Genomic DNA, 288,358 nt, shown 5'->3' on the forward strand with positions numbered 1-288,358 from the left:
CACTAGCGCCCGCACACAGGCGACAGCTGCGGCCAGCAGCCAGCTCTACTGCTGGAGCTGGTGGGCGGCACGGCACCCGCCGCGCCATGCCCTGGCTGCACCAGCTGCTGCGCACGACCGCCAGCTCAGGTACCACCCTGCGCCGCACCAGACAGCTGCGCCAGCGCCAGCCAGCTGGAGCGAGCTCAGGTACCCGCCGCGCCATGCCCCACACTAGACCAGCTCGAGCTCAGGTACCACCACACAGCGCGACAGCTGCGGCCAGCAGCCAGCTCTACTGCTGGAGCTGGTGGAGCGGCACGGCACCCGCCGCGCCATGCCCTGGCTGCACCAGCTGCTGCGCCACGACCAGCTCGAGCTCAGGTACCACCACACTAGCGCCCGCACACAGGCGACAGCTGCGGCCAGCAGCCAGCTCTACTGCTGGAGCTGGTGGAGCGGCACGGCACCCGCCGCGCCATGCCCTGGCTGCACCAGCTGCTGCGCCACGACCAGCTCGAGCTCAGGTACCACCACACTAGCGCCCGCACACAGGCGACAGCTGCGGCCAGCAGCCAGCTCTACTGCTGGAGCTGGTGGAGCGGCACGGCACCCGCCGCGCCATGCCCTGGCTGCACCAGCTGCTGCGCCACGACCAGCTCGAGCTCAGGTACCACCACACTAGCGCCCGCACACAGGCGACAGCTGCGGCCAGCAGCCAGCTCTACTGCTGGAGCTGGTGGAGCGGCACGGCACCCGCCGCGCCATGCCCTGGCTGCACCAGCTGCTGCGCCACGACCAGCTCGAGCTCAGGTACCACCACACTAGCGCCCGCACACAGGCGACAGCTGCGGCCAGCAGCCAGCTCTACTGCTGGAGCTGGTGGAGCGGCACGGCACCCGCCGCGCCATGCCCTGGCTGCACCAGCTGCTGCGCCACGACCAGCTCGAGCTCAGGTACCACCACACTAGCGCCCGCACACAGGCCATAACACTACATAAAATACTCGTAACACTAGCGTCTCCTGAGCGTCGGCGACTAGTCACAGAGTAAAAAACCGAAGTTTGACAGCGGTTTAGGGCCGAATCTTGTCCTTTTCTAACGCATAACATACCTTTCGGCATTTTTGAGTTTTTTGAAATCAAGTAATTATTTTATCTGTGGTTGTGCACGCACCGTGGTCAAGATCAAGTGATCTTTCCTTTTTAAAAAAATGCACGGTACGTTTGGATCTTACGAGCAACGGTGAACTAAATAGAAACAACGTCATTATATGATATTTTAATCCCAATACAAAATAATCTCTTCCAAAGAAGCCATGCAAATACTATTTTATTTATAACAATAAAATTGTACAATGCAATTTACAATATAATTAAAGTTTTCAGTATCCGTCCACATTTTTATTTACAGTTTAACAGCGTTTTATCGTTTAGTTATGTACTTAATGTTTAACTATAAATATCAAACAATAGTACCTGTTTTCCTTTAAAAAAATATTTTCCTGTTCAAAGGGGAGTTAGGAGACGGCCACGATTATAAATCAATCTCATCCACAATACTGATCACCGATTTCCGCCGGCGCCAGTACTCCTTCCAAGCCGCTCTGTGTACTTTCATGGACAAAAAGAACACCACTACACCAATGATATTCAACAACGTAAAGATACATATACAATTAATCACCACGTAGTTACCCTTAAACACTATCTCTGCCACAACTACGGGCAGAAACGTCGACACCCCTGAAGTTATACACGCCGCCGTGCACAGAATAATCTTGTGACAAACATCCTTCTTATATCCTATATCCCGCACAGCTAGGCTTATTAATGTATACAAAACTCTCAAATACACTAAACCAGTCGCCAATAAAGATAAAATCAACGCGACACATGTGAAAGTCTCAACGTTTTCCGAATCAATCTTCAAAGGAATCGACACAGAAAACATCACAGCCACTTCTATCACAGGCACAAGCCAACAGTACAGATTCACCAACAAGTATCTCCGTTTAACAGTACTTTGGAACACTTTTACAATGTCCATGTAAAACATAACAGTGGCCACCAGGAACCAATGGCACATTACGATCCTAGATAGTATGAAAAAGAATATTATCACCATGCAATGTGTTTCTGTCTTCGCATATACGTTGCTTATGACGAAATACGACGTCATAGTGACGGCACACACAAAAAACACGTTCATAAACACGTAGTTCTGGAACTTTCGCCATCTCGGTATTACCATCCAGGTTACGACGCCAAAAGCGCAGCTCACGATGCACAGCAAAACGCATAAAATGAACAGACTCAGCGCTATCACATATACATACTCGAAGGCGGTAAACGGTCGGGTCAAATCGACTAGGAAAATTGTGTTATTTCCTGTTTCTGTACTATTTCGTGTCATACTAAATTGTTGCTTGGTTATACTGATTGCACTTTTACTTCCTTCTTGAGTAGGTAAATCTCTGTTTCACTATTACAACATAGATTACCTAACGCCAAATTTCCAAAAAATATTACCAAAGTTTCATTAATGTTTTGAGCCCAATCGGTGTTAGAGAGACTGGAGTACTCGCAATGACGAAGCGCGGGTTCAGACTAACATCATAATGTAAAACTTTAAAGTCTGTCCTATAAACCCTAAGATGTGACATCTTAACCGACCAATATTAAACATTATATCCTTTCAATAGGGATTAGGAATGGTTTGTAACTATTTCGCCTGTGTTTCTTTCCTGGTCGCGGATTTCTTTATAATTAAATCATGAATGAACAGTTCTAAATGCAAATTAAGGTAAATGTTATAATATCTTAAAAAGATCAACACAAGGTGCATTTTTCTTCTAATATTTAAAACTAGTTGTGACTTTTAGTTTTAAAGCATCCAGCTTCATTTATAAACCAGAACACACAGTCATAGGGAAATAATGTGTGAATAATACTCTGTAGGTGTAAGTCCCCTCAGTAACATTTTTAATTAACCGTTGTTAGACCGTATGTGTTGACAATAAAGCTTATGAATTGTCATTTATGACTTTTTCAATTAAAAACTTTACTTATTGTCGTATCTAAGACGTTAAATCCGGAAAGATTCAATTTAAAATCAACCTTATTTATAACTCACGATGTGGTACATTGTAGTTGACAACGCTACAGTGGACTGTGGGCGATGGCACGCGTAGTGATGCTGATGGTACACGGTAGCTTTTATCGATATTCCCCAATCCAACCTTTTTTTAGGGTTCCGTAGTCAACTAGGAACCCTTATAGTTTCGCCATGTCTGTCTGTCCGTCCATCCGTCCGTCCGTCCGTCCGCGGATAATCTCAGTAACTGTTAGCACTAGAAAGCTGAAATTTGGTACCAATATGTATATCAATCACGCCAACAAAGTGCAAAAATAAAAAATGGAAAAAAATGTTTTATTAGGGTACCCCCCCTACATGTAAGTGGGGGCTGATATTTTTTTTTTCATTCCAACCTCAACGTGTGATATATTGTTGGATAGGTATTTAAAAATGAATAAGGGTTTACTAAAATCGTTTTTTGATAATATTGATATTTTCGGAAATAATCGCTCCTAAAGGAAAAAAAAGTGCGTGCCCCCCCTCTAACTTTTGAACCATATGTTTAAAAAAAAATGAAAAAAATCACAAAAGTAGAACTTTATAAAGACTTTCTAGGAAAATTATTTTGAACTTGATAGGTTCAGTAGTTTTTGAGAAAAATACGGAAAACTACGGAACCCTACACTGAGCGTGGCCCGACACGCTCTTGGCCGGTTTTTAAACTAGCGATATAAACAGCACTGGACAAAATATGGCAATATTTGTCCATAATGGCCTGCCAATTTAGTTCGTCTAATTTTGGAGCCAATGAAATAATTTTCGCAAGTTGACGTATGTTTGTCCCATCTCATTATGATTATGTATGACCCTGCTAGCGCAGAATACAAGATATCGTATCACTACGGCAACGATAACCCCGGGTCAGATTTCATATATCAAAATATATGATATACAGGGCCGGATTAAGGGTAGAGCGAGTGGAGCGGCCGCTCTAGGCGCCACATGGTAAGGGGGCGCCAAAATCGAGAATGTGGATCCATACAAAAAAAATATACCTACATTGCGTGGCCGCAAAATGGCGAGAGGAGTCGGGAATGAATCCAGCTATTGAAAATCTAGATTTGTAATTCAGATTAAGTGGAAAGTTGCACCACATTGCCAACATATACCAACACTAATAAGGGTGCTGGTGCTAGGGCGCCGTAAATGGAGGATTCTCCCTTGACGAACCACATTGTTGTGCGGCCGAACGACAAAGTTAAGTCGCTATCCAAATGCAAAAATATGAGTCTATCCGATAGTCCAAAGCGGAGTTCCTCATAAAGCCAAAGGCGCAAAACGTCTCACAGAGGCGCAACTTTGTGAGTCACAGAAGAAGATGGGCGAACTTCAAAGCACTAAGATCCCGAAAGGCACTTAGTGGCAAAATACCGAAATGGGCATCCCGACGGTGACGATCGAGTCCGCAGTTAAACTCTTAATTAACTCTTAGTATTATAAAAATAATAGTGATGGTGAAATATAAGGCCTAAAAGTCGGGAACATAGGCGCCCTGTGAAGTCAAAATATGCCAAAGACGCAGCTCTGCAGGAGATCAAAGCTTCAAAGTTCGCACTGTTCGCAGATTCCCCGCTAGCGGGTTGAGTCTAAATAAATTGCGTCAATAGGAAAAAAAAATCGCGTTCGCTTCGCTCGCGCTTATTGTTTATATCAGTTCTCTTTTATTTATTTATTTAAACTTTATTGCACAATAAAAAAGAAGTACAAATGGCGGACTTAATGTAATGCCTTAAGGCATTCTCTACCAGTCAACCATAGGGCAAAACAGAAACACTTACGAAAAATTCTGCGCTCGCGTTTTCATTTCAAGTCTGCTTTCCTGACTTCATGACTTGGCCACTATAGTACTCCATTTTGTTTGTTATTTTATGTAGGTACATGATATCCACGTTCAGCCCCACGTAACTATACTAGGGTGCGACTGAGAAAGTTCAACCCTTTATCCCTTTCGTACTCTGTATGATGAAATCCATTAATTCTGTATTATATATTACGGCATTACTATGAAAAAATTTCACGCTCGCTACGCTCGCATCTTTTTTAGGGTTCCGTAGTCAACTAGGAACCCTTATAGTTTCGCCATGTCTGTCTGTCCGTCCGTCCGTCCGTCCGTCCGTCCGCGGATAATCTCAGTAACCGTTAGCACTAGAAAGCTGAAATTTGGTACCAATATGTATATCAATCACGCCAACAAAGTGCAAAAATAAAAAATGGAAAAAAATGTTTTATTAGGGTACCCCCCCTACATGTAAAGTGGGGGCTGATATTTTTTTTCATTCTAACCCCAACATGTGATATATTGTTGGATAGGTATTTAAAAATGAATAAGGGTTTACTAAGATCGTTTTTTGATAATATTAATATTTTCGGAAATAATCGCTCCTAAAGAAAAAAAAGTGCGTCCCCCCCCCCTCTAACTTTTGAACCATATGTTTAAAAAATATGAAAAAAATCACAAAAGTAGAACTTTATAAAGACTTTCTAGGAAAATTGTTTTGAACTTGATAGGTTCAGTAGTTTTTGAGAAAAATACTGAAAATTACGGAACCCTACACTGAGCGTGGCCCGACACGCTCTTGGCCAGTTTTCCTGCATAGTGAAACTTCTTGTCTAGGGCGCCGAAACTCAAACTCGCTCTACCCTGATCGAGTGCACGGGCCGGCGCTGATAATATAACTCAAGCTTACTCTGTTATAAATTTATATTTATGATTTCTATGTTAAAGTATTTGTAGATATATCCTTCTCGGAGTACCCACAAGTCCCACAACACAAGTTGTTAGTGGATAAATTAAAGCACTTTTTATGAAAGAATAACTGTATTTTCATCACATTTGCTGTGAAAAGGTCTTGTTCCATCTACGTTTACTGAACGTCAAAGTACTATTTTATTCCCACGGGAGTTATAAATTGCTATAACTGCCAAGTCGAGTAGATTTGTTTGCCTACGTATTTCGCCGGAGTATGTATTCGCTCCACGCGTGGCGATGGCTTGGAAGAAACAGAAAGAACGCTACAAAGCTAATCACATTCACTACGCTCACTCCGTACACAAGGTACTTCACCAGCACACTCTTCGTGACCACATCTAATATTGTCATAGCAATGTAGGAAGCATCAATCGATGATATACCTGCGGTTAAACATAACGTAATCTTTATACAATGTCTTTTTGCTCCACACTCACGTATTGCTCGACATATTAGTTTCAAAATAACTGTCCCATACAGAATTTCACTCGCAAGTAAATATAAACTAGTAACCCCTATAGCGATATAATCCACATGACGTATTTTCAATTTGTAGGAGTATATTACACTGAACGTTATGGCTGTCTCTAATAGTGGTGCTATCCATACGAAGAGACTGGTTACCAAATATCTGGATGGGTTTTTGAAGGTCTTCACGAAGTCTGTACAAAATGTAACTGCAGCTACCAGCAACCAGTGGCTCGTCGAGATTTGTAACCACACTCGTGCCATTACGATGATGAAAAAGCGTTTATCATTTTTGAAAAATGCAAAGTGATTTAAACAGTTGATATTTTCACTGAGATACATGGATGCAGATAACGCTGCAATCAGGACAATCCCGCTGAGGAGCAGATAGTTCTGAAACGTTCTCCATTTTTTGATGAGCATCCATGATATAATGCCAAATAATGTACTGATGGTAGATAAATAAACGCCACAGGCGAGGAGTCCCAAGACTGTCCAGTAAGCCGAATAAGACAGCCTGTATAAAGAATTTTCAACTGGTGACAATTTAAAAGTACATACAAAATGAAACTCAATGTCTGTCAAGTCACTGTCGTCTTCCGATTCTACGGGCATTTCACTGTTGAACTACAAAGCCAGACTGTTTGTGACACACGTCTTGTTCATCATTCGCTTCCGAGATGCCACAACTTTTTTTTTTCTTGTTTAATTTACACACTATCCACGCGTCTGCTAGGCGTCTCTCTCGGAACAAAAATAGAACACGATATTTTACACATAATATAGGTACACAACTAAGCTCTGAGAGGCTATCGGGAACGAGTGACTCAGACATCACACGAATACGAATCAGTTGCCACTCGAATACTGCAAGTAAGAAAGAGATGGAGTATGTGGTCCTTGTATTTTGATGGTGGTGTCCCGGTTGCACACGCGATCATACCTAATTAATTTTAATTGTACCTACGCACTAAAAACGTGTCTCAAGGGCGACTGTCAATGACATAATTAGGGCGCTGGCTGAAATGCGGGCGAATCTACTTTCTGACCGATACAACTATTACAAATCTCTTTGACGACCGGTCTGGCCGAACGCGTTGTGACCCTGCCTGCTAAGCCGCGGTCCCGGGTTCGAATCTCGGTGAGGGCATTTATTTATGTGATGAGCACAGATATTTGTTCCAGAGTTTTCTGTGTATATGTATAAGTATTTCTATATTATATATATTATCGTTGTCTGAGTACCCACAACACAAGCCTTCCCAACAAACAAAATATCCTTATAAAATCAATCTATAAGGGCTAAACACTCATAGTAGTTTTAAAATAGCATTCATTATGCCAGAGTTCTTTATAGCGGCTCATTATAAGAGAATTTGGCCTAATAGTACATTTACTCTTATAATTTGGCCATGTACACGTTAATAAGTCAAATTTATATGACTGCAATAAGGGTTTAAAAATATTTACTCTTATAGTAGCTCATTATAAGAGGATTTGGCAAATAGTACATTTACTCTTATAACTTGGCCATGTACACGTTAATAAGTCCAATTTATATGACTGCAATAAGGGTTTAAAAATATTTACTCTTATAGTAGCTCATTATAAGAGGATTTGGCCAATAGTACATTTACTCTTATAACTTGGCCTTGTACACGTTAATAAGTCCAATTTATATGACTGCAATAAGGGTTTAAAAATATCTATTCTTATAGAAGCCATTTAAAATGCCTTTTCGCTGTATAATATTCAAAGCACTATAAAAGCTTTTGTTATGGCCAATTATTCTTATAAAAGTAATGCATAAGATAACTATGATGCTTTATGCCTCATAGGAGCATATAATAAATCGTCTATCCAGCAAACAAATTACAGCATTTTATAAAGTGTTTAAAAGAATTAAAGCAATACATTTTCTCTTATACAATAATTATAAAGGCATTATTCTTGAAAGTATCGTATTAAAAGTTTTTATAAAACTTGATTCGTTATTTTGAAAATCCAGCGAATGTGAACAATCTGATCCCAACTTATCGATTAGTGGTTCCGTAGAGGATGCCATTATGGAATAATTATAAGAATATGCAGGCAAACAGCAGTGACAGTAATACAGGTATATCGTTAAATGATGAATTGAGTTTGGATTTAGCTTAATAATTATATTTTTTGTTCTTATTTAAGGTGTCTGTAGCTCTGCGGTAAAAAATGTTAAGGTATATACAGCGGGGCCGCGGGGCAGATCTCGACTGCAGGGCAAATGTAACTGGTCCATTGTTTCCATGTTTTACAATGTTTACATTATTAAATAGAGTGTCCACCGGTTATACCAGACTAGCATGCACTCGGAGGTGGCCAATTATACATAATTGAGCGTATAAGAGACTATTAATTTACCAAGGCACTCAGTTTTTTTATCCATCAGTACCTACTAATATTAATTTTTAAGATTAACTTTATTAGAATAAGTTCCAAAAGTGTATTCCTTACTTTATGGACTTTGGTCTGAAATAAAAAAAAATCTTTTATTGCGGACTATCATTGTGAATGTTGGACGATCTGAATAAGTGAATACAATGTTCGGCTATTTTAAGAAGAAACCGATTTTATATTCCTTTTGGGACTAAGACAGATTAAAATTGAGGACAAATGAAGACAAACTCACTGTTTTTAAGATATTTATTTATGTGCAATGAAACCAAACCGATACAAGTAACTTTATAAGATTAATATTTTCAGTTCTATTGCTCACGATGTTGCTGTTTCAATGAGTCTACATACTTCAAAATATTAATATATTCTTCAGAGCGCCTACACGGTGGTAGAAATTGTAATTAACCTATCAGTAAATTTCCAAAATAATAAGTAGTTTCTTTTATCGAGGTCTTCATCAAATTCACAAAAGATATATTGATTTTCGTTTTCTTGTTTTGAATTATCAGCGCCATCTTTGCTTGGTGTGATTTTCTTACAACCTAAACTATTTACTGCGTCCTCTTCCATTTTGCATGTTTTTTGATCCACCACTCCGGGCTTATTTTTGGGTGTAAGTAATGATTGTGACTGATTTTCTCCATCAGAATATGTGCCGTTTTGTAGTTCATCTGTAATAAAAAAAAAATATTTATTTGAAGTCTTAGGCTAGGCTGTTTATAGTTATCGACACAAAGTCCATTGTGATGGCGGTATTGAAATCGTCTGTGGTTTTCAATAGCACTTACTTACTAAGAGGAGGAGAAGAGTTGTCATCTTCATGTCACTAAAAACGGCTGACTATGTATCTCATCCACAGATTCTGTAACAATAACCATAATAATAAATATCAAATAGAGTATTTGACTCAGCATTTACAATAAATCAATAGGAAGTAATAAAATAAGGCACCAGAAGATTAAATATTCCGAAGCACAAGTTTATTTTAAATTGAAAATTCTAGGTATAACTTCCTAATGAAATATTGACAATATCAGTATTACCTGACATGCTGCGGACTACACAGTTTTATTTTGTTCTATGCCGGTTAATCGAACCAAACCTTTATCAAAGCGTTCCCCAAAATACCGGTTTAAAAAGAATGGTCTTTCGAACAAAAATACAATTTCAAAGGTTTGGTTTGCGCCAAGTACATGATAACTAGACAGCGGATTTCAGGTAGCGATTTAAATATTAATATGGATATGACTAGTGCAATTTTTTAAATACATGTCATGTGGTTTATAATCTATTATTATTACCTACATCGCAAAGCACAAACTTCACTGAATAATTAGATTAAATTAATGTTATTTTTTCAACAAACTACATTTAAAAAAAAAGTATTTTATTCTAAATAATGGACTTTCAATTTAAATATATATAAGAAGCAAATTATTTTCATTTTTATATTCTTTGAGCCATAATAGAAGTTTTTACTGTGCAATGCGTAGAAGAAATATTAAAGAAATAAGTATAAATAAATATTTTTTTTATTTTTATTTATTATCATTATAATTTTTGCCCAATATTCACAAAAGCATCCAAAAAGGGTTTTACTTTTATGTTCCCATACATTTTTTCGTGTGTAGAAAAAATAATAAATATTGTATGCGAGTCATATTCATATCAATATTTAAATCGCTACCTGAAATCTGCTCTCTAACGATAACGTTATGAATTTTTAACTGGTATCCGTTACAAATATTTAACTAGATGGTAAGGTTCGGGATTTCACTAATTGTGAGAAGGAACCCTAAAGATATATAAAATGGCGAATCATAAGTAACACCGGTGGCTATTATAAAGTTTTTACTCTTATAGAGTATTTGTAAATGATGTGCTTACTGCTTTTACTCTTATAACAGCCTTGCTCAAGACATGTCAAAATTAATTAACCGCATTTTTAGTACAAAACCGTTGAAATACAAGGGCGCATTAATAATACAACACATTTTATATCACATTTCACCATGAAATTGGATTCCCACACAGTTTTCATAATAAATAAGCAAATAATTGTAATATGTAAAAGTTAACTTACCGTTTACTAACTTGCAAAATGGATGACTTGATGATGATGTACACATAAATCACTACGAAAAGCACAATAAACTTTTAAAACAGCATTCTGTTTCGCCGTTATGAGTTTTACTCCCTTATATCTGATGATCACAAAACGTGTACAAGAGCTATTGCCCTTATTAAAGCTTTGAATATGATTCTTACAAGTATAATTGCCTTTATTAAAGCTTTAAATATGATTCTTATTAGTACATTAGCCTTTTAAAAGCACTTTTCTTTCCATTATAAGGTTAACTTTCTTATTGCATGCCATAATAAAGCACGTACAAGATAAGAAAGCTAATAATATAGCAACTACAAGGGGGATATAAGGTTTTTGGCCTTATAAGGTGTGCCCAAATGCCCTCTTGTAAAGGGTTTACAAGGTTATTATAAGAGTACTATTTTTGGCATTATAAGCCACTATAAGACTAATTTTTGTTAGTTGGGTTCTTGAGCTTACCGTGGGACTCGGTCAATCTGTGTAAAAACGTCCTATAAATAATATTTATAATTTAAAAAAATATATAAATGTGTCCAATATTTTTAAAGGGCTCGTTTTCCTTAATTGCGCCCAGGAGTTGAAAATAAATAATAATATACTTTTTTCTCCAAAATAAACTTTGTTGGAATATATTGTGTAGTCTGCAATTTTTCGGAAGTGATGAACCGATGAAATAAAAAGAGTCCCGTTTTTTCAATGAAATCCGTAGCAAACAGTGTGATTTGCGGGTCAATACTGTTCATAATAAATGCATAATATACTCGTACATATGTTATAATAACTTTGAAATCATTCGTTTAAAGTCTATGCAAAATGATTTAGTGACCATTTACTTCCTTCATATACAATTCAAAAAGAAAACAATAGATGTAGTCTTGATTGTGAACTATTGTTTACAGATGTAAATATCATTTCAGCCATAAGACTTCTTGGACCAGCTGTAGGGCTGTGTTTCCATAAGAGGTATGTGAGAACGCGTATCGAGCGATGTTTTTGTTAAATAACAATCGAATCGAAACTAAAAATACAGTTATTTGTTATAGGCTCATCGATTTGCGGTTTTTAACAACTTTCCACATTTCTACACATCTCTAGCGGGTATGCTGTCTAGTAATCTATATACCACGTGACACGTGAATCATATGTATTACATTTAAACGTAGTGACTACGCAACGCTAGTCGTTGCTCCTAACGCTATATGTTTTCTTTTTTGCAAAGTCGGGAGGTCGGGACTTTTTCGCAATCAATTTATGCAACCACATTTATAACTCTAGGGATTCCCTTCGGGTCTAAATGCGAAGGAATCATTGAACGATACGAACTGAATATTTGATTCGACTAACTCGAAATAAGTTATGAGTAAATACCTATTTATAGGGCAGATGCACATTGAGGTAACGACTTTGCTTATTTCAACTCTTTAGGCACTCTATTTTAAAATAGAAAACTTCGCCCTAAAATTTTAAGGTGAATTGAGACTTAAACAATCAAACAGGTTCTCAACATAGAAGCTTGCACACAATACATCAAAATTCGTTACACAGGGATAATAAATAAGAAATGTTGCAAACTAATTACAATCCATTTATTTACATAATTTTACAAACATTTTCAGTTTTTGCAGTCTTACTTTTTGATTCCTAATCTAACATGCTTATAGTTTAATCATTGTCTATGATAACTGTCACAAAGAAAAAGTAAGTACTTATCTTAACGAAGTGGTAATGTATTTTTTCTATTGTGTTTTAATTTATCGCCACTCGTTGCGAATTTCCTTATTCTCGTACTTGTATAGGTATTTACCTATCGTAATCTACCTAATATAATTCAATAGTGCAGTATATGTCGAATGCTTGTTTTATTACTGCTGGACTGTGCCTATTTTACCTACTGTCAATCGAGAAAAACGGTAAGGGGCGGCAATGCCTATATTCGTTTCGCTAGGTAAATGCCAGCGTTCTTGTCTTCCGTCAACTCGATGATATTATAACTACTATAAGTAATGATTTACAATTATAAAAATCTTTTTTTAGTTCCTAATGCATTGTGTTGGTAAATCGACTAATTGGGGAACTTAAGAAGACAAATTAGTAAAACAAAATTAAACGGTGTTGGCTAATGTGTCCATACTCCGCGCTTTCCGCCGCTGCAGATGGTTGCGCCACGCCTTCCGATGGCTCCGCATCGAAAGGAAAAACGCCAACACTCCGAACAGGCTCAGCAAGCTCACTATTATACAGACGTGACGCACCGTGATGTTCTGCGTGAAGTCGATCGCCAGCAGCATCGGCGGGTAGAACGAGATGGCCGACGTCACGCAGGCGGCCGTCGAAAATGTTATATTCTGACACACGTTCTTACGTGAGCCTTTATCGCGTCTAGCTAAAGTTACCAAGGTATACAACACCCTCAGATACAAAGCCGTATTTACCGCTTTGTAAAAACAAGTTATACCAAAGGAAATGTACCCTACATGACGAACTTTTAAATGACCTAACCATACTGTTAAGAATAGTATAGATCCTTCTAATAAAGTTCCTACCCATGTGAATAAATTCGTAATTAAATATCTATGTCTAATCCGATTGTTAAACACTTTCACGATGTCCATGTAAAACATCAGTGTGGCCACCAGGAGCCAGTGGCTCATCGCTATGCGAGACAACACAAACGCTACTTGCACTAAAATCTTGCACGTGGGAAGTTTAAAGTATGTGATATCAAACACTTCACCATTATTTAAGTGAGCATAGAAAAACGTCCGGTTTAATGTATAGTTCATTAATAATGTGACAATACTCATTATGATCACATTCAGGAACACATAGTTTTTATACTGTCTCCATCGCTTGATGAGTATCCATGAGGTGACACCGAATATGACACTGCCGGTAGCTACCACTAAGTTAGTGGTGAATACACTGAACATTGCCCAATACACGTACGTAAACATTTCATCCGGATGGATCCTGGGTCCGGGCCACAAGTCAAACTCACAGCCATATATGGCATCGTGTATCACTTTGGGATCGACGAAAACTTTCCAAGAATGGTTCATCTTGATGTAATCCCTCACTGTGTATGTACTCGTATTTTATTGCATACCAAACACGGGGTTTTCCTCAACTTTAGATGTCATGATATATCTGCCATTCCAGTCCCACCTTCACAAAATTTCCTTTTTAAGTGCCATCTGTACTTGTCAGTCCAGGTTCCAGACTCTTCACGTTTCATACCGACATGTAGAACATCTTTCATTGCCACTCACAGTATAAGCCGACAAATGCACTGTGACTTGAAATATGACAGACCAGCAAGGAACATGGAGAACAACTAATTACAGTAAATGCATAACAATGCACAACAATATCTCTTTTTCCCTCCCGTGCTTGCACAAGTATTTCCCATTTTATGTTCGGATAACCCTCTCTGTCTAGTCTATGCCGAGGGAGACGCACTGAGCAAAAAGCCAGAAGACAATACTAGCCGTGTAGGTAAAGATTATTTAAATAACAACTGGCCTGAGTCAATAAGGAAAACATTTTACATTGAGTGTTGAGGATGCAGTGATTGATTGAAATGGACATCGTAGTTCACTCTTAAATGCTTTATTGTCTGTTAACAGTGTCAACTTTCCTAGTTTAATTTTTAAACTAAACTAACGAAACATAAGTCTTCGTGAAATATTATCACTGTTTAAGTTAAAAGCCGACTGTTTAAAATGTCTCATATAAGTTGCCACTGCGAAATTACGTCAACTTAAGACATATCGGACGTAGATGGGCATTTAAGTACGTTATGATGACGCAGGATAACTGACCTCTTATTGTTTGCTGTAGCAAATTCACAACAAAGTAGGCTTTTTGTTGCCATCATCCTTGTTTAAACATTTATAACTACATTACGCGCTACTGTCACCTCTCGCCCACCACTGGAAAATATATTGGCTCATTCAATATAGTTGTACTTATATTTAATCTTATTGTTATTTGCTGGATATCACCACATCTTATATTTTAGTCAGATATTCATTTTCCTTTGATGTGACGTTTAAAATAACGCTTGATTTGTATTCTAATAAACAATACTTATTGCGACACCTTTTTATTGTGGTTTGAATTGGTGCCATGACCAGAATTCTAATGACGGATTCAAATTAGTGTTTTTCTCTGCACAAATTCTCGCGATCATGATCGCGACTTCTCTGATCATGTTCCTACACGTGCTTTCCTTATAGTCGCGTATCAACTTTAGTCTGGAACTAGCCTAAGTGTAGTCTGAAACTAGCGTCATGTGAAGCGTGTAGTGTGATGTTATTTCAAAGAGACCGTGTGCGTTCCTGCTTGATTGATGCTAGAGGATCCACTCAGTTTCCTGATTCCATTTTTTCAACAGTGTCCTGCCAGTACAATGCCTCTGCGAGTTCCTCTCAGCCGGCGGCGCGGGCGGCGAGGCGGGCAAGGCGGGCGAGCTGGCCGCGCACCTGCGGCGCACCGTCGCCTCGAGCGAGGAGGGCGCGCGCGCCGTGCTGCAGTACTACACGCAGCGGCTCGCGCACTCGCATGCGCCTACACGCGCACAGGCCAACAGGGTAACTAAACGCGTACATTTCTCAACATTGTGTTCCCTAGAAGTTCTTATCTGAGGCAGGCAAGCCGAGGGAGCTGACTTGAATTACTGGATAAACGATTCTTTTATTTGCAGGGCCTGAAACTAGTCCTAACACAAGCTGAAGACATGGCGGAAATGGACTATAATGCAGAAGTCAGCCCAGAGTAAGTAGAAAAGCTAAATGTAACTTCGTTATTCCTTAAGCAACTATCTGATACCTTTGTGAGAGTTGAATTCTGTGATAAGTGTTCTAGATTCTTACCCAAGTGAGTTTGTGAGCAGGGAATGGTTAGAGCTGCTAATACAGCTCCGTCACTGGGCCGCCGTGCGCGACGAGGTGCTGGCGCGGCTCCGAGCCGCCTGCCTCGCGGAGTGCGTGCCGCGCCACCTCGCCGCCTACATCGCGTTCTTGGCCGAGCACGCCGACACGCTGCCTCCGCTGGTGCTGGTGAGTGAAGCTAGGGTGCTTCTCAGATCCTTCTCTATGGACGCCCGGAACAAATGGTTACTTTACCGCTATTGAGTGTAGACACTACACGAGGTGCATGAACGCTTCAATGCGCGCCACGCGGCCTACGTCGCGTTTTGCGTGCGTGGCTTCTGCGTTCTCTGATACCTATCCTGTGAACTTTTTACCGAAACCTTGCGCCCTTTTAAACGGAGTGCAAGACGTCACTGAATTACCTCTTTCTAATGATGTGGAAAGTAAGGATTTCTGAACCCGCTATCGCGGCAACGGAAGAAAAATACGAACGAGAATATGTGTCCTTTGATCACTATTTTCTTATCAAACTCAATAATTTCTCTCCATTTATAGTTGACTGGTACCTCGTTCAGTTTTAGACTAATGATGATTGTTTGTTTGTTTATCTAGGACCTGAGTCAAGTGGTAATGGAGCGACAGGTCGTGATAGGCGGTGTGCTCCCGCCGGCCGAGCCCCGAGCTGTGCCTGACCACCTGCAGCACCGCACTCTGCACGCCATCACCTCCATCTTCTATGCACACTTGCGAAAGGTAACAACATTATGACTGATAAGCCGTTGGATGTATTGGGCTACTAATAAAATTTGCCAAAGAACTCGTTCTCGAACTAACTCACAAATTAGAAATCAACGTCTCTCAAATATTCCGCACCATGTTGTGGCAGAGTAAAATAAAGTCAACTACTAAAGTAAGAGTGGTTTTCGACGCACCGACGAGAATTACTATGCACATCATTTATATAAAATGTTGTAGTTAACTGCTTTATTGTTACATTTGTACCTAAGCACTAAGTTGAACGAATTCTTGACTAACAATTTACATCTTTCCACACCATATCTTTGTGACCGAAGTCAAAGGAACAGCTTACGAATAGTATTGGACGCATCATCGAAGCACCGTTGTATTGTCCAGGCTCGCACGTCGGGGCCGCTGGCGCCCTCGGCGGGCGCGGAGTGGGGCGCGGGCGGCGCGGGCGAGCTGGTGTCGCTGCAGTGGAGCGCGGCCGCCGCCGCCGTGCCCGCCGTCGTCGCGCACGCGCACTACAAGCTGCTGTGCTACGGCCCTTCTGCATGTATGTACTCAATCAAAAAGGCCAGTCAATCTGCCGCTAGAGGCGCTATAGTGTACTCGATGGTGGCGAAATCACATATGATTTACACTTTCGTGCGAGTGATGAGACCGGCTGCTGCTGCCAGTGACACACGAGGCGCGTGTGTAAATAAGCTTTCAAATGTGGAGTGTCTTTTCGAAGGAACTTATTAATACACATATGAAACTGTACAAAAATAAGCACTGGACCATCATATACAGTGGTACCGAATGAGCACATCACTAATTCGCTTCTCTCTTCACAGACGACACGAACCAAGAAATGTACTCTTGGCTAGAATCAGTCTGGGTCGGGGAACCCCCGACGGCCTTCGCTGCCGACGGTACCACCACCAGCTTGCTGCCTGATTGGTTGCGGCTGCACCTCGTACGGTCAGCGAGGCCGGCGTTATTGGAGCTCGGCTTGCGGGCGTTACCCGCTCATAAGCTGGCGCTGTTTATACAGACGTTTGGCATGCCACGGTCCGCCTGCAGGTAAGATTACTGACCTATGAATAGTATCAGTCTCAGAGGGAGCTCTTTAGATTTCTGTGTTGTAGACGATACCAGTTGCGGGACTGCATAGTCGTGTAGTGAGCAAGACCAACGTCACGCCACATATAAATGTTTGGTATAAAAATTATAAAATCATCAAAGACTGTCACGAACCGCGTGTCCCTTCAGAGTGTGTGTGCCAAGTATTCGATTTGCTCGATGTTTCTTTTTTGCAGGTTCTAGGTAGAAGCGTTCGATGATGCCTTAGTGCGTGTACACATTATCCGATCCTATATCGCATGTAGGAAGGATTTCAAATGCAAAAATTAAAGATGGCGGCTGAAATATATGGGATATCGGTACTACATCCGATAACGGATCGGATAATGTGAAAACGCAGTTGGGTATAGGCAACTTGACTGTACTTAAAATAAAATATTTTATACCATGTACGAAATAAAGCATCGGATAATTATAAAAAAAATTAAGACAGAAGTTATTTTTAAGTCCAATTTATATTTTATAAATCAGAAATATATTAAAGTAATTGAGTTGACCGTGACGTCACTCAATTCGATTTCATATTAATTCCATATTAGCAAACCGTTGAAAATCGTTTTGACAGTTCTTAAAAAGAAGCTAATTTGACTAGGAAGAAAGTAGCCTATTGTAAACTAAGCTTGAAGTTGTTTGGCAGCGCCCTGCTGGCAGCCCTGGACGCGTGCCCGGCGGCCGCGGTGCTGCGGCTGGGCGTGGAGCGCGGCTACATGGCGCAGCTGCTGCAGGTGCAGCGCGCGCGCGGCTGCTCCGGCGGCGAGGCCTTCGCGGCCGCGCTGCGCCTGCAGCCGCCCGTCTACCCGCCCGGTATGTGCACTCCTGGCAGCGCCCTGCTGGCAGCCCTGGACGGGTGCTGCGGCTGGGCGTGGAGCGCGGCTACATGGCGCAGCTGCTGCAGGTGCAGCGCGCGCGCGGCTGCTCCGGCGGCGAGGCCTTCGCGGCCGCGCTGCGCCTGCAGCCGCCCGTCTACCCGCCCGGTATGTGCACTCCTGGCAGCGCCCTGCTGGCAGCCCTGGACGGGTGCTGCGGCTGGGCGTGGAGCGCGGCTACATGGCGCAGCTGCTGCAGGTGCAGCGCGCGCGCGGCTGCTCCGGCGGCGAGGCCTTCGCGGCCGCGCTGCGCCTGCAGCCGCCCGTCTACCCGCCCGGTATGTGCACTCCTGGCAGCGCCCTGCTGGCAGCCCTGGACGGGTGCTGCGGCTGGGCGTGGAGCGCGGCTACATGGCGCAGCTGCTGCAGGTGCAGCGCGCGCGCGGCTGCTCCGGCGGCGAGGCCTTCGCGGCCGCGCTGCGCCTGCAGCCGCCCGTCTACCCGCCCGGTATGTGCACTCCTGGCAGCGCCCTGCTGGCAGCCCTGGACGGGTGCTGCGGCTGGGCGTGGAGCGCGGCTACATGGCGCAGCTGCTGCAGGTGCAGCGCGCGCGCGGCTGCTCCGGCGGCGAGGCCTTCGCGGCCGCGCTGCGCCTGCAGCCGCCCGTCTACCCGCCCGGTATGTGCACTCCTGGCAGCGCCCTGCTGGCAGCCCTGGACGGGTGCTGCGGCTGGGCGTGGAGCGCGGCTACATGGCGCAGCTGCTGCAGGTGCAGCGCGCGCGGCTGCTCCGGCGGCGAGGCCTTCGCGGCCGCGCTGCGCCTGCAGCCGCCCGTCTACCCGCCCGGTATGTGCACTCCTGGCAGCGCCCTGCTGGCAGCCCTGGACGGGTGCTGCGGCTGGGCGTGGAGCGCGGCTACATGGCGCAGCTGCTGCAGGTGCAGCGCGCGCGCGGCTGCTCCGGCGGCGAGGCCTTCGCGGCCGCGCTGCGCCTGCAGCCGCCCGTCTACCCGCCCGGTATGTGCACTCCTGGCAGCGCCCTGCTGGCAGCCCTGGACGGGTGCTGCGGCTGGGCGTGGAGCGCGGCTACATGGCGCAGCTGCTGCAGGTGCAGCGCGCGCGCGGCTGCTCCGGCGGCGAGGCCTTCGCGGCCGCGCTGCGCCTGCAGCCGCCCGTCTACCCGCCCGGTATGTGCACTCCTGGCAGCGCCCTGCTGGCAGCCCTGGACGGGTGCTGCGGCTGGGCGTGGAGCGCGGCTACATGGCGCAGCTGCTGCAGGTGCAGCGCGCGCGCGGCTGCTCCGGCGGCGAGGCCTTCGCGGCCGCGCTGCGCCTGCAGCCGCCCGTCTACCCGCCCGGTATGTGCACTCCTGGCAGCGCCCTGCTGGCAGCCCTGGACGGGTGCTGCGGCTGGGCGTGGAGCGCGGCTACATGGCGCAGCTGCTGCAGGTGCAGCGCGCGCGCGGCTGCTCCGGCGGCGAGGCCTTCGCGGCCGCGCTGCGCCTGCAGCCGCCCGTCTACCCGCCCGGTATGTGCACTCCTGGCAGCGCCCTGCTGGCAGCCCTGGACGGGTGCTGCGGCTGGGCGTGGAGCGCGGCTACATGGCGCAGCTGCTGCAGGTGCAGCGCGCGCGCGGCTGCTCCGGCGGCGAGGCCTTCGCGGCCGCGCTGCGCCTGCAGCCGCCCGTCTACCCGCCCGGTATGTGCACTCCTGGCAGCGCCCTGCTGGCAGCCCTGGACGGGTGCTGCGGCTGGGCGTGGAGCGCGGCTACATGGCGCAGCTGCTGCAGGTGCAGCGCGCGCGCGGCTGCTCCGGCGGCGAGGCCTTCGCGGCCGCGCTGCGCCTGCAGCCGCCCGTCTACCCGCCCGGTATGTGCACTCCTGGCAGCGCCCTGCTGGCAGCCCTGGACGGGTGCTGCGGCTGGGCGTGGAGCGCGGCTACATGGCGCAGCTGCTGCAGGTGCAGCGCGCGCGCGGCTGCTCCGGCGGCGAGGCCTTCGCGGCCGCGCTGCGCCTGCAGCCGCCCGTCTACCCGCCCGGTATGTGCACTCCTGGCAGCGCCCTGCTGGCAGCCCTGGACGGGTGCTGCGGCTGGGCGTGGAGCGCGGCTACATGGCGCAGCTGCTGCAGGTGCAGCGCGCGCGCGGCTGCTCCGGCGGCGAGGCCTTCGCGGCCGCGCTGCGCCTGCAGCCGCCCGTCTACCCGCCCGGTATGTGCACTCCTGGCAGCGCCCTGCTGGCAGCCCTGGACGGGTGCTGCGGCTGGGCGTGGAGCGCGGCTACATGGCGCAGCTGCTGCAGGTGCAGCGCGCGCGGCTGCTCCGGCGGCGAGGCCTTCGCGGCCGCGCTGCGCCTGCAGCCGCCCGTCTACCCGCCCGGTATGTGCACTCCTGGCAGCGCCCTGCTGGCAGCCCTGGACGGGTGCTGCGGCTGGGCGTGGAGCGCGGCTACATGGCGCAGCTGCTGCAGGTGCAGCGCGCGCGCGGCTGCTCCGGCGGCGAGGCCTTCGCGGCCGCGCTGCGCCTGCAGCCGCCCGTCTACCCGCCCGGTATGTGCACTCCTGGCAGCGCCCTGCTGGCAGCCCTGGACGGGTGCTGCGGCTGGGCGTGGAGCGCGGCTACATGGCGCAGCTGCTGCAGGTGCAGCGCGCGCGCGGCTGCTCCGGCGGCGAGGCCTTCGCGGCCGCGCTGCGCCTGCAGCCGCCCGTCTACCCGCCCGGTATGTGCACTCCTGGCAGCGCCCTGCTGGCAGCCCTGGACGGGTGCTGCGGCTGGGCGTGGAGCGCGGCTACATGGCGCAGCTGCTGCAGGTGCAGCGCGCGCGCGGCTGCTCCGGCGGCGAGGCCTTCGCGGCCGCGCTGCGCCTGCAGCCGCCCGTCTACCCGCCCGGTATGTGCACTCCTGGCAGCGCCCTGCTGGCAGCCCTGGACGGGTGCTGCGGCTGGGCGTGGAGCGCGGCTACATGGCGCAGCTGCTGCAGGTGCAGCGCGCGCGCGGCTGCTCCGGCGGCGAGGCCTTCGCGGCCGCGCTGCGCCTGCAGCCGCCCGTCTACCCGCCCGGTATGTGCACTCCTGGCAGCGCCCTGCTGGCAGCCCTGGACGGGTGCTGCGGCTGGGCGTGGAGCGCGGCTACATGGCGCAGCTGCTGCAGGTGCAGCGCGCGCGCGGCTGCTCCGGCGGCGAGGCCTTCGCGGCCGCGCTGCGCCTGCAGCCGCCCGTCTACCCGCCCGGTATGTGCACTCCTGGCAGCGCCCTGCTGGCAGCCCTGGACGGGTGCTGCGGCTGGGCGTGGAGCGCGGCTACATGGCGCAGCTGCTGCAGGTGCAGCGCGCGCGCGGCTGCTCCGGCGGCGAGGCCTTCGCGGCCGCGCTGCGCCTGCAGCCGCCCGTCTACCCGCCCGGTATGTGCACTCCTGGCAGCGCCCTGCTGGCAGCCCTGGACGGGTGCTGCGGCTGGGCGTGGAGCGCGGCTACATGGCGCAGCTGCTGCAGGTGCAGCGCGCGCGCGGCTGCTCCGGCGGCGAGGCCTTCGCGGCCGCGCTGCGCCTGCAGCCGCCCGTCTACCCGCCCGGTATGTGCACTCCTGGCAGCGCCCTGCTGGCAGCCCTGGACGGGTGCTGCGGCTGGGCGTGGAGCGCGGCTACATGGCGCAGCTGCTGCAGGTGCAGCGCGCGCGCGGCTGCTCCGGCGGCGAGGCCTTCGCGGCCGCGCTGCGCCTGCAGCCGCCCGTCTACCCGCCCGGTATGTGCACTCCTGGCAGCGCCCTGCTGGCAGCCCTGGACGGGTGCTGCGGCTGGGCGTGGAGCGCGGCTACATGGCGCAGCTGCTGCAGGTGCAGCGCGCGCGCGGCTGCTCCGGCGGCGAGGCCTTCGCGGCCGCGCTGCGCCTGCAGCCGCCCGTCTACCCGCCCGGTATGTGCACTCCTGGCAGCGCCCTGCTGGCAGCCCTGGACGGGTGCTGCGGCTGGGCGTGGAGCGCGGCTACATGGCGCAGCTGCTGCAGGTGCAGCGCGCGCGCGGCTGCTCCGGCGGCGAGGCCTTCGCGGCCGCGCTGCGCCTGCAGCCGCCCGTCTACCCGCCCGGTATGTGCACTCCTGGCAGCGCCCTGCTGGCAGCCCTGGACGGGTGCTGCGGCTGGGCGTGGAGCGCGGCTACATGGCGCAGCTGCTGCAGGTGCAGCGCGCGCGCGGCTGCTCCGGCGGCGAGGCCTTCGCGGCCGCGCTGCGCCTGCAGCCGCCCGTCTACCCGCCCGGTATGTGCACTCCTGGCAGCGCCCTGCTGGCAGCCCTGGACGGGTGCTGCGGCTGGGCGTGGAGCGCGGCTACATGGCGCAGCTGCTGCAGGTGCAGCGCGCGCGCGGCTGCTCCGGCGGCGAGGCCTTCGCGGCCGCGCTGCGCCTGCAGCCGCCCGTCTACCCGCCCGGTATGTGCACTCCTGGCAGCGCCCTGCTGGCAGCCCTGGACGGGTGCTGCGGCTGGGCGTGGAGCGCGGCTACATGGCGCAGCTGCTGCAGGTGCAGCGCGCGCGCGGCTGCTCCGGCGGCGAGGCCTTCGCGGCCGCGCTGCGCCTGCAGCCGCCCGTCTACCCGCCCGGTATGTGCACTCCTGGCAGCGCCCTGCTGGCAGCCCTGGACGGGTGCTGCGGCTGGGCGTGGAGCGCGGCTACATGGCGCAGCTGCTGCAGGTGCAGCGCGCGCGGCTGCTCCGGCGGCGAGGCCTTCGCGGCCGCGCTGCGCCTGCAGCCGCCCGTCTACCCGCCCGGTATGTGCACTCCTGGCAGCGCCCTGCTGGCAGCCCTGGACGGGTGCTGCGGCTGGGCGTGGAGCGCGGCTACATGGCGCAGCTGCTGCAGGTGCAGCGCGCGCGCGGCTGCTCCGGCGGCGAGGCCTTCGCGGCCGCGCTGCGCCTGCAGCCGCCCGTCTACCCGCCCGGTATGTGCACTCCTGGCAGCGCCCTGCTGGCAGCCCTGGACGGGTGCTGCGGCTGGGCGTGGAGCGCGGCTACATGGCGCAGCTGCTGCAGGTGCAGCGCGCGCGCGGCTGCTCCGGCGGCGAGGCCTTCGCGGCCGCGCTGCGCCTGCAGCCGCCCGTCTACCCGCCCGGTATGTGCACTCCTGGCAGCGCCCTGCTGGCAGCCCTGGACGGGTGCTGCGGCTGGGCGTGGAGCGCGGCTACATGGCGCAGCTGCTGCAGGTGCAGCGCGCGCGCGGCTGCTCCGGCGGCGAGGCCTTCGCGGCCGCGCTGCGCCTGCAGCCGCCCGTCTACCCGCCCGGTATGTGCACTCCTGGCAGCGCCCTGCTGGCAGCCCTGGACGGGTGCTGCGGCTGGGCGTGGAGCGCGGCTACATGGCGCAGCTGCTGCAGGTGCAGCGCGCGCGCGGCTGCTCCGGCGGCGAGGCCTTCGCGGCCGCGCTGCGCCTGCAGCCGCCCGTCTACCCGCCCGGTATGTGCACTCCTGGCAGCGCCCTGCTGGCAGCCCTGGACGGGTGCTGCGGCTGGGCGTGGAGCGCGGCTACATGGCGCAGCTGCTGCAGGTGCAGCGCGCGCGCGGCTGCTCCGGCGGCGAGGCCTTCGCGGCCGCGCTGCGCCTGCAGCCGCCCGTCTACCCGCCCGGTATGTGCACTCCTGGCAGCGCCCTGCTGGCAGCCCTGGACGGGTGCTGCGGCTGGGCGTGGAGCGCGGCTACATGGCGCAGCTGCTGCAGGTGCAGCGCGCGCGCGGCTGCTCCGGCGGCGAGGCCTTCGCGGCCGCGCTGCGCCTGCAGCCGCCCGTCTACCCGCCCGGTATGTGCACTCCTGGCAGCGCCCTGCTGGCAGCCCTGGACGGGTGCTGCGGCTGGGCGTGGAGCGCGGCTACATGGCGCAGCTGCTGCAGGTGCAGCGCGCGCGCGGCTGCTCCGGCGGCGAGGCCTTCGCGGCCGCGCTGCGCCTGCAGCCGCCCGTCTACCCGCCCGGTATGTGCACTCCTGGCAGCGCCCTGCTGGCAGCCCTGGACGGGTGCTGCGGCTGGGCGTGGAGCGCGGCTACATGGCGCAGCTGCTGCAGGTGCAGCGCGCGCGCGGCTGCTCCGGCGGCGAGGCCTTCGCGGCCGCGCTGCGCCTGCAGCCGCCCGTCTACCCGCCCGGTATGTGCACTCCTGGCAGCGCCCTGCTGGCAGCCCTGGACGGGTGCTGCGGCTGGGCGTGGAGCGCGGCTACATGGCGCAGCTGCTGCAGGTGCAGCGCGCGCGCGGCTGCTCCGGCGGCGAGGCCTTCGCGGCCGCGCTGCGCCTGCAGCCGCCCGTCTACCCGCCCGGTATGTGCACTCCTGGCAGCGCCCTGCTGGCAGCCCTGGACGGGTGCTGCGGCTGGGCGTGGAGCGCGGCTACATGGCGCAGCTGCTGCAGGTGCAGCGCGCGCGCGGCTGCTCCGGCGGCGAGGCCTTCGCGGCCGCGCTGCGCCTGCAGCCGCCCGTCTACCCGCCCGGTATGTGCACTCCTGGCAGCGCCCTGCTGGCAGCCCTGGACGGGTGCTGCGGCTGGGCGTGGAGCGCGGCTACATGGCGCAGCTGCTGCAGGTGCAGCGCGCGCGCGGCTGCTCCGGCGGCGAGGCCTTCGCGGCCGCGCTGCGCCTGCAGCCGCCCGTCTACCCGCCCGGTATGTGCACTCCTGGCAGCGCCCTGCTGGCAGCCCTGGACGGGTGCTGCGGCTGGGCGTGGAGCGCGGCTACATGGCGCAGCTGCTGCAGGTGCAGCGCGCGCGCGGCTGCTCCGGCGGCGAGGCCTTCGCGGCCGCGCTGCGCCTGCAGCCGCCCGTCTACCCGCCCGGTATGTGCACTCCTGGCAGCGCCCTGCTGGCAGCCCTGGACGGGTGCTGCGGCTGGGCGTGGAGCGCGGCTACATGGCGCAGCTGCTGCAGGTGCAGCGCGCGCGCGGCTGCTCCGGCGGCGAGGCCTTCGCGGCCGCGCTGCGCCTGCAGCCGCCCGTCTACCCGCCCGGTATGTGCACTCCTGGCAGCGCCCTGCTGGCAGCCCTGGACGGGTGCTGCGGCTGGGCGTGGAGCGCGGCTACATGGCGCAGCTGCTGCAGGTGCAGCGCGCGCGCGGCTGCTCCGGCGGCGAGGCCTTCGCGGCCGCGCTGCGCCTGCAGCCGCCCGTCTACCCGCCCGGTATGTGCACTCCTGGCAGCGCCCTGCTGGCAGCCCTGGACGGGTGCTGCGGCTGGGCGTGGAGCGCGGCTACATGGCGCAGCTGCTGCAGGTGCAGCGCGCGCGCGGCTGCTCCGGCGGCGAGGCCTTCGCGGCCGCGCTGCGCCTGCAGCCGCCCGTCTACCCGCCCGGTATGTGCACTCCTGGCAGCGCCCTGCTGGCAGCCCTGGACGGGTGCTGCGGCTGGGCGTGGAGCGCGGCTACATGGCGCAGCTGCTGCAGGTGCAGCGCGCGCGCGGCTGCTCCGGCGGCGAGGCCTTCGCGGCCGCGCTGCGCCTGCAGCCGCCCGTCTACCCGCCCGGTATGTGCACTCCTGGCAGCGCCCTGCTGGCAGCCCTGGACGGGTGCTGCGGCTGGGCGTGGAGCGCGGCTACATGGCGCAGCTGCTGCAGGTGCAGCGCGCGCGCGGCTGCTCCGGCGGCGAGGCCTTCGCGGCCGCGCTGCGCCTGCAGCCGCCCGTCTACCCGCCCGGTATGTGCTCACCACCACGCCCACGCTAGCCCGAGCTGCCGGTCGCCTTCACTGTGGCCCCGCTCAAACGGTATCACCGTGGCTAGGTCGCGGGGTTGGATAACGGCGGTAGCGGTAGGGCTAGCAATCACCGGATCGCCAAGTCGTCCACAAAAAGACGGCGTCAGACCGCCCCACATGGATGGGGCGCGCCCCCAGCCCCGCAGCGCCCAGCGCGGAAGGGGCCACTCACACCCCAGCAGGGGGTGTCGAATGATGACACACCACCACCACCGATACAAGTCAATTCTCTATACGAATGCTCTCGACTATTGCCTCCCTGGTTTTTGAAAATAGAGCAATGATGGTTTTTTTAAACACAGATTATTATTATTTTTATCTATGTCGGACCGTTTTGATTTTTTTGCTATTTTTATTTTAAAAGACGCTAGAGCTAATCAAAAATTTCTAAAAACGGCTTTTTTCAATATGGCTCAAAAAACGGTGTGATACTCAAGATCGGTAACAATTAGCCAAAAAATCTAAACGGTCCGACACAGATTATTTCATTCTTATTCAGATTCTCAAATTTCGTTCCGTTTAAATAAGTTTTCAAGGAGGAAACAGTCGAGAGCGGAACCTCGATTTTAAAAATTTTTTCGCAATATCTTTTAACTGAGTTGTTCTTAATGGACATTTTTTTTTTCGATAACTCTAATTAATAACACATAAATATTAAATTGAAATTCCCAAATTGAAAGGGGGACTCCTTTCCATTTTAGCATATTCGCTCCCATAGCGTCTTAACGTGCTGGCTTGAGCTCTTTTTTGATTTTTGATTTTTGATTCACTATGGGTCTAGCTGGATAGGCTATTGGTGGCTCAGTTGCTAGAGCAGTATATCGATCTAAGGGCCGTCAGTTCAAGCCAGTTCTTTGTCACCCAGTATTTTTTCTTCTAAGTTTCATGCTTTCTTTTTCTAAACAGATGACACACTATTCGATGAAGAACCGCTTCCCTCCGAAGACGAAGACGAGTGCGCGCCAATCCCACTTGTCATCCAACCAGAGCAAGTCCCAGCCTTGCTGACCACTGCCTTCTGCGGAGGTACCTACCCAGGAGACCTGGATGTGGCCTTCACTGAACTTAACGCCGTAAGTACAAGTACATGAGGTATAGAATCGCTATAGTCATCTAACTAGCAATTTCCTGTTTTGCTGACCACCACCTTTTATTTTATAGAAAATAACAGAGGAAGTGAAGAAACTCCGCGAAAACGTCCCAACTGACTGCCCCTACATCCAGCGCGTCACCATGTTTCTGCAGTCTGCTGATAGTAATATACTCCGCGGCATGACCGGCGCCAGCCACGCCGCCGTGCTGCTGCGCAGCCTGACGCTAGCGCGCTGGCCGCCGCTCCGAGAGGTCAGTGACCTGGGGCCCTAGGCAAGTGGCCTAGCTAACGCTCTGTGCGCGAACGAAACATAGGTAGCTCATGCAAAAGAGCGGTAGAGAGAGATAATTACCCATTGGCCACTTGTCTACGTGCGCTGCACCGTGTCCCACTTGCTATTTCCAGCAACTTCTGTTCCCGAAATCGAACATAAGCCAAATCTACGTATATCGTTTTTCGTATTTCGAAACGAATGCCTATCTTTTTAAGTTTTTAACTTATGATTAGACCACATACTTCTGCTATGACTGGCTGTGTGACTCAAAATGAGCTAACCTTCAAAATAAGCCATTTTGCTAACGGTTCAATCTGCAGGTGTGCTCAAACTTGCTGAAGCAGTTCAAGTGCCCCGCCGGTCCGGTCGCGAACCTCCTGGCGCAACTGGCGGCCCCTGAGAAGCGAGCGGCCCGCCCTGCACCACACCTGCCACACGCTACCAAGGAACAACTCATCGCAGGTATTAAGATTATCTTTTGCTTGCTGAAATAAACCTATAGTCAATAGGGACCTTGACTGTAGTTAAAATAAAATATTGTATGCCATGCACGAAATAAAGCATCAGATAATTATAAGAAAAACATGGACAGAAGTTATTTTTTAAATAAGTCAAGTAGAAATGTATAAAGTAACTGAGTTGACCGTGACGTCACTCAATTCGATTTCATATAAATTCCATATTAGCAAGTCGTTCAAATTCGTTTTGACAGTTCTTAAAAAGAAGCTGATTTGACTAGGAGGCAAGTAGCCTATTGCGAAAACGTTTCGCGTCAACAGTGCCTTGTTTAATACGACTATCACGGGGAAGGCATATTATTGCCACTTTAAATCCGCTTGTGTTTCGGCCGTTGTCCAAGCTACCCAATGTTCGACTGATAAACTATAAAGATAATTACTCCCGTGCAAATAAAAGAGACACGGCGATATTGATAGTTCACCGCTGGGCGAATAACTATAAACATCGCTGTGTCTCTTTTATTTACGCGGGAGTGATTATCTTTTGTTCGTTTTATAGCCGATAGCTCATAGTTTACTAGCTCGCGGTGGGACCAGTGCCTAACTGACACGCGTTAGCGTCCACACCAAATAGCACCCCTTCTTTCATGGTACTAAAGCGGATGACCGCTGGTGTGACTTTCTGATAGATGTCAGTTTTGTCTAATAATAAATTAGTGCTATTCTCCTACTTTATCTCTCAGCGCTGGAAGCGGCGACGCCGAACACCTTGGAAGCGATCGGTAACCGCATCATCGAGACGCAGAACACTCGTCTGGTGGTGGACGTCATCTCCACGCTGCTGGAGAAGAACCAACAGGGCGCTTACGAGTCCGAGGTAAGTCTAATTCTTAAGCTAAGTTAGTTGCTAAGATGTAGATACTACTTTTAAATGTATAAGTAAGTGGACTATTATAATTGTATTAATTGCGACCTCGTCCATCATATGTTAATTTTAGAAATATGGGATTTCAATATCCTGTTTTAGTAGTAGTAGTAGTAGTAAGTAGTAGTAACTCTTATTTGTACAAAAACACATTAAAAAAAAAAAGCATACATTGAGATGTGAAGTACAAAGGCGAACTTATCCCTTTGAGGGATCTCTTCCAGTTAACCTTTGAGTAAATGAGAGAGAAAACTTGAAGAGGGTAACAAATTCCGCAATTTCTCGGTTGCCCTGAAAACCAGCGCTGTGGCTAATACCAATTAGCATTGAGTGGCATCCTTTTTGGTGACTTTAGTTTAAGATGTATATAGATCAAGGCTATTGTTTTTTTACTTGTATATTTTCACCAAATAAACGTTTTCTATTTTATTCTATGTGCTGTGTGTCTACCCGAAGCTATCGATGATTAAGCAGTGATTCTTGATCGAATTTTAATTTCCATGTATCGTGATTTATTGATTTAAATAAATAAATATATATTTTAGGACATTCTTACACAGATTGACTGAGGCCCACGGTAAGCTCAAGAAGGCTTGTGTTGTGGGTACTCAGACAACGATATATATAATATATAAATACTTATATACATAGAAAACATCCATGACTCGGGAACAAATATCTGTGCTCATCACACAAAGAAATGCTCTTACCGGGATTCAAACCCTGGACCGCGGCGTAGCAGGCAGGGTCACTACCGACTGCGCCAGACCGGTCGTCGATTTAGCGCTGTTTAACTTGTATCTTGTGTCTAGAGTGTCTCTAAGCTTATGGGATAGGAGTTGGGCTTAAGTAAAGGGAGTTAGGGCCCATTAAGACGGTACGAGAACTCGCATACGAGTTTTATTACATTGCGGTATTTGAGGGCTGTGCAAAATTGTATGTACCCTCAATAGCACGCAATGTAACTAAAATCGCATACGAGTTCGCACGCCGTCTAAATCAGGTCTTACTCAATAAAATATTCTGTTAAAAAAGGTTGAATACTAAATGAACGTAAAATATTTTGTACAGGTTAAAGTGGAAGTGGGCGCCGAGCCGCCGCCTCCGCACGTGTTCGCTCGGCGAGGCCTCGGTTGCGGGTTGCTACTGGATTGGATGTCGGAATTGCAACGAGAAACACTTGGCCCGCAGCCTGAACGACAGGTGACACTTACCTTTTTGACCCCACAACATCTATTTGTATTTTTAACCCCCGATGCAAAAACGAAGGGGTGTTATAAGTTTGACGTGTCTGTGGCATCCTGGCTCCCGAACGGATAAACTGATTTAGATTTAGTTTTTTTTGTCTGAAAGCTGAGTTAGTCGGGAGTGTTCTTAGCCATGTTTCATGAAAATCGGTCTACTATGTCGCAGTCGGGGGTTTTTTCAAAATTTTAATTTTGTGGTTAGGTTTCTTTGCATTGTCAGGACTATTCAGGACTCACAATAAGTTGATTTATTTTTATACGGAAGCGTTAACTTGGTCAAAGCTGTTTATATGATTTAAGCATATTGGGAACGTGTATTTAGCTGAACTTTCAGCATCCTTCTCGTGGGCCTGATGAGAAGAGCTGCTTCTAGAACATACGTATTACATTGAATTTGTCTCACTAAATATGTGTATTGATACAGATGCGGCTAATGTTCCGCGCGGGCTCGGCGGCGTGGCGGCCGCTGCTGGTGACGCTCCTCGCTCACCGAGCCTCGTGGCGCACTCTACACACGTGCCTCTCCACTTTACTGCAGCCCAACGGGTAATGTGGAGCTGAGTGTTATGTAGCGAGGGTCTAATGTTCCGCGCGGGCTCGGCGGCGTGGCGGCCGCTGCTGGTGACGCTCCTAGCTCATCGATATTGATATTGCTAATATTTTCGGAAATAAGATAAGATAAGATATATTTATTTGCAGAAAAAGGGTTAGTTACATGTCTTAATATTATGTTAGATATAGTTCCACCTTTTCCAGCTGCCTTTTCCAGTTTTTTTTAATTGCTCCAAAAGTTTAAAAAAATGCGTCCCTCCCCCCCTCTAACTTTTGAACCATAAATTTAAAAAATATGAAAAAAAAAGTAGAACTTTATAAAGACTTTCTAGGAAAATGATTTTGAATCTAATAGGTTGAACAGTTTTTGAAAAAAATACGGTAAACTACGGAACCCTACACTGAGCGTGGCCCGACACGCTTTGGCCGGTTTTATTTGGAAATAGCGCCCTTTAAACTAAAAAATGGCTAACGGTTTCTACGGTTCCTATTCAATCAAATATTACTTTATTTCACTAAATTAATTTTGTGATGCGATCGACGTAGGGATGTTACGAATATTTGCATTCGCATATGCGAATGATTCGCATTCTTTTAAACATTTGCATTGACGTTCGCATTCGCTTCAAACGATGCGAATGTTTTGCGAATGCGAATGTGTGCAAGCCGCAGCTTGTTCCTCGCCCGCGCCGGCCGCTCCAATTGCTACTTGTCGACTGTCGGCTCGCGCATGCGCAGATAGGTCAAATTCGTACGGCATGAAGTTCGTACTCGGCATTTTGACCAATAGTAAGCATTTTAAATTTTTTACCTAGCGGGTTGTTGGTGATTGCTTGGTTTTTATTTTGGTTTTTTATGAAATTCAGCGATATTCGCATTCGCATTCGCACATTCGCATTCTGAATATTCGCATTCGCGAATGTGACACATGCGACATTCGTGACATCCCTAGATCGACGTTGGGAAATCCTGCATGTAGATTAAATATACTGAATGCCTGAGTAAAAGTGCATTGCAGTTTTATGAAAGAAATAATTTGGTATCTGTATAAAAGTGCACAGTTTGATAATAGTTATTTTGTTAGGGGCTGGGCGGCGAGCGGAGTGCTGGACTTCGCGGAGACACTGATGGGCTCGGAGCGCGTGTGGCAGGGCCGCGACCGCGCCGCGCCGCGCCACCAGGCGCCCTGCCACCTGCACCGGCTCACGCACGCGCAGGTATAGGCTACTAGACTCGTATCGAATTTAGCACATCAAGTTATTGTTTTCTGTAGTATTTGACTTAGGAAATCAATATTTATAGCTTGCGGGGATTAAAAGTGCGTGATGACTGCGTATTTTTAATTAAAGATGTGTGTATGTTTTTTTTAAATTATGAACTCCGAAAACGGTGTTGGCCATTGAAGTGACGTCACATAATTCAAATCAACTATGGAAATTAGAGGTACTAATCTAATCTCCATAGAAGCAACCTCTATTGTATTAAAATTCATAGTCGATGCTCGGCTGTGACAGTTGCAAATAAATGAAAATGAAAATGAAATGAAAATGAAATATTTATTTTTCAAGTAGGCATATTACAATGCGCATATGAACGTCAAATAAAGCTACGCCGGCTCTAACCCTACGCCTCAGCCTCGAGAAGATTTCAGTCCCCCCTCAGTTGGGAGGGGGGTATCCACTATGGGACCGGCAAGAAACTCGGCGGGCAACTTCTTTTCAAAACATTACATCTTATAATTAACATGCATTAAATAACAACATACAATTTAACATGCAAAAGTATTCATCAAAGAATATGAACAGACTAGGTACTCTATGGAAATCAATTTCAATAAATTATATTATTGCTTAATAATACGTCGTTCTTCTTCAGAGAAAACATATCAAATTGTCATAGAAGAAAAAGATAATATGAATCTCAATATCATTAAATATGTAATTTACCTACACAACATAAAATATAAAATATTTGATGTGCTTTCTTATCTGAACTGTGTCCTCTATACATAATACAATTATTTTAATTGCTATTCGTTTTTTGTAGTTTCTGGTTCGGGCCATGCATGTTTGTCTGTCAAATAGTCCTCGACTCTGTAATAAGCCTTTAACATCAATGATTTTTTTAAGTAGTTCTTAAGAGCTGGGAGGGGTAATCTCAAAGCAGTGTCAGGTAACTTATTATAAAAATGAATGCATTGCCCAACAAATGACTTCTGTACTTTACGGACACGAAACTTCTTTATGGCAAGCTTATTTTTGTTTCTAGTGTTATAATTATGGATATCAGAATTCTTAGTGAAACAGTCTAAATTCTTAACAACATAAATTATACTATCATAAATGTATTGGGAAGCTACAGTTAAGATATTAATTTCTTTGAAGAGTTCTCTTACTGATTCACGTGTTCCTAAGTTGTAAATAGAACGAATGGCTCTCTTTTGTAATACAAAGATAGTCTGTATGTCAGCTGCTTTGCCCCAAACCAGAATACCGTATGACATTACACTGTGAAAATAACTATGATACACTAGGCGAGCTGTCTCAACATTAGTCAGTTGCCTGATTCTCCTAACGGCGTATGCGGCTGAACTTAATTTGCTTGCTAGTTTCTTTATATGAGGACTCCATTGTAGATTTTTGTCCAATGTTAAACCAAGAAACAGTGTTGTATCTACCATCTCTAAGCATTCATCATTCAAAAGTATTTTTGTATCGATTGGTTTAACATTCGGCAGAGAAAATCGAATACATTTGGTTTTCTTAGAATTAAGAAGTAAATTGTTGACAGTAAACCACTGCAGTACATCAGCTAACGTGCTATTAATTACATTGTAATCCGTAGATTTTCGGTCAACATTAAAAAGCAGTGATGTATCATCAGCAAAAAGTACTATTTCACAAAAGTTTTTCACTATACATGGCAAATCATTTATATAAACCAAAAACAGGAATGGACCTAAAATTGAGCCTTGTGGCACTCCTAATTGGACTACAGTCCCGCTAGAGCGAGTTTTGTTAACAACTACTGTTTGTGTTCTATTGCTAAGGTAAGAAGACATAAAGTTTAGGGCATTTATAGACAAACCATAGTGTTCTAATTTCAAAATGAGCGTTCCATGATCCACACAATCAAAGGCTTTTGAAAGATCACAAAATATGCCAATTGCATCACAAGAATTTTCCCAAAAATTATATATATGTTTAATGAGTACCGAAGCAGCATCGGTCGTGGAACGGCCCCTTGTGAAACCGAACTGTTTGCTTGTAAGTAATCTATGTCTGTTGAAGTGTCCCAGTAGATCATTTAACATTAGCTTCTCAAAGACTTTACTTAGTACAGGAAGTATTGATATGGGACGGAAATTGGTTATATCACTCGAATCACCCGATTTAAAAAGCGGTATGACTTTGCTACATTTCATAAGATCTGGAAAGGTGCCTTGTGAAATTGAAATATTATATATTACGGCCAAGTAAGGTGCTATTATATCTATGACATGACTAATTACTTTAACTGATGTTCCCCATAAGTCTTCCGTTTTCTTTAAATTGAGTGACTTGAATGTTTTAACAATATTTACAGAGTCTACTTGACTAAATTCAAATGAATTATTACATTTCTTAATATTAGCACAAAGTAATGAATGGGCTTGAGCCGCAGAAGAATGTAAACATTTTGTGGTGTTAACGGCTATATTTGAGAAATAATCTTCGAATGCCGAGGCAACATCGCTGTTCGACACTATTTGTTGATTATCTGATACAATGTTGACTTGACAATCGCGTGATTTACATTTACCAGCTTCTTTATTTATAATACTCCAAGTTGTTTTCACTTTGTTGTCCGACACTTTCAATTTAGAACTAATAAAGTTTTTCTTGGCAGTTAAACACACTTTCTTGAAGATTCTTGAGTAGTTTCTTACATAGTCCAGGAATTCTGAATTCTTGTTCAGCTCTCTCTCACCATAAAGTTCATAAAGTCTTTTTCTACTTTTGTGAATACCTACAGTAGCCCATTCACTAAACTTTGTTTTAACTTTTGACCCACTAATAGATTTCACTTTGAAATTGTTATTAAATTGATTAAGAATTACATTGAAAACATCTTGATACAAATGATTACAGTCATAATGCGAAAATGGTATTATAGACAAACTATGTAGAATTTCATTTTTGAATGATTCCAAGCGAGATCCAGTAATGGGTCTATATGTTATTGTTTGTGGAGTATCATGAATAACGTTTAAGAAAGCTGCCTTTTGGCCGCTGTGATCGGAATGAAAACAGTTAAATAATTTCTTATCTATACATTCACAGTTACAAAAAATATTATCTAGGCATGTTGCACTAGTCACACCTACCCGGGTAGGTTCAAGAAATAAATTAAATAAATTAAATGATTTAAACAAACAGAACATTTTAACAGTATTACTAGATGACTCGAGCAAGTTAACATTAAAATCTCCACATACAATAACATGTTTTTGGCCCTTGCATACTAAATTCAGAACATTTTCCATTGTAGATTCAAATATGCTGAAGTCAGCTGATGGTGGTCTATAAACACATACAATAATATATCTGTCTAATTCAACACATGAAATTTCTATAGTTCTTTCTATGGAATATTTTACAACATCTTTGCGCTCTTTACACTTCATACAATTTTTAACAATAATAAGGGAGCCACCATGAGCAGCAGATTTTCTGGCAAAAAAACTAGCTAATTTAAAATTAACATAATCAAATATCAACTGTTCTTGTTTCAACCAATGTTCAGTAATACACATAACTTCAACATTATTACTATCTAAAAATAATCCTACTTCTAATTCTTTGCTGGAAAAACCCTGAATATTCTGGTGAACAACGTTCATATTCAGGTGTTTTTCCGCTGTCTTACAATCTAGTTTAAATGAGGCATGGGGTCCTTGGCTTTGTCAGCTGACTGAGACTTATATATAACACTATTACATCTATTTGGCTCAATATTGAAGGCCAATAACTCCACTAAATATACAAATAATTTCTTTGGCAAAAATACCTTCCGTGGAGCTAGCATGAAGCGCTCAATGAATTTATTTAAGTCAAAGAAATGGTACTTTTATTAACAGCTATGGCATGGTACATTAAAGAATTATAGTAAGCTATCTTACAATTATAGTCATATGATACATTTTCTGCATAAGGTAGTGCACATAATATAATTTTCCCCACACCAGATTTTTCAATAACATTTAGTGTGGACATCAATTTATCTATGCTAAGCTTATCTACATTAAGACTATTTCCTAATAAAATTACTAATGTAGTACTGCTATCATAACATCCCTTTGAAATAAGGTCACATAAATGAGACAAAGTAATGTTTTGATAACAGTAATTTGTCACTTGTTGCTCTAACTGGTAGCTTAATAATGGGCCCATTCCTAACCCAATCTGATCTGAAAAAACAACAGTCTTACTGACTGCTCTAGGGGGCTGTTTAACTACTGCCGCATGCCTAGTTGTGTCGTGGGCCACATCGGCTTGAATAATCTTTGCTGGTGGCATTTGGCCACAATTACAATGTTTTCCATTTAATAATGCCTTACACCGCTCCTCCAAATTTCTATTTTCTAGCAGCAATTTATTAAAAGCCTGTATGTGCTCCTCAACTTGTTTTTTAGTAGTCTCATACATGGTGGATACTGCCAAAAGCTCATCTTTCAGCCTGTTAATGTCGGCATTTAATTTCAGAAAATTTGATTCCTTGACTTCCAGCTCTGAATGACAGTCTTGAACCCTATTTTTCATAACTGTTAATGTATGTTTTAATTTACTATATTTTTTAATACATGCCTGGCCTTTGATCAGCTTTTGGGTTCTCCTAATATACCTATTAATCTTAATGTACTTTTTTAACTTATTACTACTATTAAAGAATACTATGTGTTTGGAGTCCCTACTCAATTGTGTTTCACCGCTTACCAACTCTTGGTACACATTCTGTAACTGCGAAGCATCATAGTGCTCCCGCTCTTTCCTAAACAAATTAAGTTCCTCATTAGCCGCACCCAGTTCTTCTTCTAACTGTGTGATGCGGGCCAAGGCCACTTCATGTGTCGAAGCGCACTGGTTGAAGGTGTCTATTGTGCCTTGCAAACGGTCCACTTCTCCGCGGGCATCAGTCAGCTGCACATCATTGTCCGCCAGCTCCCTTTTCAATTCTGAGTTTTTGTTGATTACTTTCTGGAGCTCCACTTCGCTTTCCTCCCTTTCCTCCAACAACTGCTTCGACAAGGCCCTCGACTCTTGTAGGTCCTGTGCTGTTGTTTTTAGCTGCATCTCTAGTTGTCGTGCCGTTGCCTTGCGAGTTTCGGTCGCAATATTGGTGTCCATTGTCACTCGTCTGGCTTTCTGAAAGATGTAATAAAAAAGGATGAGTACTTATCTCAACAGAGATTGAAAGATTTGCCAAGATGACGACAGAGATGAGAGCTGTAGGAATGAATAGTGTGCAGTGTGTCAGTAGTCGGCAGTGTCTGTGGCGAATGTGTCTTGTCTCGTCTTGTGCTTCCACTAGTTCGTCAAGCAAAGGGAAACTGCACGGTGCCAATGTTGTTTGTTTGACGTTGCTCACGGCCGCAGCAATGAGCTTTGTTTGAGTGTAGAAATAAATGATAAATAAAACGGAATACTCTCCCCGTTTCAAACGCAGGTTCCAACGGCTGCGATCACTCGTTGACAGTTGGGTAGTCCTGCCTCAAAGTCCAATAAATACTCGGTGTAACGTTGTCAATTTCACCAAAACTGTATCACTGATAATACTTTACTACTTAAATTAACTAACAATGAGTAGAAGTCCTCTTTAAAGCTAAAAATATAATTAAATTTCAATATTTGAAATCAGCTGGTCACAGAGTCAACTTGACAGCTCGGCGACCGTTCGGAAACCAAGTAATATTTTTTCTAAATCGACTTACGTCATGTCATATGGCCCCTGTACACACATGGCCAACGGTTCCACCAGCCCTTTGTGAAACCCCTTGGCCAAGATAAGAGCCGCTGTTTACACATTGGCGAACCAATCACTTGGCATTGGCTCTTCATGAAAGATGGACGTGGAATGAAAAAATCTAGGAAATTCTTGGTCATAGACGTTGTCAGAAAAAAAATATTAAAAAATAATAACCCCGTAGTAAAATTAAATTATTTGCAATATTAACAATTTTTTGAATATTCTGAGAAGAACATTTATCTTTTTTAGGAAATACATTAAACATTTGCAAGGTTATTTTATTTCCTAAAATCTACACTATTATTGGCATAGATAAACTTATTATTTTCGTAAATATATCACTACTGTCCTCTCTGACGGCTGACGACCAACTGAATGAAGCGCCAACGTGTAAACGCAGTTGGCCATTGGCGCCAAGATCCTTTGATGTGTGGACAAAAAACCGACACGAATCGGTTGGCCGGCAAGCGCAAGCGCCAACTGCCAACTTACGGCCAAGTAGCCCTCTACACACATGGCCAAGGGGGTTGGTGGAACTGTTGGCCATGTGTGTACAGCGGCCAATAGATATTCTATAGATTAATATGGCTGATGTTGTTTTTGCCTGATCACGTAAAAGTAAACTTTAAATTATTTTTTTGTGTACAAATTAAATTCTAATTTTAAACTCTCAAATTTAAACTCAAAAATAAGAAAAAAGTTTCAAATTCAAAACAGGAAAAAATGGCCTTTGTGTGGGACTTACGAGGCTATAATATTTTTTTCAAGTAATTATTTATTTATCGCTACAGTCGAAAACAAGACTGAACGCGAAGCTAACCTGTTAAGCTTAAAAGCGTATCCAAAAGCGCGGACATCTAATTGGTAGGGGAAATGCTTCTACTTTTATTCATCACATGTAGATTTCTTTTTTCCTTTTTCACCTCTATTTCTTATATTGCTATCCCCAGTTACACGAAATATTAAAGTAAGAGTGATTCTATCTACATTAGCATCGGTTTAAGTAGCCATTTTCTCGTTATCCGAAAACGGAACGTTGATATCTAATCTGTTTCCAGCTGGAAGTCCTTATCAAATACATAATGGAAGAAGCGGAAGAGGCTGGCCCCGACCTGGACAGCATGCGGCGGCGCATCGAGGCGCGCTTGCCGCTCGCGCTGCGCTGCGCGCCCGACCCGCCCTCCCTCCTCGCCGCCGCCTCCGCCGCCGAGCCTTTGCTACTACTGCTACTCTATATGAAGGTAAATTGTGCAGGATTGCGTCACAAAATACCTATCATTCGTTTCCGAGCTACCAAAGAAGATCGAGTATTATAGAAAGTTACTGTCAAAGTAAAATGTGTAATCATAGTGCATAGACTGCCGTCTCTCGACACGAGCTTAAAACTTTTGAACCTCAGTCGTGACAATTTGGCCCATATTGTTAGCTTCATACATTTTTTTTTTTCAATTTATTTAGGTAAACAAACAGTCACTACAAAACAGGCTTATTTAAAGTATAATAATAGTATTTACAGTATGTGTGACCAACACCGTTCACCACTTACTAACTTGATATGTGCTAAATGTCAAATATTAATACTAACGCCATCTAGGCGAGCGTTCCCCAAAGGTGTAACGCCATCTAGGCCACCATACCTTTTCCTTTAAGGTACGTTTTTTTCCTAGATTTTATCCGTCTATACGGAGTTACATATGTCTTTGGAGCTACTAAGGCAACATTGCCAAAGTACGTGGATGGCCGTGAGAGTTCAAACCTACTCGCCGAGAGTAGTAGTACGAGTAACTTCAGTGTTCTATTGCAAATTTAATTAATCTGACCAAAGACATATGTAACTCCGTATAGACAGAAAAAGTCTAAGAAAAAAACGCATCTCAAAACCATACCGAAAAAGTTACGGTGACCTAGATGGCGATACACCTTTGGGGAACACTCGGCTAGATGGCGCTAATATTTATATTTATTTTAACACATATCAAGCTAACAATTGCCAAATTGTCAAAACTGAGGTTCAAAAGTTTTAAGCTTGTGTCGAGAGATGGCAGTCTATGCACTGTGATTACACATTTTACTTTGACGGTAACTCTCTATAATACTCGATCCTCTTTAATCTGACTATGAAGATTCGTAACAGCCGAAACTGGTTTGGAACATTGATTTCACCATTTTTATTTAACTCGCTTTATATGTATAGTAATTTCTTGTTTCTTTTGGTATCCAGGTGCCAAAGATCCGTCAACTGCTTATGGAGAGTGCAGAACGTCCCTTAACGACTTGCCCCCTAGAGGCGGCGGAGCCCTACCAGCAAGTAGCTGCCAGCTCTACCAGCGCCACTGACAGAGTGTCCCATGCGTTGTTGACGGCTCTAGCGCATCCGAATAAGGAGCATGGAAAGGAGGCTAACTTCAAGTGGGTAAAACGGTTCAGTTCAATTATTTTAATTAACAGTCAGACGTCTTGCAGTACAGGCCCCGTAGCCGAATGTCATTTCTACCACGCGAAACGAAAACGAAACGCCGCGAAAGGTAGTCTGGCTCTATCGCGCCAATACGCAAGAGCGATAGAAATATATATCTACGAGCGTTTCGTTTCGTGAGCGTTTGTGCATTCGGCTACGCTCGCAGCTTGATTCTCGAAAGAAGAACTCAACTTTTATTGCGTGAGTGACATCTATCGATATACAGTGGTAACTGTTAAGAGACACTATTGGTTAATCTATCACATACATAGATATTGTCCTTCACTCATTCGTTCCAACTTTTCTTGTCAATTGACCTGTACACGGGGACTGTTGTATCTCACCGTTCTAATTTTATGTAACATGATATGCCTTGGTGATTTATGAACAGACGGAAAGCCCTAGCCTGACTACAGTTGAGAACTGCCAGCTGACAAAATTAAACTCGCTATGAAGTTAGTTGTAAGCTGCACAATTTTTTTACTTTAAATTGTTGTTGTGTACAGGACGTGGCGCCTGGAAGCCGGTGTACGTTCTCTGTGGGCTCGAGTTGCCGGCGCAGGAGCCCGGGCGTTGCCTCTAGCGGGCGCGCTGCTGCGTGGCGCTGTTCCAGCCCCTGCGCGGGCGCACCTGCTGTCCGCACTCGAGTTGTTACCTGATCACGAACTACAACGACCTGATACAAGGTAATCAAGGAAATCATAAAGTTTAACCCCCTTAGGGCCCCTTGCACCACCCGCTTAACTCAAGGTTAGTGGGCTTGAACTGTCAAATTCCATATTAAATGGTGGGTTAACCAGTTTAAATTACGTCTTATACTTTTAAACGAGCAATTATTGTATATTTATTTATTTATTTATTTATTTATATATACCGACGATCTCGGAAACCGCTCTAACTATTTCGCTGAAATTTGTTATGTGGGGGTTTTCGGGAGTGAAAAATCGATCTAGCGTAGCCTTAGATCCCGGAAAACGCGAATTTTCGAGTTTTCATGAGTTTTTCTTTCGCGTTAGTAAACGTAAAATATGGTCGTTAATTTCGCCGCGCGCGCATCGATTCCGCTTAGCTCAGTCGTACGAAGTCGGTCTAATGTACGCAGATAGATCGTAGGTGTCAGGGTTTCGAATCCCGGCCAGAAATTAAGTTTTTGTTTTTTGTCTTTTTTTTTGTTTTTGTATTTACAAGAGTATTTTTTTTATCTAAAAACGTGATATATTAAAATAGAACCGAGCGAAGCTCGGTCGCCCAGATATTACTAATTTATTTGTCATTAACTCTACAGTGAAGAAGTGCAAAACATTCTGGAATGTTTTGTGCAAATGGCGGCAGCCGGGGGCCGGGAACGAGATCGCGATTCGGCGCTGCAACACCGCGTCGCCGCGCTCATGCGCCGCGTGGCTGCGCACAGCCCACCTCGCACGCAGTAAGTTTAGTCTAGTATAGTACTCTAGTGCGGAAACCCCGCAATGAAGAAGTACAGAACGTGCAAAGTGCTTCGTGTGCAAACTGCGGCAGCGGGAGGCCGAGAAAGAGGTCGAGACTCTGTGCTATGACATCGCGTCCCCGCGCTCATGTGTCGCGTCGCTGCCAATAAATACGCACACAGGAACTCCAAAATCTATCGTACATATAATGAGAGCGCGACTGATAAGAATAAGAAGTCAGTATCGATCTGAACTTTATCGGGTCGGGTCTAAAAACGTTCAATAATATCTTTTTCATCACATTTGCTGTTTAAAGGTATCATTGCGTCTACGTGTACTGAAGCATAATGTACTATTTTATTCCCAAGGGAATAATGGATTTAGTTTTAAAAATTAATACAATCTGTACATTACTTTAGGCAAAGGATGTTTCAATCAGCCAAGGATTTTTGTTGCACAACCAAAATTTTACTATTAAGCTGTAAAATATATTATACGGTATAAAAAATGCATTTTATTTATGTTTTACAATTTTTTCAGTGTGTTTTGCATTTATTTCGTAAAATTTAACTCAGATAAATTGTTATAATTTACAATCTGACAATATGCTCTCTACTCGCGCTTGACCGCGGGCGTTCGCGAGGCACCCACCGTTGCCTAGCAACGGAGAGTACAACAGATCAAAATAAAGTACAATTTTAGTTCAATTATATGATTTATATTATATGCTTTTTTGAACGTTGCATTTAATTTATATGCAGTATTTTCGTGTTTTTTTTCGTTCAAAAAGTGTTTGTTATTAAAAACAATGGATTTAATATGAATAATCTGATGTAGATCAAGATACACTACTGGTCGCGCCGCCGGTTGAAGGTTTTGCCTTATGACTGTTTCCTCTGTATTTTTTCTCTCAAATGTGATGAAAAACATTGTGTGTAACTCGGGGAGTATGAATATTACTAACTCGAGTCTTTAAATCGCTCCGGCAAGCTGTCGCGATTTAACTTACTCTTGTTAGTAATATTCAACTTCCTCCCCTTGTTGCACAATGTACTATTAGTTATGAACAAGTGTGTTGATAATAAATGATTACTTGATTGTAGCGGATCCTTAAGCGCGCTGAGCGAGGAGGCGGGGCAGGCGCGCGCGTCGGGCGCGCCGCCGCCGCAGGCGCTGTGCGCGCTGCAGCGCCGCGAGCCGCCCGACGACCTGCACATATACATACAGGTACTCATTTCATTCTTTCTCAATAACCGATTACACATGTTACACATTTTTTGGGACTAGGTTTTGAAATGAAGTGCGACTTTAGCGGGGCGAACGAGTGTACTCATTAATAGGGATGACGATTACATTTAAAAAATGCCGTCAGTTTGATCGTTCAAAAATACTGATCACATATGTTTTTACTTTATCTCATTAATGAAAAAATACAAAGATACAGAACTTTAAAGTTCCGGAGTGGGAGCTTTTAAGTAAAAATTGTATTTACTTAAGCGTAACGTCACTCGAAATTTCAAGGCGCTGTAGCTATTGTCGTTATTTTTCGTTTATGAGAAAAAAGAAAAAGAAATATCCTAAATTTTTTGATACTTATACCTAATCTAACTGACGGAAATAGTTTTTTTAGTCGTCTCGCCTATTAGAGTGAAACGGGTAGTCTATTTCGTCGATGAGATGCTACATTCGGAAAATGTGTTTCCTTTGTTAGTAGGAAATCATTATTTTTCCATCACTATTTCGGATTCAATTTTTATTTCAATCGTAGAGTCCTCTGTTTCGTTTAGGATTTAATAAACGCCCTAGCTGTAAATATCTCATTATGTTCCCTCGTTACACTATTTTGCCTCTGGAATCTGGTCAAACATAAAAATGGCCAATTTCTGAATATATTATTGAGGTTGCCTGTGTGGTGACTCGTGGTGATATGGGTTAAATTGTGGCGTAGGCGAGAGGCTGACAACCTGTCACCGGCAATGTCACAGTTTCGTTTTCTTTCAACCCGTTATTTGCCAAGAGTGGCACTGAAGCTTTAGTAGTTTCATGTGTTCTGCCTACCCCTTTATGGGATACAGGCGTGATCGTATGTATGTATTATTGAGTTTTGTATTGTGTCGTTTAGGAAATCGATCAGTGGGGCAGTCGTCGCGGAGGCGCGTGGGGCGGGCCGGGCGCGGCCACGGCGCTGCTGCGCGCGCTGGCGCCGCTGTGCGCCGAGCCCGGCGCCGCCGCCCGCAGCGCCGCCGTCGGCCTGCTCGCCAAGCTGCTGCCCGCCGTGCCCGACCCCACGCCCGGTATACGACACTCCCACTTACTTACTACAAGGCGGAGGCGCGTGGGGCGGGCCGGGCGCGGCCACGGCGCTGCTGCGCGCGCTGGCGCCGCTGTGCGCCGAGCCCGGCGCCGCCGCCCGCAGCGCCGCCGTCGGCCTGCTCGCCAAGCTGCTGCCCGCCGTGCCCGACCCCACGCCCGGTATACGACACTCCCACTTACTTACTACAAGGCGGAGGCGCGTGGGGCGGGCCGGGCGCGGCCACGGCGCTGCTGCGCGCGCTGGCGCCGCTGTGCGCCGAGCCCGGCGCCGCCGCCCGCAGCGCCGCCGTCGGCCTGCTCGCCAAGCTGCTGCCCGCCGTGCCCGACCCCACGCCCGGTATACGACACTCCCACTTACTTACTACAAGGCGGAGGCGCGTGGGGCGGGCCGGGCGCGGCCACGGCGCTGCTGCGCGCGCTGGCGCCGCTGTGCGCCGAGCCCGGCGCCGCCGCCCGCAGCGCCGCCGTCGGCCTGCTCGCCAAGCTGCTGCCCGCCGTGCCCGACCCCACGCCCGGTATACGACACTCCCACTTACTTACTACAAGGCGGAGGCGCGTGGGGCGGGCCGGGCGCGGCCACGGCGCTGCTGCGCGCGCTGGCGCCGCTGTGCGCCGAGCCCGGCGCCGCCGCCCGCAGCGCCGCCGTCGGCCTGCTCGCCAAGCTGCTGCCCGCCGTGCCCGACCCCACGCCCGGTATACGACACTCCCACTTACTTACTACAAGGCGGAGGCGCGTGGGGCGGGCCGGGCGCGGCCACGGCGCTGCTGCGCGCGCTGGCGCCGCTGTGCGCCGAGCCCGGCGCCGCCGCCCGCAGCGCCGCCGTCGGCCTGCTCGCCAAGCTGCTGCCCGCCGTGCCCGACCCCACGCCCGGTATACGACACTCCCACTTACTTACTACAAGGCGGAGGCGCGTGGGGCGGGCCGGGCGCGGCCACGGCGCTGCTGCGCGCGCTGGCGCCGCTGTGCGCCGAGCCCGGCGCCGCCGCCCGCAGCGCCGCCGTCGGCCTGCTCGCCAAGCTGCTGCCCGCCGTGCCCGACCCCACGCCCGGTATACGACACTCCCACTTACTTACTACAAGGCGGAGGCGCGTGGGGCGGGCCGGGCGCGGCCACGGCGCTGCTGCGCGCGCTGGCGCCGCTGTGCGCCGAGCCCGGCGCCGCCGCCCGCAGCGCCGCCGTCGGCCTGCTCGCCAAGCTGCTGCCCGCCGTGCCCGACCCCACGCCCGGTATACGACACTCCCACTTACTTACTACAAGGCGGAGGCGCGTGGGGCGGGCCGGGCGCGGCCACGGCGCTGCTGCGCGCGCTGGCGCCGCTGTGCGCCGAGCCCGGCGCCGCCGCCCGCAGCGCCGCCGTCGGCCTGCTCGCCAAGCTGCTGCCCGCCGTGCCCGACCCCACGCCCGGTATACGACACTCCCACTTACTTACTACAAGGCGGAGGCGCGTGGGGCGGGCCGGGCGCGGCCACGGCGCTGCTGCGCGCGCTGGCGCCGCTGTGCGCCGAGCCCGGCGCCGCCGCCCGCAGCGCCGCCGTCGGCCTGCTCGCCAAGCTGCTGCCCGCCGTGCCCGACCCCACGCCCGGTATACGACACTCCCACTTACTTACTACAAGGCGGAGGCGCGTGGGGCGGGCCGGGCGCGGCCACGGCGCTGCTGCGCGCGCTGGCGCCGCTGTGCGCCGAGCCCGGCGCCGCCGCCCGCAGCGCCGCCGTCGGCCTGCTCGCCAAGCTGCTGCCCGCCGTGCCCGACCCCACGCCCGGTATACGACACTCCCACTTACTTACTACAAGGCGGAGGCGCGTGGGGCGGGCCGGGCGCGGCCACGGCGCTGCTGCGCGCGCTGGCGCCGCTGTGCGCCGAGCCCGGCGCCGCCGCCCGCAGCGCCGCCGTCGGCCTGCTCGCCAAGCTGCTGCCCGCCGTGCCCGACCCCACGCCCGGTATACGACACTCCCACTTACTTACTACAAGGCGGAGCGCGTGGGGCGGGCCGGGCGCGGCCACGGCGCTGCTGCGCGCGCTGGCGCCGCTGTGCGCCGAGCCCGGCGCCGCCGCCCGCAGCGCCGCCGTCGGCCTGCTCGCCAAGCTGCTGCCCGCCGTGCCCGACCCCACGCCCGGTATACGACACTCCCACTTACTTACTACAAGCGGTCAATGTCCCACTCGAACGGTATCACCGGCTCTAACGGTCGTGTGGGTTTGTATAACGACTCGGGCTGAACGAACGCACCGCGTCATCGACAGCCCTACCCTACCTCTACATCTTTTATCAGCCGAGAGTGACGAAACTGGCCCACGCCACACCCCGACCGTCTCTATATGAGACCGGTCCGCCAGGATTGGGCGCGACCTGCGAACACCGTCATCACTGTAAATGCGTTTTCACATTATCCGATCCGATATTGGATGTCGGACCGATATCCCATACGTTACAGGCGCCGTCTTCGATTATTTCTATTGAAATCCTTCCGACATCCGATATCGGATCGGATAATGTGAAAGCGGACTAATGCGAGAGATTGTTGAATGATATCCGTGAAACATTAAATTCGACCTATCTAACGGAAACAAGAAGTTAAAAAGCAAAAAACCAAACATTGACATTTATAAACTTTAGTTTCAATACAAAATGCTTGCCGTAGTGATTTAATTACATAACAATCGTAACACTTTAAGTTTATAAGGCTAACTCAAACTTCCAGGTCTAGACGCAATCATGGAATGCCTGGATTCGTCACTACCAGAAGTCGCGCAGTCCGTCATCGACAAACTACCCGAGCTCGTCGTCGGCATGCAGGAACACGCCGCCCGGGTCTTGCTAAAGGTATTTATTTATTTATTTAATCTTTATTGAACAAAGAAACACAATGTACAATAGGCGAACTTAATGCCATAAGGCATTCTCTACCAGTCAACCTTTAGGCAAAGCAGAGAAGTTGTAGGCGGTAGGATTCATAACATAACACAATCGTTTCGTCCCCACGACAATGAAGTAATGGAGTACCATCCGCACCATGTCGAAACTAAACTACATATGTGAATGTGCACGGAAAAACGTCCCACTTTGTCGATTGCTATAAAGCAGCTTTGTCAGTTTATTCATATAAAGATACAAGTAAATCTCGTCTCAATGGTAACCGACAAAGTGGGAGGTTTTACTAAACACACTCACATATCGTCACCACTTTTAAAAAAAGTTGTATCTTCGTCTGTCAATGAAAAGAAAATTGTAGTAAGTATGTATATGCATATAGACTTACTGCGTTTTAACTTTGAGGAGCAGCGTGAGATACGAGATTTTTAACACGCTTTTATTAGGTCGTCGTGTATTTTAAAGTAGTGACGATATGTAACATATCAAGTTGTAGTATCCGTAACTTCATATCAAGTCATTAGCAGCAAAAAAGAGAAATGTTTTATCGTCTGACTGCTATATCGAACTGATGTGCCGTTATCAAAAATATTCCATACTAGCTTTTGCCCGTGGCTTCGCTCGCATTAGAAAGAGACTAAAAGTAGCCTGATGTCACACTCCATCCCTTCAACTATCTCCACTTAAAAAAAAAATCACGTCAATTCGTCGCTCCGTTTTGCCGTGAAAGACAGACAAACAAACAGACACTCACACTTTCCAATTTATAATATTAGTATGGATGAAAGGAAGAGTCCCAAGAAGAACACATCAATACCGGAGCACAATTTTTTAACCGACTTCAAAAAAAGGAGGAGGTTCTCAATTCGACTGAATGTTTTTTTTTAATCTCCTAAAATCTTTCTTGATTCCTAACTAATCTGGTGGTATTGTGATTAGGTGTTCGACCTGGGCGTGCGCAGCCGCCTACCCGTCGAGACGAGCCTGGCGCGCTCCGTCGCCGCCATCAACCTGCAGCGGGGATGCTGAACATCTGCTCATAAACGTTTATATTGTCCTAACAGAAATAAACATACGACTATTTGTGGATCTTATGGCGTTGTAATAAGGTTTACGATCATATCATTGAATTTAGTCTTAAAAGTAACCCTTTTCCAGACAGTCTAGCACAGTTACGACCGAACAGACTCGCGCGCAACACTTCAATTTATCAACCTTATTCGCGCCAATTTCAAATTGTGTTCCAGTTTACGATTTAAGTTAGATTGCACTTTCTGGATGTTTTTAAATGAAGGATCAAAGCTGGAATTCTAAATAGATTTTAGGGAAAATGTTGTAGGTTGGTCCTGGAAAGCAGAAAAGCAGCAAATGTCTTGTCTGTGTTCATGAATAAAAAAAAAAACAAAGTGACTTATAAATGGATAACAATTTATAGTTGTTCTCATTCCCATGTAAATATATGTAGGTTAATAATAATTCAGAACATTAGGTATGATAATTGATAAGGATTTTTTGTAAAATAAAATAAAAAATACATTTCATTGTTTTATTTATATAAATAACATTTACTTTATAAAATCTCATTTATTATACAAAATTCTTTGTACAAATAAAATTAATTGTGATGGTATGAGTCACACCACTTTTCAATCAGAAATTAAATAAATTAAACTCAAGCACAGAATGGAACCCGCACTGCCAAGCTTAGAATACTGAAGAGTCCACTAAACTATACTTTGATCACCAGTCATTTGAGCCCAGGTCTTGGAACAACTTGTCTTTGATCTTGGGTCTGGGGTCCTCTTTGATTTTTGTGTCCACGGCTCCAACTTGCCCAAGAATGTATTCCAGTTCTGTAAAGAAATATTTACAAAGTTTAATTTTGTGAGGACTAAAACATAACATTTAGGAAAATAAATTGAGCTACAAGAATGTAATAAAGCCAACACTTGGTTTTCTGTTAGCTCCAAATATAACATGATGATTTGAACCAGGATGATAATCAGGTACGAGTTTTTATCACATGGATGTTAGGTAGCTATGGAGTTGACATTAGACATTAATTGAGCTTATATTCATGCTCATACTTTAAGAGTAAATAAACTAAATAAAACAATGATATAAAATGGATCAAGTTCTTAATCTTTTGGGTAGTATCATGGGCAAAAAGGGAAATCCCAGTGTAGATAAGGTGAATAGGTAGACTGAGAGGTAACTAAACAAAATCATACCATCACATGTGATCCCAGTGCCTCTCAGCTCATGTGGCCCCACAAACTGTTTCTTCATGTCCCCCTCGAAGTACACAAACACACTGGGCAGGTTCCGCTCCGGGAAGTTGGGGATGCATGTCTGTGCTATTGCTTTCAGGAACTTGGTGTATGGGTACTTGGCTGCTAGTTCCCGGAGGTGCTGGTTTAGGAGGGCACACTGCTGGATACTGAAAATAAAATACACAAGCTGGGTGACAAGGAGGTTAAACTATTGTAAAGTTTTTGTTATCTGTCTTTCGTATCAGAACACAAATGTTGATGATTTAAAACTCACCCCTGCTTGTATAAATGTATGACCACCCAAATGCCCTCCCCAGCCTTGTTGACCTCTTGGACATAGTCCTGGCCTGACACCTCCCGCACATCACCAAACTTTGGCTTCTCTGCTAACCGCTTCAGCTCGGCTATACGCTTCTTTCTGTACTCTTCTAACACTGCTTCATCCTCAGAGTCCTCGAGCTCATCTAGCCCGTCCAGGTCTAGTTCTGATAACTGTTTATCCTCTGTAAAATAACAAAATGTAGTGACATCTTTTGTAACAAATTTCTTAAGTACACAACATGGGATATTCTAACAATATGCACGAATTTCTTGCCTATCTTACAACTTTTATCAGTCATTTATAACGTCTACAGTACATTAATAAGTAAATGACATCTGTGAAAGTCTCATACAGTTATAATTTATGGTGATATGCACCAGTTGTGTCTAACCTAAAAATATAGTGATAAACACTTACTTTCCTGTTGTTTTTGCTGTATCGTTTGTTCTATCATGTTAACGATATCATCTTCTGTGACTTCCTTCTCTTTTTGTGGAATAATACCCTTCGCACGCAGCACATCGTTCCATTCTGTATCCTCATTTGGGTTCTATAAATAAATATTGTTTTAGGGTTTAGCTGCAATATAATAAAGATAAATAAAAGTTGAAAACTAAATAAAAATCTATACAATACCTGCATTGTGAATTGTTCACTTGTTTTTGTCTTAAATAAATAGTATTTATTTATTGAACAATTCAAAACCAAGAAATCTGACACCAAACGGCTGACTCAATTTCATAAGGCGTTTTGCTATGATCGGTTAACTCTCATCGAGTATGAAGATATTATACTCTGTCAACCAAGTTTGTTAGTAAATAAGAACAAAGAAAACTATATGCATCCTTTTCTTTAGGGTGCTAGAGAAAAGGATACCTATAGTTTTCTTAGTTCTTATTTACTGACAGACTTGTTTGACAGAATATATACATATGTATCAAATTTCTTCTTGGTAAAGGAAAAGTTACTCGTCGGTACAAAAAAAAAAAGCTAGGACAAGTAGATCATTTAAATATTTTGATGCATGATTTTCACATTTATATGATTTCATGAACTTGAACTAAATTATAATATGCTTATGCGCTCAATTTTGCACACTTGAAACTCGTTAAAGGCTACACACACAAAATACGCCTCAAAAAACCATAGACAATTTCCATTTGATGTGTGTATTTTTATTTAGGGTCCTGTTTCATAACCAACAGAACAAAGTAATTTTGAGTTATTAACCTATTATTTTATACATGTAAATTATATTTATTGTTATATTTATAATATTTCTTTCTAATCGAGGTTCCATTATTTCCAAATTTATAAGTTGTTGGCTAAACTTCGGTAGTTACCGATTACCGATTCAAACCCTAGTTTTGACAATGACACGTCTTTTTTTCTACGAGAAGTTGTCAACTTGCGTCGTGTTGGAAAAATTGCATGTCGCTATGTTCAGTCACGTCAGTTCTCGAAATAAATAAATTGAACATGGCTGATACCGAGGGACATAAACATCGGGAAGTGAATTTCCATGAGAGCGAAGGTAAATAAGGCTACGTTATTATTGTGTAGGGCGAGTGCGGTAGTGATTCGCGCGGGCGGCTGCTGCGAGGCGGCCGAGTGTTGTCTCGTAAGTCAGACCTCGCGTTTCCTCTGTGACATTGAGACTGGGATCTTTTTATACCTGCTGGTTGGAGCTGCTCGCTAGCTCGCCAGGAGCGCTCGGGCCCCCGGGCGCCGTGAACATGACCGGGGGCGCGGAGAGGAACCTCTGCTCAGGTACCGCTTTTACCTTTGTTTTTGTTGTATATTTGACCACTGCGAACGAGGTTAAGTACGTCTCAACGGCATAATTTGTTGTGTTTTTGTTAAATCACGGTTTTTTGCATCGTCTGTTTTAGTGCCTAGTATTTTAGAAGTGACAACATGCAATTCATATTTTTTTGATATGATTCCGCGGACATGCATCCAAAGGTCACAGACTTGTTTTCTGCATGACTTAAATAATGTTAATTAGATAACAAGACGCAATGTTTAGGAAGCATTGTGATATTGATGGGTTACATTTATCTGACTTCAGCTCACTTCACAAGTGGACTGGGATAAAGGCCTGCCTCACATGGAGGTATTAGAATGCAAGTGTTACACAAGGAATAATTACTATTGCTAATGTGCATATACAACAAGCTCTACTTTTTTTGTGAAAACAATGCCAAATTAACACTTGCCTACATTCACATTTATTATTATTTTACATCAGTTAAGTCTTGCTTTATTGACAATATTTTGTTTTTTATTTCAAGATTTTTAATTATAAGATGACTACTAAGAAATATATTTATGAACAAAAAGTATTTGAAAAACAAAGTAGGTTGTTAAATTTAATTACTATTTTTAAATAGTAAAATTAGTTAAAAATAGTAAAATGATTAATCTATCTTATAATAATTCTGTGGATTAGGACACAAAATATAACCCAAAACATCTCTCACAGATGTGATTAGCCCACCAACAGTAAACATACATACAGAACAGATATAAATAGTACAGTTACAATTGAATCGGATGTAGAATGTTAATTAAACTAATTGGTGCAATGATCTTAACCCCATTCCCTCTATCTACGCTAGTCACTGCTTCAGTGCCCTACTTGTCAAAGGAGTGTTAAAATTACCACTATGTGATGTTCTTTTATATCATATCTTATGATCTAATTAAGTTAATTGTAAGTGAATGTGAAGAATGACTAAAAGATCAATGTTTGTTGTTAATAAAAGTTATCTTTTCACTTGTGATCGTGAATAACTGAATAAGTATTACAGTCATGACAAAGAGTTTGATAAAACATAATCTTTGTTTGGTTTAAAGTTCATATTCTTTGTAGCAAGTTAGTAAGATTCTTGAAAAGAAGCTATTGACATGCTTTGTTTATTCATAAAATATGATTATTCCATAATAATTGTACATGTGACAAGTGAAACTGTTTCTGAGGTCACAGACGTGCAATCTTGGATATTATAATACCATTATGTTGTCCATTGTGTTGACGACCGGTCTGGCGCAGTCGGTAGTGACCCTGCCTGCTGCGCCGCGGTCCCGGGTTCGAATACCGGTAAGGGCATTTATTTGTGTGATGAGCACAGATATTTGTTACTGAGTCATGGATGTTTTCTATATATATAAGTATTTATATATTCAATATATCGTTGTCTGAGTACCCACAACACAAGCCTTCTTGAGCTTACCGTGGGCCTCAGTCAATCTGTGTAGTTTTTTAGTTAGTTTTATTGGGCATTTTCCGCAAGTCGACATCCGTCGTGCCTATTTTGCGTGAAATTAACGAGGTAGCACTACTCTAGCCACCCCAGCTCCTCTACGAATCCTAGCAGTGTTTTCAGGTTGCTAAATACCTCTTTCAATGTGTTCGGCGTACCTAGATACTTGTTCCTATATACTTCTACCTGTTTACACTCTAGAAGAAAGTGTTTGGTGGTTTCTTCTGCTTCCATGCACGCTCTGCACATGGGGCTATCGGTTATACCTATGTTATTGAGGTGTTTGTTCAGTGTGTTGTGTCCTGTCATTAATCCTACTAGTTTTCGCAGTTGCTTTCTGGGAGTTCTGAGTAAGATTTTTGTGAGCTTTGTATTAGGTTCAGCAAGAATTTCTTTGGTTTGTCTACATGTGTCTAATTCAACCCAGTATTTGTTGTGTAACTGTTTGTAGTTTTGACTAAGTTGGTTTTTCCTGTATGACACTGGTAGGGGTATGATGGGTTCGGGTCCATATGCCGGTGTGGCTGATCCTTCTCGGGCCAGTTCATCCGCTGCATCATTCCCTCTTGATCCACTGTGCCCCGTCAATCTGTGTAAGAATGTCCTATATTATTTATTTATTTATTATGTGTTGTTATGTAAATCAGTACATTCTATTTTACAGCTTATGTTGGCTCACATAACAGTATTGGCTATAGTTCCAGCAATATTTGCTCATAAAATAAAATGCATTTAATGAATTTTCAATTAATAATTTAAAAAATACAGTAACAGGTGTTTAAAAGTAATCAGGTGCAATGACTACAATGCATATTATTAATTGTATAGTCACACAATACCTGTGTAGTACCCAATGAGTAGTATGAGTACATATTTATTCCTCTTAAATGTATTACCAACCATGTTTTATTCACTTGGTTTGTTTACAAACATTCTTTATCACTTGACATGTGGTTCTATCATTGCAATGACCATTATCAAATATTGCGTGAACACTAAAATAATAAATACTTAGAATTGGAGCTTGGTTTCCTAATAGATACATTTTATCTATGATATTTAAATTAGTAATACTTTGTTACTAAAATAATTTCAAATGGGCATACTGAGTAGCAAACTAAGTGTATAGAAAGATTTATAATAGATTCATTTTAAGTGAAATTGAATATAGTTCTAACTAGAGATGGGCCGAATATTCGGTAAATATTCGGTATTCGGCATATTCGGCAAGTTTTTCAATGTTCGTATTCGGCCGAATAGTTCGGTTGCATTGCCGAATATTTACCGAATAAACAAAGTAAATAACTAATGAAGATCTTACGTATTCCATTGGATAATAAGCTCCTATTTTAGTAGCTTTCTAAGGAACTACTAAAAATGCGTCAAAATTATAAACACAATTGTTTTGTAAAAAAGTTAAAAATCGTAGTTTAAGAGTTGAGAAGAGTTCAAAGTTGTTTTAACTAAGTTTTAGTTATCCACTAAATCATAAGAACATAGTTGTAAGTATGTATAAACATTATCAATCATTTCATAGTTTTAATCTTAATATTCGCTTTAAAAATATGGCGTAACCGAATATTCGGCCGAATGTTCGGTTCGGTAAGAGGTGTACCGAATGTTCGGCCGAATATTCGTATTCGGCCCATCTCTAGTTCTAACCATCACTTAGAAGGATGCATGTTATAATCCTCATGTACAGTGGCCATCTGATATGTCAGAACAGACAATATGCTCACAATTGATATTAGAACACACACTTTTACATTTTGGTAATAGAGGCATGTTCCTATAATTATGTGAGTAGTTTGCCCACTCCGATATATTGTGACTGTACTATTTATTAATTACCATTATAGTTTATTAGAAGTTTAGTTTAGAAGCGACGCCAAGGTGTTTCAGCGCCGATTTCCGCAAACTTCTTTTGTCAGTCCTGCGGTAGACTACGTCGGTCTCGCATCGGTCTAATAAGTCATCAGAAAAGGTGCTCTTCGAATATTACACCATAAATCGTCTGCAACAGACGTTAAGGCCAATGATGATATAGTTTATTATTCATTATCAATTTCACAGCTACTATTATGAATTAAGACGCAATTTCAGATGTATATGTGCTAATTGTTGCAAGTTATTCACGCCAATCAATTATGAATCGTAATAAATGGACTTAAAAGTCTTATTCTACTATATTTATAAACACTAAATTATGAACCTTAATACCTAACGATATTAAAGTCTCTATTATATATTGTCAAAATAAATAGTGATAGTAAGAAGTAGTAGCTTTTTCTTTTCTTGTTATCAGTCAAGAAGTAGCCAATTGCTTTTTATCAACATTATCAATTTGGACATTTTGGTGTTATCAAAGTTATCTACATAATTTATTTAGATTGCTGACTTATTCGCAATATCTGCAACTTTACTGATAGTAAAAGAAAGTGCTGTTGGTTTTATTGCCCATAAACTAAACAGCTTCATACACACATGTTTAATGTGGATACATATTGAGTACTATGACTGTGGGATAAGATGCAAATTAGTATGCATATTTTCAGTAGACCTTCTTTTCGTAATGCATTAATGTTGCTTTATTATTGTTGGTTACAATTTATAGACATTTTGAACCATTAAAAGCACATAATATTAATAAATATCATCATCATCAACCATCTCTAAATCTGGGCCTGCTGTGGTGTCTAATTTAGCTACAGAATTTAGCTGTCTTTCCCCAATGGAAGAGATAAACAGACATCACACGTGCGTACGTTACACACGCAACTATTTATATTTAACAACTTTACCATCTATTGGTGAATTTTGTGACGATTACTTACGTTGCCTTTACGTTTACATCTCCTTCCCCGTGAATCATATGTTACATAAAATAAAGCTCCAAAATGCGTTTTGACGTCAAATGAATTTGGCTCATGACCAAAGAGCATTTTTTAGGTAATCGAAATTGCCTAACATTCATGCGTTGAAAGCAAAATTAGTTATAAATTTAACAGCATAAATGCCTCACCATTCGCCGTTCTAGAAACGGCTTAGAAGACTATAAAAACGGTTGCTTTAACCCAAGTTATGGCCCCAAGAACGGGGGTAATTACGGGAAAATAAATAAATAGCGACATTTGCAGATTGCACCCAAACCCATTAAATGGTAAAATATGGTATTTAAAATATGGTAAATACGAAGTACCTAAAGAAATATGGTTTACGTAAAGCAAATAGTTGTAAGCCAATGCAACTCAAAACCCATAAGCATATCGGCAAATATATTCTCTCTGAATACTAATCGCAAAACTAAGTTAAACAAGTTAGACACCTCTTACATTCTAACGACATTTAGATACCTTCTGCGGACCTTATATCTTAGCTTTTAAGGTTTACGTCCCGTCAGTTAACCCTCGTGTGTATTCCTGCCACGGCATGTAGTCTCGGCACCTGTTGGAATGTGCGGTCGGCTGGTATTCTCGTGATAGGTCACGCGGAAACTTTCATATGTGGGTTCATATGTCGGCTGACAGGTCTGACTCCGACGTAGGCGGAGGCACACACTTTACTAACTGTCGTAGACCTTTTAGCCTTTGCGGTAAGGTCAACGACTGTAGTTAACCGTTTGACCATTAGGAACTCAATATCATCCTTCATGTTTTCAGTCAAGCTTCGTGATGGTGCCCCTGCGCTGTGTCCCATAGGCTTGTTGTTCAAAGAGCTAACTCTGTAGAATGTATGAATGTTCCTGATGGATCGCCGCATTGAATCCATATAGACATAAGGCGGAAATCTACATTGGTCCTATTCATTTTGGCGGCGAAAGACAACACTATTTTGGAAAGAGACGACACGACACATGTTACGTTAATAAGAGCGTGATAGCCAGGTAGGGTTAAAGCGAGCAGAGCTAAGGCCTTGTCGATCAGCCTTATGGCTCCGTCGTTGCCAAATTACGATCTAATTTCTCATCAATAACGATCAATCATCAACATCGAATGGTGAGCAAAGTTTCCGTCTTCTAATGATGTAGAAGTATAAATCCTTTGTTTGTGCGGCCGCATCTTCATTTTGGGCTACGGTTTAGTTTAAAAAAAACATTGACGGAGGTTATCGACTTGTTTTCTCTATATAGTTAGCAAGATTTTCTATCTTCGATAAAGCACCGTAAGTCTGCCTATACTAGTCTCTGGGACCTGTTGCGTCGTAAATGGAATGAATGGCATTCCTCGATTCCATGCACTACGGCTCTATCAAAGATCAGAAACGCGAAATAGCCTGCGTTTGGCGCGCTGCCAACTTTGAACACTATTCTGTATTCCAATCGGTTTCGAAGCTTTAGCTTCAGGAAAGCCAAATACAAGTGTCATGGTACAGATGACAAGTCACAAAAAAAAAGTCACAGCATAGCGAACAGTTTAAAAACGTAATCTTGGGAAGTTGGGACATCTTCATCTTACATTATGATGCCAGGGAATAGATACAAGCTCGATGAACGGTAAATCTAGGTCGTTCATTTCATAAATTGCGCCCGGACAAACGACAGCTGTCTATTATCAAATAATCCTTCCCGTAGCGTCCAGAGTGGCTCCAAACTTTCGACTGTCTTACACATATCATAGCTACGCATAGCTCTATTGTATTGGATTGGTGTGAGCCAAGAAGCCCGTAAGAAAAGGAAATCGGCCTCCAGGTTATTGACATGAATCCCTCATTTTTGGGAGCCCGCCAGTTGCACAGCACCTGCAAGAATTAAAATACACTATCTATCATTATCAGTTATTAGAATGTAAGTCGTATTGTATTCTAATAGAGTTAGTGTTCCTTGTTATCCTCAAGTGGGTATAAATGTTTAGAATCCAGGTTTGGTGCTGGGACCACGTTCGCTTTCAGTAGTATACGTATGACTAATGTCGAGTATTAATCGGATTATAAATTATGTCCGTTGGGCTCTAATCTAGACCAGCTTATCGCTTAGTACTTGTTTATATCTTAGCAAAACACACTAAACACAAGATTAGCCTGAGACCGGATCTATAACTGTAGGATAGGAACAGGTCTTACAGGTCTCTCAATTATTCATTGGCTTTTATTTTTCATTTTCAGTGCCTTGTTTTGGTTCCGTATTTCATACCAAAAAGGAACCCTTATCCATAGTTTATAGTAACAATCTGTCTGTCCGTCCACCCGTCTGTTTGTAACTTTGTACAGTCAAGTGCAAAAATACGTATCGATTTTAAACGTATAAAAATACGTTTCCTGCGTCTGCGCTTGCCTGAATTCCTTGGCAGAGTTCTGTCCAGTATGCGTTTGCATAAAAACGAGAGCTGCGCTGGGGCGAAAGCCTCACTCCAGCGCAGCTCTCGTTTTTATGCAAACGCATACTGGACAGAACTCTGCCAAGGAATTCAGGCAAGCGCAGACGCAGGAAACATAGGCGGTGTTTATGAGGGTATTAAGCGAGCTCTTGGACCTCCTACAAAAAAGACGGCCCCTCTAAAAGAGGCTGACGGCTCTGTCATAACAAACAGCAGCCGTCAGATGGCAAGATGGGTGGAACATTACACCGGGCTATACTCGTGCCCAGTCGACATTCAACCAGAAACTGCAGGATTAATGCCGACCCTGGACACTTGGCACGAGTTGGACTCCGCACCTACCGTAGAGGAACTTTACCTGGCCGTCAAGCAGCTAAAACATGGCAAAAGTCCGGGCAAAGACGAAGTGTACACCGAAATCGTCAAGTTGAAGTGCATCCTTCCTGTCCTTCATAACCACCTGACCAAATGCTGGGAACAAGGCTGCGTGCCTCAGGATATGCGCGATGCTAATGTCGTCACTCTTTACAAAGGCAAAGGCGACCGCGGTGATTGTAACAATTACCGCGGAATATCCCTCCTCAGCATAGTCGGCAAGGCTTTTGCTAGGGCTACCTTAGCCAAACTACAGAAGCTGGCTGACCGCGTATATCCAGAGGCACAATGCGGTTTTCGGGCCCAACGGTCAACTGTCGATATGATTTTTTCACTCAGACAGTTACAGGAAAAGTGTAGGGAGCAAAGCAGTCCTCTTATCGTAGCATTTGTCGATCTCAACAAGGCATTTGACACTGTGAGTAGAGAGGGGCTTTATTCGGTTCTTGTCAATATCGGTTGCCCTCCAAAGCTCCTGAAGATAGTGCAGTCATTCCACGAGGGTATGGAAGCCACAATCCTTCACAACTGCGAAACATCGGCTCCCTTCGACGTACGCCGTGGCGTTCGTCAAGGTTGTGTACTGGCACCTACTCTCTTCGGAATATTCTTTTCTGTACTCTTGAAGGTTGCTTTTGGAGATGATCTACGGGGGATACACCTGTATACAAGAGCCGATGGTCAGATGTACAATCTTGCTAGGCTTAAGTCCAAAAGACATAGAAAGGACTTTTTTGTAGATAGCCTTCTCTTTGCTGATGACGCTGCTTTCGTCGCTCACAGTGAGTCTCAACTGCAGACCATCATGGACAAATTTCAAAAAGCGTGCGACCTCTTTTCCATGTCGGTTAATGCCAAGAAGACCGTCATACTAGCGCAAGGATGTTCAGAACAGCCAACTATCGTGCTTAACGGTGCACCTCTAGAGGTGATCAGCAAGTTTTGCTACCTTGGCTCGCTTGTGTCGTGCAATCTTTCGCTTGACGCGGAGATCGACTCCCGCATCGGCAAAGCGGCCACAACGTTCGGGAGGCTCCGTACAAGGGCTTGGGACAATAAACATCTCACGGTAAAAACGAAAATTCTCATTTACCAAGCATGTGTCCTAAGTACACTTCTGTACGGAGCGGAAACTTGGACATCGTACGCAAAACAAGAACGCCGGCTGAACTCCTTTCACATGCGCTGTGTGCGGAGCATACTGGGCATCACATGGAAGGATCGCGTGACAAACGAGTCTGTTCTAGCCGAGGCACAGCTTCCTAGTATCACAGCCATACTAAAGAAGAGGCGACTGAGGTGGCTCGGGCATGTGTATCGAATGGAGCAGACTCGTTTACCACGTCAAATCCTGCTGGGAGAGGTTGCAGATGCAAAGAGACCGGTCGGACGGCCAATGCTGCGCTTTAAAGATTGCGTGAAGCGTGACATGGTCACATTTGATATTCCATGCAACCAGTGGCAGCGGCTGGCCGAAGACCGACCCACGTGGCGCCGTGTTGTCCATGACGGTCAATCCAAGCACGACAACGCCTGGTTCTCCTCCTTGAATGATAAACGCATGAGGCGTCACGAGCAGGCCTCTAACCCCCGCCCATCTGGGGGAGCATACACCTGCCATGTGTGCGGACGAGGGATCCTCTCTCGAATTGGGCTATACAGCCACGAACGTAAGTGTCGAAAGGATGCTGCTTGAATCATCTGTTATAGATGCAAAGGCCTGTTATTATTATTAATGTCGAGTATTAATCGGATTATAAATTATGTCCGTTGGGCTCTAATCTAGACCAGCTTATCGCTTAGTACTTGTTTATATCTTAGCAAAACACACTAAACACAAGATTAGCCTGAGACCGGATCTATAACTGTAGGATAGGAACAGGTCTTACAGGTCTCTCAATTATTCATTGGCTTTTATTTTTCATTTTCAGTGCCTTGTTTTGGTTCCGTATTTCATACCAAAAAGGAACCCTTATCCATAGTTTATAGTAACAATCTGTCTGTCCGTCCACCCGTCTGTTTGTAACTTTGTACAGTCAAGTGCAAAAATACGTATCAATTTTATCCGCTCAAAAATATGTACCGAGACCTTATTCCGCCGACATAAAGTGCTATGGGACATATTTTTGATAAGTTGTACGCACCCATATTTTTACACTTGACTGTATATAGGATATTCACAATAATCATGAAATATTGTTACATTGTTGTTAAAATGGTATTTGTAAGTAAATAACCCCTGACCTTCGTCACCCCGCTACAGCAAACATCACCGGGAAGCGAAGCAACTGGGTAATAATACGTAATTATGTACGTCGTTATGTCGGTCTTTCCCAACTTACGACACCCATCATACAGCCGACAACACAGTTTCAAAAGCAACCTTATAAATTAACAATAAAGCCGTTCTCTGGCAGCTTGAATTAAGTTTGCTGCTGGTTGTATGACTTGTACGTGGTTCTCGTCTTTACCGTAAACCAAGTAGGATTTGCGTTATTCAACAGCTAATGGAATAACATGTAACGACTGCTAAAGCCGTAGTGGAGTTTATAGGACTGGAATGTACAATTACATGTTGACGGTTGGGTTGTTAATAAGATAGTAATTAAGGTTTTGCCACACAGTACGCGTCACGCACTCAATGCGTCCCGCTGGCGTACCCTTATCACGCAGCCTGTTTGGCTAAGCCTTGAAGATTGTCCAAAATAATACAAATTATTTAATTTAGCCCAAATATTCTACGACATTAAGGACATAGCGGGAGACAAATGGCAAGAAAAGGCAAAGGACAGGAAACAATGGGCAAAATTGGAGGAGGCCTTTACCCTACCGAGGGGTTCTCATCACAAATAAAAAATAAAAAGTAACACTAAAAATGTACCTGAAATTTAAAATGTAAAAATTATTAATTATCTTTTAAAAATTGTCGCATGTACATTAAGTAAATTTTAATAATGCATGTAAAAAAGTGAGAAAAATAAAAGGCTTATTTATTTATTTATTTATTCTACCTGAGATTAAACAAATATACCTATTATACCTAAACACCTTTCCGCTTTCTTCGCTATCACTCTAAATCCATTTATTTAAAATAAAGATGTCCGTGATTGGCGATTGGACCTTTAATGTTCACTGTAGTTCCTCTGACCTTTTCTAAATGTTAATAAAAGAAAAGAACATAAAGCCATCAGCTGGTCAGTCAAGCGTTTTCAGTGTTACTCGCTTATGCAACTAAATGTTTGGACGTGTTTGCAGACGAGGTGATTGGCAAGCTGTGCTTGCGGCTAGACTATAAGGCGCTGCAACGTAAGTGCGTGTGCCTCTGTGCTTGCCTGTTATCCTTCTCATCGCACATTTACAGAAGATTCACGGGGTTTATCGCCAACATGGATGATAGAAATTTTGTTATATGCATCTCTATCGCTCGGTGCAAGAGTGATAGAGACAAATAACGATCTCGAGATTCTGGTCGTAGAAGACCCTCAAGATCGCTGAATTAAATAATGAGTCTGCCAGAGACCGGAGATCTAACCGCGAAAACAGAAGTTACGTTGTCTGCCTCTCAAATCTCTCTATCATAGCATTCATAACAATAGAGAGGTAGATGATGTTGTTTGTTTCGGGGTACGATCTCTATATTATTTGATTGGGCAAGCGATCCGCTGGAATTGCACCCAAAGAATTCATCAGTTACGATAGATTTTCATCGTGAAATCATTTGAAAAAAATCATCGTTTCTGTCTTTTGTTTGTACAGATAGCAGCTGAAAACGCTGAGCAGGCCGGGTGCTTAAATGATCTGCACACTATTTTGTGTACAGTTAGATTCTTTTGAACACCCGACCAGCTCGGCGAACTTCTTCGGCTGACTACTGTTGTGTCGACGTTTTGACCAAGGCGTTTGAACATGCGTTTATCTGTGCTTGCCTGTCGATCCTCCTTCTCATTCGTTTGACCTCATTCATCATTCTATTTCTGTGATTTTTGTGTCTGTATTGTCCTGTCGTCAATTATCAATGTTCAACAAATTCTTCAGTTTCTTGGTATGCTTTTGACGTGAGTAGGCGACATGGAAGCCGTTTGGTAGATCAGTAGCATGTTTGTTCTTATCTCTTGACCATTTATTATTATCGATCATGTGTGTATACGGTCCGTCATAATTCCGTAAATTTTTTACAGACCTATCTATATGAATAAGAACCTTTAAAGTAGGAATATTTTTACGTAAAAAGTGGCGCTGCCATAAATAATATTTTCGTTAGTCTGAGCGAGAAGAGAAGAGTCGTAGTATGTATTGGATCTACTATATATAGTTTTAGCTAAGACGGACTTGAGGGTAAGAAATTCGCATTACTTACTGATTTCACGACTATGGCTGAGTCATAAAAATACGCCGTTCAAAGTAATTTCACCATAACTTTCTTGTTACTATCGTAAAATCATTTCTTTGATAATTGATTCCGATAATTGGCACGTTTTAGCTGCCGTTATTAATGAAATGCGTAACACAAATACCAGCTAGGCAAGTACAAAAAGCGCGCTGAGTATATAACTGGTTTTAAGAAAGTGGTTGCCAGTTCATCTCATTCGACATTGGCGTGGGTAATGTGGGTATGGCAATGAATTGCTAAATATTATGTACTTCATTAGTGCGTATAGTATGAGGGTGTTGAAACATAACATTGCCACACGATTTAAATTTCTTATTCACGCTCTTATTTAGAATAAACCGATAATTGTTAGGGTTCCGTAGTCAACTAGGAACCCTTATAGTTTCGCCATGTCTGTCTGTCCGTCCGTCCGTCCGTCCGTCCGCGGATAATCTCAGTAACCGTTAGCACTAGATATCTGAAATTTAGTACCAATGTGTATATCAATCACGCCAACAAAGTGCAAAAATAATAAAAAAAACTAAATCGAAATCGGTCCATCCGTTCGGGAGCTACGATGCCACAGACAGACACACACACAGACAAACAGACAGACAGACAGACAGACAGACAGACACGTCAAACTTATAACACCCCTTCGTTTTTACGTCGGGGGTTAAAAAATGGAAAAAAATGTTTTATTAGGGTACCCCCCCTACATGTAAAGTGGGGGCTGATATTTTTTTTCATTCCAACCCCCACGTGTGATATATTGTTGGATAGGTATTTAAAAATGAATAAGGGTTTACTAAGATCGTTTTTTGATTCTATTAATATTTTTGGAAATAATCACTTTTAAAGGAAAAAAAAGTGCGTCCCCCCCCTCTAACTTTTGAACCGTATGTTTAAAAAATATGAAAAAAATCACAAAAGTAGAACTTTATAAAGACTTTCTAGGAAAATTGTTTTGAACTTGATAGGTTCAGTAGTTTTTGAGAAAAACACGAAAAACTACGGAACCCTACACTGAGCGTGGCCCGACACGCTCTTGGCCGTTTTTTTTTCATTATACAATGGTTTCTTGACGATGTACACAGCGCTCCTTTAGGAAAGATATTGTCAGCTTATAATTAACTAAACATAAATAATTAAATATCATCGTGACATTCATAATTATAATTTAAATTCATGTAAAAAGGGTCCATAAACTTACCGACCAACAGTTATCGTTACGAATCAGCAATTTTTTTCTAACATTATTAAAGATTGGTAATTGCCAGTGATCGGAACTATGGGAGCAAAACTTTAACAAAACCTTAGAGCTTACGTAATAACCTAACCTAACCTAACCACAAAATTAAAATTTTGAAAAAACCCCCGACCGCGACCTAGTGGACCGATTTTCATGAAACATGGCTAAGAACACTCCCGACTAACACAGCTTTCAAATAAAAAAAACTAAATCGAAATCGGTTCATCCGTTCGGGAGCTACGATGCCACAGACAGACACACACACAGACAGACAAACAGACAGACAGACATACACGTCAAATTTATAACACCCCGTCGTTTTTGCGTCAGGGGTTAAAAGAAAACCACGATTATTATTTTCAGATCAGTGTTAAATATGATTCTATACCTGAATCCAAGATTTACATTATTTTATTACAAGGACTGTATAATATCTACTTAGCAAGTAGTAGTAGTAAACGCTTTACTGTACAGAACAAATTACATGTACAGAGAGTAATTATAACGGTTATGTACAAAGGCGACCTTATCCCTTTAAGGGATCTCTTCCAGCTAACCTTGCAAGTTTTGTTAAAGTTTTGCTCCCATAGTTCCGATCACTGGTAATTGCGAAACCTAGTTTAAATTGTCAGGTATATTATGTTCATGTTTTATTGTTCGCTTCGTAGTACTCGTAGGTGTTGTCACCGTTTAGCTGAGTAATGATAATCGTAACGGTATTGGGAGCAGCATATTAGCATACGTATAGGACCGGCCTACATTCTTCCTCTTGGCAACCGCCTCCTACCGGTTCAACTCTGGTATATAATACACACGAAATGGATAGCATTGAAAGAAATTATAAGTTGTGATTATCTTAAAATTTGTCTTAGCTATCCCTATACGTGCCGCACCCAACGGGACCTTGCTGAATGAACGAAAAAGAAAGTATGTCATATTTTTAGAGGAGTTTGACATATCTACGTCTATGGGAGCACTTTCATACTTTACCGCTTGTCAAATAAGTGCAGAATTCGCCTAATCTGACTCTATGCATATAAGTGTTACATAGCGACATGATCGCAAATTACACAACATATAATTACCTAATGCCAGGGGCGGCTCACTCCGCGGTTCTATCGCCGCGCTACAAGTACATGCTGGCGGCCGCGAGTTCGCGGCCTAATCAGGGGTGGCGCGCGTTTTCACGGAACGCACGTTCGCACTTTCTATTGTTACTTTACGTCGCGAGTTTTTTTTAAGTTTTATATGCGATGTCCACGTGTGAATGGCTAATGGTGCTTAGATAAACAGACATCATGAGTAAAATAGGACAATCTTACACATATCTACTATTGATTAAGTCCCATGGAAAAGTTCAATAAAGCTTTTGATGTTGGTGGGACTTAAACAAAAATATATAAATACTGTACATATTACCTAGAAAGTACCCAAGACTGGAATGTAGTAGCATAACCTTTCATCTGAGTATTAATTCATTTTAATCCATAGCCAACCCTATCATCCGACGCTGCGCACGTGCGGCTCGTTTCTTTGTTAGAATTTTGTAGGCATTTAAAAGGCGGCATTTCGTGAACATCAAAGCAGTGGGCCTTCTGTACTTGTACTATTATATATTCTGTGCTAATGCCAGAAACCACATGGCCGTACATATTTGCATTGCACATACATACGTATCACTCTCGCATCTTTTGCCTTTTTATGTCAATCGAAAGTGATTCAGCCACACAGCTGACACAGCGATAACAAACCACAGTGAATTCACCAGCATAACACGCGTGTGCATTGTGTAACCCAACGAACAATGGCGATCGTGCGCTGATCAGCTGTTCCCGCTCGCCTTGACTACAATCCCTTTCGATACCCAATACAGTGGTTCGATTTTCAAATTTTTCTCGTTCTACGGTAAATAATCGAAGCATTATGGATTGTTCCAATTTGTATCTGTTTTGAGCATAGCTGTTCTTTGTAACGAAATTTTTGATCTTAGTGGTTGTGAACCTGGACCATATCAACCGTATGGTCCGTATGGCCTTGTGATTAAAGAAGAAATAGAAATATTTTTTATATGTGATCTAACCTTAGCTTGTCCTTTCCCCTTTTATTTGACGACCGGTTTGGCCTAGTCGGTAGTGACCCTGCCTGCTATGCCGCGGTCCCGGGTTCGAATCCCGGTAAGGGCATTTATTTGTGTGATGAACACAGATATTTGTTCCGGAGTCATGGATGTACAATACAATACTCTTTATTGCACACCTTGATAAAATACAACAATACAAAACAAGGAAGAAACACGAACAAAGGTAAACAACAGGCGGTCTTATCGCTAAAGAGCGATTTCTTCCAGACAACCTTAAGGTAGCGGAAATTGATAAATTTACATAATGTCAGTAGGTGTCAGCAAATTCGAAGAAATAAACTTATCGCACAATATAGGCAAAAAAAATAAAATATTATACATAAACATACATATATAAAGATAAATAACTAAATGCATAAATATATAAATAAAATATATATAAATAAATACACATAACAGTACCAGGTTATTTAGAAGGAGTAGTCAGACAAAAATATTACGGAAGAGATAAAAAATGGAGTTTAAGTAGTCTCTTGAAAGAGTTTAGAGTTGAGAGGATGTTTTCTATGTATATATGTATTTGTGTATTATATATGTCGTTGTCTGAGTACCCATAACACAAACCTTCTTGAGCTTACCGTGGGACTCGGTCAATCTGCGTAAGAATGTCCTATAATATTTATTTATTTATTTATTTTATTGGGGATCTACAGAGCATGCCTTTTCTTTTATACCCTTCTCTCACCTGTCATCTTACCGTTCACTTGCGTTCTTTTCACACCATTGCTCACACAGTCTATCCACCTTTTCCTCGGTTTTCCTTTCCAGTCACTTCCCGCCACTTTAACGTTTCTCGTCACATGACTTTCATCCCTCCGCATCTCAAAGCCGTACCACGCTATACGATTTGCTCTTACTTTTTATACCACGTATACCAACTATAGATGTTTAGGTATAGACGGAATGATTCCAACACAGCTTATAGACTACATCAAGCCTCGAGATAAGATTTTAAGCCTACTTCCAACTCTGCTGATTTTAGCAGAACATACACGTCTACAAAGTTCGATTCTATCACCAATGGATAGAGTTGTTTTCCGCCAGTTTGTGTACAAGCATTGTTGAGATTCTCACGCGGCGACCTTCGGCGAGGTTTCCGGTTGCCGGCTCATTAGGTTTTCTCGTTTGACTGTTGCCATTGTTTGTAATTGTTTATATCCTATTGTATCTTTAATTAGCTGAAGTAATCGGACGATTGAATTAAAATAAGTAAATTAATTTACACTTTTTTATGTGTAAATAAGGTTCCTTTTACAAGCTTTTTCCGTTTTAAATTCGTTTTTAGAGTTCTATCAATACTCGCCCAATGACTGAACTGTTCAATCAAAATCATTCAGTGGTTGATTAACCGTAGACCACAATTAATAAGCAACTAAGTAATACGTTCCGTACTAAATGTAATTTCGACTCTATTCGTTTACAATAGAGTGCACACAATCGGTAGGTTGAATGGGCCCATACCATACATTGTGCTCTCAGCACTTGAGATAGTTGTATGGCCTTGGCTTCTCTGAGCCAAATATCAGACCTAGTCTTAAATTATCTAATCGTGTATCTTATCCGTAAGTTCCAGCAGATGTTAACTTCATATTGTTGTAATATTAGTTTCTAAAGTTGTGTATACTCACTTGTTTTCATTGTATTTGTTTGGGTTTGGGCAGAAGCAGAGACTCCTTTAAAAGAATACATTACAACGAAACGCCCACAGGGGCCATGTTTGCCAACATTCGCCCGCAATGCCTTAGCTTAACTTACATTAATAATAAGTCCTGCAATTGAATGACTTGTTTGTTAAAGCTCAGATTTTATAGAGCATCCGTTTATTATTCGAACTGGCATGGCATATAGACAAACAATTCGAAAAAAAAAACATTAATCATTAAGCCATCATCGGGTTACAGTTGGATCTTATTGCTATCGGGAGGACTAGAGGATCTTGCTATAGAGAGAGGAGGTATCTCGTTTCAATAAAGAATACTATGCTAATGATTAATTAATGCCTTATAATAATGTTTAACCCATTTGGCCTTATATCAAAGCACCAATTGCAGACTTTCCTACTCATAATTGATTTACCCTTGCGGTTTCCCCGAGGCGCCGCCGCCGCTCCTCGCCGGAACAGTCAACCCGCCTTGTTTACTTTCTCTTCAAGCACATAATAGAGCCTTCCCAAGACACAAGTTTGTGAAAACTGAATGTAATGAATATGTGAACCGTCTGACAGGTGATACTTGTTTTGCCGCGGTCGGTTAGATCGCGCTGATTACGAGACAATTGAATGGATCAAGTCTCAGTGGCCAAATTAAACGGGAGATAACCGTGAGAACATCTTCTCATGATACTTATGATTACTTACTGATGTACTTAGCAATTCTTACATATATTTTTTGCATTGTATAAGTATTTATTCGTAATAATTATTCGAAATAAAATGATCATGATACAATAGCACGTTTTGTTGAATGTACCAATGTTAGGACTTCTACGAATATTGAAATCGGAAAATCTATCTGTACATATTATATTTTTAGTGACACGGACCTAGATAACAATTACAAAATGTCAGACACTATTTGCTCCGCATTACGGTTCAATGACTTTTTTTTTATACCTTACTGTATACCTTCACCAACTCAATCATCATCAACGTTAACCACTCCTAAAGCCCTACTGCAACGATAAAATTGCAAACATTAATACATCCACTTCTCCACAGTGATAGAAAAACCTACCCCGCCGCCCGCGGCCACCGGCCCGCGCGGCGTGCAGGTCGTCAACACAGGGCCCGACCACACGTTCATTCTCGACGAGGAGGCGCTAAAGGAGCTGCTACACGATGAGGACATCAGGGAGCGAGCTGTGGTGGTCGTGTCCGTGGCCGGCGCCTTCAGGAAGGGCAAGAGCTTCCTGCTCGACTTCTTCCTTCGATATATGCACCACAAGGTTGGTCTTTATTTGAAAGTAGAATAGAATAGAAAAACGTTTATTGCAGAAACCATCCTACAGTACCACATACATTTAAAAAAAGAAAAACCGGCCAAGAGCGTGTTGGGCCACGCTCAGTGTAGGGTTCCGTAGTTTTCCGTATTTTTCTCAAAAACTACTGAACCTATCAAGTTCAAAACAATTTTCCTAGAAAGTTTTTATAAAGTTCTACTTTTGTGATTTTTTTCATATTTTTTAAACATATGGTTCAAAAGTTAGAGGGGGGGGACGCACTTTTTTTCCTTTAGGAGCGATTATTTCCGAAAATATTAATATTATCAAAAAACGATCTTAGTAAACCCTTATTCATTTTTAAATACCTATCCAACAATATATCACACGTTGGGGTTGGAATGAAAAAAAATATCAGCCCCCACTTTACATGTAGGGGGGTACCCTAATAAAACATTTTTTTTCATTTTTTATTTTTGCACTTTGCTGGCGTGATTGATATACATATTGGTACCAAATTTTAGCTTTCTAGTGCTAACGGTTACTGAGATTATCCGCGGACGGACGGACGGACGGACAGACAGACAGACATGGCGAAACTATAAGGGTTCCTAGTTGACTACGGAACCCTAAAAAAAAGAGATCTTATGAACTAAATACTTAAAACTATATTGCTTATTATTAGCATGCAACAAAAGGTGCTGATGCTGCAGAAGGAGGCCACAAAAGGACTCCACTCAGCATATGCTCCAGCATATAATGCTGCAGTGCTGGTCTTCCGTGAAGCCCAGGAAGTAAGAAGAAGGAAGAAGGTTCCTTTAACTTAAATATGTCAGAGCGAAGCTGCTACCTTAGTGGCTGGAACTTAATGGCATATCATATGTGTGTTTATTAAACTATTATTTTAATTTAACTCCTAGAAGTTGAATTCATCTTTAAAGTTAAGAATCCTGAAAATAACAAAAGATTCATAATTTAATAATTGAAAGGATGCCGTACCGTAATAACCGTGTTAATGTTGTCGAGTTATTCATTAAATAAATAGAAGGTAATGCTATTATTTAATTATGTATTTCTGTAATATTACAACGCACCGTGACTGTTCGATAACTTCCGATAAGATGCATATGGCAATGTTTGAATGTTTACAATAATAATCGCTGAAGCACGCTGAATATTAATTTATTTGATATGCATCGCAGGCTCCTTTTTATTGTTTTTTTTTTATGTCAATGTTTTCCTACTAACAAGTGTTCTCAACGGAACATTTTACAACTCATCATGTCTAAATATCGCGTTGAACGAATCTTAAGGACTCCATTAACCGAATGGATCCATATTGACTGTGGCAAATGTGTGTATTCGTTTTAGTACGGTAGCGGCGGCGGCGGCGGCGACTGGCTGGGCGCGCCGGACGAGCCCCTGCAGGGCTTCAGCTGGCGCGGCGGCTCCGAGCGAGACACCACCGGCATCCTCATGTGGTCCGAGGTCTTCAAGGCCACTCTGGAGAATGGAGAGAAGGTGAGAACCGACATGATCCTTAAAATCCACCGCTAATTATCGTGTCGACACTCGTCGCGACAACTAGCACACGCGCCAGGCTGCAACCCAACCTTCTTACATTCTGAGAAAGTTCACGATGTCGGTCCGTTCTAAAGGATGAACATCCGGGGTGGAAATTGACATTGAGCGTCTTCTATGCTCACTCTACCCATATACATACTCTAGTAGGCCTAGCACATGATGGCCGCGGGAGTATGTCGCCGCGAGATAGATGACACGTCTTTGTCTAATTGTATTAATGACATAAGGACAGGTAGTCTATCTCGCGGCGACATACTCCCGCGGCCATCATGTGCTAGGCCTGTAGAACAAGCTTCCTCCTACACAATATACCTACTTTGGACTGTCAAAAAATATGTGGGCTCCTGGTTAAGTTACTATCGCCCGCCGGCTGACGCAATACTGGGACACGTGTTCAGTCTTGCATGCCGCTAGTCAATCCCCTTTAACCCCTCCCTGTGATCCGTATAGTTTTGCTGATATAGCGACTGTCACTACCGTACCCTGGCACAACCGTACCCAGTTTACCTTACCTTCGTTGGATCAGATCAGTGTAATGTCTGTAATCTCTGTACGGACCACGTTTATATAATTTACATGTGTTTGTGACAGGTGGCGATAATCCTGCTGGACACGCAGGGCGCGTTCGACAGCGAGTCGACGGTGCGCGACTGCGCGACAGTGTTCGCGCTGTCGACCATGCTGTCCTCCGTGCAGATCTACAACCTGTCACAGAACATCCAGGAGGACGACTTACAACACTTGCAGGTCAGTAACAGTGAGACCATCATTTCTGGCGGGCAAGCACGGTCGCGTGATAAACGATGTAACCTCAGGCCGTCCTTTTCGCACTATTTGTAAGTGCTATAGAGACGCACCGATGCGATATAGTTTATCCAACTAGTGTGCTACGCCCGCTGGACACACAAGGCGCGTTCGATAGCATACTTAACAGAACATTCAGGAACACTACTGAACAATATTTGATGGTTAGCGATACCGGCAGTAACAACTGAATGATTAATTGATTACTGTCCATTTGTCCAACAGCATGTCCGCATGCCTGCTCCTGTACCTACAATGTCACATTTCTATTTGGTACATTTCCAAATAGAAAATATCACTCTTTAAATGTACAGTCAGCCAATAAAGTGGTTTACCACTTTTCGACCTTATGTGTTTAGAAAATATAGTCGAAAAGTGGTAAACCACTTTCTTAGCTGACCATACCATTTATGGAAAATCACAACATAGCCTACTGAGCTTCACTTTCACCCACTCAGAGGGTGACATTGCTGTTCCCGTTACGTATACCAGGCGTGGCGGTTCAGAGGTTAATGGAATGTTGACGCTACTGAGCGCAGGCCATTCATTGACTCGCACATTAGCCAAGCTGACATTTGATACTTACCTACGCTTAGCAGGGAAAAAGGCTTCTATCTATATAATAGGCAACTAGATTGTACTTAAAATATTTTATACCATGCACGAAATAAAGCATCCGATAATTATAAGAAAAATTGGGACAGAACTTATTTTTAACTCTAATTTATATTGGGGTATTGGCACAAAAGTAATGACACACTCTACAAAACTCTATACATTTCCTTTCTCAAGTTAATTGTTTTCGATAATATTCTAGTATGTTGTAGAACATTCTAGGTACTTCTAATGTGAGGGTATATAAAGCCGCCCTCGTGATTGGTTTAGTTAGATTGAAATAAAATGGACGAGCGACAAGTTCGAACACTACTTATACGAGTACTTGTTAGGCCACAGTGCGCGGGCTGCGGCTGACAATATCAACACTGCATTGGGCGCTGGAAGTACAAGCCATGCCACGGTGTCCAGATGGTTTGACCGTTTTAAATCAGGAGACAGGAGCCTTGAAAGTCAGTCACGCTCAGGGCGACCACCTGCATTCAATGATGACGATTTACGCCGCGAACTACAGTCGAATCCTGATGCTACTACTCGTGAATTAGCGGAAGCACTTAACTGCAGTCACCACGCTGTGGAATACCATCTGCATGAGCTTGGGTATCGAAAAGTTTTGGCTCGATGGGTACCACACATCCTTACCGACGCCAGTCGTGCAGTCCGTGTTGCCATCTGTCAATCACTTTTGCTGCGACCCCGACGTAAAGAGTTTTTGACTGATCTGGTTACGGGAAATGAATCATGGATTTATTATGAGAACGATACACGTCGTGCTTTTTGGCTGCCTCGAGAAGAAACGCCACCAACTCAACCGAAGCTGAGTCAAAAGAACCGCTTAAAAGTTTTGCCTTGTTGTTTCTGGGACTCGCAAGGCATGCTGTTTCATGAACTATTACACAATGAAACTGTAAACGCATACAAATATTCAACACAGCTCACCGAACTACTCGTATCTTCTGCTATCAAGAAAAAACGACGAAGACGAGCCACTGTAATTTTTAACCCCCGACGCAAAAACGAAGGGGTGTTATAAGTTTGACGTGTCTGTCTGTCTGTCTGTCTGTCCGTCTGTCTGTCTGTCTGTCTGTCTGTCTGTCTGTCTGTTTGTCTGTCTGTGTGTGTGTCTGTCTGTGGCATCGTAGCTCCCGAACGGATGAACCGATTTAGATTTAGTCTTTTTTGTCTGAAAGCTGAGTTAGTCGGGAGTGTTCTTAGCCATGTTTCATGAAAATCGGTCTACTATGTCGCAGTCGGGGGTTTTTTCAAAATTTTTACTACATGATAACGCTCGATCTCATGTCGCATCTACCGTTCGCCAACAGCTGCAGAACTTGGGCTGGGAGACGATACCCCACCCACCTTATTCTCCAGACCTCACACCATCAGACTTTCATTTGTTTAGAGCCCTGAAACGACATTTGCGGGGTAAACAATTCAATGATTTCCATGATGTACAGGTGGAGTTGAACAACTTTTTCGAGGCACAGCCATCAGAGTTCTGGGCGAAAGGCATCCAAACTTTGCCGGATCGTTGGCAAGAAGTCATAGATGCTAATAGTGATTACATCATCGACTAAGCTTTTTGTATTGTAATAATAATAAAAAATATAAAACGTAAACCAAGTGTCTCATTACTTTTGTGCCAACCCAATATTTTATAAATCAGATTGAAATTTATAAAGTAAATCAGTTGACCGTGACGTATCTCAATTCGATTTCATATTAATGAGGAGGCACACTGACAATTTATCCCGCCAGGCCGCGCCTGTGCAAGTGTTTAGGCATTTCACTGTCAATCATATGTGAGAGAGAGAAAAAAACATATCTTCTCGCTTGCAATGGACTAATAGGGTGGCGCCATCTGTCATAACCTTTGAGTGTACCTCCTCATTCCACATTAGCAAGTCGATCAAGATCGTTTTAACAGTTCTTAAAAAGAAGATGATTTGACTAGGAGGAAAATAGCCTCTAGTAATCAATCTGAGTCACAAGTACATAAGTGAGGAGTGTCTTTTCAAAAGGACTTATTTCTATAAGTCAACAAGGTTTATTTCTCTAGGAAGACATAGATAAAAATAACCTCTGTTGACTTATAGAAATAAGTCCTTTTGAAAAGACACTCCTCAAGTGATAACCGACTAATTAATTTAAGGATTTTGTTTGCAGTTATTCACGGAATACGGGCGACTGGCGTTAGAGGACAGCGGTCGCACACCTTTCCAGAGGCTTCAGTTCCTGGTCCGGGACTGGAGCTTCCCGTACGAGGCGGCGTACGGCGCCGAGGGCGGCAACACCATCCTGCAGCGGCGGCTCAAGGTAACCAAACATTTATAAATTAATATTGGGGACACCTTACACAGATCAACTTAGCCCCAAACTAAGCAAAGCTTGTACTATGGGTGCTAAGCGACGATATACATACTTAAATAGATAAATACATACTTTATATACATAGAAAACATCCATGACTCAGGAACAAATATCTGTGCTCATCACACAAATAAATGCCCTTACCAGGATTCGTACCCAGGACCGCGGCTCAGCAGGCAGGATCACTACCGACTGAGCCAGATCGGTCGTCAAATCGTCGTCGGTCGTCGTTATATAGTCCCTCAACATAAATATTCAGTTTTCTATGCACTTATAGAACCAGTCCAAAATAAGTTGGCAACTATTTTGATAGCCTCGTCGGTGCAAATGTTATTTTAAACATCAGACTTCGATTTAGTTATTATGTATGTAAATATGCAGCGGCGAAGCTATCAAGACCATTGGCCTCAAGCTACTTAAGTTGGAGCACCGACCGCACACGGATGGCTAGCGTCAGTGCGTTTTCTCATTATCCGAGCCGCCATCTTTGATTTTTGCCTTTGAAATCCTTCCTACATCCGATATCGGATCGGATATTGTGAAAACGCACTTAGACAGCACATGCCATTACAGAGCCTTTTTTTATACCACGTCGGTGGCAAACAGGTATACGGCCCGCTTGATGGAAAGGAACTTCCCATACGAATAATCATTGACGTTGGTCAAAAATTTTGCAAACAGAGAACAAAATGCAAAATAATTTGAGTTCTAGAATTCCTTCTATTGTTGGTATAGTTACATTAAAAACGTTTTTCTTGTCAGGTGTCAGACAAGCAGCACCCGGAGCTCCAGTCACTTCGGAAGCACATCACGTCGTGCTTCTCCGAAATAGCCTGCTTCTTACTGCCCCACCCGGGGCTGCGGGTCGCCACCAACCCGCAGTTCGACGGCCGGCTCGAAGGTAACCAAAAATTGTAACCCTATCTAGAAATCAAGACAAAAAAGATAAAATCGTATATAAATATGAGTGGTTATGGAAAATATATTAAAATTTGCATCACTCCCACAGACATAGAACCAGAATTCAAGCGGTCACTGCAGCAGCTAGTACCCATGCTGCTCGCCCCGCAGAACCTCGTGCCCAAGCTCATCAACGGACAGAAGGTCAAGGCCAAGGAGCTGGTGCAGTACTTCGTGTCCTACATGAACATTTACAAAGGGAATGAGCTGCCGGAACCCAAGAGTATGCTGGTGGTGAGTATATTTGCATATAATTCCTTATATTTCAGTGTACAGTCCAGAAATAGTCAGAAAGTGCCGTTGACTTAAGGCAACTTCCACAGTAGCTTATCGTTGGGCAAAAAGTCAACGCCATGAATTCGTCAGCGTCTTCTAGACGACCTATTGGACTCGTTCGTGTTCACGCGTGTTCAATTACTCATCAATATTTTTTCCACAGGCGACAGCGGAAGCGAACAACCTTACAGCCGTGGCCGAAGCTAAAGAAGTGTACACCACGCTCATGGAGGAAGTGTGCGGCGGCGCCAAGCCCTACCTGCAGACACAGCTGCTGGAGGCCGAGCACGGCCGGGTCCGGGACAAGGCGCTGCACGCCTTCCACTCCCAGCGCAAGATGGGCGGCGACGAGTTCAGCCAGTCCTACTGCGAGCAGCTCGTGCGGGTGAGTACCAGGGCTGCATGTGTTGGCAGGAGTGTGTAGCGACGCCACACTACCTGCAGACACAGCTGCTGGAGGCCGAGCACGGCCGGGTCCGGGACAAGGCGCTGCACGCCTTCCACTCCAAGCGCAAGATGGGCGGCGACGAGTTCAGCCAGTCCTACTGCGAGCAGCTCGTGCGGGTGAGTACCAGGGCTGCATGTGTTGGCAGGAGTGTGTAGCGACGCCACACTACCTGCAGACACAGCTGCTGGAGGCCGAGCACGGCCGGGTCCGGGACAAGGCGCTGCACGCCTTCCACTCCAAGCGCAAGATGGGCGGCGACGAGTTCAGCCAGTCCTACTGCGAGCAGCTCGTGCGGGTGAGTACCAGGGCTGCATGTGTTGGCAGGAGTGTGTAGCGACGCCACACTACCTGCAGACACAGCTGCTGGAGGCCGAGCACGGCCGGGTCCGGGACAAGGCGCTGCACGCCTTCCACTCCAAGCGCAAGATGGGCGGCGACGAGTTCAGCCAGTCCTACTGCGAGCAGCTCGTGCGGGTGAGTACCAGGGCTGCATGTGTTGGCAGGAGTGTGTAGCGACGCCACACTACCTGCAGACACAGCTGCTGGAGGCCGAGCACGGCCGGGTCCGGGACAAGGCGCTGCACGCCTTCCACTCCAAGCGCAAGATGGGCGGCGACGAGTTCAGCCAGTCCTACTGCGAGCAGCTCGTGCGGGTGAGTACCAGGGCTGCATGTGTTGGCAGGAGTGTGTAGCGACGCCACACTACCTGCAGACACAGCTGCTGGAGGCCGAGCACGGCCGGGTCCGGGACAAGGCGCTGCACGCCTTCCACTCCAAGCGCAAGATGGGCGGCGACGAGTTCAGCCAGTCCTACTGCGAGCAGCTCGTGCGGGTGAGTACCAGGGCTGCATGTGTTGGCAGGAGTGTGTAGCGACGCCACACTACCTGCAGACACAGCTGCTGGAGGCCGAGCACGGCCGGGTCCGGGACAAGGCGCTGCACGCCTTCCACTCCAAGCGCAAGATGGGCGGCGACGAGTTCAGCCAGTCCTACTGCGAGCAGCTCGTGCGGGTGAGTACCAGGGCTGCATGTGTTGGCAGGAGTGTGTAGCGACTAGCGACGCCACACTACCTGCAGACACAGCTGCTGGAGGCCGAGCACGGCCGAGTCCGGGACAAGGCGCTGCACGCCTTCCACTCCAAGCGCAAGATGGGCGGCGACGAGTTCAGCCAGTCCTACTGCGAGCAGCTCGTGCGGGTGAGTACCAGGGCTGCATGTACCACCACCACTACTACGGTTAAAGATCTGGAATAAATAACTGGGACAAGGACGGCTCACGATCCTTTCGTAGGATCAATAAGTTAGGCAGCGGCTAAATTCAATTCAATTCTTAGAAAAACGACAAAAAGCTATATACACTGTTTGGACATAAGCCTTCTCCAAACAGTTCCACCTCTCTCTCTGTCTTAGGGTACGTGTATACGCGAAGGCTCAGCGATTCACCTTCCGATCTCGTGTGAGGTCGTGCCTTTGCCTATCAAGTATTTAGTAAAGACATTTCATTATGAGACACTGACAGATTTTTTTTTATAGACACTTGAATGAATGTACCATCGTGGTGTACCTCGTATTGCAGGACCTGGAGGAGCAGTTCAAGCAGTTCAGCGCGCACAACGAGAGCAAGAACATCTTCAAGGCGGCGCGCACGCCCTCCGTGTACTTCGCCATCGCCATGTTCTTCTACGTGCTGAGCGGCGTGTTCGGGCTCGTCGGCCTCTACCCCATCGCCAACCTCTGCAACCTAGCCATGGGGCTCGCGCTGCTGACGCTAGTGCTGTGGGCCTACATCAGGTACTGGCTGTCTCTACGTGGCCTCTACCCCTCTACCCCATCGCCAACCTCTGCAACCTGGCCATGGGGCTCGCGCTGCTGACGCTAGTGCTGTGGGCCTACATCAGGTACTGGCTGTCTCTATGTGGCCTAGGCCTCTACCAACCTGACATCACGACCGCTACTAGCGTAACTCTATTGAATGACGTATCTCGTAGACTATCTTCTGTTATGCCTTCGTTATTTCTATGAATTATACAATAATGTATTATAATTTGATATCCAGGTACAGCGGAGAGATGCGGGAGCTAGGCGTGACTATCGACGACACGGCCAACGTGCTTTGGGAAAATGTAAGTTTTACTTTATTATGATAAAATTATATTTTGACCACTTATCACTCGAGCTACGTTTCATTTTACTCTAAATATCGTAAAGGTATCACGAGATTTATTGATAATGAATTTCCCAGGTGATGAAACCTCTATACCAAGCCGGTCTGGAGAAGGGCATGGAGCACGCGGCCAAAGCCGCCGCCGAGAGCGCGCTGGGGCCGCCGTCGCCCTCCGTCAACGGCAAGCACAAGCAGTTGTGATGCCCGCCCCCACGCCGACAGGGACGGAGCGACTCCCCCGCGCACGCGCCGGAGCGGGACGCAGCTCGTGCCGGCGGCGGCCCGGCACACGCCCGCAGACGGTCAGTGAGCGAACGACATATCGATGACATATCACCGGACGCGCGTAGGGTTACCGGTTTTATTCGGAATACAAACTTGCCGATCCCACTTCTGATGTCGGATTTGTTTTAACTCGCCCGTTTTATAATGCTTAATGGTAACCCGCCATTCAAATGAGCGTGTTTAGGGTCGCCCCTACTGTGTTCGGACGACATATCCGAGTTTAAATGTATCGATCCCACTTCTGGTGTCAGATTAATTTTAATTGACCTTTTATAATCCTAAAGAGGAACGTATATGTTTGTAAACCTGCGTATGTAGGGTCACCATCCATACTGTAATATAACATATTCGGATTTCTAACGTGTCGATCCTATTTCTGATGTCGAATTTTGGACAATAAGTAACCCTGTATGTAAATGTGTGTGTGTGTGTGTGTGTGAGTGGAGGCGCACGCGCGCACGCCTCCGTCGAGTAGCCGGTAAGTGTGCGGTTGTTTAGTGGCGATGTTAGCGTGCGGTGGCGGATTGTGTTCATGTCGAGTGTGTAGAAAATTATAAGGGTATCTAGTTTTAGTGTAGGAAAATTAATTGTTGCTTCTCCGACTATCCAGTCGGCATCCACAGTAGGACTAAAACGATATTTTAACAGTTATTGACCAACCCGCGAACCAATTTTTTTTTTACTTGAAATATCAGATGGTTTTAGTACATGTATAATACAAATATAGAATAGTAATATTATATTTTATAAATCGCGAGCCCATGTAAGAGTTTTAGTATAGTAGCACAAAAAACGAATATGGTCACATTAAGTAAATCGAAAATATCTAACGGACGGTTTGAATCACTTGTTGTAACGCACGGGAGTGTGGATGTACTTAAAATATTTGTAAGGATTTCTAAATTACTCTAAAACGTAGCATCAATAGTTTCATATTTTAAAAATGTAAATTTCTTGTAAAGCAATAATTGTAGTCATCAAAACCCCTTTTGTAAATATTGTTCGGTAGAAACCAAGTTTAAAGTGCCAATATAAATCTAATCTTTCCCGTATTGGCCAAAACTCTATCAAAATGTGGATTATATCTGTTGAAACTTCAGAGTTTATTTTGTTATTACATAGCGACTTGTAGAGTAGATTCTGGTCGTAGTTCTTCAAAAGTAGCTATTCTTGCCACTATGGTTCATGTAAAGGAACATCAGTCAAGGTATCACAATAAGTAGGTTGTGACGTGTTCGAAATTAGCATAGGCATAGAAAGTGTAGGTATAACGGCAGAGCATTTTCTCTTCGATATTAAATTTTGCTCAATTTGTGAGAATACCTAATAAAAGTACCAGCTTAAACTTTCAACTGCCTGATTTTATAGTCTCGAAATCAGAAAACTATACATCTCGTGTCTGTAAAGGCGGGTTCACATAGAGCAATTGGCCGCGCGAGGCGACCCGTGTGGGCTCGCCTTATGACTCGTTCCCTATTGTAAATAAAAGCCAAGAGTGCCTAAACTTCCATTGAGTAAGTTAAGGTAGAGTGAGATAGGATAGACTCCGCTGTGCCAAAGCATTCTGTTCAGTTCTCCGTCCCTTTCTGTGTGATCATTTTGGCTTGTAACATCTTCCATCTTTTTCGTAGAGACTAGTCAACATTTGACTGCTACGCGCATGACAATATTGTTTCGTATGTATTTAATTTTAACATTTTACCTAAACATTTGTCAAACTATTTGATTCTACTTTTCTATTTGACGTTTGTGTAGGTGAAGTATTTATATGTTCTTATGAGTCCATAATTTTAAATTAGGTTATGTCAATGTCATTATTAACTAGATTGTAATTGTTAAAGTTTAGATTTGGAAAAGAACTTGTTTTGTATAATAATCATGTTCAATATGTATATCGGTTTACGAATATTATGTCGCAGGTTATTGTTTAAAAATTAACGTGATTTGGTTATTGTTTTAAATATTTGTACTATATTTCGATTTTAAATTCTTGCACAGGTGAGTCATAGTGATAATGATGGCTCGTAGTTTAATTTTAGGGATAAATTCTATAGTTCTGATTCAAGCGAGTGAAGGATGGAAGAACTTGCTTGGATCAATAACTATGGTTTGCACGCCTCCTCGCTGGCCGAGCAACCGAGGGCGTCTAACCATCAACCATAGTACAAACTATTTATTGAACATATCAACTATAAGCCTGCTACTGGCCAGTGTACCAAAGATGTGGATACACTGGAAATTGTGTTGCCTGTGTAACAGCACCGGCTACACTTAAATCCGATCTAAGTAAGGAATGTTTTTGATATTGCTGATCAGTTTTAACGTTCTCTAAACGGTTTGTTAAGGGGTCACAGTAATTGTCGACATGAATCCTAAATCGGCTAGGATCTCCAATTTTGAGACAACCCTAACCGTTACTTAATATTTGCTACAAGTCTATGAATCCTATATGTTTTCTTACGGTCAAGACGCTCTTCGGTTCCGGGCCAAAGCTAATCCTTCTGCTCAATTCACTCGTAGTAAGTAAAATGTTGAACAAAATGTTATTTATGTTACGCCGGATTATATTAGTGTTATTGTAAGTTTATTTGGAACAGTAGCGTAAGTACAGGTGTTGTTGGCGGGCGCTTCGCTGTGGTCGCTCAGTCGCTTAGAGCACGAGTAATTGTTGCAATTAGTGAAATGTCTTCAGAGTTTTATATTCCCAAAAATACATTTTATAAAGAAGGTACTTTTTGATTATTATCCTTTAAGACTCAAGGTTGAATGTTCCGGATTTTATGTACATTTCGCTCGCCTTGTGGACATTTGGTTATTTTGTCATTTCGTCCACGTCCATTTGGCATCCGAAATAATTGAAATTTACGCTTTAATTAAGCTATAAATATAATTTAATCTACATATAGTTAATAGTACAATTGACACTACGGATTATAGAGTCGTTCCAAGATAAGTTGACAGCAATTTTAATAGCCGCGCCTGCTCTAAGAATTACAAACCACATAATTCCATAGAGATTATATAACACATGCACCGGCGGAGATATCCAAACAGCTGCCAACTTGCTTGGTACGTATACTTATACACAGTGAGTGTTTAACGAACGTTTAACCAGTTAGCGAGTCCCACGGCGGAGCGCCCCGGCCGTCCCAGCTCATGGTGTAAGCAATATGCGAGAGGACTGTTTCTATGCGTTGTCTGTTTTGTGCCATAACTGCGGGCACTCACCCCGCACATCAACATTCAAAACTTATTTTTAGAGGTTTTAATACTATTTTATAATTAAAAGGACGTATCTACTTAAGAATAATCCTCATTAAACTTGAGGCAATAGATACATGATTGGATTGAGCGGGTTAATTGCAATCTGGATAAATCTAATTATTTGGGTCCTCATAGAACGAGCCGCCGCGGGGGAAAATTGCCTCGATAAAGCTCGACCGCTTGCTTCCCTCGAGGCACGTCTATACAGACTGACTGCTCCCGCGGCAGTTTCCTCACGATGCGACTTATTTTGTGTGGACCTCTTTTAAGTGTCTTGGATAAACACACCTACAGCTTACTATTTCAATCTTTTTATAGTATTGCTTCAGTACAAAATTATAATTGGAAGTGAAAAGGTGTGCCGAGTCAGTGTCCCGCAGTGCAGATTGTCAGATATCATATTTATTTATATACTAGCTGCCCGGCGTACTTCGTATCGCCTTATACTTGGAGGCGCAAAACATGGGGCAAGGCAAAGAAGTGACCATTTTTACTTGACACAATTAAGTAGCTACATCATTAATTACATTATAGCGTACCTATTTAATATACACATACCCATAGCTGGGCATTAACTCGTTAATCCGTTAATCGTTAATTAACGAAGTTAACATTTCGATTAACGGATTAACTTTTAAGTTAACTCTAAAAAATGTTAATGGACTCGTTAACTTCCGTTAAATTTCTCCGAGTCCGTTAATCGTTAATTTAGCAGGGCAGCGCCGCGAAAAACACGCTACTGTAAAAGCCCGAAGTACGGAAAATCCTAGGATTTAACCGGTAAATCCCAGCTTTTACCGATTTTGATCGCCAAAAGCCCAAATATTACCTAAAGAATTGTTGTTCACATGGGTTCGCTTTTACCAATGTTGATTCGATGAATCCTAAGTTTTACCATGCAACTGTTCTAGATTATACTGTGGTTCTAGTGACAGGGCAGCAAATTCGAGCCCAATTTAAGACCACATTCTCTTCCCTAGCTTCTACCCGGCTTCCGCCTGCTGTGATCTTGCAGCTCTCCTGACACAGTTCTTGGCAGTAGCTCAGGCAATCACTGCCTTCCACATGTAGCCTAGATTTCAATAGGCTTGCTGTAATTCGGGCTTTTACAGTAATATAATACATTATAGTGGATTACTGATACAACTAAATATATACCTACAGTAAAAATTTTTTTTTGTCACGCGTTAACGGATTATCGATTAACTTTAACTTACGTTAAATTTGTTGAAATGTATCGCATTAACGATTAACGAAGTTAACTTTTTTAGTAACGGATTAACGATTATCGAAGTTAAATATTTGATTAACGGTGCCCGGCTATGCACATACCTATTGAAGAGATAAGATGACTTACCTTTTTCCTCTTGTGGCAATCATCCGGTTATTGCGTTGTTTTAGTTACTAACTGTAATACTTTAAATTGCTTTTGAAATCAATTTGGAGTTTTTTACCATTCATTTAAAATACACCATTTAAGCTAGTTTATTCCAACTACAAAAATATACTATTTTTATTTTATCTCAAAACACAAATCACAGCAATAACAGTTGACAACGTCTAACAGATTTTTTTTCTGTTATGACAGCTCATTCTCATTCATTTCATTTCAAGCAATATTTTTTAGCCGCATTACCTGGCCGCTACATATTAAGGTGGATGATACACTGGCTCCGGTTGTGCGATGCGAATCGGAGCCAGTGTGACATCCACCGTATCTTCTTAGTAGTTTGTGCATCCACCTAATCAACTACTTGTTGCACGATTAGAGTGAGATGGAGCAATAGGTAGAGAAGGACAAACATGTATTGCCCACAGAATTACAGTTAAACCAGAATGAGTAGTTAGGTCAAAAAGTGTGTCCACATGAGAGGTCATTGTTTGGGCTGGTGTCCTTCTCGCACTTACTGACAATGTCAACATTATTCAGTGACGTCATCACTGTCATACATTGGGGATACCAGTCAATTTTCAATGTTACTACCAAATCTATTAATACCCATTTGAACGTATTTTTTAATTATACAAATCTTTGATTTATTGGCATCAAAATAATTACATTATAATTATTTTCCAATTCTTTGAAATATATCGAAACCCTAGTTTGAATATAACACTAAAATAATATAAGAAGTTATAAAGTCAGGTAATATACAGATAAAAATACTACTACTATGGTAACCTCATTAACACTGGTCACACGTGCGAGAGGGACACCAGCCCAAACAATGCCCTCTCATGTGGACCGTTTTCGCTAGTCTGATACGATCACCTTTCTGTCTCTGTGATAAGGTTCAATTTAGTATGGCAAAAAATGTGATTCCACAATCTAGTTTGCATACATACATACAATCACGCCTGTATCCCATAAAGGGGTAGGCAGAACACATGAAACTACTAAAGCTTCAGTGCCACTCTTGGCAAATAAGGGGTTGAAAGAAAACGAAAACTGTGACATTGCAGTGACAATCTAGTTTAATAATTCTAAATCTATGGTATTGCCTCACTCTATCGCTCTATCTCACTCTAATCGAGCAACCGATCGCCATGTGTGTAGAGATCTTGAGGATTGTGATCGTTTCGGTTTCCTTCGCCTAAGTTTTGCACGGAGCGAATGTAACTATTTATTTGCGATGGTACCGGTTCATCACTACTTTTGTGAAGTATAAAATTAATAGCTGTAACTAACTGTCAGATTTGGTTCGAGTCGGACAGCGGATTTAATTCGCTCCGAACCATATCCGGCCGTCTGTAGAGCACGCGGACCAAATCCGACCGGTCCGGCCCGAACCAAATCTAACCGTCTGTTACAGCTATTAGAGAAAATTTATAAATCTGGCAAGCAATTTGACAATGACAACTTCATAGACTACTTAAAATAGCTGTAACAGACGTGTGCGTTCCGATTTAGTATTATTTCTTATTTCTTTAACGGAATAATTACTAATTTTCACATTATTTTGCCATTCCTTATTTCTTTAACGGAATAATTACAATTATTTTGCCAAGATAAATTAATAAAATCACAATGCGTTTGGAACGCATCCGTCATTAATGTAAGTTTGGAACGCACCTGTCATTAACGTCACGTCATTGTCAAGTTGTCAGGTATGAACAATTTGTATGGGAAAAAAGAATCACTGTTTTCTAATTATCATCACAATATTTACGTGTTTTTACACTGCCTAAACCTTCTGCGGTCTAATACAAACATTTCAATACCAAAATTACGTAAATCGGTCCAGCCGTTCTCGAGTTTATAGGTAATTAACAAACGCATTTCATGGCAAAAAATGTGATTCCACAATCTAGTTTGCATACATACATACAATCACGCCTGTATCCCATAAAGGGGTAGGCAGAACACATGAAACTACTAAAGCTTCAGTGCCACTCTTGGCAAATAAGGGGTTGAAAGAAAACGAAAACTGTGACATTGCAGTGACAATCTAGTTTAATAATTCTAAATCTATGGTATTGCCTCACTCTATCGCTCTATCTCACTCTAATCGAGCAACCGATCGCCATGTGTGTAGAGATCTTGAGGATTGTGATCGTTTCGGTTTCCTTCGCCTAAGTTTTGCACGGAGCGAATGTAACTATTTATTTGCGATGGTACCGGTTCATCACTACTTTTGTGAAGTATAAAATTAATAGCTGTAACTAACTGTCAGATTTGGTTCGAGTCGGACAGCGGATTTAATTCGCTCCGAACCATATCCGGCCGTCTGTAGAGCACGCGGACCAAATCCGACCGGTCCGGCCCGAACCAAATCTAACCGTCTGTTACAGCTATTAGAGAAAATTTATAAATCTGGCAAGCAATTTGACAATGACAACTTCATAGACTACTTAAAATAGCTGTAACAGACGTGTGCGTTCCGATTTAGTATTATTTCTTATTTCTTTAACGGAATAATTACTAATTTTCACATTATTTTGCCATTCCTTATTTCTTTAACGGAATAATTACAATTATTTTGCCAAGATAAATTAATAAAATCACAATGCGTTTGGAACGCATCCGTCATTAATGTAAGTTTGGAACGCACCTGTCATTAACGTCACGTCATTGTCAAGTTGTCAGGTATGAACAATTTGTATGGGAAAAAAGAATCACTGTTTTCTAATTATCATCACAATATTTACGTGTTTTTACACTGCCTAAACCTTCTGCGGTCTAATACAAACATTTCAATACCAAAATTACGTAAATCGGTCCAGCCGTTCTCGAGTTTATAGGTAATTAACAAACGCATTTCATTTTTATATATATAAGATTTCATTAAAGTACCGAGTGTTGGATAGTTTATGACAAACCAAGGCTTCTGGCAATCGACGCTTTGGACACTATCGCTTGTAGGATAATTTGCTCGTGGTCATTTGACTCCGCGAGGTACTAAGTCGGTTTTCCCTCGCGGGCTAGACTACATGGTTTCGGCTAGGTTAATTACGATAACTGTACGCAATGTATTAATAAAGATCTTATTTTTATATCGTTTGTTTTTGTGATTATGTTGTAATACTAATACCTTCTACTTTTAATATTCTAATTTCTAATAAGGTCAACTCAAAAGGATCAAAAAAGTAAATGAGAAAAATAAAAGTAACCAATCTTTATTTTGTTAATTATAAAATATTTAAAGCATTAATTGCAAAAGTTTTAACATTGCATTATAAATATAAATTGATTTCATCACAAATATAAATATATTTCAAGAAAATATTTTTACCCTAATACTAGCGACTTTATCTGCCAATTTTAAATTTCATTTAATCATGAAATTTATAGAGTTATTATACAGAGTGGGGCCTGTAACAAAGGCGAAGAATTGAACTCTAGGCTATTCTCCTTATACTGATCAACATTTGTTCAGCAACTTTTAAAAATAACTTTTATTTTGATTTTTATCACCCTTGAAAGTTTTTTCTAAGAGGTAATGTATTGCGAATTCTGTTAAGTCTAAAGTGTGACAGACAACGTCAATGACAACGGCGTACATTGAAGCTAATATTCATTTTGTATGAAAAATTAAAAATTTAAAGACTTCATAATTTTTAAAAGTCGCTGAACAAATGTTGATCAGTATAAGGAGAATAGCCTACAGTTCAATTCTTCGCCTTTGTTACAGGCCCCACTCTGTATTTTATTATCCATTCCTTTCAAATTTGTTCACATTGTTACAGAAGGACATTCGAAAGATGTACTCAAACATACGTAAAACTTAAACTTTTATTAAACATTGGTCAGTAGATATCATCAAACAATCATTATAGCACCATAACACCACTTCACACTCCATTAGATATATTGAAGCAAATAATGGTACTCACAAATATCAGAACGCGCCTCTATTGTATTAGTCCCTACAGTGCGTATTCTGATAATTTAAAGTACCTGAGTCACTCCAATTATCTGCGTCGTATACTAAAGAATCGATGCTAAGAACACATTGTAGAAAGCGTACGGCTTCAAGAAGAGAGACTGGAGTCGACTAGCGCCTCTTGTCGTCCAAGCCCGCCGCCGCCGCGCGCGCGCCCACCGAGTCCCACGCCTGCCGCGTCGCCTGCGTCACAAGTCGTAAGTCAAACGCGAGTTATGATTGTAATACAGCCCCTCTAACACAACTTGCCTTATCGCGCGCGAGTCCATACTTGAAGTCGCGCTTGATGTATGGACTCGCGCGCGACAAGGCAAGTTGTGCTAAAGAGTCAGGTCAGGAGTTATGAGGAGAGACATTACAACGTCACATAGAATAAGTGACACTTGGAAGTGCGGGTATTTCCTCAGGTTATTGGGACTTAATTTGTAGAGACGGGCTGGACTAAACGAGAGACACTTACGTGTTCTCGCAAGGAGTCTGCTATTTCGTCGAGCTGAATGCCTACTTCGCGCATATTACCCGTTATTCTGAAAAAAAAAATACAAGAAGGTAAGTACAATTCATTGCAAATTGCATAATACCGCCATGTGAGAATGAATTTCCAAAAGTAATTTAGTCGCTCACAGGCGGACCGTCAATCACTTCGTGCCTTGCACTTATTGGGTTCAAACTAGTCAAACCGACAGGTTAGTGGTAGTGGCCTAAGATTTCTGACATTCAGTAGTCTACAGTCTTCTTACTTTCCTGTAGAACTATGGCATCCTAATACCTGCTGTACGCCCAAACAACCAATTGGAACCCTAGGCCACTGTAGATGTCGTAGTCACGTTATAAATCAGATTGTAAGAAATCTCTTAATGCTTATCATTTTGACATGGTTGTAGAGTGGCCTAGGGTTGAATTGGTTGACTGTACAGCTTGTCCTACCGCCACAACCGTCTGAACACTCACAGTTCCACCGAGTACGCTCAGCAAGTGCTTGAGGATCGTCAACACTGATAATTGCTGCCAATCAAGCTGAACAGATAGAGCTATCCTTACCTGGTATACGCCCAAACAGCCAACAGTGTCAGCGACGCCAAAGCTACTGCCTGCCCCACCGCCACAATGGTCTGAACTCCCACAGCGCCGCCGACCACGCTCAGCAGGTACCCGAGGATGGCCAGCGTCGCGAATACCGCCGGCGTGCCCGCTAGCTTGAAGATGTTCTTGCCCTCGTTGTGTGCTTTTAGTTGTTGGTATTGCTCTTCTAGTTCCTGTAATGTATGTTTTAGAGCTGTAATGCTACTTAAAGTCAAAGGTAGACTTTTTATTATTATGTGGTAGGTATGTAGCCATTCTTTCCCTTTGTAAACTCGGGTGAAGCTAAACAGAGTGTTATCAAACTCCAAGAGTTTGCTCAGTTGGGATGGTATGGTTTTATGCCGAAAATGTGGACGTCAGCCTCCAGATATTGTCAACCTACCTTAATCAGCTGCGCTTCATAAGTGCTAGCCAACTCGTCCCCTCCCATTTTCCGCTTGGCGTGGAAGGCGTGCAGCGCCTTGTCGCGCGCGCGCCGGTGCTCCTCGTCCAGCCTCCGAGGAGGCGAGTAGGGCCGGGCGCCGCCGCACACGTCCTCCATCACGGTGTCGTACACTTCTCGAGCCTCCGCCACGGCCGACAGATTGTTCGCTTCCGCGGTGGCCTGAAAAGTTGTAAGTCTGCACTCCAAGTTTTCCATCAAGTATGACGTGGCAATAAGAATGAATCCTGCCAATGTGGTGTAAACGAATCTGAGGCGACGACGTGAAATAAAAAAAAAAGTAATAATCTTAAGATTTTTCTGTCAATACTCCATCAGATTGCACCACTCTTGTCTCGAAAAATAAGGGAAGGGAACCTACCTCGAGGATAGTCTTAGGTTCCGGCAATTCGGTGCCGTTGAACACATTGATGTAAGCCTTGAAGTAGAGAAGCAGGTCGCGTGCTCGCACCGGCTGGCCTTGGATGGTCTTGGGAAGTAAAGCATCGGGGGATAGAAGCGATTGCACCAGCTGACGGAGGAAGTCCTTGAACTCGGGGTTGATATCTGGAAAATAGAAGTGATGATGAAGGAAGAGAAAAGTGGAATATAGTGGATAGTGGAAGCTACATATTTTAGGGCACTGGCACTGCTGAAAAAGAAGGTGCAGAAAATCTACCTATTTATCTAGTCATGGAGGGCAAAAAAAGTTCCGTCTATATACATACCTGCGAGTTTTCCATTAAAGTTAGGGTTAGTGGCCACGGTGAGACCAGGGTGCGGCATGAGGAAGCAGGCCAGCTGGTCGAAGCAGGAGGCCACGTGGCGCCGCAGGGCTTGCAGCTCTTCGTGCTGCCCTTCGTGAACCTGCAATATCGCCGACAGAAGTCTAAGGTGAGTTCTAGCATACTCTGCATACATTATCTAGGTACATATACTTTAACCGTCACTCTACCAGAATACTAGTATTTATTTATTTATTTATTTATTTATTTATTTCAAAAATAGTGATACAGCATGACAGTATTAAATACTAAATCACTGCAAAACTAAAAACTAAAAACAAGTACAAAACATTTTTTATACATGATAAACTGTTGAAAGACGTACATCCATCCTCTCGCAGAACCTCAATAATTCATCGCGCACAGCACTCCATCTGCCAGCAAATAAATCGCACTCAGGTGCTGATGCTAAGAGAGCATTCAGGAGGGGCAAAGGGCGAACAAGAGGGGATTTTCTGTGAGACACGGTTCGTGATACTGGGCCTACAAATAAACCACGATCACGAGGCCGGAAATTGACTCTGGTCGGCATAGGGACATAAAGGCGCAGTAATTGCGCTACGAGTTCAGGACAGTCTGATTCACCTCGTAAGACGCCACAGGCTGTAGTGAGATGCTTAAAATTTCGTCTTACCTCTAAGGAGTTGAAGCCTAAACAACCAAGCAAATATTTGGTTGGATATAAAAAGGGGTAATACCCAAACTCTTTTTTATATAAGAACCGGAGGAACACTTTCTGTATTCTCTCCAGGAGCAGGATGTAGGATGCCTCATAAGGATTCCAAACAGAGGAAGCTGCTTCAAGCTTACTACGGACTAATGAAGTATATAGAAGCTTTACAGTATTCGAGTCTTGAAAATCCCTCGCGTTCCTAATAATGAACCCTAGCCTCTTGTAGCAGTCACGAGCTAATGTTATCATATGCTCGTGGAAGTTTAGATGCGAATCGAGAATGACGCCCAGATCGCAAATAGTGTCAACCCGGGGTAATGGCTCCGATCCCAGGTAATATTCATAGTAAAGCGGATGACGAGCCCTGCTGAATGTCATAACGGCACATTTAGAGGCATTAAACGTCAGCTTATTTTGGAGACTCCATTGATGCACTCTGTCCACATCTACCTGGAGAGATACACAATCCGAGACCTCTTGGACACCGTAAATGACTTTGAGATCATCAGCATAAAGCAAGCACCGGGCAAATTTTAGAGTTGTTGCTAGATCATTTATCATGATTCCAAAAAGCAACGGTCCAAGTATCGAACCCTGGCTAACACCAGAGCGAGTGTGAAAGGCTTTAGATACGAAACAGCCGTGTTGCACATACTGTTTCCTGTCAGCCAAGTAGCTCGCAAAAAATCGGAGCAGCTGTGGAGAAAACCCAATACTGCACAGCTTGGCCAACAAGACGTCATTATCTACTTGATCAAAGGCTTTTTTAAAGTCTAAGTACAACACGTCTACTTGTATGCTCTTGTCTAGGTGACTCGCTACTGAGTCAGCCAGGGTTAACAGATTAGTTTCCACTGACCGCCGAGACCTGAAACCATGTTGGGAGTCACAGAGGTAAGGCCCAATTTGGTGGGCAAGAAGTCGATTTATAGTAGACTCAAAGACTTTGGCCACCGACGAGAGGATAGCAATAGGTCGATGATCCTCAACCAGGGTGTTATTGCCAGTATATATTGATGAATGACTATGGTGCTGGAATCTTAGAAGAGTGGATCCAGCTTTGTCGCGCGGTCTAATTCTAGGGCCAGCCCATGCAGACTCAAAGGTAAAGGGGCGTGACCCTCATGACCTTTCCCCCTGGATGCTCGCTTGTTAAGGTAACCTTATCCATAAAGTGGGATGTACTAGTGTTACAGCATATATTACCTAATGGCAACACATAGGTACATCCATAGGATCTAACTCTTTAACTTTAACAGAGCCTTTGTAAGTCCACAGAAAATGAATTACCTCAAGCCGCTTGTCCAGCAGTTGCTTCCCGCCGACGGCGCCGTACGGGTGGTCGTACGGGAAGCTCCAGTCGCGGACTAGCAGCTGCAGCCGCTGGAAGGGCTTGCCCACGCTGCTCTGCGCTGCTAGGCGCCCGTACTCCGTGAACAGCTGGAAATATTTATTACACTTCACTATTTATTATTTGCTTTGCTGGGGCACCGAACAGTCTCGCAAGGCAATCACGGCAGCACTATTTTCAACGCCTGACTGAGGGCCGCCATTTTGCAGAGCGAATTGGCTCGGGTGAAGCTAACATTCGCACACGAGCACATACGTTTTCCGCACGAGGCTGCTCAATCATTGTAGAGCTTTCGAAAGATAAGTAAGTATATATGGGTTATTTAATGAAATCTGTTCGAAAAGATCTCAATATTCAGCAAAATCGTTGATCCTCGTAGCGAAATCGTTGTGAGCTAGTGTCGAACTCGTTGCGGGGCGGCGAACACACTGCGGCCTCGCATCGCTTAAAAAACTTTCCTATCAATCACTAGTTTGTTAGTATGTAAGTATACTGACCTGCAAATGTTGCAGATCATCTTCCTCGATGTTTTGCGACAGGTTGTAGATCTGCACGGAAGACAGCATAGTGGACAGCGCGAAGATTGTGGCATTGTCGCGGACTGTGGAGTCGCTGTCGAATGTACCTTGCGTGTCCATTAGCAGGATCACCACCTGAAAAAAGACAATGAATGAATTATAAGCTCTAAGTATGTATTAGTTAAAATGGATAATACAAGACTAATATCTACCTATGTAGTTTCGAACGTACTGTCTAATCAGGTATTTACTCACTTCACATGTATTATTCTGATTTACCATGTCATAAGACTGTGTATTTCCATTTGGAGACACGTGACGATACATACAGGACCATTTCCATCTGTGCCCGGCGGGGACAAATGGGATTACGGGCAAGAATAATAATTTACCTTTTCTCCATTGCTGAGAGTGGCCTTGAAAGGCTGCGACCAGAGCAGCAGGCCGGTGGTGTCTCGCTCGGAGCCGCCGCGCCAGCTGAAGCCCTGCAGGGGCTCGTCCTCTGCGCCCATCCAGTCACCACTGTCCCCAAGGTTGTACTGGAAAATTTACAATCCTGGCTTGATTAAGAAATCAATAGTTATTTGTTATACAAGGGGGCAAAGTTGTATTTTAACGCCGAGTGTGGAATTGAAAAACGAGCAAGTAAAAGGATTCTATAGTTGAACCACGAGCGAAGCGAGTGGTTCGAGAATAGAATCCTGAACTTGCGACTCTTTCCCCACCAATATCACTATATCAAGGACCAAGGCAACGGTAGAACAGAGATGGCAAAGCACATACGACGGTAAGGTACCTACGGCAATATAAAAGATTTGCTAACTTGTAACGTAAGGACCTCCTAACCTTGTGGTGTAGATATCTAAGGAAGAAGTCGAGCAGGAAGCTCTTCCCCTTCCTAAAGGCGCCGGCCACGGATACGACCACCACGGGCCGTTCCTTGATGTCATCCCGCAGCAGTAAGGCGGAGAGGGCATCTAGCTCCAGCTCGAAGGAATGTTCGGGGCCTGGGGACACAACCTGGATCCCGCGCCCCGACTCTAGTGATTCGATTTTGTCTGGAATGTTAAAAATGTTAGGGGTATCAAGTTGTCACATCCTTCATCTCATTTATTCTTCAGTCAGTCAGAAACATACGTAATTAGGTACCTAGTAGTAGTTCTAGTACATAAAATCGAGGTAATCGAGACCATGTTTAGAGTGCGTACCTACGTACACTTAACTGAACAAACCTTGCTAATTGACCGCGAAACTAAAACACATACCTACCATACTAGCTTTTAGTAAATAGCACGATTTATATCGGTACATATTGCCTTCAGATATCGAAATCAATAGTCGATGTTTCAGACACGATGGGTATAGGAACAGGTGTTATCTCCAATCCTTAAAAATGAAATCTCGAAATTTCTGTCACTTTTAAAATAGGATATGAACATGATATTTAATTTGGAATATTATAATGGGTACTATATATTATTACGCGAAAATACAATAAACAATAGCATGAGTTTTTCAATGGCTGTGAAGCGTAATAAAAATGAATAGGTAGGTATAATACCTATTATTTATTTATTATAGATACACTTACCAAGGAATAGAGATGGTAATATTGGTAATCAATCAATATAAGTATGTACATGGTATGGGCACCTAGGTCACGCCCAACAGAACGGTAGGTACGGTTTACTTTTCTTTCCCACACGTATGAAAAGTACGAGTAGTAGACACTGGACATCATGTGGACATATGGGCATTGATTTTGCGATGACGTGCTGAGTGAGGTCATCTGTGTGACCGGACCGGGCCAATTGTTTTTAATATTACCTAAATGTGAATTGGCCATCAATATTAAGTACTTCGATATTATCATAAACATCAAACATACCTAAGTATGTACAAAACAAAACTTGGGCTCTACAACATTGTTTTGTTTTAACTTAGGTGCTGGTGTCGCGACCTTCTATAAATATTTGAGTCGTTAGGTATCTACTCTACTACATATCAAAGTAACTCCACGTTCATATATAAGTACCTACCAACGAGTCAAACGACTCCACTCGTCGTTAATTTTGAAATTAGCGCAATAACAAAGAAGCTTTTACGAAAGCGACAAATATCTACCTATATTTGACCATCTCCGATCCAGATACAACTAAACAAATTAGGCATTAGGGCGCCTTTCCATCCAGAGATATGCTACGCGGAAGTGTTTGATATCCACAATTGTATTAATTAGGTATTGCTGGTGGGTATGCTCACTCTGTTTGTCATCGGGGAATAGCGATACATTTCACAATTAAATTTATATTATTACGAGTGCCGTTCCACGAAACCCGCGGCTCTAATAAATTATTAATGAGAATTTAACTTCGTAAACATTATACTCGTGGGTAGGAAGACTAGGAAGCTAATAAGTGATATTTCAGTCCATTGTACTTGGTTTTAGAAAGGGATTTAAGCAGAAAATAAGAGACAGTCGATCATTCCTAAGTTTTCTAACTCCTACGCATTGTCGTTTTAACAATTGAATACATTTCAATATGCATAAGACAAGTGCATGTGCGTCGCCTTTCTTCGTTCATACACGAATGCAACAATTTTACGATGGTGTTGCGTTTATACGATTGCTTTTAAATCAGCTCTATTTCTTGTAGTCATGCTCTATATTTTTACTTTCCATCAACTTTTCCTAAGTATATTACATAGGTAGGTATCCGGTATTTTAGTTCCTGTAGCATGATTTTATAAAATAAGTAAATAGTAAACACATTTAACCAAAACCTTATGAATCAGAACTGAGATAACTACTAAAAATAGCACGTAAACAAACTGTACCTCTAGATACCAACACCTGATTTTCAATTACGCTGTATCCGTTTTCAAACAAACAGAAAATTCCTTAAAAAACACACTCTAAAATTCCTTAAAATACTCACTGGCCATTGTAAAAAGTTGAACACAAAAAAGTAAATCAGCAGCAGGTGGGCATTTTCTAAAGTTCAATGTTGTTTAATATGTGTTTAGCGTGCGTGCCGAGTGCCGACCGTCGGGCGCGGCGCGGCGAGTGAGACTGGCGTAAGGTCATCGTTATGATGTCATCGGCCGACTCTCCAGCTCCACTACGCAGTGATGTCATACGTCAAGCTGATGCTGTAGGTGAATGTGTACCTATAAGCAGTGCACATTTCAGTAAATATGTACCTATATGGAGTAGAGGAACATTAGTCAGCGTTAATTTGTCTTTACTGAAATTACAAACGATCATCTCGTACCGTACACCTATCGACTCGTATTTGGGTGTCATATTAGGAGGTTTAGTGCTCGTCACATTATACCTACCTATACCGGTCTGCTCAATATTTTAAGTTAGAAAGAATCGCTACTCTCGTGATTCTATAATTACCAAGTACTACTACGGCATTCCTTGTCGTCAACTTGTCTAGAAAGAACAGCCTCATAGAGTAAATACTAGGATAAGTGTCACTATTGGATTAAAACAATGACTGCATGTAAGATAGTTGAATTTGATAAAATATGCGAGTTCTGGCATAATTTCCACTTCCAAGGATTTTTTTTATAACTCTCTCTATTTTCTATATCAGTGTTAGTCCCATAGTAACAGACGTTTATTATGCACGTTCAAAAACACGAACAAGCGTCAATTAGAAGTGACAAGGTTCTAACAACGGTTTACATTTCAAACAGCTTGTTTCTTTATCCCACTTAAGTCAGAAACACGTAATAATGGAAACAAGCACATAGTCGAGGGAAAGCTCAGTCGCGTGCACGCATTATTACCTCAGTTTCAATGACTCCATGTTCTTCTGTCGCTTGTTTCGATTACTCTTGCGTGACAAGCCCGACGATTATTCCAAGCTAAATCGACCAGTATACTTAGACCTCAGTTGGTGAATGGTTGTTACGGACTTAGGGGCCAAGTTATATTGGTCGATCAACAAAGTAAAAAAAGTTTTACGAATAGCACATCTAGCGTATGTATAATAGTTATAGTTACCAGGCAAGTAGGTTCAAATTTAATGTAACATTCAGAAAAAACATCTTTGTCATTCGTTTACTAGATATGATTTTATTATTTCATACTTTTTAACCCCCGACGCAAAAACGAAGGGGTGTTATAAGTTTGACGTGTCTGTCTGTCTGTCTGTCCGTCTGTCTGTCTGTCTGTCTGTCTGTCTGTTTGTCTGTCTGTGTGTGTGTCTGTCTGTGGCATCGTAGCTCCCGAACGGATGAACCGATTTAGATTTAGTTTTTTTTGTCTGAAAGCTGAGTTATAGAAAAGGGGACCGGTTAAAATTATGACAATAGATCTCTATCTCTACTAAGTCTAATATTTCAATTTTACTCGTTAAAATTTATATTAGAATCAAAATTCAAAAATACAGGCAGATCACAATAGAATAATATAAGTAGAAATTGTACAACTGAAGTAGATATTCCATCACCGTAATTACTTTGAGTGCAGTCACATACCTTATTTCCTACAGTAGTACTCTTGTGATACAACAGCATGGCTTATATGTATAAAACTTTTAAGTACTACATACTTTAAAATTTTGATCATAAACTTTATCTAAAATTACACAATTGCATTTATTATCACAACATATTACCAGTCCTTAGCTTGGCTCTCTCCATCTTCCTTTTTGAGAATTTATAAAAATTTGCTTATTCTATTCTACAGCACAACAAACTTGGCTAAGTAGCATAGAATAGAACTTATTATTGATTTAAAGTTTATTGCACGACATAAAATTGTACAAATGGCGGACTTAATGCCTCATAAAAAAACATTAACTGTCAGTGCTGTTTACATTACACAGTAATTGGTAGTCAAATTAGAGAACTGTAAGCATGCGCGGATCCAGGGGGTCATGGGGGTCATGACCCCCCTGGAGCCTAGGTTGGCCATACAAATAGACCACGTGACCCCCCTCTGGGGCCTGGGCCTTTACCACGTGACCCCCCCCTGGGCACGAAGCTGGATCCGCGCTTGACTGTAAGGTAGGTTTTTAAAATAGATAGGTAGTACAGTCAACCAATTGGAACCCTAGGCCACTGTAGAACTATGTCATAGTGACATTATAAATCAGATTGTAAGAAATCTCTTACGGCTTGTCATTTTGACATGGTTGTAGAGTGGCCAAGGGTTCTAATTGGTTGACTGTACATAATGTGAATTACGAAAACTTGTGAGCTGGAGACCGTGGTCAAGTCTAACGGCTCAGCCACAACATTGGTATAAGCGCGACAGCGGCGAGCGGCGGCCATACATTGAAGCGAGACACAGCGATGGGACTTTTAATTCGCACGTATGGCTGCCGCTCACCGCTGCCGCGCTTAGACCAATGTCGTGGCTGGGCCGTAAGCGTGGTTGTGGTCTAAGCTAACAATTCTAAATAATAAGTATTACCATTCATTTAGTAGATTATTTTTAAGGTGCTGTAAGTCTTAATGTCATACAAATTGTATACAAGTGAACAAATACACCTAAAAAGGTATTTACTTAGTTTTAACTATGAGCTTAGCATACTGTGACATTACTGTACTTTATTTTTAATATTTTATATACAAGAAAATAAATATCCTCAATCATAATTTGAACAGATATTCAAAAATAATTCTTTATAGAAATGTCTTTGAAGACAAGGTCTCAAACAAATTAAACAAAAATTATTTTTCTTGACTATGGACAAATAAATACAGTAAAAAATAAACTAACATTTTATCCAAACATTTTCTTAATAACATTTTTATATTCTTTATTAATGGTTCTCATCTTAGGTTCTATCAGCAGGGCTCTCTGCTGCGCCGCCTTGTCGTTGGGGTCCAGCTTGAGGACCTGCTGGATGTCCAGCCACGCCTCCTCGTACTTCTGTAGCCCGTAATTGGCCACGGCCCGGCGGTACAGGGCTTTGATATTGTCTTTGTCATACTTGAGGGTGCAGGTGCAGAGATCAAGGGCTGCTTGGTACTCTTCATAGTGGAGCTGGCAGTGTGTCAGGTTGTTGAGCAGTTTTATCTGAAATTAAATCTTATACTTTTAAACGAGCAATTCTTGTATATTTATTTATTTATTTATTTATTTATATATATATATTTATTTACACTGACGATCTCAGAAACCGCTCTAACGATTTCGCAGAAATTTGTTATGTGGGGGTTTTTGGGGGTGAAAAATCGGTCTAACTTATCCTTAGGTCCCGGAAAACGCGAATTTTCGAGTTTTCATGCGTTTTTCTTCGCGCGCCATCTCGTGTGCAGTAGTTGTACTGTTAAGACAGAATTCTTTCGGTCGATGTAAGTACTATTTATTGCAAACACTAGATGGCGACACAGGTCAAGGCTAAAACGAATAGAAAAATACAGTATTTGAGTTTTTGTGGCGAAATGCGCGCCATCTCGTGTGGAGTAGTTGTGTTGTTAAGGCTGAGAATTCTTTCGCTCGATGTAGGTACTATTCATTTTTGAACTAGATGGCGACACATGTCAAGGATACGAAACAGAACCGAGCGAAGCTCGGTTGCCCAGATTAAAATAATTTATATCAGAAATCTGAATAACATTTCTTACACATTTGACATTTCATAAACAAATACAATCTAAACTTTATCATTTTATTATGACAGCATTTTAACGTAATTTAACAATAAAAAAACAAAAGAAAGATTAAAAAATGATACAATACCTTAGTGTCAATCATTTCCTTAACCCTAGCCTCATCAATCTTCTCGGGATCTATGGGCTCTATGGCCACCAGCATCTTCAGAGCCTTGTTGAAGCGGCGGAAGGCGTCCGCGACCCGCTTGTGCTTCACCAGCTCCACGCCCCGCGCCTTGTGGTGCAGCGCCGCCTCGTACAGCCGCTCCCAACTCCAGTCCGCCACCAACATCTCATCCATAGCTTCCAATAACTCTATCTTACAACTTATCTCCTTCACAAGCTCCCCTTTAGCGTCTTTGTACACTATTTTAGCCGTACATGTCTCCCCGCGACACATACGCTGCAGAATCAACTCGAAATCTTTATCAATGAAAGAGTCCGAGTCACCGATTAGAACTATCCCGTCGAAGCTTTTACTGAAGATCCGGCTCTCAGGCTCTATGTCGCAGTCTCCAGCTGCGTTGGTGCACTTAACGTCGCTGAGCCGGACCTTGCAGCGCGCGTCTTCGTACGGTACGACGTTGTAGTCGCCTGGCTTTACGAGCTGTTTTGTTATGACCCGATCGGGCCGTTCGTCCACTATCTCCGGCTCATTCATGCTAATAGCACTTAAAGTCAGGAATCACGTATAAAATTAGTAAGACTAATTGGCGTCTGAAAGTATTTTAAGAAAACAAACACCGCACTGCACTCGGAGTCGGAGGGCATATGTCAAATATGTCATTCATGACATTCTTCTATGTTGTTCCGAAATCAAATATTTCACTACCAAAATATTATCATAATTTATTTCTAATATCATCATTAGTATAAATCTCTTCTATAATTAGTATTAATGATCTTCACATTTGCGATTTAATAAACGATTAATAAATCAATTACAAATATAAGATGTTTTGTATACAGATAAGTATCAGAACGATCCCTAAATGTTTCTTAACAGGAAAATACGTATGTGCTGAGCAAAACGCGAAAATCAGTGGCTGGTTAAATTAATTCAAAGTTAAACAATTAAAATATTGAGTAAAAATTTTAAAATATTGAGTAATTCGTGTCCACTTTTTTTTAAACCAGAAACGTCTTGCTTCGAGCCTGAAAAATACATCTCGTGCACAGTCCTTCCATTCCAGTATACTCATACTTCATTTATATTTTGATAGGAATAAAACTTGGATAAAATATTTTAAAACTAGAAAATCCTAAAAATATTCAGTTCTATAAACATTCAGGAGTAATACTTGTATCAAATAGCCGAAAATCCATGAGAAATCTTTGTTTATTTTACTGCTCACTTTTCTTCTTTCACTATTTCCAGTGATCTGTCAAAAACAGCTGACATTCTCGGCATATTCTTGGGGATTCAAATTTATGATTATGAACGAAGAAAAGTGATCAAATTTTCATTAAACTAAAATAATTTCAAAACTATTATTACGTATAATAAATTACTGTAGTAGTTAGCTGTTATATTCTCATAGTATTATTAAAGTATTGGCTCAAAAATATTGGAATATATAATTTAAGTGGCATTGTTTAAAAGGTTAGTACCTAAGGCTCAAAGCAAAAGTTTTTTCATTCGTAAGGATCCCATGCTATTGACCTTCTCCCAAACCCGGAGATATTTGAAGTCAAAAAAACATTGTTGCGGTTAGAATTTCGAAGAAGAGTGGTTCTTTTAAAAATGGTTATAAAAGCCCAATGAGACACAGTGAGTTAATGATAAATCTAAAATTATATAAAAATGTTAATTAGTTATTATCTTAATTACTTTTAATTAATTAACAACTGTAAATGTAACACACGGTGGGCTGCAAGATACAGGCCTACCCTAGTTTGCAGTCCACCAGATAATGCCTGCGTGTAAAACTTTGTGTTTTTATTTAATTAATAAATTTACTTTTACATATTGATTATAAGTAAAAAAATGTAATAGATAAGTTACATATTCAAATGTAATAAGGTAAAGTTGGCACATGAATAAACAATAGATGGCTCCGCAGCGATACACATCTACACTGGACATTTGCATTGCAAACACATTGCCTCATGACATGCCTTGCTCTTTTAGGCCTAGCTATTGAAGTGCACTTTAATTTTCCCTGTTTCAGATACAATGTCCCTGACCCTGCTGAAGCATGCGTGGCGAAATGTCGTGAAGAGCAACCAGCTCAGCCTCACATCCGTCCACTCCAGGACACTCTCGTCCAGCAGTGAGTTTGTTTCCTAATTAAAAAGTTGATCCTAAAATATAGGAACTCTGTAGGAACGCAAGCCATAAATTTCTATAATTGGTTGTATTGTTGAACAATTATTTATTCTTCTTGTGATTAACTTATCGTCACTACTTTTAAAAAATCTCGTATCTCACGCTGTTCCTCAAAGTTAAAACGCACTAAGTCTATATGCATTCCATACATACTTACTACAATTTTCTTTTCATTGACAGACGAATATACAAGTTTTTTTAAAAGTAGTGACATTATGTTGATCTAGTTTGTTATTATTTATATTTAAATTATTTTTTGATGAAACACATTAATTAATTAATAAGAAAAAGGAGCAATGGTGCAAAACAAAATTTCTATGATCATCATTTTCTGTATAATTAAACTCTATTGACAGCTATTAAAGTTCAAATCAAATGTTAACATTATTGATTTTATTGCAAGAGAGTAAGGGTTAAGTGTCACATTACACTATGAGCTACGAGTCTGGGTTTCCTTTTGGAACTTGTATAATCAACTACAATGTTTAGATAAACAATGTTTGGTTTGGCCTAGTCGGTACGGTAGTGACCCTGCCTGCTACGCCTCGGTCCCGGGTTCGAATCCCGGTAAGGGCATTTATTTCTGTGATGAGCACAGATATTTATTCCTGAGTCATGTCATGGATGTTTTCTATGTATATAAGTATTTGTATATTATATATTGTTGTTTGAGTACCCATAAAGCCTGCTTGAGCTTACTGTGGGACTCAAACAATCTGTGTAAGAATGTCCTATAATATTTATTTAAAAAAAAATTGAAATAGTTGTTTTGTTTGATTGGCTATTTTAGTAGCTGATTTAAATTGCCTATTAATCAATGTTTATCCCCAGTCTCAGATATAACAAAGTCGTCAACGACGAGCAATGACCAGCTGACGACGCGGCTGCAGGCGGCCGTGACGGCGGGCGCCGTGCTCGCCGCCGTGCAGAGCTCGCCCTCCGCCACCGCGCAGCACATGCTGCAGGCGCTGCGCTGCCTGTTCCTGCTGCACCGCGCCGGCAAGTGAGTACAGCTGCAGCCTGCTGCAGCCCCCCCATCTCCGCCACCGCGCAGCACATGCTGCAGGCGCTGCGCTGCCTGTTCCTGCTGCACCGCGCCGGCAAGTGAGTACAGCTGCAGCCTGCTGCAGCCCCCCCATCTCCGCCACCGCGCAGCACATGCTGCAGGCGCTGCGCTGCCTGTTCCTGCTGCACCGCGCCGGCAAGTGAGTACAGCTGCAGCCTGCTGCAGCCCCCCCATCTCCGCCACCGCGCAGCACATGCTGCAGGCGCTGCGCTGCCTGTTCCTGCTGCACCGCGCCGGCAAGTGAGTACAGCTGCAGCCTGCTGCAGCCCCCCCATCTCCGCCACCGCGCAGCACATGCTGCAGGCGCTGCGCTGCCTGTTCCTGCTGCACCGCGCCGGCAAGTGAGTACAGCTGCAGCCTGCTGCAGCCCCCCCATCTCCGCCACCGCGCAGCACATGCTGCAGGCGCTGCGCTGCCTGTTCCTGCTGCACCGCGCCGGCAAGTGAGTACAGCTGCAGCCTGCTGCAGCCCCCCCATCTCCGCCACCGCGCAGCACATGCTGCAGGCGCTGCGCTGCCTGTTCCTGCTGCACCGCGCCGGCAAGTGAGTACAGCTGCAGCCTGCTGCAGCCCCCCCATCTCCGCCACCGCGCAGCACATGCTGCAGGCGCTGCGCTGCCTGTTCCTGCTGCACCGCGCCGGCAAGTGAGTACAGCTGCAGCCCCCCCATCTCCGCCACCGCGCAGCACATGCTGCAGGCGCTGCGCTGCCTGTTCCTGCTGCACCGCGCCGGCAAGTGAGTACAGCTGCAGCCTGCTGCAGCCCCCCCATCTCCGCCACCGCGCAGCACATGCTGCAGGCGCTGCGCTGCCTGTTCCTGCTGCACCGCGCCGGCAAGTGAGTACAGCTGTTTTAAACTACGCCTACTTACGGTGACACACAATCGAAAAAGGTCGTCGAGCCATAAGTACGCGTACAGTATGCTTGTACGTCTGTCACCCACTTTAGTGTACTAGGCCCGCTGGTTAATAGGCCCATGAGGTTGACAGATGTCGCCAGTATAAGGTTTTCTTTCTGTTTGTCGGAACTGCGCTCCAACACTTCTGCTGTCTGTTTTTTTATGGGACCCATAAATAGATATTTTGTTTCTCAGAAACTATTAGAGGTCCCGTCTTCTACCTCCTCTTTATTTCGTCTCCGCCTTATTTCGAAAAAATGTACTCCTCCACATTTATTATTCCTTATACATGAAATTCTCTATCGGATAGCATTAAAAAAAAAATTCTGAAAAAAGTGCGAATGTCCTCTTTTCGAGCCATCCAGCCCACCGTGTCTGCTCGTTTGCCTCCTATCCCATAAACAAAAACTAAATAATGTTTGAGCACAGCAGATATTTTTACCATATGCACCTCACAGAGTCGATATCAATCTCGCTTGCTAGCTTGAAGGTAACACGTATTACATGCATATTACAAAAAATAATCTATTCAAATTAGGTACCTTACTAGTAGCCATCGTAACAGTATTATTAAAATCTAAACTTACAATACTAAATGCAATATTTTGTTTTCCCTAGATTCGAGAAGGAGCCAGAAGAATTAATAAAAGACCCCGGCTTCAGCATGCTCTGCCAGAACTTCAAAAAGCACGCGCGCGCGCTCGAGCTCAACGAGGCCATTGAAGCCACCAAAGTCCTCTCCTACCTCAAAGTCCCCGTCGACTCGCTCATAGTACAAACCATGCTTCAACTCATTAGGTGCAACATAAACAATTTAAATCTTAGACAGATTATGTTCTTAGACTTTTTACTTAATCAATATGATACGAAGAATCATTTAGTTGATGCGTTGAAACTAGCGCTTCCCTTAGCTTTCCAAGTGCATCTGCCTCTTGAGATGGACAATGAAGATTTGCCGTTGCTGAGGGATATGCTGTACTACTGCTGCGCGCACGAGTTGCCGGACCGCTGCATCAACAATGTGGTGACGGGCTTGTTGCTGCACGATCAGAGCATAGACGCGCACGCGGCCAAGTCCATTATATGGTCCCTTTGCGATGTCAACTGCACTGAAGAATTGTTCCCGACTAGAGTTCAGGTGCGTACCTATACATCAAAGACATATGTAACTCCGTATAGACGGATAAAGTCTAAGAAAAAAACTTACCTCAAAGCCCTAGAGAAAAAGGTGCGGTGGCCTAGATGGCGTTACACCTTTGGGAAACGCTAGGCTACATGGCGCTAATATTACATATATACAGTCAAGTGCAAAAAATACGTATCGATTTTATCCGCTCAAAAATATGTACCGAGACCTTATTCCGCCGACATAAAGTGCTATGGGACATATTTTTGATAAGTTGTACGCACCCATATTTTTACACTTGACTGTACAACATACATACAATCACGCCTGTATCCCATAAAGGGGTAGGCAGAACACATGAAACTACTGAAGCTTCAGGGCCACTCTTGGCAAATAAGGGGTTAAAAGAAAACGAAACTAATATTAGTATTTGACATTTTAACACATATCAAGCTAACAATATGGGCCAAATTGTCAAAACTGAGGTTCAAAAGTTTTAAGCTTGTGTCGAGAGATGGCAGTCTATGCACTGTGATTACACATTTTACTTTGACAGTAACTCTCTATAATACTCGATCCTCTTTGGTATACATACATGTTATTTTTTATCGCCATAAGATACTACCTATGGTACCTTTCTAGGCGACCTAAGATTAGGGTGCTAATATTTTTTCAGACTAGCCTGTCCCTACACTTATGACCCTTAAAGTATCTTGGTCGGCCATAGCTCTTTAAAGGCCATAGGTGTCAGAAATTGCGTTAAATTTTACTCAATAAGTATCTTCATATAAAGTTAAAACTCAATGTGACGACTAAATGTATCGATGACGCCTTATAATTAATTTGCAAAAATGTAAAACACGTACATTTCAGCTCCTCCACATCTGTTTCGACATCCTAAGTCAGTCCCTGAACCGGTTATCGTACGACGAGGTGCTCCGCACGGCCGCGCGCCTCAAGGGCCGGATCCTGGAGAAGCACCCGGAGTACTACCACGAGCATCTCATGGACGCCATCGCCAACTATGTGGTCGACAAGCGCATTCCGTTCGAGAAGGGGCTGCTGGTAGCCAGAGTACTGTCTAGACTGGTAAGTTATTGTAATACTAGAGAAACATCTAGAATATTACCACGAGCACCTCATGGACGCCATCGCCAACTATGTGGTCGACAAACGCATTCCGTTCGAGAAGGGGCTGCTGGTAGCCAGAGTACTGTCTAGACTGGTAAGTTATTGTAATACTAGAGAAACATCTAGAATATTATCACGAGCACCTCATGGACGCCATCGCCAACTATGTGGTCGACAAACGCATTCCGTTCGAGAAGGGGCTGCTGGTAGCCAGAGTACTGTCTAGACTGGTAAGTTATTGTAATACTAGAGAAGCATCTAGAATATTACCACGAACACCTCATGAACGCCATCGCCAACTATGTGGTCGACAAACGCATTCCGTTCGAGAAGGGGCTGCTGGTAGCCAGAGTACTGTCTAGACTGGTAAGTTGATTGTACTCGTAATACCAGAGAAACATCTAGAATATTACCATGAACACCTGATAGATCATAGAGAACTATGTCGTGGACAAACGCGAAGAAGAAAGATATTAGAAACATCCAGGATATTAGGAGACAACACCAGCATCAGTCGTTCACACTGAAATTACCAGCATATTTTTTTAAAATACTCTCTCCATGCAATTTTAAAGTTATTTTTTTTATTCCTATGTGTATTTCAATCCCTTATTTTTTTTTTCTAAACCTATAAATTTTGAAAATTTCCAATCCTGTAACATATTTTTTCTTCCATTTTAGGCCCACAGCCACCTAGGCCTGGTAGAATACCTCTGCCAGGAAGTCGTCGCGAATCCCAAGACTCTCGAGAACGCGCGCACCAACATCCTGTTCGGATTCATCAACTGTCTCTCCAACAACAACCACATGCCCGACAAGGAGCAGTGGGAGGAGATCCGGCGACAGATCTCCGGCAACCCCATACTGGACGCCAAGCACGCCGCTCTGCCCTGGGTCAAGGTACAACGTGTTTTAACACCAGCTGTCAAACAACAATTATGTGACATTATCAGTTCTTAAGATAATCCACACTTTTCCATACTTATAACATTATAAATGGGAAAGTGTGTGTGTCTGTTTGCTTGTCCGTCTTTCATGGCAAAACGGAGCGACGTATTGACGTGATTTTTTAAGTGGACATAGTTGAAGGGATGGAGAGTGACAAAGGCTACTTTTTGTCTCTTTCTAACCCCCCACTTCCATAGAATGGGTGGAGAAAGTTTGTGTGGAGCATTTCGCAATTTTCGAATTTAACGCGAGCGAAGCCGCGGGCAAAAGCTAGTCTGTAATGGCGGTGCATCTCGGATTCCCGGGTTCTTCACAGTGTGCCTGAACTGTGAACCCGGTTTGACAGTGTGCCTAAAAATTCTTCACTGGTTTAGGTGAGACAGGGTCGCCATGTAATACATCAGGAACTGAAGGTTTGAGAGTGGGCAAAGTAGAGTTGAGTAATAATCATGCTTTATTTTATTTATATATCTATTTATACATATCGCTGATACAAACAATATGCATGTATGTTGCAGTAAACCAAAGTGTTAAACAATGAAAGTTGTTAATTGCCACATTACAAATCATCGATATCTTGATTATTGTTATTTTGAAGGTGTGCCTGGAGCTGGCGTCGCTGGGCCACTACGACGACCGGCTGCTGAAGCGCGTGTTCTCGCGCGAGTTCCTAGACGAGTTCCTGAGCCGCCCCGACTGCACGCTCGACTACCTGCAGCTGCTCACCTTACACGAGGCGGTGCGCGCCTTCCACAGCGAGGTAAGCCACATACTGATCCGTACTTGAATAGTCTATAGAAGGTGCCTACAATACCACTAGTATAAGATGGTCTTTACCACACATAAGATATTATCGTGCGCCTCTCATAACTTTTTCATGTCTTTTTGCCGTCTCATTGGTCACTAGCTATAACAGATCTAGAGTCCAACTTAGGATCCTCTGAAACCTGGCCCTCTTACGATTCTAGCCACATGTACTCCACGGTACAATTTTTCGTAAATACGTGTTCAAAAATTTCTTTAGAAGATTCCTATCATTAAGAGCTTTAAACAAATGCTTCTAAGTGTCAAGAGGTTATGGTGCCTAAGTGACACAGGAAATAATAAGATAATTTTGTCTCCAGGAGTACCAGGTGCCGGAGTACATTCTAGAAAAGGCAAAGAGCCTGTACCCCACGCACGCGCTCACGGAGCAACTTCAGAAGAACCTGGCGCAGGCGGTGGGCGCGGCCGACGTCGTGGCTAGGAACGTGCTGCTGCCCTGCGGCATCGTAGCAGGTAACCGGAAAACTTTTCAAGGTTTTTTAGGGTCTTTACATATATCGGGACTTTCGATAGCGATTCGAGAGTGAAAATAATGGAATAATAAAAGAAAAAACCGCACAGCCGAAACCGCTAGTCCTAGAGATTCCAAATTTGGCACGTAGGTTCCTTATAAGGTGACGAGGAGCACTAAGAAAGGAATTTTTCAAAATTCACCTCCTAAGTAGAAACCGGGGGGAAAATCTAGTAATGGAATAAAAAAACTTCATCAAAAATTGCATTTTTTTCGCACCATGCTTCTTCAAAGGCTGTTAGCACCATCAGTCTTCGCTATTTTTTTAATCGAGGGCAGGACTTCTAAGATCGGTAGCAGCACGAGGTCTGGTAGCTGCCCTCACTTACAAAAAGAAAACACACCCTGTATACCTTGCTTTACATCAGCTAACTGACGAGACTCAAGGATAGGTATGTACTAAGTATTATGTTATTGCAGATGTGCTGATGTGTTTGAAAAACGGCTACCCCGTGTCGCTGCCGGTCACCGACGGCCACAAGGTGCCCGTCGAGACACTCAACTTGCCGGAGGGAAGCCTGCCGTAAGTATAGAGAAATGCATAATCAACACAACAGACATGTCTAAATCACAGAACCGCTACATTCTGTGGCAGCTTTCGTTACGCAGCCACATAGTGCTGGAATAATCTTCCGCCACCGATCCGATAGAACAGAATTGTATAATACGCTTACTAAGCTGTCCAGCTTACTCAATTTATTAGTTTATTTAAATCAAAAGGCATGTCGTGCATTACGTTAAATATCATGTTGAACTTTTTAAATGTATTTCAAATGTATTCAGGGTCTTGATAATCAATGTGATCACCAAGAACCCCCCCTGGTGGGCACTCATGAACTTTGTTGAGATGTCGGGAGAATCCGCTGGGCATGGTTCTCGTTATACAAGCGGACGGATATAAATTACGACCGGTCCCTGACGTTGTGCGTCATTTTTTGTCTGGTACCTAGTGTATATTTTTTCTTTATTCTTCCAGCGTGTGCATCCTAAACTTCAACCAAGGCTGTTTCTCGATGAACAGCAACCGCCTGCGCGGCACGTTCCGGCTCATTCTGGAGATCCTCGAGAAGCAGGGCTACGCGGCGGTCGCCATCAACACTCGCGCCTGGCTGGCCGCGCCGGCGCACGAGCGCGCGCCGTACCTGCTGCGTGAAGTCGGCTACAAGTGCGCAGAGTGCGGCCTCAAGCTCGCCACCACCTGATAATAAATGTTGTTTTTGTACATGCTGTATTATTTCCTAACAAACGACCCACCCCGACTTCGCACGGGGAATGAATCATAAAATTAGTATAGTAAGTTTTCCTTGAAAGATAGACATATGGTATGTCATCGCGAACTTGTTTTACAAGGGGGCAAAGTTGTTGTTTAACCGCACGTGCCAACCCGAGCAAGCGAAAGATTCGAATATTCAACCGCGAGCGTAGCGAGTGGTTCAGAATGTGGAATCTTGAGCGTTACGAGGGTTTAAAGGCACTTAGGTTTACTTACAGCCAGGTTGGGAATCAAGATCAAGTTAAGATTTGTATGAAATTACTTTTCACTCTTTTTTGAAGTATCATAAACTACAACTTAAGTAGTCACTCTTTTTTTGAAGTATCAATAGAGCCAACTGAAGAGAGCAGTTAGTGTGGTGAATTATTTCCACGTTAGGCGAAAACTCTTCTCAGTCCTCTCGTTCCGCCTCGATTTACCTAGGATTAGGTATTATGTAAGAATTCTTTTCAATTCTTTCAGGATTCAATAAACACCCTCGCCGTAAATATATCATTTTAATCCCTTGTGACACAATCTACTAAAGATTTTGGTCAAAGAATAAAGTAGGTACCAAATACTCCTTGGAGTAAAATTGATAGACTTAACTTTGTGTATGGTACCTATATACATTTGCAATGGCAGCACCATACTGACATTTGCTGACATTGAAGTCTCTTGAAAGACGTCAACTTTAAAAAGCTTGTTTACTATTTAAATTACTAAATTATATAAATTAATTTACCATATATTTATTATTTTTAAGTTTGATAATCATTTTTTTGCTAGGCCAGAAAATGTAGGTAGACATCGTTTTGGAATATGAGCATATATTTGCTGATATATTTAGTGTTGGTGTTTGTGAGTCTGGTGGGGGGCAGGTACGGGTTCATAACGCTAGAAGGAAAAGAAAAGCTGGTCATGACGCGGACGGATAACGTGCTCGAGATCCCGGATGACTACGTCGCCAGGGCGTCCTACAAAAACGAGATCTTTCAAAATGGGTATGGGCTTTTTAGTACCTTGAATACCTGCTAGGTACCTATAGTCACAGATGGCGATAGAGCATGTAGCCAAAATACGATCTGACGCTCTTTGGCGAACGATACGCAACCGCCCGCGTCGCACCAATACGGAAGAGCGAGAGAAAGAGTAACATGTTTAAAACTAGAGTGGTATAAGTTTGACCGTCATTTAATAGGTATGTACATGTGTGTCTGTCCGTGACATCAGACACAGAACCTGTTTAAATACATATGACATATGTGACTTTATTAGAATACATGTTGTATCGATGACTTACTGCACGTATTTACTTTATTCGAAATGACAATGTTGCAGGTGTTTTGACTAGTCGGTTCAGGGGGTTTCCAAAATTATTGGGTAAAAAAATTCTATACCATATTTACGCCAATAATAACCTCATAAGACCCACCATTAAGTGTGTTCAACAGCTGGGCGTATCTGGAAGTGAACACGCAGGCCAAGTACGCAGACTCGCAACAAGCGTACGCCGCCGGCTACCTAGAGGGCTATCTGTCGCACGATCTCATCTGGATGCACTGGTGCAACATACTGCAAGGGTATGTTATACTAGTACTTCATAAGGCCCAGCATGTCACCCCCAGTTTGTTCACCAGCTGGGCTTATCTGGAAATTAGCACACAGCCTAGGGCAAGTATGCAAACTCGCAGCAAGCTAGAAGGCCTAGCGCAAGCGCGGATCCAGCTTCGTGCCCTGGGGGGGGTCACGTGGTATAGGCCCAGGCCTCAGGGGGGGGTGTCACGTGGTCTATTTGTATGGCCAACCTAGGCTCCAGGGGGGGGTCATGACCCCCATGACCCCCCCCCTGGATCCGCGCATGGCCTAGCACGACCTCATCTGGATGCCTCACTGTTGCAACATATTGCAAAGGCACGTTTATACTGTAAACCTCATAGGGCCCCCCATATCACCCAGATTGTTCATAGGAGTCTGCGGAGTTCCGAGCGCAGTGGCACGATCGTGCCGCGGCCGCGTTTAAAGTGACGGAACCTTAATTTCGTAACCCAACTTAGATTTCGGCATATGTAATGACACAGCACGGAGTCTAACTACTCGTAATGTACACCGTATGGCATACCGATATTGGAAAAAGCTTAGGCAGCCCCGAAATATCTGATGGCGACAACAAAACGTAATTAACTTACTATAAATGTCATAATTACTATAAACGTACAGTACTCGTATTATAAAATGTAGGTACATTTTTCTTCGATGTATTTTGTGGCTTAGATAATATCCATTTTTCCCAGGTTCTGCAAGAACAGGTTAGACATATGCCAAATGGTGGACGATTTCGTGGACGCCAACGAAGAATACATGCTCACGGAGGCATTGGACAACCCGGAGGAACCCTACTGGTATCAGGTAACAACCGCTCGACAGGATAGGCATAGAATGATCCAAGACTGGGCGTATAGGCAGTAGGAAACTCAATCAGTCACCAATGTTATGACGCCTTACGATGTAACGTAAAGCTGTCTCGTAGGTACCTCTTGACGAATTGACTCCAATATGCAAGAGTGACACTAGGGGAGTAAAACTTATTTTTTATAATTTTTGACATGTTTCCCATAATTTAATTAATGCTTTATTGTTAATGTGCGTTATTTGATGTTTATTTTAATCTCTAAATTGTATAGGTCCTTAGTTATTTTGTCACCCGTTGTATGAGCCATGTTGCTTGATTCAAATAAATAAATGAAATGAAATGAAAACGAAATATCGTTTATTTAGATTAGATAAATGATAATCAGTTGTCGTTCCCTGGTTCTACCCTTGAATACCACGACAGATACGGATAAGTACAGAAATGTATTTGACGGTGGCAAATAAGCATATGGCTTAGATGATGGTAAGCAGTCACATATAGCCTATGGATGATTACAACACCGCAGGTTTAACAATTAACATGCGTGTTGCCTATACCGACCATTTAAACACTCTAATTTTTATTTCATGTTCATCAATATTCTACATAGTATAAATATTTATCGGTTCGATATAGTGAAACCCGTAGAATAAACTCGTCGGTGTGACAGGTGCAGCTGCTCTACAACCAGCTGGAGGGCATCGCGTGGGGGTACCGCAACGCCACCACCGACCCCATCCAGCTGCTCACCTTCCGGGACATCTTGTAAGATCGGACATGGTGAAACATGTGTTTTCATATTTTAGAATTTAGCCGTTGGATATTTTTCTAATAAGTCCTTTGGTTTTTCAGCAAAATTATAGCAATGAAAGTTGCGATTATTAAATTGAGCCATTTCAGGTCCTAGCTAAGTTTATTGTTGAATACATTATAATGGCATGGGCAGATACCATAGCAAAAGACATGAGAGCCTGCGACGTTTCAGTAGACGACACGTCCGATCGTGCTAAGTGGAAGGAAAGAACGAAAAGCAGACCCCAAAATCAGATGGGAATAATAATGCTGAGGAGAGAAAGAGAGAGAGAGAGATAATCGTGGCTCACATCGTTACAGCGTTTTCACATTATCCGATCCGAAATCGGATGAAGGATGGATATTAAAGGCAAACTTCAACGATGGCGCCTCTTTAATATATCTAGGTAGGATGTGGGTCCTACATCCGATATCGATCCTACCGACTGCGCCAATGTTAGATGAATAAAAGATCGAGATCCATAGCAGACTCATTTATTTCAAACTAGCTTTTGCCCGCGGCTTCGCTCGCGTTAGAAAGGGACAAAAAGTAGCCTATGTCACTCTCCGTCTCTTCAACTACCTCCACTTAAAAAATCACGTCAATTCGTTGCTCCGTTTTGCCGTAAAAGACGGACAAACAAACAGACACACACTTTCCTAGTTATAATATTAGTATGGATGTACAACTACCGACATACTTATGAGTCTTATGATTATATATTATTTTCCCTCTGTCTTCGCTTAAGATATATGTTTACATTGTTCTTGTAGCTGGCTGAACATGGTGGGCGACCTGGACGACTTGGCATTCTCGATGATCCTGCGCAGCAACCAAACTAAACGCGACATCGACCCGGACCCCACGGCGCGCTTTGACCGCTGCACGGGGCTCGTCAAACTGCTCCCAGACTTCTCCAATCTCTACACCTCACAAACTACCTGGAACAGGTATAATATATTCCTACAATCATTTGAGATGAGACCTTAAGCCCACGGCGTGGTTCGACCGCTGCTCGGCCCTCGTCAAACTGTTGCTGAACCTGTCCAATCTGTACACCTCAGAAGCTACCTCGGCCAATCGAAACGCAGTCTGGCTCTGTCGTCTGTCGCGCGAGATACGAGAAAGCAATAGAAAAAGCTAGGCTACGCTATGATAACGATATTATAGTAAGCGTTGTGCATTTGGCTACGTCGACAGGTAAGATATGCTCCTCCAACCATTTGGCATAGGACCCCACAACCCTATGGCGCTCTTTTTCCGCTGTTCGGGCCTCCTCGTATCTTGTATCTTGAAATGAAACGAGATAGAACGTAGATCTCCGACCCCAGTTCGCCTTTGTAAATTGTACCCTAATATCTATACTGTATTGTTATGTCTTAACTTGTCTTATGTTATGTACGATAAAGTGTTTACATACATACATAAAAACGCAATAGTAATATTCTCATACGTTGTTTGGTTTCAGTTATAATTCGATGCTGCGGGTACAGAAGATGTACGTGCTCAACTTCCACGTCTTTAAATGCAGCAAGGAACGTATCCCAGGCTACAAGATGTCGTTCTCGTCCTATCCTGGCCTTGCCCTCGTAAGATTAATATTTTAATAAAAAACTACCCTATTTCAATAAAACACAGTTTTAAAGAAAGAAAAAGTCACATCAATCAATATTGCAGTCCGCATTCTTAGAATGCATCGATTCATCAGTTGTATATTAATCTTATCAAGGAAGAGTGGTTTCACGGTCAGCCCACATAGCTGGGTTGTTATTATGATAAGCTACATCCTTAAAGGAAACTCCTCGTGTTTCAGTCCTTAGACGACTTCTACATCATCTCGTCGGGCCTGGTGCCCGCGGAGACCACCATCGGGAACGGCCGGCGCGAGCTCTTCGAACTCATCCATCCGGTGGGAACGGTCAGTCTGTTTTTGATGTGCTTATACCTCTTATAGGGATGCAAAAAACCACCCCATTGTTGATCAGTATAGCCAATACCTCGAGGAAACTTAGACTTTGTATAAGTGAATCTAGAAGAAACAAAATTTTATGATGATTTTAGATCCTGGAATTTGTCCGCTGTATGGTGGCAAACCGTTTGGCGCGCGACGGACGAGAGTGGGTCAACATATTCAGCGTACGAAATAGTGGCACTTATAACAACCAGTGGTAGGTAACCTTCTCTTTCTTGTATATTTCATCCTGTAGATTACTTTGTCTTAGCACTTTGCACATAATATTGTGCTTCTTATGAGAAGCGCAATATTATGTGCTATTAGGTATGCCTAATAGGTAGTAGGTAATAGTAAAGGAAGCTTTATTTCAAGTCTCGATCGATGGTTCGGGCATGTAGAGAGGATGCATGAGAGGAGATTAGGTAACGAAGAAATTATATGATAAAGGAGTGGAAGGGTCAATTGCAAGTGGAAGACCGAAGACCTAGGCGAACTTTTCTTGATGATGATGACTTCATGACGATGAAGCTTGCACCTCCTAGTTGTAATTTAATTTTAAGGAATACTTGCTGAGCCCTAACAGGGTTCATGTGTGAACCTACCTTATTGTAACACCTGTTTTGTAGGTACCACATGATATGCAATAAATTATGAATTATTAAAAAAAAAATGAATTATTAAAAAAAAGCTACGAGTACCTAAGGGACATTGGTATATAAACAAGTGTTTATCGGGCCGACAGGTACATAGTGGACTACAACAAGTTCAAGCCGGCGGAGTTCGGGTGGCCGGGGCGGGTGAGCGCCGGCCTGCTGTGGGTGGTGGAACAACTGCCCGGGAACATCGAGGCGGCCGACCTGTAAGGCTACTAACTAGTATTTGTTCCGGCTCCAAGAGTATTTTGGTCTCGAGAATAAAACTAGGAACATACTACGCGGACGTCCGTCGTCGCGCGACCGCGGACGGGGATCTGGACAATGAATATACACTCTACACACACACACACCTAATTTACCTACAAAATAGTGACTTAAAGACTAAAGCTTTGTGTTTTCCAAGGTGTACCTGACGTATCCTACAAGATTAGGTATTTTTCTTGGGTGCGTATCGATCGATATAACTTTTTAGGGTTCCGTAGTCAACTAGGAACCCTTATAGTTTCGCCATGTCTGTCTGTCCGTCCGTCCGTCCGTCCGTCCGTCCGCGGATAATCTCAGTAACCGTTAGCACTAGAAAGCTGAAATTTGGTACCAATATGTATATCAATTACGCCAACAAAGTGCAAAAATAAAAAATGGAAAAAAATGTTTTATTAGGGTACCCCCCCTACATGTAAAGTGGGGGCTGATATTTTTTTTCATTTCAACCCCAACGTGTGATATATTGTTGGATAGGTATTTAAAAATGAATAAGGGTTTGCTAAAATCGTTTTTTGATAATATTAATATTTTCGGAAATAATCGCTCCTAAAGGAAAAAAAAGTGCGTCCCCCCCCCCTCTAACTTTTGAACCATATGTTCAAAAAATATGAAAAAAATCACAAAAGTAGAACTTTATAAAGACTTTCTAGGAAAATTGTTTTCAACTTCATAGGTTCAGTAGTTTTTGAGAAAAATACGAAAAACTACGGAACCCTACACTGAGCGTGGCCCGACACGCTCTTGGCCGGTTTTTTTGATATATTTTTAGTCGTTATAACGATCATTTGATATAATTATTGAATCATATAACAACAAATAATATACTAACAAATTGCATAATTCTTATTTAATATAACGATCATTTTTTCGAATAACATTTATTATAACATACTTTGAGTATAATGCTTATTTCCGATAATAAATAAATTGTATAACACAAATTCTTTCTAAAGCACAGTTAGAATAAAAAAAATATACAATAAATTAGATCCATCATTTACCAGAAAAGTAGATTAGGTTAGAATTTAACTGTGTGAACTCCTACACACAACGCGCTGCTACCAGAAAAATAGGTCAGGTTAGGTTAGAACTGTGACCCTAAAACATTATGTACTGCTATCAGAAAAGTAGGTTAGGTTAGGTTAGAACTTTACTGTGATCCCTTCAAAAAAGAATAAAATTAATTCTTGAAATGTTTTATGCTGTTTGCTAGTTATATTATACTAGTCCTATATCAATATATAGTTATACCATATAACGGTTATTATAAATAAATGTTATACGAAATAATGATTATACAAAATAAAAGTAGAGATTTTGTGGTTATACCAAATGTGTAATTATGTCAAATGAGCGATTATATTCTTTAAATATATGCCTTATGTTATTATATCAAATGTTACTATACCAAAAAAAGTAATACCAATCATTACACACCCATTTTTCTTCCCCAACTATAATATGTTCCGCAGAACGGCAACGCTGGTGGAGACGTCTTTCTTCGCGTCGTTCAACATGGCGCACTTCCGGCGGATGTTCGAGCTGGGCGGCGGGCTGGAGCGCGTGCGCCTGTACGGCGACTGGTTCAGCCCGACGGCGCACCCCCGGGCCAGGATGCTCAAGAAACTTCAGGTCAATAATCTTACCGAATGGCCCAAACAAAAGAACCCGGTCTCTGACCCTACGGTCAGTTTTCTCAGCCTCTGCGCCTACATTTCTTGCACATAACCATATTTGCTACGTGCATCACTGGTGGCGACATCATATTGTTGGCTTTTCAATGTTAAATATCATGGTGTACAATTTGTTCCATCGACTTCCGACAGCTTTAATTTTGACACTCCATACTATCTGTATTTGTGACAACTATTTAGCGCCACTGCTTCTGTATGTTCCTTACATCCTGCGGAGGTGAAAACGAAACGATTCAACTTAGATATAGGTACGTCTGTTACAGGCTGGCATCCACAACATGCGCGACATGTTTCGCGTGATGCGCTACAACGACTACAAGCACGACCCGCTCGCGCGCTGTCCGGAGTGCAAGCCGCCGTACAGCGCGTGCAACGCCGTCGCGGCCAGGAACGACCTCAACCCGGCCAACGGTAACACGAGCCATGCACTACCAGCAGACCAGCACGATCCGCGGGTACCTGTAGGTAGCTTTAAAAGATAACGCGAAGCCTAACTACCCTTTAATGTTGTCAGGCACATACCCGTTCGTAGCGCTGGGGCACCGCTGCCACGGCGCCATCGACACCAAGGTGACGAGCGCGCGGATCAGCCCCACCTACGAGTTCGTGGCCGTCTCAAGCCCGCCCTACGACGAGACGCGCGGCATTCCTCCCTTCACGTGAGTTTTGTACCACAAGGCCCGCAAGCGGGGCTCCTTCGACACAAGGTAATGAGCGAGCGGAAAGAATCCTCCTAAAAGTTCGTGGCTGTGTCCAGCCCGTCGTATAATGAGGCGCGGGGCATTCCTCCCTTCACGTGAGTTTTGTACCACAAGGCCCGCAAGCGGGGCTTCTTCGACACAAGGTAATGAGCGCGCGGAAACAATCCTCCTAAAAGTTCGTGGCTGTGTCTAGCTAGCCCGCCGTATAATGAGGCGCGGGGCATTCCACCCTTCACGTGACTTTCGTACCACAAGGTCCGCAAGCGGGACCCCATCGACATTAGATGACGAGGGCGCTACGCTCCTACTACGAGTTTATATTATTAAATTAAAACGGGACTTAATCGCGTAAAACTTACGTTTTATATTTAACCCGACGTTTCGGACATGACATTACGTCCGTGGTCACGGGTAGACTGGCTGGGAGTTGTATCAACATCTTCTAGCTGTACGAGTTTTTCGAACTACCCGCACTTGATTGTCATCAGTCACTTTTACGCTAGGGTTGCCACTCTGCCTACATACAACACTCACGACATCCGATGGTATGAGACGGGAAGTTTTCTCACGTTTACACTTGCTAATCACTGGATTCCACGAAGATGAAATCCCTTGCCCTTCATGAGTGAAGATCGTGTTAGTTTAAATCAATATACTACGAGTTTGTTTTCGTGCTGGTTCCTTTACGTTTAAATCAAATAATTGCATTCGATCATTAATTTTAATCGATATCTAGGTACTTATATAATCGAAGTACCTTTACTGTTAGGTGGAGCAAGTTCGACCTGGGCAAAAACGTGTCGCACATCGGGCACCCGGACCGGTGGATGTTCCAGCCGGTGCGGCATCGCTGGGAGTGGGGCTGACAGACGCTATACAAGCCCCAGATGGATTGTAAGAGTACCTACCGAGCACCTAGGTTTAGCGCAGTGGCACACCGTCCAAATAATTGCTAGAAGTATAAGGCTTCGCAAAAATATAGGTAAAAAAAACCGGCCAAGAGCGTGTCGGGCCACGCTCAGTGTAGGGTTCCGTAGTTTTCCGTATTTTTCTCAAAAACTACTGAACCTATCAAGTTCAAAACAATTTTCCTAGAAAGTCTTTATAAAGTTCTACTTTTGTGATTTTTTTCATATTTTTTGAACATATGGTTCAAAAGTTAGAGGGGGGGGGACGCACTTTTTTTTCCTTTAGGAGCGATTATTTCCGAAAATATTAATATTATCAAAAAACGATCTTAGTAAACCCTTATTCATTTTTAAATACCTATCCAACAATATATCACACGTTGGGGTTCGAATGAAAAAAAAAAATCAGCCCCCACTTTACATGTATGGGGGGTACCCTAATAAAACATTTTTTCCCATTTTTTATTTTTGCACTTTGTCGGCGTGATTGATATACATATTGGTACCAAATTTCAGCTTTCTAGTGCTAACGGTTACGGAGATTATCCGCGGACGGACGGACGGACGGACGGACGGACGGACGGACGGACGGACGGACAGACAGACATGGCGAAACTATAAGGGTTCCTAGTTGACTACGGAACCCTAAAAATACTTACATTGTTTCTTCAAATTTGGTACTCATCTGATTTTTTTAATTTGGGTCATATCGGCTCGACATGAAATAGCGAGCGTAGCGTTTCTAGAGCATCGAATAAAACAATCTGTTAGACATTTTAGCATTTGGTGCACGCGGCCACCGTAGTGACTAAGTAGTGGTTAAAATCCGCCGCAAGCGCCCGCGTATCGTATCGTTCTGTATGGTACTGTACCTACCTGTAAAACATCTGCTTTTGATCTCTTCACTTTCTTAATAATATGTTTTAGACTAAATAAATAAACAAAGGTAACCTAACAGGAACATTGAAGGCAAATATTATGTTCGAAAATGTTGTTTTAGATTGTTACATAATAATATGTATCTAATTAAGTTAAAATCAAGTCATATTTTATTATAACCCAATGTGCATTAGAATGTAAATAAGACTATAATGAAATAAAATTCTTTCTGTCATAAATGTAATATAATTTTACTCTCATATCAAGATATTTCTCTACAGAAACATACAACACTTATTGATACAATCTTTTATATACAAATACACTTTATAGTGAAACGTGTTACTTAACATGCAGCTAAGTTATTTATTATTCCATAATGTCTTCATATATGCTGAAATATAGCTACAGATAACTTTGTTTTTCATAATAAACATATCAACTGTGACTATGAAAAGTTTTAATTATTGCCTAGGTTTAAAATCCTCACCAATACATTAAGCTATTACAGAGCCCAAGGCTCCATACAAGGCTCTAAGAAATAGAATGAGTATTAAAAATAAATAAATAGATTTAAATACTCATACAATTCAACACATAAACTAATTTTCTATCTTCATACACCTAGTGTAATATTACAGATCATATATTTTATTTATTAAATACTCCATACACAATAAGAATCCACTTATAGTTGTACTGCTGGTGTTTAAGAAGGGAATGCAAACTGGATTGAACGATTGTTTCTTTCATTCTACCTGATTCAATTGATTTCATCAGGGTTTTCTAATGTTGTAAATAAAGAACAAATATTGTATTTATTTCATAATATTAAAAAGTTTACTAGCAAAGTAATACTGTTCCCTTCTAGGGCGGCGAGGCTTGTGCTGCCGCGTACTATACAGATTATTGCAGTATCAACATTAAGCGGCCTCCACACCTTTGTTACAAATAGTGCATAGCAAACAGGCCTGTAAAGTATTTCTGTTAACTAAAATATCAGTACAATTGATAAATTGACGAGTAACCATGTTTTTCCCAAATTTTTACTGAAATGGTCAGATTGATAAATTGCTGCAATTGCCATTTTAGCATCTGGATCTTAAAAAGACTTTCAATGGGGGACAGAGATAAGGTCAATAAAGGTTATTTCTAAAACATAATTGTTACCATGTTTAAACTCAATACCTATTTATTTTACCATGTCCAATCTTGAAACTTTTATAAGTTTAAAATTAACCTAGTACCTGAATGTGTGGAGGCTGCACTTGTGTGGGTGAAGAGTATTGTCTCGACATTACTCGAGGGAGTTGAGCATGAGCAGCTGCTTGAGGACCTTGGTCTGCGAGGTCTCCCGGATCTCGCCCGCTAGGAACATCTCATCCACTACTGTGTACACCTGTAATCAAATACAAATTAATTATTATATAAATATGGATATATGCAAACATTAAGTTTCAAAGGGGTTCATTTCTCAAACTTGTGTTTGTGTTTTACTATTAAAAAAAAAATACAACTATTATTTATTTTATTTTTAACATTCCCATAAGAATTCCAATTGTAAGCCTGTTTTTTTAATGTTAGACATTTATCACCATTCCAGTCTGTTGTTAATATATGGACCAAGACAATTCAGATTTGGAATCATATGTGTCCAAATGGTTACATGTCATATTACTCAATGGATGAATACTTTGCTAATGCATTCAATTAACACTTTCAAAACCAGGCAAAATTTCGAACAATACCCCAGAAACCGACAGTACTCGCTAGTCGGGCAACGACGTGCAACTCAATGCCGCACGCCGCGAGCCAAGTAACTTTCGTATACGTGCAAAAATTAAATCTGAAAAATGAAAATTAATACAACAACGTCCGAAGCACATCACAAACCATTACGGAATGGCTCCGATTGCAATTTTACACTGTCACCGGTTTGAAAAAAAAAACCGGGTCACAAACTTCAAATAGATAAGGGATGGTAAACAACATCTCCCGGGTTTTGTCAAAGAAATTGCGACTTTATTGTATGTGTACGAACGTACTAATTATCGTAACTATTCAAAGTTACTTGTTACGTTTTGCTTCCACGCAGTTGCAGTGCAGTGCTGTTTTATGACCAGAGATCGGATTTTTGTGCTTCATCTCATACTAAAAGTCATTAAAATGACGTAAGTCACTAAGAATGTCGCAAATCCGTCCGATCTCTGTTTATGACTGACCTATTGTCTTTTTCTGAGAACTGCCACTTAGAAGTTAGAACGTTGTTAGGTTCTTAGTTGAATTTCTTGGTTTATTTTTCTCCGAATTTTGTTCCACTAAAATCATTCTATGAATACTCTTATCACTAAATATTCGTAAACACAAATTAGGTTGTACGATTTACGAAAATTCTAACTCCTATTGATACATACCCGTGTATGCAATTTAACGTAACCAACTAATAAGAATTTTTATTTAGTAATCGCATTAGGTAAAGTAAATAAAAATACAAGTACTTAATAATCAGAAGGCAGGCAGTGGCAGCCCTGAGGTAGCGAGGATGCAAAGCTTTCCCGACTGTCGGGTACTTTGGCGTTGCGTGAAGGTTTATAGCTCTTGCCCGACTACCGGGTATGCTGGCATCTGAGTAAAGTTTACGAGTGCCAGAGTGTCGGATATGCGGTGTCCAATGTGTTAAATTGTCATTTTTCTCCATCTTACTCTTTTAAATTGTATCTGTGATGTATTTTGATATCTATTTAGTGTTATCTGGTTTTTATCTTAAGGATTTTGATATGTTAGTATAAGGATTTTAAACTGCATTTGCATGCATGTACCTGTGTTTACTTTTTAGCAATTAAATATTTTGATTTGATTTGAAAATATTGTGTATCTACCTTGTAGAAGTTAAAGACGAGGTCCAGCTCGCAGACATTGTGGAAGTACTCATTGAGGACCTCCACGAAGTTGTGGATGGCCTCCAGGTAGCACAGGTTGTTGTCGTTCACGTCCACGCAGATGCAGAAGTACAGCCCCGCGTATCGCCGGTACACTATCTTGAAGTTTCGGAACTGAAACACATTGTTCAATACATTAAGAGTTATTCAATCTAATGGTAACACTTAAATCAAATGAAAACATTATGAAGCAGTTTGAATCCATGTGAAAACTATCTCTCTTTACTTTGAAGAGAGAGTAACTGCTCTAAACAGGTAGCGGAAACACGGAATGACGTGTAAAACTTGACTACCGTACCCCGGACTATTTAGACGGAAGAGAAAATGCTTACCTCAACAAAGTTGGTGTGCTTCGCGTCCCTGACTGTGACTACAGCGTGTACTTCTTCAATAAGCTTCTGCTTCTCATCGTCATCGAAATTCATGTACCATTTCGCCAGACGCGTCTTACCCGCACGGTTTTGAATTAAAATGAAGCGAATCTATGGAAAATACAAACAAGTATTAAGCTTGTAGTTATTATATCGACGTAAAACCTTTGATAAATTGTGAATAATACGTACCATTTTGTTTAACAAGGGTTTTTTAGGGAAAACTGTCTCGGTTAACGCCTCTCAAATCCTCCGATTCCAATAAATTTTGTTTTGACAGTTCAGGTATTGACAAATAACGAGTGGGTTTTCATTGTACTCGTAAATAAAATTTAAAATAAACTTCATTTAAGCATCGAATAGACGACGAGACTGTTCAGTCAGAAAGTGTAAACTCAGTCTAAAGATACTGCAGAAAAAAGTAATTATGGTTTGTTTACATTGTCTATGCCACATATTGAAAATGTGTTGCCATTATATAAAAAAAACTAAAATGGTAGGAATCCCATGAGCTTTTGGTAAATTTATTTTATCTGAAATTAGTTTTAATGCCAATTAAGGAATATAAAATAACGTCATGATTAACAATTTTTATTTAGAAATGTTCTTTTTACTAATTTATCATAACTTCTTACAAATTTTGGGTTTAAATTTGAAATACTACGTAAGTTTATGTACTATTTGAACTATATCCTGGCAGCACAAATATCGAGTTGTTTTTCATTCAATTTTCAGTGGAATTTTGACGTCGCTGGTACTGGCTCGTATATTCTCCATGTAGTGACTAGGTTTTCAAAATGTCTCTAATTAAGTAGTTCTGTAGGGAAACAAACGGATCGATTCTTAAATGACGCCCACGAAAACGACAAAAACCGAAGTAGAAATGGTGATACGAAACAGAAAGACCGCAATGAAAGACGGGATCATGACGATGTCTGGCATCGGGGAGCCTTCCGTATTCCACGCTCTAGTGGTGATCTTTTTGGAATTTTTCGCTTGGGGACTACTTACGATGCCAATCATATCGGTGCTAAACGCCACGTTCCCCGATCATACGTTCCTGATGAACGGACTGATAATGGGCATCAAGGGCATCCTGTCGTTCCTGTCCGCGCCGCTGATTGGCGCGCTTTCGGACGTCTGGGGCCGCAAGTTCTTCCTGCTGGTGACGGTGTTCTTCACTTGCGCGCCGATCCCGCTCATGACTATCAACACCTGGTGGTTCTTCGCCATGATTAGCATCAGTGGAGTGTTCGCCGTAACGTTTTCTATAGTCTTCGCGTACGTGGCCGATGTGACGACGGAAGCGGAGCGCTCACGTGCCTACGGGCTAGTTTCTGCTACCTTCGCTGCTAGCATGGTAATCTCGCCCGCGCTCGGCGCCTACCTTATGGACCTCTACGGCGAGGCGCTCGTGGTGGCCGCCGCCACCGCTGTCGCCGTGCTAGACGTCTTCTTCATCATGGTGGCCGTACCAGAGAGCTTGCCAGAGAAAGTCCGGCCCAGTGGATGGGGACCTGCAATCAGCTGGGAGCAGGCCGATCCATTCGCCGCACTAAGGAAAGTGGGAGCAGAGCGTACAGTGTTGATGCTGTGTGTGGCTGTGTTCTTGTCGTACCTCCCTGAGGCTGGACAGTATTCGTGCATATTTGTGTACCTGAAACTAGTGATGGGTTTTGGTGTTGTGCAAGTGGCAATATTCATTGCAATTGTGGGAGTGCTGAGCATCGGAGTGCAAGTGATACTCGGCTTCTTAATGAGGACTCTAGGACCTAAGCACACCATCATGCTGGGGTTGCTGTTTGAGATGCTGCAGCTGATGTGGTACGGGTTCGGGTCCCGCACGTGGATGATGTGGGCGGCGGGCGTGCTGGCGGCGCTCGGCTCGCTCACCTACCCCGCCATCAGCGCTTACGTGTCCGTCAACTCGCGGCCCGACAGACAGGGCGTCGTGCAGGGCATGGTGACTGGGGTGCGTGGCCTCTGCAACGGCCTCGGGCCCGCGATGTTCGGTGTCATCTTCTACTTATTCCACGTGGATTTGAACGAGGAGCACGCGACGGACGGTCGGCCGGAGCCAGACCGCTACGTGCGGTTGGTGCCAGGCCCGCCGTTCGTGCTGGGTGCGCTGCTGGTGATCTGTGCCCTGCTGGTGGCCGCGTTCCTGCCAGAGGACGGCGCGGGGTCGGGACGGCGCTCGCCGGATGCGCGCTTCGAGCTGGAGCGCGGGCGCCGCGTGGCGGGCGCTCTGTCGCCGCTGATGGCGCCGGAGTCTGCGGCGCTCTAGCTGCAAGCCCGCGCCGCCCGCGCAGCGAGCGTCTGAGCCCCGCATTTATGAAGGTACCAAAGTGAGCCCACTGGGCTATGCCCGGTCCTTGAGAGACTTTCCGCTTCTATTGTGGTTTTTAAGCTTTATACCTGTTTTGTATCTTTCGATTTGCCGCAGATGTGTACATAATTATTGATCTATAAATCATTGAAATAGACGAGGGCGCCCAGGCGCGCCTTTGAACTCCTGATGTTGGGAGCTGTTGAGTTGGACTGTCATTAAACATTCATCCTAAAGAATATTAATTTATATCAATCACCATGCTTTTCTCTAAGCGCCTCACGTTACAATAAATCAAATCAAATGTTGTCACTATCAACTTCTATTTTTTTACAAATCATTTTGATAACAACAAAACACTTGTCAATGAGAATGATATGAATCTTTATACAGACTAATTATTATGCATTAATGGTTTGCTTAAACTGGAATCATATTTATCTTGAGGGTGAATAATGAAGTGCCTTTGATCAAAATATAACTCCTGTTTACTCAACTAAACTTCTTACTATATCAGACTAATTATTTTTATTAAAAACTTATCACAAATAACAACATAATCATACAAATATTCTACTTAAATAAATCATATTATTGTTTCTTTTTACAATATACAAAAACATTTTCTTTTGAACTATCTATGAACTTGATGCAAAGTAGAAACTAAATGAAACTGTAATAAGAATTGAAGAGAACAATATTCATAGTTCATCCATTTGGCTCAGTGACCTCGGGGAATAAGTTCATGTGTCATTGGAGGATGACTAATGTTTATTTTGTTGTCAAGTTAGCGGTAAAATCATTAATAGGTGTTGTACAACAGCTTAACATATTTGTTTTTATGTATATTGTTTTAGTCCTTTTAAATTGATTTCTGTCATATGTTGCAAACAAGAACTCAGCAACAGGCTTAACTATCAAAAGGTTTACAAATTGTTAACAGAGTGGTAGTCAACCATTTATTTTGTAATTGTATCTTGCCATTTCTTGCAATCATCCAAAAATTTATTCATTTAGGTAATAAAATATTAGAACTATCATAAGTTTGATCTGACAAAAATAAAAATTGGAAAAGTTTCAAAAACTGTAAATAAACAGTATTGGTGGGTGATGCGCTGCCATTTCTTCCACACAACACTTGTCAGAAATAGTTTTGCAATACTTTTTACAACTACACTACTTTTCTCTCCCTTATTTAGCATATTGTCAAATTGAAGATCTCAACACTGTGAAATTTGTAGTAGTGTTTTGTTATATTCGTTATTACTTACTATTATTTGGTATATATATAAAAAATATTGATTTGAGTTTAGAGTAGATTTTTTAATAAGACTATGTCCTAAACAACCTATTAGTATTATGATGATGACAATATTTAGGCTCCTTGGTAGGGTCGTCGCACAGGTAGTTTAGGAGTGAGTGATAGTTGGTAGCCAGGGTAGTCAACAAGTTCAACAAGAATAACTAGCACGAGGTGTCAGTTCAGTACAAATGAGAGGCATTGTTTACCAAACAATGTTGTATGCAAATTAGCCGTCAAGGATTGCCCAATCCCATGTCGCTAGATGACAACCGTATCGAACGCAATTTACATATCCCCTCGTCACCTGATCTGTTCTCAATTGCGTCAGACTTTGAATACATAGACTCATTTCGTTCGATATAATCGGTTATCAGACCAGCTGGATAGGTATTATCGCGTTAATCATAATTGCTCAAGCTTTCTATATCGTTCGGAACGACAGTAAAAAGTAATGTTGCGACGGGTGATTCACATGGCTGAAAAAATCAAAAGTCGGGGTAGGTACTGCAGCATTTCGCACTTGTTTATTTAACCAATTGAATATGAAAGTCTTAACCGTTTGAAAATGTCAAATGCATAGTGAAAGAAGATCTTATTTGTATGTCACAAAGCATGCCTAACTTAAACTTTTCCGTTACCTATGATGCAATTAAGAATCCATTAGCTAGGCTCCTTTGTCCTTTAAAATTTAAGGTGTCAGACTAAAGTTAAATAAAACGGTTGCCAAAAGCTACAGTTGCCAAAAAACTGTTCATCGATACCATAGTTAACGTGACGTTTTCGTAGGGAAGAACTAACGTCCGAACCGGTTCAATTAGTTTAATATCGCTTCTCACTGCATATTTTAAAATAATGTCCATAAAGAGACAAGTTATGTTCACGGCTGCGGCCTGCGGCCACAAGGTCGCGGACATTTCGTGGTCACTCGACCGTTTGATCGCCGCTCTGATTTATGTACATATTTGAAATTAGTTGTAATTTGGTTGGAGTCCATTTCCCAGATAAAAATCGCGTTTTCAGCATGTCGCTGTATTGTGTCAGAAACAAATTAAGAAGTACCCATCCGTGACAAAGCCTATGCATTAGTAATTTGAGGTGACGAGTCACCTTCCCGAGGTTGTAGCTAGGTGTCTCGCTCGACCGAGAATTATTGAGGTACTTCACCTTTCGCGTAATTTCACGGTTAGGGGGATATGTTATTAATCCCTAATTTGTATTTAAGCAATTTAGCAACTTCGGAGGCGCTATTACACATAAGTTATTAGGTAGCGTCACAACACAAGAGCAAGCTGTTAATATTGTAGTCATCAAGCCTTGACTAATGCAGCATGAGCGGTCGACACTCTATTCTTCGTTTTATCGTCGCGCCGATAGTTCTCGTTATATCAAAAAGAAAAGCCCTGAGGCTCGTAAAACTAAATTAGGGCGCGAGGCATGGACTGTCTGCCCTTTGGGACGATTGAACTCATAACCGCTCAATATTTTTAGAACGAAAAAAGTCTCTGTCATCTTTAATTTCAGAATTATGGAGTTTTTTTTTTAATGTGAAGGCTATTTGCCCTTGTGTAATTTTTAGCATAATAAATTCATATATTCATGTATGTAAAAATTTAATATGTAGCCCCCTATTGCTAGAAGGCACTTATTCTTATTAATATCTGTAGAGCGTCGCATTATGCATCATAACCGAACCTCCCGCACAAAATCCCGAAATACTTGACTCCAAATGTTTGTGGATCGAAGCTATCCATTCATCCCGATAATCCGCGACGAAGCGTGCTTCACAACTCAAGTTCGCAGCTCATTCATATGCCGCCGCCGTCCGAGATTAGTTACATCTCTGTCAGCATTACTTCTCCGAGAAATTGTCCTCCATAGTACCCTTGAATATACTCATCTGAATGAGCACGTATGACCGCGTTCGATAATTTTGCTCGAAATGTTCGTGTCTTAAATTGCAATGTAAATACTAAGCATCATGATGTATAATCATGTATCTTGATGCAAGAGAGCGTCGTGGCCTAGTTAAAGAGTTATTTGACTTCTTAGTGGATCACTTGCGCGCAAGAGTTGTTTATGTTAAATCCACTTAAGAGTCCTGGGTCTTTACCCACATGATGACAAGTGGCTTTTACGTACGACTGCAGATCGCTAATTACTCACCACATTATAATGACACGTCGGGAATAACGTTTTCAAATCAAGGTGTTCAGTACCTAATAAAAAAACAAAAGTTTATTTTAAGTCCAGCTAGTCTGGCCATTAGTAAGCCCATTTTTATTTTAAAAACAACATAACATCATTTTTATTTAAACAACATATCATCATTATATTTAAAGGTTGTTGAGCAAACGATTAATTGTGCACAAAGTTGCATTCGGAGGGTACCTATTTCGTTTCACAGAATTACATTAATCATCAGTAAAACCTGTACCTATGAATTTGCAATAAATTACTGATTACTGAAACTTATCTTCCTCCATCCAAGCTCAAAAGCTAATTACTTTTTCAATATGCGAAATAATCTTCCTTGCAAATACTTATGTAGAAAAACTTTTTAGGCGTGAAAGAACGCAACCTACAGACGGCCAAAGAGTTGTGATGCAGTGCATACAACGCGCAACATGCACATTATCAACAAAACCATAGGACTCTTCCGTTTTAGCCATCACAAACATTCACTCGAACAATATCTGCAGCGTTCACAATGCCCTATCCCCATCTCCACCAGTTAATAATGTTATTATAAACACCGTTTCCCAACGTTGACGTCGCTGTTTATAAACAACACATTAAAATCAGATCGTAGCTGTCGTCGGCGTGCAGCTTGATCCTCTTACTCCAGTTTTGTTATAAGCAATAGATAAAAAACTCAGAATCTTTATTGATTCTTTACATTTTTCCACTAATGCAATTGATTATTTTCCATTCGAATGTTTTGTGCAATGCAGTGACATAAAGTTTTTAATGAGAAGGTACATAAGTATAGGTTATACAGAATATGCAGCAACAAATTGTGTATTGCTGCACTTATTACTATTCTTAAACGGTTAACGCCAGCTGTTCAGCGCAAAGCATCGCTACTCACGTTCGCGCAGTATGTTCTGATTCTGAGTTAAACTAAACAAAACTATTTTCGTGTTAGTAGTATATAGGCTATTCGGTGCAACACATCCGTTAGAGCTAACTGCAACAACTTACGGCCAACGTCTCGATTTACTGGACTGGGACATAGTGGACATACCGTTTCATGAAATCCTGGAATAAGGCCAGCAAAAGGTCTTGGCTTAAACGGAATTTGTCCAATCTAATCTAATCGTGTAGCTCTAAACGGCTACATGCATGGTATGGTTATAGCCTATTTCGCCTAAAGTTTGAATAGCCTTAAATTAATATTTAATTGATTTCTTGAATTGCTTACAAAGAATTAATTAAACGATATGTTTTAATTCCAGAGCTGATGTCACACAGGACTTGTTTTTATTAAGATTGTCTTAATAGCAAGTCCGGATTGACAAGAAATTGTAGTTGCTTGTGTTTGGCCACAATTGATATTGTCGCCGCCAGTCAATTGAGTCCACGCTCGGTATTGATTGCTGTACGTACGTGTGACAAGTGATAAAGGCTTTTTATCGCACTGACTAATGCAGCCACGTTACGCCATACTACTGCTATGCTATCATATGCCCAAACTTCAATTCTATATTCATACTATAATGTCTCCAACCTAATAACATATAACACCTTCCTTGAGCGCTTACTAATTAGCACGTTCTCAGTTACATCTTAAGCACATCGTAAACATTAACAACCCAAAAACCGCTTAAATCTCTCATTTTGGTGGGACATCTCTAATATCTAGAACTAGAATCTAGATCTTACAATAAAAACGCTGTCTAATATACATTTCTTAAAAAGTATCTTATTTTACATTGGTTTTCAAAACTTTATTAGTATATTATTTATTATTCGTTAGTCCATGGAAATGTTAAAATATATCTTGATGTTAAGTTGTTATGGCATATTAGTGGTTTCGTTTCGTACTCACTACTCAGGTAGAAACACGTAACACGTGCGACTGCGTAGGAAGAGAATAACACGTGCAAGTGAAAGAAGGAAAAACAAGAATGTTACTAATTTTTATCTTTAATTTAGTAGGAAAGATCCGCTAGCGAAGTGGTCGGAAAAGTCTGAGACCCGAAATTCACGTGTTCTCGCACTACCGGCTGCCTTTTATCGCGCACGCATGCAGCATATCAAAAGTATAATAAACTATTAGTGTACTTAATCTGATAAAATATTCATAATACATATAAAAGATCTTATATTTTATCAGCCCTTGTGCTTCTAAGATTATCGACAGTCGCGGTCGATGGGAGAGTCCAGCTTGTGAGTCAGCTCAGTTTATGGTGCACAACTTTATCTAACTGACATGTCATAGCATAATGTCAAATACGAGTATGCAGGTACTGTAGTGTTTACTAACGGCATACGTGATTTTTTAATATAGGTATTGTCCTCTTGTCAGGTGGCGGAAAACTTTTTCAAACATTTTGTCCCCTTTTGTCAGTAGGACACTTAATATGATTACTTATAATGCTATGAATGTAATTAAATTATTCGCATAATAACTGGAAAGCCATGCTGTTGCCTAGCAACTTGACTATTTACTTAGCTGCGATAGGACGAAATAACCATTATTGTCGCTGACGTCAACGTGTGACGTCACGAAGTGTGTGGCCATACTTGCTCCGATTCCATTAGTTGAAATAATCTGGCTTACATTAATGCAGAGTACTTATATTGCTATTCATAATTATGATGCGTTTTTAATATTACTACTTTAAAATATTACTCATCCTGGCGGTGGAATAATCTAACGCAAGGTTGATCGTTTTGTTCACTACGCCTGGAAAAACTTCGTGTAAATTCTGCCAACATGTTCCCTCCGAAAAACTCTCGAGGTACCTATAACATTAATATGTAAACACTAGTACGTTCATCAAGCAAGCCTCAATTGCCGCAAGTATAAGAAACTACAAAGTTAAGTTATTAAAGTTACTAGCAGTTTGCAGACTTATCGTGTTATCCAATAACTGGAAAACAAATACGCGCAGAAGTTTGATCACGGAATAGTTTTTCAGCACCAAAGCGGTGCCGCAGGCGGGTTCCCATGCGGAAAAACTAGATTAGGGTGTCTGAGGCACGCAACGGGGTATTGATAACCGCAGTAACGCTCAAGGGCCTGTTCAAACGCTCTATACTGCCGTTTGTTTGCGGGTGAAAAGCGATAAGGATGCTACTTGACTTGACGTTGTTAGTCTTTGTTTTGCATTTTGCGGTTCGTACTTCGTACCATATGACTACTGTCACTAACATCTCAAAACGTGCATGACACGAGCTCGGTTTTCAGGGTGGCAATAAAGTTTACGATCCAGTTTATCGTCCGTGTTTAGAGTTTTACGGTCGCTCCTAATGACAATAAGCACCTTCAACTGTACATCTTCGTTTTCTAGCCATTAGGGAATCATGTCTTTTCTGTTAAAACAACAATTTTCAGAGACAACATTTTTAAATAAATGACTTGCTATAGTGGATGATGTAATATTTACCAAGAAGTACTTCGAAATTTATATATAAACAAAGGAATATTTGGCGTGGGCTTAACCGAATACTCAAATGCATAATATATGTCGGCCAAAAAATATTAAAATTGTGTATTTTCCACGAATAGAAATAGGTACGACCTTTTGACAATGCCAGCTATCAAGTCTGAGTTTGCCGGACGTGCCTTACTTAATCAAAAGCGGTTTCTGTGAATAATAAATAAAATAATCCTGCCCGCTCCGCTGAAAGGTCACTGAACGCGACTACGCCGACTACAGGTATTTTTCTGGCTCCAAACGAATTATTTGAGTTTTCATACTTTCGCATATGTCTTTGCGGCCTTGCAGCCCACGTACTGCTATAGTTTCTATATTTACACTTACACCGGCCTTCTACGTGATACGTGATTCAACGAGTAAAGAATCGCTGTAAATCAAAATATTCCAACTGTTCTTAGTTCCGTGACTCCGGTTTCAGAAACAAAGCATTGTCATGCCCGGGTTCTGATAAGCGTACACAGTGCATACAAAACACCTTTCGAACGCTCCGGTGACATTGAACCACAGAAATTAAATACTATTTAGAAATCTTAAGCAGCACCTACATGTGTAATGAAAAATATATTGATACAGGCGATTTTGATAAGTGAAAGTCGTGCCCTATCGCTCCATTATCGACATTTCGGAGCTATAGGACGGCATTCGATTGATATCTTGCATTAGTGACCTAGTTACGTTGCAACAAGGATGAAGGATATCACCAAAGGGTCAAAGCGGTGACTCAGCGGGTTCCCTAGCGGGCCGCCCGAGGCTTCAAGCCCTGCCCTAATTATCTTGGCCTCAATTCTATGGTCTGATTACCGTATTATTATCCTCCAAAAACCTGAAAAAATTACGACGATAAGGAAATAATAAATAACATAACAGCAACCATGTGTATTTCGATTATTACGTTATGTTAGAATGTAATGTGAAGATCAATGTGGACTATTTTTAGATTTAGCTGTCTGATTAAATAAAGAAAATAAACAATATTAGTGTTGATATTACACATCTTAACTAGTTTCATTGACTCTGCATATTTATATCTATTTAAAGTTAAAGAACCAGATTATTCCGCAACATGGATTCTTTGGAGCGTTTTTCTACCGCGGTGTCAGGCCAAGGTCGAGTGACAATCGTCCAACCAAATTACAGTGTTTTTAATATCCTCGTGCATCGGCTTCGCTGCCAGCTTGCCCAGCCCTTATAATTAAAACTTCGTTTTTAAACGTACGTATATGGGGTACCTTTCAAAATATTTTAACCTGAACTAAACTTTTTCATTTATTCAACAAAGTTAATGCCCTGACACGTTGACATTATACAACCTGGATTTTAAATTGTACTGCTCATCCGAGTCAGTAGTTAACGAGATTGTTATGTAAAACAGCCGTCCCGGGATCTCCGCAGGACAGTGAAAAACGACCCAAATCCGTTCACTTTTTCATCTCCCAGCGACCGCAATGATGCTGTTATTTAAAAAGCTATTTAAAAGTCGCGATAACGCTAAAAGCTGTATCTGAATTCTAAATTTATAATTGACTCCGCTTGGGGAGTACCAGCGGCTAACCGAGTAACCGCGTCCACCCATATGTCACCTAACGACTCGGGAACGGTCAGGGATTGGGGAATTGTAAATTAAACGCGATTAGATAATAACGATAGCATTATACAATCATAAATACGTCCACCTTGCTAATACCGTTGTAAAATAATTCGAGGCTTAAAATTATAGTCCGATATGCATAAACAAAACCGTTACGAAACCACCCCGCCACGTTAGACATAACAACTTACTGTACGTGTCATTAGAAAACTTGTGGAATATAACGTTTAAAAAGTAAACTACTTGAAGAATGAAGACCATTATTGATCAGTAAAAATGGATAATCAATGTAATTGAAGTTAGATCATTACTTAGTGTCAATGATTGACACCCATCGATTTAAACTTCCCTTCCGTAGTTTAGATCGATGTTGACACCATGTTGATTGAAGTCACACGAAATGTGTTGTTGAGTATTTAAGTGTGTGAATTTTTTGAAAACGGCTTGTGTGACCGAGTCAACCATGCAGTTAATGAATATGTTATTAATGCGTCCCGGGAGAACCGGTTAGGTCACTTGAGATTTTTGTTAATTTCGTCTATAACATTTGAAAACAAAAGAAAATCAATATAATTGTAAGTCTTTCTTTTAATTTGCCTTGTTGACAGTGTATCTATATAATATAAAGCTACAACCCGACTGACATTTTTCAAAAAATGGGCAGAAGGGGGATTTGAAGGTGGCAGTGTTTGGTGTGGTCGTATAGAGTTTGGTCCTGCGACCCCGGATAGATCAGACCGTCGGTCTACCGGTTCCGGGTAAAAAAATGTTGGACGGCCTGGCCAAACGGCTGGAGTTAGCCGGGGAGTGTTCGACCAAATGTCATAGAGGACCCTGGGCAGTTTTTGACGCCGCCATTTTTTTTTCAAAATGGCCGACTTTTTTTTTTGACGATTTTTCAAGTTTGTCGTAGAGAGCTCAAATTTTGGTCATAGAATCTCCAAGTGGCCTCGATTCGAATGAAATAAAAAAAAATTTAAAAGTGCTACAAATGTGGGAAAACTGGCCACTTTTATTTTGTATGGCAACTTTTAAACCGTAAGAGATAGCCGGGGGGTGCTCGACCAAATGTCATACAGGTATCCGAGTAGAAAAAAGTTGCATTAAAAAAAAATCAAAATGGCCGACTTTTTTTTTTGAAAATTTTCAAAATGGTCATAGCGCGCTGAGATTTGGCACAGGGGTGGACGGTCGCGCCAAGATTAGTATTCAAAAAGAAAATTTTGAAAAATTCAAAATGGCGGCCTTTGAGGGCCAATTGAAATTTGAATGGAGGTTTTTCTTTTAATTACCATAGCTCCGTAACGGTACAAAGAAGTGAAAAGTGCTCAAACAAATGTTATACAGTCACCCGAGGTCCATCGAATGGCATTAAAAAAAAATCAAAATGGCCGACTTTTTTTTTTGAAAAATTTCAAAATGGTCCGAGCGCGCTGAAATTTTGCACATGGGTAGACAGCTACCCCAAGATTAGTATACAAAAAGAAAATTTTGAAAAATTCAAAATGGCGCCCTTTGAAGGCCAATTGAAATTTGTATGGAGGTCCTTTTTTTAAATCCCCATAGCTCCGTAACGGTAGGGAAAAGGTTAATAGTGCTTGAACTAATGTTGTACAGTTATCTGAGGTCCATCGAATGGCATTTACAAAATTTCAAAATGGCCGACTTTGAAATTTTTTTTTTTTTATTTTCGGTCCGAGCGCGTTCAAATTTGGCACGTGGTAAGAACGGGGGCCAAAAATAGAAATGAGAAAAAAAATTTTGGAAAAGTCAAAAACGGCGGCGAGAGGGGACAAAGTCAAATTTCCCTACCAGTTTGTATGGAGGTTTTTTTTTAAATTCCCATAGCTCCGTAACGGTAGGAAAAAGGTTAATAGTGCTTAAACTAATGTTGTACAGTTATCTGAGGTCCATCGAATGGCATTTACAAAATTTCAAAATGGCCGACTTTGAAATTTTTTTTTTTTATTTTCGGTCCGAGCGCGTTCAAATTTGGCACGTGGTAAGAACGGGGGCCAAAAATAGAAATGAGAAAAAAAAATTTTTGGAAAAGTCAAAAACGGCGGCGAGAGGGGACAAAGTCAAATTTCCCTACCAGCCTAAGGGAGCGTTCTACAGCCCGACGGTCATTGCTCCGGTCCAAGTTCCGAGCTGCGTACAGACAGTGCTCCCAAGCAAGAAAATATAAGTAAAAGTGTCTAAAAAGCGACGCGGCGGGCCGGAGGCCGCAGGCCGGAGGTCCAACTTCCCTACAAATCCTACAATCCCCACAGTAACTACGCGGAGGGCCGAAGGCCCGGAGCGTGTCAGACAGGCTCCCAAGTACGCGAAGACCGCAGGCCGAGCTGCGGGCAGAGTGCTCCCAAGCACGCGAAGGCCGCAGGCCGAGCTGCGTGCAGACTGTGCTCCCAAGAAAACAATAACAAAAAGTATCTAAATAAGCGAAGCGGCGGGCCAAAGGCCCGACGCGGAGCTTCGAAACCCAGCGAAGGCCGAAGGCCGAGCTCCGCGTAGGGCCGAAGGCCCGGAGCGTCCCTGATCGGCTCGCCGGCGGACCGGGAAGTTGGAGTTTAAACACGACCCAATAGTAAAAGTGTCTTAGAGAAGCGAAACGACGGGCCGGAGGCCGCAGGCCGCAGGCCCGTCGTGAGCTTCTCAAGACACTTTTAATATTGGGTCGTGTTTAAGCTTCAACTTACCTACAACTCTCACAGTAACTACGCGGAGGGCCGAAGGCCCGGAGCGTGCCTGAGAGGCTTCCAAGCACGCGAAGGCCGCAGGCCGAGCTGCGGGCAGAGTGCTACCAAGCACGCGAAGGCCGCAGGCCGAGCTGCGTGCAGACTGTGCTCCCAAGAAAACAATAACAAAAAGTATCTAAATAAGCGAAGCGGCGGGCCAAAGGCCCGACGCGGAGCTTCGAAACCCAGCGAAGGCCGAAGGCCGAGCTCCGCGTAGGGCCGAAGGCCCGGAGCGTCCCTGATCGGCTCGCCGGCGGACCGGGAAGTTGGAGTTTAAACACGACCCAATAGTAAAAGTGTCTTAGAGAAGCGAAACGACGGGCCGGAGGCCGCAGGCCGCAGGCCCGTCGTGAGCTTCTCAAGACACTTTTACTATTGGGTCGTGTTTAAGCTCCAACTTCCCCACAACCCCCACAGTAACTACGCGGAGGGCCGAAGGCCCGGAGCGTGTCTGAGAGACTCCCAAGCACGCGAAGGCCGCAGGCCGAGCTGCGGGCAGAGTGCTCCCAAGCAAAACAATAACAAAAAGTATCTTAACAAGCGAAGCGGCGGGCCGAAGGCCCGACGCGGAGCTTCGAAACCCAGCGAAGGCCGAAGGCCGAGCTCCGCGTAGGGCCGAAGGCCCGGAGCGTCCCTGATCGGCTCGCCGGCGGACCGGGAAGTTGGAGTTTAAACACGACCCAATAGTAAAAGTGTCTTAGAGAAGCGAAACGACGGGCCGGAGGCCGCAGGCCGCAGGCCCGTCGTGAGCTTCTCAAGACACTTTTACTATTGGGTCGTGTTTAAGCTCCAACTTCCCCACAACCCCCACAGTAACTACGCGGAGGGCCGAAGGCCCGGAGCGTGTCTGAGAGACTCCCAAGCACGCGAAGGCCGCAGGCCGAGCTGCGGGCAGAGTGCTCCCAAGCAAAACAATAACAAAAAGTATCTTAACAAGCGAAGCGGCGGGCCGAAGGCCCGACGCGGAGCTTTGAAACCCAGCGAAGGCCGAAGGCCGAGCTCCGCGTAGGGCCGAAGGCCCGGAGCGTCCCTGATCGGCTCGCCGGCGGACCGGGAAGTTGGAGCTTAAACACGACCCAATAGTAAAAGTGTCTTAGAGAAGCGAAACGACACTGAGCTTCTCAAGACACTTTTACTATTGGGTCGTGTTTAAGCTCCAACTTCCCTACAACCCCCACAGTAACTACGCGGAGGGCCGAAGGCCCGGAGCGTGTCTGACAGGCTCCCAAGCACGCGAGGCCGCAGGCCGAGCTGCGGGCAGAGAGTGCTCCCAAGCAATTAATCAAACAAGCAAAGCAAAAAAACAAAAAAGCATAGCTCAAAAACAAAAAGCATAAGCATAGCTCAAAAACAAAAAGCAAAAGCATAAGCAAAGCACAAAAAGCAAAGCACAAAAGCCCAAAAAGAACACCGCGGGGCCCTCGGGCCCCGCGCACCTTTAAAAAACTAGTCTATATAATATAAAGCTACAACCCGACTGACATTTTTCAAAAAATAGGCAGAAGGGGGATTTGAAGGTGGCAGTGTTTGGTGTGGTCGTATAGAGTTTGGTCCTGCGACCCCGGATAGATCAGACCGTTGGTCTACCGGTTCCGGGTAAAAAAATGTTGGACGGCCTGGCCAAACGGCTGGAGTTAGCCGGGGAGTGTTCGACCAAATGTCATAGAGGACCCTGGGCAGTTTTTGACGCCGCCATTTTTTTTTTCAAAATGGCCGACTTTTTTTTTTGACGATTTTTCAAGTTTGTCGTAGAGAGCTCAAATTTTGGTCATAGAATCTCCAAGCGGCCTTGATTCGAATGAAATAAAAAAAAATTGAAAAGTGCTACAAATGTGGGAAAACTGGCCACTTTTATTTTGTATGGCAACTTTTAAACCGTAAGAGATAGCCAGGGGGTGCTCGACCAAATGTCATACAGGTCTCCGAGTAGAAAAAAGTTGCATTAAAAAAAAATCAAAATGGCCGACTTTTTTTTTTGAAAATTTTCAAAATGGTCCTAGCGCGCTGAGATTTGGCACACGGGTGGACGGTTGCGCTAAGATTAGTATTCAAAAAGAAAATTTTGAAAAATTCAAAATGGCGGCCTTTGAGGGCCAATTGAAATTTGAATGGAGGTTTTTCTTTTAATTACCATAGCTCCGTAACGGTACAAAGAAGTGAAAAGTGCTCAAACAAATGTTATACAGTTACCCGAGGTACATCGAATGGCATTAAAAAAAAATCAAAATGGCCGACTTTTTTTTTTTTTAAATTTCAAAATGGTCCGAGCGCGCTGAAATTTTGCACACGGGTAGACAGCCACCCCAAGATTAGTATACAAAAAGAAAATTTTGAAAAATTCAAAATGGCGCCCTTTGAAGGCCAATTGAAATTTGTATGGAGGTCCTTTTTTTAAATCCCCATAGCTCCGTAACGGTAGGAAAAAGGTTAATAGTGCTTGAACTAATGTTGTACAGTTATCTGAGGTCCATCGAATGGTATTTACAAAATTTCAAAATGGCCGACTTTGAAATTTTTTTTTTTTATTTTCGGTCCGAGCGCGTTCAAATTTGGCACGTGGTAAGAACGGGAGCCAAAAATAGAAATGAGAAAAAAAAATTTGGAAAAGTCAAAAACGGTGGCGAGAGGGGACAAAGTCAAATTTCCCTACCAGTTTGTATGGAGGTTTTTTTTTTAAATCCCCATAGCTCCGTAACGGTAGGAAAAAGGTTAATAGTGCTTAAACTAATGTTGTACAGTTATCTGAGGTCCATCGAATGGCATTTACAAAATTTCAAAATGGCCGACTTTGAAATTTTTTTTTTTTTTATTTTCGGTCCGAGCGCGTTCAAATTTGGCACGTGGTAAGAGCGGGGGCCAAAAATAGAAATGAGAAAAAAAAATTTTTGGAAAAGTCAAAAACGGTGGCGAGAGGGGACAAAGTCAAATTTCCCTACCAGCCGGAGGGAGCGTTCTACAGCCCGACGGTCATTGCTCCGGTCCAAGTTCCGAGCTGCGTACAGACAGTGCTTCCAAGCTCGAATATATAAGTAAAAGTGTCTAAAAAGCGACGCGGCGGGCCGGAGGCCGCAGGCCGGAGGTCCAACTTCCCTACAAATCCTACAATCCCCACAGTAACTACGCGGAGGGCCGAAGGCCCGGAGCGTGTCTGACAGGCTCCCAAGTACGCGAAGGCCGCAGGCCGAGCTGCGGGCAGAGTGCTCCCAAGCACGCGAAGGCCGCAGGCCGAGCTGCGTGCAGACTGTGCTCCCAAGAAAACAATAACAAAAAGTATCTAAATAAGCGAAGCGGCGGGCCAAAGGCCCGACGCGGAGCTTCGAAACCCAGCGAAGGCCGAAGGCCGAGCTCCGCGTAGGGCCGAAGGCCCGGAGCATCCCTGATCGGCTCGTCGGCGGACCGAGAAGTTGGAGTTTCAACACGACCCAATAGTAAAAGTGTCTTAGAGTCGTGAGCTTCTCAAGACACTTTTAATATTGGGTCGTGTTTAAGCTCCAACTTACCTACAACTCTCACAGTAACTACGCGGAGGGCCGAAGGCCCGGAGCGTGTCTGAGAGGCTTCCAAGCACGCGAAGGCCGCAGGCCGAGCTGCGGGCAGAGTGTTCCCAAGCACGCGAAGGCCGCAGGCCGAGCTGCGTACAGACTGTGCTCCCAAGCAGAACGATAATCAAAGTGTCTAAAAAGCGACGCGGCGGGCCGAAGGCCCGACGCGGAGCTTCGAAACGAAACCCAGCGAAGGCCGAAGGCCGAGCTCCGCGTAGGGCCGAAGGCCCGGAGCGTCCCTGATCGGCTCTCTGGCAGACCGGGAAGTTGGAGCTTAAACACGACCCAATAGTAAAAGTGTCTTAGAGAAGCGAAACGACGGGCCGGAGGCCGCAGGCCGCAGGCCCGTCGTGAGCTTCTCAAGACACTTTTACTATTGGGTCGTGTTTAAGCTCCAACTTCCCTACATCCCCCACAGTAACTACGCGGAGGGCCGAAGGCCCGGAGCGTGTCTGACAGGCTCCCAAGCACGCGAGGCCGCAGGCCGAGCTGCGGGCAGAGAGTGCTCCCAAGCACGCAAAGGCTAAAGCAAAAAAGCAAACAAGCAAAGCAATAAATCAAACAAGCAAAGCAAAAAAACAAAAAAGCATAGCTCAAAAACAAAAAGCAAAAGCAATAAAACAATAAAGCAAAGCACAAAAGAACACCGCGGGGCCCTCGGGCCCCGCGCACCTTTAAAAAACTAGTACCTAATATATATTTGGCAACTTGATTGCGAGAGAAAAACATGAAATGATTGCGTTGAGTGTGCAAAAAACATTCGCGAGAGGTGGGCAGCGTGCAGCGTTCGACCCGAATCGAATCTCACGATTCGCCTCGAATACCCCTCGCGAAGTGTGAGAATGTGAACTGAGACCTGTAAAAATAATTAAGATTTATTACATATATCCTTTTGCTGGACACTTTCAACTCTTTCTACTAAGAGGAACGAGAAATAACAAACATGTTTTATTGTCTGAATTAACAAAAAGTAGCCTGGAAAATGATATATGTAATATTCCCTTAGCTCTATGATTATGGACTAGAATTATGCACTTATTCAACTTCTAAGATTTGGACACGATTGTAAATAAAATAGGCCCTATTTAACCATTTTGACAATTTCTATAACAACACTAATGATGACTTAGGTATCCCTAAAAATCAAAATTTCGAAAGATCTATAGATATTAATGAAATGGGAAAAACCTAAGTTTTGGTCTACCTCGAGACAATACATGTATAGAGAATTGTCAAACTAGTTAATTAGAAGTCAAAGTAGTTTCGCCTGTACAATGTCAGTTCCTAAGTACGGCGATGTAATGTGTTGTGTTGTGAACATGGCCGGAGATGCGCGGGAAGTGACGAGCTAATTGGAGCCGTCGCCTGCTATCGGCTGCTCACTCGTTACAACTTTTAATGAGCCGCCCACGCGGCCAACTAATTAATTTGCTGGCTTTATTCAGCCAGGTTAATTAATTCAGCATTTTCTCGTCAGAGGGTACCTTTGACAAGTTGGTTAGTAATGTTCTCTGCGCGGCGACACCGGGTGCCCCGGCTTAGTCCGCACCTGTGCCCGCCTGGAGTTACTGTCTCTCCTTTAGACAGATTAATTAAGTAGTCAGTTTTTTTTACTTCTGTAGGTTATGACGAATGCCTGTAGCGGTAAAATCTTTGTGCGAGCTAAAGTATTCCCTTCCGAGTCTGCCTTGTTAAATATAATGTAGTGCGCAGTACAAGGAAAACATTTGTATTTAATAAGTTATACAAACGTTTATTTTTCACTGAAAGCTCCTAGAACTGTCAGCGACCGCTGTAGCGCTGTACATAACTAAATAAATTATTGTAATAATATTAGGTAGATAATGTAAATAAATTGTAAGATAATTTTAATCTTGTTTTCCTCTTAGCGGTAAGTGTTGAGACATTCACATTTTATTTGTGTTATGGGAAACTTACTTTTGGAGCGAAGACATGTGATTATAATGTGATACTCGGGTTTTTGATTGTTTGCATCAAAGGGCCTCGCGTCTCGGTTACACTGGGACTGTATTCGTATTCATGTAAATTCAAATCGAGAAAAGCCTAAGTTTAACATTACAGAAATAATTTATGTTTTAAAATAAAGCTGTGACTGCCCATTCGCACAATTATGGTTTTCTGGAAGGTCGCCGAATGGGATCGTAGCGAAAGGTAACATTTTCCTATAAAGCTACCTTACTTTGGATGCCACAGTTAAATTAAAAATCCGAGTTGAGTTGTTTCTCGTGCTAAAGTAGATAAGGTTCTGCAGCTGACACCATCGCGAAGTTCTATTGGTTTGTTAAATTCACTCCCATGTTGCACATCACGTAGGGTGTAAGTTGGAAGTGTGCGAAAGCGTGCGATTAGGGATTACATTATATTGCCTTGGCTTCAGGTAAATACCCTACAACTGAAAACGCTACGAACTTGGCGGTGCTGTCAGCTGAAGGTCGATTAGGTGCCTGAGCAAATTATATTGCATTTTGTATTATAGTCGAAAAACTAAGTAGAATTATTTTAATACATGTAATTAAGCACTGAAATGCGATATTTTTGTTAATGAAATGCAACATATCTTTGTGAAAATAAAATTGTAAAGCCTGATTGAATTCACGCGATTTTTTGTTAGAATAGAGGATATTTTCGGCTATTAAATCTCAATTGTTAAGCCTCGAAGTTGAGATGCGTGATAATGCTTCGTATATCTTGAATTTTGTCTGTAAAATTGCCAAATAAACTTAGTAAACCTAGCGTAATGATTACTGATATAATCATAGTATTACTAATTTAGCTGTTCTAATTCAAAATGGCGGATTGCAAGACGTGGTCAATTAAATGTTCATTGAAGCACAAACACGGCAACCATCGGCTGCTCGCTGTGGAGGCTTACCTCACCACCCACCTGGCTAGCCGAACTACGATACTGGACTCTACGGCCATGGGTTAAGACCATTTCTCAAAGGCTTTACCGATAACACCTGGCGACGTTTCCTCAATGCCAGTTAATCGTCATGGAGAAATATTGGAAGGGCAATTTCAACGACTTCCTTTTTAAATGCCATGTGTTTTTGCGAAGGTCTAGCCCGTCTAGCGCTTACCTAACTGCATACGGTAGAATAGTCAACTCACTCAAAATTAAATCAAATTTGTAATAATTTAGATATTTTTCTGTTCATAGTTCAAAAAAATACCGGATAGCGTTAGTAGGAGCGACTGCGAGAGAATATCTCAGTATATTCAATAGATGATAGCTAAACGACTATTGCCAAGAGAATGCGAATTGTAGGCACATGTTATTTTCCAAGGGTTTTTTCCGTGTAGTTAGTTCTTTTGTAATATAAAATAGAAATCAACTCTATTACGATCGAAGTAAAGACTTATGTTGCGTTTTTTAATGATGAAAGTAGCATCAATATTATTAGTCAAACATACATGTACAACTCTTACATATAATGTCATCGTCTACAGCGAGCGGCCAATGTCAAAAGGAGAAATATTTTATATAGATAAGTATTGCACTGACACAGACAGGCTACCAGCATTTCCTAAATAAGTTATTTTCCCTAGGCTGTATAAATATTTACCGACGGCTCACGCCGTGTATTTTAATAAAACAGTACAAGCGATTTTTCATGAATGATGATAAATATTAAGTGTGATATGTACTCCGTGCACAAGGGATGATGTTGTATCTATTTTCAATATTTAATGATAATGTTCTAGGCGTCTACAACTTTTGAAGACTGTAATGAAGGGTTTTTTCTAAAATTCGAAAATTAAAGAACTTTGTAAAGACTGTTTCATTCGAAGTTTAGAATAAGACTGATGTTTCCGGTTTTCGAAAGATGTCGTCGTGGCGGTCGGTGGAGTGTGGACAGTGTTGAGGAGTGTTGAGACGTTGAGTGTTGAGCAGCGCCGGACGCTGGAGCCGCCTCGTGATCACTTACCTGTGCTTCTATGTTGAGACATTAATAAATCTGGTTGTAGCCATTTTTCTTGTATTTATTTATAGGTATACCCCATCCTCTTGAACGATGTACAAGATTACATTATATACGTAATGTCGCACGTTGTCGACGGACGCAAGCAAGCTATTGTCAACCTTACTTGATAAGTATGAAGGTTATTTTGATAGCGTACGCCATTGTTCCAGGTGTTGAAAAAGTAAAGTTTTTCAATGTCTTTATCTATAGCATTGAAATAAACGATGACTTGTTTAGTTCAAGATGAATATTTGTACAAAGTAATTTTAAAGTAAAACCCGTAATTTACCAAACCATTGTATTTCATGTCCAAAGGCGTACAAATACAAACTTACTTCTAAATCTTAGGTACATAACATAATTTTTCAAAAAGAAAAACATTGGCACTCGGCCTCAACATGATATTTGTTAGTTTTGCATTAATACTGTTACGATTACTACAATATTTACACTACGTTAAACAAACTTTAGTACAAAATATTATAAAAGTGAGTAAAACTAACATTAACACTATGAAAGGTTTTTGAGTAAAATCGACTAAATCATAGATAATATTTCAAGACTATATTTTCAAGTCAATTCGTTGTTCGGTTTTCCTAGGAAGCTCTTTTGCCGCAGTACCTATGTAACGAAACCATTAATGTTATTGAATCCTGGTTACACCTTACACCATTTCTAATGGATTATAACAATTGCTATACGTATTTTCGGCGACAACAATATTCATTGTGTTGTTGTCACACTCAATTTTGAACCGTGTACAAAAGCCTTACGATTTGTATCTGACGCAGCTAACTCTTCAATGAAACTAGATCTAATATTTGTACTGTGTTATGGTTTCAAACAAAAGCTGTTATCTTATCAGAGACCTGTCGCTTTGAACTCTGCGAGCTTTCAATGGCTACTTGAATCTATGTACGCTTTGTTACTTATAAAATTATCAGTTATAGTGCCAACTTGGGCATAACTTGGAATACAATAAGGCTGGTTGTAGTGTCACGCGGACGGTCCGCGCGGAGCGATCGGCGCAACTGTTGATGTTGTCGTCCGCGCCACTTTAAAACGCTCCCTGAACTTCATACATATTAGTCCGGTGCGGATCGCTCCGCGCGGACGGTCCGCGTGACACTAAAACCAGCCTAATGGTCGTTGGAGAAATTGACTTTCTAAAAATTACGATTTATAATGATATTATATTATTTCTACAGTAATATTTAAAATAAATTTACGTGATGTTGCACTAACATAACATTCGGTTTTTGCTATCCATCATTTGCAATTATTGCAACTGTATAGAATAAACATTTTGGTCAAAATGACCTCATTTTCAATTCGTTTTGTACTAAATCAGATTTACCTACTTATCTTTTTTTACTGTAAAAAAGTGACGCTTAAATATTATTAAATCCTGTTTCAGTAAAGTAGATACATAACATAAAATGTAAGGTAGAAATATTCAATGAGATTCAACAGAACTATTTTTAGTTATGGGCGTTATGGCAAACCGTGTGAGATAGAGAAAATATTATAGCATACAAGAATCCTACATCGGTGTTCACATCCTACATCGATTTAGCGATGTCACTCTACACATAAGTAAACGAAAAGCCACGTCGGTGTATCACCCGTTCAGGTTCCGGGACTGCATCTGCAGCTCGAAGCGGCGGTTGGTGCGCACGCCCTTGATGACGGTGCGCACCTCCTTCCTCGTGGCGCTGCGTTTCTCGGCCAGATTGAAGGACTTCTCCCGCATTATGGTCTGCTTGGCCACGGCCCGGCGGAGCGACGTCGTGCCCGCCAGGGACGGCTGGGTGACCTCGCGTTTGAAGACCGGCTTGACGAGTTTGAGGTCTTTGAGACCGTTAGGTTTGACGCCGTTAGGTTTTTCTTTCGGTTTGTCAGGTTTCGAGACACTGAAGGGGTTGAGATCTATGTTCATCTTGAAGCCAAACCTGGTGTACCCGCGCTGGAGGGTGTCCAGCGTCGGCAGCGTGGACGGCTTGCTGGCGGCGGGCGCGGGGGTGGCGGGCTCCAGGGTCACTGGAAGGTAAGTGCGGTAAGTATTAGACACGAAGAAATATCAGAGTCTGATCACTTCAGAAACATCCTGTCACTCAACAATGGCAGTTAATTTTTTCGTAATCAAAGTACTCTCGTAACAGTTGATCAAGTTTTATCGTCAGTAATTAGATGTTGTAATCGTGATTGTAAATAATTAATAAACTCAAAACTGGAAAACCTTGTGATTGTTTCACTTAAATACGATGGTAAATGGTCTATGATTATCATTTATCATCTACTGAATTTTTAGTGTTAGTCAGTCGGTTAGAGAGCGAGTTAATGGGAGACACCTCAGAAGATAGCTAATTCCACAACTTGCACGTTCAGGACAAAAACTAGCGAGAGAGGCCCGTTTGTTCTTAGTTTGCCACGTGTCGAGAAAGTGAGGAAGAACTTGACATCAGCAGCCCCAGACCAGACGTAGAATGAAGTAGTTATTTGGTAAACATCGTAATTAGGAAAGCCGAGCCTTATCTACTGTAATCAACAGTTAATTTATTGTTTGACTTCGTATCAGTGATAGCGCAATATTTTACTTCGTTATAAAAACTGTTTAGATATTTATTCACGTGTTGGTTGGGCGAACGCATTTCCTGTTATATTTTTTTCACGTGAACTAGTGATTGAAAACGACGTAATTAAGATATTTCCTCATTTGTTCCTAGTGGTCAAATATAAGGAAAAGATTCCCCAGTGGTAAATTTCCGCATTCAGGCTACATTTAAAGGTTGTAAGGGCTCACTGTTATTATTTTAAGGTAAATGAGTTAATTACTGTTGCGTTGCAGTTTCACAGATTTATTGATCGAATAATATAGCTTGACTCATAGGTTTTTCATTGTATAAAGATTAATATCATCAGAAATGACATATATGTTACAAACAGTCAAAGTAATAAATATTAATTACAATTATTGAATCTAATCGCATGCACCTTTACTAGTTTGACAGAAGACATTAACACCTAGTACATTCGATTGTCCGCCTTATGTCAATAGACGTAAAGCCCAAATTACAAGCATTGTATTAATAAACAAAGTGTTTCGATTCTCAACTTTAATGTGCTCTCAATAAAGTAGAAAAACAGTTTGTTTAAAAACAGCCAATCGATCAAAAAGTAATTCACCTGTGCTTCATCTTGATTTGTGGACCCAAAACGAGCTCTCAAAACATTAGCCCTAATAAATAATATGCAACGATATGCCTAATCTACAAAGTAGATAGAAATATGACTTATGCTTAGATTGTGTTATCAGAATAATGGGCAATAATACCAATAAATCACCTTATGAATCATACTTGTTAACGTAGGCAACGTTATTACTCAATATAGTTAATATGTTCACGCGTGGCGACATCTAGTGACGATTTAGGGCCAATTGCATCAACCACATTTGACAGACACATCAAAGTCACGCAGCAGACGTCTATGGAACTTCCCATGCAATAAAATTTAACGAACGCTTTAACAGTGACAGACGGTTTGATGCAACCGGCCCTTAGTGAACTAAACCCTACGGTGTGAACGTGGGGCATCCTGGTGTGGGGGAATCAGTGCTCTTAGACCGTTTTCACATTAACCGATCCGATATCGGATGTCGGAAGGTTTTCAATAGAAAAAATCAAAGATGGCCCCTGTAATGTATGGAATATCGGTCCGACATCCGATATCGGATCGGATAATGTGAAAACGCACTTAGGGGTATTGAAAACGAATACTTTTAACTACCCGGTTTTTTCTTCATTAGTTAGTTTAACACCCGACAGCGGAGGAATGTACCATGTTCCAGGCGATCGCAAATATCGCAATATAACTTTCTACAGTGCCGCGTACGTTCCTAATCCATTAGCGAAGCGGCAGCCGTCGTTAGTGTCCTGGACAAGACTTTCATATGACGTCCACAGCTCTTAGACAATCAAAGAGTTTGGCTTGGACACTTGGGTCTCTTCAAGTGATTTCGTGCCCTACCTTGAGAGTCCGTTAAAGTCGAAAAGTGAGAAAACGTAAAATTGGTGGTTTCTGCGTCCGTTGTTGGACTCAGTATATGCTTCTACCAATTTTGCGTTTTCCCGCTGTTTTATATGGACGGACCCTTAAATCTTTAACCGCCGTAGTCTGATATAAATCATATAATATAAAACAAACTCGATTAAAAATTCAAAGCGATTAAAAGGTTAAGAAAGGTGTTCCTATCCCTTTAAGTACGAGCTGATACGATCGTGAGGGTTGTTAACATATAAATGTCAATTTTGAAAGCATGTCAATGCGGAAGCGGTGCACATCCCTGTCGCGTAGGGTGCGGGGCAGCTCTAAAAGCATCCTGAGGGTATTCGCGTCAAGGTTTGACTGCCAGTACATCAATCATTGCCATATGATTCATGTACTGACAGGCAAGCCAATATACTGTAGATAAATGTGTCTTTTATGTAATTATTTATGTTATGTCCTGTTTATATCTACTAACCATAGCTGCTATAATTATTATAATTACTAACACATGTCTTGTTTTGTAAATTTATTTTTTGTATAATTTAAATGTAGAGGTATAATTATGGAACTGGTCTGAAATAAAGAATATTATTATTAAAATTCGAAATTAAGTTAGCAAATCTCGATTTCATTTTGAAAGAGCTATGTACTAACCTCTAGGGCTACTTCTCTCAAGTACAGCCACACTTCCAGTAGGCACGAGCAGCTGCTTCGCCCGCTTGGCCTTCCTCTGCTGGCACTCGTCGAGCGACTCCATGCGCTCGAAGCGCCGCGCGTGCAGGGCGGCGAAGTTGGGCAACTTCGTGGCCTTTACTTCTGATTTCGGTGTGGCGGCCTTTGATGGCGTTGCTGCGTTTGATAGTTTTGCTGAAAATTACGGTGAACATTTTGAAGGTCTAAACACATAGATATACTCACACCTATATTTCCCATAAGGGGTAGGCAGAACAGAATCGTCTCAAGTTTCAGTACTCTTAGCAAATAAGGGGTTGAAAAACGAAATTGTGACATTGTATTGACATTGTTGCCAGCCTCTCGCCTATGCCACAATTGAACCTATATCCCACAGTCAACTTCTACAATATCCATGGAAAACAAAGGCTGCTGAGACACTTGGCGCGCATGGTTCTAGAATTAGAAGAAACTGGAGGACCTTCTATACATTCCATAAAATCTATATTTCTCCTACACCACCACCTTAAAAATAATGTGAAATCCTGCACTGTAATAATGTGAAATCTTACATGGATTAAGTCAGAGCTACTCAAACTGTGTGGCGCGAAAAAATGCCAAATTACCAAGGGCATCACAATTAAAATAAGTTTGGGAAGCGCTGGATTAAGTAACGATGGTTCAGTTTTCCCTTAAGAAGTATAAAAGTCATGGTATGATATGAAGACATACCCATTGCGCTAGTGGTGCGTGCCCGGGCCGCGGGCAGAGCGCGCTGGGAGTCGAGGCGCGTGCGCTTGGCGCTGGCCGGCTCCGCGCCCGCGCCCGCGCCCGCGCCCGCGCCCGCGCCCGCGCCCGCGCCCGCGCCCGCGCCCGCGTGCGTCAGCGAGCGCTTGCGGCCCGCCCGGGGCGCCACTGACCACACTATGGAGTCTGCAAATATTAAACATAAGAGTAAGTATAACGCTTTCATTTCTCGCGTTTTGTACACATTTTTAAAGTCACACACGGGTCGAACGCGATAAAATAGCAAAAAAGTTGTTGTAGTGTCGGAAAAAAGTTAAAATAATGTAATTTAGGGTATGTTCCCTGCGTGACTTCAAAAATAAAAGTAAGTTAAAGCTTTTGAATGAAAAATTTTGAATGATAATGTAACTAAGATGCCCAAAATAATGAAAAAGAAAGTAAAACATAGTCCACAAGGGAATATAACTTCAGTGAAAATCTTATTTTAAAATGATCTTACCACTTTCTTCAAAAACAAAGCTCTTATTGGAACCCTTCAGGTTAGACTTGATGATCTTGCTCTTCCTCTGCGTGGCCACACCCGGGTTGTTCACAGGGCTGCAGAACATTACGCGCGTAGTCCTAGAGGGCACCTCCGCGAGGGACGACCGGCGACTCGGCTTCTCAATGGAATGTGTCTGGTTTAAGGTTCTCTTTCTCTGTGATCCCTTCCTGTCGGAATGGTAAGGCGTGCAGCCTGCTGCAGGCAAAGTCTGTCTCTTGTTTGGCGTCTTTGGAGACATGCTTGGACTGTCTTTGGTAAAAGTGCCTTCTCGTTTCAGTGGTGTTGTAGATTTTGGTTTGGTTTCTGGAGTTTTGTTTTCTTTTAGTGAACTTTCTAGAACACTTACTCTTGATTCCTCCATTGAGCTCTCTATCAAGACAGGTGTAGTGTTCAGAATGTTTTCAGTTTTGGAGTCATCATCAGTGATGTTGATTTTTGAATTGTCATCAGATTTGTCGAGGGTGACTATTGAGGAGTTAGTGGCATCATCGGAGGTGATGAGAGATGATTTGGAACCCAAGCTTGGTTTCCGACTAGTTTTATCAAATGTTGAGTCAAGTTTGCTTTCTTTGTCATATGTGGAGTCAAGAGATTTTAGTTTAGTCAACTCAGGTTTAGGAGATAATTCAAATGTGCCATTTAAAAGTGTAACTTTTTCTGAATCATTTACAGATTTTCGGGGAGATCTCCTAAGCTCAAAACTTACATTTAAGACTTTATTTGTTTGGTCATCATCAGGCAGTTCTTTTATGTCAGATTTGTTATTCTCATTACCTTTCACATCTGTTTCCATGTCATCTTTTTCAAAGGTAGTATTAAGTAATATTTCAGATGTCTTAGGAACATCTAAATTACTTGGTGTGATAATAACCACAGGGTGATTATTTTCTTCCGTCACATTTGATTTTCTTTTCTTTTTACTAGAACCCTCCTTAGCGGGTTCCTTTTCAAATGTGGCATTTAAATCCACCTTTTCAGTATCTAGCAATTTATCTTTGTCAGGCACTACTTTCAAACTAGACCTTCTGCGCTTGCTCGCCCTGATATTCAAAGTTTCAGATACCGTTGCATCTACTTCATCCACACCAATTGTGTTAGTTGAAGTATTATGTTCGGAAACCCTCTTAAGACTGGAGTTCCTCTTGTTAGAATTTGCCTTCTGTCCTGGGAGTGTCTCAGTGTCTCCTGGCTGTTTAATATCACTGTTGTTAAGCAGGGGAGTGACATGCTTGTGTAGGGGGCTGCCAGCAGCACTGTGGAAGGAGTCAGTGGACACATTACTGTCATTCTTCTTTTTACCACCACTTGTATTGTCCTGCTCAACTAATGAGTTGGATTGTGAACTCTTTTTCTTTTTATTCTTTTTCTTTTTCCCTGCTTTAGCTTCATTTTCTTTATCATTTACTTCAGGTTGTTCTTTCTTGGATTTCTTTTTGTTTTTCTTGCCTTTAGTCTTAGTATTAGTGACAGAAGCTACTTCAACGGGTTCCTCGTTCACAGGAACCTCCGGAAAATCTTCTGCGGCAGTTTCGGAGAACTTTTTAGTGCGTCGTGTTGATCTGACCTGCTTCTTAGTAGTAATTGCAGTGTCCACTGCCTCCGTAGCTGCATTTTGCTCCTTAAGCGTTTGCCGCCGCAGGGTGCGAATTGGTTTGACTTGAACCTCGTCTTCCAAGGCCTTCACGTCGATAGTATCCTCCTCGGAGGGGAAACTTACATAGTTCTGGCGTTTTTTAGTAGATTTTAGTGCTAGACTTTCACTAGTATCTACAACACGTTTGCTTCGCGTCTTCCTGTCACCTTTTAATGTAATTTCAGGTTCAATATTCTCATTGGAGGCATGGTGAAGCCCTGGGAAAGTATTGGTATAATAAATGATCACGATCAAGTTACGGAATCCTAAAAAATAGCAATGAACTCAATTTGACTGTATATAATACTTACTCTTGCCAGATCTGGTAGACATATTTATCACTGTGTTTTTAAGTATTCCGTATTATTTCCTTATCAGTATCCACATAAATATTTGTTTGTAATCCGTTTTAAGTATAACGATTTCATTTCAAACCCCAGTTTGAGATGTTTGATGTTTGACAGCTGTATGTTGGCAGTACTTGCTGTCAACATCTAGCACGGCGTTTACACGATTTTATTGCCTTGCTGACGGATTGATAATGTGATGGCCGCTGTACACATATGGCCAACGGTTCCACCAACCCTTTGTGAAACCCCTTGGCCAAGATAAGAGCCGCTGTTTACACATTGGCGAACCAATCACTTGGCATTGGGTCTTCATGAAAGATGGACGTGGAATGGAAAAGTCTAGGAAATTCTAGATCATAGACGTTGACAGAAAAATTTGATTAAAAAATAATAACCCCGTAGTAAAATTAAATTATTTGAAATATTAACAATTTTTTGAATATTATGATAAGAACATTTATCTTTTTTAGGAAATACATTAAACATTTGCAAGGTTATTTTATTTCCTAAAATCTACACTATTATTGACATAGATAAACTTATTATTTTCGTAAATATTTCACTACCGTCCTCTCTGACGGCTGACGACCAACTGAATGAAGCGCCAACGTGTAAACGCAGTTGGCCATTGGCGCCAAGATCCTTTGATGTGTGGACAAAAAACCGACACCAATCGGTTGGCCGGCAAGCGCAAGCGCCAACTGCCAACTTACGGCCAAGTAGCCCTCTACACGCTTGGCCAAGGGGTTGGTGGAACCGTTGGCCATGTGTGTACAGGGGCCATTACGTAATCTATACACGATCGGACATCTGTTTTTAAATTTGGTAAAATAATATAATAGTTAGTAGTTTATATGAGATTTATATTTCTTTTAGTTTGTACGTTAAAAATCTTGTTCGTTTAAGAAATATCTAGTAAAACTAATGTTGTTATTGTGGGTCGGCTATTTGTCATGCAAAACGATCAAAACGCAACGAACCGAAACATTCGTTAACGGAACCAATGTAACCGAACGCACTTTCAGGCAACAGTTCATAGCCGTTTAGTATTTCTTTATTGACCAAACAAACAAATAAAGTTTCAACAGTGAACTACAGAAGTTACGTGTGGATCTTTACTCATTTATGAGGTATTATACGTTTATTCACCTTAGTATGGGCTACGAATTATGATAATGACTCTGTAACGAGCGTTAAGTTACATGTCAAATTAACCTATGACTCAATACTGAGAATAAACAATGAAAACTCGGAGCCTCGGGTGGCTATGTATACTAGTGGTGTTGTACTTGCGCGGCGGCGTGGGCGACCGCGGGGACTACATCGGTTGCTACCGGCTGAAGGTGGACGACATCCTCAACACGCACACCGGGCAGTCCGTGGACGTGTGCCTGTCGGCCTGCGAACAGGTCTACTACAAGTACGCGCTCATCGGCAACGAGTCCACGTGCTTCTGCAGCAACTCACCCGGTACCTTCAAGCTCCCGTTAGACTCCTGTGAATTGCCGTGCCCTAAAAACGAAACTCAAAAATGCGGCGGCGCTGTAAATGTTGCGAGCGTGTACGACACCGAGGTGACCGTGCCCGGCCCGCCCGAGCCCGTCAACGTCACCAGAGTCACCGAGACTACCGTTAGAATAATTTGGAGAGAGCCTGAAGCCCATTCTGACATTACGGGGTATGTTATTAGAGCAGATGTTGTGACAACTTATGCTGAAAATCCTTCCAGCTCTCCAGAATGGAGGGTACCTAACAACACGTTCAGTTTGGAACTCCCTAACTTATATCCTGGCTCAAACTACATTATAAGTGTGGCAGGAGTAAATGATGATGATGAGGGCCCAAAAGCTACAACTACTGCTGAAACTATAATTGGAACACCAGATCCAAGTCCCCCTGATATAATAGTTAAAGAAAGGAGAGGTGACCAGATGTTGGTGCATATTCCTAAAGCTAAAAATGTGAATGGGCCAGTCTCCATGTACAGAGTGGTGGTCTCTATAGAGCTGTACCAGCAGGGATTCCTGGTCGACAACCTTGGTAACTACTCCTATGCCCAAAGCATGGACCTGCCTTACTACATCACAGCAGAGTTAGACCCTGATGACATTGAAGCTGATTTTGTTATAGGAGATGGACATACTTACAATGGCTTTCAGAATGTCCCTTTGCTATTGGTTAGTGATATTGATGTATCACTCGGGATAGTCAGTGAAAAAAATCATGTGAGAAAAATTAGGTACGCTGAGTCTACCAAGAAAATTATACTAAACATAAATGAGCCTGAAGATGTCAACCCCATGGTAGTGGCCTTGGGGGCCGGAATTGCTATTGGGGTTGTTCTTTTGCTGATTGGAGTAGGTATGATCATTGTTTTAAGAAAGAGAATTCATTTAGTCCGGATGCAGAGAGGCTCACAGTCAATGCCACTTAGTCTGAGTGAGCCATGTGTAGAAATAGAAAACTCTGGCTTTTTACAAGATGAGGTTGAGAAAATAGACTACTATGGAAACTTAAAAAGGAAGTTGTGGAACATTCCAAGAAATCTTATTGATATAGACATTTCTTGTGTTGTTGGGTTGGGGAGCTATGGGAAATTCACTAAAGCTAAAGTTCAACAACACGGCGGACAAACCTCGGGCCTGGTGCAGGTCATCAGTGACAGGGAAATGGAGAAACCTGACAAGAAGTTGATGTTACACGAGCTGGACCTCCTTATTAAGACTAGTGAACATGAAAATGTCATCTCCCTTATTGGGATCAGTGAAACTAACACAACACTATTTGTTGTCCTCCAAGATAGTAAATGCACTTTGAAAGAGATGCTTTTACAAAGCAGACAGAGGGATTTACAAAACAATAAATTCTGCCTTATCACTGAGAATAAACTGCTACAACTTTGTGCCGATATTGCAGCTGGGATGGAATACCTACATAGCAAGTCTGTGACGCACAAGCGGCTAAGCTGTCGCAACATCGTTATCGGCGAATCCGGAGCCGCGAAAGTGTCTGGCTTTGGATTATCACATATCCGGCCTCTACACGAAACCCCAGACTACACTCGATGGACAGCATGCGAGATGTTACGACAAACGAGATTTAACCCTAAAGCAGACGTTTGGTCCTTCGGATGCCTTATGTGGGAAGCGCTAACGTTAGGCGCGACGCCATACGCGAGCACGGCCAACAAGGATGTGGCTCCTCGGGTGCTGCGCGGCATGCGCGCCAGCCAGCCCTCGTACGTCGGCGACGAGCTGTTCCACCTGTGCCTGCAGTGCTGGCAGGTGGACCCGGACGAGCGGCCCACCTTCTCCACGCTGCTCGACGAGCTGTTGCCGCTCTCGGAGGCCGCCGGAACTCGTAGTCTCAGCTTTACACACTACAATGGATTCGAATACGAACCGCATGTGCCACAGTACGAAATCGCATAGAATTTTTGCAGTATGCACAACAACGCTAAACCAGTTTAAGTCTGATCTCTGTTTATTTATGCATTATTATTTAGCTTTCATGCATTATTATTTAGAGGTCAAAGTATACTAAAAATAATAAATATCATATGACATAAGATGTTGTGACATAAGAATCTCATTTGATTCTCAAACTGTAGGACAATATTAATGTAGGCAACTTTGTATCCAAAGATTTAGTACAGCTTTAGGCAGCCTCCTCACTATTGTCTATTATCTGTGTATTGAAAGTGACCTTATTTTGTGACTAATTAATTTGAAAGGTCGTAATTTAAATTGAAAAGCATGGCATCAGTATGTAACAACATGACATGAAGAAAATATTTCATTCATTACCTTTAAGCTAAGATGAAGCATCTCATTAACACAGTGGTAACCTTACATTCCAATGTCATTAAGTTCATTATAGTTAAGTACCTTATGACAATGATATAAGTTGCAGAAAATAATACATACTTATGATGAATATAAATATATCACATGATTTACTACAAGAATCTCATAAAAAAATTATAACATACTTAATTTTGCTCTTAATTGGTTTATTACGCTTCCATTGTCCACCTAGTACTACTAGTATAAAGGCCAATAATTGCTAGTTATAGTAGTTAATTAGATATATAGTTTTAGCACACTGCGATAATTTAGATGCTTAGGAATTAGGAAATAACATTTGTAATTGGCGAGATTGACAATATTGATATTTTTGCTTGCTCTCAATATCTACAAATTCAAGTTCTTATGTCTATATTTTCCAAGTTACTTTCACTGAAGGGTACAGAAAATGGAAAAAGTTTTTTCCCGTATATATGATAACATCTGTACCTTTTCAGTCCTTTTCTATAGAATTTTGTATGTGGACATAATTTGGCGGCGGATGTCGTGTGATGGTAAAAAGCGCGATAGTGTTTCTATTTATAGCCATTTCAGTCACTGCACTGTTGTCAATTATCATTGTATTCGCACGAGCTAGCTGCCTTCGCTCTGGAAATATACTTGCTCAATAAATAAAGATGTGACGTCAATCGAAAGGTACCACATTGTTGGTTGTCGATAAGTGAAGCTATTATGAAAATAGTACGAGTATTGATGAAGTCACGGTCGAACGATATTTTATCACTCATTGTTAGTTCGTCATTGTAAGCATATACAATCACACTAAAATCACTAAATGTTAAATACCCTATTTCTTAAGAATGCCTAGTTAATTTAATAGTTATTTGTTATACAAGGGTGCAATGTTGTATTTTAACACCGAGTGTGGAATTGAAAAACGAGCAAGGGAAAGGATTCTATAGTTGAACCACGAGCGAAGCGAGTGGTTCGAAAATAGAATTCTGAACTTGGCGAGTTTTTCAACACACGAGATGTAAAATACATTCGCACCCGTGTGTAACACAAAACTTTTCCCCTCACTATAGCGAGGAAAGTACAACGCAAAAAACGCGCTTATCACTGGTTCCAGTAGTTCCAAAGGTGATAAAACATCTTCATCACTAGATTAACCTACTTTTATCAATTTTAAAGCAGAAAATTTCGCTATATTCAAGGTCAAATTGTTTTATCCACTAGTGGATAAAATGCGTTTTTCCCGCTGGTATTAAAGGACAAAACACGTGTTTCCGAGCTAGTGAGGGGAAAAATATATTATGTGCATTGTATGTAGACATATTGTCCATATCGTTTGAAATAAGTATTTTATTTTAAGTGCAATGAAGTCCGATATTATCTATCTTGGCTGTAGCATGTAACTATTGATATGTAACAAAATGGTACCCCCATGCAGGTATTATTAGTACTTACTGTAATGATAACTGTACTTAGCTTAGGTTGTGTATTTATTTACACCATTATTTGTATATAATGCTCGTACGTTTTTATCTTTTACCAGAGAATAGTAAATAATAAAGACTCTCAATCTCCATACAAGTAGAGTAGACTCCTTTATTTAGCAAGGTCACTATTTTAATAATTTGGAGTTTTGACCTTTTTAATTATTATTTCTCTTTATTCATTTTAATTCTTAGGCTAGGTTTTATAATATGATTATAAAAGTAAAATACAAAACCATATACAAAACAATACAAAATATATAAACACATTATAAAAAACCTAACCTAGGGTGCCGCCAGCAGCGGGGCAGGGCCCAAGCTGCCGGTGGTTAGGGCTGCAGAGAGAGGAACCGTCGGACTATCCGCGCTGTGTCCAAGATCACCGCCTTCTGCATCTGGCCCTTGATCCAGCCACCTAGCGAGAGTCTCTTAAGATGTTGGTCGAGACTCTTCGCTATGAGACCGTTCGCTGAAACGACTATCGGAACAATGATCGTTGATTCAACATCCCACATGGCGGTTATCTCGTGAGCCAAGTCTAGGTACTTACTGGACTTGTCCTTCTCGGCTTTCACGAGATTCTCATCATGGGGGATGGTGATGTCAACGAGCACTGCCCGGCGTTGCAGTCGATCTATTATCACAATGTCAGGCTTATTGGCTACAATAGTCCTGTCAGTGATAATAGATCGATCCCAATAGAGCGTGGCACGACCATTTTCGAGAACTGGCGCAGGTAAGTACTTGTAGTACGGTACTTCGCGGTCCACAAGGCCGTATTGAAGAGCAAGTTGCTGGTGAATGATCCTGGCTACGAGATTATGTCTGTGCAAGTACTCGCCGTTAGCTAGATGAGAACAACCGGAAATGATATGCCTGAGTGACTCTCCGGGACGGCGGCATGCCCGACAAATGTCGACCGTACCGTCCTTCAGGATATATTTCCGGTAGTTGTTCGTCATCATAACTTCGTCCGCAATTGCACAGGCAAAACCCTCGGTTTCTCCGAAGAGGTCCCCGAATCGTAACCAGTTCACCGATGCGAGCAGATCTACATCGGGTCCCGTGAGGGCCTTGTAGAACCGCCCGTGTAGCTGCTTGCTCTCCCATACCGCCTTGCGGTCCGCAGTACTTAGTACCACAGGTTTGCGCCAGTTCTGTTTCGCCAAGGAGAGCGGCGTGAGGTTTCCGTCCACTGCCACCACATCACGATGCATCCCACACTCGTTGTTAAGGAAGTAATTCCTGAGATTGTACACCTCACGGTTGTGAAGATCTTTGGCGTTTAGGAAGCCTCGACCTCCGCACTTCCGTGGGATGTACAATCTCATAACAGACGAGCGCGGGTGTAACATACGGTGTGTGGTAAGCAGTGAGCGGACCCTCCGATCCAGGGCGTCCAGTTCAGTTTGGGTCCACCTTAGTATGCCAAAGGAGTATGTGAGTAGAGGCATTACCCAGGCGTTAAAGGCGCGCACTTTGTTGCCTCCTGACAAAAGACTGTTAAGGACTTTTGTGAGCCGACTGAAAAAGCGCTCCTTCACCGACCGTCTAATGCCAACATCCTCAATACCCAACGACTGTGACATACCAAGGTACTTATAGGTTTCTGATTCAGAGATAGATCTGAACGACATCGTCTCAGAAAGTTGTAAATTTTCTGAATTTACAACCTCCCCCGCTGTACATGCATGACCGCACACTTATCGACACCAAACTCCATTCTGATGGCGGTACTGAAAACTTCTGTGGTTTTCAATAGCACCATCAGGTCTTGGGTGTTCGGTGCAAATAGTTTGAGATCGTCCATGTACAGAAGGTGAGAGATGACTTCGCCCTCTCTCCGAAGCCGGCAACCTAGCCCAGAATCCTTCAGCAGCGTGCTGAGGGGATTCAGAGCTAGGCAGAACCATAATGGACTCAAACTGTCACCCTGGAATATTCCTCGCTCAATCCTTATGAAGTCCTGCGGGCCAGGGGGGTCATCCCTGCCTCCTGGTTGACGAAGGACTGTGGTCCACTGCCTCATACATGCAGCCAGGAAGGATATTAAAGCTGCATCAAGTTTATACAGCTCCAATACCCTTCTCAGCCATGAATGAGGCACCGAATCATAGGCCTTCTTATAGTCAATCCAAGCGGCCGAGATGGCCCCCTGTTCCGCCGAACTTGTTGGCAGATGGTCATGTCTATGAGGAGGAGCTCTTTAGTACCACGGGACCCAACCCTACATCCATTTTGAGCGGGAGCCAGAATGTTGTTAGCGACAATATGCGCGTTAATTTTTGTTCTCAAAATGGATGTAAGGAGCTTGTAAAGTGTAGGCAAGCACGTAATGGGTCTGTAGTTTTTTGCTTCCGTGGTACTACCGGACTTATAGAGCAGGAAAGTAACACCAGTTGTTAGGGAAGGTGGGAGAGAACCAAGATCGAGGGTTTGTTGAAATTGCGTTGCCAAACGCGAGTGCGAGCATCGAAACCATTTTAGCCAGAAGTTGTGCAATCCGTCCGGTCCAGGACTTTTCCAGTTCTGGGCCGCACGGGTAGCACAACTTACGTCGTCGGGGCTGATGGTGATAGCCTCCATAGGTTCGATGTTCTCGCACTCGCGTTCGACAACGGTCATCCACTCACCCTCCGTGTGTTCGACGGGCACCGACCAGATGCTACGCCAGAAATTAGACATGGCAGTAGCATCCGGCAGCCGCACGTCAGACACACGAGGGTCGGTTTCCTCCCACCTTCGGTATACTTTCCTTTGGTCGCTTTGAAAAAGACGATTCTGCTGGAATCGGTCCACACGCTTTCTGTAGCGGCGAATACGGCTTGCCCATGCATAGACTTTCTGCTTCAGGAAGTCGATGCGCTCTGTGACATTGGCTAAATAGTCGCGGGGCCTGATGTCCGTCCCCGCGAACGCCTGGTTCACAAAGCGCATTACTCGGGGGCGATTATTACCCCCTCTGAAGCAGATCAGCTTTGCAATGAGAGTCCTAAACGAGTTGATACGACGCTCGATCCGTACTTGCCATGCAGGGACACCTCCGACGGTCCTAGTTGCACGGTCAGCGTCCGGAAACTTGACTCGAGCAACACGGCACGCCGCGATGGCCCCGCAGTACATGATCGAGTGTGTATCATCTAGATCTTTACTAGTCCGTATAAATGGCTCTAGTAAAGCGTTTAAGGCTCCCATTAACGCTAGATTGCGTCTATTCATAGGCAGACGTGGTAATCGTGGCCTAGGATTGTTTGTGGAGCGATACTGCGTAATCGCCTCTTCCAAAGACCTCCTCAGTTGCTCATTAGCAGGCTCACTCACGCTCTGACTCGCGAAGTCCCCGCCGTCGTTACCGGAATCAACCCGCGGCGCCTCCGGTGCTAGGTCGGGTTCGGGCACCGGGTCCGGCGACATGGCGGGCAAATCCCGCCCCGAGGCGGGGTCCGCGCGAGCAGCGAGAGCCTCCTGGCGAAGCCGATTATTATTATTATTATTATTTATTGCCATGAAATCTAATTAGTTAGCGACGTTAGCGTTACAGGAGAATCGATACCAAACCGTCATAACATAAATCATAAAAAATAGTCGAATAAAAGTGGCGCCACCTGCAACCAAATTGATAAGAAATAAGACGTGAGCCTTTATTATTTACTTCCCTTATTATACATTCCATCTATTCTATTTTAGATCTCAATTTTATTCTTTACCGTATCTCAATGACAGCTTAGCTCAAGAGCAATAAGTAATGTGGCACATATTTTGTACTTTTTTTGAATATACAATTTATTAAATGCGTAATTTATTAACAATCTCTGAAGTTTCCATTTCACCCTTTCGTCTATGTACCTTATAGTTTTATTTATAGGTAGGGCTTCCTTTTATATATCGATTCTAATTTATTTGAACAAATGTGCCTCTTACTCGTTTTTGCTCAGAGCGTGCAAGTTTTGGAATGAGCTACCTTCTGAGGTTGGGATTGCGCTACGGCCACGCAGAAGTGGCTCCCCTGATGTTCTTATGTCCACGGGCGGCGAAGACTACTTCCCATCAGGCGGCCGTCTGCTCGTTTGCTGCCTATAATCATTAAATCTGGCAAATGACTTTTGAGTTTTATACCTGGGTGCCTTTACGTTTGACAAACGAACTACAAGAGTAAAATATTCCAACTTAGACAAGATTGACGCATTTCTCATACCAATGATGTGGAAAACTATTTTCCTTGGAGATCTCACATATCTATACTACCTTAGGGTCGGCTCACACTGGAATGGCAGCGACGCGGCGAGCACTTTTAGTGTGAAATAATTTTAAACTTTATCTACACCGCGCTTTATTTATTTACGTCGCGCGACCAGCACGGGAAGCATGGTCGCGCGATAGACGATAAAATAGCAGGCCGTCCCTATCGCACTATTTGTAAGCGCAATAGGGACGGCCTGATATTTTATCGTCTATCGCGCGACCATGCTTCCCGTGCTGTTTTAGTCAAGTGATGTCTTCACACACACACATCCAGCAGTGCCCTGTTTATCAAAACTTACAAGCCTTGTAGTAAGGCGGCGGAATTGAAAAAAGTCGTCTAGTTTTAAAGTTGATGTGACTGGAGAGTATACTGCTGACAAGTGGTATCGTTGTGATCGGTAGACTTTACTGAGTACGAAATAATGACTTGTCACATTCTCAGACTGTGGGGGGGTTAACTATGACGTCACAAAGATCGCGGTCCCGGGTTTCAATTTTTTGCCAATTTGTCTAGAACCCCTTATCCAATTTTGAAAAATGAGGTGTCGATTGAAAGCGTATAACATGCTGATTAAGATTTGTTATAAGTGAAAAGTATAGTTTTGTTAGTTATTTTTTAATTAACAATAATGCAAAAAATACTTTTTTTTTACTCTCTTTTTTTATTTTTGTGACTCAAAAAGGCAATGAAAACGGCCACTTAGCTATAAAATGTGTTATATAAATCATTTAGCTACATTATTAAGCTATCTGTTGCTTTTGAAATTTCTACGATCGGATAATAAATAAGCAAACTACAAGCACATACCTGTAGGCGGGGAGTACCGCTTGACACGCGTTCCCATACATTCGGCGTCTACCAAATTACACCTCGCGCAAAATTCGTTTCAAGCAGATATACCTCTAATCTTATTCATCGTAACCTATCAATATTTGTATCATTTGAAAGTACAATTAAAGTCCTTTAAGAAACAATATCAACCATTTTCTTAAAATCAATAATCGCCAGTCTACGGTGTAGTCGGGTAGCGATAACTTTTGAGGTTTCGATAATATTCATGTTGCTTATTTTTTGCATATAGTTTTTAGACTATAGATCAAATATAAAAATAATGTTTTGTGCGTTCCTAGGTACTTGCTTAGCACGAACTTTAGGTATTTCTCTTTTTAAGCAGTATTCAGTCAAAAAAATATTCGAGAAGAAATTATTTGTATTTGTCTAAAAACAAAGTGGTTGCCGATGTATATATGCATTTTGTGCAATTTTCATCCATGGGTTTAATGATATTTAAAAAAATTCTAATATTGATCCTAAAACCCTTAAAAAAATATTAGAGTCAGTAAGTGAAGTCTTGTACGATTCAGGGCATTAAAATATCTTATTTTTTTAAAAGTGTGCGACTTTCATAGATTGCTTATATTTAAAAAAAATATTTTGTAATAAAAACCCGTTCAAATCCTCAAAAAAATTTTCATGTTCATAAGTTGACGTCTATATTATTATAATATAATATCAAGTCATCAAATTTAATTTGTGCGGTTTTGATCAATGGGTTTTCAATATTTGACGATATTTCAATAGCAAAGTATTTTAAATTTTCGCGCAGTGTGGCGCGCAACCGATAACCAATCAGGTTGGCGCGTGCCACTGGCGCGACGCCGCGCTGCCTCGCGGCGTAAGTACATACGTCTCGTGCGCAGTCATGCATAATTTAGGGTTGCCAGTGGTCGGGATTTGACGGGATTCTCCCAATTTTTTGCATGTCTTCCCAATTAAAACTTACACATATATTACTGAACTTTATTTTATTACATTATTAACGAAAAGACCAATCTGTATATTTCGAAAACACGTGAAGGTATCGCATCGAAAATATGATTTCATTTTACATTTCCCTACGAAATCCTCGTAATTGCGGTAAATTCGCCTTTTTCCCAATATGGGGGTAATTTGATCCAGTATCCTATTCATACACCGTGATTATATTTATTATTGTAACTATTAATTTCAGTTTTTCGTTACACAATACAGGGTGTAATTTTTATAACGAGAAGTATTTAAGGAAGTGATTAACTGATCATAGAGCTGATGCAAAACCCAAAAAAGAGTAACGTTTTTTTTCTATATTTTCCTAGATTTCCAATTATAATGCAAATTAAACGCACGGCGGTACAGTAAATGGAGTATAAAATCTTTCGCGATTTCTTTCCCAAATTTAGTTCTGCCAGGCACTATTGTCACAAAATGGACGAGAAACCAGCGTGTGTGTATGTATACACTGTGTTTTTATTGAATTCCGTTAACTTTAAGGAAAGGTTCTTTAGGTCAAAAACAATTATTTACCTATGAATCTATATCTTTATATATGAATTATCTATCGTTTCTTGATCAAATCGGGGAAATATTGCAAAAAGGCCAGGTCAGAAGTACTCGAAACCGACGAGCGTGTATGAGGAACGTTATGAAAGTGTGTGAAGCGAAAGTGGTTTGTCAGGATCGTAGTAAATGGAAATTCGTGATCTCTGCCTACCCCTCTGGGAAACAGGCGTGATTGTATGCATGTATGTATGTATGTTATCTATGAAACCAGCGTCTTAACTTGTACGGTTATCGATCTATTTAAAAAAATAAATTTAATTACTGGACACGTGTGTGACATCCTATAAAATTTCCTAAAGTTAAATCCGTGTGAGAAACAAGAATAAAATAACATTCAACCAGTGTCTAGTAATTGACGTCACATGTCATAATAAATAGTATTCTGAAAGTATAAAGGCCGTACTACACTTTTTTTTTTACTACACTAATTGATTCATTAAATTTATTTTTTAATTACTTTCTTTTTCTTACAGAAATTAATTGTAATTCACGTAAGCAAACTTCCCTTAAAGTTAACGGATATCAATAAAAACACGTTGTATACCAGGTGGTTCCCGATAATGAACCTAACTGCATGTCGAATTTCATGGAAAACGAAAAAAAAACACGGTGTATGAGTCATACAGTCAAATTAGACTAACTTGGTTCTTGCTTAGAAATAAAGTCATACCGTTGTATAAACTACTTACGTAGGTACCTTAAAGACAATTGGCAGATTTTGACAGTTTTGATTCAAAATGTCATTTTGACAGTTTTGGCCCAAAATATCGTTTTGACAGTTTTGGCCCAAGATGATGTTTTGACAGAGTTGACCCAAAATGTCAATTTGACAATTTTGAGCACAAATGCTAAGTTGATCGTTTTAACCCAAAATGTAAATTTGACATTTTTGACCCAAAATTTAATTTTTTCATTTTTGGACAAAAGTGACATTTTGACATTGTTAACCCAAAGGGCAATATGACCGAATTGGCACAATGCAATTTTGACAGTTTTGACCAAAATATCAATTTGACAGTTTTGGCAGCAAATGACAATATCATCGTTTTAACCCATAAATGGGTGAATTTCTCAGCGTGATTTTTTTGTGGCGGAGCTGAAATTCATTGTGTGGGCTAATTGTTTCCAGGTTTTTATTTTTTTTATGAAAACCAATCCTAAAATACTACCTTCGGCAACATTGCAAATTGTTACAAGTGTTATGTATATTTATTTAAAAATAATTTTCCATCGAAATTCTAATTTTGGTGTAGCGTCCAGAGCCTGTTTTTAGCGGATTATTGCTATGGTAAATCCAGTAAATCCGCAGCTATAAAGATAACTTGCCATAACTTCATTCTTTATTACATTAAGTATATTTTAAGATGACATAAGTCAATATTATTATACAATTTGACACTTATAACTGAGCACCAAAAGTTGTCCGGGGGAAAGAACCAATTTTGGTGGTAAGTATTGAAATCATTTTTATGGTTAAACGGGACGCAGCAAGACGAACAAACGTGTCATAACATGACCATTCAGGTTCGTTCCTGCATTTAGACATGACACAAGTGTCATACCTTGCTGGATTGGTCCGCCCCACACAAAAATATCTAATTTTGGTGGGTCGTAATACTTTTTCCACCAAAATTGCATAAATTTTGGTGGTTAACATATTGAGGGCAGTAACGTTTTTGTTTCTATTTGAAAAGTATTTATTACATGTTAAAAGTTTATTGTTTCAAGTAGAAAATAATAGAAAAATGAATAAAAGGCTTTATTTTTGATTTTATTTTTTATTTTTGTGGGTAGACCAATTTTGGTGGCGACCATGTCATTGAAATCGTAATTTCTCTAAAACTACTTATTATAATGAAAGGTCATTGATACATAACATTGCTAATAATTAGTTATGTAACATCAGTACATAATTTCAACAAAAATTACAAAACTAAAAAAATCCACCAAAATTAGGCAAATTTCGAGTATGTTGAAATCCACCCAAATACCCAAAGTGTAAAGAGAAGTCATTCCGTTGTTAACACGACAGATTACACATACCATAAAGGCAATTGACAATTTTTGACAGTTTTGATTCAAAATATCATTTTGACAGGTTTGAAATTAGACGTCAATTTGGAAGTTTTGATCGAAAATATATTTTGACAGTTCAACAGATAATCGCCAATTTGATTGTTTTAAAGCAAAATGTTAATTTGACAGTTTTGCCCCTACATTTTATTTTTACATTTTTGACCCAAAGTGACATTTTGACTCTGTTGAGCCAAAATTTCAATATAACAGAATTAACACAATGTCAATTTGACAGTTTTGACTCAAAATGTCAATTTGACAGTTTTGACCAAAATGTCAATTTTACTTTTTGGACCAAAATGTCAATTTGACAGTTTTGAACTTTTGACCGAAATGTCAATTTGACAGATTTGACCAAAATGTCAATTTAACAGTTTAAACCGAAATGTCAATTTGACAGTTTAGAGCAAAATTTAAATTTGACGGTTTTGACCAAAATGTCAATTTGACACTTTTGACAACAATTGTCAATATGATCGTTTTAACCCAAAATGTAAATTGAAGTCATTCCGTTGTATAAGAATAAGATATAGTACCTTAATGGCAAATGATAGATTTTGACAGTTTTGATTCAAAATGTCATTTTGATAGGTTTGATCTTAGACGTTTGACAGTTTTGATCCAAATATATTTTGACAGTTTGGTCCCAAAATTTCATTCTGACAGTTATGACAGCAAATGTCAATAAGATTCGAGCCAAAATGTCAGTTTGATAGTTCTGACTCAAAATTACATTTTGACAGTCTTCTCTTGACTCAACATGCTTTTTTGACATTTTAGACTCGTAATTCCAGTTTGACATTTTTTACCCAAAATCACATTTTGACAGATTATAATTATGATCAAAATGACTTTTGACAATTTGTTTGTAATAATTATGGGTACGTCTAGCGCGAGAAGTATAAGTAGAGGAAGACTTCGAAGGGCCATCTGTACTGCAAGACGTTGTATGATACACGTGCGAAAAAGGAAATTCTTCAAGGACTTAAAATACTCCCTCCGGTCCTGTTTTAATTTATTTCCTTTTCTCCGCACTTGTATCGTAAATCGTAATGTCTATTACTATAAAAATAAAATATGAAAATATGATATGGAAAATGTCATTTTGATATATTTTGACAAATGTCAAAATAAATTATACAGATTTCGATAAATGCTTTTTGCCGGCCGGGACCATAATATTCATACTAATTCGTGTTACGAGTAACAAGGCACGCTAATTTTTAATGGAATTATTTTATGCCTGAAATAATTTATATCTGGGAAACATAAATATTATTTAGTTAAAATGCTACTCTAATACCGAACACAACAGGCTTTGAATTAAATAGCTTCATTTGGGCGCACAGTTTAAATAAACTTGCGTTTTATACGCAACGCGTCGTTTGTCGATTTCCGAGAGAGGTCATTGCCCTTCCCCGCTGCCGCGCTGATACCTACACTACCCGCGCCTCGTGGATTGCGCCCGCTTGACTCGATCGTACGCAAATAAAATTAATATTAATATCGTATTATTTAAGGAGCAATTGATTAAACTTGCACAAATTCATGTATCTTATTTATCATGTCTTTTAAGTTGATGAGATGTGAACTCTAGTAACTCTAATATTTTTTTGTAATGTTAAGAATACATTTTAGCTAAATTATTACAATTTTAATAAAGCAATTGTTTAAGACAGCACAATATCAGTTTATTGGCATATTTTATGGAGTCAACGCGACGTTTCTTATTTTTTTTAACATGAATATTTTTTTGTATCTGTTTCGCTAGGTATGACATAATACCATATCGCAATTGACAAAATTTGCACAAACTACTTATACATGTTAAAAATATCATTCTAAATCCAACACAGTTACATGTTTTATCTCGAATATTTTTTTGAGCAAATTAGGTCAAAACAAAAATTATAACGACAATTTACTAAATTACTGAAAAAGCAACTTAGGTACTTTGCACAAAACGAAATGTAAAATGTATAAATTAACAATGTATCTATTAACGAAAATAGAATCGACTTTAATATTATTTTAACTTAGGGCTCAAAATATAGCCAGCGCCGCAGGACTAGTGGTTACAAAGAAAAAAAGCGGGGATTCAATTTGACTGGTTCCCTAGGTTTGATACCCTAGACGAGTTTGAAAGGGGAGGTAAAGGTGACAAATATGGGTCGTTCTCTGGCCTGAAAGCTACACAGAGGGCCAGGGGAAGAAAAACTAGGGTTTAAGTTATTTTTTCTTTTATTTGTTGATTTTATTGTGTTTAATTTTTTTGTAATTTTATCAAGAATACACGCTGGTTTCTTTTTGTGAAAATGCCCTTTTTTATGAGAAAATCGATGAATTTCATGGCATTTTCCGATAGAGACTAAAATTAACTTTCAAATAAGGCCACATAGTCATACTTTTACTTATATAATATTAAGGGAAATAGCCCCGGCGGAGTAGTGCAAGCGGGACAGCAGTGTAGCAATCCATAAACCTGACTTCACTGGTTCCTCAGTGCCACACATAGTGTTACGAGGTGCCCTGCGCGCCCTGCTCTCTAATATGTGGGTCAATACTGCTTCAACGCAAACGATTGAGATGTGTGATTTTTTTGACACTGAGTGTATTTGCAGGAGCTGCATGTACTTAACAAGTGTACCCCAACAACTATTTCATGTTTATAACGCATTATTAATAATAAATATGCTCTTAATGTTATCTTGATCTTGACTTCTGTTGAATAATTATGTTCTGAGAAAAGTGGCTAAAAGTAATGATTATAATTACTAAAACATTAAAGGTAACTTCATTTTAGTGATTTAATGTGTATATTAACGACCGAAGTCTAATCGTTTTGATTTTAAGATTACTTTTTAATACCTACTGGGTCAAAAAACCGCACCTCTAAGTCGTTTGAGTTCAAACGGTATTACTTGGTATTACCCTTAATATTATATAAGTAAAAGTATGTATATGTGGCCTTATTTGAAAGTTAATTTTAGTCTCTATCGAAAAATGCCATGAAATCCATCACATTTCTCATAAAAAAGTGAATTTTCAGCAAAAGAAACCAACGTGTATCCTTGATAAAATTACAAAAAAAATTAAACACAATAAAATCAACAAATAAAAGAAAAAATAACTTAAAACTAAACTTAAACCCTAGTTTTTTCTCCCCTGACCCTCTGTGTAGCTTTTAGGCCAGAGAACAACCCATATGTCACCTTTACCTCCCCTTTTAAACTCGTCTAGGGTATCAAACCTTAGGAAACCAGCCAAATTCCATACCCACTTTTTTCCTTTGTAACCACCGCAGACTGGCGATTATTGATTTTAAGAAAATGATTGACATTGTTTCTTAAAGTACTTTAATTGTACTTTCAAATGATACCAATATTGATAGGTTACAATGAATAAGATTAGAGGTATATCTGCTTGAAACGAATTTTGCGCGAGGTGTAATTTGGTAGACGCCGAATGTATGGGAACGCGCGTCAAGCGGTACTCCCCGCCTACAGGTATGTGCTTGTAGTTTGCTTATTTATTATCCGATCGTAGAAATTTCAAAAGCAACAGATAGCTTAATAATGTAGCTAAATGATTTATATAACATATTTTTTAGCTAAGTGGCCGTTTTCATTGCCTTTTTGAGTCACAAAAATAAAAAAAGAGAGTAAAAAAAAAGTATTTTTTGCATTATTGTTAATTAAAAAATAACTAACAAAACTATACTTTTCACTTATAACAAATCTTAATCAGCATGTTATACGCTTTCAATCGACACCTCATTTTTCAAAATTGGATAAGGGGTTCTAGACAAATTGGCAAAAAATTGAAACCCGGGACCGCGATCTTTGTGACGTCATAGTTAACCCCCCCACAGTCTGAGAATGTGACAAGTCATTATTTCGTACTCAGTAAAGTCTACCGATCACAACGATACCACTTGTCAGCAGTATACTCTCCAGTCACATCAACTTTTTCCGAGACCCTCTCGCCGCTCTACTATTGTATTACAAGCATTTTGCCTGTAAAATTATTCATTATTACAAGAAAGTGTTTATCAAAACTTCACTTGTAGACTACAAGTTACAAGTGACGTTTTTAATTTTACAAGTATATTTTTACACGTGTATTCGTGATTTTGTTTATCAAAATATTACTTGTAAGTTACAACTTGTAAAAAATGACGCAAAAACCTTAGGGAGTCCGGAGACCCTCTATTCCGTATTACAAGTTCACAAGTGTCGGTTGGTAGGTGTTTTTAATTATAATATTTTATTTCATAATTTTTAAGAAAAAAAAAACCGTCGCCTTTCGGGTTCTGGTGAAAGCTACTTGCGAATGTTGGATTATGTAGAAATGTGTAAGTATTTTTTAAAACTGCTTTTAATGCTTTAATTATTAGATGGAAACACAAATGAATATACGTATAACGTTAAGGTTTGAGGAGTTTCCTCAATTCCTCATGAATCCGATTATATTATAAGAAATCGAAGCTTGACAAACTTTGACTTCAAAACATATGCTTAACAAACATAACTAAATAAATGTCACTGTTCTGAACTTAAATGCATGCTTTTCTTACAAAAATACCAAAGTCACTATGAGTGTGCCGTTCAGGTTTGAGGAGTTTGGTTCTGGCCATCATCAGCAGTTCCACTGCACCAAATGTCACTGTTCTGGACGAAAGTGCATGCTGTTCTTATAAAAAAACCAAAGTCACTATAAGTATGCCGTTCAGATTTGAGGAGTTCGGTTCTGACCATCATCAGAAATTCCACTGCACCAAATGTCACTGTTCTGGATGAAAGTGCATGCTGTTCTTATAAAAATGGCAAAGTCACTATAAGCGTGCCGTTCAGATTTGAGGAGTTTGGTTCTGGCCATCATCAGCAGTTCCACTGCACCAAATGTCACTGTTCTGAACGAAAGTGCATGATGTTCTTATAAAAATACCAAAGTCACTATAAGCGTGCCGTTCAGATTTGAGGAGTTCGGTTCTGACCATCATCAGAAATTCCACTGCACCAAATGTCACTGTTCTGGACGAAAGTGCATGCTGTTCTTATAAAAATGGCAAAGTCACTATAAGCGTGCCGTTCAGATTTGAGGAGTTTGGTTCTGGCCATCATCAGCAGTTCCACTGCACCAAATGTCACTGTTCTGGACGAAAGTGCATGCTGTTCTTATAAAAATACCAAAGTCACTATAAGCGTGCCGTTCAGATTTGAGGAGTTCGGTTCTGACCATCATCAGAAATTCCACTGCACCAAATGTCACTGTTCTGTACGAAAGCGCATGCTGTTCGTATAAAAATACCCAAGTCACTATAAGCGTGCCGTTCAGATTTGAAGAGTTCCGTTCTGGCCATCATCAGCAGTTCCACTGCACCAAATGTCACTGTTCCGTACCTAAATGCATGCTGTTCCTTTATTAACACAAAAATCACCATATGTATGCCTTTCAGATTTGAGGAGTTCCCTCGATTTCTCCAGGATCCCATCATCAGAACTGGGTTCTGAGAAAAATGGGACCAATCTGTATGTATATACATTCAATCAAAAAAAAAAATTTCAAAATCGGTCCAGGAACGACGGAGATATCGAGGAACAAACATAAAAAATAAAAAAACATACAGACGACTTGATAACCGTCTTTCTTGAGATATGAGGCGACGGTTAAAAAAAAAAAAAAAAAAAAAAAAAAAAAAAAACATACAGACGACTTGATAACCGTCCTTCTTGAGATATGAGGCGACGGTTAAAAATGTGGCTAAATGATTCGAGTGGCCACGGAACCAGATTTATAATAGTCATGTTCACACAATAAAAAATATAGTGGATTATGTTAGAAGGGAGCAAAATTACATATTTACAGCGAGAGCGTAAATTGAATCCTGAGCATAGCGAGGGATTCAAGAGTTAACAAAAGGTGGAAATTTTGTTAATATTATATACTGATAACATGAAGTCCTTGAAGGAAAAGTGCAACTTTGCTCCTCACAGAGAAAAAAGTAGCCTTTCCCTTGAGTGATGTGAAAATATCATTTTAAAATCCTGCTTCTAACGAATAGCATTTGTAGAATTATATCAATAAGCTCACTAATTCCAATAAGGTCTAGTTTACCCTTCAGGTTGGAAGGACAGATGGCAGTCGCTTTAGTAAAAACTAGTGCCTATGCCAAATCTTGGGATTAAATGTCAAAGCGGACCCCAGCCTCCATGAGCCATGGCAAATGGCGGGATAACGCAAGGAGGATGATGATGATATCAATTAGCTCATACGTGACTATGTCAAAAATTTAAATGGCTATGTGCCGGAAAATTTCGTACGATACACGTGGGAAAAGGGAATTCGTATTTTTTTTTATATGTTAGGCACAGACGTTATACTATTCAGCCATGTATTTAACTAGTCCACAACCATTTAAAAACAAAAAAAAGTGACACGGCGGGGAAAGAACATGGTTGCGGTACTTGCGGTACATTAATTTGATTTTAGAATTCACAAGAATTACAAGTAAAAATTTACAAGTAATTTACAATCCTTGTAAGCTTTTTTTGATAAACGTAATTTACACGTACTTGTGAATTTTTTCTTGTAACGTGTAACTTGTGAACTTGTAGACTTGTAATATTTGATAAACAGGGCACAGGTCTTTGTTTTTAAGTTTATGTGTGAGATTAATCTTGATGTGATACGTGCATAAACTAACGCCTGTATTCCCAACAAGGGTAGGCAGAGCACATTAAGTTACTCTAGTTTCAGTACCAAATGACTTTACGAGTGATATACATAACATTTTCGCAATAGCCCCCTTGCGTACGCGCAGCCTTGACAGTCGCCACGCCCGCAAGTAAGCGTCAGCTAACAATGCACTGGGCGTCGGGTCCCACGGTAAAGCACCTACTTGTTACCTTGGCCGTCACCTATGATTATATGCACACGTGTAGATACGTTAACAGCTTACAGCGACACTTTTCTCGACCCTTATTTTTTCTGTACTCTGCTTCACCCGCTTCTACTCTCAGAAGAGATACGGTGACGAATGGTCCTTCGAACCGTATAGTTGGATGTTTTTGGTCTCAAAATGTTGCATTCCTAACTGGAACTAATATAATCTGTGTAACATACTTATATCGCTTAGGCCCACTTGCACCAACCACTTAACTCAGGGTTAGTGGGCTGTCAACCGTCAAATTCCATATAAAATGGTGGGTTAACCCTCCATTTTCTTTGGTGCAAGTGGCCCTTAGTTCAGTACCTGAGCAATTCCCGTTAAGTTTGTACATTTGCATCACGTCTCCGATTTGAAAAAAAAATGGTAGGCTGATAGAGTCCACGATGCTGAGCAAGATCCACTAGGTTTCCCAAAATGTCCTAGGTTGATTGTATGAAACTTTCCTTTTTTTGTTAGCGAAAATGTATAGAAATCTGGTAACAAAAAAGGAAGGTTTCATACAAAGTACATAGGACATTTTGAGAAACCTAGTGGATCTTGCTCAGCACCATGGACTCTATCAGCCTACCAATTTTTATCAAAATCGGAGACGTGATCCAAATGTACAAACTTAACGGGAATTGCTCACCTATCAATATCGACAAAATAGGAATTGAATCCTGTTTGCCTTGTATTAATGTGTGTACATATGAGATAAATCCAAGTGTCAGTTCTTATTATCTTATATATCTTCCGGGGTTACTTCAGTTACGGCACTTACGGCTGTTAATAATCAGGTGTACCTATGCGATATGATCTGATTACACGAGGAAATGTGGTGATGATGGTGGAGAATGAAACAACGCATCGTTTTGCAATTTATTTAATGTTAATATAATATAGACAATGTTCAAGGTACCTTTTAATTGGTTTTCGAGCTTTTTAACACTAAGACATTGTAACCTCCCTCTATACCTCGTATCGTTTACAACATTGCAAAATAACATTCATTAGAAAATCAATATCCACAGTACAACTAAATATTAACATTGACTATAATATACCCAAATTTAAATTCAATAGATATTATTCAACATTTCAATTCAACTTAATTAGAAATTATTTCTCGTTACATAAGATTGCAGACCCGTTTGTCGTAAACCAAGTTAACAAAATAACTAATAATAAAAAATAAAAATTCCATCACTGAAACTGTACAGCAACAAATGTTTTCAACATATCGATATTATACATAACGCACCGAACCGGCGCCTGTCTACATACTTATTATACGCAACAAGTTATAATTCAATAGAATTAGTACAACATATCAATCTCAACATGTGTAAAGGTGATGAGACAACGACTGAACGGCGCTTGAGACTGCAGCTCGGCCGCCGCGCGTGCGGCGTGCGGCGTGCGGCGCGCGAGTCGTGCGACGTGCCGCACGCCGCACGCCGCACGCGCGGCGCTTACACACCGTACACTCACTAACGTCCTGACACACTTATCCTACTGCGGCACCGGGCGCGGCGCCGCTGCGTGCGGCGAGAGGCTCCGATGCCGGCGCCTGCCCTTATACCTTAACCGGTAAACTCTTACGAATCCCTCCTAGATCTAGCCTAACTTACGGTACGCGATACAAAACGGCGAGTGTACTGCGGGAATCGCACGCGACTAAGTCCGTCCGTCGGACTCCACATGAAACCGAGTGAAAATTTTAATGACAAACAATATATTACAATATTCCCTACCTCTCGGGACGCGTTCGTGACGATGTCAATATGCGCAAGTTGATTCCTCAGTCTTTAATAAATTGATGACAATGAGCAAGGAGAAAACGTAAATGAAAATGCTATGCAATTATATACAGAGTGCGGGCCGCGTGCGATTCGCGCCCAAAACAAGCGTTATGGTGATGTCTTAATGTTGAGTTCGACTTGAACGCACAGCCATGATCCTAAACACAGTATCGAACGTTACTAGCCTAGCGCACCCGACGGCTGCCTCCACGTATACCTCTAAACTATACGATAAACCACTCTATCAACAAATTCAACAACATTTAGCTATTAAAATTAAAAGATGAGATGCGCGGTCGCTGGGGCGGGCCGCTCGTGAGGCTCGCTAGCTACCTTAGCCTACAACATTGACTTACCTAACTGTAACAGCGCTAGTAACGAAGTGGGTGCGGCTCTACTGACTACACACGACGGGCCGCTGTCCGGGTGCTGACTACGGCCGCCCGAGCCCGAGATGCCCGGAGTGGAACATCGTATTCTACGGTTAATGGCAGCGACAAGTGAAGCTTGGCGCTTGCACTCGTCCCGTCTACGCACGAGGGCGCAGTCTCCGGGCACGGCTGCGGGCGGCGCTAGGGGTGCGGGAAGCGTGCCAGCGCGGCGTATTTGTCAGTATCACAGAAACAGTATCAACCTTGTTCTCTTCCTTCCTGGATTCATTCGATACACAAAATATTCCGGACGACGTTGCATTTATTATCTTCCCACGCGATAAACGGATAGTACCGCACTAAAATTATTATTCTGTATTCACGTTAATATACTCTCAAATATTGTAACAACTTCAGTATAACAACATTAACATTTTCCAGTTATTTTAAAATTATCTATACATACCATTATATTGTTTTTAATGACAATTATAACTAACTAGAATTCCATCGATAACTATTTAAAGAATCGGCGAGTTCGCGGCGTCTTGGTGCCTGCGCCGCGAGCCGCTCTCTCTGGAGAGAGGGAGAGGCGAGTAGCTCGGGCAGCGGGGCGAGAGCGAGAGACACGAGTGAAGAGGATGGCGGCGACGGGGCTCCGGCCGAGTGCCGTCGACCGAACGGTTAGAATAATTGACGTAGTCACTTACACGTACAGACTAATGAAGATTTAGTTCCGATAAAATTGAGCGCGTATAATCGACATCCCGGGCGGGCCGGCGATAATTGACACTAGACGATATCTGCACTACCCCGTATATAATAAGATGAATGAGAAAGTCGAAAACACCGGAAAGTTAACAGCGATACCTACACTTTAAAGATTGAATATATAATAAGTTCTAGCTATAGGGTACATAGTTACGCTAGTCTACGCGGGCGCGCCACCGGCGGTGGCCGCGCGCTCGAGAAACGCCTCTCAATTCCTTTTCTTACACACTATCGTACATACATTATTAACTCTTTAAGCCGATTCGAATTCATTATTATTATTTATTACATTTCATTTGTACTTCATTCCTCGATAAGTATATGCCGCACGTTCGCGGACTGTCGCGGTGGCGGGTGGCGAGGGCCCGCTCACATGGCACGTGAGGTAACTTGGCGGCCGAGCGCGGCGAGGCCCGCCAGCGCCCGGCTCGCTCCGACTGTAAATAACTTCTGTCATATTGTCAATATTAACATATCTGCGACGATACGCTTCTTCAAATATAATTCTCTACTATTCTGGACATGCATTATAACATTTTGTTTAGATTGTACTTATATTGTTGTTTAAACGATTTAGACCGGACGACGGCTGCGAAACGTTCCTAACAAAAATAAAACGAAATATTTATAAATGTATAAAAAATAAAGATCTTCACCTTCAGAACTCAGGAATGACGACGACTCCGCTAGCCGGAGCGTTCGAGTCAAATATAAAACGAAACAAAATTATTATGTCACCGAGGCTTAGGCGGTTCGCTTATCCGAATCCAAGTTTCAACTAACCTAACTAAACGTAACTTATCAATGGTAACATTTACAATGAAATCAACTCTGTAAATAAAACGTATGCGATGCACGGTGAACAATATACAAAAATAAAATGTGCATGGAATAGGAATTTCCGTGATAGGATTTATCACAATCGTAACTTCATTAACCTTACTCAATAATATCCTCTGCTAGGCAGACCGCGACGAACAAAATATACCAGATATATGTCCAACACTATAGTACATGCATAAAATCAATAATATAGAATAAAATCTATTTGTAAATAGGTAACTATGTGTCGACGCGCGCCGCGGGGGGCGCTTCGCTTATTGCACTTCCCGTTCACTTCACTCCGCGCGCGCACACAGTACGGCGCGCGGCACTAGGCCCGCGCGGCGCGCGTCGAGAGCTGCGAGCGTCAACAAAACAATAACTCTTAACTAGCAGTACGGCCGCCACGGACGAGACCCCCACCTCACACTTCTTATAATTTATGAGAATCGAGAGCTCTTTCGATTCCGAGAGATGTCTCGACTGTATTTCAGTCCGCAACAATTAGTCTTAAATAAAATCGTATTTCGTTGAAAGTGCGGTCGATGCGCTCTAGCATTCCGTTACTGAGAATCGTCTCCCGCAATCGAAAGATTGTCGACAGAGAAGCGCGGGCGCGGGCGCGGGGGCGGGGGCGACGTCGTGTGAGCCGGCAGGGTAACTGGGGTGCGCCGCGCCAGGGTAGTGGTGTGGTGTACCCGCACCGCGGCGATGGCGGCGCTCGCGCTGTGACTAGACTACTGCATGAGGCCAGCGGCGGCGGCGGTGACGGAGGCGGAGAGGTTGTGGCGCGTGCGCTTGAGCTCTTCCTCCTGGATCTTCTGGTCGATGAGGTACTGCGCGTTGCCGATGGCGGACGCGGAGCCGCTGATGGTGACGATGCGGTTGCGCGTGCCGGGCGCGAACGTGCCCTTCTTGCTGATCTGGATGTTGGCGCCCGACATCTGCTGGATCTCCACCAGGCTGCGCCCGCCCGGACCTGCCCACACACACCCCGAACTTCAGTCGCGCGCACGCTATACTCTTATGCTACGAGATACTACGGGATTGCCGACCGTTTGCCTGACTCTAGTTTTGTACTGTGAGATTTGTCTTACACGCCACACGTTCCAAAACTAGAATTAAGAATACTCATATGCTTGATTAGTGACCGGTCCTAACGCTCTGTGTAACATACTTCGATCTGTTAATTTTATCACGGCCATGAGACACTGCACACTGTGAGCGTCAGTATAGTAGAAGTTTATTATGATGTGGTTCATAGTGTAAAATTATAGAAAAGTATTGTTTCTATCACTTGCAATTTGATGTCTTTATTGATCAATTTGTTTTAGTTAATAATCGGTTATCGATCGCGCTAGACGATAGGGGACAATTTCATTCGTGTCGTTTTCAAAAATGGTAGATCGTACGATAGAGATTCGAAACCGTCTTAGAAAAAAAACTATTTACACAGATATACGAAATTATGTTATGTTAATAGCGATCGGCTTAATCAATTAATGATCTAATAATATGAATTATGAGTTAGTGTGTAAAGTCTCAAACCTCCGGGACCGTAATCGACAAGGTAATGTTGTAATTTTTCCTAATACTGTCGAAAGAGGTTTGAGAGTTTACGCCTCTCGTCGCCGTGACCCACCACGGTGCGATACTGACCTAGGATGGCGCCGACGATGACCTCGGCGATCTCGACGTTCTTGGAGTCCTTGGCGCTCTGGTCGGCGGCGGCGGGGGCGCCGGCGACTTGCTGAGCGGGAGCAGGCTGGCGGCCGGGAAGCCGGCCACTTGCGACACGTTGGACACTTGCGCCGACAGCGAGATGGGCGCCACGGCTGGGGGCCGAAGCGCATCGAATGCTACCTCCGCGAACCGGTCTAACGCCGCGCCGCGCCCGCCGCCCACCACGCCTGCGGAGTGTGCGGCCAGCGCCGGGGCATGGTAGTGGAGTAGGGGCCGACACGTTAGAGGCGGCGAGGTTAGCGGGCGGCGCTAGTGCACGGGCCCGCTCACTCTTCACATACCCGGCCCGGACCGTGCACTGGCGCGCCCGACGGAGCGGCGAGCGTGGAGCGATAGTGTGATGGCGAGAGAACAACTTCAGATATAAAATGGAACAATTTAATAATACGAGCCCCTTTGACTACAGTTGAAACTTATTCATATACTAAAAAACGGATGCGGTGACCGCTTTCCGTCAGGCGAACCGTATGCCTGTTTGCCACCGACGTAGTATAAAAAACATAAAAAGTAAATACCGTGTTCCCAATATGAGTTTAATTTTAACGACTAAAGAAAATCGCAAATTCTAAGTCACCGAGAAAATTGATTCTGCCCGCTAACCGTAGCTAAATACAGGATTTTATCTGAAGCGAGACATAAAGTTTTACCGACATCCTTGTATGTAATCGATATAATAAAGGGCTCTTCAGTACCACCCACAAAATCTTTAGGCAGAGTGATATTACTTACACTTTGTATTATCATCTTACATAAAAAGTTAATTGAAATTTCAGTATAACAATTAATATGGTCATTGGTGACTCTTTTTTCCTCTCGATATTTTAGTATACCCAAGATCAACTATTGCCAAGGCTTCATGTCACTAATTTAAAAAAGTTGTTCTCCCATTTTAGTATTACGCTAAGGACTACATACATACGTTAACAATAATGAGAATTATGTTTTACAATAGTCGATGTGAGTCCCTCGCATAGAGTGAAAGTTATGTATTGCCGACCGGTGAGAAAAGCGATGCTCGGAAATTTGGAAAAATAAAAACACCTCAAGAAGAAAACAATTATTAATGGAGAAATCTAAAAGCCAATTGTGTTATGGACATCAGCAATACAACACGTAGAATACAAACTAGTCATGCAGTCATAAATAAAATACACTTTACAACTACTGATAAAACTATGTGTTGGACGTCCAGCAACTAGTTATTGCATGGACTAATTGTGACTCTTGGATTCAGATAAAAATTGTATAAAATAATAGAAAAAATGGCAAATGTAAACCCTAAATAATGTTCTACCGCGTTCCATATTTCGCGAGCGTATGGTTTTATTAATAAAAGGTACAACTTTCCACGCGCAGTAGTGAGGAATGGTTCTACTTCAAGACGATACAACGCAGACTCGAGCTCTACAAGTCAATGTCGATGCATAATGAATACCTGCGGGCTGCAGGGCCGCGGGTGCCGCATGTTATGTAGGTACAGCTACTAACTACAGGTTACGGAAGGTGCAAGATTCAAAGAGATGTGTTAATATCACAAATACGCAGCCAATTACTTCCAGGATAGACATGAGAAGCGTTGCGAGGAAATTTAGAATTTTGTGTGAGAAAGCGGTAACAGAACGAGTCCGTCGTTGCGCCAAACAATTTAGATTGAGACCATTCTCTACAGAAAAAAAACTTGTTTAAATTTTTGATGTATCTCTTTATCTCCATAACCTTCTGAAATTAGTGAACACCACTTTATTTGGCACAACGAGAGAAAGTTCTTAAAAAAGCATCTTTGCATGTTCACCACCAGGCGCCTCTGGCGCGCCGTGGCGGGGAACGACAGTTATAGGTTATCTAGTGTTTATGGCAAAAACTGTGTCGACACAAGCGACACATAGTAAGAAGTTTCTTAGATACAATTCAGAAATCAGGACGGACAAATGTATGGAATATATCAGAACAGTAGGAGATAGCACCGTTTCCCAACCCCCCTAAAAGTAGACTAACATACGATAACAATACGCGAAGACAATTTATGCTCAAAGATTGTGACACGATTCTACGCTACACTTGTTACAACTAGTTATAACGTCTAAAGTTTATTTGAACCATCTTTTTGGTTTGAGTTCGGTGCCAAGAAGTATTAAGGAGACTTGGTTTAAAGTTTGACAAACGAATAAAATATTAAATTCATAGTTGATATCTTTCAACATTTCCTTCAGGTCTTGAACTGCGATAAAAGTTTTTGTAAGTATACTATAACTTAGCTAGTAAGTTCTAAAATTTAACTTTGCTTTTAGTTTAAAATAGACAGCTTTTTCACAGTAATAAAAATAAATGGCGACTCGGTAGCTTGTGACACGTAAATAGATAGAGCACGTAAACGGGTTGTCGGTGGCCATATAAATACTATAAATAAGTATTGCACGTAGTTACATAACGCGCTCTTCAGGCGAAGGTCGGCTCCGTCGCATGGCACCGCGTATCACAATAGATAACATTCAATAACTAAATTACAATATATTAATATTAATATAACTAATTCATTATATCTACAGTTATTAAATATCCTTCTTTGGGACTTGTTCTAAAGTCAATTTAACATTTGGCAGAAATCGAATCACAGTCTTTAACTAATATTATAAAGATTTAAAATGATGCCCCAAGAATGATTCTCTTTGGTTTGTGCAGCTTTCCGAACAATGTAATGTAGCTAATGAAGAGTGAACCCGGACGGGAAATCAATTAACTGAATTTTATAAAATGTAAGTAAAAAACTTTGCAACTAGGTAAATAAAACAAGGATAATATTTTCTCCGGGTAGCTAGTGTTCATTAGCTAAATTATACACATTTTTATTTAAAAGAATATGTTACAACCGTCGAGCTGCGTTTATGAACTCACAAATCTGGCAAGAAACTACTAATGTCCTCAAGAGATCCCACTATTTTAGCAAATATTTCGAAGACACGGGGAAAAGATTATTTCGCCTATTTACATCACATCTCCCAAAGAACCTAACGCACGACTAGGTACAGTTTATTATCACCCGTATAAGTTACGACAACGCGTAAATGTCTTTTCTTCGGCAAAGTTTAGTTTATTACTACTATTCAAGCATTCGATGATCATATAAGACGTGTAAGTAAAAAAAATGCTACGAATTTGACAGGTAGCTTAATCGATACCGTCCGTACCGCTCCGTATATCGTACGGTAGTCAAAACGAACGTTATTAATCATCATCTTAAAATATACGGAGCCGTATTTAGCTACCGAGCTCGAAGCTTCGATCTTTTCTCACACATCTCATAGAATCGGCGTCGTCTACGGTGACATATTCCGCTTCAGCGTTCCGTCGCGGCTGGGTCGCCGTCGTAACTTAATCGGGCGCGCTACATCTGGTACTGGAGCCACATACCTAGGCACTCACCTAGGCCGACCTGGCCGAGCGGGCCGAACACGGGCGGCTCCTGCGCCGGCAGCGGGTAGAAGGCGGAGAGGGGGGCGGCGGGGAGCGCGGCCGGCAGCGCCAGCCCCAGCACGCCGTGCTTCACCAGCAGCGCCAGCGCCGCCGAGATCTCCGAGATGCCGCCCTCCGAGTACCCCGACTGCCGCAGCGCCACCTGCAACCCGTCACCCACCGATCTCAGTTCATTCCGAGTTAACTGACTCACGTTTCTGACGACGGACTCGATGCGGTTCGAAAAACGTTAGGTGAAGGCTGTAGACCGCTAGGATCCGCGTGACGAAAAACGAAACTTGACGTGTGCTTTGTGCGAAAATTGCTGACTGTCGGGATCCTCGCGACGACGGGACAAAATTTAAAGTGGGCTCCGAAACTCCTAGTCCGGCACCGGAGCACCGGACACTCGGCATACCTTGATGTGGTCCAGCGTGTGCTGCGTGAGCGGGGTCTGCTGCTGCGAGCCGGGCGGCGCCAGCGACAGCGTGAGGCTGAGCGCGCCCAGCCCCGAGCCGTTCACCAGCACGGAGCCGCCGACCACGCCGGCGCCTAGCGCGTGGCTCTGTCGATAAATTAAATCGATGTCAAAACAAAAAAAATATCCATATGTCGCCATAGATGCTTAGCTTCGAGGCACTGTTAGTAGCCAGATCATACTGGTCCTTAAAATCCAAAAATGCCACGAGTTAGAATATACATATAAGGTCCAATAGACACAACGATAGCTAGATTATGGGCTTTCATAATATTGTAAAACCTCCAAACCCAAGGCAAGTTAACATCATATACATAGAATAAACATGTTGTTACATAAAATACAGCTATTACCATACACTAAAAGTTAAAATACAATACATATTTATTATAATACAAATTGTTTACCAACAATGTCTTAAAGTATTCAACATATTTTATGGTCCTCACGGCCATAACAATGTAATTTACATTTATTTGAAATTTAGTTATTATTTAAATGACATTGTGACATACATACATATAACCAATTATATTGTATCGTTACTCATGTTAGGTAAGGTCATATACATACATAGTGCAGTCACCACCATAAATATTGAAAGGAAAGGAAACTAGAAACTGGTCTGTTCAAGCTTACCTGGGCCACATGTTTTGTTAGATTATTTAACTTTACTTTTGAGCGGATTGCGAGACACTACATTCGGTTCTTGTAAGAATTAAACTTAAGTAAGTAATGTCTTAAGGATGACACTAGAGACCATCACGTTGTCGTTTAATTTAGTTAATTTTAGCTTTTGGACACTTAGAGACTTTATACATCTCTGAGATTTTGATTATATTTTATTTTAAAATAGACTCCTTACTTTAATGACCTTGTTGTCGTTTGATTAAGTTAATGTTAGTTTTTTGGACACTTAGGGCTAGTTCAGACACGGCGGATTCCGCGCGGTCCTAATCCGCGCGGATCCAATCCGCGAGCGAACGAAAGTGTTCAGACATGCGCGGTTATCGTGCGGTGCGAGGTGAGGTGACGTGACAGCCTCTCAGTTCAATGATACACAATTTTGTTAGAACAAGAGATGGTGTGCGGTATAAAGACACTTTATACTCTGCACCCATGAGAAATCTTAATAGATCGTACGCAGGAAGAAGTACACCGTCATCTTTGAACATAAGAGATAGATATGTTCATTACTTTGTAAATGGGTCGCGTAGAATGGCAAGATATAAAAATATAGAATTTACATGTAACTACTGTAGAAAATTGTAAATAAAGTAACTAACCAAACATTTTTTTTTTCGCCAACGAATCCTCTTTGTCACCTAAAATCTCTACCAGCTCCTGCCTACCTCTGTTTTTGACTATTTTACTGGAATAATCTGCACACTGGATGTCCCATAGTGCTGGTCTTTTTTTAATTTCGTCTACAAATAATTCGGTGTCAAAGCACTCCATCGTCATGTAACGTGCGGCACGCGCGAATTCCGCGAAGCAACTGAACACGCGTAGGCAACGTCATAGAATTTGGACCGCGCGGCGAACGCGCGTTTTCATTTTCTTGCGGTCGAGTTGCGGCTACCGCGCGGATGCATAGTCCGCGCGGTGTGGTGTGAACGTTCTAGTACTATGCTATTGAAATAATATCCGCGCGGTTGATCCGCGCGGTTTGCATCCGCGCGGTTTCCGCCGTGTCTGAACTAGCCCTTAGAGACCTTATACATCTCTGAGATTTTGATTATATTTTTAAACTTAATTTGTAACCTTGATTGGCCCTTATTTGTAAACTTGATTTGTTCTTTAATGATTGACAACTAGACGAGACTTGTACATCTCTTGAAATGTGTAATTTAGCTGTTCATTTTCTGTATTTTTTTATTTTTTTTTTTGTATTATTTGACAAAGGTTTTTACTTTTAAATATTTTAATTTTATAAAATTTGACTCTTGGAGACGCTATACATCTCCATGGATTATTTGATTAAGTATATTTTTACTTGTAATATTCAGTCTTTTACAACTATTGAAGTATTATAGATTTCTTTTATCTTTGTATCTGTTTGCACTTTCTTTATGTATTGATTATAGTTAGTAATAATATGACATTTAGAGACTTTATACATCTCTAATTCTATATCAGTGTATAGCTACTTTGCTTATGATTAATATTTTTAGTTAATATTTCTATTAATTTCATTTGTTTAACTTTAATGAATACTCTGTAATGTTGACATGTAAAAGTGCCCCCGTGGCCTATTTGCTGAATAAATGATTTTGTATTTTGTATTTTGTATAAATAATATGACAAGAACTGTATAGTTTACGTGATATAGTAGATTAGATTTTCTTCCTGTTTATTATATCAGTGACGATGACTGTATATTTCACATGCAATACATATACTACTTATAATTATAAAGCTTGTAGGGTCTTATAATACTGGAAAAGCACATCTCATAATATACAACATTCAACACCAATTGTATTTGAACACTTAATTTAAATTGCCAATTACATTATACGTCATGTTCCAGTCGTCTTTTCAACGACGCAAATGAAAATAAATTAAACAATAATAAGTAATGAAAATATAAATATATGGAAGAAAGCATACAATAATTATATTAGAAAATGCTTGCATAATTGAATATTTAAAAACGATCAAAAATGGACTTTACTGATTTGCACTTTCAATGACGATTTATGTAATTCTCAAGGAAATCTTGTACTAAGGCACTGGTCCCACCAAAAGATAGCTGTAAGCTATCGACGATAGAAACGAACAAAAGATACTCGCGCCCGTGTAAATAATAGAGAGAGCGAGCGATTTGACGACCGGTCTGGCTCAGTCGGTAGTGACCCTGCCTGCTGAGCCGCGGTCCTGGGTTCGAAATGTTCGAATCCCGGTAAGGGCATTTATTTGTGTGATGAGCACAGATATTCGTTCCTGAGTCATGGATGTTTTCTATGTATATAGTATGTATTTATCTATTTAAGAGCGCTATGACAAAAAAAGGCGATATATTGTAAAATGCACAATATTTATCGACAAAATTGTACACTTTACTCATACTAAAAGACAGTGAAAGTACTTGTTTCAGTTAGAACATCTTATTAACTGTCGGTTAATTAAAAAACATATGAAAAAAAAAGCTTTTTCAATTAGTAATGATTGTTTTCCTGATGCTCGTTTAGGAAAAACCGCGTGAAGCACAGAATTCGGAGCTCTTATTATCTACAATTTGATAAGCTCACTCTCATAAATGAGGTAAATTTAAGTTCCAAATATCTTGTACTTAAGGCCCATTAAACAATATTTATCATTTAATCCTTTGAAATTGAGAAATTGAAAGTAAAACGAACTCAATTTTGTCTTGAAAATACATTGAAACAAGTGATCATTTCTCCGAAAATCTACATGTTATCGAAGTTATTTTAGTATATAAATAATCTGTACAATCTGCTTAAATTGCTGTTATCCATTTGTCGTTATAATATTATATAATGATTTTTTGCCAATTTTTTGAAAACTAGCCTTCCTGTCGCTATTTGACCGGCGACGGACGCCTGCGATTTCAGTGCCGCGCCGGAGCTCGTATAGGTGAGACGTATGTCACTTCGCTCTCCGAGTTTTGATCGCAAACGTCGAGAATATTTATCGTTGTGTGTTGTATCGTTTGTTTATACACGGGCTATCCTCGCATTGTGTGTGTGTAAACAGCGACCAACGAATTTGATCCTAGATCCGTAAATATTTGCTTTTGTAATATTTTGTTATGTTTGAATGTTAAAGTATTACAACGTTATGATGATAAATATGTAAAAATTACAATACGGTCAAGATGATAAGACACATCAAGATGGTACTCGGGATCTGATGATGGAGCCAGAAGGTGGTCACCAGTACCAGTGAACCATGTAAGTAAACGACTTCGTGTTTAGGCTCGTTGGGTTCGTCTCAACAAGACCTTTGACAAGAGGTGGTACTCAGGGTCTGATGATGGAGCCAGATGGTGGTCACCAGTACCAATGAACCATATAACTAAACCCAGAGATGGGGAAATCGTAATCGATTCCGGATTACACGATTACTTGATTTTACTTTGTAATCCACTACTGGGTGTCAGATTACTTGTAATGTAATCAAGTGAAACGGTAAATTACCATTACATGTAAAGGAATCACTAATCATCTATACAATAATTACTATTACCAATAATTCGGAATCATAGTCGATTCAAAATAACTGAAATTATTGACTTGATTACTTTCAGATTACAAATATGTAGTACCTCAGATTGCTGACTGTCACTTTGACACAAAAGTCATCATGGGTGTCGTAAAATAGGTTTTAGGGGGTGCTGATTCCAAAATTAATGACCAATGTGGAATCTGACATTGCTGACTGTCACTTTGACACAAAAGTCGTCATGGGTGTCGTAAAATAGGTTTTAGGGGTGCTGATTCCAAAATTAATGACCAATGTTCAATCTGACGTTGCTGACTGTCACTCTGACACAAAAGTCGTCATGGTTGTCGTAAAATAGGTTTTAGGGTGTGCTGATTCCAAAATTAATGACCAATTTGGAATCTGACATTGCTGACTGTCACTTTGACACAAAAGTCGTCATGGGTGTCGTAAAATAGGTTTTAGGGGTGCTGATTCCAAAATTAATGACCAATGTGGAATCTGACATTGCTGACTGTCACTTTGACACAAAAGTCGTCATGGGTGTCGTAAAATAGGTTTTAGGGGGTGCTGATTCCAAAATTAATGACCAATGTTCAATCTGACATTGCTGACTGTCACTTTGACACAAAAGTCGTCATGGGTGTCGTAAAATAGGTTTTAGGGGTGCTGATTCCAAAATTAATGACCAATTTGGAATCTGACATTGCTGACTGTCACTTTGACACAAAAGTCGTCATGGGTGTCGTAAAATTGGTTTTAGGGGTGCTGATTCCAAAATTAATGACCAATGTGGAATCTGACATTGCTGACTGTCACTTTGACACAAAAGTTGTCATGGGTGTCGTAAAATAGGTTTTCATGGGTACTGATCTCAATATTAATGATCAATTTGGAATCTGATATTGCTGACTGTCACTTTCACATAAAAGTCGTTATGGGTGTTGTCAAATAGGTTTCCAGGGGTACTGTGCAATGTCAGGTTCCAAATCGGTCATGACTTTTTAAATCATTTCATTAATTTTGGAATCAGTACCCCTAAAACTATTTGACTACACCCATGATTCCTTTTGTGTCAAAATGACAATTAGCACTGTGAGATTCCAAAATAGTTATTAATTTTGGAATCAGCACCCCCGGAAACCTTTTTGACGACACCTATGACGACTTTTGTGTCAAAGTGACAGTCAGCAATGTCAAGATTCCAAATCGGTCATTAATTTTCAAATCAGCACCTCCGGAAACCTATTTGACGACACCCATGACGACTTTTGTGTCAAAGTGACAGTCAGCAATGTTAGATTCCACATTGGTCATTATTTTTGGAATCAGCACTCCCTAAAACCTATTTTACGACACCCATGATGACTTTTGTGTCAAAGTGGCAGTCGGCAATGTTAGATTCCATATTGGTCATTAATTTTGGAATCAGCACCCCCTAAAACCAATTTTACGACACCCATGACGACTTTTGTGTCAAAGTGACAGTCAGCAATGTCAGATTCCAAATCGGTCATTAATTTTTAAATCAGCACACCCGAAAACCTATACTCGTGGTATATGCACTTGAAATGTGAAAGTGAAAATGCTAGAATGACATGTGAACCAAAAACAATTTGAGTGACATAAAGAAGTAAAGTAATAAGCCTGGAATCGAAGTAAAGTGGAATTCAGATTACTTAAGTACTTGATTACCGAGGAATCCATATTACAGGAATCTATATTATACCGATTCCAAAGGAATGGATTACAGAGGTAATCATAATACAGCATTACAGTAATTTTCATATAACAAAAGCAAATATTTGGAATGGGATCTACTTTTATAATTAATTTTTTAAATAAATTTTAACATAATTGATATTATTTTGCGCTACATTCTAGTATTTTCGTACAAAATAATGTTTATTAGAAATCAAAAGTTTATATCGAGATAGTAGATTGTGGTTCTTATCAAAATTCCATAGAAAGGATCAAGATTGTTTTGTCCATTATTGTAGTGCGAGCGAGTGATAAGACGTGCTAGAAAGGGTCGGCATATTGGGCTCGCGCGGCGGGTAAAATACCTAATTTCGCCCGACGCCGAAATGTTATAACGCTCTTAAGTATTTATATCGCTTAGCACTCATAGTACAAGCTTTGCTTAGTTTGGGGCTAAGTTGATCTGTGTAAGGTGTCCCCAATATTTATTTATTTATTTATAGTTCATCGCTCGGCGACGAACTATAACTCTTTGGCTTATAGCTGACTCGCGTTTGGTTTGACCAGTGCCTAATGGACGTTTTAGAAAAGAATACTGAAAACTAATAACAATAGTATAATTTAGAAAGCGTTCAAACACCAAGACAGATAGTATAATAGATGGTTTAGTAGAAAGATAGCAGTCAGTGCAGTGTCCAGCATCATGAGAACGGCAAGGGTCGCGACCACTTAAACACGTCTCAACGTGCCTCGCCCGCCGCGGCGGGAGGTGCGACAACCGCTACTCTGTAACTATACTTGTTAAGTTCAAAATGCAACGGCAATAACTAAGATAGACAAGTCGACCACAAGATACTTTAAACTTTCAATTTTAAAGATGAAAACTGCTTGTCTATACTTCAAAGATTTCAAAGATCGGCTTAAAAGTGGACTTTATCTTCAGACGACAAGTGTCATAATGGCGTGATAGTGGAAATTGCATTTCGACGCCTTTGGTCACTTTGTTGGTTCTTTTTGCAGCGAAGATTGTGCTTTATTGAAGATTAATAAGCTGGCCAGTCTCGGTTTTAGGTCAACATCGTGGGAGCTGTCACTAGGAACAAAGTAATTTAGGTCAAACAGTTGTTTTTGGGTCAGAAATTAGAAGACATATTAATAGATTAGCAAGAGTATTGATATTTTTAAGATACGCATATATAAATATACTTGGGTAAGGAGAGTATGGGAAAGCAAAGCTATTAGTAAACCCTGGGGCAGCATCAAAAGCAGCAACATGCGTTATTCTGTACATAGAAAATCATTGTCCTGTACCGAACGGCAAAAATGTGAGTTGGGTATTTCTTGCAACAATAAGTATTAGTAAATATTAGGCACTGTAAAGTCACTTTGTCCACTAATCCTCATTTCTTATTGCTTAGAAAGCCGTCAAGGCAGAATACCTTGAATAGACAATAGTCTATTTACAGCACATTTTTGATGTAAAAGCATATTTACTAGCGTTGACAGTCGTAGTTTTCGTACGGTTGTCCTTTGTTTTTAGTGTTAGACAACCATGTAGGTATGTATACCCATTATAGTCATCAGATTGACCCAAGGATAACGGAACGCACGCTCAACGCTGAATACAGACAGAAATTATTCAACCATCATATGGCTGTCGCTGTCGGCGTGAAGCGCGTATAGGATAGCAGGTCGCGTTTCGTGGCTATAGTTGGTGAGAGAGGCAGTTGTCGCATGTCCCTGGGGACTAGGAGAGCGGTAACGTGTTCGGTGGTCACCTCGGTCACCTCGGCGGTGGGCACGGCGTAGGGCGAGCCGGTGGGGTTGTAGTTGGCGACGGGCCCCGCCACGTCCGCGTACGACACGTTGGGGCACGAGCCCGACTGCGGGTCGTCCACCACCTTCTGCAGGATCATGAGGCACGCCTTCTTGTTGTTGTCTTTCTCGCCTGGAACGTGACAATATTGGTTACTAGCTAACGTAATACTTATTTATTTTAAAACCTGACATCTATCGTGTGATGTGTATCGTGACGAAGACGTCCTTATATCCTAGCTTCTAAACTTAGGTACTTAGAATTCGATGAAATTGAAATAATTATGAATACGAATAGTTGCAATTCTTATGCGTCGTTACCACAATTTTGATATTTTCACTAATCCATTTAGGCATCAAATCATGTTCGCGGATTATAAAATAAACCAGCTCTACGCCATCTTAATTCACGACTCCCAACTAAGTACCTTGATATGGCGCAGTCGGTAGGATACAAACCCATATAAGCCAAAGGGGCATTTTTTGTGGGATTTATAACACATTTCACTAGTTACTTATAACGCAGAGTTTCTGGAGCGACATGTGCTTCACTCTATGCTCAATTTAACACTATTTAAAGGGTGAACACTATTAAACTGTCGCCGGTCGAACATGCTACAGAAGAGAAAATAAAAATCTTAAATACTTAAAACTTTTTATATAACTAATTGTACAACCTCCCCGACATTCACAAAGTAGTCGCTATGAGAAGTACCAGCCGCGAGACCCGAGGTCACAGCCTAAAACTGATTCGCACTCCTACTACTACTAAAGCTGCATATCATTCCCTATCCAATCGTGTTGTAGCGGCTTGGAACAGTTTACCGGATAGTGTTGTTACTGCTCCCTCAGTGAATGTGTTTAAAAACAGACTAGACAAGTGGCTTTTAAATAATAAGATAGTGACATGACTTTGCTAACTATAAATCATGAGACACTGTGTGACATAGGCTCATCAGCTGAATAGCTGCTCGCCTATAATTGAATAATAATAATAATAATAATTTTACATTACGTACAATCGATAAAAAAAATATAAGGGCTATTTCAAGGACCGACGAGAAAATTCCCGGACTTTACTTTTGATGTGATTCATCGACCTTTGCACGGAATCATCTGTTATCAATTTGGTGCATTTAATCCATTTCCGCTGAAAGTCTGGCAATGAAGTTGCAGGTTGGCAAGTTTTTCGTAATTTGCTTTTTATATTTGCCCAATATTGTTCAATTGGGCGAAGTTGGGGACAGTTAGGCGGGTTGCTCTCCTTAGGTACTAACTCTACTGAATTCGCCTTATACCATTCCAAAGTGCGAGAAGAGTAATGGCAGCTTGCTAAGTCTGGCCAAAATAATGTTGAGGAAGTGTGTTTCTTAATGAATGGTAACAGTCTCTTTTTCAAGCATTCTGATATATATATATCAGTGTTGATTGTCCCAGTAGTAATAAATGGTGAGCTCCTCAAGCCGCACTGACATATAGCTTGCCAAACAAGGTATTTCTTAGCAAATTTTTCTACTGCGATAACCTTTTTCGACTCATCAAGATTCGAGGCGTCACGAGCTGAATAGTACTGGTTACCTGGTAAAGACTCAAAGTCTGCCTTGACATAAGTTTCATCGTCTATAATTAGGCAACATGTTTTCTCAATCAATAAGGCATACAACAACCTGGAACGTCTTACCGCACGATTAAACTGATCCACAGTTCTCTTTGGAGCCTTTTGCTTCTTATATGTTTTAATGCCGCAAACTTTTTTAATTTTTTGAACATTTGACTGACTAGTTCCCACTTTTTTCGCGACATCCCGGGATATACACGGATTCTTCTCAAATAGCTTGCACACCTTTCTTTGTAACTTAACATTAGATTTTCTGGTAGGTTGACCCTCACGCCGCTTCCTATCTATAGATTCACCTTGTTTAATTTTTTTTAGGGTCCGTTGAACCGTCCTCCTAGTAGTTTGACAAGATTTTGCCAGCTCCAAAGTTGATAAACTGGGATTTTTACTAAATTCATGCAAAATTAATTCACGAGTACTTTTTTTGTGTAACGCCATTTTCATAAATAAAAAACAAATGCATATTTCATGGTTATCAAATAATACAGGAGTGTTCTAAATTTAAAATTTTAAACAATAAAAAAAAAAAGGTTTGATGCATTACGCTAGAAAAATAAAAGAAGTAGGCGACATTTTAATAGTGTTCACCCTTTAGTAGGTACACTCACCCACAACAGTGATGCAGCGCTCCTGCAGGGACAGCTCCTTGGCCTTCTGCGAGATCTGCACGTAGCTGCCGCTCTGCTCCTTGATCTGCTTGATGTAGTTGCCGCCCTTGCCGATGATCATGCCCGCCGTGGAGTTGGGCACGAGGATCTTCACCTGAAATAATACCAATTATTAGATTTGGATAGTTTCATTCTATGTAGCAGGGTAGTCATATTTTCTCCTACAAATAGGTTTCATTGTAATATCTCAAGGAGTGTATTTAGTAACTGTTATGTAAAAGGAAGTAAGTTTTAGGCAACTCGTGTTGAACTTACACCCTTTCTAAAGAAACAGCAGTGTTGTATATTTGTTTAGGGACTTGCAGTTAGGGCGTCCTTGAGAGTCGGTCACGAACTTAAGCCATAGGGATTACAAGGGACAAACTTAAAAGAAAAACATCGCTGGTCTCCATAGCTACGCTGTTATCTCATCACTGCGCATCCGTGAGCCGCTCCAGTGTTATTCTTTCATATTACTTCAGAGCGGTGTAAGCATGTCTATCAACTAGCTAGAGTATTTAAAGGTTACAGGCACAAATTTGTAGCTTATTTGTAGATTTTAAGATTATACCATAATGAGGATCATTGTCAACACGTAGTCGAGTTAAAATACGTAAACGGTCTAAAAATTTAAATATGCAAGCGTCTCACAGAAGTTTTCATTTAAAGCTTCAGTACGATTAGCATGACTTGAGATGAAGTCTCGAGAGACAAGGTTTTCCATTCATTTGCATCGTAATGATATAACGAAGGGGGATTTACTCTGCACGCGATTCGCACTTTTGGGTTCCACCAAAATTATCTATTTCCGTAGTTATTCAGGAACAGGAAATAATAATTACCTAGATCCTATTTCTGCGTATGACGTGCCCCACTTAGTATATTTCTACTAATACGGGCTTTGGCCGGCCGACGCCATTTCTCTCAACAAACAAATGAATTAGAGGAATTTTAGCGAAACTCTTCCTCTTATTAGTTTAGCAGAATTTATATTTAGTAGATTAGCCCAAATTTCAAAAAGACAAAAGAATTTAAACCCATCAACTTAGGTCTAAAAATTCTAAACTTAGATTGAGTTTTGACTCTGGCAACTCAATATTGCGTCGGTTCGAAGAAAAGGTTAGCAGTAATTTAACTTAATTAGAGTTGAGGGACTTTAATGAAAAACGACATTGTTTTCATACTCGTTGTTCATGTTTCATACATGTTTTCCCTACTTCAGTCAGAAGATCACGATTGATTAAAATAAAACCTGAAATTCTAAAAGGTGACCGCCTTGAGATTAAAAGCGACTCTTTCCATCTCATAATTAAGTTAATTACACAAAATAATGGTGTATTTAATGGATATAATTCGTGTCTCAAACAGCTAATGGCCATTTTTTGTCCCGGTCACGGGCAGGGCCGCAACTTTCTCCGATAATTCTTTTTATTTACATTTACCTCTAAAACAGAAAGCCAAGTTTTCCTTGTAACAAAGTGTTTGTACAAATTACATTTGAGCAAACTTTGGCGATTTAACAGGAAAGATATCCTTATAGCCGCAACAATAATCACGAAGCCTTGATTTCAGAATGTCTTGTTTTAACAGAAAATTGAGATTTTTTTTTATCTATAACACGAGATGTTTACTTAACTGATACAAAATTTGCTTTAGTCTGACAAAGTCGTGATGCAACAGCAAAAAACATTTGACTTAGGGCCTTTGTCAGTTAAGGACTGTATCGTTAAATATGGGGACAACTTTGAGTAGCCGTATTTATTTGCTATTATATTTTTTTCTTATAACAAGACATGGGCTTAATAAGGCACATAATAAGGTACGCATTTTGTCCTAGAAACTCGACGTAAAGCATGTGGTTTAGACAGCATTGACTTAATCCTCCCGAGTACCAATTACGATTTCGGACAAATGCTACTAGAAAATTCACAAAGTGCGTACAAGACGACACAATTGCGAAAAAAAATTGTACAGTGCGAACCTCAACGACACATGATCCACAAAGCAGAATATCTAGACATAGTCTAGACACTGTTATTTAAAAAAAATAAAGTTCATGATCTGTGTATGGCGGCCATTTAGAGAATGTGGCATGGTGCTTACGCTAACTCCGACTTTGATGTCGAATTTAACTATCATACACTGTTTATATCGATCTGGTTTAGGCACTGTTCAAACACCATGAATGTCTATTAGACATTGGCCTATGCCTAATTTTTTTATCTATTTCTCTCATCCTGCTTGTATCAAAAATTTACGGCAAACCGGAACGTTGCTCAAAAATGCGTTTTTTTAAATTATATAAATTCACCGCATTTATTCTGCAAGTACCCAATTGAACAACCATGAAGAGGACTCTTAAAAAATATATTTTGGCAGCATATTAACCTTTGTTTGTCGAAATCGTACAAAAAGTCTTTGAGATATTCTCAAATTAAGCCAGATTAGGGGTTGTCCGAAATGTATTTGCTAGACCTTAATGAAAGTACCATAAAGTCCCTAAAATAAAAAAAATATCAGACCTTCTTATATCAAATAGTACTTACCAATACCTTCAGATCATACTCTCGGACCATAATAATACAAAATTATGCACATGTCAACATTTAGACGAGGTTTGTTGTGTCCCTATAATTAACGATACAGTCCTTAACTGCATAGGAAATTGTAATTGACAAAAAAGTTTATTGGTTCAAGTGTTTGCAGAATATTATTATAATAAGATTGGCTCAAGGCCACGCTTTGTATTGTAGTCAAGATAACAAGTTAATATTTTAACGCACGAGGACTTATTCTGATAATAAATGAATTTCGAGTGCTATATTTAAATGAAAGATAAATAATTTAAAATGGATCCAGAATAAGTAGTTAGTGACGAAGAAATTAATATAGTATGGTTTTTGATAAAACAAACCGCAAAAGGCGTAACATTATCAGAATTATGTTTCATAAAAAGACTTAACCCTTAATTGGACAGTGTTCGCTGTGGCGAACATACATTTCAAAAAAATCTACTGGTCACATTTTGGTCTTTTTTTATATTTCTTTCGACTCAAATTGTAGCATTGTATTGTTTTAATTGGTAGAAAATTAATTCATTACTGTCACAATATTCGTATGTCAGCAGTGCACGCAAAATCGCGGCAAGACGGCAACCGCGAAGTATCATCAAGTTATTTATGACATTTTATTAGACTTTTATGGTGCCACATTAATAAAAACGACATTTATCGGTTACCAATGAGGTAATTAATCGTACTAAAGAGTTTCTAGTTTAGTGTAAGTCTTAATTTAGTGACAGTGACACTTAAAAAGTCATGTTCGTGGTACCGAACACTGCCATCTTCACAGTGAAATAGTAGGTTTGTTGCATGTTCGGTGTGGCGAACACCGCCAGCTACGCAGTGTTTGAATTCCAGGGTTGCATGTTCGGTGTGACGAACATTGCCAACTTATCGGTGGACCTTATACCAAATTTTTATTTCACAAAAGAGCACAAAAGTAAATTAAATTACATTAATATGACGTCTAAATAAAAAAAAATGATTAGCTAACTCTAACCTAATTACGCACATCCCGATGCAAAAGTACCTACCCCTGTTCTTGCCGCGTTACCGTGTTGAACCGCGATGGATGTGCATCAGGCAGGTCCTACAGCGAGGATTCAGACCCCTTTTCTTTTTCCCACTTCCCCAAAAATACTTTCTAAGAGTAGATTCATCCATTATCATTCATCCAAGTAAAAAATTCTCAATACTCTCATCCGAGGTTCGCTTCACTCAAAGTGTAGTTAGGCATGCACTTTTTGCCCTCGGTGTCAATAAGTCCAATGGGCCTGAGGGTTTTCCAGCTATTGTGCTGAAAACGTGCGCTGCGGAGCTTATCCCCAGTTTTAATTCGCGTTTTTTGGCATTCACACTGCTCAGGTAAATGCTCGTCATCCTGAAAGACTGCTTCAGTCCATCCAACCGCAAAGAAGGGTGATCGCACAAACCCTACACACCGACGGCCCATTGAGGCCCAGATGAGAGAACCTCTCTTCTCTCCAAGGCAATGAAGTAAGTGGTTAATAACCAGCTCTTGGCGTACCTGAAGAATACCAGATTATAGTGACCGGCAATACGGCTTCCGCCATGGTCGTGGCGCTGGTGATCTTTTGGTATACTTATAGTTGGGCCACCGCCATTAAGAACAAGGGAGAGGTACTGATAGTTAGCCTAGATATCGCTACGTAAGGTTTTTGATAGAGTTTATCATAAGACGCATCTCCCCAAGCTACCCTCGTACGGGCTCCCAGAAAGGCTTTGCACGTGGGTCGCCAGCTTTCTACCTGGGCGAAGCATTTCAATTTTCATCGACGATCAATACTCAGAAATCCGGCCCATTAACGGAGGTGTACCCCAAGGATCTATCCTATCACCGACCCTGTTCATCCTTCATATCAATGATAAGCTAGAAACTAGCAATATCTATTGCTATGCGGATGACAGCACAGATGATAGCCAGTACACAGGTCGTGCAAATGCCTATCGTGAGCAGGTTTTGGAAAGCAGAATGCAACTTGTGTCTCAAATCGATGCCTCTCTTGAGCAGGTATCCGAGTTGAGTAAACATAATCTCGTCTAGTTGAACCCCAGTAAGAAGTTTTGCACATTTTCCGCATATAAAACCCCATTTGACATAACATAGCGCCTAAATTCCAGGACATTCCCCTTACCGTGTCCAAGAGTATCGGGATATTCGGTGTCAACATTACGAAGGAGGTCTAGTTTCGGGGTCACAAAGTACAAAAAGGGCACACAAAGTGTAGACAATACTTTTATGTTCATTTTCTACGAAAAATTTGTATGTTTCTTAACATTTATACACCAAATTATTTCACACTTTTAATTCTTGATTAGCTGGCAGTGTTCGCCACACCGAACATAATTTTCCTGAAAAACTGAAAGATTATGATTTTTTTTATTATTTTTTCGGGGCTCCTTATGACCCATAAAAATAGTATTCAACAAAAAAAAACGGTATTTTTAATGTTTCTATGTCTGCCAAATTAAGGGTTAAATTAATTAAAATCATTTATACTATTAAGAGCAGAATCAAATTTAAAGCTATTTAATTGTAGCGCAGGTAAACATCGAGAGAGATGATCCATTCAGGTTAATATCGCATCGCTGTTACTCTTAATTAATAATTTTCAGCTGGAATTGGATAGGTATAAAACGAGTCACGTAAATTTTTAAACTCATTATTTGCGATTCTCTATCAGTAAAAATACAAAGGCCGTATATAAAATAGAAGGTAAAGAAACAAAACTGCCTACGCTCAGGCCAGGCCCAGGGGCTTAGGTCGCAGGTTTGAGCAGGAACAGCGGGATTCGGGTCTCAAAACATCTCGCGAGCCTAATGCCTCCTGAGCCCCAGATATCCTTCACAAGAGATAGGCCGTTTAAATAGGACGAAGCTATTCACAGAAAATACAACAGTACAGATGTCTAACTTTAAGACATGACATCGAAATTTCGTTATGCATTTTTCGTTCTAAAATACCAGCGCTAATGATTTTACGAAATCTCGGTTTTAGATGTTTGCGTTAAGTCAAGTCACGCCTTTTAAACATCTTTTTCCTTTAGGTACATGGAAAATGAAATGACACTATGCCATATCACGTAATGAATTACGTCACTTTTGTCGTGAGTATGATCGTCGATTACGTGTTTCATGGTGTTAAATTCAATAAATAAACGCATGGGATAACTGGGAAGTTTGGTAGAATTTCTCCATGAGAAAACAGCTGCAAATGATATAATTAACGCAACCGATCCGTTAACTGTTGTTGTCACTAAGTTTTAAAAATAGCACCCACGCGAGCAGTTTACGTCATGCTCGATGACAACACTGGACTGTGCAGCGATGCTCGTACAGACGCGGGGAATGTGTGCCAAACGGAAGTCCTTCACGCGTCTGACTGTCTGGGGATATCGCAGGGACAAGGGTGACCGAGTTTCAGCACTTGTACTTCCAAGTGATACTATATGGCTTTCGGTCACAGGAGTGTTCTAATGCTTCAAGTGCAACACTGATTCTATCTGAAATATGAGTAGAATTCTGACAAACGGTCCGTTTCGTACGTGAAGCATAAGGATTTCTGTGTTGGAAAGCATCCCACAATCGGGTAAGTAGTTCAATTATGCTGAGTATTAGGTACGGACTACGGTCGATTTGTGACAATGACGACGGACAGAGTGACGTGACTGCATGTACATTTAGCCTGAAGCCTAAGAACACCAGTAAAATAATGAGAAGTCAAAATATAGTCTTAAAAGTATGCATACTACGACACGGTTATGGAGATTTCGTTCTAGTTAAAACGTCGTGATATCAACACAAAGAGATAATCTTTACTTTGCTTTGGTAAGAATAAACATTTAATTTATGAGTCTTGAATGTTCTTCGACCATTCTTACACACTATTATTAGATCAGCCTTCTGCAGTATATCACTTCTGTGGCCGCCGCGAATCGAAGTGAAGCCTTACTTCTGATCCTTGTCACATTAAGCTTATCTTTACCGCCCCTTTATCCGCATCATTCTAAAATCCCGCTCTTACAATAAAAGAGTCCTAAACGGTAATTCCAATTAAAGTCTTATGTGAAACTCAAAACTAAGTTATAGAAACCTTCGCCTGCATATTTAGTGCTCATACATATCGAAATCAAAAGTATAATACCTACTTGTAAAGGCCAGGAGTGAATTGATGGCTATTTCAGAAGCGCATGTCCTCCCACTTTACGCCCAACAACATAAATTGACAGTGACAAATGTATCAGTCAATAAATAAAATCGGGATGAAAAAAAAAACAGAACACAGGCGAGTCTGTTTCATAAGCGGATTTTAGAAATGGGTAAATTACACATTACAATGTGTGAAAACTACATTAAAATAATATATAAGCTTATTTTTTTATTTATTTTTTATGTCTATAATAATGTAAATGTAAATGTCAGTCCAACTGTAAACACACATAATAAAATAATTTCCATTATTTCTACATACTCAACAAGCGGTAATGACTTAGAATTCTTAAAAAAATCTCAACTCTCCTATATCATTAGAAGCAAATTCCTTCAATTACAGCACTCAGTTCCGGCATTTCATTGCCACTGGTATTTTCAACCGCATGTAATAAAGTTACAACTAGTTTCCGAGCCCTCTAATGACAGTTTGATGTATACGACCACTATTCCACTATGCTCGTACGCAGCACGAAAACAAATATGTGGTTTCAAAATGACGTGTTGTTACGTCATTTTGGTAGTAAAGTAGTTCAGTTGACGTAAAAGATACATCAGAAACCTTATTAGAATGCGTTAAGGTTGAACATGTGTGCGAGTGTGTCTAATGACGAGATAATTGCACGAGCGTGATTCCGCGACCTTGCACGCAATCAGCTCGTATCAACATTCAACTATCAACAATCAACAAGACGCTCAATTGAGACGGTTTGCTGACTGATTGGGGACCTTGTGTCGGCGTTGTAAGGTCGAGGATGGTCGGGGGTGCAGCTCATGCCTGCGCACGTGCGGCGCCGTAATAGATCGTAACAGGAATCAACATGGCGGCCGCCTAGAGTGCGCCTGAGTAACTCAACAAAGTTTCACTTCACGTGACAAAGTGAGGTTGTGCCACAATACTTTATCATATCTGTGCAGATTTAGCTTGGTCCTATTTAAGTCCCTTACTATTTACTGTCATATTTTGCTATTTAACCCAATTTTACAGGAGTAATGTACCTCTGGAAAAAATGGAAAATAGTTTCATCATTAACTTGACTAGAGTTTAGTCTACTTCTTAGTGTTAGATGTCAAAAGATTCCACACAGTTGCATTTATATGTATGGGTGATTCCATAAAATTCGGTTAACTTTGTGTTTAGGGCAATTTAATAGATTTGTAATAAATATATTAGGTATCTTATGTTATACGGGTTGAATATAAACGCCGTTTGATTAGGTCATCCGATTTGGTGTTGATCACTGCATTATTTATTATAGAAAATAATTATCAAATGTCTTAAAAGTCAGTGCCTAGCCATGTCACATTTCCAAATTTCAGATTAAGTTTCTTCAGTATTCATGAGTTTTAATGATATCACAAGATTTTTGTGTTTAAACCAATGTAATATTACACAATACAAAACCCCGTAACAGTTTTATGGAAGAAAATTACGTTTATGATAATAATTTTTATTCTATAATATTGTTATACGTAACTAGCGTCAGTACCTAGCCACTTAGAAATTTTAAAAATACGCGGCACTCGAGCAAAACCCGTTCTGTTACACTACATCATTCGAAAGTATCAACGTGAAGTTAGCCGCAAACACGACGCGTTCTGCGTCGGCCATCTTATCGCCGGTGCAATTCGCGTCCTTGGAGCGTAAACACGTGCTGTGCCAGTCGATTTTTCAGTCCCTAGGTAAGTTATTTGATATAAAATAAATAAGTTATTTTACCCGTTACCTAATTGTATGTTATTCTGATGTGTGCATTGTTGTGAGAGTGAGCTTTAGGTTTCCGCATTTATATCTGAGAATAAGCTATGAGCGATTATGTTTGCATTTGTCAGTCCCTGGACCGTCAGGCCCTGGTTATGTAACTGGCTAGGGACTGACATTATGGCTAGGGATTGACGATAGTATGATAAAGGTGGAAACAAAACGCAATTTATTTCGCATTTAGGCTAAACTATATTTCTAATAGGTAGACATAATTATGATTTGCGCAAAATCATTTAAAAAATCTAATTTATATAACATTAATTTTAGAACATGTCGCCAAAAAAGAAAAATTCGACATCGAAAGAAGATAAGGCTAAAATATAATTAATGTACGTTTGACTGAATTTTTACACTGAACTATTTACAGGACTGTTGTAGCTGTTAAAATGTAATAATAAAAATCATTTAAAACAGAAAATATGTGGTTTTATTCAAAAAAATATTCTTAGCGTCAGTCCCTATCCTCGGCTGTCAGTCCCTAGAAAGCTAATATCAGAAAATTTTAAATATCTCCTTAAATACTAAAAAAATCGGCTGGCCCTTTTGGATGTATCGTACGTGGTGTCATACTTACCCAATGGGTGATCAACTTTTGCGTTAGCATTAAAAAAACACCTCTGACAAAATCTGTCCAAAAGTTAACCGATTTTTATGGAATCACCCGTATCTCCGTAGTTTTCATTCTCATTTCCAGAATGTCCAGTATTTTTAGACGTACATAGGAGCTTTCACGTCACACTTGATTTATAGCTGTGTTTATAGTTGTCCGAGTCTAATAATAAAATACATCTCCTCGCGATTTCCCTCCAATTCAGTCTGAAAGTCATTCCGTCGCACCATCTGCGATACACGTGCGAAAAGGAAATTCGTAACTCGTGTCGATTTAAAACACTCCCTTCGGTCGTGTTTTAATTTATCGCCACTCGTTTCTAACTTCCTTTTTTACGCACTTGTATCGTAATGTACTATTTCAGCTCGTTACAAAGTAACAATAACAGTACTTCAACTTTATACAAACACTGCAAGTCTATCAATAGTGTCAGTCAGTCCAATCCATCAAAGCACTTACAGCTATGTTTACAGATGCCTCTAACAATACCCACATCCAATAACATGCATCCGAGATTCCCCCCTATATACGATTTTGGCGGAATAACGTCAATCGGCATATCTCTCGACTCGCATGAAATTCCACCATTCGCGCCCCATCTGTGGCCTACTTGCGAATATTAGTAAATTATACGATTTAGTTGGTTACGCAGTCACCTTAAACAGTATTTTGACTTCTTAGTATATGTTAATACATGTACATGTTAATGTAAAGATAAAGAGCACGGACTTTTTTTGCATCTGATTTCACAATTCGCCAAGCAGTTTTTATTCTTGCTTCAACTCCCGGCTTTTTTTTCTTTTCTGTAGGCATTTTTTAAACTCTTGATCTGCCTACTCGAAAATAAAACCCCATGTTCCGTTAAATAAACGACTTGTTTCAGTTTCAGATCAATAGATGCATAATTTCGTCCAAGCTTATTCTTATTACTTAGGTATTAGTTAAGCACAGCTGGTGCTAACGTAAAACGTTGGAAACAATGCTAACTAAAGATTAGGGTCAAACATTATTTTAGTCCACTTAGTATTGAGTAGCCATAGCCAAACGTGCATGCTAACAATCAACATTATAGTCAGGCCATGATTAGTTCCACAGTAACACAACACACGCTACTTGCTTATATATTATACTAATAAATTCTCATTCCTAGCAACAATCACAAAATTCCTCAAATAGTTGAAGCGATATTGCCCGCTTATAGATACCAGGGGCGGCTCGCTCCGCGATTCTATCGCCGCGCTATAAGTACATGCTGGCGGCCGCGAGTTCGCGGCCTAATCAGGGGTGGCGCGCGTTCTAACGGAACGCACGTTCGCACCTTCTATTGTTACTTTACGTCGCGAGCTTTTTTAAGGTTCATATGCGATGTCCGTGCGTGGAATGACTAATAATGATTACTTAAATAGACATCATGAATTAAATAGGATAATCTTACACAGATCTAGGTACTATTGATTAAGTCCCACGGAAAAGTTCAATAAGGCTTGTGATGTTGGGACTTAAACAAAAATATATAAATACTGTAAATATACCTACAAAGTACCCAAGACGAATATAATAGTAATTATAACATTCTAATTAAATTCGTTTTAATCCATAGACAACCCTATCGTCCGACGCTACGCACGTGCGGCTCGTTTCTTTGTTAGAATTTTGTAGGTATTTAAAAAGGCGGCATTTAGTAAACATCAAAGCAGTGGGCCTTCTGTACTTGTACTATTATATATTCTGTGGTAATACAGCAGTCTGATACGTAAAGGCACTGAGAAATCTCTTGTTTTCCGAACTATAATATCGAATTTGAGCACGTCGTTTATATCGGGAAAGGGAATATTGGTATCAATCTATCAAAAAAATGTCCTGCAATTTGCGAGGCTGTCGCCTATAATAGGCGTCTGTCTGCTGACAATATATGTTTGCCGAAGTACTTAACGGGAAAAATCGATAAAACATAAGTTCTAAAAGCCACAATAACTTTGTTATCGTTACCAACAGGACAAGGACTGGGACTGTTTAGTTAAGCGGTAGTTTTATCGGTGTTGTCATGTTACTGTCATCCTGTTCTCAGCTGTGACAACTCCGGGCGCAGACGCAGCTAATGTTAATTAATGCTCGTAATACGACCCACAAACACAATTTTGCATAAAGACGTAAGCGACATACTTCCACCATAAAATTGCGCCTTTATTCAAGTACGAAGGCCCTGCTAACATACAGCGGCATAACGACATAAGAGACGAGTGTTTCTTTTGGAAATACGAGTATGCGCACGGGAATATAAGGCCGTGTTTGTCTTGTAACCTGTATAAGGCTAGGTCTCTATGCGACAGCGCTTGCTAATGAGCTGCTTCATGTAATATTGAGCTGAGGAGCGAGGATCAAAGGAATCTACATAGTAATGCGGCACAATCGGCTGCTAAGGGTGCGTGAATTGGCACGTGGAGATTACCGTGCTTGCCGTAATCAGAACTACTGTAGGACGATTACATATTCACTTGGCTGTATTAAGTAGCACGTTGCTATTCCAGTGCCGGACATACATATGCATGTGGCTCATTGAGAAGCCCTAGGGATACCGTGTGACGTAGGTATAACAGAAACAGATAGCATAATTACGTCTACTATTCTAATGGGGATCTTCGACGAACCCAACTGTGTCAACTGTTTCTAGTTCATATTTTTATGAAAACATTCAAAAATGATCTAAACTTTTTCAATTTTCTTGACAGTGTAGCTTACTGCTGTAAGCTACACTGCAGTCATCGGTAGTCATCACTAGCTTACAATCTCAACGTCATCGTCAGACGGCTCTGCTTTCGATTCTCGCACCATGGATTCTTGAGATGTCATCGGTCAATTCAGGAATCACTTAAAACCATTGACAGGTCCTAAAACGAATGAATCAATAGAAGCGGGAAACGTTTCATTTTATCGACCGACCTACGTCACAGGATTCCCTGGAGACGTAGGTACAATAACACCGGCCCGAGAGGCGCGTAGGAGGCTCCGTTAAAATATTTCCGTCAGGTACACAGACCGAAATGGCAAAGTGTTGTGAGAGGAAATTTGGTTAAAACGCCGCGAAAAGCCATTGTATTTTTAATCAATATTCGATATAGCGCTCTGTCGGGCGGCTTCATAATCCAGCCATATGAGCGGAATAACAATCGTGTACCAAGCGTTATCGAAACGAACGATTCTATACAGCAAACCAGGCTTAAGCTAACAACTTTTGTATAAATGGCTTGTGTTCCTAAAAGAGCGGGGAGCAACCAAATGGAAGTTTAATCAAGGAGATTTTAGTCAAGCAGATATGTAGTTCCTGCCTCGCTAGTCACTACTTCGTTCAACGGTGGACGAACAACTCAGGTGCTCGAGGTAAAATAATATGCTTCATCAGAAATAAATGTAAGGCAAGTAAGTAAACTGAGCTAATGGAAATCATATACGTATACGCAATATACAGCGTAAGTTAAACAGAATATTCGCAAAATGTTCATGTAAACGAAATCGAATTCTGCGCTTGATTTATGTAACTTCACTTCACTAGTAAGCTTTGTTTGTGAATCGTCCCCCACCCCGATTCTCCCGAAAGACAGTAATTTGCAGGGACCGAGTGAATTTACAATGTTAGTCAATAAAGCGCTCGGGGAAATGTGATTTGAATGGAAGAAAGACCGCAACTAAAATAGGCTGCTGACTAAAATTCGCAGAATTGGTTTCTAATTTGCTTTTATTTTTAAGTGTTTATTAGGAGCTGCATTACTTACAAATTTTACTACAAACAAAAACGTGCCCAAAATATATACGCTTTACAGGATTATTTATTTTTTTCAGTTAGCTTAACTCGCTCTGGGCACAAAAAGAAATTATAATATAACTAGTTTTTGTCCGCGGCTTCGCTCGCGTTAAATTCGAAAATTGCGGAATTCTCCATACAAACTTCCACCCCCATTTCAGGGAAGTGGAGGGTTAGAAAGAGACAAAAAGGAGTCTATGTCACTCTTCATCCCTTCAACTATCTCCACATAAAAAAAATCACGTCAATTCGTCGCTCCGTTTTGCCGTGAAAGAAGGACAAACAAACAGACACAGTATACACTTTCCCATTTATAATATTAATATGGATAAATAATAATATAATTTACAGTCGACACAAAATTTATTAGCATGGTAGAAGTTGAGAGATATTATGATATTCCTAGATAGATAGATAGATAGATCTTTATTGTTCAACCGTGTTACACAGGTGTTAATTCATTACATTAGTAGGTTCCAACGGTGACCCAATTCGGGTATACAATTATCACTTAAAGCTAAAAAACTATACTAGGTATACATTATTAGCAATCATGTCATGGCGAATCATAATTATCAGTCATATCTTTCAAAGAAGTCTTTTAAGGTATAAAATTCATTGTTAATTAACCATTTCTTTAAACTAGGGATAAATTTGGAGTCCTCTAACATTTTTAATTCATCTGGCAGCTGATTAAAAACTCGAATGGCAGAGATGTATGTGCTTTTGTCAAAGATTTTATTATTGACTTGAGGCAGTTTTAAATCATACTTATATTGAGAGCGGAGGTTGTCACGGGGGAAGCTAATGTTATGAAATAATTCTTGTTGCTCTTCAGAAATTTACAAAGCTCGTATATATATATGCCAGTTAGGGTTAGAAAACCTTTCTCCTTGAAAACATTTCTTAATGAGTGTCTATAATGAAGGCGAAAAATAATTCTTAGGCACTTCTTTTGCAAAATGAAAGTGGTCTGCACGTCCATTGAGTTGCCCCAGTATATTATACCATATGTCAACAGAGAAAACACGTTGGCATAGTACGTGGTAATAACAACATCCTCAGAACACGTTTCGGATAATATAGACAATGCGTAACACTGACTGGAAATTTTACCATTAATCTTCTCTATATGATGTTTCCATGTTAACAGTGGATCAATTGTTAAACCTAAGAAATTTATGTTGTCAACTTCTTCTATCGAAATGCCAGACTCTATCACATTCAAATTTGCTGGAGTTTGTTTGCAGTTTCTAAATTGCATAAGCTTTGTTTTTATTAAGTTTACGTTTAGGTTTATAGATTTTAACCAATCCACCACTGTCTTTACTGTATTGCTAATGTTTGAGCAAAAATTGTCGTCTATAGTTTCCCCAGAAAATAAAATTGTAGCATCGTCGGCAAACATTACACAGAGTTCTTCAATAATATCTGGTAACTCGTTTACATAGATGAGAAATAAAAGAGGGCCTAAGATACTGCCCTGGGGAACACCTAAATTCACCGCCTTGTACTCAGATTGAATTTTTTCAACAGTTTTTGTATCCTTATTATGGCTATCGAGAATAACCGCTTGTTTCCTGTTTGAAAAATAACTTCAAGTCCTAGCCAAGTTCATTAAAAGTTCCTGGAATCCTAGTAGTTAGCTAATTACATATTTTTACCACCGAGTCAAACGAAACTCTATAATATGATGACACATTTACATAGTGCAGATGCAGACGCATTCGGATAACTTCATTCAACGTTTTTATCAATCCAAACAGCATTCTCGTAACAATGATACGCCTGAACGCCCATATTTCAAACCTGTCTCCAACTGAATTTCAGCTCTAAACCGATCGGCGTTGCGGGGAGATTCAGAAATCAATGTGTTATCGCGCATGTCTGATAACACCAACGGTCTTGTTCCATTCGTGGCGTGGCTCGGGCGAGACAAACTCAGGGGAACCAGTGTAGTAATCGATAATAGTAGAAATTATATACTTTCAGAGCCCACGCAGACAAGTACGGTCGCCTGATAAACGATATAACGTCAAGCCGTCCTTTTCGCACTATTTGTAAATGCGATAAAGTTTATCCAACTAGTGTGCTACGCCCGCTGGACTGCACAGCAGAAGAACAAACCAACAAACCGCCTGAGCGATCTGCCCATTTGAATGTTACAGTACCACGTTCTAGTGATGCTGCTAATGCAGTAGAAAGAAACACAGCTACTAAATACCCAATGTTGTAAGTACAGTCACCGGCATAAAGAAGTGATGATTTCTGTACCTTGTCGCTTTTAATCGTTTAACAATTTCGTATCACATTTCAAACTAGACGTTAATATGACAAGGTACAGAAATCATCACTTCTTTATGCCGGCGACTGTACCAGCGCAGTCTCTCTATTAAATTTCCAAAAAACCGATAGTACTGATCTTTGAAAGCGAAAGTAAGTTAATCAATTTTGGTCCGCTCAAATTAATTTAAGGTTGTTGTTTTCGCATTAATAAGGTTCTGAGATCCCTGAGGCCCTTCCGGGAACATCGATAACCTAAATTAAACGATCTGCCCCCCAATCGCTAGAATATAATGAAATGCTAATGAAAATTCGATTTTACAGGAAGTCCTCTGCTCTAAACTAAACCATAGTTGTTAGGAAGCTCGCCGGGATCGCATTACACTGGTTAACCCGAGAACTCGACTCGCAAACAACGAGAGGACCGCCAGGCCAATTATCATTTTATTTTTACAACGACCATCACTAGGTGTTCGTCGGGCGTAATTGGTACAATTGACATTATGAAATATACTGTCACGATATCGAATGTCATTCGTACTCGTAATATCCATGAAATCGTTAGGGATAATTAAACTCCATTTATATTCAGTGTTCCAATCAGGCTGATAATTTGTATGCATAATATAATAGTTTGTCATCCAGGGTACTTACGGGAAAGCCCGGGAAATCGGGTGCCAATTAAACGTGATGTCAAAAGGCACTTACCTTCATGACCGCTTTGCTTCGAGACCGTTTACGGTACGAGGCAGACAAATCCTGTTCAAAGGCGTATGAAGTATTTACCTATTTGTTTCAAAAATAATGTTTAGAACTTGAAGTTCCAAAAAATAAATTAATGCTTTGTGTAAGGAGCAGCGCAGTTACTTACGTAAGTCTATGCTATGCCAGCGATTTTGTGGAAAAATCCTTTGCCGGAGTCTCTTGCTTTTTAGAATGCAAGTTCTAGAGAAATAGAGAGAATGCTAAGTATGCAGGCACCCCAGGTTTCAGCAAGGTGGCGTGAAATAGTGTAAGTGTGGAGCAAACAGCGGGCAATAAAGAAAGGCTTGGGGTCGCATGTTTATCGCACCCCCGCGAACTAAGCGTTCTTAATTTAGCGCCCTAGGCGTGTAATTCGCTACTTAATGCTTCTGCTAAGAAATTACGTTAACGATCAAATTATACATTAGAGGTTTTAATTAGTCTAATTAGCGCACTAATTGGGCCCAGTTTTGTAGTTAAATCAACAGGCCTAATAAATGTAACAATAAAATAATAAGTAGGTAAGTCTGTTTTCGGGTCACAACCAGATTAACGGAGTCCACAATTCATATTGTTCCGTGTAAAAAGAGACTTTAAAAAAATAACGATGCTGCAACACATGTTCGACATTAGGTACGCATGGTTCCTCTTTTGTATGGATGTCAGCCACAAAAGCTGACTTACTGTTCGTAAGCCTTAATGTGAAGGCATAAGAGCGTCTGGAGGAGTGTACCTAGCTGTAATAGTAACCCTCGCTAACTTTACGCCATTAAACAAGGATTGGGAGTTGGGACCGTCGACCGGCTGGCTCCTAACTCCTGAATCAACCCATCCTATTAGTGATGTACGGAGCGTCCGCTAAAGCGCCTGATCGTAATAGGATTCCGCACTTCGATTTACAATGAAACCCTAAAAAACCAATTTGGTCGACATCGGCTTACCTACTCCGATCCCGCGGGCCTACAAATAGGTTTTATTTAGCTTCCATTAGACCGGTGATACGTTAGTAACAAATGTTGTTAAGCGAAGCTTTAGAATTCTCTACACTGCGGACGCTTTTACCTGCTCCTTGACAAAAGTTTGGACGAACAATTTCAAACGCGTTAAATTTCTAGTCCACATACTGCTGAACGTGAACAGGGCAAAAGCTGAATGCATATGTAAAGGGTGTAACTGTTAAAGATGATAAAAATAATCTAAGTTCTTGTCGATTGTTTTTCTTAAAACTAGGTTTCTTCAGAGCCCCGAAAATAATTTGGTAACGCTTTGATTAAAGTAAAATAGCGGAAGATACGGCACGTCATACTAATTGTCAGCTATTAAATGGCACTACTGGGCACTACACACTACTACATACAAGCAGACACACACAGCTATGTAAATTTACGCTATTGAACGACAGAGACACACCGATTTATTCCGACGGTAGTGCGAACGAGACAAACGCGCGCATCGAGATGAGCCTCTTTCCTAGTGCCATGTCAAAGCTCTTTAATAAAGATTAAAAAAAAAGAAATGTCATTGCAAATAATCAAGAAGCGTCAGCAGACAAATTGGAGTATAAGAATTATGCAACATATTTTTTATGAAAACAAAATAAATTACTTATTATTTATTACTTTACTATTTTGCACTGTGGAGCGATGTTTGGTTTGGTGTAAGTAGGGTTACCAAAAAAACATAATTATAAGTATATTTTTTAATATTTATTACGTCTTATTTTTAAACTAAATTATGAACTTATTCACCAAAATTTAGATGAGGCACTTTTTGCCACAACTGTCAACAATATCTTATTTGATACAGACATTAGAAAAAAGCGCGTGGAGTTCCTCCGCGTGAAAGAAATGAAACTTCGTAAAATTGAAATGAAAATATAAGAGCTTGATGACATGTATCTCACTTAGGGTTGCAAAAAATACGGTTTTTTCTGGCTTAAAACAAACATGAAAAAAAAAACCGTGAAAAAAAAAGTTTTTTTTTTGGAGTATTTTTTTTCTAAAGTACGAAATCTCAAAATTTGCAAAGCAGTTAATACTTTTATACGTTTTTTTAGACTTAATGTTAACTATTAAACGAATTTAATCAAATTACTTTAAGTTCTGGTCTTATAAAAGTAACATTTACGAAATCTGTAGTTGGTAGTTATCACTATTTACTGTTGGCAACACGACCGCCTCTCCACGCTGCACGTAGCATCGGGGATTCCCCAATAAACGTTTGTATACTGAATGTTAATCGTATTAAAATGTACGTTATTGTTATTGAAACACGTTACAAGTCACGAAAAACCGTTATTGTCGAATTATTTGTTCATGTGAAAAAAAAAAAATATTTAGAAAAAAGTATCATAATGCTCGGTTTTTTTTTTCATAATTCTGAAAAAAAAAATTTGTTTTTTTTTCTATTTGCAACCCTAATCTCACTCACAACACACTATTACTTTTTGAAAATAGAATAGATGGCAGAAATCGATGGAACTAAAATAGTGACCTCATATTTTTTCTTTAAGACAAACTTTATAAAAATTGCTTACGATAGGGTACTTTCCTATACTTAGAATAATAGTTATTTACAAAACTTTTCCCCTCACTATAGCGAGAAAAGTCGAGGCGTCCAGTCTGGCTCTTGTCGTTGTTTACGCACTACAATACGCCTTTTTTGTCTGACAAGTTCATCTCCAGGAAAACTAGAAAACAAATAAACATAAGTTAGGATATTCATATTTTGTACGCCCATAGGTAGAACACAGAGGCTCTCTATGCATGTACTTATATTAAGACCGTTTTAACACCTGTTCTAACATATTTGGTGCGAGTGAATTAAAAAAAATCTTGTTGATAAGGCAAGCATTTTTGCAACAAACTTTAGTTGATCATCATTTTATTATTTAGGTTTAAAGATTCTTTATTCCCATAAGAATTTGTACAATTCACTTAAAATGAGAATATAAATATTATTAATGCTAACAAAATACACAACAAGAGCTACATACAAAAATAAAAATGACAAGTTTAAAATTCACATTCACACATAGGTAGATACATAGTATCATTATTTGTGGTTGAGGGTAAGTGGACAACAGGGCGCGCGGCCGGCTGTAAATAAAAATAACAAAATAATGTACTACTAAAGTTTGTTGCAAAAATGAGGTCAAATATCATTTAACAAAAAAATAATATAATCAATCAACAATCAATACCAGGTAAAAGTATTATTATATTAAAAGTATTATTATTAAATAAAAGTAGAAAACTATCGTCCTATTGCCATCTTAAGTGTCTTAGCCAAAATTTTCGAGTCAGCTATTCAAGCAAGGCTGCTTCCTCAATGTATTGCTCATATCACCGATGCACAACACGCGTTCCTGCCCAAAAGATCTGTGGCAACTAATCTGCTAACCCTAACCCAGATCTTGTCACGTGAGTTAGATAGGAAGGCTCAAGTCGATGTCATCTACCTAGACTTCCAAAAAGCCTTCGACCGCGTGGACAACGACATTCTTCTTCGAAAGTTAGGAGAAATGGGATTTACTCCGAGACTCCTTAAGTTGTTCGCGAGCTATCTCTCCGGGAGGACGCAGTATGTCAAGTACGGCCCCTATGTATCTGGTGATTATGGGACGCGTTCCGGTATTAGTCAGGGGTCTAATTTGGGCCCGTTCCTTTTTGTACTGCTCATAAACGACTTGCCGCTACGAGTACATCACTCTACACTATTGCTGTTTGCTGACGACGTAAAGATAATTAGATGTGTCGAAAGTCAGAAGGATTGTCAGGAGTTACAGATGGATGTAGATGCGGTCTATCGTTGGAGCCTCGAAAACAAATTATATTTTAATTCGAGTAAGTGTGAGGTGATGACTTTTTCACGATCGCTTAGTCCAGTTGAGTACGGGTATGCCATTGGCGATGTATGTATGACGCGGTCAACTCGCGTCCGCGATCTGGGTGTGCTCTTCGACGCTGCACTCACATTTAATGACCATATCCAGGCGGTGTCTGATGCGGCGTACAAGAGGCTAGGATTCGTTTTGCGTAATTCTGGGTCCTTGAGCGTGTGCGCCACTCGCGTGCTCTATGCTGCACTAGTCCGCAGTTTATTGGAGACGAATTCGGTAGTATGGGGTCCGCATGAACATAAATATAATTTAATGTTAGAGCAGGTCCAGAAAATGTACCTCAGGGCTTTGTACAAGAAAATGTATGTATTTTATCCCTATATGTATCCCACCTTATTTTTGCAGGGTCAACTCGGGTATGACTCTCTGCAATTACGAAGGTCGCTCTCTTTAGCCAAATTCGTTTTACAAATATTTAGAAATAAAATCGATAGCATAAAACTTGTTGAAGTCTGTGTGCGCTTGTTTGTACCTAATCAGTACACCCGCGCGCGACGGCACCCGCTGCTGGCGTGGGGCGCGGCGCGCACGCAGGCGCACGCGCAGGCGCCCATCGCGCGCGCGCTCACGCTGCTCAACTCCGTGCTCGAGGCACAGCCCCAGTGCGATCTCTTTGATAGTGCGATGGGGCAAGTTATAACAGAATGCAAGAAGATGTTAGAAAGAGAGATGCCTCAGAGTACCATCCCATAGTTTTTTTTTTTTTACCTGTGTGTTTTCTTGTTTTTTATCAGTGTATTGTTTTATAAATTATAATGTAACGTTGTAATGTATTCCAATTTGTGCCGCTTTGGCTTTAGCTGTAAGGTGCATTTTGTTATTTGAATAAATAAATTGAATTGAAATAAATTATATGAATTATTTATTATGATCAACATTTTATGCTGACGCTACCGCGAAGGCAAATCTCAAAAGGCAATCTTTGAGCGTCATTAATGTATCATGCGTATTTGGTCGCACGTCAATGAAACTTATATTTCTATCCCGCTCTGCAAAATGGCCGTCAAAACAAAGACTGAATTTATAAATTATCTTAGAAAATATTTTTTTTCATGTACTTACGAGTGAAATGTGATTCCTTGCGATTTGTTTTTCCTTTTAGAATGGTTTGTGCAACGCATAAAAGCACACGAAAGCATTTTGGTTACGTTTTACCAATAAAAAATAATTTATAATTTCCTCACGTCACACGTCTCACGACATCCGATGCGCACGCAGTGCCGATTGCAACTGAAAGCAATCAAGCTCCCGGAGCTTGATTTTTGAGGGCCACATTTGAGTGGCGCGTCACCTATCTTCCGCTATTTTACTTTAATCAAAGTGGTAACGGTTAAGGTAAGGTCTAACTACTCGATCACTATTTCATTAAAGAAAGAACCCTAAAATCAATTAGGGCCACACGGCTTACTCGTAAGCCGCGGGATCCCGCGGGCCTACAAATAGGTAGGTTTTATTTAGATTCCATCAGCTTGCCATTACTATGCCGGCAGTTTTCGTGACATATCCTAGGATGTTGTTCTACGCTTAGACAACTATCCGCTGGCTAAAAAAATAATAAAACGAGCAAGCAAGTGACAACAAAAAGCGAAATACAAAAAAGACAACAAATTAGTTGTATTCCACCAGTGACTACTGAGGTACTGAGCTGCCAATAAGGGAACATACCCAAACTACGTGACACGTTTAGGGGGGGAGGGGGCTCGTCAAAATACTACGCTTGGTCACAGAGGGGGAGGGGGGGGTCTAACTTCTTGTCACGTAACCTGTGGAATATTGGCCCAGCTGTGGTCAGCAGAGGAACGTTTATATAGGCTGGTGATGATGATGAAGGTGATGGGATGAAAATCATTGTTTAAAGGCCGGAAAAAAGGATGATAAACACGCGTCATTAAACAAATACACTCAGCGTCAAAAAAATCGCACCTCGCCCAAAATTCGTTTCAAGAAAATACAGCTCTAATGCCTCTAATCTTATTTATTGACTTTGACTGTAACCTATCAATATTGGTATCATTTTAAAGTACAATGAAAGCCCTTTAAGAAAAATCTTATTGACTGTAACCTATCAATATTGGTATCATTTTAAAGTACAATGAAAGCCCTTTAAGAAAAATCTTATTGACTGTAACCTATCAATATTGGTATCATTTTAAAGTACAATGAAAGCCCTTTAAGAAAAATCTTATTGACTGTAACCTATCAATATTGGTATCATTTTAAAGTACAATGAAAGCCCTTTAAGAAAAAGGTGTACAACTTTCTTAAAAACAATAATCGCCAATCTACGATGGTTTAAAAAAAAAGGGTAACGAAGCGATTTTAATGGGTCTCTAGGTGTGCTACCCTAGACGGATTTAAAAGGAAGTGTAAAGGTGTCATGTGGATCATTTGCACTCCAAAAGTCACCGAGGACACTACTGAACACTTGCAGAATGAAAAAGCCTTCAGAATACGGGTACAACTCCAGAAAAAGCAGCTCAAGTGGTGGCACTGCTCCTAAATGGACTACGGCAGTAGCAAGTTGCTGAACGCCTAAGCATAAGCCGTTTTCGGGTGCGACGAGGCTTGCTGCTGTTCCTGGAGATCTGTGGCTACATTAGGAAGCCTGAATCTGGGAGAAGACGCTGCACCACCGCTAGAGAGGACCGGTACATTTGTATCGGCCTCTTTGCGGAACCGCTTTCGGACCGCTGCTGAGCTGCAGATACTGCTTAGGACAACTCGAAGAACTGCAGTGAGTGTCTCCATGATCAGAAGAAGATTGCTGGAGAAGAAAATGTTACCCCGAAGAGCTGGCAGGGGCCCCCAATTTAAGCCATCGAATTGCCAGAAGGAATTTTCGCTAGGTTTGGACGTTGCAGCAATGGAGGAAAGTTTTGTTCCCCGATGAGACGAGGGGGTTCATTTCCACAAACGACGGACGCAAGAGGGTGTACAGGAGTCAAGGAGAGCAGTTTACACCAGTCTGCACCGAAGAAACAGTCAGAAGCGGAAGCGGCTCGTGCATGTCCTGGGGCGGCACTTCCATCGACGGCAAAACGGATCTCGTCTGCGTTTCCCGCACTGGCTGTGGTCGTTTTGAGGGGTCCTTAACTGCTGGCAGTTACATTATGGAGATTTTTGAAGAACATGAGGTCCCATACGCTGAGTTTGTTGGACCTGACTTCCAATTTATGCACGTCAACGCCCGTTGCCATACTGCCTTGACAGTGCGGGAATCCCTGCATGAGGTCGGAATGTACCGTAATGGAGTGGCCAGCAACGAGTCCCGACCTGGACCCCATCGAGCATCTCTGGGATGAGTTAAAACGGCTTGTTTGGTCGCGTGATCGTGCTCCAGCCACCCTCGACGAGCTGGAAGCCGCAGTTATTGAGGAATGGGATAACATTCCTCAAAAACGGATTGTAACACTGATTAAAGGTCCATAACTGATTGCCTGGAAGCTACACGAAGGGCCAGAGGGAGAAAACACTAGGTTTTAAGTTTAGTTTTAAGTAATTTTTTTCGATATTTGTTGATTTTATTGTCTTTGATTTTTTTTTTTAAACCTGAATGCACGTTGACTCCTTTTTCCTGAAAATTTTAATTTTTTGTGAAAAATGTCATGAATTATATGGCATTTTCCAATAGAGCGTTAGATTACCTTTCAAATAAGGCCACATAGTCATAATTTTCCTTGTATAATATAAGGGCTATAATCGCTTGAACGAAACCGATTGACAGGTGCGGTTTTTTTGACGCTGAGTGTATTAAATTTGATATAGACACACGAATATCTATTAACAACTTTCTGCAAAAATGTATTTAAAACTTCATTTATAAATACTACGTGACAACTACAGGGGGAGGGGGGGGATCTCGGCATATACTACGCTTGGTCACGCAGGGGGGGGGAGGGGGTCAAAAAACGGCACAAATATGGTCACGTAGTTTGGGTATGTTCCCTAAGGAAGAAGGCCTCTGGCCTATAAAAATGATGCTAAAAGTACTGTTCTTAGGCACTGGTCCCACCGCGAGCTAGTAAAAGCTATGAGCTATCGGCTATAAAAACGAACAAAAGATAAGCACTCCCGTGCAAATAAAAGAGACACGGCGATTTTGATAGCTCACCGCTGGGCGAGTAACTATAAACATCGCCGTGTCTCTTTTATTTACGCGGGAGTGATTATCCTTTTTATAGCCGATAGCTCATAGCTTACTAGCTTGAGGTGGGACCAGTGCCTTACATCGAGGGAGATTATAAACTCCTGAATTCGATTGTACGTCGCTTGGTGAAAATAAGAAGCCAAAATATTTCTTTGCCAGAAATATAATAACTATAAAGAAAATCCAAACCAAGAGTAAGAGAAAAACTAGTGTGTTTATGTGTTAGATGCTGACGATGCAGTGAGGTGAGGGGGAATTGCACAAAGAACCCAATAGGTCGCCAAACATTGGACAATTCCATGCGACGCTCTGATTTCGCCGGGAAACCTCAAACTTTGATTCCGTAACCGCTTTAGCTGGATGTCCTTGTGAAATAGCCCGCTCATTGATCTAAACTCTACATTCGCAGCACAGTGACATTTAGAGGCAGTTTAGTCGCAGCTCCGCGTATGTATGTTATTGGTGTTAAGCGCCGGCGAAGGATATAAATCTACGAGTAATCCCCGGGAGGCGGACAGGCATGCCGATCGTTAGGCGGGATGGACCCGAACGGTCAAAGAGGCAGTTAGACCACGCAAACGCAGCAATACAAGAACTTGGAGTCCTACTGGAACAACTACATTAAAAATGTTTGAAATATATTAAGCGATGGGGTCAAACCATGCTAGCAACCATGTCTTATTTTACACACTAACTGTCAAAATAAATCTGTGCAAGAAGATTTTCGACTTTGTTTTTTCAAAGTAAATTATATTACCGCTCCATTTTAATGAGTTTGTCTTGTTTCTATGTATCTAGAATTTCCAGTTTTTAATACATTCTGCTTATTGTTCACATTGTGCAATCTAATTCTATATTAATTCAAATATATGTCTGTGCCGTCGACCCACTTACCGGCGGACTCAATGGTACGGAATGGGGGATAGTCCCCTAAATGCGGCACCATTTCTTTACAGCCGTATAATTCTACAATATGTCCGGGAAATGCTAACTGAAGCTGGACAAAACACAAACTAAAGCTATACTAACAACAGTTGGCCAACGAATAATCATATTCTTAAACTAAAGAGAAAACAGAAGTGAATATTATCTTTTATGTTATGGCTTATGGCGTAAGTTGCGCTTTGCGTTTGCGCCTTGCGATATATACAGCATTGGTTTGTTATAATTAGTATAGTTATCAGGACTCCTTCCTACCCTACAAGTCTTACAACAGATGTAAAAGAAGTTGCAGAGCAGAAAGCAATTTGAGAGGTTTTCCGGAAAAACCTATAAAAACCGTAGTGTTATAAAAACATCAAATGAAACGACCATCACGTATAAATGAAATAAGTACGGAGACTTTTGGTATAGACTGTATAATGCACACAAAGGTGACTATGCCAAGCTTGTTAATTTATTCTGCACACGTAACCTGTGTAGGTCTCGGGACTTAACATAATTACGCCGCTCCGTATACGAACGAGTTTCAAATATATGCAAAACAATAACGACAAAGTACATGTAATCTGCAATAAAGAATCCTTGTTTCGCGATATCTAAATTCAATACACTTTAATCGTTATTGCGTTGTGCACTCGACCGGGGCACATAATCTCTGTATTCCCTTTTCATCCGCGATTTGTAAAGCTCGCAATCGAAAGCGGTCTTCATTCATTTAAAGATAAAGTTGCTTCCTTTCTTTTTTCTTTTGCGGTCAATGCCCTTTCCGAATTCTTAAACCAGGAAAACCGTTGCGTGAAATGTAAAGAGAGCCTAATATTCTGTGTGGGATAAGGTTACCTGTTTATCTCTGTCCTGGGGCATCTTGGTGTCGACTCCCTCGGGGAAGGGTTTCACCAGCTCGGGCTTCTCCTTGATCTTCTCCATGATGAAGTCCAGCACCACCATGATGCCCTCGACGGAGCCGGTGATCAGGCACGCCCTTTCCGTCGTACCTGTCAACAAAATATTTCATGACTTATGTTTTATGTAAGCTCACCTATTTGCTAAAATAACGTACAAAACACATGAAACATCACGTGACTGATGTCGTTGAAATGATATTCAATCGCGTTCCATATATTTTATCTGCAGCTTGGTTAAACCAGCCTTGATAATATCTAGGAGAGCGATAAGTAGGTCATGCCATGTCATATGCAATTTCAGACTTAAAACCAGAAGATCAACTTTGAAGTTGAGATAAACGCTATTGGAAATATATTTTAGAATTTGTTTTATTGTTCCTGCTCCTAATTCGTGTCTGCCTAGAGTCTAGAAGGTAGATGATAAAGTCGTCTAGCTATCAACTCCCACATAACAAGTGTAACTCCCAGAAGCAGGATAGACAAATTAGAACCTAATCCTGCAAGTGACCCAAATAGAACCGCTGATCCAGTGATCTCTGTCTAGTACAATAGCCGTTCACAATTTCTTGGTGTCATGATGTTTTGGAGTGATTAAACCAGCTTATCAAGGAATTTATTAATGAAAGACTCAACTTCCTTCTAAATACGCTTGTTTCAAATATTTGACATAATTGCTCGCCCTACTCAATAGACCCGCGAACTTCGGAGCTAAAGCAATAGTGGCCGAATGATTTGGAAACCCAACTAAACTCTGACACAACAATTTCAGCGGAGCGCGTTAATTCCTTACACAAATCACGCAGTTTACCATTAGATACAGTGTTACGAGTCTTACGAGGTACCTATATTGCGAAAAGAATACATTGCGAATCTATAACATAATACACATACAACACCTAATCAATTCTTATAAGATGCTCTTCTTTTTAAACGAATGCCACTGATTCAGGAATAAGTAGTTGTTCTAATAAACGGCTAAATTTAACTTGCTTTAAACTTCAAAGACATACATATACGAAACGGCATAAATCCATATAGATGAGATAAGCAATGTGGATAAATAGATGGTCATACATTACATTCTAAAGCATGGTATTAATCGAGATTCACATAAACCCTATCCTATCTGATACAGAGACAAAGGACGTCCAGTATTGTGTTGAAAGTGTATCGTTCCGCGTTCCGGTGTGATTCGCGTTATATTATAAAGGGCCATAAATATTTAGGCGGCTCCCCGATTCTTTAGCAGATTGCGGCACATTTGTCATTCATATTTTCATAAATGGTGCTATTGATCGGTTCGGAGCTCGCACGCAGCGTCCACCGGCTAAAGGTCGGAAGCGGCTTGGATTTCCGTGTTAGCCGAGTCATATAGTGGAAAGAGGGTTACACTTCTCAGGGCCGCTCATTTTACAGCTCTTGTGGAACTTTACTTTCGTCTTCCTCACACCTCCTCGAATGACAAGGACAGAATCGCGAAGAATCGGAATATATTGCTGCCACGTTTGTTATTTCGTTATTTGATTCACGCAACGAATTGTTATGTAGATACTAGAAACCGGAACTTCAGTACGGGGATGTTTTTTGGCTTTATTATCAGATTCTCGAGAGGGCTGCGCAACCCTTGTTTATTTTCGGCTCTTAGACAAAGGAAGTTTGAAGAGGGGCTGATAAAGCGCGGAATGACCTGGATAACTGTACCATAAAGATGTTGTTGTTTGAAATAAATTGTGGGAGGTAAGGAATGTAACAAATTTGTCACGGTAAGATATTACACCTACACAAAAACGTCGATTTCTAAGTCTCACTCGGTACCGGGTCAGAATTGCTCGCTCGTTGACACATATGTATGTACATACTTATAAGAAGTTTAATATTTATAGTATGTACTATAGTAATACCTGTCTTGTCTCATTGTTTGATCGACACTATATGAGGCTAAGCTAGTGGTTATTATAGAGACTTCATGCTGACTGTACTACATGTATGCTTTCTAGATATTTCAAGTTTTATCCTGAAAATATGGGTTTTCCAAAAGATTTAAGACGTTTTGAATAAATATTCATGTACCAGTTTCCGCAGTCGTTATCCCTGATGGGAAGATAGATAAAGGGTAGACGGGAATCTCGAAACATTTATAAAGGCCTGTAGATGGCAGGGACGCGTGATCATTTATCATAACGTCAAATCACGTTTAGGATCTCTGCCTGAATACAAACGCTTTCTGAAAGCGGACGACTCGCACGCTCGCAGGAACCAGTACAGAGTTGCTCTCTGCATGCTTCCGTACAAATGTTAATATTTATAGGTCATAGTACTCATAGTTACACCGGATTACACTAGAGGTAGACTAGTTCACGATGAGAACACTTCCAGTCTTCTTCCTTCTTCCTACAAATTCTGCTTGATGTCACGCATGTCACTGGTTTGTTAATCGTTCAACTTTCCTGCTGGTTTTAAGACGGGAAATAACAAATAACGGGTATAGGCGTCTTCGGAAGATTATGCAACGAGTCGCAGCGGACCGGTCGCTTGAGCAACTCCTTGACCTTGCTCGCCGGCAAGCCATAATACAACCTGCCACCAATAATTTCAGGGCACATTTTTGCTTGAAACGCGGTCATTAACACTTGGTATTAGTCCAATTGCAAACTAGAACAGTGGGCCAAAAAACTATATTAGAACCTGGTACGAAATTGGTCAAATTCCAATATTTGTACAAATATGATTTAGTATACTGATAGTGCGACAGTGTTGGGGCAAATGTTTGGTCGTAAAGTGTATATAACCCATCCAAGTTGTGTTGGTATGTGGAAGAAGTGCACGGACAGGTGCGGCGTATCACAAGCATTATGCCGCCTGAGCCTAGTTGATATTCATCATAACCATCGCAAGAAAGAACTCTGATTACGAATAGTGGTTAGGAATCTGAAGATGTTTCGTATATCGGTAGGTTGAGACGAAGAGCTTGTTCAATAATGACAGCAACATGTAGGTCGTCCAAGGCCACAGTACAGAGATTACCGACTATTATCCAATTATGTATAAACGTGGTGCTATAGAAGTTCGCGTGAACCGACCACTTAGCGTTATTGTTCCTATCCATCCGATGAATTGGCTTTGTGTGTAAAATATATAAATCTTGTTGATGGCGCGATAGACAAACAAAACGGCCGAGAGGGATTATTAAACTCATTTGAGTCGTATAAAGTAGGTTAATGTCGAGTTTTGCAAAGAGAAAATCCAATTTTATCGAATTTCCGTGATTTATAATTCTAAACAAGCTGGATTGGAAGTATTTTCGAGTTGTTACAAAAAATCAATGCGTAAGGACGAGCATATTGAAATTTAGCTTTTCCTTTTCTGTTTCTGAAATATACCCATTTATTTGTAGCACATTTTGGTATCTTAATGAGTAAATGGGAACAAGGATTGGGATAGCCAAATTACTTTCGGCCCCAGGTGAAAATTACTCAGGGAGGTATAGTGCTTTTGTTGAAATCGTTCATAGCCAGAAATTAAATTTAATTGGAAAAGTGTCTTTTGCTCTCAATGTTAAGTTATATAGCTTTAAGTCTTTGTAATAACAGCTACTTGTCTGTTTATCGAATGGAAAGTGAAATCGTTTGGAAATCCACGTTTCAAAAACGTCAGCGCTTACTGAAAAACACATTAATATCTAACGCCACATGTCAGCTCCGCGTCACGTTGTGCCTGTCGATGCTCGAGCACTTCTAGTTTTTCCTGCCGCCGCAGATTTAAATCGACTCTACGCTATAGCTAATAAGATTTGTTACTGATTGGATGACATAATTACCTCGAGAAAAAGTCTACTTGTCTATGTCACGGTGTCACGACGAAGCTTTGTTATTTTTAGGTCAAGGACACGTGCGTTATTTTGTAATTTTAAATATGAGGAGTACTGACAGTCGCTGCACATTTTTCAGCGTTCGCTCGTGGCTTTTAGCGTAATTAGGTTTTGGGCGCCGGAGTGAGTTCGTGCCGAAAGCAATCCGCAGTGCTGCTGACAAAGATTTAGCGCCCGTCCCATTTCCCTGCCGCATTAGTAAAACCGTGCTCTGTGTAAATAATAAGCTACTATAAATAAATATAAAAAGATGGGAAAGCAGCAACCTTCTTATTCCTGAAACAAGTGGTAACTAACGATTCTCAGTACTGGCAATCGATTTCTCAGAAATTTCTTCCCGGCAACACTATACAACGGCGTGCAGTAGATGTATTGAAGTGTAGAAAGGTAAGCCCTCATCGACGTTTCCTTGAATTTGCAGAATAACTTGATAGAATGAAGCAAACAGTGTTTATGTTATGGTAGACGCTTACAAAAATGTTTTGTGCGCTCGTTTATCATTTCTTCCTCATTAAAAATATCTTAGGATTTCTCAAAGTTACGATCCCGAGTAGCCTATATTAAATTTCCCAAAAGAGTTCAAAGGACTTCAAACAGTTCTGACTCGTTTTTTATCGAGCAAGCGAGTGATTCGCTTTTTTATTTTCATTTATTGCGCCATTTCCAGGTGCCATCCGCCAAATCTTTTCAATTTCACTTGGTTCATTTGTCGCTTCCTTGCGATAAAACTATCGTTCATCACGTGCATCAAAGCCCAATTTTCCCACGTTCTTCATATCTCTCTATCTACCTGTATCTTCAGTTACACCGCTGGATACACATACCACGCCACGGTGACATCACTCTTGCTCCATACATTCTAATATGGTGCTCCGCCCATTAGACGTTGCAACAGCTCGTTCGCGTCGCGACGGAGTGGACATATGAATACGCTCATTAGTTACATTCATCTGGAGATGCTTGGACGAGAAAAAAATGAAATGTGCCAGCAAGAGACGTGGTATGTGACTAATTTGACAAAACTTTTCAAGCCGTATTGGTAGAGTTCAAGTATTACGAAGTACGAGCTACAGTAGGGAAGCTTGTATTTTCCTATGTCCTTTTTGCAAGTAGGTACTTAACTTTTCGAGCGCGAACCACATAGGTACATTTTGTGTGGATTGTAGGTACCCGCTTTGAGTGCAGCAGCTTATATTTGTTTTTAACATGTTTTGCTTTTCATTCAAAAGATATTCAAAAATGCACGAGTTACAAAATTTTTCCTGGGCTTAGCTTAGGTCAGGTCAGGCAGGTGTTGAAGTATTTTGTTGGAGTGAACCATCCGCGCGTTTAGGCCCGTTGTTCTGTGGTATTAGGCGGCCTTGTGATACAATAGCACACTCCACTAACTTGTATGGCGCAAAATTTATTGACATAACAAATCGCCTCCCCGCCATCGGGGCCTTGGGCGAGATTGAAAGATTGCACTTATTTACCGACTAAAATGATTTATCGCGCGGTTTATGAAGAAAAATCGTTTTAATTTCCTGCGCAAAGAAAATCTAAGTACTAAAGTTGTGAAAGAGCAAAAACGTAGGCTGCCCACGTACGCTTGAAATGTTCCTCGGGACAAATATTTGGGAGACAGAAGCGTTTTTGTGGATTGGTCAGTTTAAATTTTGCACTGAAAGGCCAATTAGTAGATGTCCCTTTTTTCTTGGCAGCTATTGAAGACACGCTGGTTAATTTAACGCAGTAGGTGGCAGTGTTGTAACACCATAAGAACATTTGAAAAAAATTCTAATCAAAGATATATTTAGCGCAAAACTAGGTTAGCTAATGCGAATATCTTAGTTCGAAGATTGGAAACTTGTGTCTATATCGCTAATATGGATATTGTATGAGAAATAGCGATTGCTATCTCCTTAAGACGATACGGTAGGGGTCAATTCTCCATACAAACGCTCTCGACTATTTCCTCCCTGGTTTTTGAAGATAGAGCAATGATTTTTTCAACACAGATTGTTATTATTTTTTTCTGTGTCGGACCGTTTTGATTTTTTTGATATTCTGCTTTTTAAAGACTCTAGAGCCAATCAAAAATTTCCAAAAACGGCCTTTTTCATTGTGGCGCAAAAAAAGGTGTGATACTCAAGATTGGTAACAATTAATCAAAAAAGCTAAACGGTCCGACATAGATTATTTCATTGTTATTCAGATTCTCAAATTTTGTTCCGATTGATTAAGTTTTGAAGGAGGAAAGAGTCGAGAGCGGAACCTCGATTTTAAAGATTTTTTTGAAATATCTTTTGACTGAGTTGTTCTTAATGGACAATTTTTTTTTTGATAAATCTAGTTAATAACACTTGTATATTTAACTAAAATTCCCAAGTTGAAAGGGGGGCTCCTTTCCATTTTAGCATTTTCGCTACCGTATCCTCTTAACCGGACTTCAAACATTCATATAGCCCCGTAACCGCGACAAATCCTCCTCTACAGCTCGATTAAAGCGAAAGCGATAGATATCCGACCGCAACTCCGATCTCCGCGGTCCCCCATGCGTCGCGAAGGCCACATGTGAGCTATTTCAAGTCTAGAAACCACCGCATTACGGTAATATATGGTCAGCCTTGAACTATTCACCGGTTGTATCGGCAATTTTGAGTCGAACCGGTTTATTGTGATAGTTTCCTTGGTTTCTCTGTATTTTATAGCCGGGTTGGCCCACCTCTCATAAAACTTGACGCTTGGGGACTTTATGATGAGATCGCGGTTATTCTTAAGCTCACTGAAAGTAAGCGAAGTTGTGCTTCAACAAATCGGTACAAATTCATCCTCATTCTTTTATGTAACAAATGTTTATTTCACTTTGTGTAAATGCTTAGGTACCTACAGATTTCTTGGTCATACATAATTATAGCAAAATAATATTTTGATGAAAGTGCTCGTCTTTGCACTATTTGCTCAAAAGGCGATGCGAATATAAGACGATGTTATTGAATTACGAATAAAATAAATTTGCGACAAATCTCTATACCCAGCGTGTTGGCCACTAAAAACTTATTATTAGAGATGACATAAAATAAGGTCGAGGTCCCTGTTTTTATTGGTTTCGAGTCTAGACGAACTTGTGTTCCCGCAAAATTCGAATGATCTATGATTTAGTTTATGTTCGTTCCAGATGACCAATATCTGAGATGTTATTGGGATTGCTTACTGAGCGCAGACGAGTCTACCGCTCACGCTTTACCGTAACGCTAAAAAGAATAAAGCATTTAAACTAGTTTATATAAACTTTAGACACTGTTAGAGGGTGGAATAACGCTGGCCGAATATATGGGCCCGTGAAAACTCGGGCGAGGCGATTATTGCTTTCCAGCCAAGATTATTATCTTTGGACTCTTCGAACACATCTCACACGTGACTGTTCTGTCCGTTGTCGTTTGGTCATTCAACGCGTGAAACTAGTATACGCGGAAAATAACATCCCACTGTAGCTTTTATTTGAAACAATGTATTTCCAAAAATACAGCCTCGCTTTTAGAGGCATCGTCTGTTTCGTTAGAAATACAAAAGGCCCTCAAATAGACAAAAGGACGCAGCGGATGAAAATAATCTACCTAGTCTAGTATGTAGATAGTTTTATTCCCGTCGAGTGGACATAGGCAATTGTTGACAGGAGACATTTGTATTTGTACAAATAGAATAACAATAACGACGGTCGCCGCTCAAGGCCCACTGGTGCTGATGTAAGCGCCATTTGCCTACTTCTACTGGTCGTTCGAACAAGTTTTCATATCTGACATTTGATTCGCAATTTTCCTGGTAATTTTTATGACAATTAATAATCAGCTTAGCTCATTATTAGCTGCATCCTCGTAGTGTTCACTACTTTATTAGTCTTTAATTAAACGCAGAATCGATTTGGTTTTCCCAGATTTTAGAGACACACCTATATAGTCACGACTTCAAGACAAATTAAAGACTAAACTGGCTGATTAAAGAGGGCTGCAGGTGCATAAAATAAGCATTAAAACAAAACAAATCGAGTCAAGAACTCAAGATCATTCTAGCGCCATCACGCAAGACAAATTTGTCTCTAGCCAATTTGATTGTCAACCAGTTTTGACAATTAAGGCTCATGGGTGTTTTGCTGCCGATAAGTCTGTGACGTTCTCTTTTAGATAAATACAGGTGACATAACACTTCACAATCTTAATATGTACAAAATTGTCAAATTATAAATAAGATGTCAAGATGGGTTCTTAAATGAATGAACAACTAACATAAAGTAAAAGCGGCAATTTTCTAAGCAAGCAGTTGTTTTAAGCGTTCATTAAATAATGGCTTCACAGTTCACATTCAACACTTACGTGGATTTGAAAAGTTCTCCTCTACGCTACAATACCTCACATAATCATAACCACGAAAGTTACTTAATCGCTTTTCTTCTTTAAACGAAGTTCATAGATTATCATCGCCTTGTTTATGGAAACATAAGTCCTAGATTACCTTCTCTCGATACGATTAACTTAAGCGGTGCTTTCCTTGAAGTGTGTTTTATTTAAACGCTCATAAAGTGAAATGTGTCACATTACGCTTAATACGGCTCGTTTGAGAGTTACTTTCAATAAAGTCTTGCATGAACACGAGTATAACGCGGGAAGGGATGTTTTCCTTTTTTTAAATATTTTTTGGATTGGTGACTTATTTGATCGGACAAAAGTTATTCTCATAATGAACTTCTATTCTATCATACTATAGGGAATTCTCTACGATTTTATCATATGTGATTGTGAAATATCCTTCTAACAGTCTGTCTTCTTATTTCAGATATTTTTTTACATGAGTTACATGAGACAGGATTCAGTCTAGGGTGTGCAAACCGGTTAACCGGTTAACCAAAAAACCGGTTAACCGAGACTTTTTGGCCTCTGTTAAAAACCGGTTTTTATAGTCTCTAACCGGTTAATAACCGAAACTGTATTTATTTCTCAAAATTTGGAAAATTAGGCATAAAAAGGTTCAAAACTACGTAATTATTTAATGTTTGGTAATAATAAAGATTTATACATTACTTTTCATTGACAACATTATTATCTGTAATGATTTTATTTTAAAAATTAGTCCCGAGTCTACTCAATTATACATTTTATACAATACAGTAGTCCGGTTAGTATATTACGACTCCGCATAGACCTAACGTCCAACCTCTTACAACGACATAGTACAGGTATTTATTTGGTTTTAATAGAATAGAATAGAATAAATTTATTCGTAAACACACAAAAGAGAAAAATATTACAAATAGGAACACATAAAAACGAGAAGGTGCCACGAAATGGTTTAACCTCAGCATATTGCTGGCGACTTCCAGCGCTGATCTTCCGGTTAAACCATTCGGTGAAAAACAATCACGACAGATAACATGAACAAAATTATAGAAAACAACATATTACACACAAAAAAAAAAGATATTACATGCTTTTTTAAAAACTATAACTACTACTGAACGAATTATTTACAATGTTTGGTTATCTGGGTAAGTCAACAGTATCGTACCGTTTTAAAGGGTCGGACACCGCTTGGCCGTGCATTAAGCTTGCCAACCAGCGCCATATTGCGGTCTGCGGTAGCTAAGTGTACTAAACTGACAGTGACAAACAATAAAATAATTTGATGAAATGAACATCGATATTTATATAATTTATATCAGATTACATACCAGACTACATATTTGACTACGACGTTTTCGTATGTGATAGTATGAAAGTACATCCGTTTATTACGCTTCGATTTTAACGACCAGCCGCTTTTTACGACACATTTGACACAGAATCCGTTCGTCAAGTTCAGATGCAACGACGAGCGACAACGTTTTTAACTGACTTCAAAAAAAGGAGGAGGTTCTCAATTCAACTGTTTTTTTTTTGTATGTATGTTACTCGATATCTCCGAGAGTCGTGGACCGATTTTCAAAATTTTTTTTTTAATCGAACGGGTATAACTCCGAGATGGTCCCATTGGCACCAAGTCGGGGTCTGATGATGGGATCTTGGAGAAATCGAGGGAACTCTTCAAATGTTATAGGCACATGTAATGTTTTTAGTGTATTTTTCAAAGGTACACCAGTATTTACGCCTGTAGGCCTAGCACATGATGGCCGCGGGAGTATGTCGCCGCGAGATAGATGACACGTCTTCTTCTAACTGTATTAATGACATAAGGACGGGTAGTCTATCTCGCGGCGACATACTCTCGCGGCCATCATGTGCTAGGCCTACTGATGGTAATAATTTTATGTGGCTGAGCTGATGATGGAAGGTCAACTCCTCATTGGTTAGGAGTTAAAGGATAATTCTTTCACTACTGTACATATATTCGGGCTGATACATATAATATCAATAGGAACCACTAAAAATCAACAAATAAATAAACTTTTTAACAAAAAATAAAACCGCCTTCAAAAATAAGCGCGTTACAAAACACGGAGAAACTAAAAAGCAAAAAATAATAAACCTTTGAATTCAGATTCCTTATCAGATTGCAATAATCTAAACATCCAAATTATAAACAAATCAATTATTTTTGGAGTCGGGGCCAGCCTGCGTATGGTTGGGTGGGGCAAACAGGAAATAGCAAGGCGACAAACAGGTCTGGTACCGACTACAAAAATAATTGATTTGTTTTTTGTTAATTAGTTTTACTAGTAATTTGAGAAAACAAAGCTACTTCCACCCGAGCACGGCCCCCTGTCTTGCCTACAAGTAGCAAGATTACATTGTGGCCATGTAACTTTTTGGAGTATTGCTTTTAGAATTTTAACAATTTGTTCGCCTTGGGTCTAATCTTATAAGCTAAATAGAACCCAATTTGTATTTTTCGATTGCGTATAAACTAGCTTTACTTACAAATGATGAGCAAGCACGCATACAAAAAATTTCTTTTTCTAACTAAACAAGTCACAATAAAATAAGGTATTAATACTATCATAATAATACCCTGTAAATAAACCTATTGATTGAAATGTTTTAGTAATAGAGATGTAGATATTACTTTTAATTAAATAAAAGAAATGAAATTCGTTTTGTACGACATTCGGTTAGTACGACGTAATATCAGCGGTCCCTAGAGCGTCGTTGTAATCGGAGTCTACCGTATATTTCAAACTATATTTTTTTAAAAGAAAGGTAAAATGGAGATCTTGGTTTTCTTACATCAATTGCTTGTATTACTAGGGGCTCTGGGAGCTATAGACCTTCGCGACATGCCTAGAAAACGCAAAACTGACGAATTATATTCAAATCACACCAGCCTTTTTAGCAATTTCCGCATTTTACAAAATTTCCAAAAACTGGATAAAAATGATCTTCATCGTGCAAGTAATACCTACTACGATATCATCAACATCAGAATTCTTAAAGGTAATGGTAATTATTGCGTAGTACGGCCATTTACTTAAAATCCTCAAAACCGGTTAACCGGTTTTGAAGGAAAAGTCTCGGTTATTAACCCGTTTTTTAAGTTAACCGGTTTTTGCATACCCTAATCCAGTCTATTATTTTCACGATCTCCACATTCAGTGTGTTTAGTTATTTATAAACAACAATCAACATCCGTATCCTACGGAATGCTGAATAAAGCTTAGGTACAAGTGGCGTGTCATATGAGTCACAATCAAGATTCGACCGAGTTAAAGTAAACACAAAACTATAGGTATATGCATGATGTAATTTACCGAAGCATGTTTCGTAGAAAACGAACACGAAACCGAGTATTGTATAAATAACACAATGTGACAGGTTTTGAGGTTATTTCAATAGACCCAGTGCACCTGAGCATATTTACGTAAACACATATCTACTACATAGATGCGTAGTATTCGCTACGCTAGGCTAGACGATTCGCTATTTATGCAAAGCGCTCTTTCGTTCCTCTCGAATCCACTATCTATTCATAACACGTTCTGCATTCGTCTAAGAGCTACTTTCTAGTATAATTACATTAGTTTGAGCTAATCGCAATCAGCGTGATTCTAGCTGGTCTATACGACGCGCGGTTGTAGAGTTTTCGTGAAGCTTCCTGTAAGTCCCGCACAAACATCCACACGATTACCATTACTTCCAAAGTGTTCGCTTTAAGCAGACCAATATAAGTCTAACCTACAAATCAGTATACCAACTACACTAAACGGGAGATCTCTGAGGGTTATTTTAGCATTCTGTAAGCGGTAGCAGGCTCGGGCTCGGATAACGAGCGGTATAAAGAGCAACTTTTTGCTGTACCAGGATAAATCGGGTTTCAGCGGCGCTTTTAATGTAATTTAATGTTGTTACTTTCGCGACTAATGTAATTTTTTACTGGAAATGGGGATAAAGAGAAGATACGCCTTATTAACAATATAGGACGGATAATCTTGGCGTTGAAGGTTCATAAAATAGTATGGGTTCCTAAAGCAAAACACCTATGAAGATTGATGACCACAAGACGAATAGAAGCGATGTACCGATGTAGATATTTTAGATGTAGGCTGAATTCAAGGTGTCGACGTCAAAGGTACCTATATAAGGACATTATTTACATTATTTTTTGAACATTATTCCATTGTAACTCGTAACAAAGTGACATCGAAGGTACCTATTTTTTTACCTTGCCGTATTGTTTAAGAGTAACTAGCGATGGAGCATGAAATCGACTTAAAACGAACACGCCCTTAAACAATTATCTCACGTAATGCATCGTTACCTATGTACCTAAGTATATCTCAATTTCCACAAAAGATGGAGCGGAGATGAGAAGAGACATGTAGGAATCTCTTCTCTTTTTGTACTGTTCCAATCCGCTGGATTACAACCAATCTATTCTACATACCTATAGGTTGAACCCTCCTCTCATCTCTATTTGGATAGGCAGCCCAAGTCTGCCGGCGCCGACGGTACACTACATGTTTGGCAGTGTGACCTAGTCAACAAGATTACTGGTGGTCAATGTTACCGATCTAAATGCGACAACGCCAACGGGCGGCAAAATGGCGCATCCTCATTTTGGCAGGGAAGCCACACCGGACATTGTAATTAATATCGCGCGATGAGCCGTCCACTGTTACTATTATATATTTCTGACATGCTCGTTTGGCGACTATATACTAGACTCAATGACCGTCAGTGGAACTTATCTCCAAGGAATAAGATTCAGAAGTATATGTCGACGACGGCAATAATGCTGACACTTGTTTGTGCCGAGATATATCATCTAAACTTTTGATCTTGTTTTCTTTGTTACGAACAAACAATGTTAGAATTTTCCGGGTACGAAAATTAGTTTCTCGTATTTTCAATGGCAAATTAAGTTTGCAAACCAAGACAATTATGATTTACACTCTATTGTAATCTCGCGAGAATAACGTACGCGTGTAGATAATCTTGGTAATTTCCGCAGGTAACTGTATTACAAGTAATTACGGTTCGGTATCGCAACGGAACTCCTACTCTCTCGATACCTTCAGAAGCATTTCCACTTCCTACATATTTTAGTCTTCACATATACAAAAATATACCCATTCCCTTGAGAAAATGATAAATAATTGAAACAACATAACACATGCCGAGTGTCACAATGTACACGTGAACATGGCAGACGTGTCCTAAGCTAGGCACCGTGTCCCCGAGGTGCTAGAATATTCCCTTTATCAAAGGTGAACATTTTGGCAGACAAACGAGATCTGCACCGAGACAGCAGGTCCCATTTGTCCTTGCCAACACAAGTTTTAATAGCAGCACATTAGACACCTAGGGCTTTAAAAAGTGTCTCAGATAGCAGGCATTTGTTTTTAACACGCGATCCGAAGCTTTGGCGAAGACAGGACGTAAATTGTATACCCAAGTACTTGGTTAGATTATTTCCCGTATCAGTAAGCTGATTCCCGGTTTGAAAAGTAAGTAAACCAGTTTGCTACATTATATTGTTAGGAAGGTTTTCGTACGGGTTTTAAGAAAAGGAGTTATTTTTACTTGCGCGTTGCTAAAGGCTTTCATAGCGTATCGAGGAGGAAGTACCCGGTTTCCCTTCGCCGAAAAGATAAACATCGTTTCAATTTCCTACGGAGCTTCCGAGAGTCCCACCGGGTACGAGATCTGCTTTTATAGTAGGTACCGTTGTACCTAAGATATATGCGTGGGCAGGTAACACGAAAATTATAGGTACTATCAGCTGCAAAAGTGCATGGAGAAATGATGAATGAATTTATTGATAAATTCGCCATCTACTTTTGCAGCTGATAGTACAAGGAAAAAATATTGTTTAAAATATTTCATTGAATATTCAGTCATAAAAAAACTAAAAGTAACTATTTACTTATTAAAGTATAAAGTACCGGTAAAATACTAGGTGATTTTAATATTTATAATGGTTATCTCGAATATCTCGCCCACTAACGTTTAATGTAGTTGTAGGCGTCCAATGATAACATAAAAGCCCCTTTCTAATAACATAAATGGAAAAGTGTTTTTGCTGGTTTTGTCCTTTCTCCCGGCAACATATCGCCGCGACGTGACTTTTGCATAAACGGTCAAACATTGGGATCACGAGGGATGCGCAAATTCGTTTAGCAAATATTTTAAAGGAAAATAGCATCAGCGAAAAAGCTTTCGCATCAAATATGAATTCTAACCAGAATTTATTGGCACGAGACAAAAAGTAATAAAATTTGCCAACTCAAAGGGTTTTAAGCGTGTCGTTTTCGAGGATCGGGCTAAGTTGACATCCTGAAAAGACGTTTAATCTTCAATCTTCGTATGGAGATAGGACTTTTTAAAGAGGAAGGGTAATCCGGGAAGCCGGGGCCCATCAATCTAACGCGCAAACAAATCCCTCGGGCGCTTGCGGTAGAATGATTGGCCTCTGATTTGATCGCTCGGCTCTCGCGTAGGGAATGCAATCTCGTTCTCGCGAGATCTCTTTTGTACGAGATCTCGGTCATTTTTAGCGAGATTGATCTCGGCCGAAAAATTGACGAGATCTCGCGAGATCAACGAGATTGAACTTAAGCATAAAAAGTCTTATTCGAAGCTCGCGAAATGACTATATCATTTAACTGAACTCGCCAACTCGTTAACTCAGTAGAGATCTAGAGATTCAACTCGCTTATTTCACTCAATAATTTACCTATCTCAGTTCGGAATGACGAATGACAGATTCAGACCGTTTCGAAATAATTCGAAGGGTGTCAGCCAGGGCTATTTGCGTGATTCGCCATTATGTTATTACCCTTACGGCTGTGCGTATATAACCATCTATTTTACAAATTTTCGTGCACAGAGTTTTGTTGGATGTTGAAAGAGCAGAAGAAGCCTACAACAACCACACTACGGCTGTCGTTTGTTAGGCAACCAATAACAATTTCTATTTTACACTCAAAAAATCTAATTATTGTATATATTTTTTTATTTCTTTTTTAAATAGTCACACTACTATATATTATAATATGTTATTATTATATATTATTTTTAACGAGCGGTCTGGCCTAGCCCAGCGGGTAGTGACTCTGACTGCTACGCGGCGGTCTCGGATTGCAATCCCGGTAAGGGCATTTATTTATGTGATGAACACAGATATTTGTTCCTGAGTCATGAATGTTATCTATGTATCTAAGTACTTGTATATTATGTATGCCGTTGTCTGAGTACCCACAACACAAGCTTTCTTGAGCTTACCGTGTAGGACTAAGTCAATCTGTGAAAAAAGAATATTTATTTAATAATATTTATGTATATATTTATTTCTGTTTTCTCTTTCTATTTTAGTTTCTTATTTAACCCTTAATAGGGCAGAAGAATTTCGGAAATTAGTCAAATTTGAATTCTGTCAAATAAAGTCCAAACTAAAGTATGGTGGTAAATATGTGCCCCCTGCCCTATTAAGGGTTAACTGTCGGGTTTAAGAAGCGTACTGTATTGAGGTTCCTTAGTCTAATACTCTCACCAACCTTACTCACACCAACTATCGCAGGAAAGTTTGAGTAATGACACAAGCTGCATATAAGCTGCATATAATCACGTTAATTACATTGTATTTGATATATATATTATTTATTCCGTATTCTCGTTTTCGTATTGACTTACCGTACGTTTTTTGTCCCTTTTGCATTGTCATGTCACTCCTTTTCCTTGATTTCCTTCCTTTCCCATGGTATTTTAATTTGTTGAGGTTAGGATTACACCAGTTCGTACGCTTTGTTGCAGAACGCACTGAATCATAGCCAGTTGCACTAGAAGTGTAGCTAAATCTATAAATGGATTGTTGCGGTAGTGAATTTAGTTGCTTATTCTTAATATTGTGTTTTTATTTTGTTATCATTGAGCGGTTCGATAAATAAATTTTGTGTACTTATTGTATAGTCCATGTGTTGTATGTATAGTGTAGTGCAGGCTGTTAGTACATAAATCCGCCGCTGGCGCTAGTGGCGCAACTGCTGCGTTCAGAAAATAATTGTTTATCTGTTTGTTTTCGTTATTATTGTAATTGTAATCCTTGAGTTTGTATTGTTAATTATAAATTTCTGTGGATGTAGGGTTAAAATAATTGTACTTATATGTCTGTTTTTGTTTTTAAATTAATGTGTTATCTGTCGTGGCATCACCAAATGGGCCCTACGGAAGATCAGCGCTGGCTACATGGCTAGCATCATGCTGAGTTGGGTCCATTTCGTGATGAACACTTTTATGTCATTTTGTTCTTTGCCATTTTATGTTTGATGTCTGTACATGTCCGTACATGTTATGTGATCGTCATGAATAAATGTCTTTTATCTTTATCTAATATTATTATAAATAAATACATATTTATTTATTTATTATGTAATTTATTAGTAGTCAACTAGTCATAATTAATTGAGTACAGTTAATGTTTTTATGTGGGTCTATTTAATGATGGTAGGGATAACCTTGACTTTTATAATGTTAAATTTTTATCCTTTCATCAATAAAGGCATCCGTTGCGGAATTTTTAAGTAGTCTCTACTGTGTACTTGTTCGCGGTTGGCATGACACCGAATTCAAATTTGGCACGCTTCTACTCATTCGTGAATTATTTTATTTTATTTTCTTACGTAATAATCTATACTTCAAAGTAATAAAAATATATTGTGAGTTGTGAGGTACATAATTTATTAGACTTATATTGACCGGGATATAGACCGTGATTACCTTTTTGATTTTTGTCGAGCTCCCGACATTTCGCCGAGCTCGTGATTTGTGTTGTTGAAAAAGGTAATCACGGTCTATATCCCGGTCAATATAAGTCTAATGAAAATAACCGTGAATCATTCAAAACTCTTACATAATTTATGTTAAACAATGTAAAATACATCAAAAAAATATGAAAAAATAGTCAAGATAAATATTTGTTTCATAATAGCAATCATTCTTATTATTGTTATCCTTATTCATTGCTATATTGTGATTATTTACAAGAATAAACCCACAAAACGGCCAAACTCGCGAGATCTCGAAATTGGCGAGATCTCGCGAGATTGGTTTCATGAATTCCCGAGATCTCGCCTGGGCCCCAATCTCGTCGAGATTGCTTTCCCTACTCTCGCGTTACGGCGAAGCCGTGCAACTTTAAACTCTTATTAATTTACGTAGTCAGTTAAAGGTGCTTGGGTGCATCAACAATGAAAAGAACAATAAGGTGATCTATACTACATACCTATAATTTTTTTGATCCGTAAATCTTTTCCAGAACTTGCGCGATACTTAACATTTACAAATAACGTTAGAAAAACCATTATTATTGTATAGGTACAAATACAGACAATAAACAAGGAAAACGTGTTTCAAAACGCGAAAATAAAGAAAATCACACTAAACGGTTCGGTACACTTAACATTCGTTCCTTATTTATAAAAGAAGGCTTCACTGGCATGCTCGTTAAAGTCGAGTTGCCGTTTTCAAAGTGACATGTCGCCAGCTAAGAGTTCGTTAGGGATGTTTGCGATGGCGAGTGGCTGCAGCGTGATTATATTACCGATATGGTGATCCGCCCGCGCGCGCCTCATGAATCTAACACGCTCTATTCAAGACTATTCAGAATATTCAGATCCACTCGCTCCTAAAATTGTACCTGTATAAGGTAATTATTATTTGGGATAACCGAATCAGCGAGGACCACCGAACTAGCGAGGGAGTAGGTAAATATGTTATCGACATTTGTTTAGTTTTCAATTTGACATCTCGATGTCGATGTCGCAGATTCACAAGCATCGTTAGGGGTGTTTGCGATCTGTGTGGCGAGTGGCTGCACCTGATTGGATTACCGATATGGCAATCCAATCCGCACGAGTCTCCTGGATCTAACAGGCTCTATTCAGAGCTCGTCGCTACAACTCTCGTATAAGATAATTGTTCTGTGGAATAATCAAATCAATGAAAACCACAGTCAGCAGTGGGTAAGGAAGAGGTAATGGTTAGGTAGTATAAGATTTAAAAAAAACCATCGTTTATTTATCTTATATTGACATTCTTGCATGATGTAATAATGTTTTGCAATAGCATATCTATCATCATCTCAATTTTGCAACAGCAAAATCCACTTACTTAGGTACCTATGCAAATGCGAATTTTTTAAAACGTTACGAAAACAGTCGACATGCAACGAAATGTTTTTCAGACACTACAGTAAAATAAAATTGATACAATTGGTGTTTTCAGTTTAATATTTGTGTTAAATCTATAATAAGATAATAACACTATTTTAGTACGGTAGTAAAAATAACACCCATTCACTGACAAATACTGAAATGCGCGAAAACATAAAACTAGATCACGATGAAACTAATAAAGTAGCTAACTAGTAAATAATAATAAATGATGCGATTGAAACAGACGTCATCGACTGGAGTAGGCCAACTAGGAGATTGATCGGCCAATCGAACATTTGCTCGAATAGCTTTTAATCAACCCCGTGTGTCCCTCACAAAACGAGCAACAACGCTACAGTGCGAGTTGGCGACCCTTTCGGCTGTCTTATTGAGTTGAAGGAGTGTGCCCACTCAGTTCCCGGGACCCTGAATAAATTAGCTTTAGTGAACCGAAAAGAGTCGATAGTTGTTATGATAGGGACACGGGCAATATAACTTCGTGAAGTTAAACGATCGTATTGGGAACAAACATGTATATTCTTCCTGAATTTGTTCAGAATCTAGTTTTTCATAAGAACACAGAACGGAAAATGGTATCATTTTTGCACAAAATATAGAATTGCGAAATGTACGTACATACATACATTACATACGTACCCACTGCTTTCATTGTTTCGGCGAGACTCTCAAAAGTAATACCTAAAAGCTATTATTTTCTGCAACTCATAATTGTAGTGTACTAGCAAACTATTAGCATTATCGAGAAACAAAATAGCACATTAATTGATTCTTCCTCACGTCTTTGTGTTTGGTACATGTAGATGTAGCACATCGTCGCTGCGCGTGCAAATTTCGCTATGTGTTTTTAACCTACTTTACAGGAGACACAAAAAACTGTTTATTTCGGAAATTATTGAACATAAACAAATCAATATTTTTATGGAATAAGTATTTTCACTTTTGCATACATTAAGAAATTACTTGAAAAAATATTTTAGTTATTATAAGGTTAAAAAAATATTTTTTCATAAATATGTTACATAGCGATTATAATTTGAGTCGTAAATAACCGGTATGTGTCTTACAATCACATAACTAGATTTTATTCTTAAGGAACAAAATACAATTTGTGCACTTTATCATCACATAGTTATTTAATCATATGATTTGAATTAACTATGTTGTTGTGTATTTGTAATTTATCAATTCATTTTCGAATTAATTATTTCAGAAAAACCACGAATTAGAACTATACGCTTAAATTGTGTATTAACTATTAATAACCATAATAAACTCGATTAAATTAATATATTACTACTAATATATTACAACTATAATAATATATTTATTCCATTATTTTTTATGAATGGTGGTTATTTCAGTTACAAAGTTGCTCAATGCGGTATTATGTAAACATTTATGTATTGAATAAGTTTTCATTATGCATGTTTAACTTGAAAAAACCGGATAATGCTAGTCTGGCTCGAACACCGAAGGTTACGTGTACATTTTACTATTTTTTTTTCTCACAACTATATTAATAATCATGTACTGATGTATGGTGTAATACGATTTATTTTCCAAATTTCATAGTTTAGGTCAACCGGAAGTACCCTATTAATTTTGATTTCCTTGAGAGTGTAGTATTTTTTTCAACTCAATTAACCTATGTTGTATTTACCTTCTTAAAAATGAGGCTTTTTTACAGCTTCAAGGAACGGTACAGTACAGTACACTTGAGTACCTATAGGGTTTTTCCGAAATAAAGAATATTGACAAATAGATAAACGGATTGACAAGAAAGTACACAATTGTATAAGGGTTCCATTTTTCCCTTTTGATCCGAAAAAGATAAAAAATCTTTGTCATTCAAAACTTTATGTGATTTCTCAAGTCAGCGTTTTTTCATTTATTAAACATTTCATTTTCATTAATTTATTTTAAAATGTTTCCAGAAAGGATAGATAGATCTTATCACACAAAATTTCATACAAAACGATCTCTTACCACTTCAAGGCAATGTTAAATCACTTAGCATAAATTTATCTTATTTCAAAATTTTGTAATATAAGTACGTTTACACACACTGAACCCTGTACGAAATTTGTCAGTATACTAAACACTAATAAATTTGTCAGTATACTAAACACTAATAAATTTCTGACAGTTAATCTTAAAAATCAATTTGAAATGATTTATTTTTAACAAATATTAAAAAATAACTATTCGATCAGAGTGAGTACTTTCAGACATAGTCTCAATAAAAAGGGAAACTACACTCTCTGTCTCATTTATAGAGGTTATACTTGACGACAAACCCACCTACCATACACCATTTAATCAAGTTTTAAGAGAGTAGGCTAGATTTTTATAAGAAAAGCCTGCTATGTAACGCAAAACACACGATCTGGAAACATTCACGATTTCTATAAATAGTACAAAATTATCGCTATGTATGAGATTGTACAAATCGGGCACAAACATCTAACACATCTTTTTATACAATATTTCCGAAAATATAGCTATGTGTCATAATTCACATAGCAGGCGCAATTCCAAAACTGCTGTTATAAGAAGATAATGTAGTTATGTGATTTATTGCAGTTAGCGATTATAGGAAGAACATTCAATGTATGGGCATCACATATCTACTTTTGATAAAACCTGTAATACTGAAATGAGCTCGACGCTGTTTTTGGAGCATATGTATTTAGAAATAAGGTTTAAAATGGCATTGAAAACGAAAAATCGCTAAAAATCACATAGCGAATTTTGCACGCGCAGCGACGACATGTATAGTCCACTAACTATGCATTGCAATATCGTTCGGCAAAGCGCTAGCCAACGTTGCTGTTAAATTGGTATGCAAAAACTACAAAGCAACAGTGCGCTGAATTTTCCTCTCTGGAATCACCATGTTTTTCGCGTTTGTGACTTCTACAGTCATAATCACAATCAGACATAGGAATCGACAGTCATAAAAATAGCTTATCGTATTCCAATGTCTCTGTATCTCTATCCATTTTATTAAAGGTGTTAAAGCTATTCGCCGACGAAGACTATAATTAGGCACGTATAAAATAAGACACGTAAGAATAAGTTTCAAATTGATTACAGAGATGTCACAAGTCACACAACCAATATAAGTTGTCTTTAATTGGAGTTTAATTTGTCTACAAGGTGTTTTGAGTAACGGGTTTTAACGATGGTTGTCGTCTTGGAAGCCAAACGTCATATAAGATTAAACTATAATTAGTATTGTGTGACGATATGTTATAGTTGCGTCGTGTTGCTCAAGGTTCCTCGTGAGCAGGGACCGGAAAACCCCTTTTTAGGCTTAACTTCATCAATTTGCTTACCCAATCAATTTTCTTACTAAATAAAATGGTAAGCATTTTTAAAGGTAACCTTTTAAAACGGTAAGCTTATTGAATCTGTTACTATGAGGTTACCATAACTATTAACTAAGTTAACTCCGAAACCCTATCGCGATAGGGTTTTTAAAACCTGTTTTCATTGAGTTATGGTAAGCTTTATCCGTTCCTTATTGTCTTTCTACATTTAAACTGGTTTGCTATAGATAGAGCTTGTCTCAGACGCATGCACTCGAATTTGCGTAGTTATTACCATTTGACATGTACGTCATTTAGTTTCTGTATTTGATAGTACAATTATTGACCTACTCGTACTCATCAGTATATTATAAGGGAATAAAATGAAGTTTTTTACAGCAAGCAAGGTTTTGTACCTACTTTTAGGGTTCCGTAGTCAACTAGGAACCCTTATAGTTTCGCCATGTCTGTCTGTCCGTCCGTCCGTCCGTCCGCGGATAATCTCAGTAACCGTTAGCACTAGACAGCTGAAATTTGGTACCAATATGTATATTAATCACGCCAACAAAGTTCAAAAATAAAAAATGGAAAAAAATGTTTTATTGGGGTACCCCCCCTACATGTGAAGTGGGGGCTGAATTTTTTTTTTATTCCAACCCCAACGTATGATATATTTTTGGATAGGTATTTAAAAATGAATAAGGGTTTACTCAGATCGTTTTTTGATAATATTAATGTTTTTGGAAATAATCGCTCCTAAAGGAAAAAAAAATGCGTCCCCCCCTCTAACTTTTGAACCATATGTTTAAAAAATATGAAAAAATCACAAATGTAGAACTTTATAAAGACTTTCTAGGAAAATTGTTTTAAACTTGATAGGTTCAGTAGTTTTTGAGAAAAATACGGAAAACTACGGAACCCTACACTGAGCGTGGCCCGACACGCTCTTGGCCGGTTTTTTACTTTTAATTTTTATTTATTTTGAACTTCACTATCAGTCTCATAAAAATAACTATAACAATGCATGTGCTCAAAAAGTGCGTTTACAATGCATGTGCTCGAAAAGTACGTTTTTTACGAAGCAAAATCGTGCAGCAAGTAGTAGGTACTTTTAAAGTAGTACTTTTCCACACTAGTTCTTTTTACTTTAAATTTTGAACTTCACTATCACTCCCATAATTATAAATTTAAAAAACCCCCGACACAAAAAAAGGTGAATTAAATTAAAAATTAAATAAAAAAAGGGTGAAAAAAACTAAAAGTGCGAGCTTTCAAAAAGTAATAAAATAACTAAATAAGTAGCACTAGGAATACCTACCTTCCTTCTTACGAAATACCTACCTTCTTCTTCTTAGGAATATCTACCTACCTTCTACCTTCTTACGAAATACGTAAGATGAAAACCTAACTACGAAATTCTTGAACGTAAAAATTTTGGTACTTAAACATAAAATTACTTGAATTCTTAAACACAAGAGATATGACAAAATAAATTATTAATTATTACTCTCTTTATTGATTTCCATTATTAATTAATGGTAAAGTGTTGTCGCGTCGGGGGACCGCTCTCAATATTAGCGCGAGGGCAGACGTCGTTGACGGTTGTGTTTCCGATGCAGTCTTTAGAGTTGGGTGTTGAAATTTTTGCTCAGCACTTATCTAGTTTGTTTGGTTGTAAACATATACGTTACTTGTAATTCTAATACTTCCTTTGACATTTTGGTTGTATAGTTACTTTGTTCATGTTCAGGTAGTTAGTTTAATGTATGTACCTAGTGAATTTTTTGTTAAACATTTATTAAGTTAGTTTAGCTGTGTAAATATTTAGTTTTTAAGTTTCAAGTTAGACAGGCAAAGAGCGGTCCCCCGACGCGACAACACTTTACCATTAATTAATAATGGAAATCAATAAAGAGAATAATAATTAATAATTTATTTTGTCATATTTCTTGTGTTTAAGAATTCAAGTAATTTTATGTTTAAGTACCAAAATTTTTACGTTCAAGAATTTCGTAGTTAGGTTTTCATCTTACGTATTTCGTAAGAAGGTAGAAGGTAGGTAGATATTCCTAAGAAGAAGAAGGTAGGTATTTCGTAAGAAGGAAGGTAGGTATTCCTAGAGCTACTTATTTAGTTATTTTATTACTTTTTGAAAGCTCGCACTTTTAGTTTTTTTCACCCTTTTTTTATTTAATTTTTAATTTAATTCACCTTTTTTTGTGTCGGGGGTTTTTTAAATTTATAATTTAAGGTTTTTATTTCTTTCTTTTTGAAGGGGGCTCTTTCTTTTGTCATATAATGTGTTTTGGAATTCAAGTACCGAATTGTATGTTAAGTACTTACCTACATTTTTTACGTTCAAGATGTTCTAGAGGTAAGTGCATGCTGTTTTTATAAAAATACTAAAGTCACTATAAGCGTGCCGTTCAGATCTGAGGAGTTCCGTTCTGACCAACATCAGGAGTTCCACTGCACCAAATGTCACTGATCTGGACGTAAGTGCATGCTGTTCTTATAAAAATACCAAAGTCACTATAAGCGTGCCGTTCAAATTTGAGGAGTTCCGATCTGACCATCATCAGAAGTTCCAGTGCACCAAATGTCACTGTTCTGGACGTAAGGGCATGCTGATCTTATAAAAATACCAAAGTCACTATAAGCGTGCCGTTCAGATTTGAGGAGTTCCGTTCTGACCATCATCAGCAGTTCCACTGCACCAAATGTCACTGTTCCGTAAGTAAATGCATGCCATTCCTTTAAAAACACAAAAATCACCATATGTATGCCTTTCAGATTTGAGGAGTTCTCTCGATTTCTCCAGGATCCCATCATCAGAACTGGGTTCTGAGAAAAATGGGACCAATCTGTATTCATATACTATCAAAAAAAATATTCAAAATCGGTCCAGTAGCGACGGAGATATCGAGGAACAAACAAAAAAATAAAATACAGACGAATTGAGAACCCCTTCCTTTGAGATTTGAGGCGGCGGTTAAAAATCAACACCGATAGCATGGTCGCGCCAGGCCGTCCTTTTCGCACTTACTAATAGTACGAATATCACAGAATATAATAGTACAAATACTGAAGGCTCACTCCTTTGATGTTCATAAAATGCCGCCATTCTAAATTCTTACCTACATAATTAACAAACAGGCCCCTGTTTCAAAAAGGTTACAATTGTCAGTAACATATGTCGAGCGACAATTGTCAATGACAGGTGACAAATTACAATTTTATAAAATATTTTCTATAGAATTGCTTACAAACATGACAGGCATTTTGCTACAATTGTATGTATTACAATTATGTTGTGAAACAATTATTATTATTTCTAGGCGACATATTTGTAGAATAGTCGGTGAATCTCGACAGGAGGATTAAGATGTGTCGAATTGTGTGACAATTGTAGTAATTTGTGGTTGACATACGCGTTGTTCAAAATGGCTGCCCATGCGAGTGGTATAGTGACACTATTAGTGATAGTGACAGTAATTCCTACCTATATACTTAGGTTTTCGTACTTAGTTAGGAGTTCCTGTTACTTCGCCGTCGATATAAGTTTCAATACTTTCAATAATGCTACGTAAATATGAAATTAAATTTGTAGCAAACAACGGATATCTCAATTTATTTTTATTACAAGGGCATAAAGCCTACCGATGATTAGTTAAAGAGTGTTGCTGTTAGTAAACGCTATTGGCCCCTTCGTAACATTATTAGTACTTAGGTATATTTTTGAGATTTCTCTGCGTTAATACATATTATTATACTAAATTGTGTTTTTAAACTTATGTATCATAAAAAATACTACATACCTATGTACCTAAATAGCTATCATTAATATCATTTTATACAAATACCCTTAAATTAATTTGAGCTTTTTTAAATGAACGAGTTACCTTCGTATTTAGGTACACCGAATTCCAAATTCAAATATTTTTAGTTTAGTTAAGCATTTTAACTATTAGTTTATTAGAATATTTTTAGTTTAGTTAAGCATTTTAACTATTAGTTTAGAATAGTTTTAGTTTGTTTAATTTGTTATTTGTATATTTTTATTGTAGTAATGGTCAATGTTTTTACTTTTTCTTCTTTTATTCACGTTTATTAGAAATAAATTTTATATATCTTAATAATTCAAACTTATTAAATACTTAGTACCTATAGTGCCAAGTTAGGTATATATCTTAGATATTTCTATTTCTTTGCCATACACCCGTTTCAATCAAACGTTGAGCAATTCCTTTATATTTAAGTATTAACTTTCATTGCGGATATTAATTTGTTATCAAATTTATCAAATAACACGAATTTGCGGTCGGAAATCAATTTTAAGATAGTCATCTTTCTTATTATATCCATACTGCAATATTGTTTTTGAAACAAAATACTAACACATAACCAATGCCTACTTGATACACATAAATAATGTTACCGAAGAAAATTATATAATGGTGGGAGAGGATTTAGGTAATGAATAAACATAGAAATATCCATTAAATAAATTTACTTATTGCCATTTGAGTCAACTACTATTCATAATTTGATACATTTATCCCTATGGTTAGTCGTGACAATTGTATTCTACAATTGTCGCACCTGTCAGCGTGGTGAAACCAAGAATTCTACATATGTAATATTTTGTGACAATTGTCGCACCTGTCACCTATATGAAATTGGGGCCAGACCGCACGCGAGCAGCCGACATAGAATTCTATTGCGCCGCGTGAAGGTCGTCACCAGTGAACGGGCCGCGAAACTCGCGGCCGCCGCCATATACATGTAGCGCGGCGATAGAATCGCAGAATGAGCCGCCCCTTTAGGCCTAGCACATGATTGCCGCGAGAGTATGTCGCCGCGAGATAGATGAGATGACACGTCTTTGTCGTAATTGTATTAATGACATAAGAACCGGTAGTCTATCTCGCGGTGACATACTCTCGCGGCAATCATGTGCTAACCCTGCTGGTTTTATCATTTATCGCGCGATCATGCTTGCCTCTGTAATCCATAATAAATAAATATTTTTTTTTGTGGCGGCGACCATCTTGGACCAGCGGCCATCACCTACAGCTACATATACATACAATCACGCCTGTGTCCCATGAAGGGGTAGGCAGAGCACATGAAACTACTCAGGTTTCAGTGCCACTGTTGGCAAATAAGGGGTTGAAAGAAAACGAAACTGTGACATTGCAGTGACAGGTTGCCAGCCTCTCGCCTACGCCACAATTTAACCCACATCCCACAGTCGCCTTCTCCCACGGGAAGAAAGGCCCTCACCTACAGCTAATATAAATAAAAACACTCGACTAATTCACCTTTTATAAACAAAAAAATTAATCAAAATCGGTAGATCCGTTCAGGAGCTACGACACGATGCGATGCCACAGACAGACACACACATACACACACACACACACACACACACACACACACACACACACACACACACACACACACACACACACACACACACACAGACAGATAGACACGTCAAACTTATAACACCTCATCGTTTTACGTCGAAAGTGTCGAAACACAACTTTCTACGATAATTGGTCAAGTGCGAGTCGGATTTCGACTCTTCCATACAATTTAGTCATGAGCGCCTGATGGAATGTGATAGCAACGATTTCACAAACAAATAGTAGAAGTTTAGTACATTTCGTACTTTCAAGACGTTATATCTCGGAAACGATAAGAGATAGACCAAAATGGACTTCAGATTTGGGCTTTCGGTGGCACAATAGTGCCACACGAATTTTATATTTCCGTATATTTAGACATTTTTTTGGACCGATTTGGATAAAAATTTTTTTCAAAAAAATCTAACCCGGGTGTAAAATCTTTATTTTTTGAGCTAGAAGGCTGAAAAAAATAGTATTTAGGTGTTTTTGTAATACATTTCGGGCCGCTAAGAATCAGCCACATACCATTGTAATTTTTTTTTATTAAAAAAAAAACTAATTAAAATTTTGAAAAACCTCCGACATAGTGGACCGATTACCATCAAACATGGCTAAGAACACTCCCGACTAATTCAGCTTTCAAACAAAAAAAACTAAATCAAAATCGGTTCATCCGTTCGAGAGCTACGATGCCACAGACAGACACACACACAGACAAACAGACAGACAGACAGACAGACAGACAGACAGACAGACAGACAGACAGACAGACAGACAGACAGACAGACAGACAGACAGACACGTCAAACTTATAACACCCCTTCGTTTTTGCGTCGGGGGTTAAAAATAGCTATAACAATGTATGTGCTCGAAAAGTGCGTTTTCTATAAAACAAAATCATGCGGAAAGTAATACTTTTCCGCACTAGTGTTTTTTACATTCCAATTTTATTTAAATTTTGAAGGCCACCATCCGTCCCAGAAAAATCGTTCGGAAAGTTGTACATTTTCGCACTAGGGTTTTAATTTTTTTTTTAATTATGAACTTCGCTATCAGTCCCGTAAAAATAGCTATTATAATGTATGTGCTCGGAAAGTGCGATTTCTATGTAGCAACATTGTGCGGAAAGTAGTAGGTACTTTTCCGCACTAGCGCTTTTTACTTTTCAAATGTTTTTAAATTTTGAACTTCACTATACGTCCCAGAAAAATCGTGTGGAAAGTAGTACTTTTTCAAACTAGTGCTTTTTACTTTAATTTTTTTTTTATTATGAACTTCGCTATGAGTCTCATAAAAATAGCTATTATAATGTATGCGTGCTCGAGAAGTGCGTTTCCTATGAAACAAAATCGTGCGGAAAATAATACTTTTCCACACTAGTGCTTTTTACTTTTCTTTTTTTTTTACATTTTGAACTTCACTATCCGTCCCCGGAAAATCGTGCGGAAAGTAGTACTTTTCCGCACTAGTGTTTTTTACTTTTAATTTTGAACTTCACTATCAGTCCCATAAAACTAGCTATTACAAAAGTGCGTTTTCCATAAAGTAAGATCGTGCGGAAAGTAGAGTACTTTTAGGCACTGGTACTTTTTACTTTTAATTTTTTATTTTATTTTGGACTTCACTATCAGTCCCATAAAAATAGCTATTACAATGTATGTGCTCGAAAAGTGCGTATTCTATGAAGCAAAATTGTGCGGATAGTAGTACCTACTTTTCCGCACTAGTCACTAGTGCTTTTTACTTTTAATTTTTTTTTAATTTTGAACTTCACTGTCTATCACAGAAAAATCGTGCGGAAAGTAGTACTTTTCCGTACTAGTGCTTTTTACTTTTTTTTTAATTTGTTACTTCTCTATCAGTCCCATAAAAATAGCACTGTATGTGCTCGAAAAGTGCGTTTTCTATGAAGCAAAATCGTGCGGAAAGTACTTTTCCGCACTAGTGCTTTTTACTTTTCATTTTTCTTTAAATTTTGAACTTCACTATTAGTCCCATAAAAATAGCTATTAGAATGTATGTGCTCGAAAAGTGCGTTTTCTATGAAGCAAAATTGTGCGGAAAGAAGTAGGTACTTTTCCACAATATTCAATTCACTGGTGCTTTTAACATTTTTTTTTATTTTGCTTTTAACTTTAACTTAACTGATGACTGGGACTGATAGTGAAGTTAAACTTAACTTTAACTTCACTATCAGTCCCATAAAAATCGTGTGGAAAGTAATACTTTTCTGCACTAGTGCTTTTTAATTTTCAATTTTTTTATTTTATTTTGAACTTTACTATTATAAGTCCCATAAAACCAATGTCTTTCAAATTCGAAAATTGTACTAACATAACTTTTAATTTTAATAATTACTAAAGTATTTTGTCTTATTATGTTTTTTTATTTACTCGCACAATGCAAAGTAAAGCATTGTTTGAAAACTTTGAAACATGTGCGCAAAGATGATTTCCGAAATTCCGACTCGTATCGGCTTTCGGCTTATATGACACTCATCAGAAATCACCTACTTTCCGCACTTGTTGCATAAATAGCTATTTTGACATTTTTAACAAAGCCCAATTGAGAAGATGTTTTCAATTATCTAATCGTAAGATATCGATATAATTATTTGCTTTGTTCTTTCACAATATTTTTTTTAGTTAGTTCTTTACTAAAATTTGCTCTCGAGTATGAGCGTCTTTGCTGAGATGGTCCGACGGCCAAACAAAAGCTTGATCTTTATAAAAAGCTAAAACTAGAATTGTTCGGAAACGCACAGGTAAGATAGATAAACAATAGAACGACCCGGCGCGCGCTACGAATGCATTCAATGCCAAAACACACTATGATAATTCAGGTCAGTTATGTTTTAAATTTTAGTGTAAGGTTTTAAAGTCCAATATTGTTTGAATCGACATAAAACTACGTTATTTGAATCGACATAAACTTGTTTAGAGACGATACGTATGAGCTGGTACTCGCTATGGTTATTCAATAATAAGTTGAATTTCAATGTGCGCAGAGATTAAAGTTGCTTAAACGGTTTAATAACTAAAATGATAGGGTAACCTTTAAGACTGGGTTTTGTTTTCGTTAGAGGTTAATTAAGTTAACTGTATCAGATAGGCTTACCCTATCAAACAGTCACCCTTACAAAAGGTTACCATTATGGTTGGGGTTTTTAAAACAACTTCTAAAATAAGCCTATGAAAAACCCCGGTTATGGTAAGCGGTTCCGGTCCCTGCTCGTGAGCAGTATAATTGACTCTGTAGTCAATGATATCATTGCGTTCATATTAATCATTTTGAAAACAATCTCTAAATCATCACTCAAGTTCATTTCATTGTTAACCAGCATAATTGTTGTAAATGACTTTGGGATACTTCGGTTTAAATACATTACCGTGCTGTGCTGCAGTTGTCATAGCACGGTTAATATTAACGTTACGTCAAAACCCGGAGTAATGTGTTTCTAACGTAGTAACAATAACAAGCTTGTCAAATCATAAGGTATTTATTTCAGTTATTTACCGAGATTTTTTTCTTAAAGAAGCTTGTGTATTCAGAATCGAATACAATTCCCAAGAGATATCTAATACACAGACTCGCTTAAAGCCACATAAATTGAAGGAAACTTGTCCATGAATATTTCAATACGGTCGCTATAGAAATGATAAAGTATAAAAGAGTAGTCACAATGTCGCCGGAGGGAGCTCAGACTGGGATTAGTTTGAATATTCTTATTACGGCATTGTGGCGCAGGGACAGGTATTGTTGTCGGAATGGGGACATTATTTTAACTACGGGAAGTCACGCCGGAAAGTGATAGGAGAATTTAGTACTTCGACCCGGTTATTCAGAAATTGGCTAGGCTATAGGCACCACGCCGCGGTCAATACTGGGCGTTAATCCATTATATCGTATCGTGGCCTCGGACTGAAAGGATTAAGCATATAATGGATATCTCTAGGTGTGCGTATGATATTTTAGCTGCATCACGCTGTTTTAATTAGAGTGAAAAGAGAATGTAGGTCGGGCCGTGCTTTAAAAGGCTACTAGGTATACATATGCTAATATAGACCCCCACGCAGTTAGGCATAAGCTTGATAAGGCGACATCAGCATCAGGCATGCCTGGCAACGTTTGGTAGAAACGAGCTTGCTGGTAGCGAATAAAAAGTTATCCTAATGAGTCAATGTGTAATTTCGAGTCGTCTTATCATTTTACGGGGGTGCCACGGACAAATGTAAAAATAGTATACATATTGTGCAACAAGGGAGGTAAGGGGGAGTTTGTCAACGAGTGTTAATAACTCGCGACAGCCGCAGGCTGGAGAGAGATTTATAGACACGAGTTTACAAAATCCTTACCTCCTGAGTTATATACAATATTTTTCATCACATTTGAGAGGAAAACACAGAGAAAAAAAATCATAAGGCAAAACCTTCAAGGAATGGCGGTGTTGTACTGCCTGTTGCTATGGCAACGCCGTCAAGCGCAAATCGAGATGGCCGTCACAATTTCCTGCCAGATTGCAAATTGTAACGATTTATCTACGTGAAATTTACAAAATAAATGTAAAACACACTGAAATTATTGTAAAACATAAATAAAATGCATTTTTCATAGCGTATAATATTTTTTATAGCTTAATAGTCAAATTTTAGTTGTGTAAAAAAATCCTTGGCTGATTGAAACATCCTTTGCCTGAAGTATTGTATTAATTTTACGGATTGTATCAATTTTTAAAATTAAATCCATTACTACCTTGGGAATAAAATAGTACATTATTCTTCAGTACACGTAGACGCAATGAGACCTTTAAACAGCAAATGTGATGAAAACAAAATAAAAGAAAGATATGCTATTCGAAATAATCGATAGTCCGATTATAGTGCTATAAGCAAACGTATTATTTCTTTCAATAAAGCACTGTGTCCGCATAACAATTTCTACTACTAATCTATCTGAAGATCTACCGCGAAAGATCTAAATTTTATTCAATCTCTCTATCGGCCGAGCAAGAGCGAAGAGAGGCTGGCTGCAAAGCACTCACCAGGGTAAAAGTCGTGGGACTTGCTCATCTTGACCCTCGCGCCGGTGTCCTTCTGCAGCTGCGCGATGGTCTCGCCGCCCTTGCCGATGATGGCGCCCGCCACCATGGACGGCACCAGCACCTTGAAGTGGTACGTCGGCTCCACTGCTGAGGACATAACGTCAAGTCAGACACGGTCTATGGAGGAGGGATACTGTGTTATTTTGTAGTAAACTTTTGTGTTGAAAGTTATGGCTGCGATAAAGCGTTAGGCCTATTCTTTTTTACAATATTTTAATTCCATGTGGAGGTTAAATTATGATTGAATTTGTTCTTTGAAAATTTTAAAGGAACTCGGAAGGACATTTGTATATCTTGAATTTATGAAAGCTACCGACGAAGTAACTAGATCTAGACGCCCTTTTATTTTTTAAACATTTTTATATTGAAGTATGACCTTTGTGACCTTTGGAAGGGCATAGAAACACAATGATAATTGATAATAGTTTCATTTCTTTCTATTCCATCATTGCTTTGCATCTAAACAGACGGAGTTCATTTGAATAACAATAAAAATGAAAAATCACAGACGTACAGTATTTTCCGTAAATATTGGTATATCAAAAGAACACGTTTCGCGTTTGTGTAGAATCTATAATTAATTGCCTGGTGATTCATTTGTGTGCACAGTTTATTGGTTATTCGATGCATGCTTTAAGGTTTTAAGATAACATTAATAACAAAAGGTCATCTAGTTGCCTTGAACGTTTCTCGTATTTTAGATTTTAATATTAATGTTTTTCTAAGTATTTCGACAGTAACAAATAACTTTAGTAGGTAAATAGTTTAGTTTTAATATTTATCGTTTTTCATAAACTTTATACACGCCCGTCTGTTGAATAACCAATAATTCTGAAAGCACGTTGTAATCAATTCACGAGTAACTTTTTCAAATCCGCGATATTCATATTCAATGGCATCGAATCTAGTCCGAGATTCTACGTAATTTAATGACAGATTGTTATAGATGGGTTCGGGGATACGCTCTCTGAATCATAAGATCATAACATTTTGAAAAAGTTATTTCAATTCACGCAAAGACGGTGCAATGATGAAAGTTATTAAGAGCAACAAAGACTGCAAAGAGTACTTTATCTTGAATTATACAGACACAGTGGAAGCCCGTAAACCCGCCTCTGCGTTTTACTTCAAACAACATTAAAGAAAGGGACTGAACGTTAAAACTAAAACGCAGCACATTTTTAATTGCATACCGATTTAATTAAGATAACACAGTATCCCAGAGTTGAAGCTTAGATGAATAATGGTGCTTTTGTCTTGATCAATGATGGAGACCCCCCTTTCTATGATACCACGTTCTTTGAAATTCCCGCCCAACACCAGACTACTCAAATATAACGGCGATTGATTACAGATGTACAAGTTTCGAAAAGTTTTCATAAAGTTGAAATATGTTTCGAAAAATCCATACTAATATTATAAATGGGAAAGTGTGTGTGTCTGTTTGTTTGTCCGCCCTTCACGGCAAAACAGAGCGACGAATTGTCGTAATTTTTGAAGTGGAGATAGTTGTAGGGATGGAGAGTGACATGGGCTACGTTTGTCTCTTTCTAACGCGAGCGAAGCCACGGGCAAAATCTAGTTCTTGATAAATAGAGGTCTATATTTTGAGAATGGAACGTTTACGCATTTTTCCACGAGGGTTTTCGCATTTATGAAAACTTTCCGGCGGTATATTCAATATGATTGATACTTAGGCTCTTTACAGTGACCTTTGGTGTTCGAGATTTGTGATTTCAAATAGGTTCGGTTCGGCCTGGTATGGTACAAGAGCGAGGAATCGAAGCGATAGTACAGGCAGTTGGCTGATGTCAAGAACCAAAAGAGCCACAGAGTGAAGTGCGAATTACTGCCAGCTTGAATGAGTGAGTCAATTCAGAGGTGAGTTGAATCGATACAAATTGGCCTATTTGTGGTTACCACTCCTCGGTGCGATGAGTCCAATACATGTGAGCGTTTAGCGATAGATGCTTGTGTAATAGACATTTCAGCAGATGTGAACGCGCGAGGCCTTTACAATTGTCGTTTAGCGATGGTATGGTAGCAATAAATAATATCAGTGAGGTAGTAAACTACTGGAAAAAATGGTTAGATTTGGGAGACCGTATTTAAGGACCGTAGTGTCATTTTGTTTGTTTTGTTTACATAGCTATTTGACTACGGTGGGCGTTGCCCACAGGTAATGTGTTCATCTCAGTTCTTAGCAGGAATGACGCCACTCATTCTAAAACGGAACTGTCGATTTGCGCAGTTATCCCAAAATAGAAACGGCATTTAAATATACCTAAATAAACTGAAATTATATAAATACATACAACGATATCGACATAATTTCCACGGGATAAATAATGAATTCATATTTAATATCAAGCAAAGAGATGACCTCGAAAACAACACTGAAACTATAATGATAAATTGATCAGTAAATTAAAGAGCTGATACTCGACGAAGAAGAAAATTACAATGTTGAAAAATCGATGCTCGAATGACCGTGCATGTTCGGAAAGACGTTGATACCACGAATAAAATGCTAGCGAAAATTCTAATAGTCAGCATATGAATATTTGCGAGTCACCGACCGCTCTACTCCGTCCATATTTCCTCTAAATCGACAGTGGAGCACACTTCAAACGTCGAAAGTCTGTGCCAGAAATAGTTGCAACGCAGCCGCAACGGCCCGATATTTGCATGCTCAATGGCACTGGCACGAGATGACATTGGCGCTATTTGGATCTATAGCACGTGAGCTAGTTTCAGTGACACACATCATTTATTTGATAACATTATAATAAAAAACAAAAACAAACATTCAAAAAAACACTGAGCGTAGTATCAAAGGGAGTTGTGTAACGAAGCTATATTTCCCGACTTAATTGCTTGCTCCGACTGCGCATCGTAGCAGCAGATCGTAGCATAATGTCTGACATAGGGATACAAAGAAACTAGTGCACCGCCCACGCGGAGTGAATCGAGAGGCGACGCCGCAGCGCCCTGGATGTGCATTCCCATTGACAGCACAAGCTCCAACTAGGAGAATTGTCAGGGTACCCAGTGTAGCGAGGTCTCGAGATCCGGAACAAATGCACGCAGTAGGAAAGCTCTTCTGTGATGGATGGAATGGACCCGCAGTCGGGATGCGATCGGAACTAGTCCCCTGTTTGACCCCGTTTCTGCGTCGGCCGCGGCCCGGCCACGGCTTTGACAATGGTAATGGAATTGGGACTGCGCTCTTCGAGATCTCCAGCTGGATGGGGCGAGTGCATTTGACACAAGACACAACTCGCAAGTGATTAAACGGAATGTGGGATAACAACTGTCTACGCCTAACTGAAACCCCTAATCAGATAACTATAAGGAAAGAGAGTATAACTACGCAACCAAAATAACGTATTTTCCTTGTTGATTGATTATCTAAATTGGTTTCCGTTAGCCGAGTGCCGTATGGGGATTATACATACATATTGTGAACGGATGAAAACAATAAATTACTAGATAAACTTCAAATAAACTTAAAAGCTTGACGATTTATCGTTGTGACATCAACAAATAGATTATTGCAGACGCGGAATCTTCTTGCGAGGAACGTGAAGATTACAACATGAATAACAGCTGCCCCGCCTACATCCATCAAACGCTACAATTAAGCTTCACATTTGCGCTCTCAGCGCGATGGACACTTCTGTTTCATGTTCGTACATTAAACGAATTGCGCTCTACATTAATGCTTTTTGCGGCTACCTAGCTTATCTACGCATTTAATAATGGTTTTGTTCTTTCGTTTAATAGTAAGTTAGACGTCTAGTAAAGTAGTAATACATTACTGCAGACAAGTAATAAAATACCTTCTACGTTTCGCTTCACTTATAAATATCCCAGATCCCAGCTAACTTTATTAGGACGCTACAGGAGTGAAAATATTAAAATGGAAAGGAGCCCCCTTTCAATTTGAGAATTCTAGTTTAATATACTAGTGTTCCGTTATAGTTTTAAATTCACACTGTTTCCTGTATTAAACGTTATAACAATGCGTTGCCATGGTTACAGAGCCAAACAATGCGTTTTCAACTTTTTCGTTACTGCGCGCATGCCGCGGTAGCCGGCGGGGGCTGGCTTTGCGAAATAGACTTTTATGTAGGGTTTTAAAGATTAATGCACGACCCTGTAAATGATGAATAACAGTTCGGGAGTAGAAAAATAAATAATAATCTGTGTTGAAAAAATCATTGCTCTATCTTCAAAAACCAGGGAGGAAATAGTCGAGAGCGATTGTATGGAGAATTGACCCCTCCTGTAGCGTCTTAAGGTAAAATACGCTGTGACATACGGAAGACTTGAAAGTGTATAATTCAGCAAGAGTTACGTAAAATATTTGAGACGTGAATATGCAACATTTTATATTTTAAATAAATAAATACAGACACAGAAACAATGACTTCTTCATTACAATCCATTATACATTACGTGACGTCTGACAATGAGTGGCTTCTTCATTCGTTCGCTTAGCAATCTTAGCATTCACATTCACACATTTCTCACGAGCGTAACGTCAGATACATTATGTAACGCATTAGTTCCACACCGTTCCAGTAATCTAGAAACCTAGAACTTGCCGCGGAGAAAGTAATCAGCGCCGAGGGCGCCATTAACACGTGCTGCACTACGGCTGCGCTAGCCCGAACAGCGTATGGCCTACACCGTTCGTAAAGACATAAGGCTTTTCGGCCGAGCTGCAGCCTGCATTCAGCCTTTCAGCCGAGCACCTGTCTCCGCCTGACGGCACCCGTCACAACTATGAAAGTCCTCGCTAACAATGCCTTTCAACTTGCATTTTCCCTTAATAAACATCGCTGTGTTATCTATTCGCTGGTTTCTCTCGGCACTGAACAATTTCATGGAAATAAAATCAACGCTTTATTCCACGAAGAGGACAACGTTGCTCGATTTTCTGACTTCAATTTTTGTTGAAAATTCTGCTCGAAGTATTCGCTTCGCTTAAAACTTTTGCAGGCCGTTTGAACTCTGAAGAAATCAATTAGTAAGGTCTAGTACAAAGGGGGATGAAAGCGAGAGAAACTCGCTCAATGTCTCTGGACTTTAACCTCGTTTGTGCAGAAGGAACTTGAAGTTTTATCGATAACTTCAGGTTTAATTTATTCATGGAATAAACATTTCTATTTGAAAAGACGATAACAATTTACTTTATTATGCCGTAGCTTTTCTGTGGTTCAGTACACACAAAGCTTTGTTGTAAATTTGTTGAGGTAGGTACATTTTTGGATGCATTAAACATAAGTTGTTATACTGAAACATTAGGAGTCCGTACGGAGTAGAAGTAGGAGCAGGTCAAGCGAGGAGAGCAGGGGGTCGCGCGGGGCGCCATCAGCCTTCAGCGGGAGGAGCTCAACTAATATCGTTATTTAACGGCGTTCAATTTCCCGCCGCACTGCGAAAAAACTTTATCTGAACAATTGTCGTTTGTCTTAAAGTGGTCAAAGGGGACTAAAACAACTTGAGGGATTGTTCTGCAAACAATTCCAGGAAACAATGGAAATATAATATTGTAATATTAAACTACAAAGGTACAAATGCGAATATAAAGTTCACTCTTTATCTCGAAAAAAAAAGTTAGAGAATTACAAAATTATCATACGCGTATTTAGTACACGCGATAGTGTAGGTTAGGTCATCAAAGGTCGTTTACGTTAGCATGTTCTGTAAATCTAGACGGCCACGGTGGTGCGAACAAATCGCTATGTGAAGGGGCGAGCTTACGTATAAAATAGCGCAAGTGCGTGCGAACCACAAGTGTAATCGCTCGTTCGTAGTAGGCTAGTGTCACAGCGATCAATCGTCGCTCGTCGCGGGGTTATCGGCGACTATCTATAGACGTCGTTAGCGTCGATACTCGCACCGGCTGCGCGAGCGCCGACCGGCTTTAGAATTGGTAATGAACTAGCTCATCAAAATTGTAATTCATTCCAAAACGAACCCGGTCCAGCATTTGTAATGTGGCGTACGATGTGATATAACAGAAAACTTTGTATCGTATTGTCTCGAAGAATCTGCGCGTTGTTTATCTAGAACTTGTTCGATTCATCTAACATTGTGGAGAGAAACAGTTTGTAAATAGGTTGTATCATTCGCACGGGATAAGGAAAAGGCGAGTCTTGCATCAAGTCGAACCAACAGCTAATAAATACTAAAGATCTAACTTTCAAACGCAATAAATCAGTAGATTCGGGCCGGCCTAAAGAATCAATGAAATAGGGCAAGACGTTGGGCTATAAAGTCGAACAATTAAACCGAATTTATTATCAAGTCGTAAATACGCTAAAAGTAAACAATGTGGGGCGGCCACTCCGGGCCCTCGTGATGGCAATTTTCTTTAGGGGGCGATAAAAAGTAGCCACTTTGTGTGCAAGTTGGTGCGGCCCGCGGCGTGGCGCCAAGTAGTTTGAAACTATACCGTGGGATGTCCATTAGAAGCCCACAGCGCGCCAAACTTGTTAAAGAAACTGTAAAAGTACTCGGTAGCGAATGCGGTTGCACAATCTCACTAGGTACGTGAGCACATTCCTCGTTCTCTAATCGACCTTCCGACAAATTACCGATGCTCTATTGCACTCTATAAATCTTAAGGCACTGAACAACCGCTGCACGCTGTTATCTTTTGTCACCGTGTCATAAAACCAATACAAACGTAGCCTACACGTGTGTTTGCCCATTAAACTGTCGGCAGTATAGGAATACATACCCTAACATAAACAAGACAAGCTCGAGAACGTCTTGAGGAGCATCAAGTATTATCATTTGGCACTCAGTATCTAATGAAATACATCGCTCGTCAATGCCAACATTAATAATCGTGAATGTCCAAATGAATAAACCTCGCGGATGGGTGTGAATTTTGGATATTGTTTAATCAGAAATTAAATTGGGCAATCAGAGTTCTTAAGTCAAGGTAATATTTGTCTTCACATGGCACACGCTCATTTGTATCACTCAGAGTTTTAGGGCCTTCACTCCGACATTCCGATTTGTACAAAACTGAAACATAATCGATTAAGTAACTTCCAACCCGCATCGATTCTCCACGCTACGACTTGCTTTCATTGCGATAAGAAAACTGATACTCTGACGTAACCAATAGGACGGTAATAAAGGTCATATCTGTTATCAGTATCACAACAGCCTACCAAAACCTTTCGCTATCTAGACGTAATTGAGTTAGGTAAAACTATTTCGGCAATTCGTTTGATAAAGCGTCACTGTGACATTAATACACTCTGATAAAGGTTCGAAAATGTAGGTCAGTTCAACATAAAGTGTAACGCAGATTGTAATACTGTCGGAGGTGAGGGCGAGTAGATTACACGTCATTCTAATGCCTCTCGAGACTACCTCGAGTGCTGAGGACACTCGCGCCCACGAGCCTCCACGGACGATTAACCTGTCCACTCGACTTTCTGGGTTAAGCGTTTTGCCGAAACGTGAATCTTTAACACATCGTGGAAACGGTTGAAAGTCGTTTTTAACCCCCGACACAAAAACGACGGGGTGTTATAAGTTTGACGTGTCTGTCTGTGTGTGTGTCTGTCTGTTTGTCTGTCTGTCTGTGTGTGTGTCTGTCTGTGGCATCGTAGCTCCCGAACGGATGAACCGATTTCGATTTAGTTTCTTTTGTTTGAAAGCTGAGTTAGTCGGGAGTGGTCTTAGCCATGTTTCATAAAAATCAGTCCACTATGTCGCGGTCGGGGGTTTTTTCAAAATTTTAATTTTGTGGTTAGGTTATAGGATCAATAATAAATAAGAACACTCCCGACTAACTCAGCTTTCAGACAAAAAAAAACTAAATCAAAATCAGTTCATCCGTTCGAGAGCTACGATGCCACAGACAGACACACACACAGACAGACAGACAAACAGACAGACAGACAGACAGACAGACATACACACAGACAGACACGTCAAACTTATAACACCCCTTCGTTTTTGCGTCGGGGGTTAAAAAATAAGGTGTCCCCAGCATGGCAAAAGAGACGGGTCACTGCGCCTAACCGTCTGTCATATTAAATGCCGCTGTGTGTAAGTGTTTAAAGAAAAATACTTCCTAGACAAGTGGATGGGTGTTGTGTCTCCAAACCTAATCAAAAAGCAGCATTGCGATTAGCTTACGTAAGAACAAGTAACTGATGTTGGCTGACATCATGACGCAGCTAAAAAACGAAAGTATGCTGACCCGCCGTCCCACACGACGCGACTGGCATCCGAAACACTCCCCGTGCAGAGTACTTATTTGATTTGTTGCGCCGATTAACTTTGACGACGGAATACCAGTATTAAAATGTCGAGACCGCTATGGAAGGAACGTTTGTTTATGCTAATATTATAGCTACATCAACGATTTCACAAAAGAACTATAACAAGCCTGTAGCTTAATTGAAGAAGATTATCTTGTAAAGGTACTAATTATATAATCCCAAGTTTGTAATTTAGGAAATTAGAGGCTTATGGGCGTAATCTTTCGATAGGCCTAAAGGCTCTCAAACGATTACATCGCAAAAGTGGATTGAAGCGAATATGGCGGGTTCGGAGCCTCCGCAATATCCGGCGGAAGGCCGAAAGGAACGGGAAAGCAGAAATGATAAAGCCGCGGGCGAAAGCTCCTCACACAATAACAATGTGTGTTTTGTTTGATTCTATTGAATATTGGTAAACGAATGGCTTTCCTTGTGTACCTAATGCGGTTGTTATTGAGATTGCCAATTTTTGAATACTTGGATGATTTTAAACATTTGTAGCGGCATATAGGAGTTCACGCGGCGGCTAAACTCCGTGGAGCGTGGCGGATCCAATCCCGGGGGAAACCAAGCATGTTATACAACTATTTGGATACCAAATTCGATAAATTATAGAAAAAAAAACAGATTTTTTTCGAAGGAGGCAGAAATTCCATACAAAGCAGCTTTTGGTAAAAAAAATACAATAAATTAATTTTATTATTAGATATGATCTGTATTGAAATATCCCACAGAATAGTATAACATTTATTCAAATCGCATGAGTAGAGCCTGATCAGCTAACAACTTTCGGAACATCCCTCGTACTGTTGGTTAGGGAATGATGGAATTGAGTAATTGATGTAGAAATTTGCATTGTGAATTTAACAAGTTAGACTTGCTGCGGGTTTATCCGTTTGAAATAAAAGTATTTTAGTAAACGGTATAAATCACAATATTGATACAAATACAAATACAAATAATTTATTAATAAAAACATAATTGTACAGTGATTGTTCTTAAAGGCTAAGAATTGTTATACATATAAGAGATGTTTTATACAAATGCCTGAGCTAGGATAGTTCCTGTGTTTCAGGCAGAGGAAGGACTAAATTAGGGATTTATTTTTAATTATTCACTAAAATAAAACTTATAAGAAAATAAACACAAGACTTATTTTCGTAGGTTCCGGACTATTACATTACATATATATTCATTGTATAATCAATAGGTAATTATTTTACGACCATAAGTAACTTTTCTGTATCATCGTACGTCATATTTTGCAGGCCTCGTCGTAGAGCACTTTTACAACAAACATAGCTAAGTGGATATAAGTCTAATTTTGCATTTAACCTGTTGTATAGAAAATTGATGATACAAGTAAAAGCGGACCCCAGGCTCCCGAATTGAATCAGCCAAACATTATATTTAAAACAATAGGTGTCATGTTGCTTTTATAAAATCGACTTGTCGATTCAATTGACGAGTAACTTTTAGAATGTATTTACTAGTTAACTTAATAAAATCTAACTTGTTGTTTGAACCAAAGAGCACGTAGGCGCTATTTTAACCAAAAAACTTGTTGAACGAACATGAAAACTGGTTGTTTTTTCTCTCAGTGTGGTAATTATGAAATATGTAGAGCCACTAGAAACGCCTTAAACCTTGGGTAAAGTATACTGCCCTCGGCGGATTTGACCAGGAAGAAATGATTCGCATATTTACCACGATTTTTAGAGCATTAGCACAAACCACAGTTGCGGGATAGGACTTTAAACGTACCTAATATGTACAGGAATCCGCTATTAGAAAAATAAGTACGTCAGTTTTTTAGCTGTTGCGGAAAGCAGCTAGTTATTTTTACTAAACGGGACTTAATCGCGCGTGTGCCGCGGAAGATTTATTTACGTCGTTACTTCAGATGTGTGTCGCAACACCCATGGTCCGGTGCACTCTATTAATTACGCGCTTAATTTCTAATTGTGAAAATAAAGTAGTTGACACTCTGTTTTACACGGCAGCATTCAGGGAGAGGCGTGTCACGAATGCCAATATTAGTGCCGATTGCAAATTCTTATTTGCAATTAAAGACGCAGACAAAATACAGGCAGCAAAAGTTTTGCCGCAAAGCAAGTTTGGAGTTTGGAGGTGTTGCTCATTCATAAGGTAATTAAAATAAGTGCAATAGTATAGAAATTCTATAGTCATATCAAAATAATTAAGTATGTATGTATACTCTGTCAAACAAGTTTGTCAGTAAATAAGAACAAAGAAAACTATAGGTATCCTTTTCTATAGCACTATAAAGAAAAGGATGCATATAGTTTTCTTTGTTCTTATTTACTGACAGACTTGTTTGACAGAGTGTAGTAATTTTGATAGGATAGTCTGTCTGTGCTATCAACATTTCTACAAAGGTGTCAGAATGAAATAAATTTAATAACTTGAGAACAAACGGGACGATCGATCCGGAGACGATGACGATACCTATCCACCTATGATCAATAAACAGAGTCCTTATGAGTAGGTAACGTACTTTGGTACATGGAAAAATGATATTCGCCATGCGTGCGCGCGCAGCTTGTTGTGACAATTCCGCTACTAAATGCGCATCGATTATACTCATAATTCTCATAAATATACAACTCTTACTTATCCTTGCTCCTCCGTCCAAGACTCTAAGCCAACTAGATAACGGTCCAACTTTGACTGGCAGTGGTCAGTGAATCTTTTTTGTTCGTTAGATAATAGTGTAACCATTATTACGTGTTTTCACGTAATTATAATGCGGTGGTAGCGCAATATGTTCTTTACTCGCAGTTTAGTCCATGTTAGATTCGAGTATATTTTCCTTCAAATGCTAAAAAAGTAATTAAATCTACTAAAGACATCTCAGGGTAATTAATTATGTGGGTATAACGGGGAACACATTAGTGCAGTCATGTAAAATGAGTGCGTTCACCTTGTTAAAAAACCCCGGAATACACATTAGGTTTATGGTAAGACGGTAAGAATAATAATTAAGTACTTGAAGACTTCTCACATTTTTACTACAGTACGAAGGTTGGATGGAAAATGGTAGTGAATTTTGTCTATGTTGCTTTTTATTTTTTTAAAAGGTTTCAAGGAAGTTGCACGTTATAACAAAGTTAGTGCATAGTTTTAATCTTGCAAGTTTCCTACATTTAGTACAAGAAAAAATTAAACTAGTTTATAACATTTTAATATAATCAAAAAGTTAGAATGTTTGGAATTTATCAGAATAGTAGTTGTCTTATAGACAGGTTGGTATTTTCATGTTAGGCAGCGTTCCCACTTATGCGTCGCGTGTCTCGGGGCGCGCAAAGGGCGTCCGCGCCACGCCACCTGAGTGTAATTCAAAAAGCGTCTCCTCAGTACATTTTGTATAGGAAGGACGTAAGGCGCGCCGCCAAGCGGCGCGGCGCGCGCCCCGCCGCCGCCACGCCACCTGGGGCGCGTCTTACGTCTTTCCTATACAAAATGTACTGAGGAGACGTTTTTTGAATTACACTTAAGCGGCGTGGCGCGGACGCCCCTTGCGCGCCCCGAGACACGCGACGCATAAGTGGGAACGCTGCCTTACATAGGTAGCCATCGAAAATTTAAACGACTGTGATCACTTTGACATACTTTAAATAATTGCAACTCATTCAAAAATAGAACTCCTGACCTGACCCAATTATTTTGGTGAAACTCACCCAGACCTACCACAAACTTTGGAAATCTATTGTTTGTATCTACCCGTATCTTGCATACGCGAGCGGAGCGATAGGCAGATAGAACGAACGAAGTAGCTAACGGTAGTCCCTCAGTTTTCATCGCAGCCCGATATTCTTCAACGGGCCATAATAGCTGCAGGCCTGAATTATTGAGGTCCCAGAGCGGACACCTGAACAAACGAACCCTGATTGAATTCTTTATTTCCTTTCGTTCCAATCACATAACTCGTTAAAGTGATGATTGTCTTTTGTTATTTTTTACTTAATGCAATTTCCTTTCAGTATTTATTAACGTTTGAAGGTTGTTTATTTAGTTTGCATGCAAATGAGGTACTGTTAGTTTGCTACTGCACATTATTATTTAAAAATAAATGGACTTGGTCGACTTGAAGCATTTGAAGCTCGTTGTTTATCGAATGTTTCCCTAACATTTTTATTCAGTTATCTTAGGATCGTGAGTAAGTCAAATGTAAAAATATAACCTTACTACTGCGACAAGTAGGTCAAACATCTGAGTAATCGAACATAACAATTAAATCGGGGAAATAGTTAAGGTTCTATCTCTAGTTACGCTGCATACATATTCTTTACAATAGTGATTTCTTGTTTTAAAACCGTAATAAAATCTAATTGCTAAAACAGCAATTGATCTTTCTTTGACCGTATATCTTTCTTTATATGCAACGTGGCATGTGGCTTACAAGTTTTCAGATAGGAGTGTAAAATAAAAACGCCTAACAAATGTATTTAACGTATATAGTCATTAGCTGATAAGCAGTAGCTCGATAGCGCTCTCCGTTACAACTGATAAGGTATCAGCAAGGAGCAACTATCGCGAAATTATAAGGCAATTTCCACTCGCTATCGCACAGGCGATTGTAGATCCGGTGTGATAATGATAACAGTGGGCTCGCTCGCAAACGGCTACTCAGAATGCATTACGAGTAGCAGACTCTGTGGTCTGGCTAAGCTAACTCAACACTGGATTTAAAGTGAAAACTAAAACACGTTATTCTTCTAAAAATACAGTGATAATCGATTGTTCTGAATATTTTCAGTTAGAAAGGAACAGAATTTAACAAATGGTTATTTTTTTTTATGTGATGGTCGGCAAACGAGCAGACTTGTTAAAGGCTATTCGTGATTTTTATACTTTAATATGTTAGCTTGATGCAACGATTGTCTTGTCCAGTGGTAAACTACTATCACTACTACTACTGTTATTATGTATTGCATATGGATAACAATCGCATTAATACGACAATTTAAGCGGATAGTGGGAATGGGAATATCTTGTATAAGAATAGCGAGAAAAAGTACCTATCAATATCAATACTGAACTGTTTTAGAACTAGTCTATTTTAAGAGAATTTTGAGAAGTATTTAATCAAAATCTTTACAATCTAAAACTTGATATTTGTTTTATATTGGGACGGACCCTTAAATCCCTTAATTGAGCATGAGGTTGTAAAATTTAATAAATTTTTAAACCTATCAAATATCGATAAAAATGAAATTATTCTTAAGGGTTAAAAGAACTCTACATCTTATACTTTATTTTCACTCTGGAGACGATATTTAGTGGAATACACGGGTTGAAATCGTTTGTGACCACACCACCTGTAACCGAGGTACTTAATCAAAACATTCCAGTTGGTAACGTATTTACGTACAATCAATAAATTTTCGACGAACAGTTATCAAGCTGAATCAACAACCAACAAGTGAACCGTTGAGCAACTATTTAAATTTTACGATTTAAAGTAATTATATCGCGCGTATTAATACATTTTATCCCAGACGTGTCATTTACAGCAATAATGGATTCATTGTACACGAAAAGTGAGGTAATAATGAATTTACCTTTGTTATTATTATTTTAACGTCATTGAATCATTACTTTATTTCCGATTTTGAGATACGATTTACAATGTTAGCTACATATTTATAGGCATTATTAAACTGTTACAAGGCTTGAAGTACATTTGCAACTTGTCACAGAAGCAGGGTGCGGTACATAGAAATGAGCTGTGAAAGCAATTGACACCTACGTCACTTCTAGTTTATGATTAATCTGAACAGAACAAGCCGCACCTCTACTATTACTACGGGACCATCAAACGCTTTACGACAGAACCAATTTCTCCAACACCCCGCACCGTAGCATTCGTAGCCAAGAAACGTAACATAAATAGTACATGTAACAACATTTTTAAACGAATGTCATTCTATGTTGTATGCATATGCACATAGATTGAACAAGACACGCGCGCCTTGTTGGCACTAGTCCACTTCCCCAGCCCCGTGCAAGCTCTTCAGAAACACCCATTATGTAGCTTGTCTTTGGCAAATTTTATCTTCTCCGAGAGCGTAAACAAATCTAAACCTTCCTCCTCGGACACAAAATCGTATAAATATTGTTACAAGGTAAGGTAGGACACCGCTTTTACTCTCGTCGAACGCAGTGTAAACTATTTCTAGTAAAATCTTAAACGTCGAGCGAAAGTACGGCCTCTACATGATTGCTTGCCCTATTTCTGAGCTCCAAGCAGAAACGACTTAACGACATGTCGGACTTGTTAAAATTTATGACTTTCTTGTAAGGTGGTGTTTCTAAACGCTGCCTTTTCAGCGACGCGTAGCGCTTTTCAGAGCTCCGAAGCGCTTTCAGGGTCTTCCGGTGCGCGCCGTTTTGCTATGATTTCGTTTCGCGTCCGGAGCTGCGAATTACTTCAGCTCCAGTTTCCAGCACTCGGAAGGTGTTTGCGGAAATCGTCGTGGGCCTTAGCACCCCCGCCCGCTGCGATAAGCGACGAGCGAGTGCTTTCTTTGCTAGAGTTTTTTTCTATATAAATGAGATCCCTAATTGTCATTAAAATAAGGTATAATTACAAAATGGTACGTCCAAAATTTCTTAATTACTTATCTTTCTGATACCAAGACGACCAAGTGGTTTCACCAAAACATAATCGACTACAGATATTAAGGACTATTATTAAGACAAGTTCAATTTCGGATGAGGATAATCGACAGTGGAACCTGATAATAGAAGCGGTATAAAAAGCGGAACGGCAGCGCACGTTCTCTTGGAGCGCTGCATTGCGGGCGGCCACGTACGATACGAGGGCACTTTATTTACCACTTTGCATTTCATTGCGCCAAACCTCAGTTTTATGCTTCCAGCCGCGGAATTGAGAATTCGCAAGGGAACTTCACTTGATTTACATCGGTGCCGGGAGTTTTTCTTCTTTTCTTAGTTTGTAAGCTAATGGAAACAACAAACGATGACGCTAAAGGTTACGTAACAGCTGCAGTGGTAGCGTATGATACTACGCGCCAAAATATGTTGTCGGAACACTACCTCTGAGAACTAACTCTAAGAACAGTTGGCGATGATAAAAGGATGTTTATAACACACTCTCTGTTTGTTCTATACTATACAAGCTTTAGTAAGCTTAAGTAGACGGACTCAATCAACAAAGAGGTACCCATATAGACATGTGAATCTAAATATATTGGGACCATATAAACATGAACTTTCAAATACGAACTGTAGTGTAGGTAGTGTTGTTATTTCCGCCACTATACACTACCCAACTGTATGTAGGAGACAGAGCTTTTAAAAATAAAATATTCCGCATACATATTCAACTTCAGGCTTTCTAAACTACTGAGAGCACAAGGTCAGCTTTTTAACATATTTTTTTATAAAACGACTCGGCTTGACTGATGGGGCACGTTTATCTTTATCGAACCTTTAAACCTCTAGCAGAGACACTCGAACAATTAATAAAGAGCTGTCTTAAGTTGGTTTTTTATTCAGCATTTATGAAACTATAAAATATTTAGATGGGCTAGTATTATTGAATATGAACGTCGACAATTTTATATGAATCATTTTAGGACTCCCAATCGGTGGCTCCCAAATTGCGCAATTATTTTTTTGTGGTCAGTCATATTTAAGAACGACAGACTTAGACAAAAGAGTTCAGTCGATCTTAATAGTCCTAAAGTCAGCCAGATGCAAGAAGTTAAAAACCTGTATCCTCAACTTTAGCAAAATAACACAGATATGAATAGTATAGATAGAATCGTTCCGGGTTCCTAACAAATAGCTAGGCAATCGCACAACTGGCATCAATGTCAACCAGAGCCATGTTTACATGCATGGCCAATGCAGCATCATAAATTGACGATGACTACCTTCTGATGCACACGGGCTGCCATTAATACCGAGCGAGTCGCCCCCCGGCCCCAGGGGCGTGCTAGCTATTTAGCTGCGATATTTGTAGTTGTAGTTAGCACCAATGTTACACGATATTGATTTATGTTTTTTATTATTAGTACATACTAGCGGCGGAGTATATTTTTGTTGTTTCCAGTATATTTTAGCAATGATTTCCACATTGTCACGACATAAAGACGTTTTGACAGGTTGTTCGTATTAAGAGGATACGGTAGCGAAAATGCTAAAATGGAAAGGGAATTTCCCCTTTCAACTTGGGAATCTCAGTTAAATATACAAGTGTTATTAACTAGATTTATCGAAAAAAAATTGTCCATTAAGACCAACTCAGTCAAAAGATATTTCAAAAAAATCTTTAAATTCGAGCTTCCGCTCTCCCTCCTTCAAAACTTAATCAATCGGAACGAAATTTGAGAATCTGAATAACAATGAAATAATCTATGTCGGACCGTTTAGTTTTTTTGGTTAATTGTTACCAATCTTGAGTATCACACCTTTTTTTGCGCCACAATGAAAATGGCCGTTTTTGGAAAATTTTGATTGGCTCTAGTCTTTAAAAAGCAGAATATAAAAAAAATCAAAACGGTCCGAAACAGATAAAAATAATTAACAATCTGAGTTGAAAAAATCATTGCTCTATCTTCAAAAACCAGGGAGGAAATAGTCGAGAGCGTTTGTATGGAGAATTGACCCCTACCGTATCGTCTTAAGATACCAGCAAATTACGAGTACGTCCATGAAGTGGGACCTTTGAATAGACTTCGACATTTTAGTGATTTATAGAACTTTTCATGGTCAAAAAACGATACGCTCCATTTTAGCTATTTGGGTTATCGAGCCCTAACAGCAGACGATGGTATTATACCCGTCAACCATGGACAATCGTAACACCAGAGGGTTTGTAGACTTTGTAGGTACGTTGCCGGACTTAAAAATCACAAAACAAAATGGATTAAGACTTCAGTCCTCTAAAAAACAGGAAAGCTCTCAAATATTTTGTGAGTCAAATGTCAGTATCGGTTATAAGTTTGTTAAACCTGATGTAATCAAGAAGCCAACGACACTCGACATTGATTCATTATGATCCCGCTACGTTCCCTTGACATTTGGGCAAATCTATCACTCGTGGATTACCGCGCCCGCGCCCGCGCCCGCCGTGATGTCACGGCTCGAGCTCGGATAAGTGCCTTCGCGGGCTAAGCCTCACCACGCTGACACCCCTAATGGGGATCTTTGTCCCTAAAAGATCGATATAAAGCAGGCTTAGGTGGTAATTGATTAATCCTTTTGCTGTAGGATATACAGAGTTCTTATGACCATAAAATAAAACAAAGATATTGTGAAGTAAAAGTTTCTGAAGGCCAAGTCTTTTATAGGCAAGGATTGATAAAAAGAAAAGTAAAATGAGGCGACTGAGAAAACCTACACGGAACTTCTTACTACGACGAAAGCAAAACATGGATATTTTTACGAATAGCAGCTTGCCTATCTTGGAGAGAAACGTGGGCAACTTACATGCGAAGATAGCAAACAAGGAAGTGCCTTTACCTGCATTTTAATGGTTAATAAACATTTTAAACCTACTTAGTATGTAAATTCAATTCAATTAAATTTATTTATTATTACAGACAACAAATGGCCCATAATGGTTAGTACTTATACATAAAAAAGTAATGAACCAGTCCTAGCGCAACCGGCAGCCACCCATCGGTGAGGCACGCCGGAGCTATGCGCTCATGAGTCTCATGACGCAAGCCCACGATCGTACACCTTGCACCGACTCCTACAAAACCTTCAACACGCCGCGCCGAGCGCGAGCGCGCACACCGAACACGACCGTGCGCCGCGCACAATAGGTATCAGCGCACACGACTGCAGTGCACAGCCGGCAATGACCTTGCCAGTCATCACGAACGAGACCTTCACACGACTTAGTTAGCTAGAATTTTTTGCTTACAATTTTGATTACATTACATATCAACATTGAACAGGTACAATTTTTACATAATAACAATTTTGATTCATACAGTGACATACATTAATATTATAATTTAAAATGGATAATGTGCCAATCTATGCTCCTACATGCTGTGTTCGCTGACGACTGGACTACCAAAATAAACAGATGGTCAAATACTTACTGAGATGACATTACTGAATAATGATAATGCAAATAAATGTTAAGTTTGAATCGTTAGTTAGTTCAGAAGATGTATGACTCTCAAATAAATAAAGCGAATTAAAAGCTTAGATGTGAAATAAAAAATTTCAAGAAGAATAGATTGCGAGTAACCAAATAATAATGGTTGAAAACTGTACACTGAGTGATCACACCAACGATGTGGCGACTAAGCCATGATGGACGTGTGAGCTGCAACATGGCGGGACACCAGCGAGAGCAGGGCTGCACGCCCGCCTCCTCTCACATGTCCCGCCCGCCCCATGACACTTGCCTTGTGTTCATATTATCTTATTACTGTGTTATCTGATTCTTATTCATAAAAGAACTTACAGGAAGTGATAAAGTTGCATAAATAAATATGATCTAGCATTAAGTATTAACCTAATGGAATGAGTCTGGAGTGAAAGTGTTGGCAGTGTGATGGGGTGAGCAGGCTGTGAGCCAGAGAGCAGTGAGCGGAGCAGCGCCCGCAGCATGCGCCACAACAACCACAAAGCCGATGAGGAGCGAGAGATATAGACTGACGACTCACCGAAATGAGACGTAATATTGCCATGGCCGTTGGCCAGAGGCAAGGCCGTCACCAGGTCTTGCACTAAAAAACAACGACTCTCTTTTAACATTGCATACATTATAAATTACTACTACAGTATCACAAGATTGCACAATACGTCAAGTTCTTATCGACCAATGTCGAATTGCTTTGATAAATTAAGTAAACCGCTTTGCGCTAGCCTTATCAACACAGGGATTAATGCCTCGTGTTACTGCAATACAACTAGTGTCGGCGTTGAGGGCTCAGACAGCTTACTCCGAAACTTCAAACGCTAAATTTAAAGTGCACAAACACGGATCAACCTCGTTTCTTATCAATCAAAACAGTCCAAATTATTTCGGAGCCGAGACTCGACACGGCGCATTTAAAGAGGTCGCACTGATAGTAGCAATTAATTCTGATAAGAATCTAGTCAGAGTGGGTTGGCGCTGCAAAGCCGCAAGTTCGCCAGGTCAATGTTAGGCCCTAGCGACTCGAAGTTTACGCGTTCAAGTAAAAACAACATACCTATGTTCTAGTAGTAGTAGGTAGGCACGTATAGTGAGTACAGGAAGGCGCCACTCACCGGAGCTGAAGTGCGACCTCTTGACGTCGCCATTCTCAGAGTCCCCGTCCAGCGGGCGCTTTCTGGAGTCCGTGATCTCCGGACTGGAGCAAGTATCCATTCCTGTGTCAGCGGCCATGTTGAATTTCAGGGTAAAACTTTAAACTTCTCTAGCATAATAATTCCCATTACGTAATTGCCTAATATTGCATGTATGGGTGCCGCACTTCGTGTTATTAAAACATCATAAATTACACTTAACACTTATACAACTAAAACGGGGAAAATTTAAGTTTGAAATGATCTAGTTACTAAAATAAGAAATGAAGTGACACAGAGTTGTTACGTCTAAACGTTGTGTGAACGTTTGTCGATACTGCCACTGTTGTGTGGCGCTGCCTGGGCCTCTAGGCCAACCTGAAGCTAACCGCGGGTGTCATTTCCTAATGTTGCCAGCATTGTAGTTTGACAGCAACCAGCTGATAAGACTAGTGAGGTGAAACCAACAATTAGATAAGTCTAATCTGAATCTTATTAGAAAAATATGTGCAGAAAAAACAATATCAAACCGAGGGTAATTTATTTCTCAGATTTTTCTTTATGTTTTCAAGTAATTGTAGTCTAGTCTATTATTTTTGAAGTGAAACTTCTAATGCGACTTGCAATTGCGTTAAACGCGTAACGCTACCATGGAGGGGGCATGAAAGCACTGTCAGAGATGTTAACTATTTGAAATAAAAGCATTTCAAATAGAAATACAAAATAACTATTTTGTATTTGGTATTTTAAACACTTTTATCTAAAACTATTTTGTATTTTATTTGAAATACTTTTTAGTACAAGTATTTTGCATTTTCTACCACTTCAAATTACAAATGCTTTTTGTCACTTTTTGACGTAAGATAGATGGTACACGTAGTATCTTCTTACTCCTTAGTAGTTTGTGGATGGTACCGAGCGCGTATTCTATTTTTTCTTTGTCTGTCTAAGGGCCCGCGCACACGGATGCAACAGTTGCTCGGCGACTTTTTTGCCTCTGTCGTCACCCCTTGCGACAATTTCCAAGGTGCGCACACGGGAACGACAGCGACGCAACCACAGACTACTAAGAAGATATTACCATAGACTAATTCTATAATCTTTGGATACTACGGACGCAACTTTTTTTTCATGAAATTGAGAGCCTATCCAAAATATTTTTTTTAGTACTTCAGAATGAGTGTTTAAAAGTTTTGATGAACTGCACGGGTAGCATGGTCGCGCGATAGACGATAAAATATCAGGCCGTCCCTATCGCACTTACAAATAGTGCGATAGGGATGGCCTGCTATTTTATCAGCGACCATAATTGCCTGCCTGCATTTAAAATTATATTTATTTCGACTAATATATTATATATTAGTTCGCCCAAGCCAGGCCAGTGATAACTGTCAAAATGACAACCGACCGGCGACTGTGTTGTCGCCGTGTGCGCACTTGCATTGAAACCAATAGGGAAGGAGACAGTTGCGTCGCAGGCCTGTCGCCGAACCCTGCGACAAAAAAGTTGCGTCGCAACGTGTCGCCCGTGTGCGCGCACCCTAAGTCATGTACTGACCGGGACAACACGTTCGGAAGCGCTTTATTTAATGTTTTACAAAAACACACTTATTTTCTGTGCTGCCAACATAGTGGTTCTTATAATAATTAAGGTTCAAGGTTCAATAAATACTAAGTGATTTGTTACAAGATCCCAAAGCACCCTGACCGTGAACATCGAAAAATCGGGGAAAATCCATATCGATTCGTAATATTCGTATACCTAATGACTGTAGGCATTTCTATTTAGTAGGGCTGTAATGAATTATGCTTAATTAATATTACTATTATTTTAGGTTTTTTTTTTCATATTTCATACATATCGCAATATAACTCTTTCATTCGATTTTTATAATATTAGGTAAAAGACATGGAGACAGTCCATTTTTGGCTTCACTTTTTAGCGTGTTAATTTTATAGAGCCAGGTTTCTGGGCTCTCTGGTGATTCTATGTTTTAAACACATCTTTAAAATAAAAGTTTTACCTATGTCAAAAAGGTATTTTATTTGAATAAAGGTATTTTGAAAATACCTATTTTGCATTTTGTATTTCAAATACCTTTTTGTAAAACTATTTTGTATTTTTATTTGAAATAGGTAAAAAACCAAAGTATTTGCATTTTGTATATAAATACATTGCACTACCTATTTTTTAACATCTCTGAGCACTGTAGTACCACTAGTACCAGGGTTCCATAACCGAAAGGTGGTAAGGAGGAGTTACACACACGTGTCTGTCTATCTATATAAACATTTTCACTTATGAATTTCATGATCTTTCCTAGCCACTCCGTATTTTCTATCGCCTATAGTACTAGGGCTCTAGAACCGAAAGGTGGTAAGGCAGGGTTTTGTCAGTAACCAAAATTGGTTAACTATTTTCGTTGACTTGCTAAGATAAGTCTCGGTGCCTGGGTGGTGTTCATGTCGAATTCACAAGACAGAGGTCCGTGGTTCAGTCCCCGGCTCAGGTGTACTTTTGTATGTGTTTTTTTGGTATTGGAAGTTTCACGTCGTAAGTCGTAAGACACTACATTTTTAGAAAAAATAATTATTTTAATGAAATGAAATATATTTATTAATAACAATAGTTACATGTTGATGGAATTGTGTATAATTATTATTAATTACATTTATCGGTGTATATCTTTATGGATAAATTACAATTTGTCAACAAGGTAGACTAAAAAATCCTCATACGAGTAGAATGACTCTTGCGTTAGCCACTTCTTAAGTCTGACCTTGAATGCCGCTGTGGAAACTGCATCTCTTACCGAGTTCGGCAGGGCAGGCGATTGTAAATCGACGGGCCTATGATATACACGGAACGCTCGGACTTGTCGAGTCTGTGCTTTTCGGCGACCAACCGATTGTGGAGTCTATTACTGCGCAGGTTAAAGTTTGAGTTAATGCCCCTGCGCTTGTACATATCCCCATTAATTAACTCAAAGAACTTTTTCTTATGGTTAAAATGGAAATCAATAAAAACAGGTAGTACCTACTGAAATTTTTTTTTTCATTAGGAAACAGTGGCATTATTGCAACAATTGACTATTTTGTGGATATAAGTACCTAATTTTTATACAACATTATTTATATATGGCTAGACGGTCAAGCAAATCTTGTCACTTAAAAAAGTCATGAAATTTAAATTTTCTATGGCACGATAATGTCTGATACGACACGACGAATTCATTAAAAACATACTAGAAGGAAGAATTGAGGCAAGAAGGCAAAGGGGGAGACCAAGGAGAGCGTAGGTATATGACCCAAATAAAGGAAAAAAAATCAACTTTGTGTCGTATCAGGAAGTCAAAAGGAAGGCAGAAGACCGGCACTCATGGAAGTTGCTCCACCGACAAGAGGCCAACTCTTAAATGATTGATGATGATGATGGCACGATAAACCCTCGCCTCTACATTTCTCTTCCTTTTTTAGTGACAAGACTTCCTTAGCCATCTATAACTAATGAAGCAGTTATAGTCTGGCAAAAAAGATTACAAATTAAAAAGTGGCATCATCGTGGTGTCCTCCCTTTCAAATCAATAAAATTATTTAATAAGACGTGACGACAGAGTACTTAGTCGAAGGATTTTGATAGTAGTCGACCAGAGCGAACCATGTCCCATCACTATTTTGACATAATGCGCCAAGGTCGTTCCGCAGCCAATCATAACATATTGCTAACTTCAGACGCATTGACGTAATATTTTTTGCGCGACGTACGAATCATTTATACAGAAATTAGAAAACATGACGGCATTATGAATATTTGTTGATTATTCTGATTACTATTCATTACTTTACGACATATTATATCAATATTCAATAATGTAACCTGGTGGCTAATTACTATGGTAAGAAGAAAAAAATTAAAAGTTATAGTTAGCAATTCGATATAACTAAAATGTTCTGAAATTATTACGAAGACTGCAACTAAATTAACATAATCGGTATTGAATAGTGTTTTCTAGTCCTTAAAAATGGCGCGCTAATGCCGGGGAGGCGTCGTTTCAAGAGCTAGAAACTAGGTCAAGGTGTAGAGTTGCTCTGTCTCGCTCGCTCCGCGGGCCGCCGTGTATGTGCGTCCCGCTCCGGGGCCGGGCCGGTGGACTGTGTTACTGGATTAGGTCATAGACGCGTGCGTCTTAATACCATTATAGTTTTATTGTTATTTATGTTCCAATTTGCATTAATGGTTCTGTTTACACAGGAGCTTCAACCTTTAGCTCTTTCCTTGTTATGGGAAATAGTTATTTGTTATACAAGGGGGCAAAGTTGTATTTTAACGCCGAGTGTGGAATTGAAAAACGAGCAAGTGAAAGGATTCTATAGTTGAACCACGAGCGAAGCGAGTGGTTCGAGAATAGAATCCTGAACTTGCGAGGTTTTTAACACACGAGAAGTAAAATACATTTGCACCCGAGTGTAACACAAAACTTTTCCCCTCACTATAGCGAGGAAACTACAACGCAAAAAATGCATTTATCACTGCTTCCAGTAGTTCCACAGGTGGTAAATCATCTTTATTACTAGATTCACCTACTTTTATCAACTTTAAAGCAGTTAATTTGACTTTATTCAAGGTCAAATTACTTTACCCACTAGTGGATAAAATGCGTTTTTACCCGCTGGTATTAAAGGACAAAACACGTGTTTCCGAGCTAGTGAGGGGAAAAATATATAGTTTAATACTATAGAGAACACAATGGTGTTTTGATGTTCCTTTGTTTTATTATCGACAGTGTTTTACTCTGCTATGTATGTACAAAGACAGGCAAGGAATGAAAATAATGCGACAATTTAAAAAACTATATCTTTAATATAATGCAAGGATTAGTAAAAATACAAGTTAAAATCATAATCATAGGAGATTGGCGGATGAGCCAGAATGTCGGTCAAAATGCAGTTGGATTCTTTTTTTAAATATAATACACCTAGATTTTCATGAAACCAATTCGTTTACTTTTCTCACCATTAATAAACTCACCAATTTTAAATGCAGTAAGGAGTGAAATAAAAACACTTAAATACAAAATATAATATTTAAGTAATATGCCTATATCTATCTAAAAACAATAGATAACAAAGCAACATATGTTTTTTAATATCCCTAAAGTTTACTTATAAGGGTTACTAATTAAATACAATAGTGATATAAACCGGCAAACCCACATTGTCAGTAAAAAGGTGCCATTTCAAATTTGTTACCTCTTCTACTGTGTGAAATGGCTTACCAAACTATACAACTATAGACTGGTAGCAGTGTCATGGGTCTAGATCAGAAATTACCAAAAAACTTGTTTACATTTTCCTTCATACAAATCAGAGGTAGGAAGTCAATACAAATTACAAAATGTTATCAAATCCGTTGGAACGGTGTTTATTTACAACTAATAGTAAATTAATAGCAATCGTTAGGACACGGCCGATTTCTGAGAAGGTGAAACCTTCATTCAAAACAGCTTAAATATCTATTAATTGAATCAATGTGGCTTTTCCTCACAGAAGAGTTTTTATGCTTCAAATATAATAAGGACGTTTTCAGCTAAAATTCCTTCAAGGAGGTAAGAGGATCAATCGGGATTATGTTTTGTTGCAATAAGAACCTTGCGAAAATTGCAGGGTTCGAAAATATCCGATATTTATAATAAATATCAAAATATCGGATATTTATGATATATATCGGATATATACCAACTTTGATATATATCGATTTTGTATGGAAAGCATAGCAGTATTTTGTTGCATTATTTATGAATACAAATTCAGATAAGGAAAATTCTACTAAAAACAGAACATTTAGTAGAAAAACAGTTTCAAACACAAAAAACTATATTTTCGACAATGTTACATTTTTTAAAAACCATTTTTGAATTGCAATATTTATAAACAAATGATAAATATCGGATATTTATATCCATTGATATATATCGTCGAACCCCGCTGGATATATATCCTCGAACCCTGGAAAATTGCACACAGTTCGAATTTCAGTAACAAGTTTGCCCAAATTGTCACGTGATTCTCTCCAGCCGGACCATCAAGGGCCTATTCCACCATTGTGATCTGAGCACAATAAGGCCAGGTGGTCCGGCTGCAGGGTATCATGCAACTTATCGCGTTTGGCCTCTAACGCCTTTAGGCATAGAACGTCACAAACACAAGTTGTTTTTGTAATGTAATTCGTAAATGAGATCGGCTCTGTCCTAACGACTCTGCTAATTATATTACAGGGTTCATTACGGTAATGACAGCACATAGCCCGCTTACGAATGGTCATTTTAGTAGGAAAATGACGTGGCTTTATACATTGATAGTTCATCAGCCTTATTGTAAAGACACAAGGTCTAAATATGTTTAAGCTGGTGTGTTGACGAGCAATACGAGTGACCGACTATAGGTAGACCTTATGTCGTAGAAATAAGATTCACAATCGGTCATTTCACGGATTGACGTGAAAATAGGATGGGAGCAGGCAGATAATTTATTTAGTTTTATATGATAGACACTTTTATATTTTTGTATGGTAGGCGAGCCACCGGCGGGACAGCGGCAGCGTCACAGCCACAAGTGTAAAGAAATAGACGCGCCTCGCGGTCCCGCCGGAGGGGTCGGAGTCGGGGCGGCATAAGGCGCCCGGGGCGACGTTCGCTCGAAATCGTACGTAACGCGTGTCAGTATTTTAACAACCGACCATTTCTTAGCATGTTTCGCTTCAGGGACTGTGATACCGCTATCGCGTCGCGACCGGCACCGCAGCTACCGCCGCAGCGGGCACCAGATGGTAGGTGAGCCACCAGCACAGCAGCGGCTGCGTGACGGCCACGAACAGCAGGAAGTAGACGCGGCGCTTGGTGCCGCCCGCGGGCTGGTAGGCGTCGGCGTAGGGGCTGCCGGCGGCCGCGTACGGCGCGCCGTAGCCGGAGCCCGCCGCCGCCGCCGCGGGCGCGGGCGCCGCCGAGCCCGCCAGCACCTGCACGCGGAGGGTCTTCACCTGGAAATTTAAACCACACAAAATACATATTACACGATTTTACATAGAACCCAAAAAAAAAAACCGGCCAAGAGCGTGTCGGGCCACGCTCAGTGTAGGGTTCCGTAGTTTTCCGTATTTTTCTCAAAAACTACTGAACCTATCAAGTTCAAACCAATTTTCCAAGAAAGTCTTTATAAAGTTCTACTTTTGTGATTTTTTTCATATTTTTTAAACATACGGTTCAAAAGTTAGAGGGGGGGGGACGCACTTTTTTTTCCTTTAGGAGCGATTATTTCCGAAAATAATAATATTATCAAAAAACCATCTTAGTAAACCCTTATTCATTTTTAAATACCTATCCAACAATATATCACACGTTGGGGTTGGAATGAAAAAAAATATCAGCCCCCACTTTACATGTAGGGGGGGTACCCTAATAAAACATTTTTTTCCATTTTTTATTTTTGCACTTTGTCGGCGTGATTGATATACATATTGGTACCAAATTTCAGCTTTCTAGTGCTAACGGTTACTGAGATTATCCGCGGACGGACGGACGGACGGACGGACAGACAGACATGGCGAAACTATAAGGGTTCCTAGTTGACTACGGAACCCTAAAAAATAGGCAGGCATATAATTGGACTTACCAAAAAATATGACAATGCGACACTACAGTAGGTACCCCTGCATACTGTAGTAGGTTCCCCGTCCGCTGGCTATCATGGCGGTGTACTTGTAGCCGGAGTAGACGAGCAGGTCGAGCGTGCGCAGGTTGATGTGTGTGTGTGCGTGTGCATGACGTAGATAAACAACAACTCACCAAGAAGTAAGACAGCGCGACACTACAGTACCCCAGCATACTGTAGTACCCCGTCCGACCGGCCAGCAGCGCCGCCAGCAGGCTGGCTATCATGGCGGTGTACTTGTAGCCGGAGTAGGCGAGCAGGTCGAGCGTGCGCAGGTTGGTGTGTGTGTGCGTGACGTAGAGCGTGACGGTGTAGACGAGCATCTCGAACACGATGTACGCGAGCGCGCTCGACGCCTGCATGCTGATCTGCTCGGGGGAGAAGCGGTGCTGGAGCCCTGAACATGAAATAAATATATTGAACAAATGAATACAGTGTGACGAACTATTAAGCCACCTTGGCTGGTACAAAATATTTAATGCAGATTGTATTTTTTAATTTTAGAGATTTTTCTGTAAAAAGGCTAAAGTTTTTATTATTTTTATAAACTGGCCAGTGATCGACCTTAGTCGCACCTGATGGAAAGTGACGACAAGGCCGAAGTTGTAGCTCACTGGTTCAGTGATAGCCTATTCACTCTTGACTTGAATATAGCAAAATTTTCTTTCAAACTACTAAAAGACTCACAAGGAAATACTTTTGATACGAGTAAAACTTTAACCGTTTTAGTTTGATTATTCTACACTCACCAAGCATGAAGCCCGCTAATAGTACGTAAGTGACGTAGCCCATGGCCGGCAGGTACAGGTCGGGCGCGTTTAGATCGTAACGCGGCTGAACTGGGCTCTCTTGGTCGTATTTTACCATCCAATCCTGAAAATCATGATCATTGTTATATTTATTAATCTAGGTATTAACTTAATAAATATTTACAGTTCTGTTTTTTGTTTTATTTTAAATTTCTTCATTTTCATCATAAGGGCCGCCCCGAGCGATAAAAGCCTCCTCCAATGCATTCCAGCTTTCTCTACTTTTAACTACCTCTGGCCAATTGTGACCTTAACAAGTTAAAAACACCATAAAAAAACCTAATGTTTCTTATAGATACACTTAACAAGACCCTTAGGCCTTAACGTATGTATGTTATACGTATACACATGAACTAACGCCCTGTATTCCCAAAACGGGAAGAGAGAACACATGAAACTGCTCAAATTCAGTGCCACTCTTAATGATTTGAAAAGGGTTGGTGGTACAGTCACAAGACCTACTTATTTTCGTTCTCATCGGAATTCTGCTGGAAAACTCGAGAAAACCTGTGCTGCTATTCATTTGATACTAGTACATCTTCTAGCTAACACAAGTGGGTTTTACAAAGACAAATAAATCCAAATTTTATTTTCAAATAACACTTATGTATTATAAATTTAAATAGATAAGCCATGCGACGAACGGCTTCAGGAATTAGGTCTTACATCATTGGAGGATAGAAGAAAGCGTGGTGATCTCATTGAGACATACAAAATCTTGTCTGGACACTACAATGTGAATAATATGAAAGACCTATACATATATACTAAGCCAGAACTCAAAACTAAGAGGGCATTCTAAAAAGCTTATCAAACCTCCATGTGCTAGCAACCCTAAGAAACACTTCCTGCCGAATCGCATAGTTAATATGTGGAACTCTCTACCAGAAACTGTTATTAGCGCGCCGTCAGTGAACTGTTTCAAAAATAGACTGGACAATTATATTAGAACTTTGAAAAGTGCAAAATAAACACAAGTGCAGTGATATACACGCATCAGCTCGAAGAGCTGCTAGTGTATCAAAATAAATAATAAAATAATAATATCATACACGAAAGAAAAAACGACAGGGCCCACTGGTGGCCGAGCCGGGAAACGAACCCGGGTCTTCAGCTTACGCGGCTAACGTCCTCACCACTAGACCAAAGCCCTGTGACCAGTGGGCCCTGTCGTTTTTTCTTTCGTGTATGATATCTATTTAAATTTACAATTTATATATAGTAGTCTGACTACTTGAAAAAAGAACAAATCGAAAAATATTCAATAAAATAATTTGATTTGTTCCCTCGTTGAACACTTATGTATGTTGTGTTACTAGCTACAAGTAGTACAAGTGCTAACCTTGTGTGTGTAGGGGAACAGTATGAGCATGAGCTTGCGCAGCACGTAGCGCGTGTCCACGGCGAAGTAGTACCGCAGCCGCGCCACCGGCACGTAGCGGCCCAGCTCGCGCTGCACCGCCTCGCGCCCTGCTGCTGCTAACTGGTTGCCGTACTGCAGGGCCATGTCCTGGAAAAGGAATTATCATTTATAAATAAAAAACCGGCCAAGTGCGAGTTCTACTCGCGTTGTAAGGGTTCCGTACACTACAAGAAGGGCGTAAGCGCCTCCTTTTTAGTAGGAACTTAAGTCATTTTTGCGAATAATCGATATTTTGAACAAAACGAAACAGAAATGAGTTTATATGTAATAGTCAAACGCGCTCAAACAATTTCAAGAGATTTGGTAACTCCTTGCAGCGGCAGTGAGTGAAATTTGTAATTTGAGTTTTTTTCTTTTAAGTCCGACTTACGTTTTACTGTAGATTTCTAATAGGTTTTCCTGCAATCTATAGATTGAAAACTAGAGATGGGCCGAATATTCGGTAAATATTCGGTATTCGGCATATTCGGCAAGTTTTTCAATGTTCATATTCGGCTGAATAATTCGGTTCCATTGCCGAATATTTACCGAATAAACAAAGTATATAACTAATGAAGATCTTACGTATTCCATTTGATAATAAGCTCCTATTTTAGTAGCTTTCTAAGGAACTACTAAAAAGAGATAATTATGCGTCAAAATATAAATACAATTTTATTGTTTTTTTTTAAAGTTCAAAAACCGTAGTTTAAGAGTTGAGAAGAGTTCAGTTGTTTTAACTAATGAAAATGAAAATGAAATGAAAATGAAATATTTATTTTTCAAGTAGGCATATTACAATGCGCATATGAACGTCAAATAAAGCTACGCCGGCTCTAACCCTACGCCTCAGCCTCGAGAAGATTTCAGTCCCCCCTCAGTTGGGAGGGGGTATCCACTATGGGACCGGCAAGAAACTCGGCGGGCAACTTCTTTTCAAAACATTACATCTTATAATTAACATTCATTAAATAACAACATACAATTTAACATGCAAAAGTATTCATCAAAGAATATGAACAGACTAGGTACTCTATGGAAATCAATTTCAATAAATTATATTATTGCTTAATAATACGTCGTTCTTCTTCAGAGAAAACATATCAAATTGTCATAGAAGAAAAAGATAATATGAATCTCAATATCATTAAATATGTAATTTACCTACACAACATAAAATATAAAATATTTGATGTGCTTTCTTATCTGAACTGTGTCCTCTATACATAATACAATTATTTTAATTGCTATTCGTTTTTTGTAGTTTCTGGTTCGGGCCATGCATGTTTGTCTGTCAAATAGTCCTCGACTCTGTAATAAGCCTTTAACATCAATGATTTTTTTAAGTAGTTCTTAAGAGCTGGGAGGGGTAATCTCAAAGCAGTGTCAGGTAACTTATTATAAAAATGAATGCATTGCCCAACAAATGACTTCTGTACTTTACGGACACGAAACTTCTTTATGGCAAGCTTATTTTTGTTTCTAGTGTTATAATTATGGATATCAGAATTCTTAGTGAAACAGTCTAAATTCTTAACAACATAAATTATACTATCATAAATGTATTGGGAAGCTACAGTTAAGATATTAATTTCTTTGAAGAGTTCTCTTACTGATTCACGTGTTCCTAAGTTGTAAATAGAACGAATGGCTCTCTTTTGTAATACAAAGATAGTCTGTATGTCAGCTGCTTTGCCCCAAACCAGAATACCGTATGACATTACACTGTGAAAATAACTATGATACACTAGGCGAGCTGTCTCAACATTAGTCAGTTGCCTGATTCTCCTAACGGCGTATGCGGCTGAACTTAATTTGCTTGCTAGTTTCTTTATATGAGGACTCCATTGTAGATTTTTGTCCAATGTTAAACCAAGAAACAGTGTTGTATCTACCATCTCTAAGCATTCATCATTCAAAAGTATTTTTGTATCGATTGGTTTAACATTCGGCAGAGAAAATCGAATACATTTGGTTTTCTTAGAATTAAGAAGTAAATTGTTGACAGTAAACCACTGCAGTACATCAGCTAACGTGCTATTAATTACATTGTAATCCGTAGATTTTCGGTCAACATTAAAAAGCAGTGATGTATCATCAGCAAAAAGTACTATTTCACAAAAGTTTTGTACTATACATGGCAAATCATTTATATAAACCAAAAACAGGAATGGACCTAAAATTGAGCCTTGTGGCACTCCTAATTGGACTACAGTCCCGCTAGAGCGAGTTTTGTTAACAACTACTGTTTGTGTTCTATTGCTAAGGTAAGAAGACATAAAGTTTAGGGCATTTATAGACAAACCATAATGTTCTAATTTCAAAATGAGCGTTCCATGATCCACACAATCAAAGGCTTTTGAAAGATCACAAAATATGCCAATTGCATCACAAGAATTTTCCCAAAAATTATATATATGTTTAATGAGTACCGAAGCAGCATCGGTCGTGGAACGGCCCCTTGTGAAACCGAACTGTTTGCTTGTAAGTAATCTATGTCTGTTGAAGTGTCCCAGTAGATCATTTAACATTAGCTTCTCAAAGACTTTACTTAGTACAGGAAGTATTGATATGGGACGGAAATTGGTTATATCACTCGAATCACCCGATTTAAAAAGCGGTATGACTTTGCTACATTTCATAAGATCTGGAAAGGTGCCTTGTGAAATTGAAATATTATATATTACGGCCAAGTAAGGTGCTATTATATCTATGACATGACTAATTACTTTAACTGATGTTCCCCATAAGTCTTCCGTTTTCTTTAAATTGAGTGACTTGAATGTTTTAACAATATTTACAGAGTCTACTTGACTAAATTCAAATGAATTATTACATTTCTTAACATTAGCACAAAGTAATGAATGGGCTTGAGCCGCAGAAGAATGTAAACATTTTGTGGTGTTAACGGCTATATTTGAGAAATAATCTTCGAATGCCGAGGCAACATCGCTGTTCGACACTATTTGTTGATTATCTGATACAATGTTGACTTGACAATCGCGTGATTTACATTTACCAGCTTCTTTATTTATAATACTCCAAGTTGTTTTCACTTTGTTGTCCGACACTTTCAATTTAGAACTAATAAAGTTTTTCTTGGCAGTTAAACACACTTTCTTGAAGATTCTTGAGTAGTTTCTTACATAGTCCAGGAATTCTGAATTCTTGTTCAGCTCTCTCTCACCATAAAGTTCATAAAGTCTTTTTCTACTTTTGTGAATACCTACAGTAGCCCATTCACTAAACTTTGTTTTAACTTTTGACCCACTAATAGATTTCACTTTGAAATTGTTATTAAATTGATTAAGAATTACATTGAAAACATCTTGATACAAATGATTACAGTCATAATGCGAAAATGGTATTATAGACAAACTATGTAGAATTTCATTTTTGAATGATTCCAAGCGAGATCCAGTAATGGGTCTATATGTTATTGTTTGTGGAGTATCATGAATAACGTTTAAGAAAGCTGCCCTTTGGCCGCTGTGATCGGAATGAAAACAGTTAAATAATTTCTTATCTATACATTCACAGTTACAAAAATATTATCTAGGCATGTTGCACTAGTCACACCTACCCGGTAGGTTCAAGAAATAAATTAAATAAATTAAATGATTTAAACAAACAGAACATTTTAACAGTATTACTAGATGACTCGAGCAAGTTAACATTAAAATCTCCACATACAATAACATGTTTTTGGCCCTTGCATACTAAATTCAGAACATTTTCCATTGTAGATTCAAATATGCTGAAGTCAGCTGATGGTGGTCTATAAACACATACAATAATATATCTGTCTAATTCAACACATGAAATTTCTATAGTTCTTTCTATGGAATATTTTACAACATCTTTGCGCTCTTTACACTTCATACAATTTTTAACAATAATAAGGGAGCCACCATGAGCAGCAGATTTTCTGGCAAAAAAACTAGCTAATTTAAAATTAACATAATCAAATATCAACTGTTCTTGTTTCAACCAATGTTCAGTAATACACATAACTTCAACATTATTACTATCTAAAAATAATCCTACTTCTAATTCTTTGCTGGAAAAACCCTGAATATTCTGGTGAACAACGTTCATATTCAGGTGTTTTTCCGCTGTCTTACAATCTAGTTTAAATGAGGCATGGGGTCCTTGGCTTTGTCAGCTGACTGAGACTTATATATAACACTATTACATCTATTTGGCTCAATATTGAAGGCCAATAACTCCACTAAATATACAAATAATTTCTTTGGCAAAAATACCTTCCGTGGAGCTAGCATGAAGCGCTCAATGAATTTATTTAAGTCAAAGAAATGGTACTTTTTATTAACAGCTATGGCATGGTACATTAAAGAATTATAGTAAAGAATTATAGTAAGTTTTAGTTATCCATTAAATTATAAGAACATAGTTGTAGTAACATATGTAACCATTATCAATCATTTAATAGTTTCAATCTCAACATCCGATTTAAAAATATAGCGTAACCGAATATTCGGCCGAATGTTCGGTTCGGTAAGAGCTGAACCGAATGTTCGGCCGAATATTCGTATTCGGCAAAGTCCATATTCGGCCCATCTCTATTGAAAACTATCTCGTGTATTTTTTTGAAAATTTTACGCATAGTAGTTTCGGAGATAAGGGGGGGAGAATGGTCATTTTTTGCCTTGAAAATTACCTTATAAATAAAATAAAATAAAAATAAAAATAGCCTTTATTATTGAAGTTTCATTTAACTACATTTTTTTACTCATTTACATCGGCAACTCCAACTCGTCCTTTGACGAAGGCCTCCTCCAAAGTCCTCCACTGGTTCCTGTCTCTTGCCACAGTCATCCACGCCCTTCCACGCCAAGTTTTTATAAGTACTTCAAAAAAATATTTTTGAAGTACTTATAAAAACCTCTTTCTTTTGATATGTAACACAATATAGTTCTAGAAACTTTGATTTTTAATTTTCACTTTTACCCCCCAAAAGTGGCCCCTATAATTAAATTTTCTTAATTTATATTACATCTTCAGTCTTTGGGTCATAGGTTTACATATGCATGCCAATTTTCAAGTTAATCGGTTCAGTAGTTTCGGGGAAAATTGGCTGTGACGACGGACAGACAGACGCACAAGTGATCCTATATGGGTTCCATTTTTCCTTTTTGAGGTACGGAACCCTAAAAATGTGAAATGCAGGATTTTTTTAATGACATAGGAGGCAAATGATGTCATGGGGTCATGCCCCCCCCCCCCCCCCCACCCTGGAGCCTAGGTTGGCCATACAAATAGACCACGTGACCCCCCCCCTGGGGCCTGGGCATTGACCATTGGGCACTAAGCTGGATCCACCCTAGATAACACATACCTGTACAACAGGTTGTTGCAGCATGGAGCCAATCTGACCCGGTGACGCCATGGCCGCCATCGGAGACTGAGGGTATCCTCCCATGTAACCATAATCTGAAAAATTTTATAGCCTGATCAAGAGCACAATTTTTCCCGAGCACAATCAGTGACTGACTAGTCATAGTTAAACTTTAGACACGAGTTCCACAAAAGCAGCTGCCTGTGAAATAGACTACCCAACTTCTTATACAGGCAAGAGACTGTCATTACAATGTTATGTCTACAGCAACAGCAAAATAAGACTATACAAAAACAGTTCATTTTTAAATTCTTAATTGAAACTGATAATTTGAAAAGTTAGTAGCCTTATTCATAAAACTTTACAGACTGGAGTATACAATTGTAATCTCATCCATGTTTTTTCATATCGGAAGCAACATGTTGCAGGTGTAAACAAAACAATAAGGCAAATTAGCCAGTTCTTTTGGTTGTAGCACTAATTCTCACTAGGTGGCTGCTGGGGCGCGCCAAAGTCCTGTCCCGCGTCGAGCTGAATGCCCTCCTGGTGCGGCGGCGCGCCGAACGTCGGGCTGTAGGAGGGCGCGGGGCTGAAGCCGGGCGCCGGGCTGTACGCCGGCGGCGGCGGCGCCGGCGCGCCCATCGCCGCCACGTCGCTCACCCGCTTCGCCTTCCGCAGACCTCCGGCCTGACCCACTGGGGAAATGCACCCACGAAAAGGTCATCAACTTTACTGATAGACGAGCAACCATACGATTTAGAGCGAGACGTGACTGACCACTTACCGTTTCTGGAAGCATTGAAATTCATTTCTAAGTTAATTTATGTGCTAGCAGTGAAGTAGAAACATATTCAGAATCTAATTAGCAGGCTTTTTCAGTTATTTCGCTGAATTAAACACATCATCAGCGACTTGTCTCAATTTTTGGTTTGACGTTTCACGTTTCAGTGACAGTCATTATCTGTTTCGTTGTACGGTAGATGTTTCAGACTTCTGATACGATATCAAAATGGAGTGCTAAATTTTGTATGGTGACTGGTATTCAAACTTTAATTTTCATGAAGATAAAATTCAAAACTCCTTGCTTTGCATTGTTTTTACATTTTCATCAAAAATGTGTATGTCAGTGAGACTCATTGCGTAGTCCGGAACGTAATGTTGATTAAAGCTGCTCAAAAAAAATTGTTTGTCTGTAAAGTCGGTTTACGGACGGTAGTTTAACGTGATAACGTCAAACATTACAGTAGTATAGACAGGGGCGGTCAGAGTATAGCAAAAGGGGCCCGATTCTGGGACTTTTTTCACGTTTTTTTATTTATTTATTTATTTATTAAAAATACACAAAAGTTAACAGTATTTCACCAAAGCACTTATGTGGTAATATAATTATGTACATGTTAAATTGACATAAATAAAAGCAAACACACTTAAAAGTTAAACTATGGTTATTACATTAATAACCTAAGGAGTGTAGAGTCTATGAACCTTAAGAGTTTTCTGTAAAACACACCAACACTATCAGCAAATATGTCAATATCGTCTGTCTCCAACATGATGCGGTTAAGAGCAGCTCGGGCTCGAGCGGTGCGCCGGCCGCCGCGAACAGGCGCCGCCGCCGCCGCGCCGGCACTGCGCCCGGCATGCCAACCACCACATTCGCTCTTGGCACTTGCAGCCCCATTCTCTCAAGCACGGATGCGTCATCTACTCTATGGTGAAACAGTTGGCGGTAATGCATAATATGCAGCAGTTTCCGTCTGGTTTCTAGAGTTTGAAGACCAACCATTCCTGTTACGAATAGAGATGGATACATATATGGGTAATATCCGTACAGTCGTTTGTAAATGTGCCTACAGAACTTCCTCTGCACTCTTTCTAGCATAGTGTTTTGTTCTTATTAGAAAGAATGCATTAAAATAAGCATCTTTTATAAATTAAAGTTTTTTTAAAACCTACTAATTTAGGAGTTAGAGTGGTGCAAAGTTGCAAAATTTTCCCGTAGCATTACTAAGGCGCCAGAGACAGAAAGCGATATCGACGGAGCCCCGCTTATTACAGAAACTGCACAGAATAGGAGCCTTCGTCCGTTTGAAGATACCTAACGAACCTAACCTATACCTATATAAAAGTCGTCATTTTGTATCCTAGACCGTTTGCGAGACACGCGTTAATTTTATTAAAGTGCCATTTACTAATCTTAGAACCCTAATATCTCAGTAAATATTAATGGAGAAGAAAAAGTTTATGTAACAAAACATCCTTATTTAAATTGGTTATATTGGTAAAAAAAATCTCTGGCGCCTTAGTAAATACTATGGGAAAATTCGCAACTTCGTACTGCTCTAACTCCTAAATAAGTAGGTTTTTCAAACAACTTCATTCTATAAAAGATGCTTATTTTAATGCAATCTTTCATGTTTTTAAATTACAAACACTCAAAAATAATAAACACGGGCGCGCCATCTGTCGCAGCTGTGGTGCTTTACTCAGGCCACACGCTACAACCATACCGACTTTTGTGTCAAAGTGACAGTCAGCAATGTCAGATTCCACATTGGTCATTAATTTTGGAATCAGCACCCCCTAAAACCTATTTTACGACACCCATGATGCCTTTTGTGTCAAAGTGACAGTCAGCAATGTCAGATTCCACATTGTTCATTAATTTTGGAATCAGCACCCTCTAAAACCCATTTTACGACACCCGTGACGACTTTTGTGTCAAAGTGACAGTCAGCAATGTCAGATTCCAAATTGGTTATTAATTTTGGAATCAGCACCCCTAAAACCTATTTTACGACACCCATGACGACTTTTGTGTCAAAGTGACAGTCAGCAATGTCAGATTCCACATTGTTCATTAATTTTGGAATCAGCACTCCCTAAAACCTATTTTACGACACCCATGACGACTTTTGTGTCAAAGTGACAGTCAGCAATGTCAGATTCCACATTGGTCATTAATTTTGTAATCAGCACCCCTAAAACCTATTTTACGACACCCATGACGACTTTTGTGTCAAAGTGACAGTCAGCAATGTCAGATTCCACATTGTTCATTAATTTTGGAATCAGCACTCCCTAAAACCTATTTTACGACACCCATGACGACTTTTGTGTCAAAGTGACAGTCAGCAATGTCAGATTCCACATTGGTCATTCATTTTGGAATCAGCACCCCCTAAAACCTATTTTACGATACCCATGACGACTTTTGTGTCAAAGTGACAGTCAGCAATGTCAGATTCCAAATTGGTCATTAATTTTGGAATCAGCACCCCTAAAACCTATTTTACGACACCCATGACGACTTTTGTGTCAAAGTGACAGTCAGCAATGTCAGATTCCACATTGTTCATTAATTTTGGAATCAGAACTCCCTAAAACCTATTTTACGACACCCATGACGACTTTTGTGTCAAAGTGACAGTCAGCAATGTCAGATTCCACATTGGTCATTCATTTTGGAATCAGCACCCCCTAAAACCTATTTTACGACACCCATGACGACTTTTGTGTCAAAGTGACAGTCAG

At 41.0% G+C, this 288,358-nt stretch overlaps 13 protein-coding genes across 15 annotated transcripts; 6 read left to right on the plus strand and 7 right to left on the minus strand.

Moving 5' to 3' along the window:
• The first annotated feature begins 748 nt into the window (after nt 1–748).
• On the plus strand, nt 749–48,281 carry LOC125232420. The gene is made up of 23 exons (XM_048138074.1): nt 749–935; nt 15,271–15,466; nt 15,580–15,650; nt 15,769–15,934; nt 16,361–16,501; nt 16,883–17,042; nt 17,326–17,554; nt 18,252–26,062; nt 27,029–27,195; nt 27,284–27,466; nt 27,810–27,951; nt 28,691–28,824; nt 29,944–30,075; nt 30,544–30,665; nt 31,756–31,888; nt 38,735–38,917; nt 39,898–40,085; nt 40,641–40,820; nt 41,420–41,560; nt 42,665–42,788; nt 43,684–43,855; nt 46,576–46,697; nt 47,685–48,281. The coding sequence occupies exons 1-23, from the start codon at nt 889–891 to the stop codon at nt 47,772–47,774; spliced, it is 11,034 nt and encodes a 3,677-aa protein (XP_047994031.1). The 5' UTR covers nt 749–888; the 3' UTR covers nt 47,775–48,281.
• Nucleotides 48,282–48,309: 28 nt separating this feature from the next.
• Nucleotides 48,310–50,111, minus strand: LOC125232424 (viral IAP-associated factor homolog). The gene is made up of 5 exons (XM_048138081.1): nt 49,977–50,111; nt 49,758–49,890; nt 49,293–49,521; nt 48,977–49,185; nt 48,310–48,598 (listed from the first exon to the last, which is right to left on the minus strand). Exons 1-5 carry the CDS (start codon nt 49,980–49,982, stop codon nt 48,486–48,488), a joined length of 690 nt encoding a protein of 229 aa, XP_047994038.1. The 5' UTR covers nt 49,983–50,111; the 3' UTR covers nt 48,310–48,485.
• Nucleotides 50,112–50,677: 566 nt separating this feature from the next.
• On the plus strand, nt 50,678–79,125 carry LOC125232425 (atlastin). The gene is made up of 13 exons (XM_048138082.1): nt 50,678–50,874; nt 57,109–57,111; nt 61,549–61,599; nt 68,777–68,997; nt 70,363–70,512; nt 71,167–71,322; nt 74,161–74,310; nt 75,127–75,265; nt 75,374–75,558; nt 75,764–75,985; nt 77,625–77,839; nt 78,105–78,171; nt 78,291–79,125. The coding sequence occupies exons 1-13, from the start codon at nt 50,772–50,774 to the stop codon at nt 78,411–78,413; spliced, it is 1,785 nt and encodes a 594-aa protein (XP_047994039.1). The 5' UTR covers nt 50,678–50,771; the 3' UTR covers nt 78,414–79,125.
• A 7,690-nt stretch (nt 79,126–86,815) lies between these two features.
• Nucleotides 86,816–95,062, minus strand: LOC125232421 (atlastin-like). The gene is made up of 11 exons (XM_048138075.1): nt 94,916–95,062; nt 92,823–93,034; nt 92,369–92,515; nt 91,956–92,111; nt 91,398–91,547; nt 89,378–89,516; nt 89,032–89,216; nt 88,611–88,832; nt 88,187–88,401; nt 87,606–87,672; nt 86,816–87,328 (listed from the first exon to the last, which is right to left on the minus strand). Exons 1-11 carry the CDS (start codon nt 94,920–94,922, stop codon nt 87,257–87,259), a joined length of 1,572 nt encoding a protein of 523 aa, XP_047994032.1. The 5' UTR covers nt 94,923–95,062; the 3' UTR covers nt 86,816–87,256.
• LOC125232423 (peptidyl-prolyl cis-trans isomerase FKBP62-like) lies at nt 94,916–99,373 on the minus strand. 2 transcript variants are annotated; one of them, XM_048138080.1, is made up of 3 exons: nt 98,686–99,373; nt 97,720–98,019; nt 94,916–95,147 (listed from the first exon to the last, which is right to left on the minus strand). In XM_048138080.1, exons 1-2 carry the CDS (start codon nt 99,256–99,258, stop codon nt 97,723–97,725), a joined length of 870 nt encoding a protein of 289 aa, XP_047994037.1. In that variant the 5' UTR covers nt 99,259–99,373; the 3' UTR covers nt 94,916–95,147; nt 97,720–97,722. The 2 variants fall into 2 exon arrangements, with proteins under 2 accessions (XP_047994037.1, XP_047994036.1); XM_048138079.1 differs by lacking the exon at nt 94,916–95,147 and having other exon boundaries at nt 97,709–98,019.
• A 515-nt stretch (nt 99,374–99,888) lies between these two features.
• LOC125232576 lies at nt 99,889–108,646 on the plus strand. Of its 2 annotated transcripts, none has more exons than XM_048138299.1 (10): nt 99,889–100,200; nt 100,769–100,870; nt 101,758–101,929; nt 103,508–104,027; nt 104,889–105,104; nt 105,828–106,046; nt 106,693–106,854; nt 107,219–107,372; nt 107,851–107,953; nt 108,407–108,646. In XM_048138299.1, exons 2-10 carry the CDS (start codon nt 100,774–100,776, stop codon nt 108,630–108,632), a joined length of 1,869 nt encoding a protein of 622 aa, XP_047994256.1. In that variant the 5' UTR covers nt 99,889–100,200; nt 100,769–100,773; the 3' UTR covers nt 108,633–108,646. The 2 variants fall into 2 exon arrangements, with proteins under 2 accessions (XP_047994256.1, XP_047994255.1); XM_048138298.1 differs by lacking the exon at nt 99,889–100,200 and adding an exon at nt 100,236–100,368.
• A 919-nt stretch (nt 108,647–109,565) lies between these two features.
• Nucleotides 109,566–118,142, plus strand: LOC125232937 (putative phospholipase B-like 2). Its single transcript, XM_048138785.1, has 13 exons — nt 109,566–109,686; nt 110,137–110,265; nt 110,977–111,091; nt 111,766–111,860; nt 112,662–112,838; nt 113,357–113,477; nt 113,702–113,806; nt 113,950–114,056; nt 114,585–114,701; nt 116,235–116,448; nt 116,720–116,867; nt 116,971–117,115; nt 117,927–118,142. Exons 1-13 carry the CDS (start codon nt 109,604–109,606, stop codon nt 118,021–118,023), a joined length of 1,653 nt encoding a protein of 550 aa, XP_047994742.1. The 5' UTR covers nt 109,566–109,603; the 3' UTR covers nt 118,024–118,142.
• A 1,032-nt stretch (nt 118,143–119,174) lies between these two features.
• On the minus strand, nt 119,175–122,557 carry LOC125232938 (AP-2 complex subunit sigma). The gene is made up of 4 exons (XM_048138786.1): nt 122,447–122,557; nt 122,216–122,365; nt 121,824–121,997; nt 119,175–120,343 (listed from the first exon to the last, which is right to left on the minus strand). Exons 1-4 carry the CDS (start codon nt 122,447–122,449, stop codon nt 120,242–120,244), a joined length of 429 nt encoding a protein of 142 aa, XP_047994743.1. The 5' UTR covers nt 122,450–122,557; the 3' UTR covers nt 119,175–120,241.
• A 370-nt stretch (nt 122,558–122,927) lies between these two features.
• On the plus strand, nt 122,928–130,008 carry LOC125232946 (hippocampus abundant transcript 1 protein). The gene has a single exon (XM_048138796.1). The coding sequence runs from the start codon at nt 123,102–123,104 to the stop codon at nt 124,539–124,541; it is 1,440 nt and encodes a 479-aa protein (XP_047994753.1). The 5' UTR covers nt 122,928–123,101; the 3' UTR covers nt 124,542–130,008.
• Nucleotides 130,009–143,690: 13,682 nt separating this feature from the next.
• On the minus strand, nt 143,691–151,694 carry LOC125232944. The gene is made up of 5 exons (XM_048138795.1): nt 151,364–151,694; nt 149,375–151,270; nt 148,861–149,061; nt 148,111–148,323; nt 143,691–145,446 (listed from the first exon to the last, which is right to left on the minus strand). The coding sequence occupies exons 1-5, from the start codon at nt 151,383–151,385 to the stop codon at nt 145,028–145,030; spliced, it is 2,751 nt and encodes a 916-aa protein (XP_047994752.1). The 5' UTR covers nt 151,386–151,694; the 3' UTR covers nt 143,691–145,027.
• Nucleotides 151,695–152,241: 547 nt separating this feature from the next.
• LOC125232716 (putative inactive tyrosine-protein kinase Wsck) lies at nt 152,242–154,967 on the plus strand. The gene has a single exon (XM_048138476.1). The coding sequence runs from the start codon at nt 152,644–152,646 to the stop codon at nt 154,831–154,833; it is 2,190 nt and encodes a 729-aa protein (XP_047994433.1). The 5' UTR covers nt 152,242–152,643; the 3' UTR covers nt 154,834–154,967.
• A 19,125-nt stretch (nt 154,968–174,092) lies between these two features.
• On the minus strand, nt 174,093–269,917 carry LOC125232954 (RNA-binding protein Pasilla). The gene is given in 11 exon segments (XM_048138807.1): nt 174,093–177,078; nt 177,759–177,825; nt 177,828–178,009; nt 181,263–181,455; nt 181,711–181,857; nt 189,438–189,607; nt 191,701–191,854; nt 217,562–217,716; nt 249,899–250,045; nt 268,941–269,003; nt 269,530–269,917. Coding segments are annotated over 11 exon segments (1,638 nt in total). The 5' UTR covers nt 269,648–269,917; the 3' UTR covers nt 174,093–176,836.
• Nucleotides 269,918–274,384: 4,467 nt separating this feature from the next.
• LOC125232801 (protein YIF1B) lies at nt 274,385–285,767 on the minus strand. Its single transcript, XM_048138581.1, has 7 exons — nt 285,609–285,767; nt 285,313–285,519; nt 284,825–284,919; nt 279,406–279,573; nt 278,004–278,127; nt 277,389–277,651; nt 274,385–276,583 (listed from the first exon to the last, which is right to left on the minus strand). The coding sequence occupies exons 1-7, from the start codon at nt 285,631–285,633 to the stop codon at nt 276,323–276,325; spliced, it is 1,143 nt and encodes a 380-aa protein (XP_047994538.1). The 5' UTR covers nt 285,634–285,767; the 3' UTR covers nt 274,385–276,322.
• Nucleotides 285,768–288,358: the final 2,591 nt, after the last annotated feature.

The sequence above is a fragment of the Leguminivora glycinivorella genome, chromosome 13, assembly GCF_023078275.1.
Source record: "Leguminivora glycinivorella isolate SPB_JAAS2020 chromosome 13, LegGlyc_1.1, whole genome shotgun sequence".
Lineage (NCBI taxonomy): Eukaryota > Metazoa > Arthropoda > Insecta > Lepidoptera > Tortricidae > Leguminivora > Leguminivora glycinivorella.

Bases quoted from the DNA above. Each gene is read 5' to 3' on its own strand.
- LOC125232420 (XM_048138074.1), top strand. From the start codon at position 889: ATGCCCTGGCTGCACCAGCTGCTGCGCCACGACCAGCTCGAGCTCAG. The intron at 936-15,270 runs GTACCACCACAC...TTTTTTCAACAG, and splicing joins CACGACCAGCTCGAGCTCAG to TGTCCTGCCAGTACAATGCC. The intron at 15,935-16,360 runs GTGAGTGAAGCT...TTGTTTATCTAG, and splicing joins CGCTGCCTCCGCTGGTGCTG to GACCTGAGTCAAGTGGTAAT.
- LOC125232424 (XM_048138081.1), bottom strand. The intron at 49,186-49,292 runs GTGAGTTTTAAA...TTTTATTTTCAG, and splicing joins ATACATTTATACAAGCAGGG to TATCCAGCAGTGTGCCCTCC. The intron at 48,599-48,976 runs GTATGATTTTGT...ATTTCTTTACAG, and splicing joins CACTGGGATCACATGTGATG to AACTGGAATACATTCTTGGG.
- LOC125232425 (XM_048138082.1), top strand. From the start codon at position 50,772: ATGTCGCTATGTTCAGTCACGTCAGTTCTCGAAATAAATAAATTGAAC. The intron at 61,600-68,776 runs GTAAGTGCGTGT...CCACAGTGATAG, and splicing joins AGACTATAAGGCGCTGCAAC to AAAAACCTACCCCGCCGCCC. The intron at 75,266-75,373 runs GTAACCAAAAAT...TCACTCCCACAG, and splicing joins GTTCGACGGCCGGCTCGAAG to ACATAGAACCAGAATTCAAG.
- LOC125232421 (XM_048138075.1), bottom strand. The intron at 92,112-92,368 runs GTAAATTATTAT...GTCTTTTTTCAG, and splicing joins CTCTCAGCAATGGAGAAAAG to GTGGTGATCCTGCTAATGGA. The intron at 89,217-89,377 runs GTATGTATATAG...TCTATTTTCCAG, and splicing joins CTTTAATGGAAAACTCGCAG to ATATCAACCCCGAGTTCAAG.
- LOC125232423 (XM_048138080.1), bottom strand. From the start codon at position 99,258: ATGAATGAGCCGGAGATAGTGGACGAACGGCCCGATCGGGTCATAACA. The intron at 98,020-98,685 runs GTATTGTATCAT...ATTTAATTTCAG, and splicing joins AGGAAATGATTGACACTAAG to ATAAAACTGCTCAACAACCT.
- LOC125232576 (XM_048138298.1), top strand. The intron at 105,105-105,827 runs GTAAGTTATTGT...CTTCCATTTTAG, and splicing joins CCAGAGTACTGTCTAGACTG to GCCCACAGCCACCTAGGCCT. The intron at 107,373-107,850 runs GTAACCGGAAAA...ATGTTATTGCAG, and splicing joins GCCCTGCGGCATCGTAGCAG to ATGTGCTGATGTGTTTGAAA.
- LOC125232937 (XM_048138785.1), top strand. From the start codon at position 109,604: ATGACGCGGACGGATAACGTGCTCGAGATCCCGGATGACTACGTCGCC. The intron at 111,861-112,661 runs GTAAGATCGGAC...TTGTTCTTGTAG, and splicing joins CTCACCTTCCGGGACATCTT to CTGGCTGAACATGGTGGGCG. The intron at 116,449-116,719 runs GTCAGTTTTCTC...CGTCTGTTACAG, and splicing joins ACCCGGTCTCTGACCCTACG to GCTGGCATCCACAACATGCG.
- LOC125232938 (XM_048138786.1), bottom strand. The intron at 121,998-122,215 runs GTAAGCATTTTC...AATGTGTTTCAG, and splicing joins AGCACACCAACTTTGTTGAG to TTCCGAAACTTCAAGATAGT. The intron at 120,344-121,823 runs GTAGATACACAA...ATTTGATTACAG, and splicing joins TCGTCTTTAACTTCTACAAG to GTGTACACAGTAGTGGATGA.
- LOC125232946 (XM_048138796.1), top strand. From the start codon at position 123,102: ATGACGCCCACGAAAACGACAAAAACCGAAGTAGAAATGGTGATACGA.
- LOC125232944 (XM_048138795.1), bottom strand. From the start codon at position 151,385: ATGTCTACCAGATCTGGCAAGA. The intron at 151,271-151,363 runs GTAAGTATTATA...ATACTTTCCCAG, and splicing joins GTCTACCAGATCTGGCAAGA to GGCTTCACCATGCCTCCAAT. The intron at 149,062-149,374 runs GTAAGATCATTT...TAATATTTGCAG, and splicing joins CTTTGTTTTTGAAGAAAGTG to ACTCCATAGTGTGGTCAGTG.
- LOC125232716 (XM_048138476.1), top strand. From the start codon at position 152,644: ATGAAAACTCGGAGCCTCGGGTGGCTATGTATACTAGTGGTGTTGTAC.
- LOC125232801 (XM_048138581.1), bottom strand. From the start codon at position 285,633: ATGAATTTCAATGCTTCCAGAAACG. The intron at 285,520-285,608 runs GTAAGTGGTCAG...GCATTTCCCCAG, and splicing joins TTTCAATGCTTCCAGAAACG to TGGGTCAGGCCGGAGGTCTG. The intron at 277,652-278,003 runs GTGAGTGTAGAA...TTTCATGTTCAG, and splicing joins ATTAGCGGGCTTCATGCTTG to GGCTCCAGCACCGCTTCTCC.